The 286,280-nt window shown below is 43.7% G+C and overlaps 19 protein-coding genes and 7 non-coding genes across 27 annotated transcripts; 19 read left to right on the top strand and 7 right to left on the bottom strand.

The window, feature by feature from the left end:
• Window positions 1-60,199: 60,199 nt before the first annotated feature.
• LOC131288773 (chymotrypsin-2-like) lies at window positions 60,200-62,699 on the top strand. The gene is made up of 3 exons (XM_058317949.1): window positions 60,200-60,257; window positions 60,355-60,770; window positions 62,397-62,699. The coding sequence occupies exons 1-3, from the start codon at window positions 60,200-60,202 to the stop codon at window positions 62,697-62,699; spliced, it is 777 nt and encodes a 258-aa protein (XP_058173932.1).
• A 32,714-nt stretch (window positions 62,700-95,413) lies between these two features.
• LOC131286795 (uncharacterized) lies at window positions 95,414-110,459 on the top strand. The gene is made up of 10 exons (XM_058315795.1): window positions 95,414-96,358; window positions 96,989-97,131; window positions 98,323-98,498; window positions 98,727-98,892; window positions 99,751-99,850; window positions 102,620-102,872; window positions 102,939-103,249; window positions 106,208-106,420; window positions 107,590-108,041; window positions 110,426-110,459. The coding sequence occupies exons 1-10, from the start codon at window positions 95,414-95,416 to the stop codon at window positions 110,457-110,459; spliced, it is 2,793 nt and encodes a 930-aa protein (XP_058171778.1).
• Window positions 110,460-123,428: 12,969 nt separating this feature from the next.
• On the top strand, window positions 123,429-125,633 carry LOC131284847 (EF-hand domain-containing protein 1-like). The gene is made up of 3 exons (XM_058313706.1): window positions 123,429-124,174; window positions 124,240-124,424; window positions 124,525-125,633. Exons 1-3 carry the CDS (start codon window positions 123,429-123,431, stop codon window positions 125,631-125,633), a joined length of 2,040 nt encoding a protein of 679 aa, XP_058169689.1.
• Window positions 125,634-126,256: 623 nt separating this feature from the next.
• LOC131288570 (uncharacterized) lies at window positions 126,257-128,029 on the top strand. Its single transcript, XM_058317714.1, has 4 exons — window positions 126,257-126,433; window positions 126,504-127,616; window positions 127,691-127,893; window positions 127,963-128,029. Exons 1-4 carry the CDS (start codon window positions 126,257-126,259, stop codon window positions 128,027-128,029), a joined length of 1,560 nt encoding a protein of 519 aa, XP_058173697.1.
• A 586-nt stretch (window positions 128,030-128,615) lies between these two features.
• Window positions 128,616-134,655, bottom strand: LOC131284846 (uncharacterized). Its single transcript, XM_058313705.1, has 4 exons — window positions 134,503-134,655; window positions 133,059-134,350; window positions 132,839-132,962; window positions 128,616-132,658 (listed from the first exon to the last, which is right to left on the bottom strand). Exons 1-4 carry the CDS (start codon window positions 134,632-134,634, stop codon window positions 128,690-128,692), a joined length of 5,517 nt encoding a protein of 1,838 aa, XP_058169688.1. The 5' UTR covers window positions 134,635-134,655; the 3' UTR covers window positions 128,616-128,689.
• A 1,182-nt stretch (window positions 134,656-135,837) lies between these two features.
• On the bottom strand, window positions 135,838-153,369 carry LOC131284845 (uncharacterized). The gene is made up of 10 exons (XM_058313704.1): window positions 153,345-153,369; window positions 152,039-152,198; window positions 149,669-149,854; window positions 145,911-146,317; window positions 138,214-138,673; window positions 137,044-138,006; window positions 136,740-136,932; window positions 136,475-136,664; window positions 136,135-136,371; window positions 135,838-136,064 (listed from the first exon to the last, which is right to left on the bottom strand). Exons 1-10 carry the CDS (start codon window positions 153,367-153,369, stop codon window positions 136,015-136,017), a joined length of 2,871 nt encoding a protein of 956 aa, XP_058169687.1. The 3' UTR covers window positions 135,838-136,014.
• Window positions 153,370-153,408: 39 nt separating this feature from the next.
• Window positions 153,409-154,511, top strand: LOC131284844 (MRN complex-interacting protein). Its single transcript, XM_058313702.1, has 2 exons — window positions 153,409-153,462; window positions 153,531-154,511. Exons 1-2 carry the CDS (start codon window positions 153,412-153,414, stop codon window positions 154,509-154,511), a joined length of 1,032 nt encoding a protein of 343 aa, XP_058169685.1. The 5' UTR covers window positions 153,409-153,411.
• Window positions 154,512-154,576: 65 nt separating this feature from the next.
• On the bottom strand, window positions 154,577-155,371 carry LOC131287922 (probable Golgi SNAP receptor complex member 2). Its single transcript, XM_058317016.1, has 2 exons — window positions 155,139-155,371; window positions 154,577-155,078 (listed from the first exon to the last, which is right to left on the bottom strand). Exons 1-2 carry the CDS (start codon window positions 155,270-155,272, stop codon window positions 154,577-154,579), a joined length of 636 nt encoding a protein of 211 aa, XP_058172999.1. The 5' UTR covers window positions 155,273-155,371.
• A 145-nt stretch (window positions 155,372-155,516) lies between these two features.
• LOC131287820 (growth hormone-regulated TBC protein 1-A) lies at window positions 155,517-158,621 on the top strand. The gene is made up of 5 exons (XM_058316905.1): window positions 155,517-155,542; window positions 156,848-157,143; window positions 157,224-157,370; window positions 157,437-157,619; window positions 157,702-158,621. The coding sequence occupies exons 1-5, from the start codon at window positions 155,517-155,519 to the stop codon at window positions 158,055-158,057; spliced, it is 1,008 nt and encodes a 335-aa protein (XP_058172888.1). The 3' UTR covers window positions 158,058-158,621.
• On the top strand, window positions 156,646-156,718 carry Trnav-cac (transfer RNA valine (anticodon CAC)). Its single transcript has one exon. It is a non-coding gene; the product is annotated as a tRNA-Val (tRNA).
• Window positions 158,622-180,678: 22,057 nt separating the features above from the next.
• Window positions 180,679-190,179, bottom strand: LOC131288086 (protein tipE). The gene is made up of 2 exons (XM_058317185.1): window positions 189,404-190,179; window positions 180,679-180,748 (listed from the first exon to the last, which is right to left on the bottom strand). The coding sequence occupies exons 1-2, from the start codon at window positions 190,177-190,179 to the stop codon at window positions 180,679-180,681; spliced, it is 846 nt and encodes a 281-aa protein (XP_058173168.1).
• A 20,413-nt stretch (window positions 190,180-210,592) lies between these two features.
• On the top strand, window positions 210,593-211,315 carry LOC131289765 (cyclin-dependent kinases regulatory subunit-like). Its single transcript, XM_058319075.1, has 2 exons — window positions 210,593-210,808; window positions 210,879-211,315. The coding sequence occupies exons 1-2, from the start codon at window positions 210,635-210,637 to the stop codon at window positions 210,945-210,947; spliced, it is 243 nt and encodes an 80-aa protein (XP_058175058.1). The 5' UTR covers window positions 210,593-210,634; the 3' UTR covers window positions 210,948-211,315.
• Window positions 211,316-211,481: 166 nt separating this feature from the next.
• Window positions 211,482-213,604, bottom strand: LOC131289764 (transmembrane protein 216). 2 transcript variants are annotated; one of them, XM_058319073.1, is made up of 3 exons: window positions 213,540-213,604; window positions 213,038-213,450; window positions 211,482-212,789 (listed from the first exon to the last, which is right to left on the bottom strand). In XM_058319073.1, the coding sequence occupies exons 2-3, from the start codon at window positions 213,255-213,257 to the stop codon at window positions 212,596-212,598; spliced, it is 414 nt and encodes a 137-aa protein (XP_058175056.1). In that variant the 5' UTR covers window positions 213,258-213,450; window positions 213,540-213,604; the 3' UTR covers window positions 211,482-212,595. The 2 variants fall into 2 exon arrangements, with proteins under 2 accessions (XP_058175056.1, XP_058175055.1); XM_058319072.1 differs by having other exon boundaries at window positions 213,038-213,564.
• A 734-nt stretch (window positions 213,605-214,338) lies between these two features.
• Window positions 214,339-222,816, top strand: LOC131288883 (hrp65 protein-like). The gene is made up of 5 exons (XM_058318064.1): window positions 214,339-214,917; window positions 215,284-216,148; window positions 216,230-216,420; window positions 216,531-216,689; window positions 222,235-222,816. Exons 1-5 carry the CDS (start codon window positions 214,516-214,518, stop codon window positions 222,445-222,447), a joined length of 1,830 nt encoding a protein of 609 aa, XP_058174047.1. The 5' UTR covers window positions 214,339-214,515; the 3' UTR covers window positions 222,448-222,816.
• A 14,668-nt stretch (window positions 222,817-237,484) lies between these two features.
• On the top strand, window positions 237,485-237,555 carry LOC131290113 (small nucleolar RNA U18). The gene has a single exon (XR_009189292.1). It is a non-coding gene; the product is annotated as a small nucleolar RNA U18 (small nucleolar RNA).
• Window positions 237,556-237,731: 176 nt separating this feature from the next.
• Window positions 237,732-237,802, top strand: LOC131290107 (small nucleolar RNA U18). The gene has a single exon (XR_009189287.1). It is a non-coding gene; the product is annotated as a small nucleolar RNA U18 (small nucleolar RNA).
• Window positions 237,803-237,980: 178 nt separating this feature from the next.
• LOC131290111 (small nucleolar RNA U18) lies at window positions 237,981-238,051 on the top strand. Its single transcript, XR_009189290.1, has one exon. It is a non-coding gene; the product is annotated as a small nucleolar RNA U18 (small nucleolar RNA).
• A 176-nt stretch (window positions 238,052-238,227) lies between these two features.
• LOC131290109 (small nucleolar RNA U18) lies at window positions 238,228-238,298 on the top strand. The gene has a single exon (XR_009189289.1). It is a non-coding gene; the product is annotated as a small nucleolar RNA U18 (small nucleolar RNA).
• A 669-nt stretch (window positions 238,299-238,967) lies between these two features.
• LOC131290108 (small nucleolar RNA U18) lies at window positions 238,968-239,038 on the top strand. Its single transcript, XR_009189288.1, has one exon. It is a non-coding gene; the product is annotated as a small nucleolar RNA U18 (small nucleolar RNA).
• Window positions 239,039-239,463: 425 nt separating this feature from the next.
• LOC131290106 (small nucleolar RNA U18) lies at window positions 239,464-239,532 on the top strand. The gene has a single exon (XR_009189286.1). It is a non-coding gene; the product is annotated as a small nucleolar RNA U18 (small nucleolar RNA).
• Window positions 239,533-241,408: 1,876 nt separating this feature from the next.
• Window positions 241,409-243,747, bottom strand: LOC131284843 (uncharacterized). The gene is made up of 3 exons (XM_058313701.1): window positions 242,689-243,747; window positions 242,534-242,618; window positions 241,409-242,460 (listed from the first exon to the last, which is right to left on the bottom strand). Exons 1-3 carry the CDS (start codon window positions 243,706-243,708, stop codon window positions 241,409-241,411), a joined length of 2,157 nt encoding a protein of 718 aa, XP_058169684.1. The 5' UTR covers window positions 243,709-243,747.
• Window positions 243,748-248,055: 4,308 nt separating this feature from the next.
• Window positions 248,056-252,475, top strand: LOC131286689 (leucine-rich repeat-containing protein 58). The gene is made up of 5 exons (XM_058315677.1): window positions 248,056-248,896; window positions 250,641-250,857; window positions 251,891-252,080; window positions 252,154-252,247; window positions 252,334-252,475. Exons 1-5 carry the CDS (start codon window positions 248,406-248,408, stop codon window positions 252,410-252,412), a joined length of 1,071 nt encoding a protein of 356 aa, XP_058171660.1. The 5' UTR covers window positions 248,056-248,405; the 3' UTR covers window positions 252,413-252,475.
• Window positions 252,476-257,572: 5,097 nt separating this feature from the next.
• On the top strand, window positions 257,573-259,490 carry LOC131284841 (facilitated trehalose transporter Tret1-like). The gene is made up of 5 exons (XM_058313700.1): window positions 257,573-257,803; window positions 257,877-258,318; window positions 258,395-258,564; window positions 258,631-259,188; window positions 259,254-259,490. Exons 1-5 carry the CDS (start codon window positions 257,573-257,575, stop codon window positions 259,488-259,490), a joined length of 1,638 nt encoding a protein of 545 aa, XP_058169683.1.
• Window positions 259,491-262,016: 2,526 nt separating this feature from the next.
• On the top strand, window positions 262,017-263,428 carry LOC131284840 (beta-1,3-glucan-binding protein-like). Its single transcript, XM_058313699.1, has 4 exons — window positions 262,017-262,164; window positions 262,247-262,341; window positions 262,411-262,565; window positions 262,633-263,428. The coding sequence occupies exons 1-4, from the start codon at window positions 262,017-262,019 to the stop codon at window positions 263,426-263,428; spliced, it is 1,194 nt and encodes a 397-aa protein (XP_058169682.1).
• A 2,927-nt stretch (window positions 263,429-266,355) lies between these two features.
• On the top strand, window positions 266,356-267,749 carry LOC131284839 (beta-1,3-glucan-binding protein-like). The gene is made up of 4 exons (XM_058313698.1): window positions 266,356-266,437; window positions 266,504-266,592; window positions 266,659-266,813; window positions 266,953-267,749. The coding sequence occupies exons 1-4, from the start codon at window positions 266,356-266,358 to the stop codon at window positions 267,725-267,727; spliced, it is 1,101 nt and encodes a 366-aa protein (XP_058169681.1). The 3' UTR covers window positions 267,728-267,749.
• Window positions 267,750-272,355: 4,606 nt separating this feature from the next.
• On the bottom strand, window positions 272,356-272,859 carry LOC131284837 (keratin-associated protein 21-1-like). Its single transcript, XM_058313697.1, has one exon. The coding sequence runs from the start codon at window positions 272,857-272,859 to the stop codon at window positions 272,356-272,358; it is 504 nt and encodes a 167-aa protein (XP_058169680.1).
• Between the last annotated feature and the right edge of the window lie 13,421 nt (window positions 272,860-286,280).

Genomic DNA, 286,280 nt, shown 5'->3' with positions numbered 1-286,280 from the left:
GTTATCTCCTTTACTTTTCCCCTCATTGGGAGCCATATGGATTGCGGTGCATTGTTTCGGCTAGAACAGCAAAAACAACCGATTGCACCAAAAACATAGCTCAGCGATGGAGTTATGAGAATGCTACCCCCGCCCCAGCGCAAGTGGATGTGTCTGTTTGTTTACCTACGGTTCCATTGTGGAATGATTGGAAAATTAAATTTTTGCTCACATAATGCTGCTGCCGTGTGTTTATGTTTTGTGATTTTTGTTCACTCACCCACCCGTTTTCTTTCCATCGTTTCATTGCAGGTACGATCTCCGCAGAGCAAGCAGATGCTTCTAGATAATTCGCTGGAAAGCTCCCAATAACACCGAGTACAGCTAAGTAATGTTTGGAAAAAGCAATAAGAATTTTCCCCGAATCGGTAGAAAATGTAATTACATTTAGAACCATCGGGTTTTCTCCATTAATAATGAAATGATTACTACACAAGTTGAAACACATGGCTTTGCTTGCTATTTTGGAAGTATATAATCTAGATTTTTCCAAACCATTTTTTATCATTTGAAAAGCATACCAAGGAAGGGAAAATATTTTTACTCCCCCTTCAAAGGTATTTATTTGTTAATTAAAGAAATAAACCTTTTTTATACGACATCAACCAACTCTTTCTCTCCTCCAATGAGTGGGTGCTGAATTTTAATTAAATAAATCTTCCACCACAAGCATCCTCGACACAAATTGATCCTCCAAGAATGAACAACAACAAAAAAAATGGAGAAAGAAAACTAGCTTATTACAGCTATTACATGAGGGAAATAAGAATAGCTCAAAGCTGAAGGCACCCAACATAACTCACTCTCATAAATTTCGCTTCTCTGCAACTAGCAACTGAGGGGTGGGAAAAAAAAGCAACCAAGCAATAAGAGAACTCTTCCGATCCTCGCAAACCCCCCAGTCGTTCCGTTTCCTCCCCAAACCGGGATGGATATTTTATTACCGTTCCAATTACTGGGACACCTTTCGGTGATTGCCCTCGAGAAGGACCGGTCGCTTCGCTTTTCGCGTTCTATTTTGCGCTCCCATTTTTACCTCCGGTGTCTCCGGAGTCTGACCTTTGTTGGTCCGATCCGGTGCTACTAATGAGGTGCGCTTGTTGTTGTTGTGTATTTTTTCCGTTGTTGCCATGTTGTCGTGGTGGAGATAAGGAGGAAAGAAGTGGTTGCTTTTCTTGATGCCGGCATGGGTTATGCTGGTGCGGTACTTGGTGGCGCAGCGTTTCCTCGCCACAAACGGGAGCTCCAGTTTTTTTTTTCCAAGAGAGTTATTTATTTATCAGGAAGGAATGTCGTGCCCGAACGCAACGGAGGATGCTGCTTTTCCACTATTTTCCTATGCTGCGCCGTGAGGATTCAATCGCTCTGGGGTTCGGGCGTGACACGTAAAGATACCCGAGAAAAGCGCAGGAGACGGAAATGGCTGTCCGGTCCACCGGCTGTACCCTTTATTATGCGCGTATAGTTGTGTGAGGTTGCGTGGCTAATTTCGAATGAAACCTAGCCCCGGGGCAGCGCAGTTGTCGCAGTTCAGCCTTCCGGGAAAACCAGTAAATGAGAAAACGATGGGGTCCGTGCCTCGATGCGGACGATGCTATATTTTTTCGCCCTCCCCCCTTCTGGGGTCGAGTCAAGATGTCGCCGGAGCCGTACGTCATGATTAGTGTGAGCCCCAAATGAACGAGCTACCGGAAGGAGGGAGTAGCGGGAGGAGAAAACTAAAACGAACGCGGGCAAACGCGATCACCGCAACTGGTTTGATAGTTTCGCATGAATAATGCAGCAGAGGAAAATGAAGTCGCGTTCGAGGAAATGTTTGCAAAAAACGGCTGCCAATCGAACCGGATACGAAATCGGAACGGGCAAACCTCGTGGAACAACAGAACCGTCCAACGTTTCGAAATCACAGATGTGCAAACCTAATACCGGAGGCCTTCGGGACAAAAGGACCGTTCGGTTTGAATAAAAGATCCCCGATTCGGGGGTTCGTTTCTTTGTGCCACCAAAGGTTTGAATGTCCGCTCCGACGTTGGATCGACTGCAAAAGCGTAGGGGGAGATGGTAAAAAATGTCTTGTCGGCTGTTTTTGCTTCCTTTGTGTGCGCATCCGGCTCTTTGAAGGACCTTCATTAATGATGTCATTTCGCTCGGAGAGGCTGGGAAATGAAAAAAAAGCAACACGGAGGTGTTCCGATGATGAGAAGGAAGCCAGGAGAAGCTGATTTGAGATTGACAATCTTTGGCGCAATCGAATTCGTCCATTTTTGCCTTCCTTCGGCCGCCCTTGTACCCTGTCCCACGCATTGGTCCTTTCAACTGGAGTCACGAGCCGGATATGCTGTCGGGAGAACTGACGCCTCAATAGTACAGTAGATCAAAAGTACGGCCAATGCTGCCACGGGTAGATTAGGCAGGTTTGTGCTTCCAGTGGTTTTGTGCGGCCTTCGCTCAAGTGGCGGCCCCTTACGACTGACGACCGGCCGGAACACTGCACCATGAGCGCCGCACCAGGACCCTCCAGGGTGTCGATTGGTCGTTACGGCTCGGAAAAACGCCACCGGCGTAAAGTCATCATTGCCAGCCGGGTACTTCACCGGTCCCTCGGCCCCGGATCGATGATGGCTTCATTTCGAGGCGAAAGGTTTCGCTCTTTAACGAGGTTACGAGGGAACGTTGAGTTTCGGTTTTGCCAACGCCAAGATCAAGAAACTAACCGAGCTAAGTACGGTGGAAGCATGTCGGACGGCACAGTGCGCCTGATACGGCACGCCGGTTTTGCTAGGAATAGAAGACCACCGTCACCCCCAAACACCACCACCACCACCACGAAGCGAAAATGATAGCTAGCGAGACTCATCGCGCACAAAGATCTTCGTTGTTCCAGATGCCGTTATCCAAGCAGGTTCGTGCTTTACACTTCTAGCCAAGTGCTATGGTTGTGGAATGTAGGCCAGCTATTTACAGTTCCCCGGTACGGTGCAGACCTTTGTAACCTTTTGGTAAAGTAGCGGGCGGAAGTTGGAAATCGGAAGCTTTTCAGAATGGGCAGTTCTGACGAAAATTCGTGATGGTGATTATGACTTTAGGTAGTCGAGTTACAGTCAGTACCACGATTGGTTAGGTCGTTCCCGTAGCGAGTTGGCCTTGGGGATGTTAATCACTCGGTTTTTCTTTTTTGGAAATTAGATACTCCCAATGTTTTCTATTTTGTTGTTTAATGTTTCACATAAGAAACTCACCGCTCAAATGGCGTAAGCTGTTGGGCGTTGAGAATATTTGAAATATATTAGCTAGGTTCTACATTTGCTCAAGAAATTAAATAATATCATTTTTTATTATCGTTTAAGTATTACTTTAGAATTTAGTATGTTAAAGTTCGTACCAAATTTCTTCACTATTTCTTGAGATTTCATTTTGTTCGTTCGCAAGCCAAACCTTTGTTGTGAGAAGTAGGACGCATGTTTCCGTTTTACGGTTAGGAGCTTAGCTGTTTAGTGCGAGTTGTCTTTTTGTTATCAGTCCGTTCTCCTCGCTCTATCAGGTGCTCAGTTTTTTCAGCTCATCGTCTTTAGGATTATGTTAATAGTGTGTGTTAGACTATCTTCTTCATCAGCTATTTAGGAGCGTTTTTTCATTGTAAATTAAAATATAAGGAATTTAATGTAAAATAAAAAGACAAAAAATTATAAAAATACACCATGTAAGTATATTCTTCATCACCTTACTATTATTGAATAAACATGTTGAACTGAATGTGTCAAACCATTGCAAACAGAGACTCTGAGACTTAACAATTGCTATTGGTTTAAAATTAGTTTCTGATTCATGGGAGAAAAATAATGGTTGAAGTGTAATTTTTTCACAAATTACGTTAAGTTATGCTAGACATAGATAGTTTCACACTAAAGGTACATAAGTGGAAATAAACCATGCACACTATGTCCCCTTAAAACCTTAATCCAGATATAATGTTCTTCTATGTGTAAACAATAAACTGAATCTGAATAACACTATCGTCTTCTCTTGGGAGTGTGTTCGCTATGACTTTCCCTCTTCGCTATGACAATCACCAGGCAATGCTCCTAGCTCATCCACTCTCCCCATCCCTCTCCTCCTCTGGCATCATTTGTCGATGTTTGTGCTGTGCTGATATTTTTTCCGAAACTTATCCATCATTCCGCGAAACTGTATCCCCGACGCTCACATCAGGTCCCCGTGTGACATCATCATTATCACCAGCCTCATCAGTGTGCTCGTGAACAGTGGCCTCACCGGGAACCACGGCTAATCCTTCACCGTCCAAAAGTTCGCTCGTCACAGTCCAGGCGGTCGTCCAGCGGGACGGGAGACGGAAGGATTAAACAAAGACAGCGCTGACGCATTTGTATTTCACTCGATCATCATCATCATCGTCGTCACCAGTGTGTTCATAGTCGTTCCCCCGTCTGGCTTTTTTTCGGTTCTTCCTCACCACGCCTCTGCCTCCGTATGCTGTGGGTGTAGTGTTGATTTAATTTATGCTTTCCATGTTTGATGCTACGTTACCCCCACGGGGCACTTGGTAAACAATGGGGCTGTAGGGAACACCGTCCGGTTCGCGGGCGCATCTGGATTGAACGATGTGAGTGGTTGTCCCAGTTTTTGTTTTAGGTACGGGGAAGAATATATCAACCATTCCGACGAGCCCGGGTGTCAGTAGGAAAGAAGGCCAGCTGGTGTAGAATAATTGCTGCAATTGTATAAATTTTGCCCAAACAGACTGATACGGTGTCGTTAGCAAACAAAAGTCAAACCAAAACGAAAAGCATATCACAGTGTAGATTATTTTATCTCGCCATATAACGAGCATCCTGCCACCGTGCCTTCATCTGGCTGGTGTGCTTGATTTTTCAAAAGTGCAGAAACGAATGTGCAACAGAAAAAAGCGAAATTCCCGCCGGGAGAATGGACAGTTCGGAGTCGATATTGAGGTCAGCAAAAATAAGATCAGTAAAAAAAAAGAGAAGCCAAAAATCATAACAATTGCAACCAATTTTCATGCTGAACAAGTGTAAAGCATGGGAAGCAAACATCGCACTGCGGGGGGAGGTGTTCAATGTTTTTTTCTCGGCTCAAATATTTGTTTGTTGTTCAGACAACTACGAGGAGGAGTAGTTTAGAGGTTGGGGGAAAAAATTGGACTACAAAAAAGAGAATTTCAAAATCAAATTCCTCATCATCCTTTATCATACCCCTGTCCTTCACCCGGTCTCTGCTGTCACCGACGTTTGGGGAATGTTGTCAAGTGTGATGTCGAACTATGTCAACTTGATGTTACCCTGTGACGCAACGAAATACTCGGGGCAATGGGGGTACTCATGGTACTAGTGTCCTTTTTTGTGCCTTGCCTTGTGTCATTCTGCAGTTTTTTGTTCGTCACATTGATCACAGTGCCGGACATAGACCCCGATTCACTCAACGCATCCGGCAGGAGGTCAACCGTTAAATCATATTTTAGCCATTGATTGAAGCATCCCGAGCGAAAGGATGGAATGGTAAACACAGACGGCTCGAAATCTAATTTAAAAAATTTGGACTAACTACGACAAAGGAAAAAAACATACAAATACCTCAAACAAACAAGCAAAGAAACGAACGAAATCTCATTGTGCGAATACCGTTGGCGGAGGATGGCCGAACTAGTGGTCGAGTGAAATCTAGAAGGAAGGTGATTTGATGAGCTCGGAGAAACCAAAGTTTGTTTTTGTGTGTGATCCCCTTGCCTTTTTTAGGATGTTTACACAGCCTCCGTCCATCGACCGGTCTAGAAACGCGGTTCAACATAAACGCAAGTTGTTTGCTTGTCTGCAGCTTGATGAGCAGTCAATCAAGGGTCATTAAATTGCCAGTGCTGGCTTTGGTCTGGCACGAAAAAAATCATACCTAGAAAATGTTTGGAATTCTTCCATTGCACGACGTTATGAGTTGATATTGGATCCGAAAAAGAAGGAAAATTTGTGAAGTTGTTTTTTTAAAGATATTCATCAGTTTGAGTTCCAATGTTGCTCATAATGGTAGGCATGCATGTTTTGAATAAATTATATACACAATGCAAAGTTTGAATTATGTGAAGGTTGGCGTGCGAAAAAGCGTCTGAAATGTTGAAACAAAATATGATTATTTGTGTTTTCATTATTTTTATTTTGGAAAAAGTGAATCTGTTGCACCACATTTTTAAACACAAAATGCATATAGATTTGGGGCTCCGCGATAGCCAAGCGGTTACGAAAGTTAGAAAATGTTCGAATCTCACCTATACTGACTGACTACACACGTACACAAAGGAAAAAACAGTCTTAACGATCAACCAAGATGGTCGCTACGTTAAGAAAAAGAAGCCCATAGATTTACAATATTTGTAAATATTTCTCAAAGTTATTTTGCTGAATTTCCCTGAACCATAGTTTGACTAGAAATAAAAGTTTTATATATTTTATTTTGTACGCACCTCAGAGCTCATAACATATTTGAGTACGTCGTTTTATTGTGGTACTTTTTTAGTATCGTTATTGGTTTATCAGTTTTATTTTCCTCCGGGTGCCTCAGTTACTCCCGGTTCAATAAAGATCCATTTTATTTGCAACCTACTTAAATTTCCCCCCGCACGGAAAGCACTTAAACTTCCATTTGCTTATCGTCGCCGAATCGACGTGTTCGCAAGCCCCGACCCGCCAGAAGTCACATCACGATCACTGCGGATGCATCAGCGTTCGGTTTCGCGTGTACGGCAAGACTTGGAAGTATCTTGGAAGCGAAAGTTCATAACAATAATAATAATAAAAACAACACACTACGTATCCCCTCGGGTTCGGGACAAACTTTCACTACCGTTTCAACAAACGCGGCATGTTGTTCCTCGTCAGGTTGCAGGGGAAAAAAAACAAAAACAAAGATATGCTCCAAAACCTTATCACTTGGATCGCGCAGGATGCGTGAAGTGCTTCATGTCAAAGTTTCGCTTTATTTTCTGCAGTTTGTGTTTTAAGGTGGAAGTAGTCGCGGGCGCGCGATGGTTACGACTGTAAAGTCACTCAATTTGGCACGTAATTCTGGCCTGGCCGCCGACGGAAAGGCCGGATTTTATGTGTTGCCACTACAGGATGAGGCTGGATGCGAACAGCCATTCGTTTGCCCGCTTCGACGTTAGTGTGACGCACCTGGGCGCGAACGCTATACGCAAACCGACCATCGCTTTTGCGTTGCCGGCAAGAAACGCGTGATTCTCGGCACTCGTAAGTTGATTGAGCCGGAGTAGCATGTAGCCAACATGTTCTGCCCATATTCCACCCACCTGGTATGTTCCATCCCGCCCCCGGGAAGTGGAATGTGTCTTGTCAATTTTTAAATTTTGTGTTTTGCTGTGCCATTTTCGTTTCTCTTCCCCCAGCACCAGCACGCACTAACGATCGCCCTCACCCGGACCCGGGGTAGACTGAGTGAGACTGTCTGCTCTTATTTGCCAGCGGCACCGTTGTTGGTGCTTGCGGTTAGCGAGGAAAAGTTTCGCAATATTACGGGTCGATTCGAGAAATTATCTTATGTGTGATGTTTTCAGCGGATGAAAATCAATTTGGCACAAGGCGTACCTTCAAAAGGCAGCCAGCCTCTTGATGGGAGCTAGCGAGATTGCATCAGACGTGGGTTTTGATGTCCGTTTCGGTGCTCGCTCGCAACGCAGAAACTAGTTTATGGATGCTCGTTGCCTCCCCCCCCCCCTCCTTTTTGAAAACATTTCTTCTTTTATGAACTTCTCCCTCGGCTTCTGCTCGACGATGTGTTCGACGAGGTGTTGCGAAGGTGTTCAGCGGCGTTTCGTCGGTTCAACAACATTAGGATCGCAGCCATTTTCGGCCGTGGTACTAAATTATGAATAAAACTTTGCACAAATTGTTGTGCACATCCGGACGTGGTGGTGCTTCCCGTTTGGCTTTGCGGCCCGGCACGTTTTGGGGGCCGGAATTTATGCAGCTGCGTACGGCATATAGCGTTCGCAAACGGAAACGGGAGACGCATCCGCACGGAAGCGAAGCGTACGGTATGCCGGCGAAAGCTTAACCCCCCCGATGGAGGCGCCTGGTGTGCCATACCTTTTTTTTCACCGCGATGGAGGAACTACGAGATACAGAAATACCCATCCGTGCATTTTTCACCCCATTTCTCCGCCCTCCCACCTCCGGAAAGAACGTTTTTGACGATTTGAGGTAAAATTGCTCGGAGAAAATGAGAAAAAGGTTTCCACACCCTCCCACCCGGTGGCAGGCCGGTGAAAAGTTTCACACGACTTGCTGGGTAAGGTTAGGTGCTTCCCTAAGTGGTCACGTGCGCGCACTCGCTGTCGGGCGATGTTGGCTACAACTTGTTTTTTTCCACTTTTCTTCCCAACCCCCCCAAGATTTCGAGTGGATCAAGCGTGGGCGATGAAGTTTTGTGCTGCGGCAGGAAAAGTTAGTAAAAACGGCTCCATGCATTGTCCAAAAATACTCTTCACAGGCTCTATAAAAAGCTTCCGCCCGGGTAACAAAACAGCCAACTACAGAACCCGGCATACAAGCACACGGGCTCCATTCTTTCGGCGAGCACTTTTGGCACCGGAAAAACGGTCATGCATCGAGAAGTTCGGTTCGGCAGTGCTTCAGAACGCCGGACACGACAATGGCGTACCTTGGAGAAAGGGAAGAAAACCAACAAACACAATACAAACACGAACAAAGCAGTAATAATAATAAAGTGAATAAAGAAAACCAGTGCTCAAAACGGCTCCGAGAGGGAAGATTTTTCTCCGGGCTGCCGAAGTAATGTTTAGGATGTTCATACAGCGCACATAAAACGAAACATCGTAAGCACATACACACCGTTTGGGACGACGGTTCGGGCGGTGAGGGGAGGCTAGCAACATGGTGTTGTTTCCGTTTTGATGGCCGACAGGCCGAAAGTTATCACACGCACCGGGTCGGCGGAGGGAGGAAGGTTCCTATGCCGAGCGTTATGCGGCGAGATGAAAATGATGATTGTCGCTACAAAGGAGGAGGAAATCAACCCTCCCCGCCCCCCTCCATCCCACCCGCCGGAACCCAATGAGATGGAAATGGCAAGGGCATGTTGGGAGCAAAACTTGTGACCAGTTCGTATGCGATCGGGGGAGACAAACCCGAGAACGACGGCCCATCAATGTCTTCTTCCAGTCGGTTTCCGGCGATCGCATCGGATCGCGCGTCTTGTGGTCGATGGAACCGAAATTGACAGACTGTTGAGATGGGCTCGGGCCGTCGTGCGGTGCCGGAAATCGAGACGCCGGACGCCAGGCATCGCCGAGTCGTCAGGCGGTGGCAAAAGACAAAAGCGGAAGTAGTCAAACTTCACGCTCGCTCGGAACAAGTTTTGGCCCCGCCGGGCCTGAAGTGCCGGTTGTTTGGTTGCCTGGACTGGTATCTTCGTCTCATTCAATCCGAATCACATCATCAATGTCTTCAATTCGTGCCTTCCACCGAGTCAATGTGCCGCCCGTTCTGGTAGGTTCTGCTGATGGCGAATTTCTAAATGATGATTGAGATTAGATTCCATTCAGTTCGGTTGCGTGCACGTTTCGTGTGGTATTTTATTCAACACAAACACAGCCCGGACCGAAGCGGTGGCGTAATGGTGGAAGCGGGATAGATGTGTCATAACAGGTAGGGGCAGGCCGGTGGGAAAGAAAAGTCATTTCATTGCCATCAAAATTGACAATCGGAAAACATGGCCGGTAAAAGATAGGCCGTGAGGAACAAAAGATGCTCCTCCTCCAAGGCGTTGTTGAATACATAATACTGCCAGCAATCAGAAGTTCCTGTGGAGGACGTCGATGGAGTCGAACTCCTCGACGAAAGCATTTAGATGTGGAAATATTTCTTGAAAATAGATTAAATCTGATACAACCGAGCCCGACTCCAAGGAAAACTAAGTGTGCACCGTTTGTTGATGATGGAAGAAACGTATTAGAGAAGCATTTACAAAATATCGTTGACGTTGATTGACCTAACAAAGCTCTCCATGTTGACAGTGAAAATCATAAATAATTGTATACTGTTTCGACTGATAGAAAAGAAACAAACTTATAAATCTATACATCTTCATGCGCATTTTCCATACTTATTTCTTGCTTGTTTCTAGGAGAGTACTTACGTTTAGATCGCATAGTATGAATCATATGATTTGTTTTGTAAGTAGTTTGAACACATACGCATTAATTTATTTATAAATGCAGCAATAACAAGTAGGTTAATGTATGTTAACTGTTGATAAATAAGGTATTTATATCAAAAGACCATATTGTAACACCTGTTCTAGTTCACCATCTAAACATTCTTCATACATCGACAGAGGTGCAATGTATATTGATCTCGACATTTTAGTTTGTTATTTTTGTCCCTACCGGATGGAATTTAAATACGTAATTGTGGGCAATAAATAAGGCACAAACCAATAATATCACCCCACATGAAGCCATTGTCGCCCCCGCGCGTCATCACGACACGGCGTCACAAGAATCGCGCCCCCTCCCGCACACCGTAATCGAGCCGAGGATCGGCCACCCCGTTTTTCTCGATCGTTGCTGCCGCTAATAAACGTTGGCGCATAAAGGGAGAAATATGAGCACGTTTTATTGTTTTTCGTCGCCGAAAGCGCGCTTTCCCCTCCAACCCCGGTAGCTCATCGTTCGTTGCGGACACGAGAAAGTCGAAAGACAACAAATATTTAACGGCCAGCGTCGTGGTCGTTGGGAAAGCCCTTCTCTTTCCCGTAAAAAAAAGCCCCGTCTACGTCAATGACACCCTGCGGGTGGGAAAATTTGGAGATTGGAGACACCGTTTCGGTCAATCGAAGTAAATTGACGTTGCGGGTGGGGGATGGCGTCGGTGGCTAGAAGAGTAGTCAAATTTATGACACTAGGCGGAGAAGGTGGAGGTCAAGAAGTCTCTCGGAAAACATGTGTAGGGTGGTTCTATTTATTTGAACCCAGCACGGGAAACATGGTATAACGTTTTTGTGCTACAAACGAAGGACAAACATTGTAGTCCCGTCTCACTTTCTTTATGATTTTTGAAGGAGGTAGATTTGTTATTGCCTTCATGTGTTAATTTTATGCCTGTTGTTGAAAAAAGCGAATATTTGTTTACGTATGAAAAACAAACAACACCATTTCATTTGATGGAAGAAAAATCATGATGTTTGAATAAGTTAGAAAACCATGCTTTTGTATTAAGGGTAAAGAAATCAATCCGCTTGCGACTGTGGGGAAAAAGCACTTCGCTTTACATTTCACCAAAGGCTTATCAAGGAAGTAATGAGCCTTTATATAAGCTTTAAAATCAGTCAGCTTTCATCGCTGCTTCTCCCAATCAAATATGAAATTTAAAGATCACACTTTTCCAGCACCTTCACGTGCGGACTGATGTGTCGTCCCAGCGCGGGCGGGAAAAATATGGTAATATTTTTAGCTTCATTAAGTCGAACAACAAGAAGATGGTACACCATTTCCATCCTCTCCATTCCGAGAATCAAAACTAATGAAGACAAATACGGTACAGCAGCCCGAAAAGCTTCAAAGTTGCTTGGCAACGATATAGGGAGGGGTAGAGAGGGATAGCGAGCGTGAAAAGTGAGGACCGGTAAGTGCCGTGCCGAAGGATGATTATAAATTACTTCTTCAATCTCGGTTGACGATTAATTATTGCGCTAGGAAATGGTGCCGCATGTTACCTTGGCCGAGAGGAGTCAGCACCCCGAACGAAAGCGCGAGCTTTTCCATTGCTTTTCCGCGGGATGTACTAATTCTTGTGGCATTCGGAAGGGCAATGCGCGACCGCCCCTTCAGAGGGATTTTCCACCACCGATTCCACCAATCCACCGAGCATCAATCACTTTGCTTTGATGTTTTTCGACGCGGGTTTTACGGCGGGACGAAGTTTTCGCAAAGTGTACCGAGGAGTCTTTGATGTGAGCGAGCTTTAGAAGGGGTTTGCTCCGGTCGCGCTCTAAAGTAATGGATGGAGCTATTTGAAAATGAATGAACATTGAACTATTTGAAATCCAAGAGTATCTTAAATCTCTAGAAAAGTTTAAGAAAAGAAAAGGCAGTCCTTGCAATTAAAAGAGGAATCCTGTGGTCACATTTCTTTAAATCGGAACGTTTAGTTAAAATTTATCTGCGGTGCTTTAGAGACGTACGAAAAAAAAAACAACACAGGCTAACATGAAAAATAAAAATGTTTATATTAGCAGAGTGCTTTCAAGATCCTTCTACATTGATTCCATTGGAATAAAAACTTTGCCGATACCTCAAATGCTTTCAACACTCGGCTTATTCGATGATTGATTTACGTTTGCACCGAATATTCTATAAATAATATTCAACTTGTTCTGCGAACGAAAAAGGGTTGAATATTACTTTCTTGCGGCGCGTGGGATAAGTTTTTCGTAATTTTCATCGAAAACAAGCGCGCAACGGTAGCGTGAAGAACATAATCATCGATTCCAGGAACAAGTGGATTAATATTCGTGTTTTCCAGAAAGTTATTTTCATTTCGATCGTTAGCGTTTTCAGTTTGTCTTGCAAGGGAAAGGGATTTTGTGACGAAATTAGTTTTTCCGAAAATAGATTCACGTACCCCGTGAGTTCGACATTTTGCTTCTAATTGCTCATTGTTTATCGCTCAATGGTATTAAATTGATGTTTTTTAAAATTACCCATTCTTTGTTGGAAACAAACAGAGTCGGAGGATTGTTGTATTTAATTTTATTTTATGTAGAAAATCGTACAAAACTACAAACCGTTAGATGATTGACGAATAAAGTCTATGAGCCTTTAGATAGGAGTAGGGTAGAATTTGAATTCAACAACCAAAACAGAGTAAAATAAATATTTACTATAATACTTTGTTGATAAGACGCAGCACATAATTCTAGTCCAATTGCTTTTTGCGCTCTCTTTTTTTACATCTGTTTTGTTGTTTTTCGCTGTCGGATTGTTTAATACTATAAACTCTACAGTGAAAGGCTGAGGGATTGAAAAAACTACTCCCCTGGGTAACACGGTCACGTAATGTGGAATGATTTTGTGACTTTAATATTCTGTGTCGCATGCCGGCCGCATTTATCAATCTTTTTTTCCGTTCCCTTTGCGGCGGCCGATAAACAGTTACTTTGGTTGATTAAGCCCATGACATTGGTAATGCTGCACGAAAATGAAAATCGATCCACAGTAGAAGAAGAAAATTTTAACGGAACAATAAAATACTTGTTTTTTTGAGAAGGCTTTAAAAGAAAACAAAATGTTTTGATAAAAGCAATCTCAAACTCGAATCAAACCACTCGGGGAATCGTTAGGGTTTGAACGATAGGAAAAACAAGGCTCTCCTCCCTTGTTTGATTTTCGGTTACATCATTGTGGCGCAGCATGAGTTGCGACAGCAACCGGCTCCAGTCGCTTTGGCACTAGGGCCCTGCGGCAAATCCGACGGACCGCAGATGAGGTCCTGTGCGTGTGTGCGTTTTTGCTTTGGTTCATTATCTTTTCATTCCGAGATTCATACACTCTTCCCCGCGTCGAACTGGCCGATAGCCCTGCTTGGGTAGTGTACTACTGGCGGCATTACCCAGCGGGAGATGGCAGCTCGAAAAAAAGGTCCGGCTCTCCAGGATGTTTCGCACAAACCCGCCATCTGGGCGGCGCGTGGTGTCGCTACGTGAGCGCGTTTGCTTTTCGGGTGACACGTTCTCGTGTTGATTTATTATATCGACTCCGAGGAGTGACACGTTTCATTAGTAGCCGCACACCCCGTTGTGTGCTTCACACGCTGCAGCTCTGGCCCCGTGGGCACGCATTTTTTCTTTTCGTCAGGCGACTGGCGAAACTGGCTCCACATTGCTACACGTTCGGGTGACTCAACGGGGCAGAAGATTTATGCCATCATTGAAATGTGCCCTTTCGCATCGACTACGTGATCGGTTTTGATCGAAAACGTCGTAACCTCGTCGTGCGGTACAGCCTCAATAATCAGCTCCGATGGGCGCGGAAGACCTAGAGGACATGTCAGTTGCTGGCAATGGAGAGGAGTGGTCCTTTTTCGTACGCATCCCTCCGGGCGCATTTGCTAAAAGCAACTGCTGCATCGAAAAAGTACGTTGTGGCACTTGTGGGTGGGATAAATTTATGAAGGGCAAGCTAGGAGGCTATAGAATAATGAATCCCTCAAGTTCTCTAAAAGTTACGTGAAAAAAGACCCCATCATATTCACTCTATCGAGGTGAGATGTAAAGTTTGATAACAAAATGAGTGTAAGACGGACAATCGATAGATATAAACCACCAGGCGCCTCCATTTCTGGAGTAAACTACCAGGCGTCTTCATAACATCAAACACACTGAACAGGAACTTTCGAAACTGTACTGAAAATTGTAGGTGGTTGGTGGAGGTTAATACAATCGAACTTCCTGTTTGTCTGATTTTGAGTGACGTTGGCCATGTCGTTGCCTTAGGTCCCGCTGAGAGTGAATGGTTGACAGTTGAGTACATTCTGCTGTTCGGCACTGCAGGATATTTTCCCGGTCTTGAGAGTGGAATTAGCAAGGACAACCTTGAAGCATTGTATGCACGACGTGTTTGTTGGTAGTGAGTGCTGGTTAAGAGAAACACCAACAATATTTGAGCAAAATTACAATTTGAGTTGTGTTATGCGGCAAATCATAAGGACAACGAACGAAATTTAGTTTTAATTTTCTCATTTTACATTATTTGAATGTTTTAAATGTATTATGATAGAATAACAATCTTGCAAAAATATAGTTTCGAAGAATGATATTAATGACCTATTCAAACCATGTTAGATTTGAAGAAAACATTAGAAAATCAATTGGTTCATTTAGTTATGTTTTTTTTCGTGTGCTATCTACTGCTAGAGTATGACTTAGTTGGCAAAACAACGTTTCATGATTGTCTTCACTGTTGGTATATTGTCTACGTGAGATGTCCTTTTTACGTTAAAGCAAACAGTATTTCACTTTTAGAGAACATTGTGATGTGTTAAAGTGATTCATTTGATGCTCTTTTTTTATAATAATAATAATTATATTGTTATATTGTTTTTCGCAATAATATTGTTATATTGTGCTACGATATACCTTGGTAGGCTATCCAAATAATATAAGCTAAGCATTAAATATAAAGCTATGCAAAGAACATCATATTATCGTGGAAAAATTTCGTGATGATAACAAATACAATTAACCTTGAAAATTCTTGCTTGGATTTTTTACGCAACATTTCTTCGAGTATTTTACAAGGAGAAAGATTTGCAGTCGATCCAAGCCAACCGTTTACAGATCGAATATATAGTAACTTAAAGAAGGTATGCTACGGAACATCCTTCAAGGCCGGCTTTCTTTAAACTCGCCAGCAAAAGCACCACAATTATTCGTTCGATTGGCGCCAAAGGTACCGAGAGCATGTCAGTAGAACCAACCTGAGGCGGGCTGCATGAATATTTACACCCAGCGCCAGTCGGTCAGTGGAACCAGCCGTAGGTAGCCTGAAGCAGGCACGAAGCGAAACGAAACGAAAATCAATACCGTCCGCCAGTCCAAGGTGGCCTCGCTTTCCGTTTTGCGTCCTTACCACAACGAGCAAGGGCGATTACAGAGCCCGGTACACATTTAACGACGCTTGAGCCGCGGAATTAATTGAAATCGATTTTTCATTCCTAATCAGCATTAGCATTCGAGGATATCGCAAGAGAGGAGGGAGAGCCGGGAGCTGCTTCTGCTCCATTTATTTATTTTTATGCTGAATACTCCCCACAAAAGCCACCCACACACACTGTCGTTTGGTGTTTGTTTTACTCTTTCTGTTCTTCTGTCAAGATCAATTTCCCCAAACCTGCGCTCAGCACGCTCCAGATCGAAGATTTTCCAATGTTTTTCCTTCCTTTAAGTTCCGCATATCGTAACTCGCAAGCCGAAACGCGATGGGATGTGCGATAAAGCCTAAATAGCTACAGCGTAATGTGTTTGTGAGGAGACGCTTTGCAGTCTTTAAATGGAAATCTGGTTTTGTGTGTGTTTGCTGGTGTGTTTCTAAGACGATCGGTGTGTGCTTTCTGAGGATTTTGAAAATTTAAAGGGAACCACGGTTTTATCACACTGGATGTCGGTGTCCAGTTACGTTATATAACCACAAAGCTGTTTTTAATGAGATTTATAAATGTAAAAATATGGAACGTTTGTGAGGAACATTGTAAATTCCAATGGTTATCTTACCATCATGTTATGTAAATTACCATGAAGTTAAATTATTAAATTCTGCAACGGCGGGACTACTTCTGTCCAAACTACACGTGGCACGCTGTCCCGGTGTGCCCCTCTCGGTGACCCTCGTTAAGGGTTTATGCTCCACACATTTCCTTTCCCGAATTCGTTTTCCACATTCATTATTCACGAATCAAATTACCATCGACTGGAATGGCGTGCACGAATGACCTTGTTTCGTCGCCCGTCCCGTTAGCCACGTTCGTGACCTTTCTGCCTCCTCCGAGCGTGCTTTCTCCGGACTTCGCAAAAGCTAACACAACTTCACGCACACATCACCGAATGTGTACCTTGGCAGCGTGTTCCGAAACGAGGAAGAAAAACGATGGACCAAGAGTTGGATCAACGTGGGGAAGAAGGGCCACTCTGATGGAGATGATGGGAATGGACCATGTGCACATGCCGATTGATTTTTCCTCGGAATGCAGCAGCAGCAACCAGCCTGCGCCCAACCATCGCAAAATGGAGAAAAAGTTAGAAAGCCTTACAGAGCTTTCCATTTGCGCGGGGCAAAGCGGTGAAAAATGTTCTCGTATTTATTTTCAACCATAACTCAATGTCGTTCAACCCGAGCTGATGACGCAGGACGTCGAGCGCCGATGCCGTGGGTGTCGAAAATCAGCTGGAAAATATATTGGATCGAGCGGCAGGTGAAGCTTACCTACCTTCCATCAAACTGTCCAACGAGCTGTCGGGCTGGATTACAGGCTACAAAGTAATGGACTCGACTAATCAACTCCCGTGCCTGCCGTTGGACGATTTTCCAACCACGAACATTCCAGATGCTGTTAGGATTTTCCAGGTGTTACCTCGACAGAAGACCTCTGATTCCAAGAGGAACTGAGGTAAACTGTACCGTTGTTGCCTGGTTGATGTCAGATGAAGCTGATCGAAATTCCATCACCGAGTATCTGGTAATTTATCAGCATTGCTTACCAAATATGTTATAGTATCTATAATACTTGAGGGTAACAAAAATCTATATTGTTGCTTAAACTGTACATTTATTCTCTCTGAAGCTGATCATATTTACTCATCACTAAATTACTTTCCAAAATGAGACTGGCCAAAAACCTTCGAAATCGGCGGCAAGTTATAATCTGCGCATTATCCTTTTCGGGGATGGATTTGGTGAGGAATTAATATCACGATACCAGATTTTGCTGGCGCAATCGCTTCTCCTTTCCCTCTCCCTCTATGTGTTCTCTCCATCTGTATAGATTTTTCTCGCTTGCAGGGTTGCTTTTTTTTCGCCTAACAGAAGCTGAAGGTCGAAAGTCTTTCATTTACCCCGATGAATTGAGTCAGGGATTGGGAAGGGATAATAAAACGTCGGCAGACAAGGGATTAACGCGTTGGGTGCTATTTTTGTCGTTCAATTTCTATAAGCATGAAGCAAAAGTGTATGAAGTTATCCTAAATACAATTCAAGCATTTTGGTCAACGAAATATATTATGAAAGAATGGCTTAAGCCTAAAGATGGAGAAGAAAAGCCACAATGGATCTAATCGACAATATTGAGGAAAAAAAACTCAAATGTTCTCCGGTGATACGAGTTGTTCCTAATATATAAAGGCTTTAGTGGTAGAGGTAACTGATTTTGTGTAAACACAGTCCTTTAGTCGACGTAGTTTGTGACTTTATGATCAAAACATTAATTACCAAACGTTCAAACAGTGTTTGCCTTTTTTTGTTGAAGGCCTAATGGAAATTCGTTAATTATTCAAACGACCAAAAAGCAATCAAAATATGGAATGAAAAGTCATGTTAGGGAACCTGTTTAAAAGACCAATCAAACGCAGCTTCGCCTTATCGTGCCTTATGGTTGCTGCGTGATCGAGCTCGTGGAAATGCTTTTATTTGAAAATAAAACTAATTTAACTCGATTTCCCCCGACTCATCCGGGTATTGTTTCGCAACGGGGAACACCTTTGCCATGTTAGATGAATATAAAACATTAAACTGAATCGGGAGGGGGCAGCCATATATTTCCCTTCAATATTCGCGCTCCCTACCACAACAAAAGCTTCAGCTGCAGAAGAGGTTGATGAAAAATCAAAACACACACGCACTCGGTTCGTGATTCGCTTAGTGATTTTCTGGCGAATATATGACAAAAAAAACACACACTCTACACAAAAAGAGACCAAAAACGACACCTGTCAATGTCACGGTTGATGTGCATGTAAGCGGGAAATTGAATTTGAATACCATTCGGAAAATCCCCACGTTTCCACGGGGTCGGTGGCAGTGGTGCGCGCAGCAGCCGTTGGCTACAAGGTTTCTACGAATTTCGCCATGCGCGCGCGTGTGTGTTCGAAAAGGCAGCTTTAGCCAAGGAGAAAAGTCTCCCACGACCGAATAAGGGATGCAATCGGAAGCCGTTGCCGGAAAAGTGATCCAGGGCACTCGGGTGGGCGGTGGGTTTCGCGAACGTGAAAATTCACCATGTAAACAATCGTATAACGCATTGAAATTCTGCTCCACGCATCGGAAGTCCTTGTTTTCTCGACTTTCGTCAGCGGGCCCAGTTTGTGCTATTGTGGGGCAATTTTATGATCATACTTTTCATAGCGTGCGCTTTTCCTCTTTCACCAACCAATCATATATATTTTTTCAAGCTGATGACGGTGCAATTCCGAAAGTTTATATTTTTTAATGAGCTTAATGTAATCTTCTTCCGTTACAGGTACCGTTATCGGGTTTTGCCGGTTGACATCGACGAAAGGCGACGCCTGCAACAGTGAGGTTTTTCTCGAGAAAAAAATGGGAAAAAGGAGTCGCCTATTACCAAGGTGACGGTTGTTAACGATCTTTCTGGAAGCTTGGGAAGAGTTTTGTTCCATGCGAGTATTTTATGTTCATACATGCTGACGAGGAGGTTTGCTTCATTGGATGTAATCGTGTTCGGAGAATAATGGCAAGGAATCATTATTTCCATTCAATGCCTTTTTGTGAGAATTGAATCTGTTGACTGTTGATTGTATTTCAACCATCGTTAGTGAACTTTCGATGGATTGTTACAGTCACATAATAGGATGAAAATATTCGACATGCGTCGTAAGATTTGGTAAATGTTCGTCGGCTTATAAAACTTTTATTCTAAACGTATGTGGATACTGTGTTCCTTTTAAGTATTTTACAACAATGTAAGTTACTTGGATGTATTACTGGCAAGCAGTGGTAAATTGAACAACCAATGCATCTAATCAAACTTTTATATAAACTACTTCCACTGCATTGCGGCAAAGGTCGTTTTGTTCAGCGTTTAAATTCACTCGTACCAAGTTATTAAGAAATTAAACCCGCAAGCTAATTATACAATTAGCTGATCCCTTAACGACAAATGATGGAGAAACAATTCCATAAAGTTTAGCAGCATGACCCGTTTAGTCCCAGGAAACAAGAGGTGCTTCGACTGAACGCATCCACCAGTGTCGTGTGACTAATGGAAAACAATGGCAAACGGTGGAGCGAAAATTAAAAAAAACGCCACCAGGGACGAAGAGTCAGACCAACCACCCTCCCCAAAATGGCGCCATCGAAAGAGGAGAAAAAAAAACAGACGAATCGCCGCAGATAACAAATTGTTTTACTTTTTTCCTCGTTTGCTTTGTGTGAGTTTGAATTGAGAAAAAACGGGCCCGCCGACTCCGACATTTCCATTCCGTAGGACGAAAACAATCGTCCGCTTTTCCCATTCGCTAGCCCAATTTTGTGCAAAACGGCACGCTTTGCAGCACGGTTGGTTATGGCGCGACGCATAAAATGAAAACCACATGGTTCTGGGAAAGTAGGAGAAAATACGTTCAAAAGGAGTCAGCTGAATGCCATTCAAACGATGCCAGCGCACGGTTCCCTTTGGCAGAAGCGACTTTTGACTTAATTTTCTTCACCCAGCGCGCTTTTGTTTCGTTTGTTTTTTTCGTTGTTTTGTGCCGATCCGCTGAATGCGATCATTCACACAATGACGACATACAAAACTTGGAAGAGAAAGAAGAGGGCAAGAAAAAAACTCCCGGACAGAACCGGAAAAGCCGAAATCCGGACGGAGGCAGGATCTCCGAGCGGCAAATTGCTAAAGAAGCGGTTTTCTACACCACTGTCACCATTCGGCCATCCATTCATCGTCACCGCTGCTGGTCAGCCCCCAGGTTCGGGCGGTGTGTTTTTTGCGTCCGTCCAGGGAGTTAGCTTCCATTTTCTTCCGGTTCCATTCCATTCTAGCCGCCGTCAGCAAAAGCATTCGGTAGCCGAAAATGACCAGCGCCGCAGCAGTTGTCAACGCCTGTGCCTGAGTAGTGCTTCCTCCAGACTCTAGGCCAAGCTAATATGCAGAGGAGCGAGTTGGAAAACCAGAAACCCCACGCTTAGCCTCGGAAAAAGGGACGCCACATCGACACGTCGTCGAAGGGAAGTGGGGAAGCGAAGAGAAAACAAAAAACAAAACAAAAAACACATCCGAAACGCCCGCACCAGAAGCAAGGGAAAATGTGGCCCGGGCTGAAAATAAAACGCTAGCTTTTACGCGTGAATACTGATGAGAAAATTAGCCACCGGCGGCCGGCGGCGTTGGAAACCGGTGGAAACCCGCTGCTTCCCAGCTCCGGCACGGTTGGTTGTTTTATGACGTGCGGATGTTTTAACCATTGCCACTCGAGCGACGGGCGAAATGGAGGAGGAAGTGATTTTTTTTCCACCCTGTACGAGGGGTTATGTTTTTTCTTTTCCTCCCAAAAGAGGAAAACCCTCGAAGGGCTGGAGGATCAGGGCCAAGCTCCGAGCGGCGACCGCGTTGTCAGTGAGAGTAATAAATTAGTCGGAAATGATAATTGAAATTCGGCCATCGACAAATTTCCAACAATTTCACAGCGACAAAAAAAACCGGAGAAGAAATTGAAAATAATAATGCAAAAAAAAACGCAAATGAGAAAGCAGCAAAGACGGACAAATCCATCAAGAACTAGCAGTCTGTATTCTTTTCTTTGCTTGTTTTGTATGTTTTCGCCGGTTTGCTCATGTAAATATTAGCAACGTCATTTGTTTATTTCATGCCTTTCTGCCAAACCTTCCGACTGTCAGATGGCGCCATCTTAGCGACCCTGTCAAAGTGACACATTGTCATCCGGGGGTGCTGTTGTAATCATTTAACCACGGGGAACGTCGGTAGTGGTCGTCCCAGGATGTTGTCCTTGGGAAAAGAAATCGCCCGCACCTCGGTTACGTTTATTAAAGCGATAAAATTACGTTCGAGCACGTTCGGACAACAGTTGAGTGTAATATTTCTTGATTAAAACTTAATTGCAATATCCTTTTGCTGCTTTTGTGCCCGGCGTTCTGCGGCACGGCGGTGTCTTCGCGCCTTCCTTCCGGTGATACACATCCACCCGTGTCGGGGCTTTTTCGAAGGGCTCGAACCCAAGCGCTACTGGACCGGCCTGGAAGAGTGGACTAAGGCAACCGGGTAACGGTGTGTACCTAACGGAGCGGTATCGTCGAAAAGGTGGGAAATTTACTTAAGGGGTCGCACGGTATTACGGTCGTCGAGGGATGAATTCCCGCCGGGAGGATTTCCGATTAATGGAAAAAAGACACGCTTCACAGAAGGACTCTATTTGCACATGCTCCCGTTCATGCCGACGTGAAGGACAATCTCGTCGTTGGAGAGCATAAATTTACCATTCAAATTCGAATAAATGGTTTACAGTTCTATAACCATCCTTCTTTTGTCTGAAAATGGCCTCTATTAGTGGTTTATTAGATTTCTATTAAAGAAATAAAGTTTTCCACTCGTAAGACCTATCCCTCTTACATGTAGTCTATGAGTTAATGAAACTAAAAAAGATACCGTTCGTTGTATAATCGTTTTTTCCATTCATTTAAACCCAATATGGCCCACTTTCAGCAATTGCGGATCCCAGACACGTTTCAGGGAGGGGTTTCTAGTCAACCATTTGTTAAGGTGCAAACTTTGCGTTTAAAAAACAACCAGTCGGTCGGTTAGCGTGACTCATGATTCATCGTCGACGATTTTCTCTACTGCTTTTTCATAGTATTGCATTCGAAACGGAGTATGGTTTGGTAAAATGTGGAATGGAACACGCACCAGCCGAGAAGATTGAGCGGATTGACCGTCATTTGTGGTTGGATTTGTTTGTTGCCAAGTTTGCAGATTAATCTTATGGTTTTAGGGAGCTTATTTCATTTTTTACCTTGCCAAGATGAAAATAAGTTTCAGAAATATGGAAGGCAGACAGAGGAAATCGTTGTGAAGAAAATAAATAAATGAACACTTTGGAACACAATGGAAGTGGTGAGCTTAATGTCTTACATATAAATCATTTATGGCTAATTGGAAAAGACAATTTGAAACAACGAATGTTACTATCATCAAGTAAGTGGGGTTTTCGTATTAAAATATTAAAGTTAGTAAGTATGGTTGTAATAAATGATAGTAAATGGAATATTTACTGTGACGCAAATTTAATTTCTATTAGAACAATCGAAAACGTTACATTAATACTAAAATTTAGTGGTGTTTGTGGTAACATTCATGATTTATGAATTTAATACAAAACCGAAAAAAATTCTGTAACAGTTGCTTAATTTTCAGCTGATGATTTCATACAGTAGAATATGGGTTTGTGTAATAGTTGCATAACAGGTTTGGTGTTATTTTAATTGTGTTAAGAATGAGAGTAACAAAATTATGTTTGATTTTGTTACAAAACCAGCCGAAGTCAAATGAAAAATACATGTAAGAGGTTTTTTAATGTAATAAGCGTGCTTAAGTATATTAATATCAATGTAATACTGAATAATGACCGTCCTCAACCTATCACTAGCTTCTCATCCAGAACCACGAAAAAAGAATTTTGGGAAATAAAATTCTCCGCGCAAAGTGTGGGTTTGGCTAATTAATTAAAACCGGAACAGCAAAAAAAAACACAACACAGCAAACGCTCACCACACGTGCCTGAGAAAATCTAATCTGATCGCAAAGTGGCAGTCATCAAGTTAACCGGCGTGATATATGACCACCCGGTTCGACCTGACCTGCCTCACCCGGCAAACCCAATTCGGGAAGTAAATATTGATTAATGACTTTCGGCGACGACCTTCAAACCGCAGCGCCGTTCCTCCTCCGGTCGGGATGTCCGTCTGGATCAAATTTCTTCGCCTTCGGAAGCTTTCCAAATCCAGCGCGTTCGAAATTCACGATCGTGAACGCGCTGGGGGCGCGTTTTTCTTCCCGTCGCCCGAAGCTGTCAGCATGATTAATTGAGGTGGTGGAAAAAAACAGTTTGGCGTGTGAAATTGCATCGTTTGTGCCGGTTCGGCGTAATTAGGAGAAACAGCCGGAAGGGTGCGGCGATGGCTCGGTGGGAGTGGGATGCATTTTTCACAAACCACGGCCCCGTCACCTGGTGGATTATTTTTTATCCCCTCTCCAGTAGGGAAATAAGTGTCTTCTTTGTCCGAGAATACCATCTAAGAAGGGGAGTTAAAGGGGGAACGTTTGTGACACGAGCACCCGAAGAACGCCTGTTTCATCGCGTACCGCGGCCCAAGTGGAAACCCATGTTCACGGTTTTCGATGACGGCAACATATAGATTTATGCTAAGCTGACAAATTACTTCGTCATGGTTGTGGTAAAACTGCTAAGACATTTAACACCAGAGCGAAGGTGGTTGGTTCGGTAGTCCAGTCCCCGGTGGGGAGTGTCAGCACTTTCGGACGAAAGAGAGATAGAGAGAGAGAAGAAGGAAGACGGTATATACGGTACAACCCCTGCGACGTGGTGTTCCGGTTCTTTCGTTACAGTTTTCGGAGCGGCTTTCGAGCGTAAACGCGCAAGCATTCCGAGTTCCGGTGGGTTTCCGGGTGCGCTGCCGGAATCGGACACATCCGGGCCGGATATCGACGCTAGGCAACGTACGCCTGTCTGTGCGGGGTCCGGAGGCCGGAAATGCTGGCGTAAAATTAATTCTCTGTCTTGCTGATTTATGACCGTAAGCTATGGCTTCTCCTGGGGTCGACGACGCTACACAGTGCGGGCCTGCTGGACAACCTCAAACATCGCCCGGCGGGGTACTTCGGGGACACATTGGGACGTCGAGTTGGGGACACACTTTCTAGGGGCGCGTACGGCAGAGCGGGGTTGTGGTTGGAAATTTGTAAAAGTCAGCACGGTACGATTCGGGGGGCGTGTGAGATGTTCCATAGGCCTACGGCGAGGCGTTGGATATGGCGTTTAATAGAGACATTTTTAGCATAGCTCTTCTTTACCGATGGTACGGCGTCGATAGACAACTAAATATGCGTTTTTTCTCTCGTGGAGAGATTTAATTAAAGAACGGTTTTATGCAACTTTTCTCATATTTCAAAGTGTCACAAAGAATAATGTGTTGAAATCAAAAGGTTTCACTTACATGTAGCTCGAAACTCTGAGGAGATGTTAATTAATAATCTTACCTGAAAATAGAATAACAATGAAATAAATTAGTATCTGGCTTAAGACTCAATGCAAAAGTTTGAAGATGTTTGTTAAAAACTATGAAAATCACTGCAACAAACTGATAAAGTTCAAAATAATGTGTCTAAATAAAATGATGATCATTTATGTTACATTATAAAGCACCATCGTTATCAAGGACCGACGATAAAAAACGAACATTATGGCACCTAAACTTTCTCCAAAGTTCGATTTTCTGACACTAACGGGTCACGCACTCAAGAAAGCAAACAGCAAGAAAACTCCATAAAACCACTGAATGATCCGTTAATTTCGCTTCCAAGTTTGTCCAGCGTCTTCCAGTGTTCGATGTATCGCTTCGTGCCAGGCACAAGATGTTCAAAGATCGAAAGAGCAAAGCCATTTCGGTGTGACCTTTGGCGAACCATCGTCGTAAACGTATCGTTCTAGCGCTTTAGGTGCGCTAAGGTGAGCTTTAGCAGCTAGCCTTTTCCTCGGGGAACTTGTTGAGGTGAAGCAGCTCGTGCGCTTCATGGACTGACCGGATGGGAGGCTTCAAAAATTGAATGATATAAATTTACCAAATCTAATTAAAAGTTCCCTCTTCGTGGTGCCATCGAAAGGATCCCGCCGGTTTGGATCTTTCGCCGAGGGAGCAAAAAGGAGGATTTTTTGCGGCGATGGACGCCCGAGTCCTGCCGGAGTAGTTTTCTCAATGTGGCCACTGTCACCAGCGTTTAAGAAATCCCATAAAATAGAGAACCATTCCCAAGTGGAGTGTCCTTCTTTAGTCGTTCTCCTAGTACTGTGCTCCTCTTCACAGCCTCCTTTTTTCGAACGTACTTTATCGGCAAACTGTAAGAATTTGTTTCTTTTTCGTCCCACTCAATTACGTTCACTCACCGGACTTCAGCGGGATCGTAGTTTGCTTTGACCGATCAATTTCGCAACCGAACGTCGCGTTACCAGGGGCTTCTATCTACTAATTAAAATTCCAACAAAACTATCCACCGTTCGATCGGTGGCGAAAAAGAAGGTGCAAAAACAGTGACCAAAGTGTAATAGTTCTCTTCGGAGGGCAACACGGTGATGTCGAGTGTCACCCGAAGAAGCATCGAAGTGAAATTTGTGACCCACGAGAGACCCACGCCCGGGGTCCCACTAGCGGGAGTGGGCATAAATTCCAAACAGATTGGCTGTTGCATTATTAATGAACGGTCCGTTCCGGCCATCGCCCGGTAGGTTTCATCTGCTGGGAAAATGGCCACATAAAGCGGCGTCCCGAGTCGAAAACCCATCGAAAGTGCTGGTCGAGCAACGGCCGAATACGCCTCACATGGGAAACCAACCAAGAGACCGCCGGAAAGTTGCGGTCTTTCTCGGTTTTCCTTTTGCACCTACCATTCCCCATCCCGTCCGCCCCAATGGTTCCCTTTGGAATCGGTGGTAGACGAAGGAAAATTATCATCGATGCCGGTAACTCAATTACGGTTCGAAGCGTGAATGGGTTTCTGGTTTAATGTGTGTCTAGCCCAAAGAGATCGCGGGAGGTGTTTGGGTGCTAGCGAAAGAAGGATTGTTTTGCGATTGCATACCGAACCACAATAGAACGTTGAACGGATCGGGTGGAAGTTTACGACTGGCATTAAGAATATATTTTAGTGTGCGATTTTAATGAGAGAAAGTTTTCGCAGCCATCAAACGTTAATAATGTCCTTGAGGAAAACCGTAAACGGTCGGTGCGAAGATTTGTGCGGAGATTTGCTTCCATAAATCTTTGCAACAAAGCTCATCAAACGTTGTTAATGGAAGAACAATTTCATGTTTGTTACTATGGAAAATTATCCCCAGTGTTTGTCTTATGGAAACGTCTTCACCTTGTTCTTTTACTCTATTAATACTACGAAATAAGTACTACAGTTTTTACTGTCAAATTATACAAAACAAAGGTGCAGGATCATGAATTAATTAATTTCTGATTCTTTAATCTCCAACGAAAGAAGGTAAGTACGTTAGTTTGCTGTTGGTTATTTAGGCACAACAAACACTAAAGAGAAAAAACAGAAGCCTAACCGAACGTCCTATTCAGGCTCGCATTGACATAGGGGGTAAACCGGCTAGGAGTTCCGCTCCCGCGAGCCCTTCGACAGGCGTAATGACGGCCAACCGACCAGAACTAATGTGCGCCGCTCCAGAAACACACCGTGGCACGAATTCGTATGATAATTGGCCGTATTATAATGTTAATCGGTTGTGAAGCATCAGTTGAGCGCTTCCGGAATGGCTTCAAGGAATCGCGCTGCCCGCTGTATCTTGTCCAGCAGGGCGATGCCACTTCGGTCGCGCGGTAACATTTTACCCATTCGCCCCTCCACCTTCTGTCGAAACGCCAACGAATTGCGCGGTGGAAATTGGTCCCTGTGCGGCGTTCACGAAACGGTTTCGTCGAGCAGTCGAGCAGGTCGCGTCCGGCGATTTCTGGACCGTGAAAATCGCAGATGGCTCGACGGGCCATGGTTGCGAGCGGGTGGGCGCGTAATGGAAATATCCGGAGCCTTCCGACGCTAATTGACTCACCCGAGAAGGGACTCGGAAACCATTCCGACGAGTCATCTCTGTTTCGCCCTGGGAATCGGAGCATAACACCAACGAACGGGAAGGTAGATGCTTCCGGAATGGCGCGGGAACTCAGGTACCGGATAGGATCGGTTAGGGGAAAAGGAATGGAAAAATGTGGTGAGAAAATTGTGTGCCTTTATCTCACTTCACCAGGTTGATACTGTCTTGGAAAAAGCTCTCCAACTGTTGAAATTGTAATGTATCGTTTGTATGAAGTAGATTGTAATTTATTCATGTACGCTAAAGTGTGACGATAGCGCGTACTGATTGCATCCGAGTTGATGCACCAAACTGCATCTGCCAGTCGTTACACATACCAACCCAATGTACCCTTATTGATTTGTATTTCTTTTTTTCCTTTCTATAGAGACTTGTCATTCATGATGAAGGAAATAATATTCATGAAATATGTCATACTAAACTGGCTTTCCTTAAAAGGAGTAAAACCACATGATGGACTCTTCCCTTACATAAGTGTTTCCGTTCCTTTTTCGCGACGGGAATGCTTTACCCTGTGTATTTCCTTCCAAACTCATAGCTGTTACCCATAGTGCTTTAAGCCCTTCCTAAACTGGGACATTTAAATGTTGAATCGTAGACGGTTCTTCACCATATTCTTTCGTTTCTCGTCTGCACGCTGGTGTTGTCGGTTGAACTTGGAGGACGGGGTAAATGCATTATTTATGACCGCAGCCGTGTGTACCGAACGTGGCCGAGGTCCAAATAACATAATAATGATATTTATGCACCCGACACTAGCCGGAGTGTAGTCCAGTTGGTACACATGGACACATATATAAACACACGAAAGAGGCGTATGTCTCCTTCATACGTCCAGCCGCTTATAGGACGGCCTACGGAGCTGCACGAGCAACCGATCGTTTCCACTCGAGGAAACAATCGTGGCCGTCGTCGTCAGATGAGAAGTAGTTCGCTCAACCCGGAGGGAAGGCGAAGAGGCAAGGAAAGTAATTAAAGTACGGCTGATGTGAGCGTTTGCAACGATTGACAGCTTGCGCTTGCGAGAAGCGTACGGGCCCGGGTGGCATTTTAATGAACTGCTCCGTGTGTCCTGCTCCCGGTTTCCGTTTTCTTGCAACTCGGCAACTCGCTTGGAAGCGTGGTGGGAGCCCGAGTGACAGATTTTCAATTATTCGCCAGCGACCGAAGTGACGTCTAATTGTATGATTTACTGTTTATTAGTAGACGGATCCGGATAAGGATCCGGACACGCCTCCGGATCCCGGATGGCCAAGTAATTGAAGCATGCTTAACGTGTTTAATCGTTCGCCTCGGGCGACGTTTCTCGCCCGCGGAGGGCTGCACTTTACCGTAAAAATTTAATCTTTGATCAGGGACTGACAAATTGGTCCAGCGGGGGAAATTACCTGCTTGAGCGGAAGGTAGCAGGGAAGCAAATGGAGCACAATGTATTCGATTACTATCGGTGGGAAGTTATTTATAATAACTTATGGACGGAGTGCCTCGGTCTGGTTTATTGATTGACCATTGAACGCGTAGAGTAATTACCATGTTGGTAAAATAATTCATGTTTACATGCACAAATTTGCCCCTCCCAACTAGCACCGATTATTAGGATCGTTTGAAAGTTCAAGTTGAACTAATATTGTTATTCAATAACTTAAAAAGTTCACTTAAGAAATAGTTTCTTAAAGTAAAAATCATACCACAAGATTGATGTATTGAATGTAGCACTTAATAAAAGTAATAAACAAACTTACAATTTAAAGAAATAGGTAAGCTTAACATTTATGATCTTTCAAAGTATCACCACAATCATTAGCAAGGAAAAATTAAGTAGTCCAAGTCCAATAAATTGAAAGCCAGCCAACCGCATTACAAATCCGGCGCAGGCCAAACAAATTATTGAGAAAATGTTCGTGCAATAAAACTAACTAAGCACCCAATCCGCCAGCAAAACCACGTGCAAGGTGAATAAACCAGATTCCATAGGCCTCCCTCGGAAACCTCCTCCGCCGATCACCACACCACACTCCGGTGACAAATGTGCTGTACGTGATTGTACCGTCTGCACAAAGGATCCTTCCTGGCAAGCCGGCTGCTTCTTCGTTGGAGTTCCCGCTGGTGCCGTGTCTAGGACGCATTAATCAAGGTGCCCAAATAGCGCAGCCCGGACGCCAAAGTCGACGGAAATCAAGACGCGAAGCTCACAGACAAACGGAAGCAAACAACGTTGATGTCGGTGTGCGGCGGCAGCCGCAGAGCCCAGTCCTGGCTTGCCGGTGGATTGCTCGGCCGGATAATGGCTGAAATGTAATTTTAAGTTTGCCCTGTGTAACTTTAATCACGGCACATTTATCTCGCCCGGGGGTTTGTTTGGATTGTTAAGTCGTTTATTAGTCAAATGGGGTCAAACAAAAACGCGGCATGAAACAAATGAGGAGGCGCCACGCCCACGGGTGTTGATGAACTGCACGAGCGATAAGCATAATCGGGCCGGGTGGCACGGGGTGGTTCATTATGCGAAATTCTGTACGGAGCGAGATCTGTACGTACGATCATACAAACAATATTATCATCATCAAAACCAACATCAATCAGTTACATTCACAACGGTGGAAAAATGTGATGCCCTTTAGAAATTTGGGAAATGATTTTCCGAAGTTACGTTTTTTCTTAATAGGTTGCCAAAAGTTTTGTTTTTCCCAATCGAAAAAGCATTTTTGCAAAAAGTGGTACAATAGATGCATAAATTGAAGAGATCTGAATCGAAAAAATTAAAAGGGCAAAACTTAGGTGGGATTGTCAAATATACAAAACACATCTGTTAAAAGTTGGTTTAATTCATTGCACCTGTTTGTTTATTTTTATAAGCCATGTTAGTTGCTCTTTGGACCAGTTCTTAAGCAAGCCAAAAACAAATCACATGATAAAGAAATTGGAAATGTTCGAAATGTATGTTGACAGGAAAGAGGATGAAGTCAAGGAGTACGAACATCCCATTACTTGCTTTGTGAATGAAAAAGTGTTTGAATGGAGTGATTTTTATACAGTATTTTAATTCTTTTGGTTTAAATCAAACGTGATTTGATTTGGAACACCAGTAGTGGTGCTGTCAGGTCTAAATACAAGTTTGGAATTGACAGCAGGATGATCTTTTGTTACTTGTAAAATAAAGAGCCAAAGTCCTACAGTGCCATAAATTAGATCCTATTTACATGACCAAGTACATGTTCCATCGAAACATTGCGCAATTCAAGCTGCATCCTGCGTTGCTCTATTCAGACCCAGGCGGTAAATGCTTCCCATTACTTTGTTGATAGGTATAAGGCATTGCTGCACCTGCAATGTGATGATGAAATTCCTATGAGTATCGTTTTGGACAGCACCGACAACAAGTGTTCGCACTGCTGTCACAACGAGTGGTGCTTGCTTGGCGAGCGGTGTAATCTTATAAACCCCAGCTGGTTACGACGAGACCCGGATCCCTGGTGTGGATCCCCTAGGGAAAATTGTTCTTCAGTTGTAACAATTACAACGTGCCGACAACATCAACGGTGTTTTTTTTCTTTTTTCTGGCCAACAAACGTCAAGGGAAAGAGACACCGAGTCTTGTGTAGCTGCAAAAGATCGAAATGACTAAAATGAGGAAATAGTTTTCACACTTTCTGCACCGAGCTTCTTCCGGCAGACCGGTTCACAAGGAAAGAACTATCACACTTTGGGTGGCACAAATTGAACTTAGCAAAGGATAGTGCAGCAGCCGCTTTTCCATCGAGCCACTTTGGTCTATCTTGAGAGTCGCATTCGTACCCCCGTTCATAAGGTGCGAAATGGTGTTTCATGAAAGAATCTCAAGCTGGCAGGTCTCTGGCATGCCTGCCATCACCCGTTTGTTGCTCGAAATGGCAGTTTTCCAGTTATGCCTGTGTGGATGTGCACACTCTTTTCGCACCGGTGCTGCACATTGTGTAATAAATTACCGCACCAAATTTTCTCTCCCTTTCCATGTATTCGTTGCAATTCGTTTTACGTGCAGCTGTTTTGGTTGCATTTCGGTATCGTTGGAGCGCCGGAAGCCGGGTTCATCTTCCGCTCGACGACAGACCCAACGTTGCCCTTTAACGAGCAAATGAATTTCAAGTTCGTCTATGATGGATGCATCCGGTGCGGCCAGAATGTAGTGAATGCAATTTTGTAATCATATATTACCACCCGATGAAGGAATCTACCGATTGTTGGTCGCACCAGTGCAAAAATGCCATCATTCGTCCGACTTCTTAAAGTTATGGGTTTTGTTTGCGTTCTTTCATTTGTGTAAAAATGTTCGTCTAATGCAAAAAATATCATTTTGTGATATTTTCAGCTTGATTCGAAATTTGATTTAAATACCCTTCTGTTAAACGGTAAATAGTTCAAATAAGTGATTATTGCATGAGAAAAATTTACCATCTAGGGCATTTCTAAAAGAGCAAACAGTCATTACTGTGTCAAGAAGGTTGAATCTATTTTAATAGATAAAGACTTGGCACTTGTATCGAATCACGCGAAAAGATGCATGCGATGCAGAAAACAAAAGGGCTTGACGTTTTGAAAAAGGTTTAAGGAAACCAACGTGAATATAAGAAGAGTGTGGATTCGTGCAAAATGGTTTATTTTCTCACTGAACTCCGTACGTTATTCATTATACTTGTGATTGCCACCTGCTTTTTTATTTCTGATAATTTTTACGTGAACTTTGAAACTGTTCCAAATTGTTATGGCATTATGCTTTTTGAGCAATATTAAAGGTAGATAGTGAAAATGTCATCGGTTAAATTATCTTTAGTTTAGTAATTTGTTTCTACAAACATCGTTCAACAACAAACAAATATGAACGTACATATTGAAACATCTAATAAATTCTAAGTAGCTTGAACTCTCTGTGTGTCGCATATGTCGGAGAACTTTTGTCGACTACCAAAAACTTATTTCAGGACAGGACAGATTCCATTGAAGTGTGATTAAAATTGCATAACAAGACTACCGTACTTGTCGGTTGCAAACAGTGACGCAACATTTATTTCCCCATTCCAAATGCTAGTTTACACACATTGAAGCAACTTTAACGCACCACCCCAGGAGCGCTCCATTCCAAGAATCGTTCCCATTTTGTCTGCGACATTCGCGGCTGAACGACAAGCATTACTTTCGGGGCTTCGCGCCGAAACGGTGCGAAACTTTTCCACCGAGAGCTACGAAGCGGAAAAGCGGACTTGTGCAATATTTCTTCCGTTGCTTTACCGACTGCCATCGCGGATCGGTGTTCCGAGTCGATGCGATTCTTAAGGTGGAACACAACATGAGATGCTCGACAAAGATGTGGTTTCTTACAAATTTCCACCGCACACGCCCGTTGCGAGTGTTTCGTTGGTCGACACATTATGGTTTTTGTCGTTTTTTATCATGATTACAAATGGGAAAATTTAAACTTAGTGCTAAGCTTTTTGAAGTACAGTGTGTGTTACATTTGTATCGTGGGAAAACAGTGTCGTGGAAGATAGAAGCCAATAAATAAATGTCCATAGAAACGAGACTCAGTTTAAACCATACGCACAACTCAGGATAAAAGTGGAACACGGGTAAAAAATAATCACGTAATGAGAATATTCAATCGTTAGGAAAGTTTCACAAAAACAAATCTTTACTTATACATTTAGCAACCAGCAAATCAACCCAGCAGATGTTGGTCCAATTTACGTTCCGATCAGTTTTTCAATCTATGAAATATCCATTTCTTTCTTGACTTCATTTGCCCGCGTTCCAGATGGGAACCTCCGTCTTACGGATAGCTTCCCTGTTGGGTTTAACAATTTCCGGCAAACCCAATTTAAATCCATCTAATGGAAGTAAAGCACGCGATTGTTTCCGCACAGATAATCGATGAGGAAGAAATCGCATAACCACATTTCAGTAAAAAGAAAAAGCACATCGCTGCGGGGACGGATAACGCGGCATGCGGCAAATAGATCGATCTTGTGCTTGGAAGTTTGAAACAGCATTAGACCCATTAAAGTGTACGTCACATTCTGATTACGAGGTAGCAAAGTGCTTACACTGTTCGGAGGAAGAATTAATGGGCTAACTTCTCTTTTCAAATTTCAAAGAACTCACATAATTATATACACACACAGCCAACGGTTGCGCGGTTTCGTGAGCATTGTGTGTCGCGACAGTAAGTAAGCTCATTTTAAAAGCTAATGTTTGCCCTTCGGCTTGAAGTATGGAGCAACTCTTTGATGTCTCCAGCGAAAAATTGGAAATGTGTCTGATGGGAAGGGGGCTTTTAATGGACTTGTGAGTATTGTTAAGTCTGTTTGGTGTCCTCGGTAACGGTTTGCCGTAGGATAACGCGAGTTGGGGCATGTGACATGATCCATGTAAGATAACTCCAACCATCGGTAGCTTAGCGCCTTTTAACCACTTAAAAATTTCGGAAATAAATATATCTTAAAGTACTCTAGGTGGCAGCCGTACCAAACCAGATAACGATAAATGATTCAACAGTTATTTAGAATTTAAAATTTCCAAGAACTAGAAGAAATTGTTTTTATTAATCCGTTCTGATTTATTCCCAACTTACTTTATTTATGGTTCAGTTTTATTTGCAATCAATACCCTTTGCATTATTAATCGATTTTTGAAAAGATACTGGAGTTTGTATAGCGATTGTTATTTGATGATAGGTTTTATGGTGGCTTGGTGGCTTACTATAGTTGTTCGTTTCTTAACGAGGTTTAAAAAAAATATTAGGATCTTTTTAAGTCACAAAAACATTCATTTATAGCATCAGGGTCGTTCGCACAGTTTTCTGCAAAGTTGTTTTATACTGTACCATCCAGTATTTCTCAGTAAAATACGACCACCAATAAACTTCTCTCGGAAATCAAAGCTTCTGCCAATCATGAAACGAAAGTGGAGAAGAATAAACTCGTCCGAAGCATCTGTGCGCTGGCAAGTTTCAGGAGCAACACACAAAAAAACCCCCCGTTTGATGTGGGTTAATGAATTAAAATCAAATTACCTTCGCTCGTGCTTACGAATCTGTAAATACCATCAACCACCGACACACCGACCCAATTGGGCGCGAATCGACAGCGAAATGCTCCTCCCTCCCCGGGAAGCGAAGGGCGAGAAAAAGGCGTGTGGCCACCGAAGAAAGTCGACCGGCAACCATCGCTCGTTACACGGTCAAATGATTTTTTCGGCAAGCGGCTTCGAGCAGGGAAAATAAATAATCACGGATCCGCACAATTTACGATTGCGGTGTCGAGGCGCGCTCGTTCCGGCGAGATCGATGGTGGGGTGGCGATCCGGGGCCCCGGAGGGGGATTTAAAGTATTCACCGAGCGGGTGAAAGTGGCGAGCGGAAGGGTAGCGAAAAAAGTGAAAAAAAGGAAACCAAAACTAACACGGAAACGACCGGACGGATCTGTAGACGCGGGCATCCAATTTTCAAACAATTCTTGCCTCCCCTGTGGATGCTTTATTGGCGCTAACTTTTTCTCGCACGCCCATTCTATTCACGACCAGGCGTCGAAAGGCGCGCGCGCGTGTGAATTGAGGTAAAGATTTCAAACAAACGCAGCAATGGAGAAAAATAACAAACACATTTTCGGAACGATTATTCCTTGATTTACATCCACTCCGCGGCGTGCAAACGATGAATAGGGGGGAACGATGTGTTCTGCGGGGAAAACCGTTGGGTAGATTTGGTTAAATCTTCTCACAACATTAAAGATTTCTTTGCCAACCAGGTAACGTCTTACTTTTCGTTCTTTTACGGTTTCGGGGTACGGTTTCGGTCGGTCAAACATCGATCAGCACTCTATTTTGCGCCCCAAAACGATCGTCTTGGAATGAAGTGAGCACTCCAAGTGAAGATACTTACCCTGGCGAGATTGGCACGGTGAGTAGACCAGCTGGAAAGCAGCGCATGGCAAAGCCCACATCGTGCTCGTGACATAAGGATGTAAGGAAAAACATCTCCAAACCAATTAACGATTGGCAGCCTTTGGTTTCCTTTGGGATTTTCTTATGGGTGGGTGTGTGTGTAGGATCAATTAATTGCTCTTATTGATAAAACCGCTCGGAGAAAACCCCCTCCCCTCACCTCCACCTCACCCAGCAACCACTCCAGTCCGGTTCCGAAATTTCTTTGCGGTGCTGTGAATGAAGCTGCAAAGCCGCACACCGAAACGGTTGATGGAAATGGGAAAACTTTTCCATCAAAAGTTTCACCGAAAATCCACCCTGCATTTCTAGAGTGGCGAGGATTTCGCTGGAAGGTCGATGCGATTGTAGGGAGGGGAAACATCTCCAAACAAAAAAAAATATATAACCTATCCTAGAACAGACCATAAGAATAGTTTTCCCCATGGACGTGTCCTGATACGGTACAAGGGAGAGAAAAGCGGCCGAATTTCGGGCAGCCAAACCTTCGTTCTTCCGAACGGAACGAATGGAAACGGCGCGGAGGGTGACAGGGACGAAGCTGATAAGAGGCGCAAGGTCGTTTCTCAACAACTCGCCAGCGCCCCCGTATGGTAGTGGTTCGTAAAAATGGGGATTTCTCAAGATTAACGCCTTGCGTCGACCCACCGCAGTTCGGGATGTCTCGAGCAAAAGATGATAAGAAAGGAGAAAAAATACCCACAAAATTCTCGCAAAAAGAAAATACCTTTACTACGATGTAGAAAGAGGGTGAAAGAGAAAGAAAAGGAAAAACTTTCACATGATTTGTGATGAAAGCAACACATCCCACACTGTCGGAATTGAACGTTTTTTTTTGTCAATGTATGTGTGTGTTTGTATGCGTTTGGTACGATGGGAAATAGGATGACGAAGGGCAGTCGAGAAAAGTAGGATTAAATGTGTTTTCCCAGCGCGCCCTCCGAGCGCATGTTGAACTTGCTTTCATTTGGAGCAAATAGATTTTAGGCAGAAACTTTCGTCCGGAAGGGGAAAAGCTTCCGGCGGGGTCGAAGCAGTGATGACGGATCCCGGAAGGGATGTGCTTGTGACGACAACAAGGATATTTAATCATCGTTTCATTTCCTTCTCGCTGCAAGGCAGAAGTTCAACCGTATGAGTTTTGGGAATGTCATTTCTCATGGGACCTTATTTTAAAAAAGTTCAAATGGATTTCACTCCATTTTTTTTAATGCATTGAACCATTTTTAATCCGATATTTGGGATCGTATTAGAATTGTAACGCCAACGAAACGTGTTTGAACAAACAAACAATGAAAAACATGCGAGAAGAAACAAGAATTTTTTGGCCGAGATTTTTTAATAAAATCATCAATAACAAAAATTTACAAACACTCCACGAAGTTTATTAAAAAAAACATAAGCTCAACTCAATTGATAGCAAAGCAGTAATCATGTTTTACCACCCGCTTGCGCATCGTTTATCAATAAATCAGTAGGTCAGGTTTCAGCGCGTGCAAGGGATTTTACCAGAACGCTTATGGGAAGATGAAAGCAACACACCAAGCTCACATTTCGAGGTTGATCCAACGCTGCAAATACTCTACTTCGGTAAACAAAGCTATCATCAAACACACACACATATATCTCAGAACACATGCTTGTTTGTTGTGCCCTCGACTCGACTCTGCCTAGCCAATCTAGTTCAACGCCGGACGCCCCAAGACGGGCGCTCTACATCCGTTCGCCATCATTAACTTGTTAACTGGAATCATTCATCCCGACATTCGACGCGGAAAACCCGATTGCACCACCAGCTGCCGGCGTGGGCGTAGGTGGAAACGAGACTGCGAACACTCCACTCCAGCCTAACTGTGGCAGACAAGTACAGACGGAAAAGTTTTTGCTTCTTCTGAGGGTTTCCAAGATCTTCCCCCCCGGATCACAATTGAAGGCCAATCGACGAGATTGTTTGTTTACAAACGAAAACTTAATTTCTTCACGCACGGTGAAAAGGTTATAGAAAGGGGATTCGCTTTCCACCTACCATTAAGGCGGGGTGAGGAGGAGGAGAGGGGGGGGGGGGGGGGGGGTTGTTGTTGGCTCACCTCTTCGCAGATGTTTGTTTCACCGAACCCGGGAAGAACTAACGTTTGTTGCTGGAAAACGATTCCCAAACATCCTTTCCCCACCTAATTCACTTCGGAGTGTTAGAAGCTAGTGTTTGGGAACTCCCTAATCTTGCAAAACAAACCATTGCCGTTGTTTTGGTCGGTCCACTTGCGCGACAGAGCTCCCAACCTGGTCGGATGCGGCTAAGGAACGACGCAAGCAAGAACACTAAGAAACCTTCACGGCCATAAACCAAAGGCCTGCTCGTTTGCTAGCGCAAGGCCAAGATAAGGCGGGCGAGAGGGTAAAAAATTCATGGAGATTCATATTTCACTCGCAACTGTCACCCGTGACCACCCTTCGCGTAGTCTTCTGCGCTTTGCCAAACGAACGAACGTTGGAGTCGGGTGCGGTTCGGGCCGCCGGCTGGAAAATGCGGAAGTAGAGTGCACACGGAAAACCACAGAAAGTTGAAAGTGTTTTCGTCGTACGAAACTCAAAAAAAAAACAAAGCAAAAGAAGACATAGTAAGGTTGTGCAACCACATGAGATACGTTTTCGGTGGCTTCGAGAGTTACGTTGTGTTTCCGGTAGTTTTTGGAATTGCAAAGATATTTACGCCATCCGTATCTTTTACCCGGTGTCGAGGTACATTGTGAGAACGAAAACAGGATAACGTACGATTTGGTGTTTCAACTCGATGTAGAATTTGTTGAATTTAGGTTATTGCGACAAAACAACGAAACACGATGCCACGTAAGGTTAACACGTAAAACAATTGTGAAATAAGAGAATTTGCTGCCTTAATGTTTACGAAAAATACATCTTTTTGAATGTAGGACATGGAAGTTTCAAATACATTTTAACATAAGAATACATTGCTTTGGAATCTTGCCCGAAGGGATCAGTTTGATCGTTATTTGGAAAACTATATTTAAATCGGTAAGCGGCTCCTTTTATATGCGTTGACTATCTTTTTATGTTTTTGGTTTTTTGATGCACCTCTCCTTCATTCTGGTGTAAAGCTAACAAGGTTGAATAGGAATCCTTTTCAACTTTTATATTTTCTGAATGTAGATTCATTAAGTGTAAAATATTAGAAAATATAATAAAATGCAGTAATCCAAATAGGTTTTTCTTATGTCCCTGCTCCAAAAACTCTGCGTAAATTTTTTCCTAGTTGCAAAAGATGTTTGATTAAATAATCATTATAAGATTTAACAGCCAACATATACTACGAAACGGCATTTCTAAACGTGAAGCATGTAGGATATTCATCTGCTTCCGAGAGCGGGTCAAAGTCTAATCTACCATGTTCACCCAGATAAGACTTATTCTTAGTCGAACCCCAGCCCCGCAACTTACACCGGATGTTTCCCGGTGTTGAACCGGCACGGCTTTGCTCGGCTACGGTGATCCTTGTTTTATTTTTCATTTCATTCCTCTCGATCGGGTGCGAATCACTGGCGAGGAAGGTGTTCTTTGTTTTATGTTGGCCGTCTGAGATAAAGAGGGCGGAAGATAATAAAGGATTTATCTCTTCAGGTTGTGCGCGTCGTATGTGAAGTGGTTTCACCAGATGAGCCCGTTCTATAGAGGGTTGAATGTCTCAGCTCAAGTTTTGGCCGAGTGCCATTTTGAAACATGGTCGGATAAAACAGGTACCGCTTTTGCCTGAAAGTATTTTCCTTCCTGCACAATGAAGCAATGAGTAATGGCGGATGCACACGAAACCAGGGAAATGTTCTTTTTGTGCAACGAAGTGTAAAGTGTGTGAACATTCTTACGCTTGACATAGTTGTCTGCCGTCCAAAACATAGAACGCATAAATTGAATTTATATTTCTGTATAAAGCATCAAATTGCACCACACATCAAGTTAAGCTAGTATTAAACATTCCTGTTACAACGATGACACTTTCTAAGTCCTGCATATTCCTCGACTTCTACTAGAAGCAACAAAAAGAGCCTAACTTTTGAACCACACCAGTCATGTTCATTTGGTATCCTTCTGAAAATGCTTGCTGAAAGTTAATAATCCCCTTGCCGAACGCACCGCCGTTTAGCTCGACGATCGTTCTTGCCGGTGGAAACTTCGATGTGATTTTGATCGGGAAAAGGCTCAAAGTTTATTCCCTTCCGGAGGCGGTACTCTCTAGTATGCTCCTACTCGAACGATACGATCGAACGGTACGAGAAGAGAGAAAATTTGAATAAGAACCAACGTAGTAAACTTAGTTTGTATCGAGCTTTAAGTTAAAAAGCCGCACGAAGCCCGTTTTGGCCGGAGCGGAGGACGTGTTTCCAAGTTGAAAAGCACAATCACTGTTAGTCCTTCGGCAATTGGGCGATAGTTGCACGGTGTTATTTTACAGTGAAGTTTCGGGTTGGAAACATTCTGTTACAACGTCGAGAACGACACCAATCGATGTCCACATTTCTCACTTTCCTCTTCTTTCGTCTGATGTCTCCACTGGATTTGGTTGTAATTTAGTGACACGGCCTTAAAAGTGTGCAGTTGATTCTTTTACTCGTGTACCCACTTGTGTTATGTGGATAATTATGTAGTAACAACTGAATTCATTGCCTGGAAAATTGTGATTCGTTGTTAAGGTGCACTAAAAGACCCATTAAGGAAAATTTATATTATTCATGGATAAACATTCACCAAAACCGTAAAGTCTCGCAGAGTGTCTTGTGTGTTTTAGCATAGTATGCATCATTATTAGTTAAAATATGTGATGGATATCAACTTAGACATCTATCGAACTTCATACAATAATAATCAATATTCAAAATAATTTTCCCGATGCCAGAAACTCGTTTGACCATTTGTTTCTTGCAGGTCGATGTTGCATGTGCAAACAGTTTGAGCAAGGGAAAGTTCTACGTAAATAATTGAGTTGAAAGGCAAATATTTGTGAAAGAACCAGAAAATTCCTCTCTTGGGAAACTGATGGATTCGAGGGTTAGCTTATTCGAGGAAGGTAAAGTGTATTTTTAGCTAGAATATAATCTGCATAGCTCCGAATTTAGATCCAGTGAGAGTAGTGTAGGTAGTTTTTAAAGCGAATAGTTTGAACGTCAGCAATTAATACATTTTAATTTTCATTATTGAGTGTAATATTCTACAGATTCAACTTAATTTTACATTTCACAACACCATCCAAATATTTGCCGTGTAACATTCCACTGGTATTAAGTGTAACTTTTCAATCGCGTTAGGGGTGAAGTAAACCAATATTAGAGCCGTGCAAAGTTTCCTAATTGGAAGTGGAATTGAGCACCCTTCGCCAAAGGACGGCACGCGGCACAATTGCAGATAATACTCGGCACAAATTGCTATATTTTCAATTCAACAGGCTGTAAAGTAAGTGCTTAATCGCCGGTCCGATTATGATGCAAGCGGCAGAGGACCTCGACTGCCACCCGGCAGAAGTAATTGCATTACGGACGACGACGCGTTCCGGAGCGGAGGTCCACGCTGGGTAGCAATTTTCCATTTTATTGCATAAACTTTATAACTGATTCGAGAACGATTTCGTCGGGTCGGTGTCGGTCCGTTTCCCTCCCGCTGGGGTGGTAGGGGCAGGAAGAAAATAGATTTAAACCGAGGGAAACCAATCTTATCTTGTGTCGCGCATCGCACTGCGATACAACTTTTTCCATCAATTTGTTCCCGGACCTGGACCTTCGCAATCGTTAGTAGCGGAGTATTAAAAAAACAGCACTAAACAGGCTCCATCGTAATCATAACATAGGAAAAGTTCGGGCACAATCGTGCCCGGCCCGGGTAGGAATGTATTCGACAGGCAGCCGACAAAAAGGCCGACCACGCGGTCCGCTTCGCACGGAACGATTTCAATTAAAAATTATAATGTGCTGTTAATAGATTTCGGGTGCGTCCGCCCTTTTTTCTTAGGCCGTAGGTAAATTTATGCCAAACCAAGGGTTCGTCACAGCGAAACAAAACAAAAACTAAACAACGGCAACCAAGCAACGAACCACCTCAGATCAATCTGAGCAATGTAAAGGAGAGCAGCAGCGGTCCTTGCGAGCGTGGGTGGAAATAAAAACATACCTTACGTCGCATGGAAAACCATCCCGGGTGGGCGGCGACGGCGAAGGTTTGCGAATTAATTAATTTGCATTAGTACCTTTTTTGCACCTGACTGCACGTCGGGAAACAAGCTGACTATTCTACGAAAATTTATGCCAACGGCCATTTCGTTCTAGAGTTGAAATCTAGCATCGTTTGGAAATGTAAAAACTAACGAACGTCGAAGCGAGACGCGAGGGACAATGAACGGTTATTTGTTTTGCTTGCCCCCCCCTCCTCCCTTTCCTTTTGGGTGGAAAATGTTAATTAAAGAATCAGTCCCACCATCGGTGCCGTCATTATAAGTGTGCTGCCACTGGTGTGTGTGTGTGTGTCTGGAGCTGATAATATATTCGACGTTTGCTAATAAGAGTCGCTGGATGATTCGCGATGGAGACGCCCGGTGGTTGTAGCGCTGTTGCTCGTGCAGTACCAGGCGCCTCCATCGATACGGCGCAAGATAAAACCATTCCATCGCTGCCTATCGCAGGCAGGCGGGGTGTTGAAGGCGAACCCAACGTAATGCGACCGAACAAACGAGTCCCCGGGCTTATCAGGCGCTTACTGGTGATGAAGTAGATTTAACCGGCGGGGGTAGGGGAGAGAAACGAAGTGACACGGGTGACGAAAACTAGGATACGATGTTTTGTTCTGTTCAGCAGGATCGAGGAAAACAGAACAGAGATTGAAGCACACAATTCATGGTGCAGTGTGGATCGAAGAGATACCAATGGATGTGGTGTGGGAAGAGATTGTCGGGTTCGTTGTCGATTGGCGCCTACATTTCGACCTAGTCATCGCTTTTCCAACGCCAGTGGGCGCTATTCTATTCGATTCAAGTCGGAAAAGTGGCGTAAAAAACCAGAGATTTCCCAATAACTTTATGCTCAACTTGCTTTCCATTGACCCCTATCGTGTTGTTTGGATTTAAATGGTGGGAAATGTTCCTCCCCAGCGCTGTTCTTCTGCTTCCAATGGCGAGATGGTTCTACCAAATCGTGCAATATCCTTTATCCCCCCATCGTTAGCATCGTGTATCTTTTAATATTACCATGATTAACGATCAGTAGAACTGTGGAAAGGAAAACCGATGGATGGATTTACACACAACATACTTTTTTCCCACGGTTTTGTGGAATGTTGTTGGATAATTTATCGGTTTTCCACAAACTCGTGTTCTGTCAAGCGCAGTAAAAAACTTTAAAAAACAAAAACGGGTTAGCATTTGCTTGGAAATATATGTTGTATTTTCTTTTAATCTCACTCTTTTATGTAGCCTGCCTACTCGTATTGAAGTTGCCGTTCGTCCGACAGAAGGTCGAATATATTGGTCTCTTGGCTTGATGACCTTCGTAGAATATGGGATGTTTTTATTTTTATCGCAACCCTGGGGAGTTTTTAGCGAAAATTTGCACAACTTCACTCGCCTTTGAGCGCCTGTGTGTATATGTGTATGGGTATTCTCATTAACCAAACCCATTTTCGAGGGTGTTATGTGCCCCAGGGTAGTTGAATGAATGTAGTTAGCCGACAGGGTGGGGTTTTCACATTTTTAACTATTGTCTAACCATGCGTTCGGCTAGCGGAGAGTAGCCCCTTCTTTTCTGGGAAACGGACCGGGTGGGGTTAAATAACCCGACGATGTAATGACCCGATTGTACGAAGAGGGGCGCCTCTACGCTCGATAAAAGGATAATGATAATATCAAATTTGACGATATATCCGCACACAACCACAAAGCCAACACAGGAGCACGTGTGCTTATTCAACGAGTACGTAACAGAAGGGGGAAAGAGCCACAGAGAGGGGAGATTATTTGTACGAACGATGGTATTAATGCCTAACGATGTGTGAAAAGGTGGGAAAGGTGAAGCGCCTAGATGAGAACCCGGGGCTACGCGGGCATATATTCAACATACTTTTTGATCACTAAAAAACCCGCCATTAGCGAACCAAGCACCTGCCCAACTGTCGTCAACCCGGCAGACGCTCCAATTATAATCGAAATCCATCCATTTTCTGCGGCTTAAAATCATAACAGCGATACTGGAAGCGTGTATGAGCGTAGGAACACTGTGAATGCTTTTGTAAGGAGAGTATGTTGTTGCGTGTTCGATGGTGTAGGCTTTCAGCAAATATGATACGTACGCACATCGTGTTCATTTCGAGCTTAACAAAGGTGATAGGAAACTAGCTGATTAACTGTGATAATCAGAGTTATGAGGCTCGCTTCATTTCAGCGGTGCACAACTTAAAATTTAATATCAGTAACTGGTTGGTTTGAGCTAATCTTGAAATTCAAAGTGCATCGATATCTAACCGTTTTGAAACAAACAATAAATTCAATATGGGGGAAAATAAAAGAGAACAATTGATAATGCACTCTCACTTTGTAATTCAAAATTAAACCACATTAAAGGTCACTGTTAAAAATCATTCTAGAAAATCCCACGAAAGGCTTTCCAGCCCAAATGGAAGTTAGGTAGAATGGTATCAGCATTTTCTTTATAAACGCGTTTATTCCCGGAAAATTCTGTTTATCGTTTTTGTTATGCATAAAAGAATTTTTACCAACAACATGGTATATTTGCATTGTAACTGTACGCATGTAAAGTGAAGGCAACAAAGATTAGTTTCCCGGATGTAAAGCTACTCAGTTGGGAAGTGGGATGCTTTATAACGGTCTCCAAGAAACACTGACGCGGACACATTAACATCTTACATCTATTTGTATTTCTTATACGTAAATTATATATTCGAAACAGATTTTTAAGTACACAAAATAATTTTAAGACCGTTCGGTGTTGAAAAATCATGTCGATTTCCAGCCGTTCGGTGTTGAAAAACCAAGTCGATTTCCAGCCGATCACACCATGTTGGTGTGATGGCACCTCTATGGTGATGTTAACACAGTTTCACATATTGTATGATTTTTAGTGTTTTATCAATGTATTAGGTAAACATAATAGCAGAGTAAAACTTGTGTTGACAAACAACCTTCCTCAGCTGAAGTAAAATTCAGTGGAAACACCAAACACAGGTTGACCACCACTGCGAAAAGCCTCCGGAAACCAGCTGTTTGTGGTACGTGCGTGAGACTTAGCGCGACCCAACGGTGACTCCCGACGGTAGTTCTACATAATAATCCAAACACTGACATAATAATAATCTACCCGGCAAGCAGCGGCGCAGGTAATGTGAAACTAAAATCCAGTGCCCACGATAAGATCTCGTCCCGTAAGCCCAGGGGGTAAGGGATACACTTGGGACCACGGCCGGGAGGGTTTGTGCGAGTGGAGATATTTATGTTTAGCCACATGTGTGTTTGTGTGTACACTCGTGGTCACCCTGTTTGCCAGCTAGGTGGGTATGAATTAAGCAAGCAGCAACATTGTTTATTAACCCCCACTGCAAAAGGGTGTTGCAGGTAACACGCCGCTCTAAGGGATTGTACCCTGTCACATGACCCTTTTGCCACACATGTTGGTCGGAACCTTCCTGAGGTTACACAGTCGCTGGAATGAATCACGTTCGGTGCGGTCAACCGTTAAGTGTTGAATAAACAATATGGAATGTGGACCGGTGGTTACCGAAAACTTAAAGCAAGGGGCAAGCGAAAGGTGATCGCGATACATGTTTGTCAAAGGTGTGATAATCCGGCGAGTGCAGCGTGTGCCTGAACTAACACCACAGGGCAGCTGGGCACGGTGTTCGTGGAGGGGCAAATCTATTATTCAACGACGGAAAGTGTACATAAATTAGTGCCCAAAATTATATCTTCATCAGCGACAATCACGATCTGGCAGTGGAAGTAATAAAACTTCGCCACGTCAAACGGTTTGACATAACAACGTATCATTATCAGCAGTAAAACGTTTTCAAATTTATGATTGTTTTGGCGTGTCCTGGAGGGCACATTCTTCTTGGAGGCTTGGCTTCTTTCGCTCGGCGAACGTACGCGCCGGCAACGCGAGAGCAAGAGTTAACGATGGCACGTTTCATCTGTGTGGTGGATGGGTTCATCTACTCGAAGGTGAAAAGCCGGAGCGCCACTTTAAGCCCGCCCGGTACATACTCAAACGGCGAACGGGAAACTCACATCCTTCGCTGCCCGGAATGTGAGCGGCACGGTTACTTTATACGCCACCCCGGCTGGCGGTGGTGCCCGGAAAATGGCTAGCAATATAAACTGCCGTGCGTCCTAATCCACTTTACAGCCCTCCCGGGAGCGGTAACTTGTGCGCGTTTTTCCACGTACCAGCAGCGAACCCGCCGGAGCGCTCCCGGGTCGGATTTTTACCATCCGTGGCAGGGCTTTTTGGGGGGTTTTGTTTTTCACCATTCCTTTTCTGACCCCGGCCACCGGTGGCATGTAACATTTTTACGCGCTTCCGCTTCTACCGTCGACCACTTTCGCTCCCCCTCTCCCGCCCGTTTCTTCTTTCTTTGCCACACATGCCTATTTTACAGGAGGAAAGTCACCGCACCGGTAGCACCCTCATCCATCCACTGGAGGGTGGATTGCTTCCTGCTTTCCGGTTGCGCGATTGCCGGTTTCGGCTTCAGGTGGCGCACTTTGGTAGCGCTGTTTTGGCATCGTTTGTGAACGAAGAAGAAATCCCTCCGGCCATTTTTGGTCGAACAGTTGCGCTTGGCGGAAAGCTTCGGTGGGAAGCAAAACCCAACACGGCGGCAAACGAAGGAAAACGTCGATCGATTGACGGACGGATTCGCGCGCCCTTTCGCTACCTCGTTTGCCGAACGAGATAGCGCAGATAGGATCGATTTTGTCGGCAACATTTTAATATTCCGGACCAAAATCTCAAGACGATGCGTTTGGTCGTTGTTTTTTTTCCGCACGTCAGCAGATGGAGCCATATCTCACGGTTTAAACGAGCGGAAAAAAAGGTCTCGCCCTGTGTGCTGTTGGGTGACTTTTCGGGACGATGTTTGGCATGTTGATGTTTGTGTAGTCATGTTACTTTTGATTTTGATGATAGCACTTTTTTGTCGAACCACGTAAAGCCAACCACCATTATCAAGCAATTATTTGCAATGCAAGGAATATTTTCATACAAATAATTACCTTCGAGTTTACTGAACAGAATTGGATGGAGATCAATAATGATTACAACTTACAAGCGATTATAGAACAGTAGGAATTTGTATTTCTTTCGATTCGGAAAGGATTGGCTAGAATTTTCAAAACATCTAGACCTTAACATGTTTTGATTCCTTCATCACTAAATAAACCATTCCCGGAAGAAAAAAACAAATTGAAATTTTGATTTACATTCTCTGTTTCATACTTCACCAATTTCTTTTCAGCTTACGAAATTTTATGACCGTTGTAAAACCGTAACCCTTCAACAAGATTTCCTTTTCAAAGACTGCTTTCGTAAATTGATTACAAAAGCCCTCGAAGCTGACTCCGGCCGTATAATAGAATCGAATCAAACTATGGAAAACATACACCGCTTTCCGAGTCTATTGTGCACTCGAGGTTCCGCTCCATCGAAACCCGATGCTTGAGAGAGAAGAAGAGACAGAAAAAAAGAAAAAGCTAGAAGCAGAAATCCCTAATGCAGCCAAGCAACCGTGCGCCGTTTACTGGCCTCGCGGGATTCGCAAGGGGGCCATTTTCCAGCGCGATCGAAGTTACACTCTTAAAAAATCATTCCTTCGATGGCTGACATCGAAAGGGTCCTGATTCCCGGCGGGGTGTTTTGACGCTGTCGTGGTCGGAAAAAAAGTAACGGAGGGCACGATAACATACCAGCTTCGCCTCAGAAGCCGTTCTATCATAAAAGCAAAGGTTGGGATGGGTGTTTTCCTCTCTTCCAGGAATTTTCTTCGTTCTATTTCTTCTTGCTTTTTCTTTAAGAAACCCTCTCTCCTGCTCACGTCGAGTCCGTTAACTGACAAATTCGTTTAGTTCGAACGAAGAAATTCCATTACATTCGGTGTCAATATAATGCCATTTTCGTTACCAGGAAAACCGGAACAGTCGCGACCCAGCAAGGTTTCAGATTCATGCTGGAACCAGGCGACGAGAAAACACTTTTCTGCTAGCAAAAGCCCGCACAAACACCACCGCTTTGGTACTGGCGACATCGTATATCTTGTACACCACTCAAAACAATCCCAGTACGATGATAAGCATTGACGAAAGTCTAATTTGTTTCTAGGGAATGGAACATACCGAAACATACCGAAAAACATGCACGATTAGGCTGCGTTCGAAGCCGACCAGAATTGTAAAGCCTTCGATTCAAATATGTTGCTTCCTGTCGTCGTTTTTCTTTTCTTTTGCCCTCGTTACAAACAAGCCGGAAGGCAACATGCAAAAGCACCAAACAATGGCCCCGAAAAGATCCCTCCGTACAAAACCATCAAACAGAAGTGGCCTCGTAAGGACCCACCTAATGGTCGGGCATACGGTGGATTCCCCGCCGGAAAGAGATTATAAATGACAGGTCTATTTTTCTTTTGTGACTTTCTCCCAAACAGGAGAGCGAACCGTGACAAGGCGCGCCTAGTGAGTCAAAGGGAAGTGGACGGGCTTCAAGAAAGCGTAGGGCAAATAAAAGAGATGGAACGCGAGAAAGTACGTTACAACGTTTAGCAAGAAAAAGAGAGCAAACATGAGAGAAAGAGAAAATAAGAGCGAACAACGCAGAGGACGTGTTTAACATCCGTTTCCTTGAAATTCTTCAAGTGGTAGAACTTTACCTATCTGAATATGGATCATGTAAAAAAGACCCAAGTCCACAACTAGGTACCTTTAAAGAAGGCACACTTATTGCAAACGTTATGCGAAGACCATTGCCAATGATTTACAGCACTTTATGGATTCAATATTTCAACATTTTACAACGGTCCGCTCAGGTGCAAAAGAAAAGTCCACCAACGCGTTTATTCCATGCAACTGATTTATGGAATAAAATGGGTGGAGTTAGTAACAAAAACTAGACAGTGGAACGTTTGTTTTAACACTTTTTCATTGGTATTCCTAGTTGAGAAAACTTGCCTGATGCTTACACACCACTGTTGAAGGGGGAAAGTGTAATCGTAAAAAAATGAATTGTCAAATGAATCGGAAATTAAATCAAAAAGTCGAATAATGCAAAAAAAGTCGTTTCTAGTCACATTATTTTATGCAAATGAATAACCACACGGAAATGGAAGAAAAATGTATCATCGAGCGAAAATAAATAGTTGAAAAACAAATAAAATAAAATAAATTCATGCAGAAAACTCATTTCCTACAGAACAAATCGGATGCTGGTTGAATAGAATACATCCGGTTGATAACGATATTAAATATATACCTAACTACCCACGATGGCTTTTATGAGTTGAGGTTTGATGGAAAATTATCCATCGCTATATTCATATGCCCAACACTTATTGGATGCACACACAGATGCACTAAACACTGATAGGATTCTATGCAGCATAAGGTTCGCACACTCGAGGGACGGCAGGTGTGGTGAAGCGACCGATTGTGCGGGTGCATCCGTTCGAACGACCGCCTCTGGATGGTCGCCAATGATGGGATATTAATTGCTTCTCATTGACTCGCCCACAAACCGATGGAACGGCACTCATGTTTTCGATTATGGACGCACAATTATGCCGCATTCATTTGAAACGCTGCATAGCAGAATGCTAAACGAGGTGACGTTGCGGCCAACAGTCTATTACTCCACACACAAAAGCCGAGCGTTTCCAGAATGCGATTCATTATGGAGGGCAAATGCTAGCGAAGCGTTTATCACCGGTACGCGAAAGCTTTACATAAATAACAACAAAAAACGATGACACGCGGGAGGTGGTTTGGGGAGAGTGGCCGGACAGGAAATGAACATCCTAAACTTATCCCGATGCGAATGGAAAATTGACGCATTGTCGAATCGATGAGGTCGGGATTTGTTTGTGATAGCAGGTAAACATAACCTCACCAACCACAACGCACGAGTGAGACTGTGCAAATGCATAAAATTTGCCACAATGTATAAGCTCCGGTGGTGCCCATCGAGCATCGAGGAGCTGATTCTGTTTACTCGGCACTAAGCCGCAACGTTAATTGCCGCCCTCCACGAAAAGCACCAGACAAAGTCAAATAAATGTCAAAGCCCTCTTTCAGCCCCGCCCACGGCCAGCATTCGACAGAGCCCAAGTTGGGAAACAAATGATACGACGATGATGGTAAAAATCGTTTCCAATCAACAGGATCATCGCCTATTTCGATCACCGTTACACGCGTTAATCGACGTCCCACGCATTATCAACACTTACCGCGAGCGTTTACCATCGTGCCCTTCCGTTTGCCCGCCCAAAAGGGGACCCCATCGAGGCAACTAAATTGTCAATCAGGACCATACATTTGCTCCGATTTTTTCCCCTTTCTATTTTCCACCGGCGTTAGCTGGGGCTTCGGTTCGATGTTGCTGCTGCTATAGCGCACTCGGCTAGTAAATGGTGAACCATAAAAAACATACGATTGCCGGGCCATCGAATGCGTGCAGAGTAAAATGGGAGGGAGGGAGAGAGAAAGAGAGCGAACGAAACAAGCAAGATAAAAGAGCGAGCACGGTGTTCGAGTACGAAACCGAGCGGCAGGACTAGTGATGGACACGTGGCGGATTGTATCGTCTGGAAATAGAAATCCTCCAATCCAGTAGGTGAAGAACATGCCGGGAGAGGGTATGGCAGTATCGGGTGGGTAGACCAGACAAAAAAAAGAACATAATTTTTCCATAGCAACGTTGGCAGCCATTCATTGCTCAACTGCGCCAGTATGAACATGTAAAACGCATTGATTTGGATGTGTCCATGTGGCACATAACAACGTCCACAGCTGGACGCACGTTGCTATGCCCTATAGGGCATTGATGTCTTCACCGGGAACTTACGAACGGACGGAACTGGCACGAAGTGACGGACGTCCGACATAAAACCGATGCGAATTTGATGGGCGAATCAGCAAAATGGATAGAGCTGCGCGCCGCTCGGTGAACGTTTGATTAATGGCATCCTATAAATGCGCCTCAAACCGATCGGGGCTTCAATGGGCACCGGAGGAAAAGAATCAGGCAATCAAACTATGCGGCAGATTGTTTTCCTTCCGCCAGCGGAAAACGGAGCCTAGGCGAGTTCGATGTATGCCTCGATTGCTTGACCACTTTGCTGTGCCGAAAGGAGGAGTCGTCCAATAGACAATTAGTGAAAGTATCTCTTGAGACGGTATCGTCGAATCAACTGGTGGGACTGATTAGATAAAAGAAAAACCGGCATACTTCAGTTTTTCGTTGTGCGAGCACAGGACAGGAAACAGGAGCTAGTCACGCGGGTGCTAGTTAGTTGTTGAATTAAGCTGTATAAAACATCGTTTCCGTTCTATGAAAAATTTACTTTGGGAAGTTATAAATTTGTAGAGTAACGTAGTTCTTCAACTTCCAATTTAATCAAAAAATACTTCATCCAATTTTCGCAAACTATTTCGCAAACAAGTAAGGAGATGATAAACAAAATTCAATAACGTTGAACAAAATAACTGGTATAATGAACAAATCATGTAACAAACAGCATGCCAGAAATGTTATTGATTGGAATTTAACTAGTATTGACTTCATTACTAATTACGATCTCAGCACCAACTATAACAAAGTCGTTGATTATACCTTTTGAGGAGTCGTTTTATAGTTTGCAACGCGTTCAGCGCGTTCAACAAAACGGTCCACTATTGAGAACCAGTAAAGCTGATCCCCTTTATGACGATGAGTTACGGTAATGAGTTTCAATTAGCGCCCTCATGATGACGATCATTAAATAAACTGACCACGGGAATTAATATCCGATTGACGTCAGGATTAAAACCAAAACAAAGGACCCCGTCAATCGCGTCGACAGCGTCACATCCGTTGGCAAACGTTCGGAAGGCGATTGTCAGCTCATGGGGTCCAGCACTTTACGGGACCTACCGAAGGAGGGTTGGGCGCTGGTGTTTGAGCCGTACACCTGATGGTACATATCCACACACACACACACACGCTCAAGGATTTCCTGTACCGCAAGACCAAAGTAATGGAAATATTATTTTGAAGGCAACCGAGGTCGAGCCTAATAAGCGGTCGGCACGAACACGCTTACCACCGGGCCGGACTCAACCGTCGGCTGTTGGGTCTGGGATTGGAGTAGCAGCTCGCTCACTTCTGCCCTCCACACGCCTGGGAACGATTTTCATAAAGAAATATTAAAACTGAATGGTTATGTCGTGTTTATGAACCATAACCCAGTGCGGTGCGCCGCAGGAGAGGGAAACGTGTGTGCGGACGGACTCTTTGCCTCCCCTTGGGCCAATTATACCTACCCGAGCCTTTATCTCTATTCATCGTTTGCCGGGTGGAAGGTCGAAAAATCAATGCCATAATTAGTGGCATAAGAGTTCCTCAAATCTTCTGCACAACAATGTAAAATGTCAGCAAAAGAAAGACGAACAATGAAAATCAATAAACTCGTTTCTTCCTCATCTTGGCCAGGATGGCAATCTCCGATCAAAAAATAATCGACATTGAAAGAGTTGCTTAAAATGAAACGAATTAAGCTATATAAAATTGTATTTTACGTACAACCGAAAATTGGTATTGGACACGACATCTGGAACCCGTTTGGTATAGATTAAGATAGTGTGGTGGTATCAGAATTGCATGACAAATGATGCAAATGTCAATCGATAGGTAGAATCATCGTATCAAGAATTTTAATATTTAATATTTAATTTGTAATTTAATTTTCTTTTGATATTTGTCTTATCATTAATAACATCATATGAAACATTTATTACTAATTTAAATGTAAACTAAAACCCCATATTACGACAGCATCCCAACTATCAAGGTATGTGCATTCAAAAGTGAATTCCAGATAACAGAAGGACTGTTGATGTCTAGCGGAAACTCCAATTTAATTATGCATAGTAAATTGCATTAGGTTTGCTATCATCGGATTAACTAAATTCAATTCCGATGCCTAGGTAAGTGCCTCGGGTGCCTTCTTTTTTTTTGTTAATCAGTCCTAACATTCGCATGGCGATCGAGATAATATTCGTTAGACCTATGCTCGCGTTGTTGCTCAGTTGAAATATTAAAGTAAATTGAACTATTAAAAATATTATAGTCAGCCATTTTATGGCTAGGACAATTTCGGGATCACATATAGAGATGTCACAACTATGTTAATATATTTCCAAACTATTTCATTTGAAAAATAATTTCTCACTATCTCAAGTAAGCCATAAGCCCGTTACTGTTTTGGTGGAATGAATAAATTATTTACAGCTGACCGAACACTAATTTGATTAGCCATCCCTCATTCCAAAGCTGTAAATGTCCCGTGCTCGAGCACGATGCTGTTTGTGTCCATTAGGATTCGTATGTGAATGCTACTTTCAACCTGATCCGTTACACCCTTGCGCCTCCTACTCTCGCCTCCTGTAAAGCATTCGTTAGGGACTGCTCCGGAAGAACCACTCACTAACTGCTTCCGTGCAGAGTAAGAGTGTTACGGTGGAAGTGTGATGGTAACGGAAAGATAACAAAACCGAAACCCACCGGGCCCCGGAAGAGGGACTTTTCAGGCGAAAAGGGCCGTTTTCAGTACGAACACGCAAGCAGTGTGTCGAGCTCTGGTGCTTTACCGGCTGGGATGAGGCTTCGGTTTAAATAATTTAATTTTACTCCTATTTCACATGCTGCGAAACGTAGATTGTTGTAGGTTTCTTTCTAACGACCTCAGCAAACATAAAATTGACTTTAATTGATTTTAATTGATAAAAACCGAGGTTTGGGGCATTATAACTACCTTAGGTCATCAGATTTAGCTAAATTCACCATCTAAATGGTAATTTCTGTTCGACACAAAATGCAGGCAAATCTTTAAAATCAGGTTAAACCGGAGTAACCGATTTTTTGCTCTCTCAACTTTAACCCACTTGAGACACTTGACATCTTGAAGTGAATGCTGAAAATATGTTATTAAAAATGCAAACGACATCATACGCAAACCGTCAATACCCTCCCGGAATGGCTGCCAGTAGACGAGGTTTGATTATTTATTTACCATTTATTGCTTTCCGCACCGGGCCGAGACGCGGACCCCGGGCGCTCATCGGCGTTGAGCCCAAAGCCCATCTTGTTGATAAATCTTTTATAAGCCATGAAATGCCGCCCATTACACTTTTCATGTTGCGCCGTTTGCCCGAAGGGATACCGTAAAACGATACCTTCCGCTCGCATAAAACTCATCGAGTGTTAAAACACCCATTACACTCGGGCGCAACTTCTGAGGATCACCAGGCCAAGAGTAGTCGACGGTGCCCATTAATTGATTCCCGTGGCGTGGGCTCCTATTTAACCGCCTTCCGCGTAAGCTGCCCGATTTGTGGCCAATAATTCCCACTGAGTCCACACTTTTTTCTTCCGCACCGAAGAACTCGCCCGAACACTTTACTACCGGGTTTCGGTAGTGGAGCGTGGACAGTTGCGGCGAGCAGGGGGCCAGGAGTTGATGGCGTGGGCGGTACTGCTCGGAACATTCGAGAGCCCTCGAGAGCATTCGACTGGCCCCGGCCCGAGTCAAGCTCGGAGCAAACAGAAATGGCAAAATTAATGATACTTTCCGGAAACTTTGGCTCATCATAACGGTATCGATTGCCGAGTGTCCACCGTGCGTCCAGCTCGCCACATTAAGCCGCCCACCAAAAGGTCAAGGTGAAGGTGTGCTCTCGTCGAAACGTGGCCGCCGCTAAGCTTTTCCAAATATTTGGCTACCCGAGGGGCGGAAAATAGAAGAAAGGTTCGAAATCATGAAATCAAATAAATTTCCGGTCACTGGCGAAGTGCCAGCGCGAAGTGAAGTTCGTGAACTGAATTATTGCATGGTGATTATATTGATTTAGTTGTCCACTCGTACGCACCGTGGGTTGGCTAATGAAACAAAAGAAGAGAATTGTTTAGCTTTATATGGCCATCGATTCGAGGTTTGTTTTCCTTGCAGACTTTCCCCAAGGAGTTCCTACACCTTTCCTTACTTTATCTCATACTTTCTAAAGTGATTTCATTCACAGTACAGTATCAGGTATTGAGAAAATTAAAGGCTCACTTCGTATAGTATTGTACCGATGATAAGCTTATTGCGCTTAGCAACTCTTCCATCCGTACAAGTGTGCCTCACGTACAACAAAACTTCTAATTCCAACAATGGACATAAAATGGTTTATTTATCTCCCAAAATAAAACAAAAATACCCGGGCGAAAACTCCCAAGACATTATCTCACCACATAAAAATCATTTGCACCAACAATAAAATCGAGCACCAAAAAAAAAAAAACATCAAACACAACAAACCGAAAAGAAAAACAAAACAGCGGTGCAAGCCAGCAAGTCGTACAAAAAGTGAAAAACGGCGGAAACATTTTATCTGCCATTAGCCTGGCGCACCGGGGGTGATAAATATTTTCACTCACTACCGTACTATCCATCACCGACCGGAGGTATTTCGCGGTGTTGTTATTTTTTTTTTTTTGTATTTTTGCAGGGGGTTGGGCGCAGCGAAGAGCGAAAAGAAAAATCATCCGGCAGTCACGAATGAATCCCCGACTTCATTTCCCGCCGGGGATGCTCATGATGTGGGAGAAATTTTATGTTTACTACCACACTTCCTTGCAATCAATGCCAGAATCAACGGAAAATCGTAACGAGGGATTTTTTTCTTTATTTATTTATTTTTTTAAATAAATCTCCACCCTTCCACGCCCCGAATGTACCGCCGCCCGAAAACGAACGGAGAGAATCCTTTTCGGTAACAATTTTGATTCGGCGCAACGATCGTAAAATGGTGGCATTCAATTTTTCCTTTTACATTTACGATTAATCCAGGGCGCAACCGAAGCGACCGAGCGGAAGGGGGGAAGGATATCTTTCGGGCTTGCGACTGTTTATGCTCCGGGAATGATCGTAAAAGGTTCCCGTCTTTTTTAACAGCCCATCGCGGGCGAAGAAGCGCGAAGAATCAAACACCACAAAATCGCTACTCCCTGCATGTGAAGCTCATCTCCTGAAAATTGAATGGTAATCACGAAGCTCCAACACACACACACACACACACAAGGAACTTCATTCCCAGAAGTAGCAGCGATCGCATGCAGACACATAAATTCAACCGCAAAACCTTCGGCAAACGAGGAAAACAAAACACATTATTCTCGCGTATCCTTCGAAGCAAATTGAACAACAAACACTACTGATCCGTTACGATCCGGGAGAAGAGCACAACAAAGAGATCCCTGGCTCGGGACCGGCTAACCAAAAGCATGGGACGGTGTGGGAACCAGCGCTGGCCGGGGATTGGTAGAATGTTGTTTCTGGCAATCCACTCTCCTAGGATTTCCGCCAGAATCCATCGGGGAAATCAAAGCACAGTGCTTGCTGACCGCATTCGGGAAGCCACAATTTCTTTCGATGTTTCGTACAAGCAAGAAAAGAACACAAATGAGATGTACAGAGGTGGATAAATATAACGAAAACTTCACACTAACCTCCCGTTAGCATCTAGAACAATCGGTCGTTTGTCAAAGAAACTGACCGTAGAGCAAGAACACGTGAAAACGGCGAAGGGGTTTGTTTTTTCTTCGAAAAAGCAGGTTCAGTGGGGTGGCCTGTTGTGGCGTAAAATATACGGTGATAATTATGCGAAGCGCTCGTCGGAAAACGGAAAAACCCTTACGAAGAATGTGCCCAACCTTCACGCGCTCCAGGAAGTAGAGGAAACCATGTGCACTACCACTTGTATAAATACATATGCTCTTCTCAGGAAGGGAAACCAATCGGCCGAATCTCGCTCGTTCCCGGGCCGTTTCGTTGCCGCATCGTGAAACGGTAAGCTTTCCCGCAGCCAGCGAAGGGTGGCATAAAATTTTAACTTTTTCCCTATCGATGCGCCACAAAATTACGTTCATAAATATTTATCATTCACTTAACGGCAAGCAACCGCACATCTCGAGCAAGCGTTCGGGGGGTGAATTAATGTGTGCAAGAAGCGTTACCCAGTTGGGGACGTGGTGCGGGGGAAGAGGAGCGGTTTCGGTGGGATGGAGAAAAATGTAAAACCTCGCAACAAAACCACCGTCATGTGTTTTAATGTCCGCTGGGCACAATGCGGTTATGGCGCGGTTCACATACGGTGTGGGGGTGTGTTGGTGGTAACAGGAATCCAAAAGGATCGCTGGGTAAGTGCGGGCGGTGGTAATGCCCTTATCCAGGAGGGATGAATACATTGTGTACAGCCGCCTTTGTTGCTCAACGGTTGAGTGAGCAAGTTTACGAGCTGACATATTTATAAACCTTTTCCACGGCCGCCTTTATTATGCAGAATTAAGTAAAATAAGTTACAGAAAGTAACTGTTAGTAATAGACTATTCTAACGCACTTGATAAATTAATATGATGATGGTCATCTGTTATCGTTACATGTATTTGTTTTGCTTCGTTTCAGTCATTGCAGATTTCAAGACGGCAGCATAAACTCTGAGTGGGGCCCCCGAATGGCGCGAAACGAAACGGACCGCCAGCAAGGACGGAACGTTTGCATGAAAGTGAGTATGGAAAATGCCTGAATTTTCACTAAAGTACTTAACAAACTAATGACTGTATTTTTATTCCATCGGGTAAGGAGCATTTATTACAGTGTGTATTATTCATTTTTAATTTTACAAATGCTAATTAGTAGCATCTCCTCCTTTAATTAATAAAATGAATAACGAAGGCTGTGCTCTTTCCCCGAACTGAATTATATTTCACGCCCCCTTTTCGATCCTGTTCATCAGTTGTTTACAAAACCGTAGCACACACCCAGCCATCGGACAAATTTATGCGGACGTTCGTAGTTCTAGGAAATAGTAACATTGCGAAGGAATAAACATACTTACGTGGAGGAGCACCGAAGTCAATGTGTTTTGGCTGGACGGAAAATCATTCGCCAACATGGCAACATCAAACAAAACGCTGACGCTTGTCAGCACGTGCCAATCAAGATAAAAGCCGAAGGTTTCGCCCGTTTTTGAGAAGCTATGATAGCTACACATATACACACACTTTCAGCCACACCCCAAAGCCAGCACATGCCGGGCGGTAGTTGGCAGCCTTTAGCCAGAGCACGGGAAAAACACAGACCCGAGAAACCTAGGCCCGATACAACGAGATTGTTTACCTTCGGGCCCATCAGCATCATGTCATGTTGCTTTAAAGCGATTGAGTTGGTTTACAACAGTGGGCCGGAAAAGATTGCGCTATAGCCTATGCAAAGGGGCGGGGTGGGATAATATATTTCGCCCGAAGGGGGTGAATGTATGCGCAACAATTTCTCCCAACCCTAGCTGAAGGGAGATGCGAGATTGAAGGTTGTTATTGACCCTCGGCGTGGACGAGCAATGTGTAGAGTGAAACCTTAGCCAAACACACACGCAAGATTTCCAACAATTCCAATCTCTAGTTTATTGCGAACAACCTCGAGCGAAATATAAGGATGGGAATAAATTCTAGAATATATGCTGCAACATACAATATTGGGCCACGTATGGCGCAAGACATAACGTCGAGTAGAGCTGGCGAAAGGTTGATAGACAAATATTCCTGGTATGCAGTGAAGTTTTCATGACCCATGGTAAGAGTACAGCTTTGACATTTTGGATATCTATGGTTGCATATGAAACATGAGTCTTGTTAATCAATCAATAAATTGTTCTTACTTATCAAAAGGGAATGAATGATATGAAACATAAAGCCGAACATGCATCAACGCTTCTTTCATCGATTGGTAGCTTTCAACAATCTGAGTTACACTGGACAAAAAGTTTCATCACGCTGTTAGCTAAAAACGCAAGGTAACAGCTCAATTCCCCGATTTCGCTTCAATTAAACTCAAACAAACAAAAATATAATCAAATTTGATGTAACTATTTAATCTAGAAAACAACAACAAAACAATCAAGTTTTAGGAAAATTATAAATGAATACCAACGCATGAGTTGCCTTGAGGAGCTATCAAAACTAGAAGATGGAGAGTAATCAAATTATTAACCAACTCCAGATGTTAAACGTGAAGGAGAGTTGCGCTGATGGAACATGTTGACATTTATTTATTTATTTATTTGTATAGTCGTCGGATCTCATAGGTCTTCACGACACAACTTAAGTATATATTATAAAAACGGGTTAAAACGCGTGATTACAGAATCGTTATACGAGGCGAAGACGTAGGCGCTCACGAAACACTGACGTAGAAAGATTAAAGTCACATAAGTCTAAGACTGAGTTCAAATTGTTGCACATAACTTGTAGCGGGTCGCATTGCCCATAGTTTGTCCTGGTACGTTCAGTACGGAAATTACGGACATGGAAATTACGTTTGCAAATGCTGGTATTACGGTAGGATTACATGAAGCGAAAGCAAAATTTGAAAAACAAAATGCTACGAAACTCTCAAATTGAACGCAAATATATTTTTCGATCAGCGAGTGATAAATATGATATTGTAAAGATTTGCACACTTTGTGTGGACTGCTGTTGCTTGCGTTTGTGAATAACGATTGAGGATAAGATTTCGATGCGCACATTTCTTCTCTGCTGTTTGTGTACTGTTAACACGCAAACCTACACTGAATACGATTTTATTTTCATCGACCCACGGATACTAACGCGAAACGCAAAAATATAAAGGCAAACCTGATATTTTCGCGTGAATTAATAGTCTATTGCGCTTCATGTAAATCTAGCATTAGGTTCTGAAACCATTTGACAGCTATCGATAATTGGAGGTTTGCGAATCGTTTCATTCGGCTTTAAAACTTTTCGAATTATCAATAAGTTGTTGTATGTTTTAAAACGAATTTTATGGATACGAAAACCACCAAAAATGGAGGCACCAAATCATATCCCAAAGAATGCATTCCATTGCCACCATATGTCGAGAAACGAGAAAAGAGATGACCCCGGCAATAAAATGTGGAACGACATCACGCGAATCGTTGCTGACCTTGGCGTAATAACGGGGAAACCGAAGGAGCTGCTCCCAAAGACTGTCTGCTCTTATCGGCGAGTTATAAAACAAGGCGAATCATAAACTGCCCCGATATTCACCGGGAGTATCCGCAAGTGGCTTCCTTCCTTACTGTGGCCACGTATTAACCGGAAACATCCCCCTCCCCCCAGCCAAAAGGGTTCCAACAGCTGAGACCTACGATTGGGTGTAGCTCGAGTCAATCAACTGAAGCCAGCGAGTGCCATACACATTCTACTCTATCGGAATGGCGGGCTTATTGATCCCGATTAGCAGGGCTATAAACGAATCCAGATTATCGCACCAATAGCCGTGGGTTGGGAAGCGAGTGGTATAAGTACCAGATACCTGCGGCCGCACGGTCGTTTGTTGCGTGTGGACGGTATAACGTGTGTGGCATATCACGATGATCCGTGTAACGCTGGTGACGCTCGCGCTCTGTCTGGGACTGGTGTTCGCAAGTCGTAAGTGGTCACCCACCCGCATTCCGCGGGAATGTCAAGGGTAGTTTTGTGACGCAAACGATTGTGAAACGGTTTTCCTCCAAACTCACAGCTGCAGCGACGGTTCGCGACAGTCCGAAGGGAAACCGTATCGTCGGAGGCTACAATGCCGTCGAGGGTCAGTTTCCGTACCAGGTGTCGATGAGGAGACCGCCAAGCTTCCACTTCTGTGGCGGATCGATCCTTAACACCAGATGGGTTCTGTCGGCGGCGCACTGCACGATCGGCATGGAGCCGTCCGCGCTCAACGTGTACGTCGGAAGCGTACGATTGGAGAGCGGCGGAGTTTACCATCGGACGATGCGCATCGTCAACCATCCGCTGTACGATCCGGCCACCATCGAGAACGACATCAGCTTGGCACAGACCGTGGCCCCGATCGTGTTCAACGAGTACACGCAACCGATCCCGCTCGGTTCGTCGTACGTGCTGTCTGGAACCGGCGCAACCATTTCGGGTTGGGGCAGGTCGAACGTAAGTGTGCGATGAAGTGGACTGGTCAAGATCGGTTGGAAGAGAGGTCACAGTGCAGCTTGCAACCAGCCAGAAATCGTGGGAACATTTTTGACAGTTAGTTTGAATTCAGTTTGAAGTGGCCTGGAAAGTTTGTGTATAACAGAAAATTTACTATATTTCACTAACTGACCAAGTACTTGAAGCGTTTCGGCCATGTTCTGACAACCCAACGGATTCATATCCCGAAACTTTGCATCATGGAACACTTTCGGCTACTCGGGATTTTATTTTTCGACGTCATCCACGAGGCCATGGATCACACCTGCAACACTGTGATGCAGAATTTCATATGACCTTTTTCGTTTAAGAGGTTCTTGCAAAGACCTCCCACATAATGCAAGTATGTTTGCAAACACTTTTCGAACTTACTGCCAAAACAATGGCGAAGCAGAAAATAACTTTGTATCGACCTCTCTTTTCACCGATCTTGGGACTGCCGGTGTGCGTGAAATGGTGACAAGCATAATCTTATCTCGGCATTCCACACTGTGACCATTGGAACACCATCAGAAGATGCAATCAATCAAAGGTCGTTAATCGATTGTGGATTAACAAACTTCACTTTGGGCGCAAAGAACCCCTTAATGATGAGATTGCGCACTCAAAGCAAACTCTGTTTATGGCTCTTGAGAAACAAATAACTAGGTTAAATTCTAGGAATTGTTTATTTTGCATCTAGGCCAAACATGTTTGGCCTATGAAGAACCGCAGTAATAGGTCGTATTTTTCGCTTTTTAGAATCTCACACTCTATTTTGGAACTCGTTTTTGGTGGAAACGTGTTGATAACTTTGGAATATGATTTCTATCTCATTGAACAATTCTTCAAAATAAATTTATCAAAGACACACAAATCAACTATCACTATCGCAAAACTTTCAATAAAAACTAAAATTATCCTATTTTTTATCCTCTTGATACGTAAATGGATGATTTGATGGCAAAACTATGTGAATTATGTCAACCACTTTTGCCACGATGGTTTTTTCACCCGTTTTTGTACATGGCACCGTGATTGTCACGTAGGAAAGACATTTTTTCAAATAGTTGAAACAAATAATGAAGTTAAAAGGGGATCGTTTTTTTTAACAATCTATTTAAGAAATACAAATCTGTTCAATCATTTTTGCATTTGGTCATATGAACTCAATTTACATCGATCGGTCACAACTGTTTTACCTTTTCGGAAGTGGCTAAAAAATTGGTGGTGAAAAAAGTTGAAAATCTTTGTATGACGTAGTGATAGAAAACGCCAACGTAAACAGGCGTTGTCTCGGTTTGGTCACCAATTATCGTGTGACGTGTGCCCAAGATAACACTGGATTTCCCATTCCAAGAAAACGATTGGGACTGGGTAAAGCGATTATAAACAATAAACAACGATAAAGCCGAGTTATAATCGTGGGATTGCAGTGTCTATTGTTTAAAAATAAAGTACCAAAAATGGTGGTGGATGATGCCAGAAGGTGATTATTGCAAGATAACCGCACCGTGTGGTGGATGTCTCAAGCCATCTTGATGCCGTTTAATACAAGCGAAAAATGATTCTTATTTAACTCTCCCCCCCCAAAACACCTGTTCCCAGACGATGGACGACGGACCAGCCGACGTGCCGGACAACTTGCAGTTCCTCACGGTGGACATCCTCACGATGGAGGAGTGTCGCGAGGAGCGCAACGGTTCGAACAACATCTTCGACAGCGTAATGTGCGTCTCGAGCCCGGAAGGCCAGGGGGCCTGCTCGGGTGATTCGGGTGGACCGCTGGTGTACGACGGCATGGTGCATGGTATCGCCTCGTTCGTGCGTGTCCCATGCGCCACCGCAGTTTCCGACGTGTACGAGCGTGTGTACTCGCACCTATCGTGGATCGCTTCGGTGATGATTTAAAACAAGCGAAGCGAGAATATGTTATTGTGCGTTACATGTTGGTGTAAATATAAATGTGGTTTTGAGTAAATATTTTACTGCAAATAAAAGCATATTCAGAATCTGACTAATAATAAATGTATGGCGTATGTTTATCAAATGAGCTAGCATAATTGAGGCAAATATGTATTATGAAGGCAAAACCTCCACACAAAACATTTATCGATCGTATGCCGGACAATGAGATTAAAAATGCTATTGCATCAAATAAACTCATCCGAACGACCCTTTTGCCTTCTCACAGCAGACACGCGTATTGATTGATTTCCCTCTCCCTCCCCCTCTCTTTCTCTCTCGCCGCCGTCTCATTGCAGTGACGTTCGTCCTCAAAATGCCCCCAAGCCCTGGCCGAAGGACCAGCTCATGGTTCAGACGAGAATACCCAACGTATCAGAGCGGAAAGGGGCCAAGCCGAGGGACATTCCAGTGGACGGCGGAGGAGCAGGACAGATCCTTCAATCGGGCCCAAAACAAATCATCCCTTTTCGTAATTGACAAAGGAATCCGAGACCTGCCGGGGACGCTGGTACGCTGAACGCAGCGAACCGAGCGACGAAAACAAAAAGGTAAGGTGTGCTCGAAAAGAACGCTCCAAATGGAACCCCTTCGGTTCGGTTGGGATAACATAAATTTATAAATAAATTTGCTGCAAATAGATCGGTCCGGGTCGCCATCAGGTAGGCATGACTTACCTTTACGAGACATTATCGGCAATTTAATGAAAGCAAATGCGGACGATGAGACGAAAAAAAATGCGTAGTGTCCTTCACTTGCTGAACACTTTGCTTTTGGATTTAAATATTAAACAAAAGATTCAAGTACTCAGTATTTCGTTTTGTTATGGTTTTGTCGGTTGGTTCTAAAAATATAATTCTAAAACATTCCTAGTTGATGGGAAATAAAGAGAGGATATTCATTAACGGTGTAAGATTACAATAATTTTATTTTAAAACTTTTTGCCTGAAGTACTGAAAGGACTTCTAAGCGTGCTTTGAAAAGCTAAATCAAAACTTTATCGTTTTGACATTACCGCCAACTTAAAACAGATGGTTTCATTACGCTTAGTTGAAACAAAGTGATTATTACTTTTAAATGTTTCTTGCCTGAAGTAATGTCAATAATGCCGCCCAAAAATACCTTCCAGCGAGACACCTGTTGCCAAAAAGTGCTGCAATTATCTACTGCCATAGCAATCATTACTGGTGTCATTACGGAAACCGGAGTGTCAGTGTTAAAATGTGCTGCAATGACAGCCATTAACCCGGCAATAACCCGAAACCTTCCCTTTGGCCGGCAGCTGTATGAAAAGCCAGTTATCATGGATTATGATGGAATTACAGACATTCCAAACCGGCTTATGCTGGCTCAATAAAATTAATTTGCCTTGTAGCGGGCTCATCTAGTAATGGGCCATTGAACCAAGCTGGCGCTAGAATGCCGATAAATGTCCAAATCATGCGCTCAGAAGGATTAAAAGTTAAACCACGGCGTGTGTGGGAGCGCTTCGGGCCAAATCCATGCCAGTCCCTAGCAACGGAGCTCGTAAATCATCACCACGAAGGCAATAAGTGGAGATGAGAGGTATGGGGGTGGCGTAACTAAAAAAAAGGTCGTTCCACAAACTTGACCCTTCGTCGATCTCCGGCGGAATAACTGCACCCATCGGCTTTCGCGCTCCAAATCCCATTCCATCCGTTGGATGATTAATGTGGTTCCAGCGGATAGTAAACGGTATTCCCACTCAATGGGATGGAAGCAACCGTAAAGCTGGCCATCTCTTTTCTGCGGTTATCGATTGTTCCGATCATTACCTCCGATTTGCACCGCGACAGTGCATCCATTTGTTTTTCCTACAACTTCAGGAAGAAAAGAACATCGATGCATTGGAGAGATGGTGGGGATTGGTGGTGTACACTACTAAGTATTGACGATAAGGACGAATGACTTCCTTTAAAAGCTTCAACCCGGTGGAGAAGGAACCGAAACGGAGGACAACAAAACTGAGACGGAAAAAAACTTAAACGCTGCAGATTGCATGGAAACTATGGCAAAGAAATCAAAACGAAAGAAGAATAAGTATGCTCATAAATCCGTGCTTTTTTGTTGTTGGTTTTCCAACAATGTTCCCATTCTCTTATTTGCCCACTTCTGTGTATGAGATTGATTGATATCCGTTGCCGAAGCTGCTGACACAACGCAGACACCATCCCTGCACGACAATCGACTACTAAAGCTGACAAAAAAAAAAAACCACCGAGCTCCGAACGGTAAAAAGTTTAAGAAAACGATAGGGGATTAAGAAGGCCGAGAAAAAAAAGGGTGTGTGGTGAAATTTGTTGGTAAGACTGAGGGCCATGAACGGAAATCCCGCAACGAAAAAGTTGAAATGAATCACTAATGGCTTTACAGTGGGAAACTTTTTCAACCCATCACTTTGCGCCCGTCAACGAACGATCGGATCGTTGTGAAAGCTTCTGAGAGAACGGGACTCGATGAGGATCGGCAGCAAAGGGCAGCATCAAGCGGATGCGGACGAGCTGATGGTGAGGCAGTCACTTCAAAATCACTTTCTTTGCGAAGGCTGCTATCCGCACAGCTAGAAACGCATGGGAGGAAAAACTAAAATGAGCTGCACGGAAAAGGATGCTTTTCTTTGTACGAACCCCGGAGCGACATGCAATGCTTTCCGTGCCGTACAATCTTGCACGATTACCCAACCTTCCGCCCTCTTGAGGAACGCTTAAAAGGCGAATGGATGGAAAACTATCAAATGCACAATGTGCTGCGGCGGCGGAAATCCTTTCTATTTGTGTTGCCTCCACATCACAAACACACACACGCGCGCGAAACCATACTTATACTTTGTCATTCTGCCCCGACTTGAAGAAGTCAAAATGGTTTATCGACGAATCGATTTGTGAAAAGCGCCCGCTTTCGATGGCCACTCTTGAGCGGGCCGTGAAAATACGGCCCCGAATGGAACAAAGACAGCGGTCCATTTATGGGCGAAGAATTTCGGAAAGGATATTACCAGCAAACCAGAACCGTTCGAATAATACCCGACCCAGCGGATGTGGGAAAATGATGAACGGAAATTGTTTACAGCACGTACACAAACACACTGTCTGACGTTCGTGTGTGAAAAGGCTCTTGTAATAGATGTGGATGGGTAAGCCAAAACCCGACAATCTGTATGCCAGCGGGGTCACAAATCTGCGTCCGGGGTTAGGAAATCCACAGGTATCGAGGATGATACTGCACGGTTTCGGGGCCGGAAGTTGGAAATTCTCCACCTCCAGCGACCGGCTCCACCCTGGCTGGGGCGGGAAAATGATGAACTAAGGCACGCAATCTAATTCCCCATCCTGTTGGCGCAACGGTGAACCGGGTTCTTTTTTAATGCTTCCGTCGAAGCTTATCGTACCCGATCGCATATTGGATTAGCTTTCCATCATGTGCAGCATAATGATGACGTTAAATACGGGGAAGCAGATAACCGGCCGAAAGGGAAGGTAATCACACACGCACGCGAGGATCAAGGTAGCAAAAATGAAAAGTTATTGAAGATACGCCTATATACATGCGCTGACGTGGAAGCACAACACCAAACAATAAGAAAAGGCTTTGAAAAAATGCTGAAAAGGTGTATTAAGGCATACTCCTTTAATTTTTCATTTACTCAATTCATTATTCAAAGATTATATTGAGAAAGATGGTCATGTACAAATGGTACCGAGTTAAATATAATATGTTGATCGTGTATGTTGACTTTTTGATGATCAAGTTTTACCTTTTTTGTGTAAAATTGTTGAATACCAAACTTCAAAACTGTCTAGACTTTTAACTGGGTTAAGTTCATTTAATTTCACTCGAAACGTTAATGATATGACGAAAAAAACGTAGGCAAGACAGAGTAAACATTTAAACCGTGCCAAAATTACTTCCGGAAAAATCAGTACGTTCAAAGAATGGAACCCTTTTTAGCTTTTTGCTTTCCTTCCCCAAATCCGAACAATTGCTAGCAATTGCTAAGCCAAGCTTGGCTGAAAAGCTAACATCACGCTTAATTAACAAGTCCATTAAAATTAACCAAACTAACTAACGACATCCAGCTTGGGCTCGCGTGGGCAAACAAACTCGAGCGAAGAGAGTGGTGCCGGTCGAGGGAAAGCTGGACGGCATTCTGCGCCGATGCCTAACAAAATATCGCAACGGGAAGCACCGAAATCGGACCACGATCGGACTGTTTAACATTGTCAAACAAACAACGGCAACGAGATAATTTAAGTTAGGTTAATGAGACAGCTAGAAAGGGTTTTCATTGAAATCTCACGCTGCCTTCGCGCTTCTTCGTGCCACAGTTTTAGTGCGAAGAGTGTTTGTAAACTTTTTTACAGTAGAAAATAAAAATTCTAAAATACTAGTTACATCAAGATGCGTGAAAGGAATAGCTTAGGAATAACCAGCATGCATGACTAAATGTAATACTAAACTTAGATCGGGATTTTATCAGGAAGAGTTTCCAAACATAGAATTATCATATTAAAAAATTCTTCTTCCTTGGTAGTCTCAACTTGAGCCATTCAATTATCAGACAACTTCAAGATTAATTTTCCAAGCGTCTGTTTGACAATAATCCAGTTCCAAACTAGTCATAGGAATGACTTTAAACAACATGAAAAAGTCACACTTTGAAGATGTTTTGTGCCAAATAGCGTCTGGTTAGTTCTAGAGGTGAAAATAAAATGCGATTGAAATAGAAAAATGGTGCTCCCAATGGCAACATTAATGTAACAGAATGAAACCAAAAACGATCCACCGACAGACGAAGCCCAGCTTCGTGCCTGCAACTACATACAGTGGTCGTGAACGAGTTTAACGATGAAATCGATTGGGAAGCTGACTGCTGAAGCCATGGCAACCGTTTGGAGTAAAAAAAAAGGCTACAAAGTGCCCTTCCTTTCCTAACCTTTGGCATTTTAGACACGTTGCAAACGCTGGCAAACGATTGTTTCAGGACACACCGGGTACTAACGAGTCGGAGGAGATAATGGGTTACCAATGTGACGTCCGTTGGCGCGACACAGCATAAACGGCAGCCTCAAATGTCGCGCGCATATTGGTTTATAAATTGTGGCGTTTTGCTCGCGCGGTAACGCTCGCTTTATGTCGGTCGTTGCCGGGGTTGATGACGGGCGATTAAACGTTTAAATTACGTTCCCTAATGTGACATCAAAGGTGGCGTAATTGTATCGCTTGCGGTCGCTCCTTGATGTCCCGATTGGAGTAAGAGGTATTGCAGCGATTTTGCAACGATTATAAACTATGCAACACTCATATCATACGTGTAAAGGCTATTACTCTTTCGATAATCTAGTACAAATGGTTTCATGCAAACTCATGTCAAAATAACCCATCGTTCCCAATAAACACTTGAGAAAAACAAATCATTGACCTTTTAGTTTTATATTTAAACTCGACCGATCCAACATGCTTAAGCAACGTTACAGAAAAGTATTCGACTGTTTTAAAACAAAATTTATATGCAACACTATTAACCATAATAGTAGTGTAAACAATACACTTGAGAAATTATGCTAAAGTTGGAACACGAAGTTCATTCCGCTTCAACAACCCCATCCCTCCGTCGGTCCCGGAATCATCGACGCTGAAACACGAAACGGCTAATATTTTGAAAAGGTATTACTATGTTACCGAAACTTGGATGAGTTTCACAAACTTTGCTCCACCGCAGCCAACATGAGCGCCAAGTGGAAAAGACAACAACCCGGTAGGGAAAACTTTCGCCACGGCAACTGACACCGCGTGGCGCGTGAATGCTGGAAAAGCGCGAAGCGGATAAAATTTCCAACGTTGTGCAATGTGCACGTGCATTCCACGTGGATAATTGCCATCCGCACACACACACACAAACACACCAGTACAATCGCCAACTCAAGATCGGCGGAAAGGTGACGGGAAACACTTTAACTGGCCGCAAAGCCGGGCTGCTGGTACAGGGATAGTGCACTTTAAGTGGCTGTGGTTTCAGAACTTTGCAAGCTTTGTTCGCGTTCTGCATGCTGCAGCACTTAACTTAATTTGTAATGGTAAAATAAATTAACTCCTACCAATCGGTATGAGATTGGTGCGTCTTCTTTACTCGTTATTTATTATTTTCAACTGCCGCAAGACAACATTTTAACAGCAATCAACAAAATGTACGACACAGCTGATTTCGCTTCAAGCTGTCTTAATCGAATCAAGCCTATTTGAATACGCTCGCTAGGCTGATTAGATTTGACTGTTTGTGCTGGATTAAACAACTAACGGTGGCGTACGGAAAGCGTAGCTACGCATCCACCGGACGCCCTTCAATCTTCGGCGAATGGAAAATTGAAAGCGCGAAAGCTTATTTTAATAGGGTACAGGGCGCCAATGGAGCGTGCGTCCGTGGGAAACTAAACGTGGAAACTAAAACCTCACCCGGAGACAGGGCGGCGGGGCGGATTATTATACAAGCGCCTAAAACACAAAACCACCGTCACACGTAATTTACACAAATGAAGATAAATGATCACACCGGCGGTAAGGCAAAGGCGCGCTAGTGCTCTGCATTATTTGCTCAACAAATAGAATCCATCGGTGTGAGTTGGCAAGCTGACTCGGGATGGGGGAACAGGGGAGGGGCAGGAAAAGATTATGCAAATTGGGCGTCTCCGTCTGCGCCTCGAGCCACAAAGCATACGGAAGCAAACGAAACCGAACCGCGGATGGATAAGCGTTTCCATTTTCTACCCCTCGTTAGTAAACTCCTCAACCCGAAACGCTCGCTATAAAATCGTCGACAAATTGAGCGACGCTTATACACCCGGAGCGCACTGGTTGGCTTGTAATCAATGAGCTAAAAATCGAAAGAAAACAAACAAGCACCACCGGGAACGCGCTGGGTCGTAATCCGCAAATGCGTTCCAGCGGCTTAAGTCGTTTTCCAATCGCTGAGAGAACGTCCGTACATCGACGGGCTGGCCATTGCTTTTGACTTCCGGTTCCAACCCCGGTTCGGGCTATGGTTGCAAGGAAGAAAACCAGTGCCGGCGTGGAGTGGGCAAGCGAACGCTGTCATCAATAAATCGAACAGCGAACACCAATCAAATATTAATGGGATTACGCGCCCGACCAAGATCGTCCTGACTACGCGCTTGTGGGCGTGGTAAGAGATGAAATAATTTCATCATTTATTATTAATCGCCACGGCGCTGAAAAGGGCGAAGTGGGGGGCGATGAGTCTACGGCAGGGCTCAAGGCGAAGGAGGAAATAATGCGAAGAGTAGGAAAGACCACTAGAGCTTCCGTTGTACCTTTCAGTAAATAACTCGACACAAGAAATACGCGAACATGGGAACGTCGCGCTAGAGTTATGGTTATGAGTTGTTCTGCGATCAACATCACTGAAGCGTGCCTTCCGGAAGGACTTCGGTAGAAAATTAAACTAGCCGGAAATATTGTAATTGGACTATAGGTAACGAAAAAATCTAACTTCCGATTTCTTGTCCTTCCGATTGGTATTTTACTCTAACTCCACAAAACATCACATTCAATATTTGGAACTTTGTTTGTATTTTTGGGACTACTACTTCTCGGAATTTCAACAAAGAGCTTCCGGGTTTTCAGATAGTACAAATTGTTTTTAGCAGATTTCATTGCCCACTCTGTTACAGTTGTGTAAAGCAAAAAAAAATGATACATGAAATGATACAAAAATAAAATTCGAAGAAGAGCAAAACACTCTTGGCCATGCTGTAAACGTGGCTAATTCGAAGCAGTACTTATCTTCCCTCCTAAAAAATAGCCAACAAACTAAGAGCTTTTTTGTAAATTTTTAAGGAGATTATCATGGAGAAATGAAATAAGATTATGTTGCGTTTGTAGAAATCTCTTTGAATTGTGACAGCAATCATTTCATTAAAATTGCCAATCCATACCAATACTTGTTAAAAACACAAATTAATCTCAACCAACTCAAGGGGAAGTAATCTTCAAAACATAATACAAAACTTCATTCATGAATTTAAACAATTTAAAGAAATGATGATGCGATTATAGTAATGTCACTCACTCTATAACAGAAGTAGTACTATAATAAAAACTCCAACCTTTGGGTTTTCTATCCTATATGAAACGTTTCGATTCCAAAGCTAGCTGAATGATAACATCACCTAAACAATGCTGGCGATGGTTTATTGAATACAAAATGATCGAAAATGCGCTTTCGGCCTATTTTCCCAAGTTGTAAGAGACAGAAATTGTTTTTTTTTTTGTATCGCCATAGAGCGTAGTGTAAGTTAGAGAACGAAAATGCTCTCTGTCCTTTTTCTTCGTTATAGAACTGTAATCTGCGAATATTTATCAATCTAGAAGTACGGTTATTTATTCAAATTTATATCCCGACATGAATCAATCGAATGGTGTTTGAAGCCAAAAATTTTGATTATAATAGATCTACTCTAATTCGATGAATGACTGTGCATTCGGTCGACCAAACTCGCGAATATCGGAATAATTTATGCTTTCCAAGCCCACGGAAATCTGAATTTTAACACTCCCGATACCGTCAGCAAACCTCAATCTTAATGAAACATCAATCACGTGCCAGTTGAATCTAGTTAAACTGTCACAAGTTTGATGGTTTGAATAATAATCCGCTCGGCAATATTCTCGACGCGCGCGTCAATCAACAATTATAGCCTCGTTGAGTCAAGTGGCAAAGAAATATTTTCTGGTATAAAAAACGTGACAGAAGGCTGATGATTTCAAAAGCGTTCAAATTGAAGTTTAAATGCCCAGAAGATAGTCGTACGAAAAGCATCCAACGAAAGAAGAAGGCTGCAAGCCATCCCTTTAGCAACGATTCACTTTTTGTCCTCGACCTTCCGACTCGGTGACGAATTTCGCACAATCGGTTGCATCGGAAAAGCGCTTCCCATCCAGCTGGCAAGCAACGAACTCGACGAAAGCACGCGACGCACGGTGAAAAAGTGAGAACCCATTATTCAACTGACAATGGGAGAGTGACTTTTTTCAGCTTTGTCTCCAGCAGATTGAAGTAAGATTTATAGAGAAAAGTTCATCCTTGTGCAACCGGTCACGGCCCGTTGGCGTTTCGTAAAAACGGGATGAAGGACGAACCCGCTTGCTGTGCAGGGGTTGGAAAATCCTCACCGGGAATCCACCTCCGTTTGGCCGGCCAGGTTTGAAATATTGACTGCGAGGTGGATTTGAAAAACCCAATCAATCAACCGAACCGGACCGGTTCGGCCGGTGACCGTAAAGCGTTAACAGGAAGCTGAGCCCTCTGACAGGGCGTGGGTTTATCTAACCTCCCGGAAGCAAAGCACCCCGGAGTTCGGAAAAGCACAAACACGTGGGGAGGGGGCGACCGACCGCACCCATTCGATCGGATGTTCCAATTTGCAAAGCACCTGTGCCATGTTTGATGGGAACCCGGACACCCGACCCAACAGCTGCGAAAAGGGCAAACAAACAAACAAACTAAGGTTCGTTGCTCTGGTGCCGTGCTTTTGCCTCCCATTATATCACTCTAATCCTCGATGGCAAAACTTTCAGGGAATAATTTATAACGACCTGCCTCACTAAGTCTTAAAAGGATAAGAACACCTCGCACTGGTGGTGCAGGATTTCCATCAAGGTTAATTATACCTAGGAGACTTCTCGGATGCGCCAGGGGCCCAGTTGACAGCAAAAATAAAACATGACAACGACAACCAACTTGCCAAACCCCCTAAATCAGCGTCCGAACGCATCGTAGGATGCAACGTTTGCGGATGGGTTGGTGGGGGATGGGCGCTCAAGAAACCGAACCCGGTGCATCACAAATCCGAACGAAAAACCCCAGCACCAACCGTGCTTTCTCCACCTTTACCAGGCACTCCCTGAAGGGACGCTCGGAAGGGAACTCTGGCGAAGAGTTAATGACGGTACGATGTTGTATACTTTACGATCTCCGATCGGAGAAAACTTTGCCGTCCTTCCTCTGGCTTGTCGTGGCACCAGCGACGGACTGGTTGGCCAGCTAGAAAAACCTGTAGATGAACACACAGGCCCTCTGACCTACCCGAACTCCTGAGAAATCGAACGTCGCACGACGATGTACCAGGGTCAGAGATGGCATCTTCGAACCCGCTTTCTGGAACAGTTGGAAGAGGATTGTTACTTTTATCTTCCGGTGTCGAAGGGCAGGCAAGCGTGTGTCCGCATATACCCGCAGCCTGTCGAAACGGACGTTAGTCCCTAATGGTGATATGCTTGGTGGAAAACGGTTTCGAAATCTGGTCGAATGTGCTGAACTGATTCGGCGCCAGAGTGGCTATAAAATTGTGAAGAAACGATGCACCGACTCCGACATGCAAGCAGCTGCCCAGTAGCACGATGACGCTTGCAAGGCGCACCCGATGTGTTCTCAGCTGGAGCGGAATCTGCATAGACGCACAACGAGTGCGACTGTCAATTAAGTCGCTTCCTTCCCCTGCCGGAGAGCAATTCGTTTGGTAAGTGCTCCAGTTTGTCTCCATCAATCGGTCGGAGCTGACGATGGTCCCGCTAGAGACGTCTAAACGAGACGGTCCATAGTTCCACACATACACACACACACACGCTGTTGACAAAAGTGATCAGACCATACGCTGCTACGATATGCAACATATTTCACTCACTAGAAACCGGAAAGCTTTAAGTTTATAGTTCAATAACAGCAGCGACGGTCAGATTGGGTGATAAAGAACAGCTCGATCTATAAACATTGCGCCCCATTTTCATAAGTGATTCGTAAAAGTTGATTGGAAAATGTTCAACAGCTTTTAACATATCTTTTAACGGTTTCATTTCTCAAGTGCGTCAGATGCGGGAGAGATTTACAATTGTAATGCTTTATTGTATACCCTCGATATCCTTTGGCAGCTTTATACCATGAAGGCAACGGTTATAGACTCATTTACTCTTTGTCATTTCTTTATAACAATTCGTCTACCATCTACATGTTTGTTACATAATAACTATAAAAAAGGATAATAAATTTTAAGATAGGTTCATGTTTGTCACAGTTTCCACCGAGCAGAATTTACTATCCTGTAATGCATAGTGCACCAAGAATACATTTGTGTTCAATTTTCAAAGTGTTTTGATTACATCTAACCTTTTAGAATTTGAATATTCGAATGAACAAAGTATTTTTCAAATCAATTCATCCACTAACATAAAATTGAAATTGTAAACACGTTCCTGCGTTCAATCACTTTCCACCGGACCAGACTTAATCCCAATGCTAACGAAGAACCTCGTCAGTACGGCGGACCCTAAAGGAAGTTCTGCTCGCAAATCCCCTCCAGTCAGGTGTTTAAAGCCTCGCAACATTGTTCGCTTTGCTCGGGCCGGGGGTGCCCAGGAATTGCTCCACCGGGACACCACTAACTGCTGCTGCACATTAATTTCCCATATTGGCCCACCAGCCGGGGGCTCGCTGTGAGCGAAACTATGCGACACACTTATCTGACAGCTAAATCTGTCACTGCACGACGCAAGTCTTGCCCGGTGCGGCACTGGTTTGCACCCGGAGGACTCGTTCCCAGCGCTAACGGGCGCCGCTGTAACGGGTCCGGTTGAAGGTGCTCCCGGTGATGACCCAGAAAGATGGCATGGCGGTAAATGTTAAATACATCACCCGGTCGCCTAGCCGTACACCGACGACTACTGCTGCTCCAGACCACTGTCAATACGTATACCTGTGCACTTCGGGTGCCGCCGTACTCTTTCGGAGCAGTTGGCATCACGGTACAGCTGGGAAGTGGCTATCCACTTGGCACCGCAGCGTGTTGTTACGACGTCATGGAAAAGGGTTTTCCTGTTCTAAATGCTTCCCATATAACCCGGGCGGGTTCGTACCGGAGAAAGGTTTGCGTGAGGTTTACACCTTAAACTGCTTAATTAATATTCGACTCAGTTGAGTTTTTCCAACCGGGGGTTCATCGAGATTCGTGGAAAATGGCCTAGCAGGTGGGACGCGCTAAGGGTATTGTTCAGAATACCCGTATGAGTTCGGATGGATTAGTATCCTAGAAACACACGGGCATTGAGTGAACTGGTGGAGTTTCATCGAAATTGTAATGGAAACTTTCTCAGTTCTGAGCATGGAAGGAAAACTTTATATATTTTACAAGAATCATAAAAAAAGCATGAGATAGGTATATGATTCTCAGAAGGATCAAACTGAAACCATACAACCTAGAACATGTTGTAGCCATACAGCTGTCCAAGGGTAATCTCTATAAATGAATCAATGCTTTTGAAAATCTTTTTTGGAAAGTATTTGAAACTATAGTATCTGTTTATTCCTTGGTCTTGTCCCAAGATTGGTTCTCGACGAAACTAAACATATTTTGGGCAAACAACTTGTAAGCAGATTGGGTAGATATTTCTCATTTTTTGGACAGGCGGATTGAGAATCCAAGGAGTATTTCAATCAATCAACTACCGGGAAGAAATGGTACCTTAAACAAATTATGAAAAATTATCAATCAATAAAATAAGCATCCTTCAAGCGCCTAAAATATTATAATCGCAAAACTTTGACTCACGTCTCCACGCGCCTGGTTCAAAGATTCCATGAAAAAAAAAACTCCTGCTGATTTTATCATTTTAATTTTCCACCACGTTACCGTTGCTTTCCCTTGCAAAGCGGCGCTTTGCTGGCTCCTTTTCGATGCCCACCCTTTCTTCCAAATTATGCATGCAATAACGGAATTCATCCGTTACCCGAACCAGCGCCGTACGCCAGGAGTGGCAGCAACGCTGCTCCACACGTTTACATATTCATGATCGCGGCTTACACACGACCTGTTGAGATGGTGGGCTGATAAGACACGCGCGCACCAAACACGGCGAAAGGAGGAGAGAGCATAGCAAAACCCGCCAAGTTCGCGAAGCCCCGAAACGAAGATGAAATCTCGATGATAATCTCACATGATCAGATATAATGAGCGTTTCTCGTGAATTCTGCAAATCACAAGGGGAACACGTGCAAGATAAAATGTAATTACGAGCCGATTGCTCATCTGTTTACCGTAGATGCAAGTCGTTGTTGAGGGGAGCCCAGTTTTGAGAAAAGCGTAGAAATCTACATGGAAGCTACTTAAAACCATTGATAAGGACCGTCAGATTGAGCATATCAATGTGAATTGGAAATATCGAACATAGCGAAGAAATTTGACTAACGTCGTACCCCTGCAGTGAAGCTACTTTCGCAATCCAATTTATAGCGAAACAATAAAACACTAAACACTGACAAAAATGTGCGACTAACTTCAAACAAATTCAACTAAATTCCAACCTCGTGCCGACAAATTTCCATCGCTGGCAACAATACTTGCCTGCTTTTGTTAATTACATTTTGCTGGCAATCGGTTTCCAGCGGCGTGTGCTGCCTGTGATTGCTGTCAGACAACTTAAAACCGAGCAGAAGAATGTTGAGGGCCCTCCCACAGAGCCTCCAAATTGGTAATGGCGTCGGAAATGGAATAGCATGCAAATTCCACCAACCCCGCGATCCCCTTTCGTTATTCCATTACCTACCCGTACCCCGCTCCACCTTGCGCAACATCATAACCAACTACTTGTAACATGACAACATGGACAGGGCGAAGGTTATGAAGCAATATATGAAAAATTCATATTCCAAATTCCACTTGCAAGACTTCCATGCCATCTTGTTTTTTTTTTTCATTTTTCTTGGACCCAAGAACAGATCATGCAAGGAAAGAAGGATTGAGAAAAACATGAAGTAAGAAGGTGGAGTTTACATTCTGCGAAGGCTCGTGCAAATTTTCCGCCGAGTAACTGGGACATAGTTGTCCCGTTGCCGCACACCAACCCGTCATGTTTGCCCCGTTTTCGGTGACGTCCATCACGTGGGCCTGTCCGAGGTTGAAAAGTTTGCACCTTTCCAAAGCTTTCGAGGCAACGGCACTTTGCTTCTGCGTGACCGAACAACATTTGCATAAACTGTTCGCATAAAGCGGACCGTGCGATGCACAGCCCGTGAGTATTCGTGAAATTACTTTCCGTAACGTTCGGCGTTCGTTCCAGTTACGCTACCGCATCCGTCTACCGACGTACCCCGCATCAAATGGTCCTGGAAGGTGCACAAAATAACTTTTACTACGAGCTGAACAAGTTTAGAACGGTGCAGTGGCGTGCAGGCGATGCAACTAATGCCACCACGTCTGTTGTTCTATTTTCGGTGATACGGTTACTTTTGCCTACAGAATACATTATTGACACACTGTTAAGGCGCACCAAGAAATGTTTGATCAAACATTCTAGAATCAATCAAAATCCATCTAGATTATCAAGGCATGTAGGCAATCGTGTTTTCTTTCGGTTCAAGTATACCAAAATATGTGAAAAACAAAACTAGAGCGTGTTTGAATGGCATGAAAAGTTTTCAACTGCATTGTAGTCAACTTCAGTCAAATCAAATGAATTTTCGAGTAATTTAATGGCAAACTGAGCTAGCAATACAACAAAAAACAAACCATTTTACAGCGTAACTAGCTTGACGCTCCGTAGATGCTCGGTAAAGAAGGGATTGAGAATATACATCTTGACATATGTGCACATGCTTGTTTTGTTTGTGTTAGTAAAAACGATTTTAACAACTGTAAAATTGAGATGATGTAATCAAAAAATAGTATTTAAACAAATCTTCAACAACATCTGCAGTGGTTAAACGTAATGTGTGGAAAGTTTCAAAATCGACGGTTCAGTATTGGTCGAGGTTTTCCACTAACCAAACTCCGTACATAAAAACAGCTAAAATATGGAATAGATACAATTAAAAATGAAGTACGTCAAAGAAACGGAATGATTTTTTTTTTATGTGGCACGACATCCCCTAGTGGGACAAGGCCTCTCTCCGAAGAGAGTTTGTGTGACCGAAAGACGGTATATTATAGATCGGTGGTCAGCCGTTCGTAATACCGGAGAGTGCCAGACTCGAGATTCGATCCCACACCTGTGGTGTGGTGTTTCCTCGCGCTACCGCTGCGCCATGGGCACCCCCGGAATGATTAAATGTTTAAAAACTTGGTTAATCAAGCAACTAATTTAATCTACTACTTTATGTTTCCTTCCGTTCTTGCGTTAAACTATAGCATGAAACAGAGAAACTTTTCAAAACCACTGCTAAACGGCAAAGCCAAACCATTCCACGGTTGTAAATATAAAACAATTTGCTGATGGGTCAGAGAACAAATTTATTTTAAAAATGTGAACCGTAGAAGCAGGAGGTGGAGGAGGAGGAGGATGATAGAGTAAACCATTAAAAGATTGCGGATGTTCAGCGAGTGGGCGTGCTGCACTGGATGGCTTAATCCTGGCGTGCCAGCTCGAAGGCCTCGCCTACCGGAGTACCAAAAGAATTTTAATTATTTTAGTTACTTTTATCGCCGTTCCGATGGTGGACAGTATGCTCGTGCCTAACCAGCAACAAAGGCACAGAAAACCCTCTATAGCCGTACGGTGACCGAACGCTGAGACCATGGGACCCAAACCATAGTCTGCACCAAGAACGGGAAAACTTTCCACGGTAGTTTAGCAGCATCGTTGGAATCTCCTTTCCATGACTAAACAGGAAGGAAACAAGCGAGGGCTGTAAAAAAATGAACTTGAATTTAAAAATATCCAAGTCAACGTTATTACGTAAGCGAACGCGAACAGAACAGAACCTGAACTCAAGAGATTCATCTTGTAGGATGAACTAAAAGATTTTGTAAACAGTAGTTCCGTTAGACTATTTGATTAATTTCAAGATGAAAGCCAAATAAAAACTTATATTCTGATTCGCTGGATGGATATTCTGTGCACTATGGAGGAGGATACCACAACCTCATTTTAGATTAATTTATTCATAATTATTTCATGGAAAATCTGTTTGAAACACATCACACATTCACATTCATAATGAACGTAATTTTTTTTACATTTTTTTCAAATCTACGATTTCATTTAACTTCAAATAAATATCTCTCTAGTTTTAAACACTTTGAAATGTTCATAAAACATGTTCCTTTTCATCCCTATTGCCTTTCATTCCCGATACTCTGATTTTACAATATTACTTATCAAAAATATTATCCTTTTCTTCTACACATCGGCGGGTAATAAAATTAAATCGTACATTATCGACGTTATGCTGGGAGAATGTAATTTTCTGGATTTGGAAGGATCCATTTATCTACCAGGACAGCAACGAAAGTACACCGGTTAAACCAAACCGAAAATGTAGCAATATTTCATTCCAATGCACTGACGCCAGAACCATCTCGACGAAGTAGTAACGTTACGAGCGTACAATTCCTTCGAGCTCACGTTTCATGTATAAAAGAAAACTGGTCGGAATCTTGATGCTTTTATGTTGCAAAAGCTCAACAAAAACCGCTAGATTGAAAAACTCATATATTCAAAATGATGGTCTTTTATAAGCGCAGAGTGATCTCAATCTGCTTCTAGTTGCTATTTATAGTTCATCGAAAAAGGGTCTACTTGTAAACTTGTTTCGTTTACTTGTTTGACTGCAATTCTAAACATAAATAATCCTTCTTACGCTTTCCAAATAAAAGTTAGGATTAGTTACGGAGATCGACTATTTAAAAATCATTAAAAAGTTTTAATTAAAGACTAGCAATGATTGAAATTGCATCTCTATGTGGATTCCTGACAAGCCGCATTGCAACTCTAACCATAAACTTCATACACCCATTGCCGCATCCTCGAAACCGTTGGAAAAGATACTTTGCCGGTCTGGCTTTGTCAGAAGCAAACAAAACAGATAATTTATCCAATTCTTCCCCACGGCCACCGCACTCTAACAGAGTTGAAACGCTTAATTGCATTTCATTGTGCACCGAAATCTGCTTGTCTCATCAAGTGCAAGCTTTGGACCTTTAGTTTCAAGGCTGAATGTAGCCAGCTCGAGCGGCTACCCTTGAACAGGAACACACGTCTCGCAAAGAAACCTTCTGTTTCACTTTTTGCGGCACAAGAAACTGCACAAGAAACCACCGAAGAACACCACTCTGGTAGGACGCTGTTTTATGATCTATCATCATCGCCGCAGCTAAAGAGCACCATCATAATAGGAATCATCGGCCATCATCATTATCACCACTAAAGTGATGCTGAAATTAAAAACTCATTACGATACAGTACGGTACTTGCGATGCGATGCAGGCAGAGTATGGCCAACGGTTGGCGAAATCTTTTGCGAGATGCACCGAGCAAAAGTGCAAGCCATCGCCAGACTGGCCGGCTGTCTTATGCAGGAGGACGCGCGATTACTGGACAGCAATATAAAAAACGGAAGCGTAAAGAAGGAAAGAATGGTCTTCAACAAAGAAATCAACCGCTACGGATTGTTACTTACTAGAGCTTCCAATAATAATTATAACTAAACCATTTTATAGGATATCTTAATTTTGTCACAAAGAAAAATGTAATGTTTATCTTAAGAAATTTGTAAATTCTCCAAAATGAAACTCTTATTGCTGTCGCCAGTGTGTTCAACTTTTGAAAAATGATTAAAATATATAATTTGAAGTTAGTTGATAAACCTAATACGATCTGAACATCGATCAATCAGTTGACTCCAAAGTGCACCAATGACAACCGAAAAAGTGGTACGAACATTGTGCGCTTGTGTCGAAATCTGAACACTTGCGGCAAGTGAGTGTTTAGCTCCAATAAAAGCGATAAGAGATAGTGCGAACAGTTGTTTAAAGAAAAAAACAGGAAAGCACCGGATAAGCTCAATTTCACCCAACTCAGCGACGATAGCATCGCGCAAAATTTGCATCGTTCGATTGCACCTGCTGCATCATCGTGCTTCCTGCTGAAGCATATGACCTTCACGGTGCTCCTTTCAGCCGGCTCGTCGATAAATTCGGTTAACTAGAACGCTGACATGGGGGACTATTAAAAGTCACCTCGCCTTTTGCGCGGTACAAGTTTTCCGTCGCTGTGGAAACAATCTTTCAAAAGTGTCAAGTTCGCTGAAATGAACGGGCGGTGGTGCGGGGTAGTACGTGAAGCTGCTGCAAAAGCGCGCAAGGCCAATTTTCCAGCGTGTCGGTTTTTGATTTGACACATGGCTTCATTTCCCGTCGGCCCAAACCGCTCGAGCCCGCTCACTGTCGTCGGAATAAATGGCAGTGTTATTTTTTTTATCCATCCCGAGCCTGGCTTTTCCCGGTGAAAAGCTCGCCCGACTCGCTACGCGATGCAAAGTGAATGTTTGGCGTGGGCAAACTTTTCGGCGTGCGCGAAATTTGACGACGGACGCGGACACTTCACGGGAAGGACGCCGAGCGAGTCGAGTGTCACGTTGGGCGAATTTAAATTGGGCGTATCAAGCGCACGTGGCTCGTTGCACAGCGACATATCGCCGAAAACTGATACGCAGGAAAACGGGGAACCTTCCTCCGTGCGTCTGTTAGCCACGGGACACCATCATCGATTACTCGCTCAAGGTCAACCGCTCCTCCTCACCGACGGCGCTTCGAGTGCCACAAGCAGATAAAGCGCTCTCGGTGCAGCAGAATACGCTGGTTTGCTGGATCCGGACCGCGGTTCTCGGTATCGATTTGCGAGTCCCGAAGCGATTCCCTGCAGTGGTATGCACTCCGCTCGAAATCCCTCCTCTTAAGGGTCGCGGGCGCATCGATCCGAGCCGGATCTAAGCTCTCAGGCGAATTAATCGCATTTCGATTGCCAATCCGGATCCTGCGACCGAGGGGCTGAGGGACCGAGGCGCGTGCGTTGCGAGCTGCAATTTATGACACCGTACACCACGGATGAAGATGATCTTTGGACGTACGCGGTTGAATTATTGCTTGGCGGATGCAGGAAAAACGTGACATTTCTGTAGCCTTGAGCTTCAACTCCACGACAAGTACACTCTATAATAGAGCAATTTATAAAAATGCTGACTGATTAATTTATTTGTTTTGTTTATGGCATGTTTGAGCAAGAAAAATGTATCAAAAAACTTTTATTACATCTTCTATTAAATATTTTATTGGGTAAAAATCGCGAGCAGTAGATAGACTCATTCAAGTTTTGACAAAGTTTACGCATGATTGAAATAAGTCCATTTTTTTCTGTTCAAGGCATAACAAGTTAGAAAAGCTTTTAAATAAATTTAATAGTGAACAGAAAAGTAAAAACAAACCACGTTTTGTTTCCCTCAAAACAGGATTAGAAAGCAAATTTTTTAATTCCTTCAACAAAGAAGACCAACAAAAATGATGCTTATATTGTCCGCGCTGAAACTAAATCGTCATTCTCTCGTGACAAAAGTTGCTCAGACTGTTTCTACTAGCCAAGGAAAACATCGGCATTAAAAAAAAGGGAGACATGTAAAATTAGATGGTGATTATTTTGAGAGCCTATTCATTTCCTCTGCTCACCATAAGCCCATGGGCAGGCTTCTCCTTTTGTGCAGCAAACAAATCACAAATTCGATATCCATCAATCACAAAAGCTGCACGAAGCTGAATGAACATGAACCGATCAATAATTGGATGCCTTACCGCGACGTCGGTCGACTCGAATAGGAAAGTATACACGCACGCACGCACGCTGCCCAGATTGATGCCGACTCATCGTGTAATGGAGGAAGAATGAATCTTTCGCAATAAGTCTCACGTTTCACGAAAATGAGGTAGCATACCAAAAACCAAGCTGGATGCTAAGAAGCAATTCCACGGTGTCAACGCAGGAGGGTTTGTGGCTTGAATCTTTTCGGCAAACATCACCGAACGTACCTGCTCTGATCGACATAAAAATAAGATGGAACCGAGATGTCCGATGGTTTCACAATCTCCTTTTCCCTACCTCATCCTGTGTTTGTTTTTATTTTCATCATTTCGGTTTACATAACGTATGAAAAATAAATCTAAGAAGCGAAAACGTTAACCACCGCGATGACGAGGATGACGCCGGCGTATAGCAAGCAATTCTGAGAAAATGTGATTTTCTGTCACTCCCCGTGCACGGACGGTCCATTCCAATCAGTTGTTTTAATCCCTTACCGTGGCGGGTGATTACTTGCTCAAATATTGTGGGAAAAACCACTTCAATTGAACGTGAGCAACGTTCGGGAAAGGTGGTTGCGTCTGGAGGCGACGCGTAATACGTTGTGCGGATGTGTGCGCAAAGCCGTACCGTTCAACACCGGAAGGGAAGCGTTTACAGAGAGCAGTTATTATTTTTTTCCGACCAACCAGAGCGTTTTTTTCCCTCCCCAGACTGGTGGAATACACCAAATCATCTTTACCGAGGCAATAATAAATGGAAACGGTGATGAGGGATAAGCTTGAAAAAGAGAAGAAAAAAGAAAGCGTACAAAATACGGGATATACTTAATTAAGATTTTAGCTCCGGTCCATTCAGCTTCCTTCCGCTACGGTTTACTTATTCTCATTGCTTCACTGGGAATTTTATAATCATTCCATGTAGAGGAGCGTCCCTTCGTCGACCGTCGACAGTTTTTATCGTTTATTTTGCTTTATCGTTCATTATCGCCTTTTCATTACCCTCGACATAGCGTTTTAAATTATGATGCCCTTCCGGTTCTGTTGGGGGAGTGTGCCGCGGGGCGCAGGTTTACACTATGGGTCTTTTCACATATTAGAATTGAGAAATTTGATATTTAAATCCTTCTTCAGTTTGCTTTAACTATTTCCGGGAACAAAACAGAAGCGATTATTTCATAAAACCTGAATTGGTAATTTTTAGAAAATCATTTAGATTGAAAAGAATACAAATGAAGCTTCATGTTTCCGCAAGATGTCTTCATCAAACAATTTCCGTTCAAAATTCAAAACGGAGCCAATTTCTTTGCAGTTTACTCACTCTGATTCTTTCAGACTTTACTCTGATTCTTTCAGACAGGAATAAAAAGAAGAAATCACACACACCGGACTGTACATTGCGAGTGCAAAACGATGAATTCATGATACAGGGCAGGAGCAAAAATCTGAGGTTCGCTGCAAGCCAACCTTCCCTTCATCCGTAACATCTTAAGCAATCCGAAGGAATGCTTTTCTCCTCGACCTTTCTTCGTGTGGCTCTTACAATTCCCGGCAGGAGGCGGCAAGGATAATAAAAAAGCACTGAACTGAGCTTCGCTTTACGACACTTTTATTGCAACAGCTCGTTGGTGCACGAAACCGACAAGATACGATTTCAAGTTTCATTTTTGCTTCCATGTGTTGTTTTTCGTTTTCTTCACTTCACTGTAAGAAACCCGGGGGGTCGTAAAAGTAAGTGAAGTACGAAGCACCGAGCGGGCACACGGTTTTCCATTCTTTCCCCTCCTGCTTGTGCTGCTCAATTTTATCCTCCCCGAGGGGGAAAATTCAAACTTTGCTGCACCAATGAAATACAAGTTGCCTTTGATGAGGTTGTGTTTCACCCGAGTGGGGGAGAAATTTTGACATGCCGGGACAATCTTCCGGTCGTCGGGTTGTAACCTCGGCATTTGAACCCTGTAACACCGCTTTTCGTGGAGGCCACAGTCAGTTAGACTTTAACTCGCAGGAGAGGAATTTCGCTTCTACAGCACAATGCTTGTCACGTTCTTAAACACAATGCGAGTAGATTTCTGAAACAACTACTACTTTCCAATCATAAAAATACTAGCCAATTGGCCGAAACCACAAAAATTTAATGCGACTTCAAATAAGCTTTTATCGTACCAAATCACACAGGTGTGAACAAAGTGTGCCCGATTAATATTTTGTATCGCCTCAAAACCCATTAAAATTGAAATTCTCTCAACAAAAACTCCAACCCGGCTCTTTCAACAGGACACGGGAATGCCGATATAAAGCAGTGGTAGAGGTCATTAAAGAACCTGGGTAGAATTTACGGTTATTACTGCGGCACCGTTGTTCAAACGAAATTAGAACGAGGTGAAACTTTTTCCCACACCAAATATTTCATCTGCAGTTTTTTGCACCTTTCATTTTATTTAGTTTATGTTCGTTGCTACCCAATCCATCTAGAACCAAAGCAGTAAAACATGCTGTTCAGGGTATCCCAAATGAAAACCATAAATAAGATAAATATTATCTAAAATTTAGTGGATCCACCTTTGGTTCGCCATTAAAAAAAAAAAAATAAAAACAAAAAATTGCGTTGGCTGTACAAGCTCGTCGCATTCTTCAAACAATGATTTTATCCCATGAACATCATGAATAACAAAGAGCTAAATAATCTAGAGCAACATTGTTTGTCGCCTAGGACGTACCCCGACAGTCCATATTACCTTTCAGCTGTCGGATGGCTCAAAGTCTAGCAACATGTCGACAATTTGAAAGAACAAAGACATGACGGACGAAATTTGGACACATTGAAGCACAAAACAATGTTTTTCATCATCTACATTATCTTCAGTTCAAGGTTTTTCTTGTTTTTGTTTTGTTTGTCAACGCGCTGACAAACAATCTGTCGACGTAATTTATTTTAACGTGAGCAATTTTTCTGTATTTAACATTATTCATGGCAAAACACGCCTTAAGAATAAAAAACATTTCGTTGTAAAACCACCCCACTTCAACATTTACTATAACCATCAAACAGATTCGCAAAGCTGTGAAGAACAGTCATAACTCTTTCCATTCACAATTCCATTGCATGCAAATGAATATTTTTACACTACAAAGCCTGATTTGTTGGCTGGATTTAAACGGAAACGAGCGTCATTTTGATTTTCACATCTACCGTAACCTCAAGCACACAGGCCATTTGTGAAAACCAATGTCGTACGCTACCCTACACTTGCAACCAAGATACAGCTGCTAATGGCTAACGAGAGGATCATCATTCCATTAGGGCTAATCCGAAATTATTCACACCATTAAAAGTAAAGTTTCATCAGCTGCGTAGGAGCGGGATGGGAGCTGGCAGAAGAAGCTGGTCAATTTTCATATTTTACCTGACCATGGTTTAAATGAAACTATGTTTTAAAGAAGATTACTCAGAGCTTTGCCTCCCATTTTGGGTTCTGTTCGGGATTTGTTTGACTGCAGAAAGTCTCAATGATGTAAGATCACAAAAAGCTTATTACTTTCTTCGAATACATTGATATTCCGTACATCATGTAGCATCATTCTATTTTTAACGAAATGCACTTTATATTTGCATAAACAATTATGGAAACCTTAGATTCGAAACCAATGGAATCTGATAGTACGACTGCGAGACAGGAATATTAAACTAATTGAATGCCAATTCATACATTTTATAGCAGCAACCGACAACTGACACATGAGCTCTGGAAACGGAAGCTCGGATGGCTGAGAACTAATTGAGCCATTCGTGCCGTAGCGAAGACACCGGGCAAACAAGAATGTGTTACCACAACAATCGGACCCTAATGAAGCCGTCGAGCTTGTCCGCAGGCAGAAACCCGAAACTACTGCTCGGTTGCCTTCTCCCGGGGAAAAACAACACCCACCCACACACACACAAACACACCCTCGTACACCAAACACAAGCCTGGTACTGAACTGTGCGTCTCGATTTCAGAGCAAATCCAAACATATGCTAAGAAATTAAACATTCCCAAGCCCACACTCTTCCGCTCGGTATGGTACGTGGCGCTGGCGGATCCGGATGCTGCGCTGCGGCAAACTTTCCAGCGTCGGAGACTCTGTTGCGGCCTCTGCTGTTATTGTTGTTGGTGCTGCAGAGGGTTTCTGTTTTCTTGAAAAGCGACAACACTGTTTTACAAACCAAACGAAACGACATGCATGGAATAATGAAAAGTGCCAGCCTGCCGGGCATAGATGGAGGAAAAGCAATTCGTTGGAAGGGGGGCGGGAAAAACTTCGTGACCTTCGAGAAATGAAAACCTCTTCCCCTCCGGCAAAGACAAACCACCATCAACCGATGCAACCGATTCGAATACACCATCAGGTGTCATTCAGACTCACTTTCGGCTTACGTCTTCTAAGGCCGTACGTCTGCCGCTCGGTGGAAGCTGACTGTATCGAGTGCCAGATCCTTGGTGACGACAACACCTTTGTCCACAGCTCGCACCACCTCCCTTGCTCCCTCTCTCCTCCGCACGATCAGGGCAAGCGACAGGATGAAAGGTGACCTGGTGAACATTTTAATGCCGGCACAAACCATTTGTCTCAACAACTCAAAGCGTTACGGTATTTTGCTGCGCCACTTCAATCTGCTTCCGTTGTCGGAAGGAGTAGGTGTCAGTCAGGTACGACGCTCGACCCGGTTCTTGTTTTTGCACTCTCCCATCCTCCCGGGGCGAAGGGTGGTGAAAACTATCCGGAAAATTCATGACTGAAATGAACGGTTGTACGTAAACATTGATGCAAGTGCAAAAGGCGAGGAAAGGCAACACACACACTTGAACGTACTTGAAACGGGACACTGAGTTGGCATGAGTTGTGCTTCAATCCGTTGTGCAAGTTGCTTTACTTTTTTCAACTCTTCTTCTGCAACTTGGCTACCAAGAGTTTAAGTACTTTTTAAAGGACAGTTTTTGTAGGCAAGACGACACAATATTTTAACATTCTTATTTAGTGTTGACCATTCTTCATCTCCATAAAAAATATAGGTACTATATCAATCTCACGCAATTTTATAATTAGTTACTCATTGTAAAGATTATCTTTTGATAGTATGTTTCATCTGATAATTGTTTCACTAAATTTCTTAAGCACTTTTTAAACAAATCAAACCATCAAAACTAAACTCAACATTTTAAAAATGCAATCAATTTGACTAACTTCGATTCTGTTATGTTTAGTGTAAACCCAATAAATCGATTGCACAGCTTTCATTCAAGTAATGTATATTTAACAGACATTTTACACTAATTTAACAGACATTTTAAATTTTGCAAAAACAGATTTGAAAACTTCTGTTTCATCGAGCCCAAAACTACTTGTACGCAGTCAACAATCACAAACATAATATACTAATTTCCACTTGTTTTAGCTAACCTGTCAACAGATCAGACCTATTACATCACTTCGGATGTTCTACGGAGCTGTTTGAACTGACGTTACTATACGCTCATTTTACTGTCGTAAAAACGTAATTAACTCACAAAGCACAGGACCATTACGACCGGTCACTACGGAAGATTAGAAACCCCAACGAAACCACACACACATTCAAAAGGACGATTGTGCAAACACATTCTTCTACGAGGGAGCAGAATTAACACACAAAAATAGCCACGGTACCTTGGAATGTTGCATAAAGGATGAAGCATCTCTTGCCACCGGATGCGAACCCTTAGTGTTGGCTCGCTTTTTTTCCCCTGGCAGAGAAGGTAACATCCTTGTGTCATGCTTTTCATAAGGATGCTCTCATCAACGTCTGCGTTGCGTACAAAGGCCCGGTTTGGTTGTCCTTCAGCCGGTGTTTCTCGGCACTCGCTTGACAGTAAGCGACCACAAACGGCAACCATCCGGGACAGTGGCCTTTTTAGACGACACACACGACTATTTAAAGCTGTCATAAACTACACATATCCCAGCAAGATGCACTATCGCACGCTGAGTGTTTCATTTTCATCGCTTCCAACGAGTCGCTCCGTTCTTGTGTGAACAGAAAGGCGGTAGTTAGATTTTTTGTGTTGTGTCTGATGTGTTATTTAAAAGATTATACCGGCCTACTCCGGCCGACTTTACACTCTACAGGAGCAAACGTTGCACGTTGAGAAATGAAAGTTTCAATAGCATTATTTCGCATTTAGGTACATCAAAGCGTAAACAATAAATATTACATTACTTATACGCAGACTTAGGCAACTGAAAACAAATCCACACACACAAACATTTGATTCCTGAAAGGTCACACGATAATTTTCTGCAGTGAAAGGGTTAAAGGTTCAAGAGATCTGATTGAGCAAGCGGCACCAAGCAACATTAACTCTTTGCAAGATGGCGACAATTTTCCGTGAAAAGAAAAAGATGATTCGAAAAATAGCTTCACCATTGCCGGCTGACATTGGCCATGGGAAATGGCGTAGAGCATATCTCACAGGCGGCATTTTTCCATTCCCCTGGAGGATGGCGACGTTTTCAATCGAGAGCAACCTTTCCCACCCCCATAAACTCATAACGTTGCCCGTTGTGAAGATGGAAGACTCGTTGGAACGATTCCCACCAGGAAGTTGCCTTGGTGTGTGAATGTTCCGGGTGCACGGTTTTGGTTCAAGTTTTCCCCACAGAACACGAGTCGCTACATTCTCGCAGCGGGACTGCATACGTGGAGTTCGAAATGGATGACACCGGCCGTCGACGATCGGTTCACAAACAATCACACCCCACGTTGCAACGAACGAACCAGAAGGTGGAAAAGAACTTTCCCGTTGCTCGCAATCGAACAAAACCCGGATAGCATGGAGAGTTTTCAAGCGTTCTAGTACGTTTGTGACACGATGCCGGAAATTGAGGGTACATTTCCCGCCACAAATCTGTACCATATTGAATGAGATCTATCTTCGAGGATTGGTTGGTGCGAATGACAGACGGGAGCGCAAAGCATGAAGATGATGATGTGGTGCTTTCCAGAACTATCAAAAGCGAACGGACATCGTGGCAATCAACGAAACGTCGAAGTCGCATCAAGCACATCCAAAAAAAAACACACCTTTACCACATTAGATACCTTCCAACCTGTGCGTAATATTCAGGTCTTGGGGACGAAGATTGTAAGAAAATTTTATACATGTTTTTCAATCGAAAACAACAACATCGAATTTGTCGAAAAACTAACAATAAACATTTCTAACTTTTAAATCAAACACTTCAAATGTTTGTTTCACACTTCTATTCATTTCAATTAATAAAACAAAATGATTTAAGATATTATTTCAAATAATAAGGTGCAATTAAGAATTGATGTTCTTTAAAACATTATGTTTGAATTTGTGATTTCCGCTTATGTTACCTTTCAAAAGTTGAATATCCTATTTTATTCCTTCACTTTTGACTCCTGCAATAATAATTCCCGGTCAGTAATGCTTCCCAAAACCAATTGATCCTTTCAACCCTTTTCCAATGACCGGAAGTTGTGTACAATCTTCCACAACAATAAATCAGCGCAACCGGAAAAACCCATAAAGCGATCAGGAGTGCATGAATTATCATACAGAAACGCACCACCGTGATATATTCTCATCTCGTACCTTTTCCAAAATTGAAAAAAATATTCACCCTTTCACACAGATATTTCAACGGTTATGGAGAATTTGCATGATCGTGACAAACGTCGGCAGAAACACGGTCGATGCGAACAACTATCCGATTCAAACCCATCGCTCACCGACGCTAAGGGAAATTCCAAATCTGGCCACGCTTGCTCACGGTCGATTTATTCGACATTTAAAATCATTCGAGCAAATTTACTGCGGCGCCCTTACGCGTTCCGGCCGGGCTGGGACGGGACGACGGGTGGAAAAATTCAAATCGAACTGGCGCAAGGTACACCACACACGTGAGCAACATAAATCTGGCTTATTTATGAGATGCGAATCTTTGCCGTGCGTATATCACGGCACCATCGAATAGATTGACGTTTAAATACACCGTGGCAATTGTGGCATAATTAATATCGGCTGCTAGCACGACCGAGAGACGGTCTGCGATAGAGTTCAACACACACACGAAATGATCGAGACCGAAGCTTTCCAAAGAATTTACTCCTGAACATCAATCAGTAGCATGGGAATGGGGCGCACCGATGTTTGATGCGGAAACTTAGATTAGAGCAGAAGAGCAAAAAAAAACATAGAACGGAAGGATATCGTAGCACTAGCAGAGGAAATGGGATTTGGCAAAAGGGCAAGGAAAACCCCCTACCATTTCCCACGCTCCGCAAGTATTGAACGAGTCTTGAATCATTGCCAAATTTTACGCATCACCTATCGCCGCCTCGTAAAAGGGCAAACCGACGCAGTCGAAGGGATGAGAAACCGGTCCCACCCTCAACCCCCTAGTCACCCTTTGTTCGTCACCTCCGATCGGCCATTATTGCCATTGATGGGTGGCAAGGAAATGAGCGTTGCCGTTCCGGAAGTTCCTCTTCTGTAATAATAGTACGCAGACGTTGATCCATTTCCTTTCGCCAGGCAAGCGTAATGCAAATAAAAGCGAGCCTTTTCAGGAGTGCGCCTTGAATGACTTGAACGAAGTGGGCGAAACTGTTCATTCAAGGATTCAAGGAAAAGGGATCTACGTTTCTGCTTACCGATAAGATGGTCGATAAGCTCCATATTGCGTAACGAGTAACGAGTGTCATCGAACGTCGGACGGAATGGGTTTTCTTTCTTAAGTACCACACCACATAGCACTATCGGTGTCGACAGCATTAACATACGTTTTTGCTCTTTTTTCTACCAGTTAGTAAATTGTGTTCTGTTTTGTAAACTTTGAAAACAAACATATGTATAAAAAGTAATACTACTTGTTACCAGTTATTACGTTATTGATTTTGTATAGGTTTAAAATCAAACATAAACAGTAGTTTAAATCGACATTACATCCACTTTCACACCTCGCAAAACAAATCAACCAGGAGCGCAAAAAGACCCTCACCCATGACCTTCTGCTCAGAGGGAGGGCCAACTTTCACAGCCGTAAACCTCGATGGGCTTCAGGGCAGCAGCTTTAAGATGAAAGCAGCAGTGCGTCAACTGCGTTGCCTACTGATACCGACAACATCTTTTCCACAACTGGCAAAAGTTCAGTGGAAACCTGGCAAACCGAATCTCAGACCCTTGGCTCGGGCACCGTTCGCAGCGAGAACATCAAACGAAAGCTTGGCCAGAGAGTTAAAGGGAGGCAACACTTTTCAGGCTGGGTGTATTAGCCGCAAATGAAACTTTACGACTTTCTGCAGCCGGTTCTTTGTTCGTTTCAGGCTGTTATTTGCGATTCGTTTAGTTGCTCTCTGTAGATTGAGCTGCGAGGAACATGCATTCCATTGTGTATGGGGAACATAAATTCTTACCCATCTAATCGATATTGGTCTACGTAGGTAAGCTCTTGCAGTCGTTTAAAAATATTGAATATTTTGAAAAACATATATAAAAGAAATGAAAACTAATTTTTGTCGAACCTTGTAAGGTAACAAAGGCACGTTCATTATGTTGTGCCTCAAAGCCAATTAAAATACAAAATATAATAAAAGACTTTCTATTATTTTAAAAACAACAACGATACCTAAGAACATTTCCAAGCCATAAACAACTTTCCAGATTGTAACCTAAGCGAAATGCAACGTCCATTAGCACAAATAACCATTACAGAATAGCTAAATAATGCTTGACGGTTTCAAAATTATGAAACGAGTATGCTCGTCCCGCCCGAAAGTGGTGGCAAAGGAAATAAAATAATCACATTAAAAGACGGTTAAAGCCGGGGCAAGAACGGCTGCAGCGCCCTTGCTCTGGCTTTACATTTTTCTCTAGACAGATATTTTATGGCAAGCAGAAGTGTCTCCGCTGCCTTCGCAGTGGCCGTGCGCGTACGAAGAACTTGCTCGGTGCAGTCATTATTTTTAAGGAAAGGATGCGAGCGTACTAAAGCTTTACGAGCGAACGCAATCCCGGAATGACACTTGCAAAGTGGGTCGAGCAGCGTGCCAAGAAAAAGTTTTGTGGCAAACTATGGCACTGGCGGGGGGGCGGGGCGAAATAAAGACTGAAGTGTATACCATCCCGCGCACACTAACGCGTCCCGATGTGAGACTAACAAGCAATGTTTTGAAGAAAACTGAAGAAAATGGTGTCTTAAAAAAACATATTTTGAAATTTGAAAAATGACAGATAAAAGCTGAAATGGTTAAATAAACCATGTTCCCTTAAAACCGCAGAAGGAAAACTTTCTTAAGAATTATCTTGGTTTTAGTGAACGGGCCAATTTTCGGTGCCATTAGTACTTTCATAATCTCCCTATATTTAAGAGTTACTTCCCCTCCCGGAGTTACTTTCAATTGCAATGACCACCAAAATAAAGAGATAATTACCACACTGACAGAGAGAATGCTTGCTTGCCAAAAAAGCAGAAAGGAAGGTGACATAAAAAAAACGTGCTAAATGAACCGTTATATTTAACGTTCGACAAAGCGGAAGTTGTTGGTTTTAAAAGATGGCTTAATTTTACGATCACAAGCAAAGGTGCAATTCCCCGACGGAATAACCTTCTACCAAATAACAACGGACTCAAAAAGCCAACAACCAGCGAACTCTGCTGCATGGTTATCGCTTGCAGGTGTTTTTATGAACTTTCGATTCCTTTCGCTTCAAGCATAAAACCCCAAGAACATACACAAGGTGTTTCCTGTTTCGTTCGAAAATTATGCTTGCTGATTGTTTTAATTAAAAGGCCGTTGTTTTTCACGAAACGGGTCAAATAAAACTGAGCAAACAGGGCTCACAATTTACATCCTTCGGTGGCGCAAGCGGAAAACCATGCACAAAAGCGTCATCTGCAATACGGCACGAATAAAACCCACCAGGAAACCGCATTCGGTGTGCAACGGCAATGGTAAATACAAAAAAAGTGAATGAAGGACAAAACATTTGCTTTTAACACAAACTTTTTACCCGTTCTGAGTTCGTTAATAAGCTCGAATCTGGACGAGTGGGGTTTCCCTGGAACATAGTCGATGGCGGCGATAAAAACAGTGTTGCCAATAATTTAAAACATTGTTTTTTATGAATGTGGGAACAAATAAAAACAAAACAGAGCGATGCTTTTTCCAGAGTTGTGGCTTCATTAATATAGGTTTTATATTGACATGGAAAAATGTAAACCCACATTCACTGCGTGAATGATTATGTAAGAAACGTTTAGTTTGAAATCTATCAAAAGGATTTTTTTTTTTCATTCCTGTTAGCTTTATTTCCCCGTTTTCCAATCACTTGACTTGTTTATCTAACACGATGTCATCTTCCTTAACTTTCCTTTTTTCCAGCACATTTGGATTGGTCAACGGAGGCTAATTCGTTCTTCAAACATCGTTTCACATCGTACGCGTCGTAGGCACGCGGACATACAGCGGAGAAGTGGGCAACGCCAACTCGTACAGCTATGTGGCGAGCGCTATGAATTCATAAAAGTTTGCCTTTGCGAGCTTTTCCTCCTGTTAGTGTCACTCTAGAGTGTACCGGTAAACAACGTCGCCGTCGTCGTCGTCGTCGTCGTCCCGCAACAAGGTGCAAATAATTAAATAACGGACCAGCGCCATTCCTATTCGCGAGCCATCGGGTGCCAACGAGATTCCAGACGCAACTGGCGCGCTCGACGTCGGGTGATAAAAATCCTCACGCTTCGCTACGCTCGGCCAAAGTGACGTTCCCATTTTCCGGCTGCGGCAGAGCGCTGCCTCGTGCAAAGCAGTGAGCGCCAAAGGCGGCGGCAAAACACGGCGAGGTCAACAACACAAAAATAAAAGCACGGGGAAAATCATCCTCACGGAATTCCGACACCATCGCGCACTCACCACCACAACCCGTGAAGCGTATGAACGGAATCGATCTGCACGGCGGATTGTGATCCCTTCCCGAGTTTGGTTTTCCACCTTTTATCTCTCTCTCTCTCTCTCTCCCTTCCTGTCTCCTTCCCACACCTTGCTATCTGCCCGTGTATCTCTTTCGCTCTCGCTGGCACTTTCGCACGTCACTCGGAACGGGGTTTCCCTTTCCGCCACCGGGACGGATGCTGCAACGCTCGCTTGGGCTGTGGAAAATTTTGCAAAAACACACCATGCGAGGCTAAAACGTCAGTTTGCCACCATCGGTCACACACCAGCTGCGAGCGGATAGGAGGCTGCCTCGTTACGACACTAACAACACACTTCTCTTCTGCCCTCTACGGCCGCTTCCATCGTAGGATATCTAAGCTCTCGGTGTGCGCATAACTACACACAAACACACAAACACACACATACACATTCGAACTACTGCATTACCACCATTCTTGGGAAGGGAAAGCTATCCTAACGAGTATTTCACAAGGAGCGACGCGAGAGTCAACGACGCTAACGACGTGTGGAGAGGGGGAAGCGACAAGCGCCTGCGAAACGGGGGGAAAATAAAAAGCAGAATCTGGTCGTATGTGACGCACTCAGCAATGTTCCCGTCACCTGTTGCGTTGCCGTATAACAGTGTAAACAGTGGTGATGCGTGTAGGGTTAGACGATCAAGATCCTCGATTAGTGTGTGTTATAAATAGGTGAACGAGATCCGTTCCTAGCAACGATAATTTAACAGTTATTATAGTAACCAACACCGAGACATTGTGTAAGTTAAAGAAACAAAAGCGGACGCGAGAGGTGAAATTACGAGTTTGACAAAAACAAAACATTGTGGTACGCACCTGGAAGCATAAAACATTTATAGAATAGAGAAGTGTTAATCTGCGTAACGTGAGATGTGAGTGGTGAACACTACAAGGTGTAAAAATACAAACGTTTGTACAACAACACACACTATTATCAACAACCTATATCAGAGAAGCATATTATGCCAACGTGCTGGAAAAGTAAACCGACGGGCTATGTTTGTGATGCTGTCAGTTCGCACAACAACCTCCGTTCGTGAACGGCACGCCGAAACGGTCCAGAAGGCAATCAACATCAACCAACTCATTCGCAACATCAGCAACCGAAAGCACCCTCGGACCGTTGAACCATCGAAGCGCCCGCCGCAGCAACCGGAGCAGCCAGCGCAGCAACCGGACCAACCCGAGACAACTATCAGCAGCATCATCAAACGGACCAAGTACCACAACCGTCGCAGCAGCAACGCCAGCAGTGGAGCACGGGAGAGTCCAGCCAGACCGGAGCTCAACAACGCCAAGCAAAACAGCGGGAGTAGCGGTAGCAGCAGTACCAGCAGCAGCATCAGCTGTGGTGATACGCCGGAGATTGGATACCAGCAGCAACAGCAGAAGCCGAAGACGATCAACATCGAGCGGAACTGCAACAGCATCCGGCGGGTGACGGAGAAGATCGACAAAACCGTGCACCTCATCGGAACCGTTGTGCCTATCGTGACCGGGGGAAAACCGACCGGCGATAAGCAACACCAGCACCAGCACCAACACGAGCAGCAACCGGTGACACTGTGTACCATCTCGCAGCCGAGCAAGTACCAGCTGCCGAGCGAAATCCGCGAACTGTCCGTCGAGCTCGCCAAGCCCAGCCAGTTCGAGCAGAGCTGTGCCGCCGTCAAAGTTCAGACCGAGCTCGTCCTAGCGGCAACCGTCGGGCCCACGATCAGGACGCTGACGGCCAAGGTCGCCACGGTGAAGTCTGCCCCGCCGACCGCCACCGGCTATTCGATTGCCCCGCCCGATCAGCCACAACAGCAGCAGCAGCAGCATCATAGCAACGCTGCCAGCAATCTCAACGTCAACCAGCAGTCCGACGCCACCGACAAGGGCAAGTCAAAGTTTCTGCTGCCGGAACTGAACAACTTTCGGAAACCACCAACTGTACAGGTAATGATGATTTAATTCGATTTCCAAGAGAAATTATTTCAATGGAGGTGCCTGGTGCTTCACGTAAAGTAAAAAGCATTCGATTTATTTCAGTTTTCTAATGGAGCGACGAACTGTCGGACTTATCACGAAACTGAACAAGAATTTAAAGTCATGAATACGGTACAAATATAAATTGCGCCATCAAAGTGCCGTTTCGCTGCAGAGAGGCTAGCAAATGGAGGCGCCTGGTGGCTTGTAGAAAGCAGAATTAAACATACTTTTGCATCGTGCTAACATATGGTCCACGTTGAATGATGATATTTTTAATCATAAAATTTTTCTTATTATTATATTTAAATGCAACAAACTTTTTTCTCAATATAAACATCATCAAACACAGTACAAATCTTGAACTGACAGAGTGATGCTTTAAACATATAAACATTGGATATATTAACGTTGAATTACGCAAGGAATGTTTAAAGAAAATATTGTACCACCCTTCACAATTTTATTTTAAGTGGTTTAATAGTTTTTATCTGCAGCAAAGCAAATCAAAAAAACGTTTAAAATGCATAATGTACACAAATTTCGACAAGCACCAAACCACCATTTTTGCATAATTTTACAAACATTTCCCATACGCAGGTACCTGTGGCAACTATACTGAACGACCTTAGCCCAGTGCCTGCGCCAGTCAAAGTTACCAATAAAATTACCAACTCAAACCCTATGAGTCCTATGACCCCCGCCGGGCTACAGAGTAACTCGCCGGACGTTAAGGCCATGCGGTAAGTAGCACCGAATGGAACGAGGAAACCCCAAATAATATTATCAATAATGGGAAGCTAATAATGTAAACTTGATGATGCCGAAATTCATCAAACCTTGATACACATTCAAAACGCATCCATCAGAAGTAAATGAGATTTATTCGGCCGACAATTTATCAATTACAAACACTTCCACAATCCAATCAACGATTTCGGTCGGTTTCCGAATAACGCACCGCGAATAATTACATTTGCAAGGCTTTAATTAAAATCGACTCCCCTCCGCGGGCTTGGACCAAAATCAAGAACCCAATGTTTCGTGCGAATACCACACGGTCGTATAATTCCTATTTTATCAAAACCCCAGACCTGACACACAGTAGGAAGACGAGGAGGAAAAACGATCCGTACGTATTTTGTTCACCGCTCACCGAAATTCATATTACTTCAAACGGTTTTATTCTCGCAAATGTGCGTGACTTGTGCGAATCTTGTTTTTTTTTAAGTTCTATTCCCTTCGTTTGCCGTATGTGTGTTCGCCCAATCCATGTGTACGCACACGTTTCGTGCTCGACAATATATACGACTGTTGGCAAGTTGCCTTTCTACGAATTCGATTTGCGTGCAGGTTATAATTTCGCTGAATATCCACCAATCGATCGAATCGGGGCTCCGTTACCAGACCAGGGCTGGAAACGCGAATCATATTAGAATGCAATACATTCCAGATGATACCGGTCATGAATTTCCGGGGTAAAATTATGGACGACTTTAATGTGATTGAAAAATATTATGACGCTTTACTTCACAGACGTCGGTTCGAATTTCGACACCGTGCGGTAAATTAATGCGTGTTTACACACTCGGTTTTCATGAGCGTCGAACGGGTGATTATGAAATCATCGCCCCGCCGCAATTCACGGAAATTTCAAGTAATCTAGATGTTTACATTGTCGGCGGGCACGAGAAAAACAACAGAACCTGCTCGAAACATAATTTGCACGCAGATGTGGCGCATAATAGAGAAAACGATCATTATCACCTGCTGTTATGGTTATGCTTTTCTAGAAGAAATAAATATACACAACCCACAAAAACAGTTAACAAATTAATTGCACAACACCGGGACGGACAAAATAGAGTCAATGTTTAAAAATATACAATAAAATTGCGCTTTCCTCAAATGTCACGACCACTTCCCACAAACAGGTACTACAGATTGTGGATATACACATGCAACGCTGTGCTCCTGATGGCAGTCATTGTATTCTGTGGCGTTGCTGGTAAGATTCTACTCTCCGACTACAAGCGCCTGCTAGTGAACGGATTAAGTCTGACGCAGCCCAGTTTCATTTATGCTTACTTGGCTTTGCTGGTGCAATCAGGTAAGCTTTGGCGAAACTTCCCTCCCGTGGGGACAGTGGGTGCGGTAAAGTTTCCCACTCATCCCATCGGGCGATCCCTCGGGATGAGTGCTGCGAAATCACCAGGCCGAACCCATAATCCCCTCCAGGGAGGGAAAATATCGCGAGGTGGCTTAACGTCAGATTTCAGCACCGATTTTTCCCCCTCCTTATTGGCTCGCTCGTCTTTTCCTCTTCTCGTTTCTCCAGGTTTCCTACAACTGATAGGGTGTCTCGGTGCCTTAAGACTGTCGGAGAAATTGTTAAACGCTTACTGGTTACTTTTACTCGTATTGTTGATAGGGGACGCCATGTTAGGCATTTTTTGGATGTTCAAATTCGACAAGGTCATACATGACCTCCAGCCAATGCTGAGGTAAGTGAGCGATCTACAAACATTTCGTGTTCTATAAACAATATTGCTAAACTGTCCCTAAGGCTACTATGTATTATTTACGAATATCAATCAATATCAACTAAAAAAAAACAATGTACCACGAAACGAGTGAAAAGCAAACAGGACAAGAGGAAAATATATTTTAAGCGATCCAGTTTCCACTACGAACAGGTTGCACGTAGCTGAAAATATCATTCCTAGCCATCCAGCATAGGCTTCCCTCGCAGCGATCGCGTGTACACCGCATGTACAAAAGATTAAATTTTCCGAACCCCGAAATGTGAGTTCCCTTCAAAAGGAAATTTCCTGCGATGGCAGTTTTGGGGCGATGTAAGCAGATACTTTAGGCGCCATTTGCGCGAACCCATGCCGCCCGCAGCCAAACGGCTGAGCAGCAGCTTGCTCGGCTAAAAATACGCCAAAACGGATTACGGATCGTAAAAAGTTGCTTCGAAAAGCACGTCTGCTCTCTCATCGCGCCCCAAAGCAAAAACGGCGTCATCGACGCCATAAGAAGCTTGTTTGCTTTGTCCTCCTGTACTTGCGTTCGCGATATCATATTTTAGCACCGCGCTCTGATTACCGCCTTCGTCATACAACATTTCCCGACCGACCCGACCGAGGGTGGACATGCCGGGGCGCCATTTTGTTTGTCTCGTCAGTGCGATCAGAATAAATGTGAAGGGAAAGCGTTCTGTTTTCTCCTGTTCATCGTTCATGGTTCAGGTTTTTCTTTTCCATTTTCTTCGGCCCACTCCGGTAGCAGCAAGCCCCTCAAGAGGGGGATGACGAAACTCCCGCTTTAGTACTTGATGCACATTTGCATTATCATTTCAGATACCGCTTAGCGCATGAATATGGAAATTCGCCCGAACTGACCGAACTCTGGGATCGGCTGCAGAACGAGGGACGATGCTGCGGAGTCACCGGACCGCAAGTAAGTACACCGGCCCAGGCCTAATGGCAACGTGCGGCGCGCCAAGATAGCGATCGGGCGGCTTTTCCTCTCTCTCGTTCCCGTTTTCCCCCGACCCATTTCTCGAAGCTTCAAAGCAGCGCGATTATGCAAGCGCTCGCAATGTGACCCGAAAATAGAACGTTACGCCCACGGCGGGAAGGATAGTTTTGGGGCTCGGCTCGGATTATGAATACTGATTAGACCCGTTGGAGGTAACGGCCAAACTAGCCCCTGCCCAGCTCCCGGCGACCGAAAGGAAATGGACCTGAACTGAATTTCAACTATTGGGCGGCAGGCGAAAAACGTACTACCGGTTTGCTTGTTTTACATCGCTCCGTTACAAGCACCTCCACGTAAGGGTATTGCGAAAAACAACATTCCATTACCATGATGGGCCTCGCAATCGTCGCAAGTACCTCCGAATTTCTATTCACAAAAGACAGCACGGTTACTTTTTCCTTCTTTGCGTACTTATTCATCGGAACCAGAACGATGTCAAGTGGTTGCAGTATTTGTGGAGTATGCCTCCTATAAGGCCAAATCCAGGAGTTAACGAGAGGAAACAGCTGCCCTTGAGCGGTTAAAATCTCGTCTGTAGTTCCAACATAGGCTAAGTTAGGGAATTTCATGTACATGTAAAAGCTACTGTGCCATGCACATTATGCGACAAATGCGGAGAAAATGTGCATATTTGTTGACATGAACATGGAAATATGCACTGCCGGGAAACCCTGGCATAAAGACCACATCCGCTAGCAAGGAATGAATTGGAGTGGGTGTTTTTTTTTTCTCCACCACCATGACGGGAAAAATGGTAGCGATGTGGAAAATCCAAATGAACTTCCGTCGTTGTCACCGTCTGCAGCTTTCGTTGCATAATAGGATTCCGATTTGCAGTTGCAAGCATGTGCTAATAGTACCCTAAAATGGTCACAAGCGGAACAAACGTGCTTCAACCGAAAGCCCCACCCCAACCCCAAGTGCACACATACACACTCCACTTTTAGTAACGATTCGGAAGTTCTAATATTACACACGCCATCCATTTGATAGCGTTGTTATTTTGCCACCGCTCCTCGGCAAACAGTTTTCCTTCCGCTTCCCGGGGATTATGTGGTCGATTGAAAATGCGAAGCTAGGCAAAGGTTCCAAGCTGCGATGAAATGTGATCCTACGGACGCCTGCGTAACCGGATTTCGGTCTAACCGTTTTAATCCGCCCGCATGTAACGTGATCCCAATGCACGGGGATCGTATAAACAACGCACATTTTAATTGAACCAAATTGAATCCGGGAATAGGGAACGGTTTTTATTTTCCAATTACGTGCATTCAATCGCCTATTTTTATTTTAATCCAGCAATTTACACGCTCTATCGCCTTCAAATTGAGTTCTCACCAATGAACGGTAAACTGTCAATCGAGACGGAAGAGAGTGTTTTATTGTAGAAAATATCGTACTAAAATAGTAATTTACCCAGTCGCATTAAATTACTATCAAAGTCATGGTTGGTAACATTTTTCCAAAGCATCGGAAAAAAATTGCAGTCAAAATCAAACAATTTAGATTGAATGTTATCTGAAATCAATATCAATTCCAAGAGAAAACACGAAAGCTACACATGTTTAACATGTTCCATCCCATCCTTTTCTTATTACCAACGAACTGGAGCAATTATTTGCATGTGTCATGTTGGGGGAGGCTACAACACTACTTTGCAAATCCACTCTTTTCCAGCAAATTTCGTTCAAAAGGTTACAATTTCCTACTCGTATGGTCCAGGCTGGGTTCTATGCATACTAATCGGAATGGGGCAGAACGCAAAAAGAATTTGCGACGCAAACCCATTTCCGGACTAAAACAATCATTAGTTTAACCGGCTCGGTACGGCCTCGCTCCCTTCCCAGTTGGAAGCGGTCCAATTTTAAATGGAAGATATTTTCTTCGCTTACATTTTAAATAGCACTCCACATACCCGAGGAGGGTCGGGCCCGTTCGGTAATCCTGACCCCTAAAAGGTCCTGTAATTACTTCATTCCCACGATTATCAAGGCCCATTGCTTTCGGATCCTTGTCAGCCCCGCCCCCTTTCCCAGGCACGAGCTGTTATAAAATCCTCCGCCGTTCCTGCATGGGATATTAGGGACGGAGCGAAGGCTCTTTCTCAGCCACGGTAACAGCTGACGATTAGTGTCGCTGTAAGGCTTAGCCGGGAAAAGTTTCCAATTTTTCGCTTTTCATACCGGCAATTTAGAACCTCTTTCGCCCGACGTAAGATGCGAAAGTAATCTCCCACAATTACTGGAAAGACATTTTTAAAAGGATCTCTTCTTCATGAAGAAGGCTTCGGAAAGATGGTATGCACCCGATGGTGGAAAGAGAAGAAAAAGTATGCTAGCGAATTAGGAAGGTTGGGAGGAAATTTATGATACAATGGTGCGGTTGGTTCTACCTTTCAGCTTTACTGTATTTTTTGTTTTTGAGGGCTTAGAGGACAAAACAGATTCGGTAACTGAATAGTTCTTCCAAGGAAATACTCCCAAAAGCGAGCGATCGTCGTTTAACTGTTGAGATTGTTCTCTTACTTGTCCAAAAAGGTTCTGTGTAGGTGGCTTGTTCTGGTTAAATGACAGAAACAACAAAAGCAGTCAAACCAAAACATTATCGACATCGCAGAGAAAATAAAACCATCCCACGTGCAGAGACCGATTTACATTGTTCCACTTGTTTTGCTTTGTTTTCGTTAAGGACTTCGCTCTGAACGCCAACCGAACGTACCCGACGTCCTGCTGCACGTCGGACATTACCGAGCAGATCAGCATAGGGCGTCGTCCGCTGGCGTCGGCCATCGTGTTCCGGGGTGCGGACGACCCGACGGCGGCGGTCGCGGCGGCCACCGAACTCGCGGCCAGCACCCTCAAGGACACGCTGCTGATGAGCCGCAACTTCAGCGACCTCAGTGATTCCTGGAGCCTCATAACGGCACCCAGCAGCAGTAGTAGCAGCAGCATCAGCAGTAGTAGTAGTAGTAGTAGCATTGGCGTCAGTAAAAACGGTAGTAGTATAGGTACCAGTGGTACGAGCGGAAGCAGTACGAGTGAGGCCAGCGGTAGCATCTTCGACAGCACGTTACCCGACGTGGCGGACAGTATAGCAGCGGCCGGCCAAAGCGATAGCGGTAGCAGCAGTAGTGATAGTAGTTCCTTCAGCATCGCCAGTTCCACCCACGGCAGCAGTGGGAACAGCTTCAGTTCCACGACCGGCAGCACGTCCGGCGGCAGTGGGAGCCCGGTGGGGGTCAGCGGTAGCAACTTCGTTTCCGGTGGCGAAACGGAGGAAATCAAAACGATAGTAACGTGTCGGGCGGTCTATCCACAGGTAAGTGCCACTCATAGCATAGGATTTTCTACGAAACCATGGTAATTCCCATGCATTATTTAAATAAAGTGTAGGTAAAGAAACTGTGGTTTCAAAGCTACTACAGTACTTTACAGCCGGTGAAAATAAATGTTGTATAGAAAAAATGTATTATCTTCTTTGAAACACCATTTTTTCAAATTTGCCTATGAAGCTCCAAGTTGTTTCTAGCCTTCTATATTTATCTCTAGCAGAAACAAGCAAAAAATAAGTTGATAGGTCATGAATAATAATGAAGCTTTAAAATTATTTAAGAATAATAACTTTCATGTTTAAACCCTTTCTAAATAACAAATATTTTAGATAAGTTAAATCTGAAACTAAATACATTACTGTTCAGACCAGTTGTACTGGAAACTTGGAGAAAAACATCGATGCGATTTGGTAATAAAAGATTCCTATCCATAACTGGCTTTGACAGTCAACTTCTTTTTCTTCTTCTTGGCGTAACGACCTCTTGGTCATGCCGGCCTGTTAAAGGCTTACGAGACTTGTTTCCCTGTTGTACGAGGATAGTCAGTCCTCTCGTACAGGGGAGGGTCCGGTCTCGGTTGGGATTCGAACCCACATTTTTGACAGTCAATATTTGGATTGATAGTCAACTGAACGCCTGAATTTCGATGAGTGAAAAACTGAAAATGCCAATAATTTGACGAACCAACCATCCCTGACCCTTCTACGAAGTAGGGAATGTTCACATCAGTTATATTTACACCGGAATTTGAGAAAAGCTTTGACTAAAAATGCCTTCCAACGAATGTATACACATTTTGAGCTGATAAACTTTACCACTTGGCACGATATACATTTAACTTTGCAGCCAAACAAAACAACACAAATTTCAGATTGATGGCAAATAACATGAAACTTTAATTGAAACCATTCCGAGAAGCAGAAACATTTCAATCAATCGGAATGGATGCCATTTTTGTTTCTGGATGAAATAAAATCTAGAAAAAAAACAAACTCATAACAAACATCGAACGAAAGTATAAGAAAAATAATTGATCAATCGACCCGAGCCCCGATCGCATCGGAACCGGTTTCCATTCAAGTGCACCGATGCAGTCCTTTTCTAGCCGCTCGGGAGTACCAATGACAGAATCAATACAACCCAGCACAAGAAACATCAATAAGCTGCAGTCGGTTGGAAAAACAAAATAATACGCGAGGTTTAAAGTGCGGCAAGAAAAACTAACATTTACCACCTCTCGAGGGCGAGAAATGGGACTCTACACAGCACAGCATCAAATAAACAAAGCGACGCTGTGGCGGACCGACGAAGCTGTGTAGGAATCGAGACCGGAGAGAGATTTTTGCCCCCAAACCGACCCCCGCTTTAACCCAACCCCGCCCGGATGGCCCGAGAAAGCGTGCGCCAACAAAACGTCAGTTGCAATTTATTGCATTTTCCGGTGATGTTATTTTTGCTCTCGCAACCCCATTCGATCGAGTCGACAGCCCATGACGGATGGTTGTTTCGCCCGGGACGTTCGTCGGCAGAAACACAGGACCGCTTAATGCACAGCTACAAAGCAGCAGCAATCTTTTCTATCCTACTTTTACTATTTTTTTCTGTTCTTCCTCCCCGGGTTGAGCTTTTGTCCATGTTCACTTGGGCACAGTGTTTGCTTTTAATTAAACGTTCCATTCCTCTCTAGTTTGCCGACGTTTATCTCCACCGTCGTCGTCGAATGTCTGCACCAGAACTGGGACCAGAAACAATGGTGTCTCTGCGACCCTTTTCCCTTTCCAACACCCAATTTCCAATCGATGATAAAAAAAAATCACCACCATCCGTAGCCATGGTCTCAGTCATCATCATCATCATAACCAACAATTCGCACTGGGCACAACCTTGCCTTGCCCAATATAGTTCTGGTCACAGCTGCAGGTGCCGGCCTATTTCTACGTTCGATACATTCCGCCTACACTCGCACGGTGAATTTCAATTTTACTCAAAAGTTCGTTTTCGAAAGGAAAACAACTGGCTGCTGCCAGCTCGCATGGTGACCGAGGGTGGATTTTATATTTTTACAGTTCTCAAAACAAAGGGCTTGACAGTGGCATAAAGAATCGTAAAATTCACCGGAAATGCACTCAAGTGCATGTACACCGCGCAAAAGCGTTTCGTTTTCCCGCACTAAAACGGCCCACGATTAACTGGCCGCTTTGTCAAGCGGTGAGTTCTTTTGGTTGATGGAAGATAAAAATATTATTAATTCTCCTATTTTTACTGCCCCTGTCAACTGGAGCCTGTTGTTTATTGTTTATTACATTATTATAACGTGCGGACATCTTTCAGTCGTGTGGAAGGCAGAGTCGAGGCCCGTTTTTAATCCTCGATTCGGTTCCTATTTCGGTTCTCCAGCGGTATTTTTTCACATTAAACTGTACCATTGTACCGCATTCTCAAATTGGCACTCGATTGACTTTTTGTGGTAGAATTTCATTTGGCATTTTCGGTATTGAATTCTTCACGCGTAGTTGTGCGGAATTTGGCTGCCGACTTCCACCGTGGACTGCGTCGAAAAATGTATGCATTCGAAATGTCATAAATCATTCCGTGGAAGCAGATTTACGCATAACCGCTTAACGAACACTTAACAAATTAACGAATAATTCAAACATATCTTTCGCGTTGCGTACGCCTCCCGGTGCAGTCATTTTGCCTTCCAGTCAACCACCTACGGAACGGCTCACAAATGGTGGACATGAAAAATTAATATACACATTTTAATTCTTGAATAATTAATGCTCAAACAAAACCCACCGTCGAACCCGAAAAAGCGGTGGAGATATAATTCAATTGCTCATGCATACGATTTTTGCCGTTTTGCCCTCACTCTCTCACTCTCTCTTTCATGGTATATTTATTAATCGGTCTTTTTCGACCGCCTTTTTGCTTCTTCGCGGTAGGGCTGTGCGGATCGGATCGTGTCCTGGCTTCGACACACGGCCGACATACTGTTCGTACTCGGCTACTGTGTGATAGCGTTCCTGAAGCTGTGCTTCCTCGGTATCCTCCGGTACGAGATCAAGGAAATGATTCAGAAGATTAAGCTGCTGCAGACGGAAATGTCCGGCGCAATACTGAACGGGGTCGACTGCGACCAGCAGCAGATCCAGCAGGTAAGAGAACCCAGCAACAATTCGTCCGTAGTAGCCCTCAAGTGATTCGTTAGTGAATGCATAGGGAGGAAACCATTTTAAACCATCGCACACAGTAACATACGAGCGGACGTTGAGAGAGATGTGCACGCTTTGAAATGCCCAGCTCAGAGTATCTGATAATAGTAATGGCTCTTGATTCGCAAACACTTTAAAAACAAGTTCAAAGAATTTCTACAGCAGCTATTCTCAACTTATTTAAAGCGGCAAGTCTTAACCAACCAACCATTGTCATCGAACACCAGCACCAGTTAGCAACTCGTTCATTCCAAATGTCGCGTTTGCAATTCACTTCCCCTGAAATTCATTCTTATCTTACTTTAAAAATCGAATAACCGCATTTGCTTTTTTCCACTGTTAAAAAGTTAGGGTGGATTTAGACACGGGAATTCATTTTAACGCAACATATTTAAAAAAATATTTTTCTTAGTTACCGTAGCTTTAAACTTATCTTATCGTATCATTTTTTTTTTTTTGTTAAAAATGATAGTCAACAGACGGTAAAAATAGTGACAAGCGCTATAGAATGAAAGTATACACTGTGAAAATAGCAAAGATAAACGCTTTTCTTTTAAATCAAGCTAATCAAGTCAATTCAAAAAATTAAAAAAACGTTTGAAAAACAGATAAGTTGATAATTGCTGTTCTAGAGTATGAAATTAGTAAGTCCCACCCGTCACGTGATGCTGCTCACCGATTGATTCATTTCTCTTTTTCTGCTTTCTATATTTATTTTTTCCAACATAAACAAATCCCGACTGCTTCGATGCAAAACCATGCACGACTGCACGCACGCAATAAAACCCCGAAACCACACATTATAAAAAATATTTAAAAAAAAACTACGCACTGATACTAACGCCCCGAAACTGCACTGATAACAAAACCAACTACCTTCGCTGGCGCTGATGCTGATGCGCGGCACAACAACACGTGCAACTAAAATCGCAACTGGCGGCACCGATCAACCACGTAACGCACCTGCTGGATGGCTGGATGGGTAAACCGGGGTCGGACGGATGTTCGATAATCACCCGAATGTCCGGCATTAATATTTATACCAACCACGGGGGACTATAAAAAAAAACGGGTTACCATTACCCATCGGGTTCGGATTGTATCAAAATCAGTTCACCTTATTGCAGCAAGTGACGAGCACCTCGGTGAACGGGGGCATCCACGCCGAGCCGAAGGTGGGCAATCGGGACCGGGAGCGAACGCGCGTCGGCTCGGCGGAAAGCGAACGGGAGTCGCTGCTGACGCAGGACAACACTCCCAAGCAGATGCTGAAGCACAAGCAGCTCTACACGTGCATCAACGAACAGCAGCAGCAGCCCCAGCAGCAACAGCCACATTCATGCAGTGGCGGTGCCGTACCCAGTGGAAGTGGGGCTGCTGCGGGTGGAGGTGTTGGTGAGGCCGCATGTGGCTGCGAGTCGGACACCAACTCCAACTGTGCGCTGCTGGTGGAGGACCCGAACACCGCCTCGCTGCTGTCATCCGCGACCGGCACGACCAAGACAATAAACGGTAACAACAACTACGAGCTGTGCGAGTTCGACGCCAAGGTGCCCACCTACAGGTAAGCCCTCCCCAGTGCCATTACTACAGCACCCTTCGATCATCCCATGTTGTATTTGAACCCACAAAATCTCTCGTATCACCAATCAACCCCGTACTAGCGAGCGGTCATATCCCTGCACACGAAACAACCAAGCTCTTAGAGCAACCAAACCCACCTCCCCAAACACAAACTACGTGCTCCAGTAGTCGCTCCAGTCCATGCCCGTGTTCCCTTCGTTTGAAAAACCAGCTTCAGCTGCTATACCCACTGTGCTAGCTCGATTCCCAACCGATTAATGTAGTGTCAAACCCGTTCCTCACCCCTTGCGGTGCATACGTCTCAGGGTTCCGGTTGTTAGACTCGAACAACCACTAATTTATATGGAAATCCCGTATGCATGCACCATTCGTCTGACACAGCTGGTATCAATGCTCAATAAAGCACACAACCCGCCACCCTCCGCCGCATGCACGTACCTCTCCGGCCTGTCGGTTTATTGCGTTGCAAACGAGTCCTAGCTTTGTGACTTGGTGTCAGATGGGTTGCTGCAAGGTTCTTAATTGAGTCTTCAGCCGTGTGCATAATGTCCCAGACGGGTTTTTTTTTTTATGTGGCACGACATCCCCTAGTGGGACAAGGCCTCTCTCCGAAGAGAGTTTGTGTGACCGAAAGACGGTATATTATAGATCGGTGGTCAGCGGTTCGTAATACCGGAGGGTGCCAGACTCGAGATTCTATCCCATACCTGTGGTGTGGTGTTTCCTCGCGCTACCGCTGCGCCATGGGCACCCCCGGGAAAAAATATAGGTACTCTTAATTGTCAAGTAACCGAAAAAGGCTTCTGGTTTGATTTAAGAATAAAAATAAAATTATTGAACCAAATTAAGATTATTTGAATCATAGAAACAACATTTCTGAACATCAGCGAAACAACTAAAAAACAGGTTTCGCTGAAGGCTATCTTATTAAACCATGCGTTTTTACCATCTCATTTGAGTGAAACGGCTAAGAACTAACCATCTAAGTTTAAAGTTCTCTGGATTGCAATAAGTTATAACAGACCACGGTCAGCTTAGCAGTAAATTGACTGTGTAAATTTGTTCACCCAAAAAGTTTTACGTATAGTACCAGCATAGAGACATCAATTCTGAGGTTCCTTTCAAAAGCAGCGTCAGCATATTGTACTACATTGTCACCAAAGGACTCGCAAACGAATCACTGTCGATGGTTCCTTCATTGATGGCAAACTGTTTTCATTTTGTTCCGTTCCTCATGCAACGCAACCCGGTTCCATTCGTACCATCGCCGTCGCAAGCACTGCCGCTACCGATGCCAATATTTTCACCTCTTCCTCGTTTTCCGCTCTCCCTCGGCACCGTCGTACCCACCGGAGGTACAAATGTACGCGCTCGAACAAATTCGTCCAGCACCAACCGGCCAAGCAGGTCCAACAGCGTCTCCTGCAGGAGGCGTGATCCCTAGCGTAGCGCCTACGACGACACTCGGGCTGGGTGCGCGCATGCCGCGAAGTGCTCAGCGCCGCCAGGGGTATGCGGCGTGACCCAGCGTATCGATCCGTCGCCTGCACCATCCCCCCGCCAAACACCACTGATGGGCCCGTCGCCACCATCGACGGTGGCATGAGGTAGTAGTACCATCAAAGAATCGCTTCCGGCGCGGCTGGGGCAGCGATGACCGTGGCACTCGCCAGTTCGATGTAGCATCGAGAGCATCAAGAAGATGGGCCCGCGTCCGCTGTTGTTTGCTGCCGTTTGTTTGCTAATTTTCCGCTGCTACCGTTGTTTTAGGCTTTAGTCAATTCTTTAACAGTATAATACTATTGGAGTTTTCAAACCATCAAATAAAAAGTGTCAACATACTTCATGCTGTCGCTTAACACTGGCTGGCTGGTTACGCTTCGTATTTAACATTCAACCATTATTCGGAGGAGATGTTTCTGGGTTCCTTGTTGACTCGCAGCCAACATGAGACAGCGGTTTATCATATTATATTTTCTTTAGTCGTTGCCACCCAGTTCCAGCGTTTCGGAGCCTAATGCTGTTGGGTGCATTGTGTTCATTTATCCTGCATCTCGAGTAGTCGCTTCGAAGCAGATAGTTTCACCAAGCTGGTGTTCGATGTAGTAGTCCGCGTGTACTAGATGTGTTTCTAGAAGGTTTCATGCTCCAACCGTACGCCATCTGCAATGCAACGAATAGTGTAACGTAATTAATTTGATAGCTTTCGCTTGTTTCGCTTCGTCAATCTTCATGTTATCGCTTACTACCGTTTAATGCGTTGCTCTTTTGCTGCAATCGGTTGCCACGTATCGTCACTGATAGATGGGATTTCTTTTCTCTTGTCTTTCCCTCGACGTACGATGGTCGACTCGACCCTGCTAGACTGCTGAACGCCCCGACGGTAACTAAGATCTGACTACGGTATTACCTGGAGCAGCTGTTCGGCGATCGATGGCGCAAGTCGCGCCCGAACGCCAACCGACCACCGGGATCGGGACAGCAGCCGCTCTCCGGCAGTGAATCGCTAGACGGTGCCGGCACTGCCAACATCCAGCCGACGTCCCGGGCCAGCGGCAGTGGCACGAGCAGCCGGGCAACGGGGTCGACTGCCACCAACACCACCACCACCACCAACACCTCCGGCACGATCGCCACCACGGTCCTCGGTGGTCCGGTGCCCGGTTCGTCCAGCGTTAGCGGTCCAGGCCCACCGCCTGGCGGATCGGTCGCTCCGGAGAAAGGGCCCTCGTCGGCGGTCAAGTGTACGCTCGTGCACCGACTGCATGGCGTTGCCAGTGCCGACGCCGAGTGTGGCCCGGCGGTGGGTAGTACGAAACGACGCCAACAACGCTCCCGCATCACGTACGATCGGGAGCAGGGAGTGCGGTTCTACCGGGGCACCGAAACGACCGACAGCAACGATTGTGATTGTGAAGATATTTAGAGGGAAAAAGGAACGAGCAATCCGAGCACCGAGCGAGAGGATCCTCGAGAGTGGGGCAAACAAACCAAATTAGTGTAGGGTTAACAGAAAACTGTGTTCCGCCGCTCGCTGTCCGGCACGAAACGATTATGTATGGTGTGACGGGACAGCAGGTCCTCCGACCTCGGCGGTGCCCTGGTGCTCTTTTCCTCAAGTGTTTGCAACGAAAACCTGTACTGAGAAGCCTTCCTTTCGTCGGTTCCTTTTGAGCGTGGTGTGATTACGGTGGCCTGCGTCGTGCACTCGCGCACAGATCGGTGCGAGAACGTGTACGAAGAAAATATTAAGTGCGTCTGTGCAATGCGATCGGGAAACAAAAGCGGTAGAATAGACTGTACGACTGTGTGAATGTACGATCGGGCGATATAAACGGGCAGATCGGATTCGGGCGCGAGTTACCTTATATATCTAATCTTAGCTAAAAGAGATAAAAATGTAGCCACTTGTCGAGCGGGAGTCGACCAGAACCGATGGAGCATTCCTTTGTAGTTTCGCGCCATGACGTTGGTAGAGCTTGAGAGTGTTTGCACGGAATTAGTGGAGCGTGGGCAGGTGAGTGACCCGTTGCCCCGCGCTACACTCCCCTTTAGCGATAGTGAACAGTTTGAACACGGGCGAAGGAAAATTAAGAATCGAAATATGATAGAGCTTCTCCGGAGAAGAACCCTGTAGATGTACTGTAAATGTTTAGCTATAGCTAGCCCGATGAAGCAACACAATCCCGAAGTTACACTAGATGTCCCCAATTTCAGTAGGATCATGATCACGAGCGATCAAATCCAGGAAAGGGTAAAGCCGAATGCCTTGACGGAACTCCCACCACACGTAGATTGGCCGAATGAAAACCAAAGCAGATAAATGCAGGAACTGGGGAGTGGTGAGTTTAAAATTATGTTACAACAAAACATTGATCAAAAAATATGGACTACTATAAAAAAAACAACTCTACCGCATTCTTATCGATCGAAAATTTCACTTTAGTTCGAACGAACGAATATCTATAGCATAACATTGGAGAAGGTAAAGGAAATTTTGGCACAAGAATAAAATACAACATCGCTAACGGCTGGGAAAGGAATTAACAAAATTTGAAAATAATAGAGCCACCCAGCAAGACACCAATGGAGGTATGAAAATACCGCACAGAACTGGCTATCTCACCTCTCCTCTTCTCCTGATGGAAGAAAGAAAAAGAATGACAGAACAGTTCCGTCTAACACTGCAAGTGGCAAAAGCATAAGCGAACAAATAGTATAATAACGCTCCAGAACGTTCCAAGGGCTAGGAAAAACGAAGCATTCAACCCACGAGCTGGGATTGAAGTGATAAAAGAAGGGAAAAAAGAAAATTAGGAGCATTCCGTTTGCTCGACCCCGGCCGGGCATCTCTGTAAAATGGAGCGTGCAGAGATAGAAAGCCCCGACCGTCGTCCTGGAGGAAACACTCGGTAGTGGGAAAATAATTAAAATCCGGCCACAATGAAACCGAAGGCAAAAAATACCATTTCGAACCACATCCCGGCCCGGGACAAGGCAAATGTGCTTCATGCAGGAAAGAATAATTGTTCATTGAGCCCTTTATCATACAATTAGGAGCGTGCCCGTGCCACAGACGGGAAAAATTGTGAGGCGGTGTGCAGCTGGGGCTGAAGAAATCCTTTAGTTGTTTTTAAGAACTCAACTGGAACCCCATTTTGCTCCCCCTTTGGCACGGGTCTACGAACTGGAGCCGCATGCGAAAGCGTAAACCTAATTATATGACATACGATGAAATAATTGTATTTTCTTCTGCATCTGGCCTGTATGCGCTTTTCCGTGGCTTCGGAGGAACTTCTGGAGCATTAAATTACACGGCAGAAGATGCACCACTAGCGGGCAGTGAACAGTTACAGATAAGGACAGTGTTATCTAAAGAAAAGCTCTCCCAGCGAGGCTCTGCAATGGCGAACGAATCGAGCCGAGGGAAGTACAGTGTTCTCCCAGGATCCCCGTAAGATTAAGTCGTAGTGAAATAAGAACCATGTGGACGCGGTGATGATATACGCTTTAATTATAATGATAAGAAAACTGCCGTACACTTCACTCACACAAACACACACTCACACACAAATTCACTTGAACAAACGTGTGGAAAAACCACACAAAATTCAAATACTTAGCTTCTAAGACTAGCCTAGGTACCGAGAGAGCATTGAGCTTTGTAGGCTAAGGGAAGATGCGGTTGGAATTGATTCCGACGCAACTCTTCTTCCTTGTTTAGCATGAAAGCAAGCGGGAGATGGCGAGGACATGGGATTGAGATTGGACGATATCGTTAAATAGTTACTAGTGAGATAAATTCTACTTTTCTAGACGTTCCATTCCAGGCAAACACCCCCTTGGACAGTAAATAGCAACCTTAGCAGTGTAACCTGTAAAGAACTGCAAATCGAAGAGCATGTAGAGTGTATAAAATCGATCACTTCCTTGTCGTTAGGTCTTTACAAACAAAACTTCCAACGTTCGCTCAACGAAAGTTAAACTAGCAGAGAAGACAATAATGGAAGTACAAGTTGTACTACGCCATCAAAGCTACAATTATGCATATACTAGTACATTTGGTTTGAATCCATTTCAGTGCCATTGGTAATATTTTGACTGCTGATTTTTATTTTAAAAGCTTTTACTGCTTGATAGCTTTTTCAGTAAACCATAAACGACATTTTATGGGTTTCTTGAGAAAATGTTCTGCTGCAGAAATGCATATCATTTCACTGATGCTTTCTAAAAGAACTGATTTTCTTTTCTGAGAAAACTAAAGCTAAAACTCAGAAAATAAGTGCTTTGTTTCACTTTACTAAAGAAAAAAATTTACAGCTTCAAACAAAACGCAAGTTAGTCATATGGGACAGTAAAGGTTGTACTACATACATTTTATGACAAATCTTAATTTTTTTTGAGTGAATTTTCTCTATACAGCATTTTCAAATTCTACCACCCTTTTCAAAAATTTAATATTGGCCAAAATGCCATTTGAAAAGCAACTTAATAATTTTGCAAAAGCCATCCATATAACATTTAAAAGGAAAACACTGCAGATTGCCGATTACATAACGAGTTAAATAATTCATAAAACTCATTTTGATGATCATTACTTAGAGTTCAAACTCATTGGCGTTTATATAATTCTTCATTATAGATCAGAAGCGGTTATGCTATAGTTGAAAGCATCACGCCTTCGAGATAAAAAAACGAAAGCTTAATCTGTGCATACGTGAAAAGATAAAAATTATCACATCATCAAAGATATATTCGTGGGCAGGAGAGACTGTAAAAACATTAGATAGTACTGTCAAACAAATAGATAAACCCGGACCTAATGAAAAGATTTCTTACCCAGAGGGAACAGTGCATCAAACCCGCTCGCAAACAGTTGCGGTTTGTGCGTCAGTTCGTTGAAAAGCAAATAAAAAGAAAACAAAAAAAAAAACAAACAAATCTGTTCCACATCCTAACCAGCTTTCGTCAGTTCGTGGTATCGAAAGTGTGATGATTTAGCTACATAAACGAGAATCAAAATACGTTTCAACCAATTCGTGGCGACGTTACCATTTTCCCATAGCATCATCTATCCCCATTACACCCATGCATACATGAATGGTAAAATATTCATACTACCTGAATAAGAATTTATCCCAATTGAGAAAAGCGGAGAGAGTGCGACGGTGCAGGAAGAGAATACGTCACAGCGACCGTGTGAGGTTACCATCCGGCGAAAGAACCAACAAAGAAGCGCGTTTCAAATTTAGTTTGCAGGTAATTCCTTAGTATTTTTGCAAAATATTTTTTTATACTGAAACAAACTCACATAATCACAGAGGAAAAGCGGAGGAAAAGTTTATGAATTATGTAAAAATGTAAATTTGAATATCCACAAACATTGAATGCTTATAACATCATTTAAACAGCAAAACCCGCATCGGATGGTACTAGGCTGGATGGTGGACTCTCACCGGTTTGCAGTGGCACGGTTTGCTTCGAGTGAAAGACGAAGTAAACTTGAAAAAAGACAAAAACAAAATTGCTTTGGAAGATTGCTTTAAACAAATGTACATAATTTTGAGAGAATTAAATCGAACAAAACAAAAACAAATCGAAACCGTGTTGTAAGTGGACACACAAAACTCAATACAATAAACACACCAGTAATTAGAAAAAGTCGTGGTATGGTAGCGAACGATATAAGAAGTAGAATTAGGAGAACGCAAGTCGGAAAATCCACGGTATATGCTCCTTTGCAAGCACATAAATTGTTGAGTGAGGTTAGAGAGATTTTCCTACCATTCTGGTTGTTTAAAATTTTAAAGCATTCTACGTAACACTGGTCGCGTTGGACTTCGCCGCATTACCAGTTTTTCATAGACACTCCACTAAGGATGTGGGGAAAAATACAGATTCACACACACAAACACACGAATACTGACAAACAAAATGGTACCAATCTTGGCCTTACTTATGCCACCGCTTTTAAACGCAGCGAAAGATAACAGAAGAAGAAACCCTTCTTGGCCATTTCTCTAACACAACTTACGAAGCCGGCCGGAAATGCTAACGCATGAAGACCGCGTACTGTGCGGAAAATGCTGTGCCTACCGGGTTTGCCGCATTTCCACCACAACACAACTGAGGGCTGTAAAGTGTGTCAACATATGGCAAAACCCCGTACGCTATGTAGTACCAACCAGAGATTTTACGGACCTGTCTCGTCTGGTTCAAACCGGTTGCCAAACTCCCCCGGGGACACACTCCGATGCGACACCGGCAATGCATGTAAGCAACCGTGTCGCATCGGGAAGCCGTGTCCGGAAGAGTGAAGCTGATGAAAAACAAGTCATATGGGAACGCAGCCGAACAGCCGTAGCAGAGAAAAAAGGTCACGTAAAACACAAAAAACAAATATATCCAAATGCGCCAACAAAAGATAGGTGTTCCCAACCCGCTTGATATATCCCGCTAAGATGATCCCTCCCCTCGAACAGGAGGAGCGAATTCCAAAACTTTAGGAATATTGAAAATGTGCCTTAAGATGTATTTTCTGCTCTTTAATTTTTGAGAAGGAATAAAATGCGAAACGCAAGAATGTGGGTGAATGGCTAGGGAATAGGTAGCACGGGGTAATTTGTAATACAAAGAACACCACACAGACACACTTGCATACAAACAAGCAAACAAAGGGAAATGTTCTTGAGAGTGTGGAGGCGATACTCGGGGCGCTTAAAAAGCTTCACAGAACTCGAAGGTCTTGGGAAAACGACTAAAATACGGCTTCGCCATACTGGATGAAAGAATAAATTTAAAACCATGCCCAAACGATTCAAAGTGCTCCGAAATGAGCATGGAGTGAAGACGTCAAACATCCTGTTAAAGCGACCCAATCCAAGAGTCAGGAAAGTGGACGGATATTTCCAGCGAAACATAATATAAAAGATGTACAATGGTTCGAAAAAAAACATTTAAATGTAATATAGAAAGATAAATCTATTTTTGACGAAACTAAAACATCTTAAATGCTGGCAGCAAGAAAAGTGAAAGCATAGATATATTCACAAACGTTTAACCATCTTTTGATCCTATCAAGATACTCCTTTTTCTCTTTATCTGTCTATTTTCCATGCACTTTGTTTCCTTTCACATTTCTAGCACGCACTTGCAAATCTCCGCCTCATTGGCCCGTCCTTCCTCATGCCTAATATCCTCTACATCTATCTTCTGGATGTTTCCGTAAATGTTTCAACCTTCAATACGGAAGGAGGAAAGTCGTAACCTCACTGAACAATTACTGCAAGGAGTGTAGAAGATGTGTTATGTAGCATAAGTAATAAGTAGCACGTGGTTTACTATTTAAAGGCTTCCAAAAACGAGCCACCTGGGAGAGCTTTTCGTATCAGTTTCAACTTAACACTGTCAAACCAGTTAGTAAGAAACTTAAAAAAATGACCATCTACGAAGCAACAAACCAATCCTCCGGTGGGAGTAAAGCCATGGCAAATCGAGCAAAATAATAGACAACAATTTTTGCAAACATCACTAAACACGTTGGACAAAGGGATTCGCAGATCGGGCAGAGCTGCCACAAAGACGTGTCTTTATCCCCTAATGAGCGCCATAAACTAGACAGGGCTGACATTCACAGAGCAGTACAAGCTCGGAACGAAACGTAGGGGAATCTAGCGAGGCTTTTGAAAGTAAGCAGAAACACTCACATGTTTGTTCGAATATTTAGATAGCAGCTTTAATAATTTGTTGACTTGATTATAAGAATCCTCCGGTTGACAATGTATGGTCAAAATTAGACTCTGAAGTCAAACAAAAAAGTGTAAGAAAGATCCGAGGGACGATTGCGCAGCAACGCAAAGAAAACGGAAAAAATAATGACGGAGGGTCAGCAAAGCGAAAGAAAAAGCGTTAAATTTAGTCTATACGGAAAAGAGTCTTAAAGATTTTTAGAAGAATAAAACCCTAGTTTAGCTATGGATTCGACGGGAAAAAGGAATCAACAAAATATTCGAAGTGATTTCAACAAATTCCTTGAATGATAGATAACACACTACTCAAGAGTCTATAAAAAAAATTGTTATATTATTTTTTTCCTGTGTATTACACAAATGCCTATGAGAATATATGTATGTAAAAGGGACGATAATTAATGATTATGAATGTAACGAAGAAAAAACTGTAAGATGCTAATCACAGTGTTGCACCGGAGTAGCATACGAAGGAGATGACACCAACAAACCAAACATAAACATCACAGATAAATTTGATATTACCGTGCAACGCTCAACCAACCCGCTGTAAATGGACATTGATTGGCTCGTGAAATAATGAAAAAATACTCTCGACGAACGAACGGCGAAAATTATCACAAAATAATGATAGTACATCAGTTTTCAGTTTCCCGTTACCATAGACCGATGCTAGGCAAGTATCATAGTCCTTTAATTGCGTATAGCTACGAAAGATTAATCAGGATGATCTTATTCTGGTATCGAATTAAACTATACATTTAAAAAGAAAAAAAATGTAACGAACACTATTAAACTAACATGATATAAACCCGTCGTTTAACACGGACAACAGTGAAAAGTTGTAATCGCACACGTACGGCTCATTACCACACAATTCATCCGTAGCCAAGACCCCGCGAAGATAGCCAGACCCTGGCAGGTGTAGCAGCAGGGCGTGAATTAAAATCAAAATGAAACAGCGAATTAACTGCATTATTCATCGCCTCATTAGCGCGCTTTTGACACTGTGTCAATTCGACCTAACTTTATCTCTCCGATTTTGTTCCGTGAGTCCGGTCCAACGCTCAACACACTGGAGCGAAGTATGATAAGCAAATGGTGGCAGTGCACGATAAACATTTTGTAAATTGAAAATTTAATTTAACGCTTCACTTGAGAATGGAACGAATAAAAACAAAAATCGAGCCCTGCAATGCGCTGAAGCCAGTTGAACGCATTTACTTTACACCATTAATGATATTTAGCTTGCAGACGGAAAAGAGCAGAGCAGCGCGAATGCGCGAAAAATAAATACAGGAAGTGCGCTGTATAATTGAGCACACTGATTATTTTCTTTTTATACAACTAATCGAATTATACCACCCACAGAGACGAAAAAGTTGATAAACAAAATAATGGCAAAACCATCGACTGATCGAATTGAGCATTACTTTCCCTGATTAATCGAGGGATAGTATTCAAACAAAACAAAACAGAACAAAATGAAGCATAAGAGATCTGATAACCACTCCCAGATAGAGCGGGATTGACGCGTTAAAACAAACGTTCAATTGTCTGGTTCAAATCGCTTTTTTTAATTTAGGCCTAGTAACAACAAAGCGCATAGTATCGTAGGGTAACATGTAAACGAAACAAAATAAAAACCCGCTAAATTTATTATATAAGTAAGGAATATTATAAACAAAAACCAACCAAACAGAACAAAACCACAAAATTCTAATAAAATTTACATGTTTCAAATAAACGTTAAATGTTTGCGACCAAATCAAACCAAAAGAGTAAGAAACACGAAAAGTTGAAACAAAAGAATAAACATTAATTAAACGAAGAGGTGTAACGATCCGAACAATTGTGTAGTAGAGTATATGATAGTATATCGGCAGCACACCGACGTAGTGACAGATCCTTTAAAAAATAACATTTAAAGTGGAAAAAAACACAACGCTAACTACTGCTCGTTCATTCAAACTTATAAAAATATAACAAAATATTATAAATTTAAACATAAAACAAAACAGGGGAACAGAGTATTCCCTGGGCTAAACCTGTTGTAATTATTGTAAACCTTGCATAAATCGGTAGCGGTAGGAAAGATTAAAAGAAAGTATTTAGTGGAGTGAAACGTCGAACGTGATGAAGTAAAACTCTTGCATCGTAACGAAGAAAGATAGGTACGGGGGCGAACAAGGGTGCGAAGATGGATTGGGTGAAAAGTATAGCAAAGAACTAATTAAAACTGTTATCTTTAAACCGATGTGTTGTACATAACCTAAGTAATGCAGAGAGGACAAACGTAACAAAAGGGAAGAAAAAACAATACAACCAAAACAAACCAATGAAACGAACAATTTGAAATAAAGACGATTGAAATATTTAACTTGGCGTATTTTTTTGTGGGCAAATATAAAGATTCAGGAAGATGCCACAGTAGCGAAAATCGTTCGCAGGAGCATTCTCTTTAATATTCGTATCAAAATGAAAAGACTTAAACATTAGTTTAAATATATGCTGAAAAAAATCGCTTACCTTCCAATCGTCTTCCAGAACAGTGATACACACGTCGATAACGGAACCACCGATGATAAGCTAAAGTGAAAGAATAAATAAATCAATCAATTGCAATTAAAGGTAAGTTCTTTCTGTACATTTTTTAGCTCATGTTTTGGTCATATTTTTCTGCATATGTAGGCGTAAAATATAAAAATTTATTCATTATGAAAAAATAATAAACAAAAATCTTAACTAACCGGAGCACCAACAGGTGATATTTTTGCAGCACTCTGGGTATCCTGAGTTTCTACTGTTGAACCATTTTCTATACGATTCAGTTCTACCGCAATCTCAGCAGCAACATGGGCATTATTTTTTATCAACGCCATATCTAGCAAATGAGAAGACAACATAAAACATATACATACTAACATGAAAACGCATATAATAGAAATGCTTACTTGCGTCAAGGCTTTTCCCCAGCGTCAACTGCGACACCGCCGACAAAATGAAGGGCGTTACCTCCTTGCCGTGAATTTGTTTCCGTTCCGCATCACGTAGCGCTTCGGCGATCACTTTGTCCATTTCATCGCTATCAAGCGCATACCGCTCTGGTATCGGGACACCGATGAGAATTCCGGAGCGCAAACCAAGCTTCCGATTGATGTGCAGCACTTTGGCAGCCGCTGTCGCATCGGGAAGATTGTACGGTGCCCTGGAACCGCTGGAGCGTGTATAGAAGGCGGGAAATTCGCGGTTTTCGCTGCCGTACGTTGCAACGCACACGCCCTGCGTTTCCTGTGGAGTATGTGAGACATTGAGGTTACCATGAGATGGCACATTAATAAATTACAAAAGGAACTTTTGCTGAAAATGACTGAAAATGTTTAGTAAGTTCGATTTCCTATCTTAAAGTATTAAAATCTAATCATGCAAACGATTATTGAAACCCCGAAAGGAACGAACCTATGAGAGTGCGGGAAAAGCAGGATGAATAATGGCGGATAATGAATTTCTCGAAAATCATCCAGAGCAAAGCAATAAATCAAAGGTAATGAAACGACTTTCCTCAATAGACTCGGTTAAAGTTATAATCGGTTCAATGGAACACAATGCGCGATTTGCAAGCTAGTGCTAAAAACAGAGCAATGGCGGTACACACCTACAGATGGCAGCGCTCCCAAAGGTCTCATAAATCATGAGCCACCTGCCAAATGTGCTCCTGGAAAGGAATCGCACAGCAAACCACCCACCCCCGGAAAACTCACCAGGTACTCCAGCGTTCGTGGGATGTCCAGAATCGATTTTACACCGCTCGAAACGACCGCCACCGGACAGCGTCCCAGTTCGATAAGGTCTGCTGAAACATCCATCGTCCGTTCACCCTCACGGTGCACACCTCCAATACCGCCGGTCGCGAAGATTCGAATGCCGACGGTCTGGGCAACCAGTAGCGTTCCGGCTACGGTCGTTCCGCCGTTAAGTCCCGCCGCCAGCACGTACGCCATGTCGCGGCGCGACGTTTTCACCGTCGCATTGCTATCGGGCTGAGCCAGTAAGCGTAGTTGATCCGCCCCAACACCTACCTTTATCCGTCCGCCTACAATCGCTATCGTGGCTGGAACTGCACCCTGAACCGAGACGAACGAACAAACGAATGATATTAGGTTTAATAAGCGAACATAGTATGGGCCAACCCTTGTTTTCCCAAGCTGCCGAAGAAGCGTTCCCATTTAAATACATCAGATTAAAATGAAACGAATGGAAACTGAACGCAGCACAAATCCAGGCTTGTGCAATACTCAACGCTGTCCCCCTCAGGTAGCCGAAAGCCTAGAGTGTAATTTTATTTCTTTTTTACAGGACAAATGAAGTGAACAAATCCATGCTTTAGAAAACATTTCCAATGCAATATACAGGAGGACACATCGCTTCCGCTGATGATGCAATTTAGCCTTAATTGAATACTGTGGTTTGGTTAGAGGCACGAGGACGTGCCCTTAATCTTGTGGCCTTCCACCAACACAATTCTCCTTTTCGCTATTTCTCTTCATTTGCTTCCACTTGTTCCATGCATCGAAATTCGTTTTAAGCTACCCCATTTGAAGGAAATGCTTAGCGTGTGTGGCCTCGAACATGGGACCATGCTCTGCACTGAGCCACCATTACGCCAGGCCAGCGATGTGGCGAGCGGGTTTGCGGTTTGCGGTTTTGGTAGTAGTTAAAACTCAGTTAGTAAGCAAACTGTCCCCGAACATGACATCCAATCGCATGTGCATGTTACACACTGCTGCTGCTGTGGGACATGCGGTTTAAAGGAACGAGTTGACCCATTCCCGCACCGGAAGGGTGTGCTAATTACATCGCAGGTCATCGAGGCTATGAAAACGAGGTATTTCGGTACGCTTGATTTTCCCACACGATTTTACTGGTTCTTTGTGCTCACCTGCTGGCGCACGATTTGCTCCACCTCCAGCGCCGTATCCAGGTTGTGCGGATACGGCATTCCGTGCGTAATGATGGTTGATTCTAAGGCCACTACCAGCTGGGGTGCTTGACGAAGGACATCGCGCACTTCCGGCATGATGTCAATCAGAGACGGACTGATGAAAGACAGACAGATAGCATCGTTTAGTTGACAGAAAAGCTACCGATAATATAAATTTAATATTCTCTCTTACCTTATTTGTCCGATACTATTCGCGAAGGGTTCGCTGCTATACCGGCGACAAAACCGCGTCATCAAAGTGGGTACACGGAACATTGTTTTGTTTAATATACTGAAACAAAAATCAAAGGAAGAAAATTAACATTACAATCCGCTCTCCATGATTTCGCTATTACATTTTTTAACATGAATATTAGTTATCGTTTAGCACAATAGTCACACACTTTCTTCTAGCTTGGCTTAGGTTTTAACTTCATTTGTTTTCTGGGGCACACATTTTACGGAAGTCTTTTCGGACACTCTACAAGTGAAAATAATATAAGTTTAAATATCCATGAGCTACTTGATTGGTTTTAGGAAAGAATCAGAACCTTTAATAGACATTCTATTTACAAGTCAAACGCTATAAAAAAAAGTTTTAGTGAGGAAATTTTATTTGCATTTTTAAGTACGATTTATTATAAGTAGATTAAAATGCTTTTAACTAAATTGGCCTTTATGTAAAAATCATCGGCCCAGACAATAACATCAAGCCTTTCAGAAAATCAACCTAATTAGAACTAGCAATCTATGATCAAACCAATACCTTCATAAGAGCAAACAAAACATTACAAATTTTAAAGTTCTTCACAGTTGAATTTTGAGAAAATCTACAGTGCCCATCAAAATGTTCAAAATCCTGCAGTTAGTATCTTTTGTATCATATTCCATTTCCTAATTCCTAAACAACACGCAACAGGTGCGCCTGAGATGGACATGCGCACTAACGCAACGGTACAAACACAGTTGGCTTCGGTCGTAACGCAGGCAGCGACCTCCATAGAAACGAAGATTGTTGATGCTCAATTGGAAAAAATGAAATTTGACGCAGTAGCACCGTTGCATAATTGCTACCAACGTTTTATTTTTGTCATACAGTTTTGAGCACGTACGATCTTTTATTGCGAACTTCAACGGGATGGAAGGATTACCGAAGCTACCTGGTAATGATTTTGCCAACCGGCTGCGCCAAAAGCATCACGTTCCGCAGAGCTTCAAGTACATCAACGGATACCCGATTCCGGTTCGTCCCGAATGTGGGCTCGGTGGCGAACGTTTGCATGAAGACTCGATCCAGTTCAGTGAGGTCTCGGGTGGAGGAAATGACACCGTCCTGTACGATCCTATCCTCACGTACGGCCGGGTGCGCCATCTGCCCGTGAAACCCTACCGGCCACACTTTGTGCTATACGATCAGAAAACGCTCAAGTTCAGTGCGTTTTTCCGGCAGGCGGTGCCCGAATCACCGCACGAAACGTTTCGCATCCGGTACGTAAACATCCTGTACTTTCTCGAGGATGACACGCTCACCGTGCTGGAGCCGGCGATCGAAAATTGTGGCTATCCGCAGGGTCGGTTGGTGCGTCGGGGACGCAAGCTGAAGAACGCCGAACTGGGTGAGTTTTACTGCTGGAAGGATCTGAACATTGGCATCGACGTTGAGATGCACGGATACGTCTTTCACATCACGGACTGCGACGCGTACACGAAGGAGTTCCTGCTGAGCAACGGTATCGAGCTAAACGAAATCGAACTGTTGCCACCCGATCCGGCCATGAACGAGCGCTCGATCAGCCAGCGGCAGTCGTTCCGCCATCACAAGATGTACCCGGTACCGGACGACAAGCTGAGGAAGTATCTCGAGTATCAGGGAAAGGTGTTGCAGTAAGTATTCTAACACACGAATTTTAGAAAACAACATAGATCTCAACGGGAATGCCTTTTATCAGCTTCGACTGTGTGCTGGATGAACGGGATCGTGAAGGTGGGGAACTGATGACCTATAAACTATTCTACTACCTAGAAGACGACACCGTTTCCATAAAAGAGTTGAAAGAGAACCAGGAAGGTCGGGACTACTTTCCGATGCTGCTTCGTAAACAGAAACTTCCGAAAAATTGGAAAGAGAATCCCGGTAAGAGATATTGTACCTAATTTTAGTATACAACATACATATAGAACTGTAAATCACGTTAGACAGAAAAAGGCAAGTCAAATTAACCTTCCTTTTTCAGTGTCACATCCATCGATTTTCTTGGAGAAAACAGACCACGAAGTTTCGGAGTACTACTCCCCGAAAGACCTGATCGTAGGCTCGACCATTTTTGTGTACGGTCGTAAGTTTCTACTGCTCGATTGTGACGGTTTTACACGCTGCTACTTCGAGAAAGCGCTCAAGATCATCCAACCGGACCGGGTTCAGCTAAGCGCTTCGCCGAAGCGTTCTCCGCGGCTCAAAATCCCCACGTACCTTGGCATCGGTACGCCGGAGGATTCGCTAGCCTCACACCACAGTCTAGTGCCCAAGAGCCCGAAGAAGGACGTCGTCACATATCTGGTGAACGTTAACAAATTCCTTCGCTATGGTTGCGTGCTCGATACGGCCCACCCGGAGGATCAGGTACGTCGGTTCGTGCTGAGCCTATCGCTGGCCGATGGGACTATTGGCATAATGGAATCGTCGATCGACAATTCGGGCATCCGCGGTGGAAGGTTCTTGTCGCCGCGCAAAATCTGGTTGCCCGGGTGCGATCCGAACGAACCCGACTACTACACGGCCAAGGATCTGTACATCGGTGCAACGATTGTGGTATTTTCACATCGGTTCAAAATCGTCAGTGCTGACCTGTACGTGTACCGGTACATGCAGGCACATCCGGAAATGTTTTCCTCTCAGACCATCGAAAGCGTGCGTAACTATATGCTCGCCGAGGGGCACCTCAGAGAGGATCTGCAGCAGGCCACGGATGAAGCGTACCGCAATATGGCGCCAGAAGGACCCGAGGGTGAACCGATGGATGAGGTGCAAAAACGATTGTCCGGATTTAAAGTAGACGGTGGCAGGGCTGGAACACCAGAGCTTGTCTGTGCTGCAGGATCACCGGGGCCACAGTATGAAAAGACTCACGTTTGTGGCGGCCAGGCAGAACATCCGTGCCCCCATCCGACCATCCCGGACGAGGAGATTCGTAAGGCGTATCATACCAATGAGCCAGAAGACCTAGCCATCCAGTCGTATCGTGTGCCCGAAAATTATCCATCTTCCCCTTCGCCTCCTAGATCGCCAATGTTGGAAGTTCAAGGAGGTGGCAAAAAAACGGTTCGATTCCAGGATGATTGTTAACGTACCTTTCGCCAAGCTGTTTGAAAAGTGCTTCCGCTATGGAACCGCCAAACGACGTGTTGCTCAAATGTCTTTAAGGATAACAACTTCACTCATACACTAGGACATGACACACACGCGCAGACACACACGTACACAATTTTCACACGCACACGCACAAATACACTTGCAAAAACACACAGCACACAGGATCAGCTGATTTGCACAGACTAGGCAAGTTTGTTTATCTACCGCATGCCGGTTTGCTAAAAAAATCAACTGTCAAATGAGTTGTTTTGAGATGAATGTCATTTTAGCACAGGGTGGCTCTTTAGACGAGTTTAGTTTGAATTTCGATTCGTTGCCCACTTTCCACAGTTTTCGCATACGTGTTAAATAAATTTGCTGGTGGTTTTACAAATTTATGGATATTGATTTGTGAGAAAATAATTATCATTCATAAATACTAGTAACCACGGTAGATGACGCCAATAATGGATAAAAAAAATTGCGCCGTCGAGATCTTTTGTACCGTTGCCAAGGACAACCGATATGGCCACAACAGATCCGGCAATATGGTAAAAGTAAAAAATGATCCATTTACCAAAACATACCTCATCCCATTGAAGTTCTAGTGCAGTGAAATGGATTTGGATAACAATAAATTTACTTTTGCCTCTAACGGCCCGATCGGATTTAAATCTTTAAGGGCCGGGGATACAAGTGAAAGGCAACCATTGCAGGATTTCGGTACTGATCCCATGCCATCACCAGGATGTACAGATGTTTCAACTCAACCAAAGGAAAGGAAAGAAATGGCCGTAAGTTTAAAATGACAAACCGTGGTAAAGGTTTGATGAAATAACTTCTTCTCGCCTCATATTCTGGCAGACTCAAACGATTAGTGCACCTCACAGCAAAAAGTATGCCACCTACGATGACTCCAAGCTTGTCTCGTTCATACGCAAGGTACAGCCCATTATGGAAGAGGAACTTTCTTACGGCATTACCCCGGTGTTTGATTTTAACGACAATCTTTACGAATCCTCCGACCGGTACCGGGTGTGTCGCCATCAAGAGCTAAGCCTCCGCCAACTAGATCCCGCACCAGGACCAAACAAGGATGTACAGAAACCATTTACTGCCGGGGCGGCCACATGGCTATCCGTGCTTACACGCGATGCACCCCTGCTGGCACTTGCATGCAGCGTAAACCACGAGGCCTGGTGCGAGCATTTCACCTCGGTAGTGACCATTTTCAGTCCACAGCGGAACCGCTACGGTGGTTCCGTGCAGTGGGCGGAATTGTGCAGCAATCCGGTAAAGGCGTGCATCGAGTCACTCGAGACGAATCCCTTCAACCGAGACATGTTCGCCGGTGGTACCGTTTCGGGCGACGTGTACATCTGGCAGTACGATCACGGGGTACGCAACGAACGAAACTCCTGCGCCGAGCTGCACTCCGAAACGACCGACTGTGGAAAGGTTGTCGACATGGCGTGGGCACGCTACAACGTGATGTCAAAGTCGGACAGCGCACTGCTTACGGCGCACAGCGAGGGAACCGTGATCCTGTGGCGTGTAGGGAAAACGGTTGTGAAGGACAAAATTTTTAAACTCTCCATCCCATCCGCATCCGGGGAAAGGGCAACGATTTTAACGCAAATATTAGCCACCTCTAATACGGAGTTTGTGGCCGGTTGTGCGGACGGTTCGTTACTGCTGTGCTCTACCACGCAGTTGATTCCCCTCGGAATGGCCGTCGGCAACACGGCGAGCGGGTCCGATCGATTCGTGACACCACCAACGGGTGGAAGTGGATCGACCTCGGGAAGCACATCTGCCGGAAAGGCGAACCACTTTTCACCGGGGACCATTGAGCTCAAGAGCCACTCGTTCGCCGTGACCAGCCTACAGAAGGTTGACCGAAATCGTCGCCAGGAATTGCTCATCAGCTGTGACCTCACAGGCGAGGTCTTTTTCCACGACATTACCGACACTATTGTAAGAAAAACACGTCCTGTCTTGTAGGAGTGGAAACCCAACATACTATTGATTTGTTTTTTCTTGTTTCCCAGAACTCTTCCCCGACGTTGATCATTAAAATGCCTCTTCCGTTTAAAACTCGCATCGTTTGCTCGAACGATACGGAGTTTATATTTTCTCCCACCGGCAGTGGCCTGCTGGAACTGTATCGCATCGGCACCGGTAAGGTAGATACCGTGGAACCTTCGTTGCCCTTGAAAGGAACACCAAACCTCATCAAAATGACCGCCAACGGGTAAGCCGTGGACGATACGGTTCTTTCAGCGCAAATTCACTCAAGACAGTTAATCTCTATTTATCGCAGAAAATGGTTAATCACTGGAACATACAACGGAACATTCATCATTTATTCGGTGACAACGGATTATTGAAGCGAAGCACCGTATCCTTTTGCTGGGATTGCTACACTTCCTATGACCCACCTAACTATGGAGACGACTTATTTTATCTATTTTATTTTTCTTATCCCCATTTTAAAACTTGTCCTCTATTTTAACCAATGTTTTTTGCTATAGAGATATATCTAAGAGATATTTGAAATTATTACATATTATCTGGAACCGATTAAAGTGGATCAAATTTCATATAAAATTTCGTATTCGAAACGATTTATAATTTCTATCCTATGAATCATTTTATTTTTAATTTTTTCCAAACCCTGTTTAATCGACGATAAAGTACCTCAGATACAAAATACTTAACAAGAAACATAAGATACTGGTGAATATAAATAAATCAACAGAAGATCATGTTTGTGTTGAACATTTATTTCCTTTTGTGTCTACAATTTATTAACATATTAAAATACACATTAAAATGAAATCGGCTTACAGAGTTTAAATCACTGATACTGTTGCCAACGAAAACAGAGTAAAAAAAAGTAGTGGACCGTGGTTCTTTTACTAAAAAATAGATAAAATATTGAGCTACTTTAAAAATAACAGGTCCATCCCAAAGTCTGTAAATCGTTAAATCAAATAATTTGGACATCGGTTTAACATTACTTAATACACTTAAATGCTCGGCGAAAGTTAGTTTTCCTCCCGATTAGCAACGGACGATGATCGCCGCGCAAGACGCACATCCGGTGCGGATAGTCCATGGCTGTGTCTTTCCAAGCTGCCAGACGACGACGAACTCAAGTGAACGGACGAGATGCGAGATTCACCGGAGAACAGATGGCCGAGCACGTCGGTCCGATTGTTGACGCCACTGTCGGCATCCTGCGGTCCACCGCCGCCACCGCCAGTGGCAAGTCTCGAGGAACTACTAGCGGTTGTCGATTTGCTCGCGACCGGTGTCGATGTGCGCTGTACGTTATTGTTCGACGTTGTTCCGAGTAGTTCTCTTTCTGCCGCACTCGATCCGCCGGCATCATGGCTCGACGTGTGCTCCAGATTGCTGATGCTCAGTAGCGATCGCAAAAGTGCACTGTGCGACCCCGGACTCGACGACAGCTCGGACGAGGACGTAAGCGACTGGAGGTCCGATTGTGTCCGAATCATCAGCTCGCGGGCGATAAATTTGGCTAGATTCGGCGGCTTCCCTGAGTCACCGTTGCGGGAGTCGTCATTATCGTCGTTGTTGGTGCCATTGAGGTTATTGTGGCCCTTCAATTCCGTTAGAGAATATGATGAACTGGTTGAATTGTCCTCTTGTTGCTGTTGCTGGGACAGCCTTTTATGTTCGTGATTCTTTTTCAACATGGTCGAAGCCCACGAAAGTTTGAGAACATTTTCAAGATCGTGCCCAAGCGCAACGAGATCGAGTGGCGGTTGGCTTCGTTGGATGCCGGCTGGATGGTTTCGCTTATCACTATCGTCTCCTTCGGCCCCCCTTACTGCAACCTCGGACAGCGGTGTCGATCGGTTCGAGTCGTCCAGTGACTGATCGAACGGTTTTATTATAACATTGAACTTTTTCAACTCCGCCACCACATCCGGCAGGGAACCATCGGAAACGTTCGACTGACTCTTCTCCACCCGCGAATCCTCCGTTATGTCGAACGATGGGGCGGCACCGGGAAAGTTTCGATACTCCAACCTCTCCGGTTCACGCTCCTCCGTCAAATCCAAGCGAAGTCCCGTTTCATTGACGATCGGTTCTTCGGTTTGCTCCAGGTCCATCCGGGCTCCCGGTGAACCGGTGTTGGTCCCTTGCTCTGCTCGCACGTACTCCTCGTAGTTAGGAAACCGATCGTATCCGATGTTAGGAGAGGACGGTTCAACAAGGAGCAGTTTATTGCGCGCCTCAATCAAAAGCTGCTCCTTTGCCGTGTCCGATCGTTCACCGGCCACGGACAATGATGACACATCGTACACCTTGGAGGTGGAGGGCACGTGAACAGCAGCCGGGGTATCGACTTCAAGAATGGTTGACAGCTCGTGCACCGGTACCTCCAGGTCTAGCTGCGGACTGTAGCGAGTGATGGCCACGGGTGGTGGCTTTCGGGAGACCAACACCGGCGGTACGCTAGAGGGAGTTGCTGCTGACAGATGCAATCTTCCTGCCAAGGGTGGGACCGGTTTGTGAATATCCTTCAGGAACGGTTCGAAGGGAGGCGGTTCCTTCGCCTGGCTACACTCTTCCGAGGGGCTTTCCCTTATATCCGACGCAGTTAGGGGACGAGACATAGCAATACCGCTGTCCTTGCTGAGCCCGATCTGTTTCGAGGAGAAAATATTATCGATCTCCTCACTCACCGGATCATCGAGCGCGGGAACCGGTGGACCGGGCGATGGTGACGCAACAGCTATACTCTGAGCCTCTTTCGAGGTCTGCTCCATCAGTGTCGGCCTGCTTGCAACTCCTGCTGCTGTTATCGTCGCCGGGAGGTCCATGTATTTCGTCGATTCTTGCTGATCGAGCGACGAAAGACTGTCCTCGATCAGGCGGCGCTTTTCCTCCCTCACCTGGTTGATCATCTGCGAGAGTTCCGTGATGCGCTGGCTGCAGCGCTCGGTAAGCTGTGAGTAGCGGTCTAGGATTTCCTGCTCCTCTCGATCGCTTAGGTTGATAATCTCCACGTGGCCCTGAGGTGTGATTATTTTGGCCACCTTCGGTGAAGCGTCGCGTTTGGGAGATTTCAAAATCGATTTCAGGGATGCTTCCTTGGTCACGATTCGGTTACTACCATGGCTAACGGATGGTCCGGCATCCGCGGGAGAATTCAATACCGCAACCACGGGTGGATCTGCAACCGGAGGGTGGGGTTGTGCAACTGGTGGTGCCAATGGGAGAACACCTTCCGACACATCTCTTTCGTGACGTTTCTTTTTCGTCTTCACTTTCACCAACGCTGGACGCACGTTTTGATCGTTCACCTGTTTTGCTTTCATCCCCTTCTCCCTTTTGCGAAGCGTTCGCATCCACACATCCTCTACGCGGCTCACGTCGTTTGGATCACCGTCTATTGAAGCCATCCGACGACTGTCTTCACTCGAACCGACGGACTGATCTGTTGAACGCTTAAGTGTTTCGTCGATCTCCTGCAGGAAGTTGTAGTTCTCGTCGATGAACTTCCGCAACCGATCCATTCGATCAGACTCGTCACTCACCGGGCGACCAACGCCGTTACCGACATTACTGGTTACATTTACCACCGACGCGTTCGGGGTCGATACGGTGGTCGAACTTACCCCTAGCTGATCGATCGACTGCCGGGACATTCCAAGTAGGCGTTGTATGTACTTCACAAGCTGTGGGTTTAAGTTAGCCTGCTGATTTTCTGTTGGATGTGGTTTCGCGGAGGTCTTCGGTATCGGGCTTCTTTGCAATTGATGCTTTGGAGCAACGGGTGGTTGCTCCTTGTCCTTGACTCCCGCTGGCCCTTGCGCCAAGATAGTGTTGATTTTTAAACCACCAATCTTCGGCGGAAGCTCCCGATAGACGGTGGACGTTGTGGATGTACTGCCAGGGGAGAAATCCATCTCCACCACGCGTTTGATAGGACCTTTTTTCGTACGTGCCGTAGCTTCCTTGGTTATCGCCATAGGTTGCTCTTTTTCTACTATTTTTTCTTCCCTTGCCGGGGTTTCCATTGTCTTCACCGGTTCGACGGGAACCACCACCTTAGGTGCTTTCTTGCTAGGCAACTTTTTCTTGTGTTTCTTTTTCGATGGCGTTGATTTATCGTTAACCGTGATGATGATTTTGACCGGCACCGAATCACCCCCGGCCCGCTCTGACTTGTCCTCTCCACCTTCCATGCTGCAGCTCGACGTTGTTGCCGATGGTTGCTCCTTCACTTCGACCAACTTCTTCTGTCCACGCGTTTCCGCTTGTACCGTCGCTGCCGTCGCCTTTTTATCCCGCTTCGACGCACTCTCATCATCCCGCTTCTGTTTATTCTTCTGCAGCTGGGCCATTTTGTCTCGCAACTGTCGCTCCAATTCTTCCACCTCACGCTCTCGCTTCTGTAACAACCGCTGCTGCTCGAGCAATTCCTCCTGCCTCCGTTTCATGCGCTCCAACTTCTCGACCTCGGTGTTTTTCTGCATCGAGGCACATAATTCTTCTACACCACCACCAACATTCACAATATCAATCGGGTCCGGCCTCCGTTCCTTTGCCAGCTCTTCCGCCAGCAAACGGCGCTGTTCGTCCAGTTGCTCCAACAGTTCCTTCAATCGATCGATTTTATCCCCCGTTCCTTCACACTCCCCCCGTCTACCATCACCTGTCGGTAACGGGATTCCCGGTCGTTCGAAAGTACCCAGCACGATCGAAGCGCAGCTGTCGGACGAAACGTTCTGACCGGCAGGGCCACCCGTGCTCGCCGGCGCGAATGTGTCCGGCCGCATTTCGGCCACATTTACCATGGGTGGGCGCGTACCAGATCGAGCGCGCTTTCGGGCGTCGTTGGATGGTTCCGTGTGCACTACGGGGCATGTTACTAGGGCACGCTGCTGCAGCAGGCTCTCGATCGCTTCGTTGGCCTTCTTCTGGCGTGCCTCGGCCTTTTGCTTGATAACGGCCTCCGTTGGGATGGTTTTTGTTGGCTAAAATTTTAATAAACATTTAGTGTTCAACATATAAAATGAAGCAAACGTCATGATAATGGCTATTCTAAGAGCGACAAAACATGTTATGGCCTAAATTAACAATTGTGAAATAGGAATCTTTGGTGGCCTGAAATGTTCTGTCTCAATTTGAAAATGATTAAAAATAATGTTTCTTACCACAGCCAAACTTTTCAATTTATTCTCCGATCGGGTTAGGTTATCCAGTTCTTTCGATAGTTTTTCATAGTCTTTTCTTGTTTGTTGTTTTTCCAGCGCCGGTTTAGTGCGATCCACAGTCATTCTAAGGAATAAAAAAAACAATATTCGATAATTCGATCGATAAAGGAAAGTATTAAAAAACGGTAACAACACAAAGCTTCAGCTAGTTATCCTATACCTTCTGGCAGCGACAAGCTCCTGTTGCAGCTTCTCGTACCGATTCGCTTCCTCCATGGCCGTCGGATCGTTACCCCTGCGTTCTTCTCGGTGCACGAACGCAGTCGGTTGATCGTACTCCTTGGTGAACCGAGTGTTGTAATCATAGTATTGCACCTTCGTACTGGCACCGTACGATGCAGAGGATGTGCTCGACTCGGGAACGACACCGGTTGGTAGAACGGCTTGTCCGCGCTTCAGTGTTGTTTTGCTGTCCATCTGATTCTGCTGTACTGGCGATACTTTCGGTTGCTCCACGAGCTTACGAGGACGAACTTTTCGCGGTGACCCATCACTAGCCAGCGGAGGTGGAGCTAGCCCACCAAGTGGCCGATGATCGTCCCTCGTGAGAACTGTACTTGTGGGAAAAGAAAGTGTGTTTTCACTAGTGTCATCAAACTGTACCGCTTTCTGTGTCCCATAGTTTGCGCCGTAGAGTGCAGCAGTGGTGGGTCTGTGATGTGTCGCCTTTTGGTGCCCGACAGTCGATTCATCGTGGTGTTCACGAGATTGTTGTTGCTGCTGGCGACGCTGTTGTATCAGTTCCGTTATCTGCGTGAAGGGTTGCAGTCGCTGTCTTGGGGGCGGTCTCTCCGAAGGTCGAATGTCGCTCGGTGAGGTAAATGCAGACGCACTGTAGTCCTGTCCTGTACTAGGAATGTTTTCCTTATTCCCCATACCTGGACAGTAGAGCTCATCTTCCGAATCGGATACCTTGGTTTCGATTCCTACCGTCGGTAAGCATCGTCCAGCAGATTGTTCTCTTCTACTTCGGAACTGTTCGTAAGGACTCATCGTTGGTTCCGTCGAGGAAACTTCGTGCCTCACCACCGGAATCGCGTCACGCACTGGCTCCAGTTTCGGCTCGGGTATGCTAGCCTGAACGGCGATCGATTTCGCCGGCACGTACGGTTTCTTGTGCGCTTTGGCCTCCTTTAACGCTTCCTTCCGTTCCCGTTCGCGTGCCGCTGTTTTTTCCGCTTTTCTCCCTCGCTGCAGCGCAACCGCCTGTTGAGTGGCACGTTTCTCCTCGAACCACACGGCACACTCTTCAGCCGCTTCGGCCGCTTTGTGCGCCTCGCCCACCTCCCCAATGCAGCGCGCGTACTCATCCTGCAGCTGGCGTACTTGTTTGCGCTTCCACGCTTTCACCTCTTCCCGCTTGGTTCGCTCTATTTTGGCCAGTTCCGTTACCTTTGCCTGCTGATAATTTTGGCGCACCTTCGCGGCCAACTCCTTCGATTGCTGACGAACCTGTAAAACGAAGGGAACCGATTAAAAGACCCGAAACGCACTTGACATGACCCTTCGCATTACGTCACTATCGACAAGTGACCAAACACTTAAAACGAGGTCACTGGCCATCACCACGCGAGACGCAGTGTTTTGGTCAAAGCAAAAACTACCTGCACAAGGCGTCGGATGCGAAGCTTCTCGTTGGCATCCTTTCGGACGGCATCGAAGTCCGACAAAGGATTTGTGGTCACTTCTGGCGACGGTCCTGGACCGATCTCGTGCACGGTAACGCTAACGGACATTATGATGCGTACGTGCAGGTGTACCGAGCAGGACGCCGCAATTTATTACGCGCTACTCCACCGTCCGCGGATCGGAAGCATCAACCTTTTCACACTCGCAGAAGCAGTAGCACACACTGTTAATAACACATGCACGGGTTTTTGCTGCCGTATAGGCACATTTCGGTGTTCACACTTTAGAGTTCCTTTTTTGTGGCGCTATGTTTAATGTTTACACTTTTCTGCTGCCATTGTTTCTCGTTCCGTTTTACACCACATTCGCTGCTTTCAATAGATTATCACAAAGCAGCCGTTGATAATTCAAGCATAGTTTGACAGTTTGGTAGTGGTTCCCTTGTTTACTGCGAGAGGCGCTGTTGTAGCAGCACAGAATTTCAAATTACGCATAGTTGAACTCTGCTGGACTGACAGGGCCAACAGATTAAACTTTAGCGGCTTTTTGATTAAAAAAGTTATTATTCTAGAAATTATAAACATAACACATTTAATATTGTATAAGAAAAAAACATGCAGATAAAAAAAGTTAGTAAGGTAGGATCATGCGAATTATAATAAAATATTGTTGAATAGCCATAGTGGCTCAAAATAAAAAAAACACAACAAACACCAGAATTCAATTTCTTACTTTTATTTAGATCTGCTCCAGCTATCGTAATAGCATCGTTTTTGTAAATAAAAATATAAACGTAACGACCACTGAGTTGCAAAATCTGCAATCCTTGCCATTATACATCGTGTATATATAAAGGATTAAATATAAATATATGATCCATTCTGGATGGCTAATATGCTACCGGTTCTATGGTTTATTGTAGATTTTACAAGATTTGTGTTTCCTAAACGGATGACGTATGCTGTATACATGTTGGAGAGGACACTTTCCATCCATATACTTTATTTTTTGTCGGGAACTTTAACTAGCTAACTGCTCTGCTATCAAAAGTCTGCAACTGATGACGAGTGGAGTAGGTTGAAAGGAAACAACCAACCAATGTGCCATGGTGTTTTCACTGTGTATGCGTCGTGTCCCCCTGGCGCAGGTGGTTGAAGTTGCTTTCGTGTTCTTTACAATCATCACACTTACAAATACTTTGATAATGAATTAAAACATAAACTAAAAATGCACACAGCTACCCTTTCGCTTATTTCTCTATCATACAGCACGCACTTTGCATCCTGCAGCTGCTTTAAAGGGGGTGCAAGGGTGTGGCGTTTTCTTAAACCGAGATCTTTAACTTTCCTTTTCCTTCCAGCACAATGCAACGTGGTTAGTTAATCGTTATGGCAGCAACACAACGCGTACGTGAAATAATGGATGAACCATCATACGGGTGGTGATGGTTTGGCAAGCATTCACACATTCGAACATGTCGTCCGACACTAACTGTCCCACACTTCATCACGTTGTTTGGCCGCAAGGAGCTTCCGTTCTGTGTGGTAAAAGAAATAAAGTTGTAAAACGACGCAAGACGAGGTCCAAAAGTAGAACATATACGCTACCTTTGGCTTCACGTAAGACACGACGTTCATTTTCCCTTTCCTCTGGTGCCGTTTTCAGCCGAACACCGAGCGCCGTGGTGACCAGCCGGCGGGCCAGGGCGGCACACGTTTCCGGTCGGGCGCGGTAAGGCTGGAGAGAGCTGGCGCATTTGCGCGCCTTCGATCGCGATTCAGAAGTTGCCTCGGCAAGCGGTTTGACCCGCGCGAACGAGTGTCCCGTTGCAAGAACTTCAGCAGCTGTTGTACAAATATTTTCCCAAACACAATGGGTAAAAATTAATTTAATTATTACAAGCTATCTATTTATAAAAGAACACCGATAAAAAGGAAATGTAATTACCTATTTTTGAGCTGCTAAACACAGCCAGTGCATGGGTATCGTCGACCCATTTGATATCGAATCCGGATTCCTTGTACTGCGAGAACAGCATCATTAGATCCTGCGTCTTGAACTCGGCCGGAAAATTCGATACCTCCAGTACGTGGGGAAATTCTTCGTCATTCAATACAGCCTGCTTCGTTTGGTACGACTAAATACACAGAAAAAGAAAACCCCATACTTAGTAAACCGAACGCACAATAAAACAGTTCCCAGTTTCCCTCACCTTATAATCCGTTTGGGGAACTTCGATCGACACCTTCCCGACGGCCGTGGTCAGTTCTTCAAGCATCTTCGGATTCAGGCAATCCCCGTTGTCGTCGTACATCGACTCCCAGTCCTCCTCCTCCTCATCCTCATCATCACCCGCCTCTTCACCTTCACTAGCCTTCCCGGTGGGCGAACCGCCACTACCGTTGCTTGTAGCAATTATTCCAGGAGGTTTTCCAACACCCACCCCAAAGTTAGTATCCCCTCCTCCGTTCTGGGACATCACCACCATCTTTTTGTCGATCACTTTTTTACCCAACCCTACCTGGGCCGATGGTGGCGGGGCCGACGGTTCGTCAATTTCCAGCACGTCCGAGTTGAACGTTTGCTTCATAATGCGCCGATTGCTGCGGTTCATCTCCTGCGAGGCCCGCCGCAGTTCCTTCTCATCATGATCGATCTTGTCCCCTTCGGTGGGGCGGTTGTTGATGATCATACCGGCGCCGTTCAGGACGTTTTTGGCGTTACGATTACGATTGTTGTTACGATGCATCGTGGTTTCGTTGTTTGTTTCGTTCGATCTCGAGTGCACGTTTGCCGGATCTTCGGGTTGTTCAATTTCACTGCCCGCTTTCGTACACTCCTCACCAGGTGATTGTTGTTGACGCGTTTTCAGTTCGTTCCCGCGCGATACTTCGGTTACGATTTGCAATCGTTCGTCCAGCGATGACGCGGTAATGGTTTGTACCGATGAGTTATGTTCTTCCAGACTATAACTCCGTTTCTTGAATGCTTCCACCGGTGCGCGATGATCCCCGAGATGGGCAGCCCTTCGCTTGGATGATTCTTCTGCCGCGATATCACAGTTTAGCAGTATGGGTGTGTTATTGTGCAATTGCCCCTTGGCCAACGAGTTTTCTAAAGCTGGCCCTGCCGTAGAATTGTGTGGCTTTTGCTTGACTTTCAATCTTCCTGTTCCTTCGGGAGGGACCACAACTGAACAAGAGGGTACTCCTGATGGGCCTATCGCATCCGCAGTTAGTTGTTGCGTCCGGTTTGCGGCAACTACTCGTGATGTACCTTTCGGTAGCGGTGTATCCGAATTCGAGATGGTAGTGAGTCCGTCAGCAGCTTTGCTCACAGTTTCATTCGGGCCCGTCGTTGCTGTTGTTGTTGCCGGAAGCAGTGATGATGTTGTTACCGGGGGTGTCGTTAGACTGCGGCGAGCCCTCGGAATGTAGACAGCCCGATCGGGACGTCGCTCACGGTGGGGACGATTGGTCCTAAGAGAAAAAAAGATGACATTGATTTAATTAGTGACATTATTTTTTCCAAACCTTCAGTAACAGGTAATTCCGCACATGCCAGGTGTAGCGAAATCCTTTTTAAACCCATTTCCCCGTTTTCCTACGAAGGTATTCGAACCGGTAGACCGGTTTCTGCCTCTTCGACCTTCCGTTATTTGTTTTTATTTACCAAGAGTTGCTTACCTTGCGCTTGTGGGAGATACCACGGAACTGTTGACGCTGCTGCATTCAACGCTTGCGGAGACACTTCCTAGTGCACCGTCGGTAACGGGCGACGATGCCTGCGTTGGACACTTGCTGCCGTCGTCTTCCGACGTTGGACTGGTTTTTAGACCGCCGCTTTCGGTGTTATCTGGCGTACTCGAAGCCTTATCGATAGTGGTCACTTCGGTGTGGCGGCGCACATGTTCCGTGCTCCCCAACGAATCACGATGGTTATAATCGCTCGGATTTTCACAAGCGGCCGGTGGAGCGAGCTGATGAAGAGCCTTTTCCGCTAGCTTCAGTGCACGGCGGGCCGCCGGTGGACGATAGATGCCGACGACGGCTGGAAGCTTAGTTCCGGCACCCGCTGGCGGATGGATGTGCGGATGATTGAGACCGAAAACGTTCAGGTGAGGATGTGTAGCGGCTTCACCAGGGACTGCGGAAGACAATGAATACAAAAAAGCGCCTTTGAGAAGAGCTACTTGCTACATACCTACATAATTACAAATATTTATGATTTATTTTGATTGAACACATTTTTCTAAAAAACATGATTTAATTGACAATTTGCTTAGCCCTGTGATCGATTAATCAATCAATAAATAATTTAACGTTAACAATACACGCTGCTGGAGTGTCGTCGATACTCATGGCCCAAAATTGACCATGAAAAATCCTTTTCAGGAGAGACCTTTATGAACCAACTTTCAAATCCATACCATGAAGGCCAAGCTGCTGTCGCCCGTTTTGCCCGACGGTAACATCTTTCTTTCGTCATTTGCATAAGCCATGTGCAGCCACATAGCAGGGCGTCGTTTGGTGATCACACGTTTCTGACCACGGGCACGGCTTTTATTTTCATTGTTGCCGAGACAAGCGAATGTTTATGCTTCGCCATAGGACAGACGCTAGTGGACAAGCCTTTGACTTTTTTGTCACTTCGTAGCAATGCCAGGCCCATAGGCACTTTATACACGAGAGTCGAACTTTATAGCACCATATTTTGCAGCCACGTTGGCCTTGACTGCTATTGTTTGCAGTTCATCGTTGGCATGGAAATGAAGTCGTACGCGAATACTTCGCGAATTGCGCGAAGCGTGACGATGCGTTTCAACGAGTGTTGTTTGCAGTGAACATCCGTCTGTGTGGTAGGCGAATTTGTTATTCGGTTGATTTTTGCATCATTTTTGGATCCAACAGAAAATGATCCCCAAAATGAACACTTATCAAAGTGTTGCTTATGCAATTTCCTATCCACGGCGAAGATCCACATCTAATCACCCAATGCTACCTCAATCACGCCGAGTTCGCGCTACTCGAACCAGTGTGTCTATGTGTGTTTTCTCCGGAAAAAAGCCAAGAAGAAAGAAAAGGTGGCAATCACGCCGAAATGCGGTCAGTAGGTTTATTTCGTATCTCGTTTCCTGCGGCAGTCATAACCACAAAAAGGTGAGCCGTCGCCATATTACGTCGCGTTCGAGGTGGTTTCTTATGCGAGCACCGGCGGCAGGAAATTCCTTACGTTTTCTCCCACGGCGCTGTAATGCGATGCCGTGTGTTGGACGCGAAAAGCGAGACCGATGCAAAACACCGCCTCACTGCAGTCGACACCCTCCCATCCGCCATCTCACAGATCGCGAAGAAAAAGAAACCAGAAATATGCGAACGGGAAAGAGGTACGCGGCGAAGCAGCGGAGAAGTCTGAGACCCGCTGGAAGGAAATGGTAACCCCAAAAAGTATTATTTAACCGGGCTGACCTTAAAATACTTTCGTTTTCCTCTTTCAGACGTTCGTCGGCGGCGGAGGCGTAGGAAGATTAGCGATCAACGAACGTGATCACAATCGAATCTCGATCGTGGCAACCGGCGGTTGCTACCGTAGTGCACTATTTTTTTTTTAACGAATTGCTTCTGTTACTTTGATCCAATTTGTATGGGGCAACCGTGGATGCGTAGCATTCGTTTAATTTTATGGCGTTGAGGAAACTTTCTACGGATGGTAGACAAAATGCCATATACCCAGCCCTGAATATGCGTCTGAACGTATGGACTGATGGAGGAATCTTTTGATACCTTTTGTGCGTCCTTATTTTCTATGGAGTTATCCATAGTTTTCATGCGTAACAGGGTTCGAAACGCTTTTATGGAAAGTATAAGATTGTCAAAATTAAAATAGACTAAAATATTGAAGAAATGGTCAAACGACATATTTAGCATGTTTGTTTTAGCTCTTTCCATTATTAGCATGTTTGTTTCAGCTCACCAGAAAATGATGTATTCACTTTTAAAGATACACAGACCCCCTTATCCTTTTTAACTTTTGGCAACACACAGTTTGTTTTATCTATTTGTAAGAAGTGGTCACCGCACAAGCCTTTCATTTTTCACAATTACATTCAAATAGCCACATTCGTCATTTCCCTTGTGATTAACCCCGATGGAATCTGAAAGGTGTCTTCGATGCATTCCATGGTTATTTCAAAACCTTGTGAGTTGCTATTGCGACATCGCCACTAAAAGCGGGTCCCATAGCGGCACCTATTATTGCCCTACCGCTATGCACTTTCGACAGCCAGCTAATACATCATCTTTCGTGGTTCAGGGCACCAGGGAAGTTGGTTTCGTGTGTGGCTAACCAACGGCGATGCTGTAATCTTACTCATTCATGCTGCGCAAATCGTTCCGTGACGGTTTCTCACTTACAGAGATCGACGCGTGTGGTGGCCACACACCGTTCGTGAGGAGGTTGTTTTGTAATAGCACAACACTTCGTGCCGGCTCTAGCTGCCATGCACCGTGTCTCACGTAGTCGTGGGACTTGGGACAATCTGTATGTATCTGGAGCGCCGGTCGGAAGACTCAAACTCAAACTACCAACCGGGGTTGGGTGACCATGGCGATTTAAGTCATATAAGATATCGTTTCACCGCATAATTGACCGGTATCTTTTATTTTAATGCTTATACATTTCAGGCAAATTCGTAATTCAGTGCAGTTGAGAGGGTTTTAACCACCAGCAACTGACGCACGCCGGTTTCACCCTTCACGAGACTTCTCGAACTGCATATTATTACCGGCTCGCAACCCAGGCCGGCTTTTAATTTTCCCGGAACGTACTTATTAGTGGTTGCATCGCGCAACGGACTGACTGTCTGCGCCCACTCTTGGCTTGCAAATTCTTCCGGAGTTTTGTGTGCACCCGAAACCCGTTTCACTCGCACCACCGCATAATAATGACACACGCGCAACGGAGCATTGCTTCTAGATAACTTCACACACTACCCGAGCCGGCCGTGGCCAGGCAACAATGATGCGCGCACGGTGTGCGAACCGGCCTGCAAAACCGTTGTTTTCCACCCACAAGTCGGTAAGCCGTGATTACTTCCGTTTGCGCCACCCATTGCTAGGCCACTTTTACTCTCTTCGTTCGCGATTGCCTTTCGATTATTTTAACTGGAGCATTCACTAGCTAGTTCGCTGGCGCCACCACGGTGGTGGATGTGTTTGTGTTGATTTCTATTGTTTCGTCGCGTTCCTTCTTGGCGAGTCGGTTGGGTGTAAGCATGTGATAAACGGTAATGCCGATTGCAGCATTAAGCCGGTAAATTAATGCCGATTTTGCGTGACTCGTACTCGAGGCGCAGTGGAAGGGTACGAAAACACAGATTCACGTATATTAGCCAATGGTGATGAGATCTTACAACAGTTTTATACCACACTAAGGTACTGTGAAACAGTTTCCGATGTTCAACAATACGAATCGATAAAAGGACATGTCTTGTCATGAACACGTTATACTAAAATTCCATTACCTATTGAAACAAGCACTCAAAACAAAGGACTAAACATACATTTCACATTGAATTTAAAGGGTTCTGTTTGTAAACAAGCCGTTTACGCTACGTTACTACACAACTGACAATTGCCATTCTATTCCAACAACTGCGCCTTTGTTCTGTCATCATTCAAGCGGATGAGTACAGTCGTTGCCCCGACAATTCGATCTTGATAAACCATCGTTTTCCGTAGTGTATACCCATTTAAACTATGTAACATTTCTATTTGATCACCATTCACTCATTTTCCAAAGAACACTATTTTTGTTTAAATTATCGTTTCCTTATCGTTCAACTTATTATGAATGAAAATATTGTACGCCAAAGAAATGAATACGAAAATTAAAAACACCCTGCAAAAACATCATGTTGGCACGTACACCAATGTAAATCATTCACGGACACACTTCGCTCACACACACGAGCCGTCACATTCTGCTTCGCATACCAGAACTTCACTTTTAACTTCTTTTTCTCACGTTCCCCTCGACAGCAGAGGTCATCGCCATTTTCTTTACCGAATTACGATAAGACGGGCTCGTTATTACTACACTACAAACTCGATTCATTCGTTCTTTCGGAAAGAATTCTTACCGTATCGTCGTCGAATGGAGACGTCAGCGACCCACACAAAGTACTGCTCCGAGAAGCCACTTTTTCTCGACACTCGCTATTGCACACTGCCCTTTGCTACGGTCGCCTTTAAACTGAAACCCCTTTCCGAGGGAGGAAATTGCGAACGCTCACACTGTGTCTCGTAAGAAGCGCGGTACGCGAAGAAACAAAGCTAACACTCTCGATCCGTGGAGGTTCTTTCGCCAGGCGACTATGGTTTCCCCCGCGCTGTATTTTTTCCCTTTCGCTTTCAGGCGCCAGTTGATTAATATGGCGAACACTGGTGCACACACCCGCTCCGCCGAAAGCAAAACTGCGTTTGCTATGCTAGCACGCGCGACTCCGGTGGAGAGCTGATGTTCGACGACTGATCACGAATCTCCTTCCCAAGTGTTTTTGCCAACGACGGTCACCCCTCCACCGCCGCGCGCTCCCTACCATTCGTAGGTTCTGCTCATTCCCTCCCTTCCTACCACCCTGCACCATCTCACCCACCAATAATGCTTACGTTATGCTGGTGTGTTCGTGACAGTATGCTACGCGTTTATATTCTGTGCTTGACTGCGTACCGGGAGTATTCGGTATTCGAATTTGATCTTCGCAGCTTCGCAATTGCACTACTTGTTGCACGTATGATAATTTAAGTTATGTATGATTCATCAAACGTCGTTTATCGTAAATTTGGACGAAAGGAATTAAATTGGATTTCTTGATAAAATTACTACAGTGAGTTAGAAAGCGGTAAGGGTAGGCAGTTTTTGTTAATCTGATGTAAATCACATATATTTTTTGTAGCGTTTTATCTGAAGCATAGTGTTGTGTATACACTCAATTAAAGAATGTTTTTATGACCAACAATATTACATCTTATTGATTACTAGGAAACTTTGATTTTACTTTGGAAAAAAATAACCCAGCGGTACCGATAAAACATGATGGAATTGTTTAAAAATATTCAGGACAATAATGAAATGTACTAACTATTATTCCAACAACAAAAGCTACGAACTTGGGCTGATGCGTAAAAAACGGATGGTTAGATAAACGTCTTAAATTGAATTAAAATCAAATGAACAGGAAGAAAGAAATCTTTCGTAGCGATAAAGTAAACATTCTACATGTTTTTCGATAACAAATGGCGGTGCCGGTTTTGCTACCAAACGAACTATCTATTTGGATTTGAAAGCTTACAAAAAGCTCCCTTATTAAACCACCTTAATTGCTATTCTAACCAGCAATAATTGGGCTTTCGTTAGGGATTTTCACCTTGCAACGTATAACGACGGGGCAATGTAGCTGCACAAACCGTTGCCAACTGCACGTAACCACCCAGGATCTAGGTCCCAGTGCCCTCTCCGAAGCGTGTATGTATCCAACAACGATACCGAATCACAAAACTGCTGCAGCAGCGTCCCGGTCCAGGCATACAGGCGGCAGAAAGGCGCGCAGTTGGTGGCGTAAGGAGGATGGCAAGTGTATTTCGTAATAACCGGGAGGCTCCGTAATCCGACACTGTATGGTGTTGAAGTGTGGCCCACTTAAACAGCGCCATGGAGCGTTTGGAGGTTCGGTTGCAGCTGCCACCGTGAAAAGTGATTGGCCCGGGAAAGGAAATGTGACCACTTTGTAGGCACTGTTTGGCACCACATAAGATGCTTTGGCTGAATGGTACTTATGTGTTTTTTTATGCCCAAATAATAAAATAAAATTTAGCTTTAACAGCGTGTTCTACCACACACTTCTCAAAAAAAAAAAAAAAAAAATTCAAGCAAATCCGATAAAGTTATACCATTCCATTTTGTTTCGGCACTACGGCCAAAGATTAATTTCGTCATCGGTTTCGTCCCCGGTTTGATTCCAATCGAATTCATTCAAACTATCTGGGAAAAAATGTGAAAACCCTTTAACATATTCTGCATACACCAGCCGACAATGGCACTTTGGAAAATAAACAAACAAACGCTCAAAATCATCTGCAACAACGGAACGAAAACGAATTTTGTTAGACAATCGAACAGAGTTGTTGGTCTCCTCTTGAAAACGTTACCCATTTGTTTATGCTTCTGGTGGTGGGTGGTAGTCCGGTTTTTTGTCTTCGTTTCCCCCACACCTTTCGGTAACTGGAGCATGCCGTCAAAAGAAAAACCGCCAGTCTCGTAACAATGCTGGTTGTAAATCACAATCGGACGGGGCGTTTCTTCCCATGGTGGAGAGGCTGCGAAACAATTGGCAACAGCACCACCAAATTTCGTTAATTTCGAAACGTGATAAGAAGATTCATAATGAGTTTTTTCATGAGTGGAAAACTGGATTTTTTTTTGTTCAAACCATTATACTAAATATTTACACACGCAGCTAAACGGAGATGACGAAAAGCTATATGCAATCGAACGCATAATCGCTGCACTTCTGTTGCATAAACTGTGCCTCGAATCAATCAGCAAAAAAAAACAACAACAACACGAACAACAAATTGCACAAAAAAGGGAACCATGTTCCTGGCGTTACATTGGTGGAATTTGTTTTCCACCGCTGCGTTTGGACACGGCATATAACACAGCTCTTCTACTTTTAGCCTGCACGGGGTGTCTAGCTGTAGCTGGGCTTCCACTAAATCGGTAATAGGCACAAGCTGGAGGAATCGGAGGGGACGTGGACACTAGGTGCCAAACCGCGCAATTTGGTTGCATATAAGAGCCAAGGTTGCATAAGAGAGGTCATAATAGAGGTACATCAAATAAAAAACACATAAAATGGAGCGCCAAATACAAGTGCACTTATTCGCGAAGTTGAATTGGCAGCATTGGGACACGATTGGACTTTGGTTTGAGTTGTAAAAATATACATGCATTTGAAGATAAAAAATTACGGGCGATTTCATCTTCTTATGCTAGATTTCCTATTCTAAAGCACGCACATTAAAACGTGTGGAATTGGGTTCTATTTAAACGGTGGAAAGTTTTTAGTCACCAGAATTAAAAAAGTGCCCATGCAATCTCGCATACCAAACAAACAAATATTGCCAAATATTCTAAAAATATCCTCAATTCACCAAATATCCGATTCCGGATAAAAGCATAAATTGCACAACACAGTCGATAAGACTAGGATAGAATAATATCTTCAAACCAGCATCATCAAGTGTTGGATGCATTTATATAACTTACGCTAAAACTGTCTGCCTAAAAGCAAACAGAAAGTGGTCAGTTACGTTCTACTCACCTTTCACCGAATCCCCGGCAAATGCAGCCCCACCATCGGCCAGGAACGGTTGTGGCTGCGCGTTAACTTGATTGTGCTGTCGCTGTTGATGCAGATGTTGCTGCTGATGGCCGACACCGCCGGCACCGGCGAGCTGCTGGATTGTTTCGGTGCCCATTTTGTCCTGGTTCAGGAGATCACGTTTTTCGACCCGCTTCCGCGCGAAGCTGCAGGTGGTTGTGGCCAACGTTGACCCGTCGTTGTTGCCGACACTGCTGCTGCTGTTAGTTGTGCTGGTGGTACTGCTGTTGCTACAAACGCTATCGGTAGCAGTGTTGGTGGTCGTCGCTGCTGGTGCCGTTGAACTACGCCAGCTGGTATACTGGATAGGATGGCCGGCAACGGAATCGGAGGTCGGTTCTTCAAAGCTGCACGAAAAGGGCGAGGCGGTAAAAAACAGTTAGTGAAAAGGACCAAGATTCTCGGAACCGCGGTGCGCCAACATGCGCCCAAAGGTCAGTGAAATCGTCCCGGTTTCCCCCAGCCCTGGCACCTTCGCAATCCCGTCTGATTGCACGCGGCAGGGTGCGTTTTGTTGAAGGTCGAGTTCAACGCCAAATTGGCAACACGTTCACATAGCGTCCAAACGGAACGTGCGCATGGCCGCTGCGTGTGCTGTCCTGTCACGAGGCATTACCAGCCAGTGCTAGGAAAGCATCGCACACCGAAAGGCAACGCCCGCCCGGTGATGGTGTCGTACGAACTGACCCCCAACTACAGTGACAGCACGTGAGTCGACGGACGGCCTGGTCGGCGCACACCGAAACCAAATCCTACCCCAAACGAGCGCTTGCGTAACAAACTGGGCCACTTCGGAGGTGCAACCTGAATGAGTGATTTTGTGAATCTTGGAAGTGTGTCAAGCGTTTTATTTACCTTTAAGCCACATGTTTTGTAGCTTCGAAATTTCACTTCAATGCAATTTAAATTAAACTACTTAAAATTTTTAAATAATTTTTTTTTACGAAGTTAAATTTAGATTAAACTTCAATTTTCCCTAATGTTTTTCCACTGAAAAGTCTTAACAAACAAACATTTAAGCATTACTACTACAGTGACCGGCACGGAAAAGTGCCCACCTCGAAATTTTTTGATTTTCGATCAATTTTTTTTTCTTTATCCAACTAAATACACTGCAAATATTTGTTGTAACTCGTTTTATATGTTCTTTATGAGATTCACCTATGAGCTAGCGACAATAAACATATGTTAATTTTGAGAAAAAAATTATTAAAAACTTGTACCCAAAAAAGCAGTGACAAGAAAAAGTGCCCACTTTGAAATTTCGAGTTTGGCATAAACTTTTCCATTGAGGGCCAACCAATTTATTGCGTTTTAGGTTTGTTAGCACCATTTCTGATGTTTATACATGTATGATCACGTGTTTAATTCATGTTTGGTTGTAGATATACAATGTGTTAATATCAGGTTTTGGTGTCTCATTAATTTGAGTGTTACAATAAATTACATTGCATAAAATATGTTTTATGGCATTCATTAACATTAAAGTAATTCATTCAAAGCACGAAATCCACAAGGCAGCGGTAGGAAAAATCACAATGAAATTTTAAACGTAGGCGGATCGCCCTCGTAGGGGAGACATGTGCAAAACAGATGCACGCATGGACACTAAGATCATTCGTGAAATCAAAAAAATACAAAAGTTACTGTCAGAGAGGTCATGGAAACACTTTACTCATCAGTTTTCGAAAGAACTATCCGTCGTCGGCTTGTTGCATACGGGTTACAGAGCAGACTTGCTAGGAGGCTTCTTTATATGGACATGACCAATAAGGCCAAGCGTCTTAAGCTCGCTGAGGAACATGCTGCTATGCCTCTAGAGTACTGGAAAACGGTTCTGTGGTCTAACGAATCAAAATTTTGAACTTTTTAATCGAAAATGGCATGAACGTATATAGCGCAGATCGAAGGAGGCAATGCTGCAGGTTCGCCTCATACAGGGCACAGTATGCCATGAAGGGAGCAATATGGTGGTCTGGTGTTGTTTTCCGTCCAGTGGAGTGGGGAACCTTGGGAACATTAACGGTGTTAAAACTGCAGATTACAACATAAACATAAACATCCTGCAACAAAATTTGGAGATTTCACTGATCTTGACGGGCCTTGAAGAGAAGTTCGTTCTCCCGGCGGGGGCAAGTTTCACGCAGCCCGGCGGGGCCAAGTTCGACATACTGCCAAGAAAACGAAATCTTTCTTCCCGTCTTGTCGGACAAAACTGTTGAAATGACCTCCTCAGAGCCTGGAGGTTAAGAATTTGTGGGCAATTCTCGATGCCAGGGTGGACAAAACTGATGTATCGAATAAAAACGACAATTTTGAAGCTCTAATGCGCGCTGGAGAAGAATAAAATCCTAAAACTAAAAATCCTGGTAGAAAGCATGCCAAAGCGCCTTCAGCTGGTTCTAAAAGCTAAAAGAGAACACTAAAAAAAATCAAAATACTTTTATTATTACTTATTTTTATGTATACTAATGAATCACTGAAGTGGGCACTTTTTCTTGTCACTGCTTTTTTGGGTACAAGTTTTTAATAATTTTTTTCTCAAAATTAACATATGTTTATTGTCGCTAGCTCATAGGTGAATCTCATAAAGAACATATAAAACGAGATACAAAAAATATTTGCAGTGTATTTAGTTGGATTACGAAAAAGATATTGAGCGAAAATGAAAAAAAATCGAGGTGGGCACTTTTCCGTGCCGGTCACTGTATATTTAGACATGTACAGGGTATTCCTTTTGCTAATCCATGTCCTTTATTCTCCATCTATTCTGGGAATTTTTCTCTCAATTCCTTAATAAAATCTGCAGACTGTTCTCTTTAATACACTTTAATGTATCAATTTTTTAATTGTAAAACACACAAAAAAACACAGGAAAGATGACGTTTGGTGTGTTTTTCATCTGATTCATCAAAATAAAATTCGACAATTCAATGGTTTAATCCGGCAAACGGATCGGGTTTTAAAATCAACTGATGCAGTTCGAATATCATGTGCTGCAGTTAGAAATAATGCTGCTTCTGTTATGATATCATCTGAAAATCCCTGTAAGGCAAGTAACTTTTTTGCAAAATGGCAAGAATAGTTCCAATATTAAAATTTTGAAAGCACGGCGCCCCAAACTGCTGTTTAATTTGCTTACCGTATGATCCAGCTCTACCTACAGCTTATTTGAATTTAATGTAGTGATAGCAGTAGAGGTTGAACTAAAAATCAGATACTGATCTGAGAGGAGCAGTAGATGGCATAGTGAATCCAACTATCCTCTTAACAGCTGTTCCTTATTACCAAATTGGTAGTGGGTTGAAAATTTTGCTCGCCTAACCTCGCCAATGATTCATTGCGAACCACTCGCATACCGCAACAACCGGGCGAGACATTATGAATGAAGGACGAGCGTCGTCTCAGTGTCCATGCTACTAGAAGAACTTCCCCCCTAAAATAGACGCCACGCTGTATAAATAAAGCACGAAAATAGAGTTACATTGCGCCAGGAGTGGACTGCGCGGGGTTAAACGACGAAAAACTACCCTTACTTATTTTCTGTTGAGAGGTACCCAGGAATGCGTGGGTCATTGACCTTGACGTCGGGATTGTTCTTGACCGGTATGAGGGGGATTTTATGAAACTAGGTTCAGTTCGCCCTTTAACATGCTGACGTAATAATGATTTTCCGTACTGATTCCGATAAAACCTACCTCTTGCCGGCGGTGGCCGACTTAACGTCCTGCAGGAGCTGGTGCCGGAAGCAAACGACCGTGCGCCGTTCGTTACCGACGCCGATGGAAAAAGTCACGATGTCATGCTGGCTGAAGGCTTTACTTGCGCACACTTTGTGGATCAAGAACCGGCGATAGTTGTTGAACGGTGGGAAAATCAAGACACTGCAAGCGAAAAACAAGCGAATTGTAGAATATAAAAATATGTTTACGATTTGCTATTATGATTATATATTTTAATTGTGTGATGAATCAATTTATTTTACTGATACAACGTTAGTTTCTTGCTTTAATTTACAAAAAAAATATATATATTTACCTTTGACGCTACGGCATATGCATAGTCCCTTTCTAAAACCTTCCTAAATTACAGCCTTTCTCAAAAGTTTGGTTACAAACAAACCCCCGTAAGACATCGATTTGAAATTCGAATGCTTTGGCCAATGCAAAAATCGCACTACCGAAGCCAAGCCAGAGACATAATTAGCCCCGAACCGCGCGGATGGGTTTACTTCTCCAACACCTAATTAAGAATGCGAATGGAAGTGATTTTCGGTTCCGCTGGTTTCCCACCACCGTCCAGTAAGATGACCTCATCATCATCAATTGGAAAACCGATGTGCAGGTGGTGGTCGTGGTGGTTGGCGTAATGGAGCGAACCGCTTTAGTCCAATGGCCGGTGCATATTTAGCTCGTTTGCGCTGCCTCCGGACGTGACATAAAACAGAACATTCCACACAGCGAAAACGCACCATGTGGTTTGGTATAAATATTTATCCGTGCAGTTTTTTTTTTTGCTTCGTATTTACGTGGCACGATCCGAGTAAGATTAAGCCTGTGAAAGATGAATGAAGGAAACAGATTGCAAGACAAAATCCGAGTTATGACCCCAGAATGGCATCTACATGATGCGCAACTAGTTTGCACAGATGCTAAATTAATTTGCAACTTAAAATGCTGGATTCAGGTTTGGTTCAGCGCATTAAGGTTACAGGTTGAGTTTTCGAAGAAGCTACAATAAAAGCAATTTTTTACATTATAAACATAACCTTCCTTTTCGCGTGTATGTTGTCTACATTGAGGAATTATATTCGAATAGTATTACTAACTTGATAAAATCATTTTTATGTACATCTCATGGTACGATTTGTTCCATAGTCTTGAAAAAAAAACACATTTAAAAACAAAATGTGAATGAAGACAAATGGACTGTATATAAGCCTGTGAAAGATGAATGAAGGAAACAGATTGCAAGACAAAATCCGAGTTATGACCCCAGAATGGTATCTACATGATGCGCAACTAGTTTGCACAGATGCTAAATTAATTTGCAACCAAAAACGCTGGATTCGGTTTTGAATGACTGGGATAAGTATGGCGCATTAAGGTTACATGTTGAGTTTTCGAAGAAGCTACAATAAAAGCAATTTTTTACATTATAAACATAACCTTCCTTTTCGCGTGTATGTTGTCTACATTGAGGGATCATATTCAAATAGTATTTCTTATTTCATAAAATCAATTTCTATAAACATCTTACTGTACGATTTGACCCATAAAGTCTTAAAAAAAAACCTTTTGAAAACACAATGTTAATGAATACAAATGGACTGTACATTGCCACTCTACAAGACAACTCAAAACTGTAGCAAATAGTACCAAACATGTTGAGACAAGGCGTCATTTGTTTCAATTGAACGCAAGAGCATCATGGCCAGGGTAGATCTGCACATCACTATTGTGATTATGCAAATTTGTCAAGCGGCCAACACTAAATATGAACAGTTGTTTGCAACTGTAAAAAGGTGAAATTCAAAGAAATTGATAATCCGACTCGGTCTAATAAAATTATAAAAATTTCAATAATGTAATTTTAAAGTAGTGGAGGTTTAAATCTAATAATAATCAGAAATTGAGCTCATCGCTTTAAATATTAATAATGTAATTTGAAAGTAGTGTAGTGTGTACATCTAATAGTATTTGTAATTTTTCAGAAATTGAGCTCATCACTTATCCTTATCCCGTGGAAGAAACGTGCACGGAGGAAAATCATGTACAGATGGAAAAACAGGTAACCGCGTCCGCGCAAATAAGAGAAAGAAAGTACCGTTAGCTTCATCGAAGCGCTCGACAGTTGCTTCGGCGTTATTATTCGCGGGTTCTGGGTCACCAGTGCGTGATAAAGACGGGATGATGATGAAGATGATGCTCCACAGCCGAGCAAAAAGGATGGCGTAAATGTGTGAAACTTTGGCCAACGCTATCCGGTGGGCCGGATGATGATGACCAGCGAAGTGGCAAACTTATTTCGTTGTTTTATTTTATAATTATTTTTTTAGTTTTACTTACGCCTTTGGATTGGCCCTCTCGATGAACCGCCGGATGTCCAGATCCACACAGTATACGAAGTCCTCATCCGCGACGCTCAGGTACCGATTTACTATTAAATTATCCAGCTTGGCTGCCGAATTACACACGCGGACGGGGAGGTACGGGGTATCCGAAAGTCCTACCCCAAACCAAAGACTCCGTTACCCAAGGCCCGGGAATGCTAACCGACGCGAGGGCCGGTTGTCACGGTGGAAAATGTGTTGAACGATTTGCCTCCGCGAGAGAACTTTTAACGCTTGCCTAGCCGTTCTGACGATTCGATCGGAACAGACGAAATGTTGTGGTGGAGCAAAGGAACGGCCAATATCAACCGCCACGCAAACACTTCGTTTCACTGATGGGGGCCACTTGGTAGTGGTGGTGGCTTTTTTTCTTCACTAGTTTTCTTTGCCCAATGGCTATCTAGTTTAATTTATCGGCTCAGCTCCCAATTTCCAGACCATTTCCGGAGCTAGAAGTGCGGAATCGTTGCCCCGTGCTCCACGAACCGTTTATTGTATCCTCACTGATCTATAGCTGAATTTGATTTCTTTCACATATTCCATGTACATCACTCGATTAGAATCGGAGTGCAACGCACGAGACTAGAAAATTGATCACTTTTAGTGCAAGAAATACAATTCAACGATACTTTGTTACCACCAAAAACACTAGGTGAACGCAGGCCACTGACGGAACGTACGTGTTTTCACCGCTCCGATGATAGCCAAGACAGAAGCTACTGGGGGGATAAATACATCTGCCAAGAAACGAGATGCCTTTGCAGGAACGACGAGATCTCGATACACGTTCGCGGGGGGCGCCATCCGCCGCATCGGCACACACTGAACAGAAACACACAGCTGAATATTGTGTGTGCTTACAGCAGAACGCATTCGGGTCGAACAACGGGCACAGACACCACACTCTGCTGCACGAAGACGGCGCGCGAGGGTTTCTGCTGAAACTCTTGGCGAAGAAACCCCGTCGATGGACTTTTCACGCGCGTCTGCTTCTTGGAATCAGCTTTCGTACTTCGCTGTATGAGCGAGTATTCATCAAAACAAACTGCTTCATCTCTTTTTCTCCCTTTCACCTGTTGTGAGCACTGACAGCGAATGTCAAAAGAAATTCAAAATCGGGAAAATAAATAATTTTTTTAGACTTCTACTAACATTAACGCATTATAAAACTATACTCAATGCCACATTCCTTCTAAACGCTAATTATTTGCTAATTAAAAGAGTCGATTTCTAATTCTGCGGCAATACATTTCGAGGCAAACCATGTTGACGTTGCTGTCTAATCATAGTTCCGAATGTTAGTAAACAAAGCAACAGTGTGCCGGGAAAATGCCTCAGGAATTGCGCGTAGTGCGTTGTTTTCAGTGTTCCAAATTCCAGGTTTGTCCGAAATTTGGTCGAAATTGGCCAGCTTATTAATTGTGGCTTTGGTTTTCCTAACTTTGAAGGTTGACATCGTCAAAAAAGCTAACAAATGGATGTGCAAGGTATGCGGTGTAAAGCAATCGCTGATGAAAGAATACTTCAGAGGTTCTGGAAAAGAATGCAGATCTGTGGTGCATGAGCTAACGGAACGGAATATTGCTACGGATGACCAGGAGGCTAAACTTGCCGAGTTTGTGTTACAGAACGATATTCAGCTTCCGAAACCCTCTACTCACACGCCAATGGTGGAGGGATCCATCCAAGAATCATCTTCGTCAAACGATTACATGCTTACCAACAATGTAGCTAGCAAATGGGATTCGTTTGTACCTAAAAAGGACGAGGAAGATGTGTCGGACGGTTTAGAATTGGAGAAAGCACTAGCACAAGTTTCTGACACACATTTCGACCGTGAAAAGGTGCATGTACCAGGTACAAGGAAGTATAGTGGAAATCGTTCAAGTAAATGGGGCCATTTTCGGCAAGTAACAGAAGCTGAATCGATTGAAGATGATTCGGGAGACCTTTTTAACGACCGACAGAAGTCAACAATCGACTATGTGAGTAACAATGAGGCAGGACCAAAAATTTCTAAACAAGCTCTTAATGTTAATCGACAGAGAACACCTCACATAAGTACAATTAATCAGCCTAAAGCGCTCGTCAATTTTCATCAGAAGAAACCTATCCACAGAGTACAGCCATGCGTTCCAATTGGTCATTCCGATTCCTTTTCTCCCATGGATGAAGAAACAAATACTGTGTGTAAGAAACGAAAACATCTAGATGCAACTGCTACACCGTTGATGAATTTCGGAAAACGCCCTACCAAGGAAAACTCATCATCTAAACCTTCGGCGGAAAGCGGTTCCTTATTCGAAACAGTATCGAAGAGACAAAACCTGGACAATGCTGGATCTAGCTGCGCCTCAAAGTGGGCTAAATTTGTGGCGGAGGATGAAGAAACGAACGGAAATCTTGACGATTTTTTGTGTCTTTCTTAGTATTGCAAATGATCATTTTCTAACACTCAGTTATGATAACATTCTTGCAAGCGTTTATTATGTAGCTAAAGAATCCAAAAATAAATAATTAAAAATATAATAACTGATGTAACAAACATTCCACCGTACATTACGTACTTGTCTTCCACAAGTCTTCGTTCAATCATTTTCATCGTTTGATTCGACAAACCCAGAGTACTTCCCACATCCATGATTCGCCTTCGAGCCCCTTTCAGTGTTTCGCGTTGAGATTTTAATCCATCCAAGACACTAGAACCAGTCCAGAGCATTTCGTCGACACCACGGTGCGCGTTTTGCATGGAATTATGATGCTGTAAGGAATAATCGATATCGATCGATGTCTCGGCATTGGCAGTGAACCGTTTGTTTAGTAAGCTTTCCCGTTCGGCCAGTTCCGCTGCCCGACGCTGTTTTTTATCTTGATACAACTTCAGAGCTGCTTGCAGGTGTCGGATATCGTATTTCAGCTGATCGACACGCATCTTGGCATTTTGCCGCTGGGCAACGGGCACTTTAAAGAGCAGTACATCCAACCTATCGCAGTTGCTGCAATGAAACGTGGCGAGTAAGATTTTACATTCTTGAGTGTTCTACCATTTACCTTACCCATTGACTATCGTGATTTTCTTTTCGATGTCCTGTTCGATTTCTCCAGAATCGTAACGCACGTCGTTTAAACGTTGAAAGCACTGTTGTGTTTCCTGGATCACACTATTCGTTTGCATATATAACGCCTCCATTTTCGTTGGTGGCCTGCCCAGCGATGCGAGTAAACTGATGGGTTATTGGATTAGCAAATGTTTAGCACAACACAGCACAATTATCACGTCTGCCGCAAAATCACTAAATACTGGTGTTGGCACAATCGTTTTGTTGTGACACGTACAAAATGACGGACTCCTCTTTACGAACCGTGCGACATCTATCGGTAAAATAATAAAGCTCAATGTTAACAAATGATAAATTTAAATTTCATTCCGGTTCATGAGTTCAACGTCCTCCAAGTTTCAGTACATTTAATTATATTTTATTGTGCTTTATTATAGGCAACAACAAAATTTTCTATGAATCATATTCCAACGGGCAATGGATCGTTTATTTTGAATAGAATTATGACTAAAGTTGAACTCGCTGCTCTAAACATCCTTCTGTCAAACTCCTTACGTCGAAATCGTATGTTTACGTTTTTTGTGCAACTTCACGGAAATCCCATATTCACAGAAACAACAATCTTATTTCCATCGGTTTTTCAGTGTGGCGTGAAAAGTTTATCGTTTGATGTCGAAAATGTGCCTGAATCATTTTAAAGTTGTATGTCTTCTAAAGCATTGTGTTGCGATGGTCGTATAGTGTGTTGATACTTCGATTCAGATTTAATTTTTGATATGGGATTGAACTTGTTTTGAATCCTATGGGAATCGGTCACATCAGCTGACGATCTGTGATTGCTAAGTATAGAGCGATAACGAATCGTTCGAGCCCAATTGATGTTAATATTTTCAGTCAATTAAAGACTCAAATCCCAAATATTAAACATCTTCTGCTCCAAAAGTCCGTTCTGGGTGCAGCACTGCGCAGAAAATCTAATTGTGGTGCCGTGCGTTGTATGAATAACAAGTAACCGATGGCTGTTTCAAAGTTCAGGTGAGTAATTCCAAGTTTTATTTGCTAAAATCGCCCAAAATTATCGAGCTTAACTTTTCCTATGCAAGTTGGCTTGTCGGTACAGTCATCTCTGCCGTGACCGGTTTGAGCATGTTGCATACTCTATTAGCATTGCGTGTATTGCATTGGTGGAGGTGCCAATAAAAGAAACAAGTTGGTTCACACATTTCTTGCCGGTAACATAATCGTATGTCAAACAATAGGAACGCACAACAATGAAACAATTATAGTTTTTCGGTCATTGCACCTGGTACAATAGGCCAGAAAAGACATTTGAAAAAAAGTTCCTGTTTGTTTACTTTGCTTTCGGTTTTCGCAAACGGTAAATTAGTTGCGTATGATCAAATTGCATTTAATGCACATGACATCAATGTGCATGTCGGGTTGAACAGTGAAACGTATACTTCGCGAGCAACTTGTACCGTGTTTAGCAGCTCTCTCTCATCGCGTTTCCGTAGTGTAGCGGTTATCACGTCTGCTTCACACGCAGAAGGTCCCCGGTTCGAACCCGGGCGGAAACAGGTTTCTCTTTTTTTTTCGTTTCACATAATTTATTTTTTGGCCACAGTGTTTTATTGTAATTTGTTTTTTTATTGATTAGTTAAAGTAATATGAAACATCATCATTTCTTATTTTGATATGTTTTACAGCGATGTCGACGAGTATGGCTTCAAACGGGAACCGGATTTTGACTACCAGTCATACGAAAACATTATGTCCAGCTACCTCACGGTGCTCACGACGCGAAGCATGCGTTGGCAAAAGTACCTTAAAGGCACAGACATGTTGAAGGACCAGAGTAAGCTGAAACGCTTTGTCCGCAAAGGCGTACCAGGTCCGCTGCGGGAGGAAGTCTGGATGAAATCATCCGGTGCGTTCCAGCTGCAGCAGAAAGAGCCAACGCTCTACCAGAAGTTGCTCACGTATGAGTACGATCAGGATATAGGTAAGACGAAATGAACGAACGAGAAGAGATGAAACTTTCACAGCAGGACTATTTTCATTTAACCTACTGTCAATCCTTAGCTGACCAAATTAAGCTCGACTTACCGAGAACATTTCCCGACAACATACATTTTGAACAGTACCAGGTAAGCCTGTACAATGTTTTGATTGCCTTTGCCCATCATAATCGGACGGTCGGATATTGCCAGGGCTTAAACTATATAGCAGGTACGTAGTTTGGTTCATCCGTCTTACGTTTCAAATACATTCTACCTCCTTTTTTCGCGCCGATAGGTTTGCTGTTGATCGTTACCAAAAACGAAGAGTCTACATTTTGGCTCTTGAAGGTGCTCATAGAAAACATTGTACCCCTGTACCATACGAAGACGATGGACAACCTAATCACCGACATTGACGTACTTAGCGAGCTGATTAGACTGCGAGTTCCAGACGTACACCGACACATCTTCGACTTGGGTAAGTGGGCAGTTTCTCGCGAATGAGTGACGCTAATTACTCCATTTTAGACACATACCTTACGTTATCCCCTCCTTCACAGGGCTACCGTGGCCGGTAATAGCGACCAAATGGTTCATCTGCCTGTACGCCGAAGTGGTACCGACGGAAACTGTGCTTCGCATATGGGATTGCCTGTTTCTGGAGGGTAACAAAATTTTGCTTCGAGTAGGGCTAACGATTGTGGTACGGTTGCGTCAAGAGCTACTCGCAACCGATGACATTTCGACGTTGATCGGCCAGTTTCGGTCGTTGGAAAAGTCCGGCGTGCTCATGGATTGCCACGAGTTCATGAAGAGCGTGTTCAAGGTACCGGGCAATCTGCGCCGGTCGCAGATAAATGCACTACGGCAAAAGTTTTACAGCGAACGGATGGCAAACAAAAGCAAAGGCTCCTAGGGGTTGGAGAGCTATATTCAGAAGAGATATAGACTGAATATAGTATAATTGAAAGCATGTTCGAACATGCCGGCTGTTGCCAGCACCCGCACATCTGAGCTCGAGTCGATGAACAGTGTATTATCCAGAGCAGCATCTGCTTTAGTTAATGCACTGTTTATCGGGAAGGGTCTCAGATATGCTATGTTTTTACTCTGCGCGAGAAAATGTTTTGATTTTACTACACCGACCCATCGGCATCTAGTACCAGCTGTTATAGCCTGTTTGAGTCTATTAGGCAAATTTATTATTTCTTCTAAATAATTATTACGCTTTCGTACGTTATGTTTATTTGTTACAATGGTATATGAAAAGTTATAGTTCAATTCAAGCTCCTCTTTTAAGTTGCGCTCATAAGGGAGACAATAAAATTGGGCTGTATTTTGAGTAGTTTAGTAAGATCAAAAGCTTTATGCAACCGTTTGAGTGTAGTTACTAGGTAAGGCATGAATTATAAGCTGGTTTCTCTATTATCATCCACCTTAAATGTGAAGAACAGAAGTGTTTCAAACCTTTTAAAATCTAAAGATCCGATCAGATACCATCAATTTTGCATAATCTCCGACCATGGCAACCTGAGAATGTGTTAGTATCGGTAAAAAAAACTCTTGAACCTGCTCGTTTCTCCTAGAGCTATGATCATGTCCTAACTTAATCTTCAACTTTACGAACAAAATACCATTTCGTGGTGCTTTGAATTTGAATTATGCCTAAAACAAGTAATCCTAATCGTATTTCCTTGCATTAGTTCCATTTCCAAAATAACACTGCCTAGTAGAATAGCATATCTTGGCTCAAGCGTATCAACGTTGTTAACAAAACTCCGGTAACGTAAACTATAAGGACGTTTTTAATGTAATCAATGAGACTAAAATAAAGTATCAAAACTACATTTATAGAAGCTTTAAAAAATGGTGACAGATTTTCTCAATAGTAGCGTTGTAGTGAAAATTTAAAGTTAAAGCATACTATCAATATAACATATCTTATAAATTTTACGCTGAATAATGGTAATCAATAAAAAAATTTATCCATTCATAGCTTTTGTCGAGTTTGTTGATTGTTTTTTTTTAATATGATGTAAATTTAGCGCAATTGCGTAATATTTTTATGTCTATATAGATTTCGAATGGCACTTAAACTGGTGAGAAATACTTTAAGCATATTCCAGAGTTAAAAAAAGATAAATAGGTGCGAAAACATGTAATTCCAGGAACAAATTGTAAGGAACATCTCAATAAGTCTCGACATATTTCAGCAAGGTGAAATTTTGCATAAGGCGAAATTGAATCCCAAAGGAATTCACTAATAGCAAGTCACACACACGGTCAGTTGAGAAATGCCACGAAAAAAAAGAAGAAAAGCTGTCTCTTGGTAATGGCTCGGAATCCCCACGTGTGGCCCCATCGAGGCCACGTGTGGTACACGTTTCTGCCACCCGTTAAGTAAAGGTTGTAGAATCGGTTGACTCAATTACTTTTCGTGAGGACACTGAAAGCGCGATGATGTGTCTGTTTTCGATGAATGAATGAATTATTTTGTCAACGGTCGTGACAGGTCTGCAAAAAAGTAGATTTAATGTCTTCTATCAAGTTATTAGTCATACGACACCCATGGGAAATTAGCAAAATAGTAAAACTTTTAAACTGATAACGCTTCATGACACGATATGAACGGTGAGATTGGTAGTTGCTCGCCTTATTCATTATCTTTATTAGTGCTGTAAATTCACTGATGAGCTTATGATGACTGACAAAATGTAATTTTTTTCAAAAACTATTAAGAGGCATGCGGTTTAACCCATGCTCAATGCAGGGATAAATATGTTATATGAAGTCACGAAAGACTGTCCCGAAAAGTCTTAAAGAATTCGTTTCAACCCAAAGGGCTTTTTGTCAACAAGGTTATGGGAGGGCACAATGTTGGCACGCTCGTGGGTCCGGTTTTTCCCAGCTGTCAAAAATTGCAAACGCTAATGACCACCGTGCACGTCATCATGGCAAACAATTATCTAGCCCCACACCCGCCATTGGCCACACAAGCCCTCCCGGGCGAAATGCAGGTCTAATGAGAACCCGTAGCATTTGTTGTCCCGTAACGGTTTGCATGAGATTGCTAGAGCTTCAATGCAAATGTTGGGCATTGTATTTTATTAACGTGCCACAAAGTGCAAACTTTTCCGTCCCCTGGGACCAGTGTCCCCGGTCCCAAGATGGCCGTAAACGGTTATCAAACAACCGCCAGATCCGAGTTACCACCTCTTTCGCCTTTCGCTGCTGGTTGGTCAAATGTGCCAATTCCAAGGACCACCGTGGCCATACTGCAGGCGGTTGGATTATTGGTTTAACCATCCGCTCTCCCTTGTGAGCAAAGAAAATACGGAACAAAGAAATGTGGCGCTTTCGGGTGCAACTAAATTGAACCCACGGGATTTCAGTGACATTCCCCAAATGAGGTCAAGTTTGATTTAGAAACCGGTGGCCGACTTATCGGGAAGCCAACGTTTCCCCGTGTTATTTTTTTATATTCCACGAAAGGAATAGAGAAATAAAGACAACAAATAGATTTCTTGATGAACAGACCAATTTGCGCATGGGTGCCATTTCTTGCAATTGTTAGTCACATATGTTTGAAAAGGAATACGCTCTGACAGGATGTTAACATATTTTGCCTAAAGGAACAGTTAAAGGATACACGTTCAGATCTTCCGCAAGTTCGACACTGGTCCCTTACCTCGCAGCAAAGAGGGCCCCAAGCAGCTATAATTTGCAGGCCCCAAAAACATACACTACATTGACCAATCAATATTGTAGATCAAAATTAGCAAAATTTCAATTTAGATCAAGCTGTACAATTTCCTTCATATTTTGCCATTGAAATGTTTTCAATACCAAAAGCCTTATATTCAAACCCTTATTTCATGCGAAACCATAAATAAATTTCTAAGAGAATTGTCTTTCGCGGCTATAATCAAAATTGACAAGTATTTTATTTTTTAAATTTTTTATTTGATAACTTTTTAGCCGTTTGTAACTGAAAAAGTACTTTTTTAATGATTACTATTACATTTGATTATGTGCAGGACATTACTTTGCTAATCCATGTCCATTATTCTTAAATTATTCTGCGAGTTTTCATTTTCTTTACATCTCTACCCTTATCTCTTTAATGAATGGTCAATCTTTTATATTTTAACCCAGAAAAAACACGAACCCGTAACGTTTGATAACTATTTCTTAATCAAAACACAATTCCAGTAATCCATTTGTATCATTCTCACATTTTAATATTCTTCATTTACATTACATTCGAATGTAAATTTTCAAACGCATACGACAAGATGATTGATAAGACAAGCAACTTTATAAAAATAATAAAAAGAATTTGATCATTAAAATTTGAAAAAAAAATGAGTAAAAAGCACGTGGTCCCCGGAAGCTCGGAGTTCCAAGCAGCTGCTTAGTTTGCTTACCCGATGATCCTCCCTATTTTCCTCGCAGTGCACGCTTATCATGCAGTTTCTGGCAAGTGGTGTTTTTTTTACGCACCACATCATCCTACATGCTTACTAGTTGGCAGATTCCTAGTCGTAATTTGTCTCTGACGATAATATAATAGAACCACTGTTTGCTGACCTAGAAACGTGTGCCTCTACGGGGCGGGAATGTTATTTTGTCGCATAACTATTTGATTAAATTTTATCCGGTTTATGACATTCTTATCGTACCGGATACAGCTCGGTTTGGTCTGCATTTAATTCTCAGGGTCAGACTTTCTGCGGTTGCTTTATTTATGTCTCTCTCCGACCAAAAACTACAGTTCTGGTTTATCCTTGCTGCATGTATGAGTTGATTGATGCATTGTGAGATATTGCTTTCAACCCGGGATTGGTACCATTTCTGCTCAGTAGCGAAAAAAAACTAGCCAAACCATTCTCATTTATTATTTAGCATTATGCACATGGCAGCACGGCTATTTTCTAATACTTTTCAGTTTCTTCAGCAAACATTATGTGGTGTATGCATTTGAATGATCTTTAGGATAGGAACACGTGATAGCATTTAAAAGACAATTCTTTCCGATGTTGTCTACCGATATTGTCATTTATCAATAAATAAAATAACATATTAACAGTTTATTCACGGTGCATTAAACAAAACGACGTAGGACGTTATCGTGAAAATTATCAAATAAGCCTTTTTAAGCCATTATGGGTTTTTTTTTCTTGGATAACGTATAGACTATTATTTAGTCTTGAAATATGCTATACGGCTTTACCTTCTTTTAGTATTTTAAATTGATAAAAAAACACCTGGCTCCCGTGCTCGTTGAGAGCAACTTGCTTAAAATGAAAAACTTCCCTTTTACGACGTAAGGACGAGACAAGATATTCTTAATTTTAATTGCTTCCAAACTAATGACTTTCCCAGGTGCAATTTGTCATGTGGCTACGCAGTCACGCGGTTGCCGGGCTGTGGATGCTCGAATGCGCCATCCCGGGGCCGAACGATGGGGGCGTTAATAATTCTCCCTTTTATTTTCTTAACGGCCGTGGTCTCATTTCTCACCGTAGCCATCCGACGCTTTGGCGAAAAATGCAAAAACACAGCAAAATAGCGAAACAACAAACCCATGGATCCTCGCAGCATAAGATTGATGGTAGCAATTGCTCGCTGTAACGAAGTGAAAATAATTCGATGCCGCAACGAAGATGGGCGCGCATTAATCGGACCGGTGGCGGGCGAAATTATTAATCCTTCTGGCAGTATATAAAAATTCTCTATACGTCCGAGGCCATCAATCAGCATTACATCACTCGATTACACCGTTGGAGTATGTCACAATTTTCGTCCATGACCGAGTACGTCGAGGAACGGCACCAGCGGAACGGGTAGCCAGATTAGCTGGCCTTACGACGGCCAATCTTCACTTTAACCATCTTTGCATTCCGTTTCCGGCTGCGGGAGTTCATTTGGTTTGGGAATTTGGAGCTTACGTTATGAATGGAATGGAGCTTACGTTATGAATGGAATGGAGACGCTTGCAAACAATAGTCCATTTTTAAATTCGCCATAAAACTGTCCGTAACTGTAAAACTTATAATTACGAACTAAATATGGTAGATTTAAAAAAATGAAGACTTACTACAATATTTTTAATTAATAAAGTGAGCGTCTCTTTATTGTTTGTATTGTAAGTTATATTGAAATTTCAGTCGAAATAACAATCAACCCATATGATAAAGGCCGTTCTTATGTACTTACCAGATTGTTTACGAACGTTTATTTCGGACGAGTTAATCTTGCTCTCTACCGTTCTGAATTTAATTTTTTTTATCAGTATTTTGATTTTATTATTTAATTCATTCGTTCTCTGCCTTTGTTGTCTTCACATTGTTTAACAAACGACTCAGCAACGAAAGTTATAGTTTTATAAACAACTGTTATTTTTCTTCCTCTCTTCTGGTGTATTGTTACAATTCTTCCGTTAGTAAACGCACGTGTCGCGTTTCATTTCTTACAAAATAAAAAAAAAACACAACTACTCTACGCTGTCTACTACTACAGATGGCGATACGGTTAGTTTAATTCTTCTAGTTTTCACCGACACGTGAAGAGGTCGTAAAGGAAGGGGGAAGAACAGTGACCTATGTTCTGTGCTTGAAGGTGGTGATTTTACAAATCCAAGTTCTAAACACCCCCCAGTCGCTCACATCCGATCGTTCGCCTATGGTTGTCCCACGTTTATTTTTATTGCACAGTGCATTTAAGTGCATACAGCACTTTACATCGAGCGAATTTCGGTTCGGTTGTCATGTTGCAGTTGTTCATGCTTCCGAAGTAGAAATCTTTTGCATTATATTGGAACCGTGTTTAGTTTGCATGGTAGCTACAATTCTTTTCGCATTGAAGTATTCTAGTGGCTAAGAGGGCTCATCGTACTATCTTTAGCTCCGCAAATGCACATTCAGATAGTTTGATTTCTTGCTTTGTTTTATAACTTTTCCCATAGTGAAATCTCACCGAATGGGTGTATTAAGTCACATTTTATATTCTATACAAATAGTTTTGGTAGATGCAGTTACTCAAATCAGTTTTCACGTTGTTTGAAAATGACGATTTCTAGAGCTAACATGATAGGTTGCACACTGTATATCAGTGGTGTTTTCATCAAGTTCTACAGACCTTCTACCAGATTCGTTTTCTATACATAGCGATAATTTATACATTTATAACCGTTCTTTCAACCTAAACGCTCAATATTGCGCGGTGCCATATCTGTTGTTTTCATTTGGTTAACAACTGCAAACTGTTTCCTCAAAACAGCTTTCAAACAGTTTCCTGTTAGCCTCAATTTATTTTATTTCCTTTAAAGAACATGTATCACGTTTGTTATCGATTTTGTGGCTTATGTGGCCATGTAAATTTTCCATCAACTTGAGCTCGAGCTCATAACTTATGAGATTGTTTATTTTCGCAGTTGAAACGTTTCGCCCAGTGTTGTGAATAGTTTATTCAGTTTACTTCGTCTCGTCTGATGTACAATGTTTTTACGATTGGGCATATAAAAAAAAATGAAATAATTTTCGTCCATTCCTCGGCAGTTGTGTACTGAACTGGTATTGATACTGTTTCTTCTATGCTTCAATATATTACCTACAAACACATCGAAGCTACAAGAGGGATACTCCTATTTGTTTCAATTGCGTTTTCGTAAACAATTTCTCGAGATATCTTTAATGCAATGCCATGATTGCTTCGGTAATACTCAACATTTTTAAATCTCCGCTTGAGCCGGCTATGTTTAGAGGAAATTCCCCGTGAAACTTTACTTTGTGTTCCACCATTGTATATTATGATTCTCAAAGAGCGATAACTCTTTTTCGTTAATATTGGTTGTTTTTTTTTTAGAAATATTAGTAGTAGTTAGTTCACCCTGTAATGTTTTCTACGTTCATCTTGCTTAGTTACACTAATTTATTTCAATTTTTTGTGCGTAATTGCTTTCAATTGTTCATTATACCCATCCGTGAGCCCCCGGTACAAAGTTACAATCAATGTTGGTACGCCGCCATCGGGGTTTCATGGCATTTTGAACTGTGTCAAACATGCTTTAACACCCTACAATTCACTGTGCATAATTTGTAAATGTTAGCCTCTTGCGAAATGCTTTGTTCCCCATGCTACATGTACATGGAAGATTTACTTTTTTATTCGTATCCTTTTTCTTCCCGTGTCCTCTTAGGTAAGGTTAGGACACATGTAAAGCCACCGCTGCTTGTTATGAAAATATTGGATTATTCCCACTACACTGGCTCGTCTTGCGTTTGGGATTGTTGTTTTGTTCGATTTTTCTTTGTTTCGATTCATTTTAAGGCCAATATCGCTCGAGAACTTACGTTCAGAAAATCTACACCGATACCAGCGTAGCAAATTGTCGTAACCTTTTGGGTGGACGTTAGGAATTTTCTTGTGCTTTCTTCTTGGTAACTTTGTCTTAGATGTTCACTTGCGTTGCAAAATAAACCACCAACGTGTGAAAGGATGATGTAAAACTATGTTGACAGAATGCTAACGTACATGGGTGTATTTACGTTCTTCCTTTTGAGCGTTGGAGTTGCATAATGGACCAATGTTTGACTGTGCTGTTGCCCAATCTTTTGGGTGACATTACTAGTGGTCGACTTTAAAGAGGATTACAATTTGGTTTTGAAATGTTTCAAACCTTTTTGCGGCTTTCATATGATTATTTTGCTTGCTCACATAACCATTAGCTAACACAATAGCTATAACGCCAACAAGGGATCACATTGTATTTTAATAAGTAAAAGAAAATACTTAAAGAAAGTAAATCATATATTATCAAAACGTTTCTATTAAAATCCTGTTTCCACTCTGTTGAAACAATATAAAACATAAATAACAGTTTATGTTAAGTATTTTGAAAGATTTTAATAAAATTTTATCAAACTCTATGTATTTGAATAGTTCATGGAAAAAAGCTTTAACATAATTTTAATCAAGAAATTTAAAAGTAAATCCGACAAAATAATAAGCGTACTTTTCATGAAGTGGTTTTTAAGTTTATGCCACTAGAGTGAAATGTGAATGAAATTCGATTATTTTTTCCACCACCCCCTACTGCCCTTCAACACAACGCTACACTTTATACTACCAAACCCAACCCAAACCGCGGGTCGGTTCACCGATCAATCCATCAATCAATGGAAACCGATTTTTTATTAATCCAAAACGATTAGCGAGTACCGTAACCGACGGTTTGCCCATTGTTGGCAGGAAATCGGAAACGAAAGGAAATGTTGAAGTGGAAGGCATCGGCAGGGTGACCTCTGCCACTGTCTCGAGAGTAGCTCGAGTTCGGTCGGCAGCGTGGTTCCGGTCAACGACAGTGTCATTCAATTTAACCACTGCCTGTTTCTTGCCAACGTGTTTGGTTCGGCCGTGCCTACCCTTTCGGTGTCAATGGGGCGCGCACGCAACGCACGGGGTCGACGAGGGAAAGGAAGCGAAAAAAGTTTGCTTCAATTTTTCATCCAGCGAACTTTCACTTTCCCTCCAAATCAAGGGAGAATAAGGAGGATCGGTTGGCCAAAGCAGTGCGGCAAGTTTTGATTCCTCATCGTTCCTCGTGTCATGGGTGTCATATGAGAATATGGTCTGCATGTGTTAGGCCACACGGTGTGTTGGAGTCCGGTCGTTGACATTTGTTGATTTGAAGCTACGAAATCGTTTTTGTTGATTACTATACGAAGTAGACAGAATAAACGCAAACCGAAACAGCACTCTCATTCGTCACTGAACCATACGGTATTATATATTCCAAAGAATCCAAAGAACAGTTATTGAGTAATGTAGCACAAATCAAATGTTTAATTCCATATAATCCGTCTCAACCCAAGGTAGCGTCGGCGCGCTCTTCCCGAATTGAATTTTAATTTAATTAAACACCGAAAGCTTCGTCAGCTTTCCGTGACGTCGTGCAGTGTTATCAACCCGCGAAAGGAAGATCCTGTTGACAAGTTATTTTACGACCCACCCGTTAAGTCCGTAAAGCTGGCATTGGGTTTTTATTTTGGTTAGGAAAGAATTTACTCAATTCAACATTTCAACACCGAGTTTCTGGATAAAAACCAACGGCCAAGCAAAGGATTTGATTGCGGAAGTTTCATCGGTTCATTGTTTAGCCAACGGCAGCTAACAGGTGGGGGGATGCACGTCCTCTTCGGCGGCCATGTTAGGGTGTACAATCAACTCGTGCGAGAAAGACAAAAGAAGCCACAAATCATAATGGGCATCGTAAAATTTGGGCCACAGGGAGGATGGAGAAACAAACGACAGGCACCCGGCTTGGGGACGAAAGAAAAGCTGGCTTGTTTAGGTCACTGCTTTAGGGATTTCGAATGGGGAAAACCTTCGCATCACTTAAAGCAACCGGAGGTTTCTTTTATTTTCTTTTAAATCCGGATATGTCATCGTGAAAACAATCGGAAAACGGTTAAGAAGTTGGTGGTTCCCTTACGTAATCTTAAAGTGGATTCGATTGGACCGATGCCGGGTGAGTGGTTGTTAAAAAAGTTACGCTGACAAAGAAAAAACACAAAAACATACTCAAAACCATACACACATATACCAATGACACTCTTAGCTGCGAACCACAACATTCGTAACCGAAGCCAGGGAAGAAGTAAACTCTACCCTCCCGGGCCAAAAGCGGCGAGCATGTGAATATTTACATTTTCTTGATTTGCCTTTGGCAGCGTGGTTCGATGGCGCAGGAATTGGTTGAGTTTTTGGATTTGTTGTGTGTTTTGTTTTTTTGTCCAGTCGCTGAGAGCTGACGTCAGACGGCGATGGTTCTGGTGGGTATGGCCGGCCGGTTTGGTTGGCTGATCAATAATGAAAACATGTCGAAGTTTGCCGTGGTCCGGGCGCCGAGCATTAGGGAATCGCTTGCCCCTTGGAAAAGGTCGCCCACACCTCCCAATCGCCCTTTCCCACCCAGAGCGATGGGTGGCACTGCTTGCGACCTGACGTTTGTCACCTTCTCCCTTTTCCACCGGGATGCCGAGTTTTTTTTACTCCACGCGGTGGACACGCAATGTGAATATTAAATTAGTGCCAGAGATTAAATATAAATAAATATCTTTCTATCGCTCCGTGCGTTCGCTTGGTTCGCTGGTTAAAAGGGGGCACAACTAACATGCACCCTCCTTCCATACCTACGGCACAAATGCACAAGAATGCACACAGGTCCTCCAAGGTCTCGGTAATCATCGTCCGCAAAGGGTTGGTTTATTTTGGTCGCGGTCGCACGATCTCTTCCCGTTTGCTTCCAGAGGAATGGTTTGGGCATCGCGAATTGTGTTTTTGTCGACATTAAACATACATGTCCACGCGATGCTGGCGGTTTATAACATATTCCCTTCATTGTTCGCGGGTCATGGTTTAAATGTTTCAGTCGCTTACGCTGAAAACGACAGTGGATGGTGTCTTTCTTTAGAGAGTTTTGATTTCCATTTTTTACCTTCCCTTGCGTCCCATTGGATCTTGTGTTGTTATCAATTTTGAATGGTTTGTCAGATCCACTAGCTATTTTCTCCCCGCTTTCTTTTACTTATTTCACCGGTTGAGGATCAAAATAGCATCATCCGCCAATAATAGATGGGTCAACTTGAACGCAATCTTCACATTGGTAACACATTTTTGCTGAGAGCTATTTTTAACTCTCTTTGCCGCAAACACAGAAATCAGTGCTCGGCAAAAGCTTTTCGATGGCATTAAACTAAGTATTATGCTCACTGGGCACACCATTCTATAAGTTTAATAAGAAATTAAATTTTGAATTTTCTTTGCTTACCTTTTGGGTTTTTAAACTGCACTTCCATTTATTTTAGTTTACCTAGTGTCCTAAATGTGTTTTGTGTTTTCAACGGATTGCAGTACTATTTGAATTATAAAATATAAAGTAATTGAAAAGACACATCTGTTCCTTGTGTTGTCCGAAAGATTCGTTCAAAGAGGTGTTTGCCACCCTTTGACGAACCCTGCATAAAATGATCGAAAACGGTAAAAACGTCTTCTTTTCATCAATGGTTGCCCTCCTAGTGTTCTGTAGCCGTTCCTTTCCTGACCATTATCAAAAGTCCAGTTGCTAGCCATAGTCCACGTGAACCGAAGTTGCTTCGTAACAGCTCGAAACGCAAGTAAATGTCTTAAAAAAGCGAAACAAAAACGCAAACTGCACTATCGGAAAGTTCGCCACCAGCTTCTTACACTTACAACAAGCAACCTTACGGGAAGGCGAGGAAAGAAAGTGCAAAGTGGAAGCCTGACCTAGTACGGTCGAAACAACTGCAGTGAGTCGAGTGCGTTCCTTCGGAAGGAACGAATCGAGGTACGCTCGGTACGGTCGGATTGCTGCAATCCGGCAATCCGGACGGCCCAAGGAAGCAATCGATTACCAGCAATCGACGCTGCGCTGACGGTCAAGGGGCAGCTTGAGAACATTTCCGAAAAACTCTCAATGCCGTACCCTCGACGAGGGGCGCAAACACACTTTCAACATGCGAATGCTACAAACGGTTCCCCCAAGTGCCGGGGCAGATGGAGCGTGGCTCGACCATTCAAACAACCCCAATCGAAGCGCACCGGTATTGATTGCATCAAACGATTCCACCCCATTGCCCATCGTGAAGCAGAAAGTGAGCTAAAAATGGAAAGTACACACATTTTTAGCGTCCACCACTACCTTCCTAAGAAATCTCGCTGATATGTTTGAACAGAGTGATTTTCTAATCACCCTCACCCTTAGCCAACCCACTCAAGCGCTCCCACACACACATTGTCCCTATTTTTCTTCGCTCCTTTCAACCGTTGGGGAGTGCTTTTACCCCGGCGTTTGTCGTGGTCTCCCGTCTCTTGACCTCAGCCCGGAGTGAGGTTAACCAGTCGAAAGGGGTGGAAAAGCTATCGCCTTGTGGCTTCGGTGCGGCCCACCACGGCGGGTGGATTCAATAACTCTAATGGGTGGACGCAGCTTAAATAATTGAGAGTGCCCTCCCGGGTGCGCGCTGCTTCGTCCGGAACTGTCCCGCGACCCGCCCAGCAACAAACGGCGACGGGTTGTTTCAACCAAAACAGTAACGAAACGTCGAACCGAGCGCGATGAATATTTCATTGAACGATTTCACCGGCAGTGGAAAGCGTGGGTGCCGCGGGGGAAAAATTGGTATGACAAATTTCGACGCCAGTTCGGTTGGCCGAACGGCTCATCCCGGTTGGCTTTGGGGGCTTCAATTAATCTGAATTACGGGGCGTAGTTAATAGACAAACCGGCGTAAATATTGTAACGAAAGCGAACGAATGAAAACACCGCCGGAGGCACTCCGGATAATTGCGCATAATTGTAGTCGGAAAATTCGACAACCCAAAGGAGCGCACTGCAGCGACGAAAGAAGGTAGTTAGAGCGATAATCAATACTTGTCGAGGTAGCAATTTAATATTTTCTAACGTTGCTTAGGATCTGGGAAGGGATGATGATGAAAGTGATGTTTACTTTATTGTGAGTGGGGATGATTTGATTATTTCATCAACTTCCAGCCCATAGTGTATGCCGAAGAATGTCGGAAATCGGCTGCTATTATGTAGATTACGACTTCCTACTGCATTTTAATCATTGCGAGTGAACAAATGGTGCGAACAGTGGAAGCATTGAAGTCCCCACTCATCAACAGATAGCTTGATGAATAATTTCTCCGTGTGAAGCAGCTGCACTTTGCACTTTACACCTGTGCCCGTCGATGGCCACTATTTATCCCCGCAACCGATGAGTGGTTAATGGATTTATGAGGCGCAAAGACTATAAACAGGCCGGGTGTATCGTTCTCCTACGCACATTCCCATAAACCATTTTCACTCGAGGCGGGGAGCACAGACGAGCCAAACGAGTGTTTGAAGAGATCAATTATATATCCTTCGTCCACCGGCGTGTGTAGCTTTGTGTGTGTGTGTGTCTGTGTTTGTGTGACGAATGAAATTATCTCATTAACTTTCCCCACCCTTAAGGACATCCAAGAATTGACGGGTAATTGGCTGCACAACGAAACCGACCCGGGGCGGAGAAATCATTCTCGCCGCGGGCAATATTATTAATTGGCAGCAAGCAAGCAACAGCACCGACGGCACGCGTGCCACGAGAAGAACTCAGCACACACGGTGGGCGCATTATTTTTCGTTGCCATGTTGAGCATGAGAACAACATTTAATAGGGACCAGTTTGATGGTTGTTTTTCACGCGTGCGAGCTCGTTCGGAAATGAAATGGAACGATGCATGACATCAATCAGGAGAGAAGTCACCAAATACTGAGTCATACACACACACACACACACCCACGCGCACACTCAGCCATGTTGACGGAAATGAAAGCATCCTTCCTTTCAACCCGACGTGCCCGGTTCGCATTTTCGTTGGCCGGGAGATGGCCGGGGAAAAGCAAAGCACCAAACCGTGGCATGTAATGTCGCCGTTGCCGGTGCTGTCGAGCCCGGTGACCATTAAACTGGCATCATAAATAAGTTAGCCCGCTCCGCTCCATTTGAAGCCGCTTCGCACAACGAAACGCTCGCACGGGAGTTGGGCACGCATCGCTTTCAAGCGGTGGATCAATAGATGTTGTTCGGTAGTTTTTAGTAGGGGCTGTCGTGTGGAGGAATGGAACGGTACAGAATTCGTTGTAGATCGGTTTTTCTTTTTTGAATAATTTCATTTTCCACAAATTATGTATAGCAAATTGGGCAACAAAAGTTCACAGATTGGATATCGTTGGAATTTTTAGCTGTAAATTTAAACAGTACTTCATGGGCTTAGTAAACCCATCCAAACATATCTGGCCGCACTAAAAGGTTTATAATATGAGTTATAGAATTAGAAGCAAACAAGTATAAATATATACAAAGAAAACAACAACATGTGATAACTAGAGGAATTCATTTTACTGTTGTATCTAAAGGACTTAAAATCATAACTAGCCTACTGCAAAAACTTATCACTCATAAAGCTGCATAATTTTAGCACAAAAGAGTATGCTATTACTATGTATTAAAGTTTTAAATATCCAACTGAACATACGATGAAACACAATCTAAGGTAAAACAAAAAAAAAACAGTTCAAAAAATAATTCAACAAAGTGACCGCATTTCTAGTTCGTTAAGTTGACGAAAAAGTAAATAAAGAAAATGCTTGTGAACCGTTTTAAGAAACTATATTTTCAACACGGCCAGTTTTTATAAAATACAACCTAGCGTCATTCAATACGCATTGGATTTGTATTCATTACCATTAAATTGATGAATGAATCTGGTTCCATTTGCAGTTCACCGCTAACCGCTGATGTTCATCTTTTTCTCTCCGAAACACGATATCCCAATTCCGATTGCAACCAGATTGAAGCTTAATTGTGGACAGCCGATACCCGGTAAAAGGGTAAATACAAATTAAACCAGCTTCACACCAGCTCGACTTCGCAATCAACCGGTCGAATGTCGATACAAAATGCGTACAGCCAATCAACCGTTTGTTGTCATTTTCGGGCCATCGGGGTTTCTCCCAACTTTCCCATCCCAGTCCAGAACCAACCCGACCAGGGTAAATCACAATAATCAGCGTGGTTGAGTTTAATTTGTTGGTTTAACACCCAAGCCGATACGTTGGCTGGTGGCCGTTTCGTTTGTTCGGCTTTCGTACTTCTCCTGCCTTTCATACCGAAGAAGTTGTAGCCCTCCACCCGAGTTCCGATGACGCGAACAATGATGGGCAAAAAGAACACGCTGCCACCTAGCAAGCACGGATACATGGTGGGACGTTCATCGGCCATCGGCCCACACGGGCGTACGTAGCAGCAACGTATCGACGCTCGGAAATGACGCCAGCGTGCCATGCCGTGCAGCGGTCGCATTCGGTTCCATCCGGTGCGGTACCGTTGGGGTGCCAGGTACATGGCCGCAAGCGTCAGGTCAGGGCGGACTCTTCTCCGACAGTTGACATTCAGACACGCAAACAAACAACTTTCGGGACCACCACATGGCGTGTTGTCCCTCGGTCGACAACGCCACGGTGCACGGGTTCGCATCAAAGTTGTTCTCCAACCCGGGAACGGTAAGCACGAAAATGGGTGCTATGGCAAATGGGCATATTAAACCACACAACAAGCTAAAATGGCTGCCAATAAAAAGAAAAGTGTTAAAATTTGAAAGTTTAATGTGAAGTTGTTAGAAACAAAATCAAAATAAACCAGGTCTGGTTACGTTTCGAAAAAATTATCGACCCACCGCTTCCGGTTAAGAATATATTATAACACTTAGTGAATCAGCATAGCATGTATGTTTTTGCAGTTTCTTTATCATAGCACATGCAGGAGAATATTTTAAATATACTGCTCAATCCATCCCGCCGGTGACGGTTGACTAGCGTGCGAAAACGTTGTCTAGCGTTATTAAACTTTACGTCCACCTGCCCACGTTGGCCGGCGAAATGGTCAAATAATTTATTCCATTTTCAACCCTCCCCCCCCACATGAGGAACAGTCCAACCGGGGAACAGATAAAACTAAAACAAAAACTCTTTGCCTTTGGGGTAAAAAATTCCATCCCAGCGTTTGCGTTTGCGGTGCACCGACTCGGCTTGTTTGCGGTTTGGAAATGTTTAAAAGGTTAAAATTACTTAAAAGGGTTTGCTGTTTGGCCTCGCCGGCAGTCGAAACTAAGTGTAAACACGCAAACTTTCCACCCATTCGGTCCGGACCGTGCGGAATGAAGGTGAAGAAGGAGTGGAGAATGAAAGACTTGGAAAATCTTCAATGAAAAGCACGCAATTGAAGTCGTGCCGGTTTACCGTCTTGACCTCTTCGAGCACGATGTATACCTGCAGGGCGAGTGTATTCGCCGCATTTCGGTTGGCCAATGTTATCGCATGTTTTGTGTTATTATCACCAACATTTGTGCCCTTTTATGAATGAAAACCATAATCATCAAGACTTTGGCAGGGGAGTGTCCTGACGATTTAAAATAAACAATTTAATTGCGGTTTAATGTCTCCATTAAAGCATTAAAATTTTAACAAAAAAATACCAATCCTGAAAAGCTATCCTGAATATTCGCCACAAGATAAACCAAAGCAGATGCCCTGTGCAAGGCGTGTACTTTTACGCTGGTTTCCGCTTAGCTGTTTCCTATAATCCTACCCGATTGTTGCATTCGAATTCAAAACGTCGGATCTACGGTACTCGCTTAATTTACTCGTGACTCTTTCAGGGCTACGTTGTATGTGAGACTTGTTTTTACTGAAGCCCAACGAAACGAAAAACATCCACAAAACACCGGAAGTTGTCTTCACACAACTTGAGTGACAGTGCATGGGGAGAAACTACATATTTGTTTTTCCTGCTTCTGGTTTTATTCCCCTCAGAAGCCTATGAAGGCAGTTGGAACAAAGAGGTTTGGCAAAAAAGTTTTCCTACTCTACCGTCAAAAACGGTGTATGTGTGTATTGTTTTTTGTTGACAGATGGTAGGAAAGACAATCCGGTACCACAAGTTGCATGATGAACAATATCCAATACCGTTGGAAAAGTACGTGCGGGCACCTATTGGACGCAAAACAGTTGCGTGCTGAGAACAGTAGATTTGCGTGTATTTATCTTAGTAGTTGTCTCACAGTATTTTTCTAGTTCTTGTTTTGTGTTGGCTTTAACGCCGTTTGGGGATCTAATTTAATGAAAGTTCTTTTACTATATGAATGTCAAAAGGTAGGTAAAAGATTGGAGAAAAGTGAAAAATTATTGAAAATTTATGGTAGGGTTTTTATGATATGAAAGATAAAGGGAAACTTAATTTTTGTTAAAAGTGCGAAAAAATAACATGTCAAGATAAAATAAATTTAGAACCAGCCACTGGTCTATGAACTACTAGGCGTCTCCATTCATACGAATTGGTACGTTTCTACCTCCGCCTAGGTTAAAATGAAACAAATTCAACAGAACCCACAACGGAATGTGATACGAAGTATAAATTCAAATTCAAATCCGACACGAAACAATTGTACTCACGATGATCACCGACTATGATAAGCAAATCAATCGATGCGGCACACAAACTACCAGGCGTCTCCATTATTTATGACCTAAAACCACACAGTGCGTTTACGCGTAGATATTTGAATATTTCTGCTCAACTTTGTACACCACCTACTCACTTACTGTTTACACTTGTTATGCACATCTTTCTAGGTTACATTTAGCTGGCGAAATATTCTTATTTGATTCTTTTTCTCATTTATAGTATCCATTAAACCGTAGTTCTAATGTTTATATTCGATTTCGCTTCTTATTTAACTATACATCTAGCTTTGCTTCTGGTATATTGTCATGCACAAATTATGTTATATTAATTACCTGCGTATGAACGGTTAGTAGTTTAAAAAAGAGTGAATATAAGAGAAACTAAATGTGTTGAACTTTCTATCATGTAAACAAAATAATCCAATAACCATACATGATTGAAAAAGCATTGAAAATATTTCAATAAGTTCAAACATAACAAAAGCAAAACTTTACAGCCCCATGTTCCCATTCAACTCACTAGAGGATAATGAAAAGTTTGCCACAACGCGTCCTTGTCCCACTCCACTAACAGTGTCGAACGTTTCAAGCAGATTGTATGGATAAACCTTAAAGCGTACGTCCCATCGCTGCAGTTGGAAATAATTTTAAACTGATTTCAAATGACAACGCTTGCCGTTGACGAGCTGCTCTCGGGGGGGAAATAAACCTCGGTTCGCTCATAAGCTCATCGACCGCGCCAGCCGGGTGGCTGGTCGTGTCTCCGTGTCCCGGCACGCACCGCATAAAATACCGTACCGTACACGTTCGCAGGAAGGGGCCATTAAAAAGGTGATTTTAGTTGTGGTGGGCCAACTTTTCGGTGCGGCACATGCAACCTGTCTCCGTTCGTTTCGTGGCCTGTTATTTAATAATTTAGCGCGTTCTGCTCGGGGTCTGAGGGGTGGTCGTAAGTGGGCCGGATTACGCACGAGGGGTTGGTAATAACCATCAAGATTATGTACGGAACGTCCTTGCCATTAGAATCACGATTTTACAGTTCGACAAAAGCTAAATTCTGCAAGATCACCTTTATGTCAGCTGATAAAGGAAGACAAAACCTTGAAACAAACAACGTCGTACGTCTCGCCAGGGCACCATTGTTTAGCAACGGAACTTACCACAATCTCACAAACGCAAACGATGACGACGATAAACATATTACAGCATGAAAGCTTCCCAAAGCAAGCCAGGAGGCCGGCTTGTTTGCGGCTGCTTCGCCCGATAAGCCAAGCTGTTCATTACAACCGAGATGCACTCACTGGAGCAGGGGATGAAAAATGAATCTGCTAAATTAATTCCTTCCACTACACCGTCCACCCTGGCCAAGACTTCCGTCCGTAGTTTTGGTAAAAAATGTTCATTATTTATGCGTTCGCCCGCTCCGGGACCACGATCCGTGATTATTATCTGATTAGAACATCATCGCAGAAACGGCCCACCGCGCAAAGGCGACGCGTTTGCTGTGCGATGTTTATTAACAAAACGAAATAAATTACGCGCCCATTCGTTGGTGGAAGACCGATTGGCGGGAAATAGCAACCGAAAGTGCGCCAACCGACCGACCTAAATGTGGCGATTGAGTAGAAATGGGATTATGTAATAGCAGACAAATTAGTTTTAATTACTTCCTGGAAGGATTCGTCCTACGTCTGGGAGTATGAAGCATGATTGCAACATTCTTGAGCTTCTTGTTGTAAATGAAGTTAGTTCTTGTTCTTATCGTGCTTGATTAATTGGGAAAAGATTAACCAAATACAGTTACAAGAAAAAACTCATTTCTATCAGTTTTGACAAAACTCACATTCAACATCATTTATTCTTCTCGTAACTTTTTAATTTCCCGATTTAAGTGTTAAATAAAGTGGGTTCAGGGTGCATTATCTCATTGATGTTTCATTAATCATGTGTTGGTTTAGGTTACGTCGGACGGTAAATAAGCCACCAATTTTCAAGATGTTAGCGATGTGAATCTAAAGCTAATGCATTCTTATCTTTTTAACGAAGATAAGCCAATGTACCCGTTATCCGAATTGTACAAACATGTGACACTTTGAATGTATTTTCTTAACAATGCTCTACTAAAAAACCTAACGGGAGTAAAAGTAACAGGCCAATTTTGGCCGATAAATTATTACTGTCGTACGTGAAGAAAACAATGTAGCGAAATATGCCTCGCAGCGACAAGTACGGGACTAAATAAAAAATGCTTACAGTAAAAACAGAAGACTCGTTTGACAAGCTTTTAATTCTTCTTAAATTTAGGAAAATTAGTTTGACGAAACAAACAAAAAAAAAAGATTGAATTTTTCAATAGCTGATGATGATAGTAAGCGATTTTTCTCGATGTTAAAAGTCGAGAAAACACGCATTAGCCCTGATACAAGATCAAGGCTATTTAAATTGATCCAGATAAAATGTTCTAGGACTATGCAACATTTGAAAGCAACTTGTAAGTTTGTGTTGGAAATGTTTAATTAACTTCATTAATGCATGTTGGAGCTGGTGGATACTAATTTGAATGCTGATGATTAACCTTTATAAAACAAGCACCAAAGCACTTCACTGAAAACCTTCATCAAAAGCCTAATAAATTACCAAAGTAAACAAACGTATAGCATGAAAAATACTAACCGATAACATTTTGTTTGGGGTCAACTCAAAACATAACTGCAGGGCATCGAATATCACGGAGCGTCAAGACTGACCGTATCGTCCAGAAGTTCGTTCTAAATTCAAATGAAACAAATGTTTCCAAACCAGTTGTTTTATGTTGTTTCTTTATTAACGTTTAACTTTCTCATATCGATGCTTAATGTTGCTTTCATACCTACTTACTTTAATTTTGTTGCTTGCTTTGTTTTTCACTATTACTTAGCTAGTTTTATTCGCTTACCACTACCACTTTTGCCTAAACGTAACCTCGTTCTTACGTGTACCTATAACTTAGTTGTTGATGTTTTGTTTTGTTACTTGCTTTGAATTTATTTCATCTCATGGATTTTTACAACTGCCACACACCTTCACCCCGTTTGTTTAATAATAGTTTACGTTTTTTTTTTGTTTCTACTTGGGCTGTGTGTTGTTATATTACTTTCTTTGCAATAATTTGACACCCTAAAGAGTTCGTTTTGCCTATCCTTATCGCGCTGTTTTCGATTTCCCCAGACGCCTTATTCCACGATTATTACTTTTCTAATGCTTATCATTCACCGCTTGAGTTTCGTGTTTGGTTGGTTGGTTGGTTGGTTTGTTTGCTTGTTTGAGTCCGCTTCACGCCGCGTCGGTACGCATGGATTGGTAATATGTTTTGGTCTGTTTACTGTTCGGATCCGTTAAAAAAATCTGTTTGCTTTCAGTCCGAACAGGGCGAAAATGGGCTCACCGTTACGGGTAAGTGGTCACTTTTACACTCTATTGCCGCGGCCGGTGGCACGATTTAAACTACAGCAAGCCCGGAACGGTTTGTCTAGATGCAATTTCAGCTGTCGCTTGTGCAATGGAAATGGTGGAAAGGACCCATGGCTTTTTTTTCCTCCCTCGAAAGTGCTGCCCTCTGTAACAGTAGTCCACCAGGCAATGGGAGCGTTCCGAGATTGGATTCATTTTTTTCCTTTCGGTATCACCCCGCACACATATCTCCCGGCCATGCCTTTCTAATGTGCCCATTGAAGTTTGCCATACTGTCCTTTAGAGCGCCATTTGCGGATACTTATCAGCCTATCTAAAGTGGCAGCGCCTCAATATGGTTCACGTTTGACCGTAACGAAGGGATGGCTGCAAATTATCCGGCTCGGGACGTGAGCCAGAAGGTAACGAAGTGGGCAAACAAAAAGAAAAGAGCAGAAAAAATTCACACACACGCACACACACACACACACTTACAGGAAATGGGCAAAGCAAAATGGGCGGTTTTGCTACCACTAACTGGGTCAAGCAAACACACCGCCATCGAGCTGGAAGCCCGTGGCAGGAAAACTCCTCCCGATGGCTTTACTCTGCCTCCTTAAGACACATATGTGTGTGTGTGTAAGTGAAAAGATTTTTATTACAACAACCAACATGGGAAAAAGGGGTCAGTGATGCAGAAGGAACGGAAACGATCCACCGGACCGACAACAACAACAAAACTCACAAACGATAGCAAAAATGGTCACGTTTCTTTTACATCATTTCGCCAACCCGTCCTTTTTTGCAATACTCTCGTGGGTCTTTCGATAGTCTTGATAGTTAAGAAGCTGCTCGCCGCTACACCAAAGGGGAGCAGAAAAACGGAATAAGAAAACAAACACACACACACGCGGACACATTTATACCCTCGGAGACGAATCGAGGAACAATGGAAGTGGCTGGACGTGGTATCCTTCGATGCTGTTGGTTTGGCTTCGCTCACGTTTATTATCGTGATTATGCTTTCGACGTTCGAGCGGGTCGAGCGGCGAGCGTGATACATTTACATAGTCGTTGGCGCATAGGTAAACTAACAATCCTACTGTTACAAAAGGCAGGGACCCGGCATCCGGGGAGGGGACAAACAATAGGCGCCACGAACCGAGCCACGATTCTACCGTTTCCGTCGAGGTTGAGGGTTATTGAAAACTGCATGTGGATGTGGAGTGGGTTTTGCGCATTGTTCTAAACCATGATCCTGAACGAACGCTGCACTCGCATCGCTTTAGGACTTTTTATTGGGCCTGCTACATCGTCCAGCGATGGCTCTCGTGATGTTGGTTAAGGGGGAAGCGATGGAGCATCTCAGGCCGTCAGTGTAATGTTTCGAACGTTTGACGCTCGTTGGCGGACGTTTTTGGACAGTGGAGAGTCTGGAGCGGGGAGTTCTTCGCCCGCAACAGGTTACCTACCTCCTTGCAGGCCTTTCGCAAACCGTAACCGAACCGCAGCTCACCGGAGCTCATCCGCCCAGCAAAGGGACGGAAAGCCAACGCTATGAGCATGGTTTGGCTGTACAGCGGAACCACGCGGGTGGTGGTGGTAGCCCAGCCGGGCGGCCGAGCACTCCGGTGGTCCCGGTTATGCTGTTCCGGCAGCCCGAAACGATCGTGCGCCCCAGGACCGCGATGGCAGCGATGACGGTGAGCTCGTATACGAATGAACGGCGAAGGTGCGGGGGCACTTCCGGGTGCTGGATGCAGGATGGGAGAAAACCGCCACGGGCAACGGTGACGGTTAGGATGAGCAGCGCACCGGCAACGAACGGAGTGTAGCTTCTGGGCGCTGAAGGCCGTTGGTGGTGGTGGTGATGCTGGTTTCGGAGGGAACGGTGTGAAACGACGTCGGCGGCGGCGTCATCGTGGAACAACGGCGAACATCACGACAGGATGCCTCGTCATAGGTCGCTACTGGTCGACGGGTTGCCGAGGTTGCTCTCGAGGGTGTCGTCCTTGTGTCAGAGTGGCGGCTTGTACACTTCGATCGCCGGTGTGAGCATGTCCACTCGTGTCGATATTGATGAATCGCTGCGTGCAGAGGAAGAGAAAGCAGAATAATAAGATTAGCAGAAAAAAACACTGCTATAGATCGAATGAAAAGAAATGCATTTCATATTCATTTATATTACAACCCGTCGGGAGTTTGTTTTTGGATGCCGGAACCAGAGCAAACGCTACTAAGAATTTGCGTGTCAAGAAAAGTATTCAAATATATCACGAAATAAACCATGGGGTAACATATTTCAAAAAGTATATAACTCTTACTTATTTATTTATTACGTTATCAAAATATAAAATATAGTGACTCAAAAAAATTATGTTTTGAACGTCAGTATTTAACTCTGTAGCGATCAGTGGAGGTTTCCAGAGGAGAGAACCTGATTAAGTGGTTAAATAAGTTATTAATAGCTTGCAACGAATAAACCGCATATTGCTCAAAACGTCTATTAAACAATTTGAGTAAACAATTAAAAAGGAAGCTTTATTTTCAGTTATTATTATTTTGCCTATTTGGATTTGAATTTTTGTAAGTATATTTGTATGTTTTAAAACATATTCATACTTATTTTTGATGAATATTGAGCCTTTTCAAGAAATAAATTTTGGTTTGTTGTGCTGATACATTTATTTTATTGTACTTGAAATTAATCATGTACTCTATTCACCCATTATTTACAATATCTTATGTTTATCAGGAATTGCATACAGTATTTAAAATAACTTAGCTTCGAGAAGTTTTCAAGGTTGCGAGCAATATTACATTTCGTATTACGGTTGAAAGTTGTATTCCTTGAATGTTGGTATTTGGAATGCAAAGTAAACGAGGTATTGCAGTGGATATTGGACGAGATGTACGTTACAAGTATTATTTTAAATGATAAATTATGCAATTGCGATAGAAAAAGCCTACCAGTAAGTATACGAGGAAGCCACCTCGTTCAAGAATTTCATTCCTCGTATTTTAGGAAAAATCAAGCGAGGCATCGTGAACAAATCCGTTGAGAATTAAGATTGTTTTTTGCATGAAGCAGTAAAGTTTTCTTACGTGCCGAACTTGGCCCAGGGGCCTAAATTTACCGACCCCTGCTCTAGACTGTGTGGGTTCGAATCCTAACCGAGACTGGATCCTCCCCAAAGGGAAAAGGTTTAGTAAGCCCTTAAGGACCAGGTATGACCAAGATCGTTATATTAAGAAGAAGAAAAAGAAAAATAAGAAGAAGAAGAAGAAGAAAAAGAACAAGAACAAGAAGAAGAAAAAGAATCCAGAATCTACAGTACTCTTCATAAATCGGATTAAAAATAAAGAAAGGAATCGTGAACCGTCAGAATATTGTTTTCATAAATTAAATACTACAAAAATTTGCTGATAGATAATGTTGTTTTCGAAATCATTGAAACTGAAATAATTCAAGAGTTTGGTTTTCATTTGCTTAACTTGACTTTTGTTCATCCCTTCAGCTTTTTTGCTGAAGCAATTTTTGAATGATATGAATATGTTGAGGTAATTTTACAAAATCTCCAGTGATTTTATCAACAAAAGTGTTTCCAAAGAGTTTTCAATACTCGAAGCTCAAAGCTAAGTTCTGATGTATTTCGCGGAACGGATGAGAGAATGAAACACATTCCCCAACATACACGCTCTGAAACAGGAAGTAAGTGAAGCTAGCTCAAAAACAAAACACAGCTCACCAGGAAACCAGTCAATTTGGCTAAATGGTACGCGCGCCGGAATGGCGTACAATGCAGAACCGAACACCCGAAATGTCTGAGAAACTGTAGCACCGGATCCTATCGTCCCTTCGGGTGGCGAATTATGGACCCCCAGGTTTCCTAACGAACTGCTCGGCACACATCCTCACGGCCAGAACGGACATCCTTCGCCATCTTCCACCTTCCCCCGTCATGCTGCCTTTCACTCTGCACCCGCCGACAGATGTTCCGAGGACGAAAGGTGGGGAAGGATTCAACCGAATGGTTCTTTCGCATGCAATGTCCCATTAAATCGTCCCGGCACGTGTTTTATGATTTTCACCTTCCCCGAGCCACCACTCCGCCGGTGTGCAGCGTTTCCCGGTTTTGTTTTTCGTTTCGTTTGTTTTTGTTTCACCCGGTGTATGACTCGACGTCGCGCACCGCCGTTTTGCGTTTTTCGTCTTTGGCTGGCCCGGGTTTGGTTGTTTTGTGTCACTTTTTTCGAGACGGCTCAGTGCGGTGGTCCTCGATCGAGCCCATAATCCGGAGGCTTCCGTGCAGTGTTCCATAAAAGGAGCCACGGCCACTACCTTCACCACCGCGCAACCACCAGAAGAGAGCAGCAATGAAGTTGTTCTTGATTGGGGCGTGCCAATGAAAATATGTTTTTAATAAAGAAATTCGTCGCCGCATTTTGTTCACCTATCCCCCACCCTCTTTACTGCTTTTCGGGTGGCCCTTCTATCATCGTTGGATGGAATGGTATGGTTTTTTCCGGCTCTACGTTTTCCTGATTTGTGTCTGCTTGTGTGCTTTTGTAAAAGCATCGTGCCCCGGGGCTGTTTCGGTGTGCTCGTTTGGCCGAGTGCCTCGGTCCTTAAATCTAGTGCTGTCCGCTTTCATTTCGAATGCAAATTTTTCTGTCCCGCACCCTCGGAGGTGAATGGAGGGTTTCATAATTTGCACTAATTGAGCGTCGATTGAGGGGCGCGGCGGGAAAGGGGAAATCTTCCATTCTTTAGTTTTCAAGTCACACCACCTTACGGTTCGGACGATTGTAATGGCTCGGTGTCTGCGTAAGGTAGTAAGGTACTGTTCCATATTTTACATCAAACCCACCTTCAAGGGTTTGGATATTATCTTCGTGTTCAATGCATCCCTGTCTTTATCGGAGGTTCTGTTTTTTACATTCCGTTTTTGTTGATCTCGCAACCCTGTTTGTTTATTGTTCATTTCAATAGTAAAAGAACTTCCAGTCTTTAACGCACTTTGTAAGATGTTTTCCTTCGAAGATGTCCTTTTGAGAATCCTTCGCAAAACGGAAGGATATTCAACTTTTTTTTACGAACCGCAAACAAGGTTGATAGATGATTATATTTTGCTTTACACCCACAGTTGTGGTTTTGGTTTTGAAGCTGAAACATGGTTCCTTAATTTTGGGAATCATGTTCAATTATTTTAATCATGTTTATCATTTTAATCAGTTTAGAAAACCTCATTTTAAATCATTCCCTACCTACTTTTGATTTGAATGTGGTTTTAAATAGAATATGGAGGGCGATGAGTTTATTTCGAAACATTCAAATTATGATTGTTAAACATTCGATGTGAATTATAAATTAAAATCGTAAACGCAATCTACCAAATAGGTTGAGTTTGTCGTGTATTTGTTTATTGTCGCCCCTTATCGTTCATCCGTTTTCGTGCCCTTAATAAGCAACATATCTTTAGCCGAGTGTAATATGCAACAAGGAAGGGGAAAAATGATCGAATTTATCAACCTACCATCAAACATCGTTAGCGCTAACATTCCGGTGTGCGCTGGAGAGATTAATTTTAAAGCGACCCAGCGTCTCTCCGCTCGTCATTTTTCTTTGCAGCTCCCTTTTAAAAGGATGTCACAATGGGCTTAGTCAAGAGTGTGTGTGTGTGTGTGTGTGTGCGTGTTTGGGTTTTTTCCCTTTTCTCCCCAATTCTTGTCGCCTACTTTTACCTCTCCACATAATATGCTCGAGCATCTATCGTGGATGCCCACGGAATCATTTTGCTTCCATCCTTCCATCCCCGAAAGTTCACCCAGGATGGGATGGATTTTTTCGCGATATTTCTTCATCTTCCACCACCACCAGCACACACTTGCCTTTCATCTTTCCTTTGCCATCCCGCCGAAAGTACCACGATATTGAACCATTCTCATCATCATCAGCGTTTTCACCGACATCGTCCGACAGCCAGCAGCACGTGAACATGAACATCAGCATAAGCATCGTGATCGTTTTTCCCTTCGGTCGTCTTGGCAGGGTGGAAGACGTGGGGTAGGGTGGGTTTCTTTCGCCATGACACTCCTTCCGATCAGCCCAAGACGAAACGATGGCAAACAACGTACTGTCGAGAATTTGTAATGAAGTCTTGGTGAAAGGTTCTGTAGAACATGGACAGGGTAGATAAGGGAGGAAGTGGGGAGGGGTGTGTACATCTTGCCTCAAGTAGGCACTCATGATAGACCAGAACAAACATACCCCATTCTGTGGGCTGTGGAAGGATCCGAAGGCAACATTTACGATGCTACTGGCGAACTGATGATGGCCAATATTTTATAATTTTACTTATCGCTGGTTTCTTTCGCCGTCGCCTGCGCGTAACGTGTCCGTCTTTCACTCACTCCGTCCGTCAATCGATCGCTTCCATTTTCTTCATCCTTTCGCTGCCATAAACGGTCACAATGTTGCGAAAAGGGCCGCTCTCCCCTCACTCGCCCTCTCCCAGCTTCCAACATGAAAATAAAATGCCATTCGCTTCTCCCATCAGAACGTTTGTTGCTCGGTTCCTAGAAGTGGTTCATGATCTCAACGGTTTCGTGCCCCAGTGGAGTTGGTCCTCGGGAAACAACAAGAGAAAGATTACCGATGTCTTTGGTCAGGCACCCATCCCCCTCCCCTCCGAACGAACCGTTCTGGCCGTAGCAAGCAACAAACGGCTCGCTCGGGAAGTGCGACGTGCCATTAGCACGTCCGGTCGACAATAGCCCATGGGTTTGGAATTCAAATTGCTGAGGCGAAACGAAAAAACAACAAACTTTCGGGAAATTAACTGCCAAAAAGTGTAGCAGAATGATACTGGGGCTCGAGACCATCAACAGATTGGTAAACATTGGCGCGAGGCGAAAGGGGTCGCATCAATGATTTTGTTTTCTAGAATGAAAAGGGATTTATGTATTTGACGCCATATAATATGGAAGCCTTTAAACTGCTCGTTGCACGTTCCGGAAATAAAGAAGTTGTATGACAAAAAAAAGAACAGGATTAAAGCCGTTCGGACTGATTTGGGAGTAGGGAATGTAAGTGGAAATAGATGCGGTCCGAAAGAGTTCCACAGCCTCAGAAATGATTGAAAGAAAATAATTTCATAAAACTGTAACTCCAATAAAGCATGGAGTTTAAATTAGAATATTTTTTAAACATATAGAAGATAGCCAAAAACACATAACAGCATAAAATGTGAAAGTTTTGGGGACAATAGCCTAAAATTGAAGTGTCTACTTTGAATGATGTTTAGAGGTAAATGATTCCAAATAAATGTAAACTCCGTAGGATGGAATTGAAACTTATGACAAGATCATTGTCATTCAATACCGAACACAAAAAACAACTAAAAAAGTTATTAATTTTAGTAAGATCTTTCGCACTGCATTAAGTAACATGCTCGGACAAAACAACCAGTTGGAAGTTTACGTAAACTAGAGCAACAAAACCCTCTGGGAGACAGTTATAACAACGCATACCGAAAAATTTGATGATGAAGAATGATTAGCTATTAGAAGAACTTCTCAACCAACGGTAATCATCAACATCAATTATTCTGGATAATATTTGATGTAAAAGCTCTATGAAACCGTCAAAATAGTCTATTTTCAATTCATTGAAATACTTTTGGTAACATTCAGACTTGAAAAATTAGAGTATTTAGTTTCTAATTTTGAAGAAAACATATGAAGTTTGTGGAAGAGCGATGCTTTTTTCAAAACAATCTTATCGTAGGTAGTTTTTAAGTACTCTTTGATTTGCTTGTAAGATAATGCTACAGATTTGTAAATACTGCTTACAAGGAACAGTAAAATGGCTCCAAATTAAAATTCTATAAACAAATGAGATTATCCATTCAATTTTTGCAACTGCTTTTAATTATTTTCCACTCGACCTTTCGCACGTTTTGAGGCCGCCACATGCGTGCCTCGGGCACGAACGCTTGGAAAACACTCGTTTGATGTGTGGAGCGGTATAATGTAGCCGCGTAATCATATGCCATCGCCACTCGAGGCTCACGGCGCGTCCCGCCCACCACATCGCCCACTTTGAAGTGCAGCCATTCATTTACACTCACCTAGGGCCTATGCTAATATTATGTTTCGACACGAGGTTTACCGCAAACAGTCGTTGGCCCAGCCGGCGCACCCCGAACGGGTTCCCCTTTCTTCGCCCGAGCGCGCGTATCCGCGTGTATTTTCCCCCCTCCACGGATGAGCCAAAACTGAGCAGCTCAAGTGTGCCTCTACATTATTCAATCGCACGAATCCTTTCCAACCACCCGTGCACTAGTGACAGGCGACCGAGCGAACGTTTCCGTTGTTTCGATGATGGGAACGGGAAAAACGGAACCCCTCCTCCTCTGGATGTCACGCGTTAGCCGACGTTGGTTATGATGATGAGGAAGGTTATGATTTCGGTTTGGTTTACGGAAGCACCACCCCCACGCGATGGCAGAGTAGGGAGGGATGTAGAGGAGAATAAAGTGGGCACCCACCGAGCGGAAAGCGGGAGGAATGGTTGTGGCCACTGCTAAACGACATAAAATTAGGTTGATGGGGACAGAGGAATAAAAAAGGGAAAAAGCAAAACCGTTTTGAAAAACAAGAGAAAGAACAGACACGGAATGGCAGCGTGTGTCAGTCACCGATTTGGGGGAAAACCCCCAAGGCCGCACACTCACACTCCCCGTCTCGGTGAGCAGGTCCGGGGGCACTCGACAACCTGCGATCGATCCCTTCCCTTGCCGATAGGGCGAAACAGGACGAAAGTAGTGGATTGGGCGGAGTAGGAGAAAAAAATACGGTATAACCTAACCTAACCAAACCGCGCTGACCGAGTGTGGCCAGATCGCACCACCCGCTGTATTAACCGTAATGAAATAACAAATAATCCACCGAAACTTGCCACCCAATGGGGAAACTGGAAAGCGACGGGAAACGGGTACCGACCGGCTGTTCATTTTGTGCGGTTATAGAAAACTGTCACGCGATTGTCATCCACTTTCGACAAGTCGCATTTCGGGGGCGGCGAGCAAAGCAATCGAACACGGAAGCACCGGCACACGGTGGCTTCGCATGGTGTTAGCCTCGACCCTCGACCGGCTGGGGTGACTAAGGTGACCGTCGCCGTTCGCCGTACGTATGGCGCCCTTGGGTTCCGCTTTCGGGAACTGTCAGCTTCGATCACGTGCCGGTGCAAAATCGAACCCGGAAGGAAAGTGACGCGGGTTGAGATGAGTGCTTGCTCGTTTTGCACTTCAAACAAGGCCGGGCGGGTTGAAAAAAGGGCGGATGTTGATTTATATAGAATGATTACAAGGTCATTTAATGTGACATTAGAATTGTCACCTGAGTATATTGTGTGGCTCTTCGAAACCATGCTAGGTTTTGTTTTTGGGTGGAGAGATGTTTCCCTAAATAGGTCACAAAATCTCCTTTATATTTGCATCTACGAATAATACTTGATGTAACAGCTGCCTTATTTACATAACATTCGATCGTAAATTGTAAATTTGCAATATTCGGTCCTACTTCTTTCTACCCAAGGTTATTACGGGTTCTCTACGAACACAGTGACAGCGTCAGTTTACCGCTAGGATGATAAATAATGAATACCAAAAATCAACTTAAATATATAACACTTCACTTAACCAAATAGGTTTGTGAGTATTTCTTTCAGATAAACTTGGAATTATTATTTTCTCAGTTTAACTACTACACAATTTGATACGATGTCCTTCGTTATCAAAAGATATTGCAACACTGATGTAGTAATTACCGGAAATACGTTCCATACAAGACGTTTTCCCAGTTTTGTCTCATGAAGTGTGCATACGCAGTTGTTTATATCGAAAAAGAGAAAGTAACACATTGTTGATTTTTGACCGCATGTTAAGAATTGGACTGAAATGTATGTTTGTTAAACTTTCACTAACTTGAGCTTGTTTCTGTTTTGAAAATGCTATGTTTTAATTTTGAATAATATCAATTAAAGGTTCTTTTTTGAAATAAATATGATCGGAACGTCTATCGTTCATTACGTACATCACTAAACGTCATTGAACGTGGGTTTTTACGAAAGAATCGGTTCGAGATGTGAATTGTAAAATTCTTTCTAGTAAAATAAAAAAATGGTCGGCTCACTCGAATCTGTTGAGCGAGTTCAACACCTCCTTTGTATTACTTTTACTATGGTAAATGTACTTTTTACTGTTATCAAAAATACTTTCCTACAAACAGCTCACAGAATATCTTATCTTAAACCACACAAAATAATACTTTAGGAAATTCCTTGGACGTAATTTGTAAATTGTTTTACAACGCATCAAATCCAGATCAAATTTCTTTGACTCAATCGAGTTAAATGCAGACACTTTCAAATCTGATTTATTAGTAAGTTTAAGTCTTAAAAAGAAATATAAACGAATAGATTGAAACAAGAACATTACCATAAAATGGGAGGTTTTAGCAAGGGCGGATTTAAACAAGGTAAGAATTGTGATCGTCACTTTTCTCGGATATGCAGACCCAACTCTTGAGACTTGATTATGATTTCCAAGCATTTCCGTGCAGAAGAATACAGATTCCGGTTCTCAAAAACAAACCCCTCCGAACAGGTATTACACAACGCTACGCCGTTGCGCAGCTGGCTGTGCTAATTAAATTTGAACCGCACGTTCGCTCACCTGAGATTCTCTATCCTAGGCCGCCGGTGCCGGTGCCGGTGCCGCCGGCGCTCCTTTTTACACCTACAATCACAGTGCATAATGCAGAGGAGGACCGACGAGACGACGGTGACGATGAACGGGACCACGAAGAAGTGGATGATCGTGTTGACCTGGTCCTCGCGGTTGTACGCGGTCATCACGACCGTCTTGTTCTGCTTCGAGTAGTAGCAGGGGAAGACGGCCCCCTCGAAGCCGTACATGTCGGTGAAGTTCTTGCAGCTGACGGCGGGCGGGTAGCCGCAGCCCTTGATGTTGACCAGCAGGATCGCCTCGTCCGAGCGCTCGACGTCGGTCAGGTTGAACAGCTCGCCGGGCGTCGCGTTGAACGGGAAGGTGAAGTTCAGGTCGTCGATGAACGTCACGTAGATGTGCGTGCAGCGGAACACGTCCGAGGTGCAGCCCTCCCGGCACGAGCTCCACGAGCAGTTGAACAGGCCGGTCATGTCCTCGCGCCGCGTCGTCACGCACATCGTCGGCCGCTCGACGAAGTCGCCGACCAGCGTCGAGATGGCCGGATCGACGTACAGCGGCACGAGGAAGAGCAGCGAGGCGCCGGCCGTCACCGACAGGAACGCCAGGCTGGACGTGGTGTAGAAGGAGGCGTTCTCGCGCAGCGACCGCTTCGGCGGTGGCCCATTCTTCGCCTTCTTCGCCGCCGCTAGCTCGAGCAGCTTCTTCTTCCGTAGCTCTTCGGCCTGTTGCTCGAGCAGCAGTTCCGAACTATCGCTCCTCATGGTCGCACCGGCATGCACGGGTCGGGGGCGTCTCGGTGTCGGCGGGGGCGGCGCTCGCTCGCTGCGATCCGATCGGGTAAGGCAGGTAGGCCACCGGCAGTGGGACGGGTGCGGTCGGTGGCAACAGACGCACGGGCTGCCGGGTGATTACTGTGGGCCGGACGCGGGACGACCTGTCCTTCGACGACGACGCTAACGGTGACGGTGACGGTGGTGGTGAGGATGGGGAGGATGGCGTTGCCGCATCCGCTATAACGCCCGCTGCTGCTGCTGCTGCCAGTGGAAGTAGTATGCCTACGATCCACAACATCCCCCGTCAAGGACAAGCCGCTGGTGCTCCGTAGGTGGGCTGGTTCTGACGGCCCCCTTTACCTGGGGATGGGGACGGCTTGGGGTGAGATGGGGGAGAGGCGGAAGGGGAGGCTATGGCCAGGAAACGTCCACTCAGATGCTGCCCTCAGATCGGCCCCCGGAAGGATGAACGATGAAGCACGGTGCTAACAACCTGCTCGTTGCGCCAAGTCCTGCTAGAATTTCGATAGGCCGTTGTTAAGGCGGAAGCACCACCAACCACTACCAGCAGCAAACTATTCGCTCAACAATGGCTCAACACTTTCGGCAGAAGAAGGCCATGGAAGCAACACAGAAAGCTCGCCTCCCAAGACGCCACAACACGCATCGACTCGCATCTCGCACTGCACTCCGTTCTGCCAATTCGTTGTATACTCCGACGACTTGCTCTTGCTCCGATCCGACCACACTCAGCACACTTGCGAAGGCCGTCCCTCGATCTCGTCCAGAAGTATGTTTTCACAACAATTGCTTGCTCCCCGGACGGACCGAGTAACCGAGCCCGAAAAAGGAGACACTCGCTGCTGCTACACCTGAGCGTAACCTAACCTCAACACACTTCCGTCGCGTACTACTCGGTAAGCGATCGTTGCGCCCTTAAGCGGGACAGACGGGATGAACAATGTGGTTTTGGTGGAGGCACAACTCGTCTCTATCTCACACTCGCTTGCGCTCCTCACTCGGCAGGATATTTTCTTTATACACCCGCACTCTTGGAACTCGGCAGCACAAACACAGCCGCACGCTCGCGACAGACTAACACTCATTCAATCCCCCAACAGCCCCAACCGCCTGTCGCGGGTAAGCTTCGGGATTAACTGCTCCGTTTCACTTTTGCACACCGGTTTGCTTCTCTTTTTCACTCACTCTCACATACACACTCACCAACCGCTTCAAGCGTTAGCGTTTTTTGCTTTCTTCCTTCACTTAAACCGCGCGTTTTCTCTCGCGCTTTTCCTGCACTGTGTAGGGGTAAAGCTTTTCGTTAAATCACTTCACTGTATTTTCTACCGATTGAGAGGATCTCCCGACGTGTGTGTGTGTGTGTGTGTGCACGAACGTGTATGCGTTTGTGCAGTGGAGCTTTTCTAAACTTTCATTCATTTAACACTCGCTCCTTCTCCGAGGGCTGGGTTGTATGTTTGCTAACAAATCCGTGGTGTGAGGGGTGGGGAGGAGAAAAGGAAAAAAAAATAAACGCACCACCACTAGGAAAGCTTTCGGCTGTTCGTGTCGCTCGTGCTAAGCACACAGGTTAACGTGCTATAGCACATTCTATAAGCCTACACGCACGTACAAACATCACATGCACATGCTGATAAACGATGATGGATGCTGTGGTGAGTGTATTGGTGGCGGTGCGTTAGAAACCGACCGTTCGAATCAATGTAGCCCGCGTTTCAAAGCGCAAAGTTCGTTCCCCGTCCGCCGGAAAGCGGACGCCTGGTCGTTCACGACGATGGGGGATTGCTTTTATTGAACGGTTCCGTGTGTGTGTGTATCGTATGTCGAGCGCGTATGTTTGGGTTTGATTTGCCTTCGCCCACCCTCACGGGAGCTTGGGGTCAAAATCAGGACCCGTTCCGTTCTAGTTTCCGGCGCAGGAAGTCACCGCATCCCGAGTCGGTGACAAACAACAACGACGTCGCTCCCTCGCACAGCTAATTAACGTGCAATTTAGGTTTGATTTCATTAATGATGCTTCCGTTGTGTCTGGTGCCATTTGTTTTTTTCCCTCTGCCAACCAAACCAAAGCGCCTATGGCCTTTCGAAATCCGTCTGAGTGCGTTTTGGGGTTGTTTTTTTTTATTATCTCCAATTTTTATTATCTCCACCGAATGAAATTCAACTCCGACAGGGCCGGAAGGGAACCGAGCCGGTTTGCCCGCTGCACGTCTGCATTCGAATGGCACCGTCGGGGATTGGGTGGAAACGGATTTCACTACGCCACGCAACGCGCGCGCCCATTTTTTAATCCGATTCCATCCATTCACCCTTCCTTCGCCGCTGGATCGGGGCGTGTTTCTGTTTTTCTGTCCCTGCAGGCTAATTGCTCGCTAATGGGACTTTTTGAGTACAGGACCGGACCCGGTGTCCACCGTGATTTATCGCCCACCGGAGTCCACTTGCGCCGTGCGGTATCAGTTCGTGTACAATTTTTTTAGCGTCCTCCGTCGCCGTTTGTTTGCGATACAAATAAACTACCAAAAAATGCACAAGGAGGCCCTAAGAGTGAGGTTTTTAAATGTGTTTGCTGCAGCTCATTCGAATACTTCTACGTTAGGATAGTAAGGGTTATGGTACTGTATCTTATCTGTTTCATTCTTACGCGATTCACTACGATTGTTTTCAACCGTTTAATCGTCTTGGGCTTACTTTTATTTATATTTAAAAGAGTTCTAGTAAGGTCAATTATACGAATATTTTGTACTTCTTCAATCGGTATGATAAGGTTTGAATCATAAGTGAACTTGGAAATTAAATTAATCCAAGTACTCCCGAAAACTTATGGGAACCACTAGACATGAGAAAGCGAACGAAAACAAAACAAAACACAACCAGAATCCTTCGAACCAACTATCGAACCATGGCGGCGATGGTCAACCCGGACCCGTGCTAGTGATGTATAACCTCGTTTCTTTTATGATTATTATATTGATTTTATGATTCTTGCCTCCGCTGGTTTTGGCACCAACGCCAAGCGCGGAAAAAGGCACACCAAAGGCACGTACACGTTTGGGCAGCAAAGTGTTTTTCTTTTTTGCGCCGTTGCTCCCTTTCGGTGGCTAGCACACCCCCGCTCACATCGTGACCCCTGCACACGCATCAACACACACATACATCGAGAGATGGCTACAGCAACCCGCGCACATGGGTGAGAAGCTCACACATACGTTCCCACACACACACACACACGCGGAAACAACCGAATAGTGTTTCTTCCGGGGCCACAATTGGCCGGGACTTCCGTTTGGCCCTTATTTTTATTATAGTGTTTTATTTATTTTTATTGACTATTTTCTCCGCCCTGCACCACCCTACACTCCGGCGCTCACCTCGTCGCACAAACACTCACTAGCTCTCGTCAATTCGCTCGTGCCCGCGCACCCGACCACCGCAGGGCTGCTGCCTCCATGGCGCACACTTTAGGCCGGATGTCGTCCGGCACTGCCACCGCTAGAAGGTCGAACGGCCTGGTCGGGGGTGGTGGTGGTGGTGGTGTTGGTGGCCTGATGGTGGGTGCATCTAGGACACCGACGCAGGACCTGCAGGGCCGGATGAATAATCCATACCGTGTGCCACCCGTGCCCGGCGGAGTGACGGCGCCGAAGGTTCCCGTCCGACGATTCCACTTGCACCGCTCGCCTAATGCACCCGGGTTACGGTCTGGCTGCGGAAGAAAAAGGGGGGTGTCAAATGAAACGGCATATTATGAGTTGTTTATATTTTTAGTTCTGGTTATGCGAACCAAGAAAACCCAGTGTAATTTATTCTATTTATTCTCTATTTTCCAATCACCTCCAGTCACTTCCGTTGAAGGTGGTTTGCGAAAGCGTTGCTTTGGGTGATCGTTCCCTTTTCGAAAGATTTCCACTGACACCGTAAACATTATGCCGTTGCTTAATGGACGTTTACATAAGCAGTGTACTTTGTCTGCTTCAACTCCGTCGATCAATTTCACTGTCCCCATTAACAATATTTCAGCTTCAAAAATGGACACTTGTCAATGAATAACAATAATTCTGACGGCTCTCATAAATATGGTTCCCTTTTCTTTCACGGCTCAAGGGCACCTCTGGAAATTGCCTCCTTTCTACCGACTACAATGTCCCCTTTCTTCGGAATGGAATTATAAACAAAACTTCATTTGGTTTCTTTTTGGCACTTAGTGCAACGATGTTTCTTATTTTGAACGAGGAAACAAACACCTAACGCTCCTAACACGTTACAGAAATGTTAAAAAAAAACTTATCAATTAATGTGATTTTACTGTACGATGTATTCAAAAGTTAGGAGTCGCTCTTAAACTAAGAATCGAACTGTTAATAAGATGATTGTTTACGATTTGTTCTGATGAACATGTTCCTCTGTTCGATAGAAATGTAACAAATTATTATTTCAAATATTTCCTCCTTTAATCATATTTCAAATCACAGTATTTATTTAATTAATTTAAATAACTAACCAAAAATGCACGTAGAAACACGCTGTGACATTATTCTATCTAGAATCTGTTTGCGGTGGATGGTATTCCTAGAAGCTGATTTTTTTTCAAAAAAAATTGCACATTACATATAATGTTTTATTAAGCATTATAGTAACGAAAACTGTAAAACTCACTTACTTTTGCACTTTGTACCGAAACATGAAGTTTGATTGAATAAGGGAATACGGTACATATTAATTACATTGGGGTATATTAATATTGATTATGTTTCGTCTCTTACAAAGACTAACATATAAAAATGTTCACCATATTACAATGAAAAACTATTAACTTGCGACATTTGCAAAAAAACAACATTAAGTAAATTTTAAATCCTGAAATAATGAAAAACAACCCGTTGAATAAAGCGACCCCACAAAACGTGTCGGTAGCATTTCATTTTATCGTCGCACCACACTTGGATATACAATTTTAATTCGCTCATTCCTTTCCTGCCATAGAAATAACAACCATCTGAGTATATGCTGAAAGATGCTTTTGTGGAAAACCATTGCAACACAAACATACCATATTTTTTTGTCTGCTCGTTTCATGGAATGAACCAACGATGTTTTGAATGCGAAACGTACTGCATTGAGAAAACTGAAAATTGAAGGTAACGAAAATTCCATCCTTATGTACACAAGAAGGATGAACATTTTTGAGCAGCTTTCAATGATCGAGGAATGTCACGTAGAAATTACAAGTAGGCAAGTATCTACGTTTGACCTATATTAAACATTAAATTTAAGTTAGTTTGCATAATTTGAAAAGACTTTGTGTAGGAAATAGTATTTAATTACATTTCTTAACCATTATTAACGCAGATATGACAGTTCGATTTATTTTGAACCACTAGTTCCAATAAAATAAGCTGAAAGAAAACCCTTCATTTGTACCGGCAATCAATTAGCTATGGCACTTTATTCGATTGGCGACCGCAAATGTCCATTGTACGGGATATGCATGAGAGTTTCCACACACGATTGGACACCCTCCAAAGAAATTATCACTACATATGGCACACTGCAAAAATCGAACGAGCATTTCATGGTGTCAACGCAACTTGACAGAATGGGATCACTTATTTTGAAACTCAACCGTTACCGCTGACCGCACTGGCCCCGATTTGGCATTGTTGCAATTAAAAGGGCATTAGAAATGCACCCGGTTTTCAGACCGCATATGAGCCGATTGGGGACATGGTTCAGCGACCACTGGTTGGGAGGATGATTAGATGATTCCGATTTGATTTCCCAATCCAAAAGTTGCGGGACAGATTTGGGGCACAGCCAGCCGGCCGGGCTGATAGTTATTTATTCCCGGAATGGTTCCACCGCGCCGAGATTGAGTGTTCTCGTGCTAATTGTTTGATATTTAAAAGCTAATAGCAGATGGCAGCGGCCCATGGTTAGGAAGCGTTTTATTTATGCGCGCCGTTAGAGGATTAGAGTTTCAATTCACCCGTCACCCGTTGGAAGATAATTTGCATCGGAGGTCAGGGGAAATTATACCGGGCACGGTTTGTGGCAGGGAAAGCCACATTGGAAAAAGGCGACTGACCTAGAATGCTGGCACTGTGAATTGTAAAAGCATTTCAATTGCAATTTAATTTTGTATTCGGAAGGGGGTGTTCCGTTGGTGTTTCCGTTAAATGTCCCCCTGTATGTCATAAAATGTCCGATGCAATATGGAAGCTTCCACCAGCTTTGCTCTGGTTCGCTTCCAGCCCGTTTTTTTTCCGTTCCGCAGCGAAGATCCAACATTGAGCTGGGTTGGTGTATCGTCGTAGCTCCAGAAGTCCCTGCGAGGCGCCCGGGAGCAATTTTCGCCAACGCCAACCGATGATGATATTGTTGCGCAGCCCGAAGTAAAAGTGCATCGTCACGTCCCAGCTGCTGCATTCTACTGCCAACAACGGCACACAGCCTTCAAGCTGAACTGCCCACACCCACACCCACCCAGCAGCTTGCACTAATAAATGCATCCAAAACCGACGGGCGCTTTCGCTCGCTCCAGCACCACCAACCATAGCACCAGTTTTTGCTCTCGTCCCTTTTCGCCTGATTTATCTTCGCTCTCTCCCCATATTCCACCAAAATGCTAAAGATTGCCGTTTCAGCAGTGTGGTGCTTCCCGTTCGGCGTTTATCGGCGAACCCCTGTCAAAGCCAGCGCAATGGAAATGCGTTGATGTGTTGCGTGGCACCACGAGGAAATGGGCGCCCGAGCGAGGCCAAACGATCGACGAGGCTCTAGCCGCCGGACCAGCGGCATCGGGCGGCATTGTTGTTTGCACGATGCATTTCTGGGCCACTGCTTCCCCGTTACACCCGGTTACACCACGCGGGCTCCGCATTGTCCATGCACTCGCCTTCCTACTCGCACACCGTCCTATTTGTGTGCTGTTTTTATGGCCTTTTTTCCTATTTTAATCTCCTTTTTTCCAACGCTCTCTCTCTTTTTCTCTTTACCCTGTTCGTGGTGGCTTTCGAACGTTGTTCTTACGGTTTGAAGGTATTGATTTTTCATTTTATTTTTCGTCCCCCATCAAACGGCCAGCGCTTCATTTCGAGCACTTTAAATTGTTGAGCAGATGCGAAAATGCTAAAATACAGAACACCTACTCGAGGAAATCACGAAAACACGTCCCAAATTCGATAGGCATAAAAGTGAAAAAATAGTATTCCATCGGAAACAAATATTGATCGAAAATAACTCTGTGAAATATCTACCAGATAACCAAATGTAGCAGTGAGTTTACTGATTAAATATTTTTGCTGAAGGTTTAGAAATTACATATAAACATTTTGCAATACAAATTTGTAGGTATAATTTCAAACTTGCTTCCAATGAGGTTGTTCCTTTTGGAAAAGCGTTTAAATAAAGCGGATCTATGTTTGACGTTCAGTATTCTTAAAATGCTATTTTCGATTGGTAAAAGTTGTTCAGTTGATTGTCTAGATATTTTGCAATTTTTCGAAACGTTCAACACCGAGCAAAAACCATTTCTGAATGTATATAACAACAAAACATTGTCTCGCTTTTGTGTGAACCAGCGGTTTTCTTGAAGGTAGTGTGTGTAAGGAACCTTTAAGATTTTTAGCATTGCAAAACCGAACCAAAAGTTAAAATATTTGTGTAACAACGTACAAAGGAGTGTCACCTAAGGTTCGGCTAGGTTATCGGACGCTATTTACCTACACACATAACACACATATAACACAAAACTCGATCTATTATAAATGAACTGTGGTAGGATTCTTTCTCTGCTCTCCACATTTCTCCGATAGCCTCATTAAATTATCAAAGAATGGGTCCAGATTGTACCACATTTATTGTTTAGTATCTTTCCTTCAAACCCTTTCCGGGTGAAGAGGACCCGAACGGTGTATTTTGATGTCCTTGAACCTTCGGCTTCTCTTCTATCGGGCTGGAGTTCATTTGAAGAATTTTTCAACCTTTGGTACCTTTTTCTGTTCCTGTTCTACCGCTTTTGTCCGCTTAGCACGACCACGACCTGCACCAGCACTTTAATTGCTTCTACCGTGCGGCCATTCACCATTAATGCGGTAGAAGTGCTCCCGAACTCCTTTTACCACTGGTTCGCGTGGTAATTAATCAAATTTTGTCAGTCCAAAAGCACTTCCCGCAAGCTTCATTGGGACTTTGGGCTGCTACTCGCGTCGGACGGGACGGTGTGGTAGGGAAGGGCTGCAAGAAGGGCCGCTCGATTAATGACACTGCACCAACGTGCTCGATACGTTCGATGGCACATAAATAAATAAGAAATGTCGGGGGGAAGGATGAAAATACATTCATCCTTCAAATCTTTCCTCGCAACGCCCGAGAAAAAGGGAAGTGATGTAAAATTTAGCTCCAAAACATTGAGCACTGCTTTGGAGAAGGGAGTGGGCGGGTGGGGGGGGGGGCGTTTTGGTCCTGAAGCAAAAAGGACCCTTCGCCAATCGACCCAAAGCGAACGATAGGAGAGGGAGCAAAGAAGGAACGAAACGAGCACCATCTGGTGCGTCGGCATCGCCATCGCGACCGATGGGACACCCAAGTACCGAAGTGGTGGTGTTGGTGGGCGTGTGGGCGGACTCTATGGTGTGGCTGTGCAAACTGATTGTGTAACCGAACCGATTTTCCATCTATGCTGCGAGTCGGAGGATGGTATCCCGTTTTTCTCTCTTTCTCTCTCTCTCTCTCTCTCTCTCGCACTATCTCTTTTTCTATTGTTCTTTCATGTGAATTCTGGTTTGGTTCCTTCCTTAACCTTTCTTTTGTTTATTTCTTAATATAATACTTCGCCAAAAGAAAATTCATTTTTCTTTTCTCTGCTTTTTTCCCTTCATATCCATTCCTCTCTCTCTCTAATTTACTGTCCTGTTTTTATTTTCGTGGCACTATGTGTTTGTCAGACGAACTAAATCTTCTCGTGCTTCTAATCGTGCCGACTCGTCGTGGGTGAGCCGTACAAAGAAAACTTCGTCCTCGTCAGCAATACGTGTATTACAAGCAATCAAGAACACTAAACATCCATACACCCACACGCGTGCACCATCACTACCTCACTACGTCAATTTGGGTCCTTTTTTCCATCGAACCAACGATCATTCGACGTGCGGGAGCTCTGATTTTCATCCTGTGGCTCCTGTCCAAAGTTCATTCTGTTTTATGTCCTTTTTGTTATTTTTCCCCTCACACCGGTCGTCCCATCAGGTGAGAGAACATTCGCTCGAACGTTACACACCCACTCTACTTTACACGCACATAGGCGTCGAGCTTTCACGCACGCACTCAATCAACCACCTGCACACACACATACACACACACACATTTGGAGGAGCGCATAGTTGCATTGGTCCCTAATGTTCCCTTTTGGGCTGAGATTCGTTGGGTGACGATCCGGGTGACACACATGACTCCGGAATTCAATTACACGGCACTGCAATCTAACGTCCTGGGGGAGAGTTGTTAGGAGTGATGGGTGGTGTAACGGGTAAAATTAGATAACTTCTCTTCACATAGGTTCACTTTACACCGAAAAAAAAATTAGCAACGAAATCTTACACCCACTTCCAGGCGCACACACGGAACACACGAACACTCGATATGCAATATACCCGTCAGGTGCGCCATGGCAAACCATGTTCGAATGGAACTGATTCGTACGTTGCATCCATTCATCCCCGCTGCCACCCGTCGTGGGTGGTTTTAACCGACGCTACATGCTGAGGGCACAGACATTCACACTGTCCCGCCCCGGTAGCCTTCAAACGGAGGGTGAAGTCCTTGAGTTCGCCCTACGGTTTGCATGAAAGTTCGCCAAAAGCACAAAAGACTTTACATTCATGTGGCTAACCGCAGAACATCCGAATTGAACGTTTTGGCTCGCTTTGGCTTAGGACAATGAGTGGAGGGTTAGCTAACAAGGTTGTTTTACTGTGAAAACTTTGTGACGAATAGTATAATTTAGTAGACGAGAACAAAACTGTGCGAGAAACTTTTCTTTACTGCTTCAGCATTTCAACATAGCTGGGCAGTATTTGAATAAAATCTCGCAGTGATAAGCACTTCGTGATTGAATTTGCTTTCAGTCTGCAAAGGTTTCGGGGGAGTAATTTATGTGTTTGTTCGCTGGAACGATTACGAAAAGGAAGGCGCAAAAGCAATAAAAAGGGACATGCTTATCGACGGCCAAAGTTAAACACCTTGGCTAACCCGATGACAGACAACCACGAACGGGCGAACGGAGCCCGACGCGGGCGGTATTTGGATATTGGCTGGGGTTGAATAGAACAGGACCTTTCTGCTTCTTTTCGTTTTTAATTGCTACTAAAATGACGCACCTTACGAACGGTTTTTGGGGTTTCTTCCCCACTCTTTAGATGATGCACTAAAGTCACTCGATGGCTTGCCGTCCGTTTGTTCGTCTTCCCCGATGGCGATGGAACTGATAGGCAGGATGGCTGTGGGCGACAGTGACGATAACGACAAACGAAAAACGGGATTTGGCGCGACCACGGTACTAACCGACGAGCATCGGCTTCGAATCGCAACGCAAGACTGAGGCTCGTGGCTTTTCGTTCGAGGCCACAGACCGCTCCCCAAGCATTAGGGATACAGCTCACTCGAGTGTCCTGTCTGACCCACAGATACACCCTCGCAGCAGCAGCAGAGTTGGATATGACCAGCACCAACACCAACGTCCCAGGCGAACACTCCCACAAACGGTAGGCGAGAGCATGATATTCGCCACCATTTATTTTTCCGGATGGAAACTACTATATACGTAACCTAATACATGATTTTAAATATTTCCTTTTTCACATTACCGAATACGTCCGCAAAGAAGGCAGAATTTCATGTAAAAATATTCTTCCCAATGTGCTTACATCGTGAACAACCAGGCTGCTCCATCGAACGTAAGCTTTCGAGAAGCTTTTGACGCGATGGTGTGAAACAACCCATTTGGAAGTGTGCTTCTTTCCTCCCCTGCTGCACTTTCTCTTTTGTGTTTATTCTCTCACTCTCTCGTTTTTCACAAACACACATTCACACATCCGTGGTCTCGCTCGGAAAATGATCAGGAACGGTTGTTTTTGTGGTGTCGATTACTTCGTACATGCGAAAGCCCATTTGCTGGAGAAGCTTTCCGTACATTCGCTTCACCCAAAATCAGTGTACAAACGATTGCGTGGTAAGTGTGCGTGACAGCAAGAAGTTTATGGTTGTAGTAGTTGTTGTCCAGTAGAGTTGTTGTGGTTCAAAAGGACGATAAGTTCGTACACAGAAACACATTTTTTCTCAAATTTGCTTTCTCCCTCTCTTGCGCTTTCCTTTTCTTTCTTTCTTTCGTCTTTCGTATGATGATGAATGCAAACAAATGATTTCGGGCGCACCTAAGAAAAACACAACAAACGCCCTTACGAACCAACACAGCCAAATCTTGGACAAGTCTGGCCGCTCACTACACCTGCACGCTATGTTGCAACCGATGAAAAGTGGAAAAGGTTGCGGAAAGGTTGGAGTCAAAGGTTGGGTGGTCGTGTGGCTTTTCATTCAGAGATTTTTCCTCCCATCCACCACGGTGGAGGTGATGGAGCGAGGAGCCACTCCGATTCATAGCCGCTCGACAGCTGCTACCACCGATTTGGACCCGAAAGATGGTTTTGTTTGCCTTTGTGTGGGGAGCATTTAAACATCCCTTTCTACGCCTTCAAAGCACATTTTCCGGCCCGCTGGTTTGGTTGACTGCAAAGATAAGAAACTTCACCCGACCAGGTGGGGCCGCTGCTACCTTACTTTCGCATAGACAAAGACGACGATTACGACGTTGGCGTTTGTTGGCATTTGTCGTTGAATCACCAGCACCACCCCCGAAGGATGGCCTCTCTGGTGAACGCGAGCAGATTTGTTGTTTAGCCCAGCTCCGTGGCATTTCCATTGTCACTTGGCCGTGTATAATTTTACGCTCACTTTTCCACGGCTGGCCGAAGGAAGGCTCTCGAAACCAGCCATGTGCAGCCGGCATTGCTTAAGTGAAGGGATGACTCGAAGACGCATTAACCCGGTGATGAGATTGTCTGCGGCGGATCGTTTAGCAAACAATAAACGGTTACCGTTGTTTGTGTGGCACACCAACAATATCGTTATGGTATGCTTTGTTATGCGTAACTGGTTGCCACTGAACAATCAATTGAAACTGATGAAAGTCGGATTCTTGTATGTATATGTCTTCAATTGAAACACATTTTATCATGCGTCTTTTATCACGAGTATGGATAACTCCCGTATGTCGCGTTCTTGATGAGGTTTTAGGGATTTATTCACAAGGAGGTACAATTTTGTCCCTAATTTCACTCGTGGCGACTAAGCTACGCGGCGTGGTGCACGGTACGATCACGCGGTCGACGAGCCTGACTCGGTGCGCAAAAGGACACGCAGGTACGAGAAGAGACTTTGATCTTCGCCTTTAGGCCGAGAAGCGATAAGATAAGAGAAGAGAAGTTGGTTGCGCACGTCCCTGGCTTTTATCCGCGCTAGTGCAACGTGCACTCCCTAGCTGTCCTGTTCTACATGCGTCCGCTGTCCCTGTCTCCTGGTTCGCCAACCGGCCTTTTTAAGTTACGACTGATATGCGCCAGGTGGCGTCCTGGTCGCCACAGTACTCCCCCCTTAGAGCGGTGTTATCGGTATCTCAGCGGGATCTTCACTCTTCGTCCGACCCTGGTAACACCGGTCGATATGTCTTGTCCTGGTCGTCGTAGGATAGATGGTGGTGGAGTTGGTATGGCATGCGGGGCCGGTGGTTGGGGCGAAGGTTGCACGGCGGGAACCTGCTGCGTCGGCGGGACGCTGGGCGTTTCGGTCTGATCGTGCGACGTCGGTTCGGGTGCCGTGGTGGTTTCCTCAACTGTGTAGGCCGGTTTCAGACGGTCGATGGATACTAGCGTTGGTCGTCCATTGAGTAGTAGCTGAAAAGACTTAAGATTTCGTGTAAGTACTTGGTATGGACCGTGATATGGAGTTGTTAGGGCGGGACGGACGGTGTCGTTGCGTACAAACACGTGAGTGCATTTGTTTAGGTCGTGATGGACGAACGCGGTTCGGTTGGTGTGCCAAGCGGTGTCAGGTGGACGGATTTTACGCATCGCTTCCCGTAGCGTCTTAGCGAAATCGGATTGATCGGTCGCTACTGGTTGTGGTTCCTTTGAGAAAAATTCGGCGGGGATGGTAAGCGTCGTGCCGTACACGAGTTCGGCCGGTGATGCGTTGATGTCGCTCTTAAAAGTTGTGCGCAGGCCGAGCAGTATTAAAGGAAGATGTTCACTCCATTTAGTTGTGTCCTTGCACGTAATCGCTGATTTGAGAGTGCGGTGCCATCTCTCGATTAGCCCATTAGCTTGCGGGTGGTAGGCGGTCGTCCGAATGTGTTTCGTTCCGAGGGTTCGATTCAACTCGCTGAACAAACACGACTCGAACTGCCTTCCTTGGTCCGTTGTCACTATGGATGGCACTCCAAATCGGGCGATCCAATGATACAACAACGCTGCGGTCACGGTGGATGCGGTGATGTCCGGTATCGGCACTGCTTCCGGCCAGCGGGTGAATCGATCGATGATCGTCAGGCAGTATCGGTTTCCATTGCTTACTGGGAAAGGTCCGATTATGTCGACATTGATGTGGCTGAACCTGTCCTGCGTAGCCGGGTACGGTGTGAGCGGACTTTTGGTATGGCGGCTGACCTTAGCACGTTGGCAAGCCAAACAGTTCCTCACGAACTCGCGCGTCTCCTTCTTTATGTCCACCCAGACAAATCGCTCTGTCATCAGTCTGACTGTGGCTCGTGCTCCGGGATGGCTTAAGTCGTGAACAGCGTGGAGGAGCTGTTGGCGGAATGATTTAGTAATATACGGTCTAATTATTCCGCCGGGGCAGTCGGCGTACAGCGCTTTGGTACTTCCGGGTATCGGCGTCTTCTGCAGGGACAGATCGGAGGGGCTCTTCTGGTTCAGAATAGCTATAAGCTCGGGATCGCGGGTCTGTTCGTCGGCCAGGCGTTCGAAATCGATGCTCGGTGTCACGCGTACTATTTCAATACGTGAGAGCAAGTCGGCTGTCACATTTTTTTCCCCTGAGACGTGGTGTATGTCGGTCGAGAACTGTGCTATGAAGTCCAGCTGTCTAGCTCTTCGCGGCGAGGCGTTATCATGGGTTTGTCGAAAGGCGTACGCTAGAGGCTTATGGTCCGTATAAATCCGGAACTCCCTACCCTCTAGTTGATAGCGAAAATGTCGTACGGCGAGATAAATAGCGGTCAACTCACGGTCGTAGGTTGAGTAGTTCCTCTGTGGTTTATCGAATTTTTTCGAGAAGTAACCTAGTGGTTGGAGTTGGTCGCCTACCCGTTGGTGCAGGACGGCTCCTGCGGCGAAATCAGACGCGTCTGTCCACAGCGAGAGTTCTGCGTTTGGGATCGGGTGTGCCAGCAATGCTGCTTGTCGAAGCTGCTCCTTGCAGCGAGAGAATGCTTCGGTTGCTTCGGGTGTCCAGCTGAGCGGCGTTTTATCCTTTTTTTTATTTCCCGGGGTCATTTTGAATAAGATGCCTTGCGTATCTATAGCGTTTGGTAAGAAGCGTCGGTAATAATTTACCATTGCGAGAAACTTCTTCAGCTCCATTATCGTTGTGGGCTTCTTTAACTCGGTGATAGCTGATACGCGTTCCGGGAGGGGGCGAATACCTTCTGAATTAACCAGGTGCCCTAAAAAGGCGATCTCGGTCCGGTTAAATTCGCATTTGGCTGGGTTGATGGCCAAATGGTGTTGCTCAAGACGCTGGAATAACTGACGCAGTTGTTCGTGATGTTCTTCTGGTGTCGTCGAAGCGATGATCATGTCGTCGATGTACGGGAACACGAAGTCAAGTCCTCGTAGAACATCGTGGATGAGCCGTTGGAACGTTTGTGCCGCGTTCCTTAGACCGAAGGGCATCGTGGTGAATTCGAACAGCCCGAAGGGGGTCGTGATGGCTGTCTTCGGGATGTCCTCCGGGTGTATCGGTATCTGGTGGTATGCCTTGTGCAGGTCGACCTTTGAAAAAATGGTCTTGCCATGCAAATGCATCGTGAAATCTTGGAGGAAAGGCAAAGGATAACGGTCCGGTATAGTCTTCGCGTTGAGAGTCCTGTAGTCGCCGCAGGGTCGCCACGTTCCATCTGCCTTCTTCGTCATGTGTAGGGGGCTGGCCCAGCTGCTGTTGGAAGGACGACAAACTCCAAGTTGTACCAAGGACTCAAACTCGGCACGGGCGGCTGCGTATTTCTCGGAGGACAATCTACGAGGACGAGCGAAAGTCGGGTGTCCGGTTGTCTCAATGCGATGAGTGATTTCGGATTGCAGCTGCGTGCCGGGGGTGGTGGGCGAGGTTAACCCGGGAAATTCCCTTAATAAGGAAGCTATCGGTGACGATGATTCACAAACCTTGACGGTTGGCTCCTCTGGGTTATAGTCTGTGGCGCCGGGCGTGCGGAGGTTAGTGAGGGCGTCTACAAGGCATCTGCGTCGTAGGTCGACTAGTAGGTGAAAATATTCGAGGAAATCGGCGCCAATAATAGCTGTACCCACGTCGGCGATCACAAAATTCCACAGGAAATTTCGTCGCAAACCCAGATCCAACGTACGAAGCGACTCACCGTATACCGTGATTGGCGTGTTGTTCGCGGCGAAAAGTTTCATGGATGACGGTTTATGGAGAGCACAGCTGATACTTCGTGGGATTACGGAGACGTCGGCACCAGTATCTATTAAAAATGGTTGGTTCGTTTTTCGGTCCACTATGACGAGGCGATGAGTTGTCGATGATATAGAGTGGACTGGTTGCTGCTGAACGTCTCCCGCAGATTGTCACGCCGACGACGACGATGCATTATTCCGTTGTTGACGGTTAACAAACGAGCACGAGGCTCGGCAGTTGCGAGCTTGTTGACCGTAACGCTGGTGGTAGTAACACAAGTCGTTTTCGACGCTACTAGTAGATTGGGCGGGCTGCATTCGGGTACGTGATCGAGACCGGTTGCGACCTCGATTCAATTGATTCAGCACGGTGTCTAAACGCTGCGTCAATTCTGCTACTTGTCTCGTGAGTCGGTCCACTTCCCCATTTCGAACCTCCGACACCTGTTGGTATGCACCCGTTTGGTGGTACAAAGCGAACGAATCTAGGACGGAATCGGCCACCTTTGCCTTATCTTCAACGTCTGGCGAGGCGGCGATCACCGCGGATTGTATGTATGGCGGTAAACGTCCTATCCAGAGGTCAACCAACATGGAGTCCGAGATTGCTCCGTTTGCCGTGCGTCGCATTTCGGCTAGCAGTTGGGACGGTTTCCGATCGCCGAGGTTCATATCGGATAACAATCGGTGTAAGCGGCTGCGTTGCGACTCCTCGAAATGTTGGACGATTGTCCTTTTCGCAGCTTCGTAGCGGTCAGCGTTGGGCACGTTATCGAGAAGATGGCGCAGCTGAGGGAGGATTCGCGTCGGTATTTGTGTCTTCAGTATATTGAACCGTTTGACGTGGTGGCTCGGAGCGATATTCCATGCGTCAAACCAATTTTCCAAAGCGTAGAAAAAGGTGTGGATATCGGTTGTATCCAATTCGGGTGGCTTGAGGCGCATTGTATTCACAATCTCCACTTGAAATTCCGGCGGGTCGGTAGAGGAATCGCGCGAGAAGGGTGACTCGATTGTTGGTGGGCCAGGGGCTATAACTCCGATTGCAGGGGCTATCGACGCGGCGGGGGTTTCTGCTGTACCCGGTGGACGCGGCGGGCTACGCATCATCCTCGTTGGTTAGTCGAATTAAACGGATGGATCCTACCTTAGTTGTGTGCAGGCGGCGACTTCGGTGCGATGGCGGGTGCACGCGAGGAAGATGGCGGCGACTTCGGTGCGATGGCGGGTGCACGCGAGGAAGATGGCGGCGGCTTCGGTGCGATGGCGGGTGCACTTCTCACTATCGTCAGCACTCGTCCGGCTGCGATGTCGATGGCGGCTACTCGCGATAGTCAGCACTCGTCCGGCTGCGATGTCGATGGCGGCTACTCGCGATAGTCAGCACCGTCCGGCTGCGATGTCGATGGCGGGAGCACGTGCAGACAAAAATGGCGGTCTCTGTGCACGCCTGCGGCTGCAATGGCGATCCGTGGACGACGGTAGCACGGGCTGTGTACTCCGGTGCGTTGTGCTCGTCGACGTAGTGTCGTGCAAATCGCGGCACGAAAAATCGTCGTCTTGCTTTGGGTTCGACGGCCCTGCGGGCTTGCCAGGCCTGCAATTGCACTATGCGAGCACGCTGCTCGACGTCGATGTGTGTGTGTGTGTGTGCGTTTCGTTCGTAACGGCGCGGCGTGGGTTTGGCTACTCCATCGCTGAGCCCTCGCTAGTGTTTGTTCGAGTACACTCGTTTCCCACGGCACTATATCACTGCACTTTTTTTGGTCTTTGAAGGCGCTGCGGTTAGCTCCTTAACACTCCCGTTTTGAAATGGCACTACATTCACACGCGGGATAGTATGCGACCACGGAAAGTTTTCGCCTCGCACGCACATGCACTAACGCGTACTTATATCGCGCACGATCACGTCGGGGTCACCAGTTTTAGGGATTTATTCACAAGGAGGTACAATTTTGTCCCTAATTTCACTCGTGGCGACTAAGCTACGCGGCGTGGTGCACGGTACGATCACGCGGTCGACGAGCCTGACTCGGTGCGCAAAAGGACACGCAGGTACGAGAAGAGACTTTGATCTTCGCCTTTAGGCCGAGAAGCGATAAGATAAGAGAAGAGAAGTTGGTTGCGCACGTCCCTGGCTTTTATCCGCGCTAGTGCAACGTGCACTCCCTAGCTGTCCTGTTCTACATGCGTCCGCTGTCCCTGTCTCCTGGTTCGCCAACCGGCCTTTTTAAGTTACGACTGATATGCGCCAGGTGGCGTCCTGGTCGCCACAAGGTTTTACATGAGCAAACAAATCGGGAACCCATTGATTTTTATCTTACTATAGTAAGCGGGCAATTGCCCGCTCATGACAATAAATTTATTAACAATTTTGCTAGAAGCTTTCAATGCTAACTAAGTTTACTGCACCTCTTTCAAATACAACTTTCTTTAAGTAATCAAGCAATACATAATTTGCTGTACAAAGATATTGGAGTTCAATTCATCATTGGGTTATAATTTATGGTATTTCAACCATTATTTCAAATTCTGACCAAAGTGTTTGAAGCTTGTTTAACTAAGCTTGGGCATCAGCTTCATGTTTTCATGTATCCGGCAGCACTGCTGTCAGTTTCATCCTTCAATTGTTTGTATTAGTGATGGGAAAACTGAATCCCTACAGGGATTCGAATCTTTCGATTCAAATCCATTCAGAGATCCGGAACTACGAACCCGAATCCCAATCCGTCATATCATACGTGCTCATCTAATGCCGATTTTTCATATGATGTGTTTAATTCAATGAATGATTTACATAAGAATATCAGTATAGTTGACATATTTTTATCTAATTGTATTCAAACAACACGAACAATCTAGTCCTTTTTGGGAATATGCAGACTAACTGATTCACCCGAGTTTATTCCAAGAAGAGTAGCATTTATTATGTTTCACCGAGGTGCCACACGTGAAGCTTTTTACACCGAACGAACGTTTTTTCGAGCGGCTGGAGCTTTCCGTGTGTCAGCTCTGCCTCTCGCTCTAATGACAGTTGTCTCTTTCCTTCCTTCGGTTCACGTTCGGTGTTGAAGCTACGATCAGAATTCGAGCGAACGTTCGCTGGCGCACAAAAAAAGTCGAGCGAATTTTTTGGGCATTCTTCCCCTTCCATGTACGGATAAAAAAACAGACCAACTGTGATAAAAATGGTATACACCGAATGCCGCAAAAAGCTCGGGCCAAAAACTTCGGTCTACGCGTTCGTTCGCTTACGTGTGGCTCCTCGGTCAAAAACAATTATGACAGCGTTATCATTCAAATTGAATAAATCGTGAATCACTGAAACAGTGAAGCAAGTCCTTTTGATGTTTTTCCGCACTTTCCCGGCGGGGACTTTATTGCGGAACGAACATGTTTGAGGTTCTGATAACATTCTTTACAAATAGCGCGTCAGATATGGCTGATCAGACCGGGTCCGATACAGCCCAGCGGTAGCGCCGGTTAGAAAAATCGACCCATGAGCGCCGGGGCTCACCACCTCGACGGCGTGGGTTCGAATCCCAACCGAGACCGGACCCTACCCTGTACGAAAAGACTGACTATCCACGTACACATAGGGTAACAGTTTCGTAAGCCCTTAACGGGGTAGGCATGACCAACAAGGTCGTTACGCCAAGAAAAAAAAATTGTGTTGCAGATCGATGAACAAAAATCCATAATATGTAATATGCTCCAAATTTTGAATTTTAGTTAGTTACACATTTTTACTTTTGAGCGGATTCAAGGTGGAAAGAACGGTATTAGAACCATGCTACACGAATAAAAAACTTTTGTTTTTTCCGAACTAACATTTTGTGGAAGACCGCAAGATCGTTCAGCTACTATTTGTGTGTAAGAACCTTAAATCATCTTTTCAATGGGTCCCATATGAGCCATCGGCATTAGAAGGTTACGAGATGAGCAAACTATTTTTCAAGTAAAAATATGTCGGTAAAAAAAACCCCTATTTTGTGGAAAAATGTACGATCCTCAATTCATAGTGGCCAAAACACATTCAAGAACGTTCTTTGTAATGCGTTCACGAAGCGAACGGCACATTACATACCATTATAATATTTGGTATATAACGTGTCCCTTTTCAAAATAAGGAATAGCCCAGATATTATCGACTATTTACTTTCAGATCCCAGATCGAAACACGAGTCGAATCGTTGTATCCAACAGCGTACCACACCCACACCCAGCACACCCACCAACATTGCTCTTTTTTTTAAGGGACACGCCGAAAACCTTGAAAATTGTAAACCTTTTCGAGTGCTTCTCGGCCGCCGAGATTTTGATGGAACCTGGCCGAAAAGCTTATCGAGAAAGTACGTGTTCGGGAGACTGGGAATTTGACTCAAATCATTGTGAGTCGATTCAAACTATTTAGAATCAAGTCAGAATCGAATCAAATCAAGTTCCAAACCAATCAAATTTGATTTGAATCCTATTCGAATCAAATCTTTAGAATACGACAAATGGGATCCAAATCTTTTGAATCTGTCAGATGGGATTGGAATCTTTGGAATCCGTCTAGGGATCGAATCTTCGAATCTTACGAATCCCGATTTTGCCAACACTAGTTTGTATTTCAAAATTCTATTTGAGTTGTTTTTAAAGATAATACAAGCATGCCGTCGGATCAAATCCAATATTCAGAAAAGTATTACGACGAGGTGTTTGAGTACCGGCACGTAATACTTCCACCTGATTTGGCCAAGTATGTGCCGAAAACACACCTGATGTCAGAAACGGAGTGGCGTAACCTAGGCGTTCAGCAATCTCCCGGTTGGGTGCTATACATGGTAACTTTACGGTGTTTCGCCTGTTATGTAGAACAAATTAGGCTCAACCGCTTTCTTCGATTCATTTCAGATACATGCGCCTGAACCACACGTACTACTGTTTCGACGTCCACGAGCGGATCAACCAGCACAATTGTAGAACGATGCAGCGTTCCTTAGGCAATAATTACGACGCCACTCGTAAAGCCGGCATGCGGTGCTCAATCTGCTGTTGATAGTTTTAATTAATGCTACTGAATTCGATAAATGTTGCATTTTCGTCCCATTAGCACAAGCCACAATTCCTGCAGGCCCTGTGTTACCAATAGTTACTGCCCTAGTCAGTAATGAAATACGAGGAACTATTAAGATCTCTTCTAAAGCAACCGTGTATGAGTACAATGCCATGTTAAACCAAATGATAGCTGTGTCTACCAAATGGTTTGGTTAGTCTGCTAAGCAAGAAGGGATTATCTTTTGATATGAAATAAATTGACAAGTTGTTAAATATTATCTGTTGGAGGTGATGTATTTTAACCATTTCTTGATTATACATGTTTCTTGCTTCCTAGCATTACACAACGTTGCATTCAGTGCTACTTCTGTTAGCCTTGCTAATCGGGCGATCTTTATCCGAAGAACACGATGTTACACTTTTGATTACATGGTAAAAACAGAAAGGAAACTTTGTAGTCATTACACAACGCTCAATGCGATACACTCTTGATCTGCTACATACATGAGTTGATATATGAACTGTTTCACGTCTCTTCTTTTCTACGCTTATATTGGTAAATATGATTCAAAATTTTACGATGCATTTTAAGTAGAGTATATATTGCAGTATTTACTTTTTAATTCTTCCGCTGGCCAGTGCCAGTACCTGATATATGCCACTCAGTAGAGCTTATAATTTCACGTTCAAAAATGACCTAAGAGCCGCAAAACTGCGTAATAACATTGCCTAATGTCTAGGTTTTCGAAACCCGTTAGTATGTTGCCCATGACGTCTACATGCTACTTAGATTTTGATATTAAGAAAGGAGAGACGACTGGAAAATTGTTCATTTACGGTAAGATTAAAAGAGATTGTTGAATTATTACAAGACAAAGGACTTATGCTCCGCTGAGCAGCGGGAAGTATTACCATCAACCTATGTGTATGACTAGACTCAAGCTCTTTGGTTTCACATTTTAAAGGACTGCACGAGGAATAAATATTGAAAATGTTAATTTTAAAGTGTGTATCGTCACTCGAATATGCGGTGCATGAAAAAAAACTGAGAAAAGAAGCTACCTTTCGCCGCAGGCATATTTGTTTGAAGTTAAATGTTAAATCTATCCTACAGCAGTAACCACTCGAAACAGTCATCTCGCCACCGGACGCACTCCTTTCGTATGCTGTGCCTTGGTAAACGCTTATTTTAGACAACACGACATGGTGTAGATGGCATAAAAAGTCTGCTCTGTCATGGTTGCAACCATTATTCTGTAAACTACATGGCACCTAGTCACTACCAGCCTTACGATGGCACATGGCGTTTTGGCCAAATTGAGCAACATGATGATGGGCACAATGGTGTGCAGATCTTTATAGGCTCGATTTTTATGTTCGCTTTTTAGCAGTACCTGTTTCTAACTGGGCATTCAACTAGGTATTGCTTCTAAATGTTTGTTCAGGCAGGTGCAACTGGTAAAAGCCGTAGGGAATTACCAGAGGAGGGTATTTGTCGGACACGAGAACCCACAATGAATCTGTGAACATTTCGTTCGGGTTTGCTTTGGCAGTTTTTGCGATGGTTACAAAACTAATCGTAGGAAGGCGGCCGACAGAGCGTGAATACGAAGAGTATCGCAAAGAACAGTTCTGCTGCCTGTAGTGATAACATTAAGGCACATAGGATGTACTCCAGGCGTAGTCGGTGCAGCTGGTAGAAGAGCAGGTAACCTACGCCCATGCCACAGGGGATGGTCAGAAAGACGGACAGGATCACATGCCAACCTGCAAAATAAAACACTGTCGTTAAACACATTTGGAAGGCAAATTTCCGTTTCGCATTGATACAAAAACTAATATGCCATATTAGTTCTGCCTGCATATTTTTCATTTCTACATTGCTTACTTTAAAATCGCGCATACATGTGTGGACTATTTATAAACACATAAAGTAGCCTCGTTACCCTAATGCCCTGTCCATACCTGCGCATGGTTGCCGTACATTGTGCGTATACGAGACGAAAAACACTTACCATGGTCGCTAAGGCTGCCCCGTCTACCCAGGATGATTCGGATTGTTTCTACCAAGCAGAGGGCCACCAGAATGCAGGCCTCGCGTAACAGAATGTGATCAGGATATTTCAAATTGACTGCCTTCAAAGTGAGCATTCCGAGTTCACAGGTAGCGAACATTCCGAAGTAAAACGAGTTGAGGTACAGTAGAATTTCGTAGGTTAAGCTTGGATTTCCCATCGTTATTAGTTCGTTTTCACTCCGTTGCTAGGGCCGCCAGGTTGTTTGAGTGTTTGCTCCGTTTCGCTGCACCCGGATCACTGCGGGCACATAATCATCCAGCGGGAACAAGCGGACATTGATGGCTTTTGAAGCGGAACGGGGTTGCTGTCCGCATCACCGTGTCACGCAATGGACTGTGCACCGTCCGAGCCTACAATAGAAGCCGGACGGATTGGGTCGATTAACGAAATAGTTCTGCTCCTGCGGAACGTTAATTTTTTCCTATCTATCTAAGCTCACTCGTGGAAAAAGCCTCCACCGCACAAAACACTGGGCCAGAGTTTTGAAAGAAAAATGTTTATTTTTAGAACACTGCGTTCTAAACCTTCAGGTACCCAAGGTGAATAGCAAGAAAGGTGTACCCATTGGGTACACTAGTGGTGGGTACATCGAATCCTCAAATCCTAATCCCAATCCATCGTTTATCCTAATCTGAATCCCCATCAAATCTCAACTGATAACTAGCTTTTTTCGTAATAAATGCATGCCGAAGTGAGCTTAATTGCTGTAAGTAGTATTGTTGATCTTGAAAATCAACGGAAATGTACATCAGGTCCGGGTCTGAATCATTGTCACTCCGTGGGCTAAATGTAATGGTAGAAATCACCAGATAATCGGCGTTCTACTGTATTTCTTTGTTAAAAATGAATGTTTTTCGAACTTAAGTTAAATCGTTCAAAAACCTTTATCTATGTCCATTCTATTCTAATCAGCGCCCGAGTCGAGTAAACTGAAATCAATCACATTATCTCTAGATCGAGTCGAGTGTCTAGATCGAGTCACATCAAATTCAAATAGATTGTTATCAAGTCACCGCGTGACTACATTAGGCGTACCATACCACGCGGTCAGAAACGTCCGAGTCCCAAACAAATCAAATCTGATTCGAATCCCAATCAAAATTTTTGAATCCGTCAGATGGGATTCGCATCTTTGGAATCCGTATAGGGATCGAATCTTCAAGTCTTCCAAATCTCGATTGTGCCAACACTACCCAGGGGTATTACCCACGATTCTGCCATTTTCATTTTGCTATCCACTCGAGGTGGTCGCACAGTTCTTGGGTGAGCGCGGTTGGTGGTGTGCAGTAAGTGGAAATTTGCAGATTTCTGCGAATTAATTTTACCTCCGAAAAACATTACATAACGTGTAGAGTTAACGTTTGAAAGTGCGCATAATCGTGAGTTTGTGAAACGTGATAAAATACCAGATCGAAATGGACATCGCCGTGAAGCAAGAAGTAAATGGTTCTCCACTACCACAGCGTCAGCAGCCGCAACATGGCGGCGGTGGCGGAGTTGGACCCCAGGGCCCCATGCAAGGCCACCAAGGCCCCGTAGGTGATGGGCCCGGTGGTAATAAGAATAATATGAACCGGAACAACCGTAATAATAGTAAAAATCGTCAAAACATGGGCCCCAATCGTGGCAATCGTGGTGGGCCTGGCGGTGGCATGGGTAATAATGGCGGAGGTGGTCCCGGGGGTAATGGTGGGCCGGGCCTCAATCGTCAGGGCAATCATCCCGGAAACCAGCAGAATCAAGGCGGAGAAGATGGTGGTCCGCAACAAAACCAGCATCAGAATCGTGGCATGAACCGTGGAAACCGCGGACATGATGTGAGTATTATCTTCCCGTTTGAGCACGCTCGACTTTCAAGATGGCGTCTTTGTTCTGACACGCGTTTTCTTCGAGCAAAATGGCGGCTTTAAAGGATAGGTTAAAAATAAATTTAGTAGTTTCAAGAGTTTAATTTGCTCGGTTAGTGTATGCCAAAAGCAGGGTCATGATCAAAAATGGTGATTTTTTTTAAATTTTTTCATATGATTTTATAGATCAGGTATTGTTCGCGCATGTGCAGGTGCTCAATACATAACCTAGACATTCTCAATGCTGTTTCATTTTTTTTTGTCTCGAACTTTTTGACTATTTATCGCTTGGTTTTGTTAACGAGTTGTATGGCATGTTTCCGATCGTTTCAGCAGATGGATAATAGCTTTGGTGAACGGCGCCGTGGAGGAGGTGGCGAAGCTTTTTTCATCAACGACAAACTTCGCATGCTTGCTGGTCCGCTGCTGGATATTCCACCGATCGAGGTGCAGGAGGCTAAATTCTCCGGCCGCAACCGACTGTACGTGGGAAACCTTACGAACGATGTGACTGAAGAGGAATTGGTGGAAATGTTCAAGCCGTTCGGTGAAATTCATGAGGTGTTCATGAACAAGGAGAAAAATTACGCCTTTGTGCGCGTAGACTTTTTCTCGAACGCTGAAAATGCCAAACGAGAGCTTGATGGTACCATGCGCAAGAATCGGGTGCTGCGGGTGCGTTTCGCTCCCAACGCTACTGCCATCCGGGTGAAGAACCTAACGCCGTACGTCACGAATGAGTTGCTGTACAAAGCGTTCGAAGTGTTCGGCCCGCTGGAGCGTGCTGTGGTGCAGGTGGATGAGCGCGGAAAACCGACCGGCGAGGGAATCGTAGAGTTCAAGAATAAACCGGGAGCCATGGCGGCGATTCGGTATTGCACGGACAAGTGCTACTTCCTCACATCGTCGCTGCGTCCGGTCATCGTCGAGCCGTACACATACCAGGACGACAACGATGGTCTGCCAGAGAAGTCGCTGAACAAGAAGCAGAACGAATTTGTTAAGGCACGCCAGCAGGGTCCCCGGTTTGCCGAACATGGCTCGTTCGAGTTTGAGTACGGTCAGCGCTGGAAGCAAATGCATGAGCTGTTCAAGCAGAAGGCCGAGGCTCTGAAGCGCGAGATGATCATGGAAGAGGAGAAGCTGGAAGCTCAGATGGAATACGCCAAGTATGAGCAGGAAACCGAACTGCTTCGTGAACGTACGTATTTTGATTGATTGTTCGAGGAGCAGGATGTCTGATGGTTAATTTTTCGTGTGTTCATTGTTTTCCATTCTCTAGAGCTGCGCCAGCGTGAAATGGATCGTGATCGAAAGAAGGCGGAGTGGGAGATGCAAGAGCGACAGGTGGCGGAGGCGCGCCAACGCAATGATCTACAATTGAAGACAGACATCGAGGAAATGAATAGCCGTATCAAGCGCACCGACGAGGAGCTGCACCGCAGACAGAAGGAAAATACCATGTTCATGCAGGTAAAGTATCTTTTTGTATTGTATGAATGATTTTTAGTGTTCATAATTCTGTTAAGCGATAATTTACAAATGCGATTAATTTATCAATTCTTTCACCCTCTTCTCAGCAGAACCAACAGATGACTATTATGGAACAACAACAAATGAACGATATGGGTGGAATGGGTGGCGGTAGCGGTGGGGGCGGCGGTGGTGGAAATGGTAATGATAATCGGCGTAACTTCGACATGATGAATCAAAGTGGCGGTAACGGCAACTTCGGCAATATGGTAAGTACAATCCTGTGTTTGATGGTATATATTTATTTGAAACTTTTAGCAAACTAAAAAGAAGAAACTGAACCATAATATTACGCTCTCTTACATTGCACGTGGCTTTCGCCAACGAGACGTGTAAGCCGTGCCGTTCACAAGATCTACTTAATAATAATCCGTATGTTTCATCAATCGCATTCCGATCGATCGGTGTTGAAAAGATCAACGCTCTAGCATTTTCACGCGAATTTGACGATCTTTTAATTTTTGTTTTGATTGAGCAAAAAACATCTTTGTGCTTGAATATGACTGCAAGTATGTGCGGCTCCGCTCTGGAAGTGGATTATATTTTCTTATGTTTGCAACGATTATGGACTGGCGTGGTGGCGAAGTTATATATAAATTGATCCGTGTCAACGAGACAAGATCAACACGTTCATATCAATTAAAAAAACTCCTCTGACTGGGTTATAAGGGTAAGGAAAGTGGTGGTGTTGTGGTAGGGTTGTGTTTGCAACTTTCTGGAACTGCAAGATTCGCTACAAAAACTATGGATTTATTGCCAAATACCATGATGTTCAAATAAAAAATTAATGCTGTAAACGTTTATAACAAACATTAATATCAGAAAATGATATTGTTGAGTTAGTAGTGGAGCATTCAACTTCAATGATATTCTGTGAAGGTACTGAATTATAATATGTCATTTTCAATAATTCTTTAATAAAATTAAGGAATAGTCTGGGCATATCTCATTACAAATGACGGTATCAATATTCTATTAATATCAGAAAAATGAATAGCTCAGAGTGGGAAACATTTTGTTCCCTACAGTTTCTAAACATCTTGTAGGTGTGTGACTGTTCATCTCCACATAGCGAACTCTCCTCCGTCGAACTCAGTTCCCGCAACAGCTGGGAAACTCGTAGGAAACTGGCAGGAAACTCTTGACAGCACTAGCAAAGCCCTTCGTTCTGACGTTTAATAACTGACGGATTAAGAAGAAGCGAAGAAGACAGAAACAAATGTGTGTCCACTTAGCGAACTCGGGAAACTCGAAAATCCATACAAATTTGACAGGAGTTTCACCAGAGTTTCCTATGAGTTCGCTATGTGGAGATGAACAGTGATGGCCGATCGCACCAGATGCTGTGATGTACAACAAATTTCTCGTCCGTGGCATTACATACATATACGCGCATTCAATTTCTTTGTATTTATACATCAGAGTGTGTCGTAAGGGGGGTTCGCGACAGCCGAGCGTTAACGCCGGTTAGAAAATCGGCCCATGAGTGCCGAGGCTCACCACCATGACGGCGTGGGTTCGAATCCCAACCGAGACCGGATCCTCCCCCCCCCCCCTGTACGAGAGGATTGACTTGATTATCCACGTACACACAGGGTAAAACGTATCGTAAGCCTTTAACAGGTAGGCATGACCAACAAGCCAAGAAGAAGTATGTCATAAGATGTTTACATACGTTGAAAGAGAATGAATATAATACAAAAGCAGGCGATGAACTCCGTGATCTTAGAAACAGCTTCCTGTGCCGGACGAAAGCTTCTCAACGTCAATCCGTGCGACCGTCAAGGTGTTCTAATGTTAGTCTCGAAACATTCAGACTCTAAAATACTTCTCCTACAATTCGATTCAGTGCGTTGGTTTTGCCTTTTCAAATTTAATTAATTTATTATTATAAAACCGTTGCCGGGTCTCCCTCTGCTGTGTGAGAGGACCGACTATCCACGTACACCAAGGAACCAATCTAGTCAGCCGTTGTTATGGGGCTGGTATGACCGAAGACGGTCGTTACGCCAAAGAAGATAATATGATCTCGCAAACAAAATGTAGCATAAATAAAAGGTGTACATTTATCTGAGAGTCAATTTACTTGCTCTACAGATACAAATGTTACATTTTGGTTGAATTGAAGAATGTAGCATCTAAAAAATTACATCCAGCGAGCGTGTCATGATTTAATTACCTGTGGAGAACAGGTCATTTTACGGAAAATAAAAATAGAGAAGCCTTACCACTGGGTCTTTGGTGCAATGCTTCCTGGATAAGTGACAAGGTGTTGGTTTGTACTTAAAAACTACTGTTTTAACATTTCTTCCATTTAATCTTACAAAATGTTAATGTAACTTGACCAGGATCTACCACTCATATCATAATGATGGTTGTCGGTGGAATTATTAAATACGAGCATTATTACTTCTAGTCAAGTTAGCACACGATGCTGACATACGTATCGGAAAATTAAAGCGGATGGGGTGCGTTTATCTATGGGTACAAACATGTTCAAGACATCGACCTAGACTTTTAAGCTTTATTTGATTGAATGTTTGGCTACGAATGAATTTTAATTATTACTCACGTATACAGCCTCCGTCCGCGGGGGGTCCGCGATAGTACAACACGTGGGACGTTCAACAGGGGGAAACAAATCTCGTAAGCCCTTAACGGGCCGGCATGACCAAGAGGTCGTTACGCCAAGAAGAAGAAGAAGTATACAGCCTGGAATCGAATAAAAAACATTCGAAAAATGTATCGTTTACTCCAATATAATTTCGAATGGTGCCATATTCTTTCTTATAAAACCCTATGCAGCTAACTCAAACGGTCGTTCCCGGAAACGTACGGCTTCAACAAACAGCGCCGCCATTGCAAGGTTGCCAAACAACCGCAAGTTTGCTACCGGTTGGCAGCCGCCACAATTAGCTTCGATGATTCCCCTCAGCGATTGGATCTTACCACTATATGCTTGTAAGCCGCAATTGAGCAGGTGTATGAATCACCGAAGCGTTTGGATGGTTCAATTAACCGGTTGGAACTAGCAATTGTATGACTGAAAATACTGTAAGGTTCACTGCCGTGGGTATGTATTGGTTCTCGCAGGGATTAACGCATTGACGAACCGAGACACGAGCAAAGACACATTCTATGTCGACAGAAAAGAAGAAATTTGATATTTGCCGCAAATTCTAAATGATGCTGTTCTGTTACATACCATTTCTTCTTTTACAATGTTTATCTACGAGCAACAATGGCCCGTTGTTATGGTAATGAAGGGTTCATCTAAAAAGCAAGGACATCCTTTCTGTAAAGCTCAAAAAAGGACCAACGTAAGTTACTTCAAACAGTGACATTATCGTGGTATCTAAACTGATTTTCACATAACATACGATGTTCTCAGTGTGTTGTGTTTCAAACAAAGTTGTACATTATATTTAGTCTAGTCAATGCCTTTTTGAATAATTTTTTTAGTAGTTTGTACACGACATGCAACCAGTAATGAATTCCTAACGATATACGTTCTCATGTCGTGGTGAATTGTGAACACATATTTAGGAACAAAAAATTGCTTACATTAAACAAAATGCACGCAGATTGAAAGTGTCCGCTGATTGGTAAAAACTTGAATGAAATTTATTGGTTTATATTTTTCAATTTTCTTTAAGTATTCAAACGGGGTGAAGCGCGCGCTCACGAGCCCTGGCTCGTGGCCTATACATCCTCGTTACACCGACTCTACCTTCCACTTCCGGAAGAATGACCCTTTCCAACGGCTGCTCCGGAATAGAGGAAAAACTAGCCTAGCTAAGGTGTTATGCATGAATAATGTATAACGTATGTATATAATGCAAGTAATGTATGGCTTAAGGCCGTTAGAAGGGAAAGAAGGGAAATATAACGTGAAAAATTAAAACCAAACATTCTTCTATGCGCATTCTTCCATCACATGTTGCTGGCAAAATTGATTCACGGTTGAAGCTACTGCCACCACGAACATGATTGATTGAATCATCGCCACTGCCGCCATATTCGTTGCAAACATAATGTATTACTTTCGTTTTATCTTCTGCACTCGTGTTCTTCCATCGCCAGGGATGGATAACTGTTTTCTGAGATACAAATATTGGCCCAATTGTAGGGAATGTGTTTTACGCGAATCATGCGACTGGTTATTTTTAATTAGTCAGATGGCATTACCACCGTATTATATTAATTTTTTTTAGCACCGTTTACCCTGCATTTTAAGTGATACAAATCATCATTCTTATTAGCGGTTCGAATCGGATTGAACAAGTATCTTGATGATTTGTAACTCTTGTGATTTGATTGAAATAAACAAAATCAAACAAAAATGTGAATCCTTACCAGGGATTCGATCCCCAATAGATTGAATTCAAGTTAGTACGAGAAGGTATCAATTGCCTCCGAGATTTGAATCCCAATGAGAGGTGGGACAAATCACTAAAACTTTCCTTTTGCTTATTGAAATGTTTGAATTCAGTAGTAAGATTTTGTTCAATCACACGCATTCCTTCTCAGTATCCTAACAAATAAAATCTATGAAATTCTGAATGAATTATTAAGCGAACATGTTACATGTGTAGTTTGTTAACATGTCTGTTATTCCGTTTTAAACTACTTTCAAACTGATCGATTCTACTTCGAATTTCATTTGTTCGTTTATGCTTACGTAAAGAGTTTATTATTCAGCTCATTTACTGTGACTACGCAAGTTATATTGTGATGGTCGTTTAAGTTCGAATCAGCTATTACCATTGACATGGTTTTTATGCTTTTACATATTTTATATAATTGCAAATAAAGTTTTGTATTGTAAGGAATTACGATAATAACTCTTAGAGTCGACTCAGTAGCATCGACCATAAACGTCTGTGCTTCAAATCCTGATCTAAATTAACATTTAATGTAAAATTATTAAGAATATTCTTCGATAACGAAGGCTTTCCACGTCCGTTTGAATAAATTCAACTCTTCCACCATACAATAAATTTGTTGCCATATTTCATAAGCGTATCAATCATGGACTTTGTTTGACAATAATTTCTATGACGCAATTTCTTAAGAAATACTACATTCAATAATTTTCCCCATGTGCGTGCGTGATGGGGATGCCTTTTAAAAACACCTATTAATTTTTGTATGCGTTTTTCTCACATGTCATCTATTTTCTATACATAATTATGCGAAAAAAAAAATTTCCCTTATCTGTATGCTTCTTGTATGATTTTTCCAGAAACTGGATATAAGAACCTACGTTAATGATCCAAACATTAACTTATTCTTGTATTCTCTACATATCTTATGATGAACTTTTTCGTGATAACGCATTTCCGTAAAACACATTTTTAGATTGGCCAATATTTGTATCTCTCTCTCTCTCTCTCTCTCTCCTTGCTATGTGTCAATGATCTCCGAGTCCGTCTGTTCCAAGTTCCACTGCTATGAATTGAGCAGCACGAAGACGAAGCTCTAATTCACAATTTAAAATTGTTAATGTTTCCTTTCCTTAGTTTTCCCATCCCATATGATCCACAAAATCCGCCTTCCATCCTGCTGTATTTTGTGAAATTTTGAAATCTTTCGTTTTTTTTCGAGATTTTTTTTACTACATGCTCCACTCTCCACTCTAATCCTCCCCCTCTCTCCAATGAAACCTTCTGTAAATGCTAAAAATTAAATGAAAAAATAACCATGCTCCTAATTTTGTTCAACACAATAAATTATTATGATCCTGCTATATAGGAACCAACGGTCAGAGATTACGATCACGGTCAGAACCGACCGTCTCGTTTCGACGATGGACCGCCACAGCAGCAGCAGCAACAGCAACAAATGCACCAGCAGCAGCAACAGCGCGGCAACAATTTCGGAGGCAATCGTAACAATTGGATGAACAATACGCCCGAACGTCGTAATAACAACGATGATTTCCAGAACAAGCGAAGACGCTTCTAAGGCGCAAGTGAAGCGCGCTTATTGCAATCTTCTACCCGACATATGCCGTGCTGCGGTTACTGTAACACTCCTTATTCTGCAGCTTCATCGGACCCCAATTTCGCCATGGTTTTTTTTTTCAAATCCATTGTCAAATTCTATCCTGACTTGACTAGCTGCTGTTGGATGTGGCATTGAATAGTTTACTCCATCCTATACGCAGCAAGTGTATTGTTGAATAACTTCTTGACCTTCAGCGGAAAGAGGTAACAAAGTCAGCTGTTACTATGCTCTACTTTGCCCGATTTGAATTAACCGAGAAGCACACGTGCCACTGGCCCCTGTACGGTAGCCTAGCTTACCTACTGCTTTAGGTCGATCATGACTTTCGATGTTCAGGATAGATGCAAGCACATTCTTTGTAAAAACGTTGCTAAACATGTGGGACATCTCACTCAATGTCCAACGCACCACCATCAAACCATAACAGCTTCGAAAATTGATTTTTCCCTTTAACAACGCTTTGTCTCAAATTTATGTAAGTTTTTCACCCACCACTTACTTTATTGTTCGTGACAACGTTGAACATTAACGAAGAAATGAAATGAAATGAGGATATGCTTTATTCTTTTGCCTACATGACTTCAATGAACTGTTGTTGTACGTTCTGCATCGGTGATGCAAGAAAAACCTCTTGTGCAAACTCTAGAATTACGTTTATATCTACACATTTACTCCTACCTACCGTGGTGTTACACAAATTTAGTGCAAGTAGGATTAAGCTGAAGGAACCTGTTCTTCAGGACTATTTTGAAAATTAATAACATTAAGCATCTCATCATACCACACACAAAGAAACAAATTATTTGGTAGGGAATTAACCATGCAGTAAGAAGCATGCTTATCAGACGAAATATGTAACACATAAATACTTCAAATTAGGAAGTATTGAATAGATTTTATCGCGTATCAACAACACGCCCTATTACACACCCACACACAAACAACATTTCGCGCGCGGTGGGTTATAAGAATCCCATCCGTGCCGTTGCAGTTTAACAAATTTACATTCTCCCCCCTATGTTCTTTTCAAATTGTGTGTCCCTGTTTTTCGGTCGTAAAACTATTGATTATTATATTACATCTCATCAGAGCTCTCAGAAATGGCGTGCTGGATTTGCTCAGTTAAGCTCAATTTCTCAATTCAGTGACACTAAATGTAATGTACTTTCTATGTTTCCTCTTTTCAAAATATAATCAATGAACCATTACTAACTTCTCTTAGTGTATACGCTCACTTTGTTTCATTAAAACACTACCACGGCTTGTTTCTTTACGAACCCTTCCCGGCGAATTCCGGCCTATTTTCAGATGTACTATTTAAGGAGCACACACGATAATGGAACATCGGGCACACAGTGAGCTTTATTTCGATTCTGGATGCTTTCTTATCTTCAACATACATTTTTTGTAATACGCAAATCCACTCGAATCATCCAAAACGTGCACTTCACAATTGGATTTCTGTTATTGGAATTATCGTATTTTTCGCCTGTCTTTTTTCCACGATTTTCCAGAGAAAACTAGGAGTGGAATAACACAAAGGAAAATTAGTTTAACTTGTATCTTTTCGTAATTAGGTACGTAATATTTTTTAGTTCCATTACAAAATATGAAAACAAACGGAACTCATTGGAACTGGAAAAGATTTTGCAAACTATGAAATCAGTTTTTTGCTTGATGAATGCGATGAAGGAGAGCTGTTGACAAATGTACTAAAATTCAAAAAATTAAAAAGAATTGTGTAAAAATTTGGTTTTTAGTTATCAGAGTTAGACATATTGGGGATGTGTTATACATGCGAAAATACAGTGGTATATGTCTGCCCAATAGCTGAGCCACTGGATAGAAAATGTTTGCACTATAAAATGTCACTGGAGTTTCGTAAGCTCGAGCAATTTATTTAAGTTGCAAATTAATTTATTCCTTGTACCGTCAGCACTTTTGATTAGATATTTGGCAACCGTTACCCCGTGTCAGATCATTTCGATCTCTCAGACATTGGTTGTTCATGGCCGTTTTGATATTGATCTGAAACAACAAGCCGTGCGTCCTAATGTTCTTACCAACGCTTTGGGTTCAAACAACAGCGCAAGGCAGTACCAGTACGTAACGTGCCACAATCAGAACTTTCACGAGTTGTATCAGTTGTTACTTTTATTGAACTGTCATATATTAAAATGATACTTACTATCTTGTATTTAACACCACACCAGTTGCGCACGCGAAGCGATGAATGGAGAAATTTTATGTATTAACGATGATTATTTGATGTATTTTAAATTCCGTGTGATGATGATAAATAGTGTATGAATATCGAACAGCAAATAATATAAAGATACTCTTTTTTGAGATGGAAAACCTGGTGATCGCGTCAGTCTTTCATGTACGTAGTAGCATTTGTTGATTCTCACGCAGAGATGTGGCGTTAGTCTATCTTCCCCTTCGAAAATCATTTTTGTGAAACATCATCCGCTTTTGGCTTGTTCTATCTGTTACCGTTTACTAATTGTTAAAGTTTGCTGATTTGATTTATATATTTAACAGCAGAAGGGTGACGTTTAGGATAGAATTGTTTAATTTTAGTTCTTACTTGCTTAGTAGTTTCACTGATCGTGTGTTCATTTTTATTTCATCGTTTGAAATGTTTTTCAAGTATTACAGTTTCCGTAATACTACTATTCGTTCTAACCGCACGCACCAGTTACACGCTCCGCGATCAGTCAAGATTTATTAGTGAAAATCACTCCGTTCACTTGCTGCTTGTCGGCACAAAGTTGCCTTGGTACTCTGTGCTTACCCTAGTAAACCCGTTTGGTGCTGATTTACCCTTGGTGTTGACATTTTTGGCCTTTTGTTCGTTTGGCGTCGTTATGGCCGAGTTGTGTCGTGCTTGCTCCTTGCCTGCTTCAGGCACTAACACATACAGATGTGCCGGCTCCTGCAAAGCTGTTTACCATCACAAGGCGGGATGCCTGGGCATGCCAGGACCGGTGATTAAGGAGCTCAAGCGGCCTGCTACGGGCTTGTCCTGGAGATGCCCGGATTGCCTCGTTTGTCCTCACAGCGAATTGGCGGATCTCCGGGACCTATTCGCCTCGTCAATTGTTGATGTCCGGAACGACATCATGGCGCTCGAACGGCGTCTTGCCTCCCTGGCCGCCAGCACCAACACTGCCTCATCATCGGTCGTCACACCTACGCTACTGAGCGGCACCCATCTGACTGCTATCAGTGCCCCCATTCGTACGTCCGTAGATACACACACCTTTCGCGGCACCGACGATCTCCCTGATCACATCACCAACCGGCCTGACGACACGCACACGAATGATGTTATCTTGGACCGGCCCACTGTCCATGAGGAACGCGTTGTCCCAACTGATTCCACGAATACGTCAGCTTCACTTCCCACGCACACCGTCAACGAAATCAACACTAAGGACCCCAATTATGACACCACGCTGAATGTAACCCCAGCAATCGAGCACACGGATCTTTCGTCACCACCTGCCCAGCTTGCCCCGCGGCTCCTTCATGGTACGATGCCCAGCTCATTTCAAACCGTGCCTAAAAAACCCCCGCGGTTTTGGCTATTCATAACCAGGATCGCCCCGTCGGTTTCCGACGCTGAGGTTGATCGCATGGTCAAGCAACGCATTGGCACCGAAGACATCGTGACTATTAAACAATTGCCGAGGGATCGCGATCCGTGCACTACGTCCTTTAACTCCTTCAAGGTCGGCGTGCCGCTCTCTTATCGCTCGAAGGCGCTGGCTCCGTCCACGTGGCCCCTTGGCTTGGGATTTAGGGAATTTGTGTTCCACCGTGCTCCGCGTGAGAGATTTCGAGTCGCTGCGAACCTGCATGACTCAGCACAGTCCTGACTCACGGGCCCTTCCGTCACCGCCACACACCCCGTCGAGCCATTTAATCCCCGTTCCGTCGGCTGGGTATGTTGGGACTCCTCAGCCCGCTGCATCGACCGCCGTTACTCACCTGATCGATCGCCACACGTCTGTTCGCGATTCGCCGCAACCACACACTGATCCTGCCGTCACCTGCCCGGTCAGCACAGATGCCCTGCACTTGACGTACCAAAACGTCCGAGGCTTAAAAACAAAGGTCCATGACTTTTATCTCACCTCCACTTCTCCGGCATTCGACGTCTGCGTACTAACCGAGACCTGGCTCGATGATTCGGTCCCATCATCGCTTTTGTTCGATGACACTTTTGTGGTCTACCGTGTGGACCGCAACTCAAGTAACAGCCTTCGATCTCGTGGTGGTGGTGTCCTCATCGCCTGTTCGTCCAATTACGTATCCTCATTGGTGCTGCATTCGTTCAACTCACTCGAACTCCTGTGGGTGCGTTTAAAGCTTGGGCGATCCTCGCTTTACGTTGGGGTTGTTTATATCCCCCCCACCATCAGTTCCTCAGAAGCCGTCTGGGATGATTTGAATAGCTGCATCGAGGATATCCAAGCAATGATGGTAGATCGCGATATGCTGCTGCTGTTCGGCGATTTTAACTGCCCATCACTAGGCTGGCGCATTGCCCCATCCTCACCGACCTCCTACGCACCGCACCGCATCACTTCCGGCAACTTCCGGCTTGCCGACGACATGGCTCACAACGATCTACTGCAGTTATCGGGCGTCTCAAACCTTCAAGGCCGGCAGTTGGACTTGATCTTTGCTAACGCAAACGCAGCCGCTGTCTGTTCACCCGTTACCACCGCACCGCTCCCGCTTGTCCCTGAGGACCGCTACCACCCGGCCCTCGATGTTTCATTGCTGATTCCGCCCGCTACCTTAGCGAGGCGTGCGCCCACCCGTCGTCGTGAGCCTCGACCGCTCTGCTTCCAAAAGCTCGACAATGCGAAGCTTAACCGTTTACTCCTCAACACCGACTGGTCTTTCCTGGATGATACTGCAACGTTCGATGATGCTGTCTCCACCTTTAACTCCGTATTAACATCGCTGTTTCCTCTATGTTGCCCGCCTCTGAAATCCCCTCCTAGTCCTTTGTGGTCAGATAGACATCTTCGTGTGTTGAAGGCCGACATGAAGCGCGCTCAACGCGTTTATCACGCTTATCATACCCCTTTCCGTCGTGAAGTGTTTAAGTACGCCGCCTCTGCTTACCGGTCATACAACCGCATCCGTTACGGGTTGCACCTTTGTCGGTTGCAGGCTCGCTTCACGGCTAACCCCCGGTCGTTCTGGCGCCACGTAAACTCCCGTCGTGGTAACTCCCAAATCCCCCCTTCCTTATCCTCTGGCTCATCTACTGCCTCCACCCCTTCCAGCATTTGTGAGCTGTTCGCAACACACTTCTCGCAGGTGTTTGTCGATCCCGCTTGCTCTACGGCGTCCCTCTCATTGGGACTTGCTCGGATACCTTACTCCGACATGTCCCTAAATCACATTACAATTTCTGAGGAGTCCGTGCTGACTGCCCTAACTAAGTTGAAGACATCTTTTGCTCCTGGTCCTGATGGCATCCCTTCGTATGTGTTAAAGAGCTGCAAGACTGCTTTCGCCCCGATTTTGGTTCGCCTTTTCTCGCGATCTTTGCGAGAGGGGGTGTTTCCGGTGATGTGGAAGGCAGCTTGGTTAGTTCCGACCCATAAGAAAGGATGTCGATCAACTCCTTCCAACTATCGAGGAATCTCCCTCCTATCTTCCGTCTCCAAAGTCCTCGAGTCTGTTGTTCATTCCTTCCTGCTCCCTTGCATCCATTCCTTTTTATCCTCCCACCAGCATGGTTTTATGCCCCGCCGTTCTACCACCGCAAATCTTATGTCGCTCATGGTTCGGTTGTTCCCGGCCATCACATCTGGACGCCAGGTAGATGTGGTCTATACAGATTTCAAGTCTGCATTTGACTGCCTACCGCATAACCTTCTGTTGGCAAAACTCGAGCGACACGGTGTGGGCGATCCATTGCTTTCGTGGTTCAAATCCTTCCTCACATGCCGCTCCTATAGGGTTAGAGTGGCGAATCACCTCTCTCTTCCCTTTGCGGGTCCTTCTGGGGTCCCTCAGGGGAGCGTCCTAAGTCCTCTCCTGTTTTCCATCTTCATCAATGACTGCGTGGGTGTCCTTCCTGGTGAGGGGCACTTACTATATGCCGATGATGTTAAGATTTTCCTCCCGATTTCCTCCCTCCCGGATTGCCATTCCCTCCAAAGATCCCTTGACGATTTCTCAGCTTGGTGCCTCGTGAACGGCCTGGTGCTCTGCCCGTCCAAGTGTAACGTTGTGTCGTTTGGCCGCATCCGGGATCCGATCTGCTTTGATTACGCTCTTTGTGGCACTCCACTTCCGAGGGTATCTGTGGTGAAGGATCTCGGGGTGTGGCTGGATGACCGACTCACTTTCTCTGACCACATTAACTCCGTTGTGGACAGAGCGAGCAGGGCACTTGGCCTAATAACGCGCATGTCGGTAGAAATACGGGACCCCTCTTGTCTGAGGGCGCTGTACTGCTGCTGGGTCCGCCCAATATTGGAATACTCCTGTGTTGTGTGGACCCCTGCGGGAGTTACAGCAATGAACAGGCTGGAAGGTGTGCAGCGTAAGTTTACACGCCTTGCTGTGCGACGTTTCTTAAACGACCCCACAGCTCCTATTCCCCCCTACCCTTCGCGCTGTCATTTGCTTGGTCTCCAAACCATTCAGCAACGACACGCGACCTCCCAATCCTTGTTTATTGCAAACCTCCTTCTCCATAACATTGATGCCCCTCTCCTCCTATCGTCCTTACCCTTCTACATCCCTTCGCGTCACCTTCGCGATAGACCTCCTTTTCTACTTCCCACTCGCCGGACTACGTATGGCCAGAACGACCCATTGCTTCGCTCGCTGTCGGCCTTCAATGCAGTGAGTGGCCTGTTTGATTTCAACATCTCCATCTCCCAATTCCGTTCCCGTATCCTCTCCCATGTCCCTCAATCCTCCTAAGTTAGTGTTTAAGCCATGTTTTTTGTAAAGCCCAAGCGGCAAACAAATGTCTAAATAAAATTGTAAATTGTAAAATTGTAAATTGTAAAATTACTTAACGATCTGTGATCCATGATTGTTTTTTAAAGTAGAATTAGTGTCCTCGTGAAAATGTTCTCGTGTTCTTCTGCCGCTCTTATCTAATTATTTGATTATGAGTATGTTAATTCTCCTATTCTTTCTTAATCTATCTGTTTCTCACTCAGTTATCGTCGATTTTCATAGTTATTTCAACTCTAAACTACATGCCCATAGTGTTTCGATGAATTGGCATATCCTCGAGTAATAAGTTCGAGCAGAAGAGTATTCCATGTAAGAAATATTGGACTTCGAAGGACTTTAATTTGAATTGATCATTGAATTTCGTTGGTTGGAATTCCTTTCTTTAAGTGTCTGCAGTGTGTTTTTATGGTTGTTCTGGTATTTGGTAACTATTTTTCTTCTCATAAATGCCTAAGAATCTTTCCACCCGCTGCAATTGCAGTTTCCGAACCATAAATGTTATCACTTGGGGCCTGCCGGCGCAAATAAGGTTGTCTAAGGCAGATGATAAAATCGAACGAATAGGTGATATCGCTGATAATTTTAAGCGAGAACGGGAAGTAAGTCCACTTGTGTTGTGTGTTGATTTCACCAATGTCTTCCTAAGTCGAATGTTATCAATCTAACTAGCTGGAAAGTAGTGATGGACATGATTGGGATATCATGTCCGACAAACTTTCACAATGTACACCACTGTGAACAACCAGCACCACAAATTGAAAGTCGGTCCATTACGGTATGCACAATACCACCTACTCCGCAAAAGGATCTGCGTTCTCTCGCTTCTCTTTGGACGAATAGTGTACCGTGCAATGCTGCTGTGTGAACAAACCATCATCGGGCGGCAATGCTGCATGAAAGTTAAAACCGGTGACGTGCGTTCTCTCTACATGCCAGGTGTGGGCATAACTATGTCTTCTTGCATCTTCTTGCCGCTGATCGGGAGCGAAGTACGTACAATTTCTATAGGTAATATACAATGTTTATGCACAATTTTCAGATATTTTCTCTTAATTACGTTTAAGATAGTAATAAGAATTATTCCGCGCCTTTAACTCATTCGTTCATGATCTTTAGTGGTCTCTTTGACTGTATGTTGGACTGGTGTTGGGTTTATTGGTGGTAATCGATGGGGGGGGAAACATTTTGACTGGCAACGAGTCCAACTTCTTCAATGACAGATCGCGAATGGATATATACATAGAATCTTCTATAACAATTATGTGCTTATTTTTTTGACAAAATATTCTCAATGAAAAGTCGGTATCTTTGCAAAGAAAGGTATGAGTTTTGCTGGGCAACATGAAATGTTAAGGAAATGAAACATGTTTTTGGTGGATTCGAAGGACTCGGTACAGACCATGCCGAGGTTTTTGGGACTTAATTATGATACTGTCCGTCTGGGAGCGAACTGAGATTCACCGTTTGTTAGCCGTTTGTTAGCCTTCCGACACACGAAAAATGTATGTGAATACCCGATTACCAAAATTGCTATACTTCGAATTTGGATGGTAGCTCTGAGGGAACCTATAAACTCTGAATGAAACCATGTGTCGCACATTCCCCCGCTTCATCACGAGTTTCTTTGTCGGGAACGTCCTAGTCGTGGTCCACGCAAGACTGGAGATACCATGATCAGAGTTCTGATGATAACAATTTTATTGCCATCAGGTACGCTCTTTTGCGAATGTGTATTATATATTCAATAGCTAAAAGCAAGCATGTTAAAACAGTCCTCGAAAGATCGCCTGTGGGTGAATTTAAGGAAAATCTCAAATCTCGGATATCTAATAAAATGATGGATCGAATCCCAACCGAGACCGGATCCATCATCCCCTATATAAATATAAAAGGACTGACTATTCACGTACAGAAAGAAGAAAAAAGTCTAGTAAACCGTTAACGAACAATCATACCAGAAGACGGTCGTTATGCCTATTATTAAATAACTTCTCACTTGCATTATACTGCTACTACACATATACCCTTTTTTCATAACTGAAGTTCACATGACCAGTGGCTGCGCCACAATGATACAGCAGTTGTATAAAAACAATAATCACACGCACACGCAGTGATGCGTTGACCTAATATTTAACACGTTAAGCGCTACGTCGGGCCCATGGGGCCGACAGTGTTCTTTCCCCTAAGCCGGCGTCGGTCTGCTCGGACCGACAGAACCCGTTAGGTAGGCCGGCGTTTCTACGAATCGCTGGCAGAACGGAAAGTAGTGCAATTTGCGCAGAGCGCTTAACGTGTTAAATCAATATAGATCCATTGGGAATGCACATATCGCAATGAATGGGTTCGAATACCTATTTCTCTTCGCCCCTCGGTATACAAAAGCCATTTCTGATCTCCGATATTCGATGTAATATTGGATAGAAGATGATAGAAGAAACCCTTCTCGAAAAAGAGGTGAAGTCCTGCTTGGCGATGTCGACATAGTATAACAAAAGTAGATCGTTTGTTAATTTGTCAAGGTGATAAAATAGAGATATGGTCCATTGTCTGATCATTCGTCCAGAAGATTTGAGTTTTCTGCCTAGAAATATTATAGCCACGTTTTATTTTGTTACCAGGAAACACCACGTTAGAGGTGTGGGATCGAATCTCCAGTTTTGGCATTCTCCTTGGTGTTGCGACCGGCTGTCCACCTATCTGTGTAATATACATTACGGTCTTTCGGTCACATTAACTCCCTTCGGAGAGAGGCCTAGTTCTACTAGTGGATATTGGGTCACTAACAAAAAAAAACAAGTTTATGAATCTTGTATGTGACAAAATATGTCCGATGCTTAGGTTCATTAAATGTCGAAACATGTATTTGCAACTCTTTTGCAATAAAAAATTGAAATCGTGGAGTAAAACAAAAAAACAAATTTCTTTAAAGAGAAAACTCTGTTTTGTCATGTAGAATATTATTTGATTTGTAAAAGCTAATGATATGTTTTCTAAACTCAATAGTATTGTGATTAAACTTATCAAAATTTATTAAAAAGTTAGACACCGAAATCTACGATAAATTCAGTTGAATTTGTCCATCGTAAGTGCTGTCACTGTGCTGATGATGATTGATGAAACAATAAAATTCTTGTTGAAGGATCATCAATAAAGGAAGTTTGCTGGCTTTTGCTGTTTGTAAAGGAATATTTCTGCGAACCACCGTGTACAAGTTCAAACGCATTTGGATTTTACTTTTAAAACAGAATATTCTGATCTCTTACCGTAGATTGGTTGCACCGTTGCAGTTGCGTTCGAAAGTCGTTTGTGTTTGGGGGGAAGGTTCCATTCTGAATATGTTGATGTGAAGACATAGTATATTGCGTTTGATAACGCTATAAACACTCGTTTTAAACCTTACAATTTAGTTAGTGTTCCTTCTGGTTCGATACATGCGATCCCATCCGATCGATAATAAATTGATCATAATGTGTCTTAGCATGTGCTAAGCGGGGGTTCTTTACACGTTAGAGATGAATCAAATGTGAGATAATATGGAATCATGAACAAATTCTCCATGATCCAGGGGATAGAACCCTATACGAGGTTTAACAACACGCACATTTCTCTTGCGGATGTATGGCCTATAACATAAGCAGATTTAAAAAGAATACGAGCAAATTAGCAAATTTATTTTATTTGCTCAAAAACATGGTTGCTTTGTTTCCCTCTTGCATTAGCTCAACAAGTGACTAATATATTTTATTTTTCATTCTATTCCATCCTTTACACACACCTTTCCTTTCCACCTGTTGCTTGGATACAGTTTCAAGAGGAATACTTGTCCGAAATCCTCCGGTTTCTCGGCACTAATTTGGACAATCAATCGAACACCGCCAACAACAAGAAGGTATGTAGGAGACAGTTAAAATATAGTAGAAAGTTAAGTGATTGCAATGAGAATTGATTGCATATATTTTTATCTCTTGCTTATTCATTTATAGCAATACAACAAAAACAATAAAAAACCGCAATCTCAGGGTAAAAATCGTCAGGTAAATAATGTTGCAGAAGTGTGTTTGCGTATGTGGGTAAATTTGTAATTCCGGGAATTTTCTCTGCCTTTGTCTCATTTTAGCACTTTTGAGAATGTTTTAACATAAATTCTAACGGCCTGGGAGTAATGAGTAACAAATATCGGCTGTATCAGCTGTTGTGGAATTATTTGCTTCGAGTCGGAAACAACCTCAAATAAGTGAACTCATTACGAAATAGATGCGCGTTTTTGGCTTCCATCTTTATCGGAATTGATTATTACGATGCACAAGTAAATGACGGCGCATCGGCCGTGCAGCTACGTCGGATAGAAAACGGCCCTATGAGAAGTGCTGGGCCCCTCGATGGTGTGGGTTTGAATTGAACCTCCCCTCCATCCCTATGCGAAAGGATTGATTCAACACATACGCAAATGTGGAAAAAGACTGGTATGTCCTGAATGGACAGCCATGACCGAAGGAGGTCCTCACGCCAAAAGAAGAAAAATGTACGAAGCTTTCGAATGGCAAACGTGAGCTTTGTAGAATGCCGCTCTCGCGATTGCTGAAGGAACTTACCTCTATTAGGGACTGATGCAGCGGCCAGTCGGGTCACAAAGGACTGCAGAAAACATGGCTCAGGTGGGTTGTGGGAAAGTTATAAATATTTAATGGATATTTTACCATGATGAACGAATTACCGTTTGAAAGCATGGATAACTAAAATCATATGGCTGCTGAATTCATTCAAATGAACTCATGTGTGATTGATGCCAATATGTTTTGGTTAGGAATGTTTTTCATAATATATATTAAATTGATATAATTTTGATTAATATAATTTTGTTTGATTTTCTTACAGGGAAAGTTGCTGCAACTAATGAATGTTGCAACGGGTGCTATCCAGTTTCTTTACATCGTTCTGAAAACACTTCGGTTAGTTCTGAAACTTCTTGACACAATCATGGTAGGTTTAATATGATGATAATCGAATTACCGTTTGATCGCAATGATAACAACAGCTAATGGCTGCTGAACTCATTCAAATTGTTATGTCTGATTGATGTCAAAATGTCGTGATTTTAATTTTTTTTCATAATACATTTTGATTAAATGAGTTTTGTTATATTTTCTTGCAGAGAGCTGCTACAACTGCCAACAGGTGCAATCCAGATCCTCTCAACTTTGTTCGAAAGGGACGCCGCGGGATAACATTGCCTGCCGCCTGATTTAGGTGAGTTCTGAAACTACTTCTGGACCCAATCATGGTAGATTTAATATGATGATAATCGAATTACCGTTTGATAGCAATGATAACAACAACTAATGGCTGCTGAACTCATTCAAATTGTTATGTCTGATTGATGCCAAAATGTCGTGATTTTTAATGTTTACATAATACATTTTGATTAAATGAATTTTGTTATATTTTCTTACAGAGAATGGTGGTGAAACTGATGGAAAGGCAACAGCTTCAATCCAGATCCTCTCAACTTTGTTCGAAAGGAGGAATGCCACAGGATAACATTGCCTGGCTTTGGCTGGCTTAGGTGAGTTCTGAAACTACTTCTTGACCCAATCATGGTAGATTTAATATGATGATAATCGAATTACCGTTTGATACCAATGATAACAACAACTAATGGCTGCTGAACTCATTCAAATTGTTATGTCTGATTGATGCCAAAATGTCGTGATTTTAAATGTTTACATAATACATTTTGATTAAATGAATTTTGTTATATTTTCTTACAGAGAGCTGCTACAACTGCCAACAGGTGCAATCCAGATCTCAACATTGTTCGGAAGGGACGCCGCGGGATAACATTGCCTGCCGCCTGATTTAGGTGAGTTCTGAAACTACTTCTGGACCCAATCATGGTAGATTTAATATGATGATAATCGAATTACCGTTTGATAGCAATGATAACAACAACTAATGGCTGCTGAACTCATTCAAATTGTTATGTCTGATTGATGCCAAAATGTCGTGATTTTAAATGTTTACATAATACATTTTGATTAAATGAATTTTGTTATATTTTCTTACAGAGAATGGTGGTGAAACTGATGGAAAGGCAACAGCTTCAATCCAGATCCTCTCAACTCCATTGCCTGGCTTGGCAGGCTGGCTTAGGTGAGTTCTGAAACTACTTCTTGACCCAATCATGGTAGATTTAATATGATGAAAATCGAATTACCGTTTGATCGAAATGATAACAACAACTAATGGCTGCTGAACTCATTCAAATTGTTATGTCTGATTGATGCCAACAAGTTTTGATTATGAAGGATTTTCGTAATATATTTTGACTAAAAAATTTTCGTTTATTTTTCTTACAGGTGCTGAAACTGATGAAAATGCCAAACAGCAGAAGCGGCTTACAAGGAAGTGTACTTGCAGTTGATTTAAAAGCAAATTTAACAGCTAGCAGGTTCGGCGTGGGTTCGAATCTCAACCGAGACCGGACGAGAGGACTGACCCTGTACGAGAGGACTGACTATCCACGTACAACAGGGAAACAAGTCTCGTAAGCCCTTAACGGGCAGGCATGACCAAGAGGTCGTTACGCAAAGAAGAAGAAGAACAGCTAGCAACATGTTTGGTAAGTTTATAATCCTCTATTTTCGTAACGTAGTGCAGGCCTACTGTGATGATAATTATGGTCCGTGTTGATGATTTATTTGATTTAGTCCTTTAAACCACTTCTGATTTACCGTAGATGTACCATATTTGGCGCAGTTAAGGAAATTCTGCATAAAAAGTTGAATAACCAAATCAATGTACGGTCAAATCATACCATTTTTTGCACAGTGCTAGCCTGACTACCATAGAATATAAGAAAAATAAGTAAGAAACTCTTAAATTAATATTTCTTCATGTTTCAGAAACTCTTTGTGTGGCACATTATGTTCCAAACTTGGCGCATGGTTTTTGCAATGTTCCTTATTTGGCGCGATGTGTTCCTAACTTGGCGCACTCAAAACAAATTGGATGTAGTTCATGAAATTCAACAGGTTTATTCAAAATTCAACTTAAAACAATAGAAACACTTTTCAACAGCAATTTAAAAAACAATTTTGCTTTTTTTGCCGCGGACTTTGGCTTCTCTCGTGGAAATAAAACTATCTCATCGCTAACTTTTATAATCTTCATTCATCAAAGCCTTCTATGATTCAAAAATATCTAGCAGCGCAAACATTCATATTCTCCACGGGGAATAATTAGGAACACTGTGAGCCAAACTTGGCGCAAAATATTTTTGCTTCAAAATTGGTATAAAACCTCAAAAAGTACCGAATCTAACCACGTTTCATTGGAAATACTTACGTTTTAACAGTTTCTGATAAAAAAAATCCCTAATAATTTTTCTTTTGCGGATAAATGATTGGAAACAGTTTCACCATCTCCTTAGCAGCGTTGCTAACGCGGGTAAAAAATGGCGCACTTGAGGGATGGAATTTTTCATTTAATTAAATATACATTCAATAACCAAAAACCAATAACATGTTTTGATGCGGATGTATTGTACAAACATAAACAAATATTTGACTACATATTTTTGGCTGAAATGTTTTGGAAATAGTCTAATATCGAAGAAAATATTAGAAAGTGCGCCAAGTTTGGACCCGCGCCAAGTATGGTGCTTCTACGGTAATCCTTTCACAAAAATGTGGCCGAGTGTATCGAAGAAATTTCGTTGACATATTTTTTTTTGGTTTACGTTACAGTAAATGAAGCGGTCTATAAATGGTGTATCTGGAGCGGAAAATCAGCAAAAAGGAAAGTCGATGATCTTAATTATCATAATCAAATTAAAGCGGGCAGATTCCTTTTGCGATAACGAAAAGATGCGCATACCTCAGCACCACCGACCTCAAATGCCATTTCGTCACGTACTGCCATTTAGTTATCCGCTTTGAAATGGTAAGTTGAAACATTCGGTTTTAAATCCGTACTGTGTGTATATTTTATGATGAAAAATTTGGTCCGTGTTTATGAAATTTCATGATTCTATCTTTAACCTATATTCTGATTAATTATCCTTTACACACATGCATTGCCTATCTATAGAACGTTGAAAGGTTATTGAATTAGCATTTACTTTTTTTTACAGTTAATTGTGGCAATCAAGACTCAAGATGCATTTAGTTATCCGGTTTGAAATGGTAAGTTGAAACATTTGGTTTTAAATCCGTACTCTACTGTGTGTATATTTTATGATGAAAAATTTGGTCCGTGTTTATGAAATTTCATGATTCTATCTTTAACCTATGTTCTGATTAATTATCCTTTACACACATGCATTGCCTATCTATAGAACGTTAAAAGGTTATTGAATTAGCATTTACTTTTTTTTACAGTTAATTGTGGCAATCAAGACTCAAGATGCATTTAGTTATCCGGTTTGAAAAATGGTAAGTTGAAACATTTGGTTTTAAATCCGTACTCTACTGTGTGTATATTTTATGATGAAAAATTTGGTCCGTGTTTATGAAATTTCATGATTCTATCTTTAACCTATATTCTGATTAATTATCCTTTACACACATGCATTGCCTATCTATAGAACGTTAAAAGGTTATTGAATTAGCATTTACTTTTTTTTACAGTTAATTGTGGCAATCAAGACTCAAGATGCATTTAGTTATCCGGTTTGAAATGGTAAGTTGAAACATTTGGTTTTAAATCCGTACTCTACTGTGTGTATATTTTATGATGAAAAATTTGGTCCGTGTTTATGAAATTTCATGATTCTATCTTTAACCTATATTCTGATTAATTATCCTTTACACGCATGCATTGCCTATCTATAGAACGTTAAAAGGTTATTGAATTAGCATTTACTTCTTTTACAGTTAATTGTGGCGATCAGGACTCAAGATGCATTTAGTTATCCGGTTTGAAATGGTAAGTTGAAACGTTAGGTTTTAAACCCGTACTCTACTGTGTGTATATTTAATGATGAAAAATTTGGTCCGTGTTTATGAAATTTCATGATTCTATCTTTAACCTATATTCTGATTAATTATCCTTTACACACATGCATGTCTATCTATAGAACGTTAAAAGGTTATTGAATTAGCATTTACTTCTTTTACAGTTAATTGTGGCAATCAAGACTCAAGATGCATTTAGTTATCCGGTTTGAAATGGTAAGTTGAAACATTTGGGTTTAAACCCGTACTCTACTGTGTGTATATTTTATGATGAAAAATTTGGTCCGTGTTTATGAAATTTCATGATTCTATCTTTAACCTATCTTCTGATTAGTTATCTTTTACACACATGCATCATTACCTATCTATAGAACGTTAAAAGGTTATTGAATTAGCATTTACTTTTTTTACAGTTAATTGTGGCGATCAAGACTCAAGATGCATTTAGTTATCCGGTTTGAAATGGTAAGTTGAAACATTCGGTTTTAAACCCGTTCTCTACTGTGTGTATATTTTGTGATGAAAAATTTGGTCCGTGTTTATGAAATTTCATGATTCTATCTTTAACCTATATTCTGATTAATTATCCTTTACACACATGCATTGTCTATCTATAGAACGTTAAAAGGTTATTGAATTAGCATTTACTTCTTTTACAGTTAATTGTGGCGATCAGGACTCAAGATGCATTTAGTTATCCGGTTTGAAATGGTAAGTTGAAACATTTGGTTTTAAACCCGTACTCTACTGTGTATATTTAATGATGAAAAATTTGGTCCGTGTTTATGAAATTTCATGATTCTATCTTAAACCTTTTCTGATTAGTTATCTTTTACACACATGCATTACCTGTCTATAGAACGTTAAAAGGTTATTGAATTAGCATTTACTTTTTTTTACAGTTAATTGTGGTGATCAAGACTCGTTAGCTGGATTTACGCAACCGTCACAGGTATGTATTGTTTTACTGTTTGATTGCATTAAACCGAAGAGAAACATAATTCACTCCTTTATGATGAAAATAATTGGTCCGTGTTGATGATTTATTTGATTTAATCTTCTCCAATTACTGAATCTGGTTCTCTTAGAGGTTGAAAACATGCAGATACGACGAGTAGCCAGCTGTTAACAAAGCACTATTTCCTTCTTGTTTTTCCAGTCATCAGTTTCCTGAACTAGATATAGGAGCTTACAAAGACATGCGATTTTCGTACAGTTTGGATGCTTCGATAGGCAAATTACAGAGGTAAGTTATTGTTTGCGTAAAAGTTGTTGAACGCATGTATAATTTTATGAGGATACAAATCAAATCAATGTCTTCTTTTCCCGACTGACGATTTGTGATCGATACCAATATATTCTGATACTGCTATTCTACAATATTCTTATACTCTTTGAATTCAATGTAAAATTAAATATTGTTTATTTTCTTCTACTTACAGATTCTTTTTGTGATCCATCTGCCTTGGAACTATTATATGAAAAACTACAGGCGTACCCGATGATAGGTTTTCTCCAGTAGAAACGTTTGAAATCACGTGCGTTGGTAGTTTACAAAGCAAAACTTACTTGTGCAGCTAGAAAAGGCTCGTATTTCGGATTTTTATGTTAATGGAACAACTTATGCACTCTGTTGATAATGGTCGGTATCGCTAACAATATCGTGCTGTTTAAACAATCGCTCATTTTTTTTTTAAGAATTTCAGTGCATTTATGAACGAACTTTTTAACGATGTTTGTTTAGATTAAGCGATGTTGTTTGCGATACCTCCGGGCATTGTTTACACAAAATCGATAAGGAGGTTCCAGTAAACATTGCAGCTAACTTTAGCAAAACATGGTACCACGATAATGGCAAGCTATTATACATTTTTTAAACCATCTCGACAGTTTAAAATGAAACTGAGTTTCGTAATCCATGAGACAACTTCTGTCTGTTTTTTTATCGGCATCGTAAGCGATATCGTTACAAATAATCAATTGTCAACACCAGTGCATTTATGAACGAACAATTAATAAGAATTTATGATTGTATTTAGTTTGTGCGAGTTCTTCGTATACTATGCCGACAGTTAGTTAAAACAAGTAAATCTAATGACGATTCTCAATGTGTCAAGCCTTTCATCATTCCCGTCATTCATGAGAGAAATTTAGTAACACTATATATTGTAAAAAAGTAGAATTGAAACGCCTTATTCACGTGTATAATATTTCAAATTTATGCTGAGGGATCCGTTAGCGCGTACGCCTGTCGATTCACTTCTTGGTGAAGGAAAGGTAAGTCGATTTTGTACTTAATTTTCTTGCACTGTGAAAACCATGAACAAAAAGATGGCATTTATTATTATGATGAAACTAAACTTATATAAATTGTCTTCTTTTCCCGACTGACGAATTGTGATCGATAAGCAAATATTCTGATAACCTTTATCCCTGCTATACGCTGCTAAATCTGTGTGAATATGATCTTAATGGAAGCTTAATTTTGATGTCATTTTTCCCTTTTACTTTCAGAAATTTCGGTTATGCTAGTCATCGATCTGGTTCAACTGCTGTGATGTGATAATCCCATTTGCAGTCGATTTGGGTGCTTGGATTGTGTGTTTTATGAATGTCGGAATATACATCTACTGTTGTAATCTAAATAAAACACATGATTATGTTAAATTCAATTTAGTTCATTTTTTATTGATTTTTTTTTTACATTTCCGAAGCGCATTTAAAATGCAGTTTTCTTCAAAATAATTGCAAAGAATAAATGATCAAATGATTCGATTCGTGCGTGACGCACGGAATCATATTGTAACTTGAGAAAATAGAAAAAAAGAAGGAAATAAAAGTTAAGCTAAAAGGCCAATATGGTAAAGAAGCAAAAATTGTCCCACGAGAGAGTTTCGTTTCCGCGAGCATTCAGTGACAGTTTCATGGTCGGAAGTGACGTCGGCAGACACCGTCTATCTGTTTTTGTTGTTCAATCTTTTCTTAGCCTTTTTCGACAATGGCTGCTCCGGATAGCATGCCGGTTGAAACGGCAAGGAATTGTTGTACGGTTGGAAGTAACGACCACCATGGGTGGTAGGTGGGACCGGAGGTGGAATCTGAGGCTGCTGCATGTTGTTGTTCACGGTCGGCCGACTCGTTTGTACATGCTGTTGGAAACTAACGATATATCTGCCAGCCGAACACGCATACGACGGCGTCGAAGATGATGATGGCGGCGGTTGCGGTGGCATCGCATGGCGTGGATTTTCCGTCATCATTGACATCACACTTTGGGCGCTTTGAAATAGTGTCGGTCCCATGACGGTCCGTGCCGTGCTGTCCTTGCTGAGCGCGTGCTGCACAGCATCGACGGGTCCGGTCACGTGGCGGGTGCGAATGAACTGCACGATCGCTTCGATCGTTTCGATTTGGCTAGTGGTGAGATTCTCCAGGGTGATTTTGGGCACGAACGGATTTTGCCCGAGCTGGGACGGGGTTTGGCTGGCTGCATCCGTTTTGCATTTGACGACGATCATGGTCTGCGAGCCCGTTGCAACGAAGGTTTTTCTGGTCCGCTCGACACAATCGCTACAGGCGTATCCTTCCGTTTGGACACCCCGTTCAATCACGTGTCGCACTCTGGTACTGCCGGGTTTAGGTGGTAGCGTCGAAATGGCCTCTATACGGGAGGATCCACTAGCGTCCCCAAGATTGTTGTTGGTGTTTTTGGCATGAGCACACTTTTCCAGCTGCTGCGATACAACTCCCTCGTCGAGGCCGAGTTTTGCGATCAATGATTTGAGTTTCCCATTCACGTTGCTGAATGGTTCGCAAAGTTTTGCCTCGCGCAAGTTGGACGTGAGCCCGAAAAGGACATTATGATCGTTGCAAATCAACGGGGATCGGGTTTCCATCCTGCGCTTTGTGCTGTAATAAGATGGAGGCACAAAGAAAAATTTGCCCGTTTGTTCCTTCGTCTCTTGACGCTCCAGAATGGATATGGCCTCTTTTACACGTTCGCACACTGAAAAGTAGGTAGCAGGTTAAAAAGAGAATTAATAAATGATAATTTTCTATTCAACCTTTTCAATCTGTACCTTTAGGATTTATATTACGGAGACCGCTATTCGATGGTTTCTCACGTAGGTATTGTCCAAAGCGCATTCTACCTTCCAGAAAAAGCTGCAACAAAAAAGGTAGAAGGTGATTATTTTATGTGATTCGCAAAATTTTGGGAAAAATACTTTCTTACCTCCGTGGTACCATCGTAGTGTTCTTTTCCCCCGTCATTCGATGGCGTTGGGATTTGGTTTGAGTTAATAACATTTGACAATAAACGGGGATCACTGGATGATGATGTCGAAGGTGGCGGTTGATTCACCGTTGCTGGTGGTATCTGGCTTGCCGATGAAGCTTGCCAAAAAGGGTTAGCCATTTGGCCAGGTAAAACTGGTTGCATCGGAAGGTTGCATCCGCCAGCCACCATTTGCATTATCGCCATCATGTATGGTGCGACGGCTTCATGTACCGCCGGTTGGTCGATGTAACGGCCACGACGATTAGAACCTCTGGATCGTCCCTCGCGTTCGCTGGAGCGAGAAGAGCGAGATTCCCGAGACCAGGAACGGCTGCGTGCACGGCGTGGGGAGCGGCTACGATGGCGGCTTCGTGTACGCGACCGCCGTCTGCGAGGTCTACGAGATTCCGGCGGGCTACGACTGCGGCCAATGTAGCACGGCCGGGTTCGCCGGGAATGACCAGTTCGTCTCTGCTGGTTTTCATTTTCGTAGTCATCGTTTTCGTCCTCATCTGAAACGGACCGACGTCTGCCGCCGGCATTTGTGCCCCGATTGTTCGAGTTCAATCTCCTACCGCTCGACGTAGAAGGGTGTGGTGTGTCTTCAATAATTTCCAAAGATGACGGTGATCCAAGCAAACTTTGAGCAGAGGTTAAGGCCGTGGGATCAGTTGTTTGTGCCGGTAACACCAAAGGTTGTTTTGGTTCCTTTTTCTCCGATGCCGTCGTTGAAGAAGCCTCCGGCGTTTGACGAATGGTGTTGGTGCTGGTGGAAGGTATTTCCGAGCTAGTCGATGGAGGAATGTTCCATGCTTCGTTGAATTTTTTTAGCCTTTCCTGTGCAATTTGTGCGGTCCTAATTTGTGCATTCTCCAATTGTAATTCTGAATCCATTTTATCAGAGAACGTGCTGAGGAAATTCGATGGAAACCCATCGTCCATACTTTCGTCAATAACATTTTTGTCCGAACTCATCTTTCTGCAAGAGTATCGAATTGCAAGCGCAGTACTATATTATTCCGTAGCTTTTTGTAAACTGTTTGCTTTTTGATACAAACTGCGCTGTCATCATGACAGTTACAGGGTGGGCATAAATTCATGACCGTTCTCTATATACCTTGGCTTCGTTGGCTCGCGTGATGCAGGTCTCAATTCTAGCCTAATTTTAATTTTCTTTGAATTTGCATGTGCGTAAAAAATAAAAATGTTTTTATAAAACACCAAACCATCCACCATTGAATTGTAATGGGTTGAACTGTGATGTTTAAAATAATACAAATTTTTAAAGGCACCTGACAGCTGATCTCTTTTTGTTTTGATCATTTGTGTCAGATGACGAACGATAGCGAGGCGCTTTCCTATTGATATTTTGCACGAAAGCGGCATTTCCCCCAAAACGCAGAAATGAGCTGGTAGTTCATTTATTTTTTTTTCGCCGTTTGCTGACCAACCGCGCAGATTAGTTCGAGAGTGGTACCGTTGCAAGAACGATTTGCGAACGTGGAAAAGGTAATATTACGTTTGGTGTTGTTTTGATTTTCTATGGTGTGCCATTGTGGGGATCCTGCCCACTCACACGGACAACGCAAGACAATTGTTAATGCGCAGTAGACCGCTGTGAAGTGCTGTTTTAAATTTTCCCGCCGTGATTGTATAAAATTGAAAGTCTCTAGTGTTTTGAAAACAATAAGCGCACTACAATGTACTCACGGTACGAGCTCTGGGCTAGGCTGTACCGCAGCATATTGAGTCAGCTAGGCGAATGTTCTTCCTCCACGAGCCTACAAAACCATCGCTCCGTGATGCGATACAGCAGGCAGTCAGACGAAAGCGGTTGGACAATGTGCCGGAACCCGTTGGCCGAGTATCGGAAGTATCGAGAGCGACTAGCAAAACGGGAACAGCTGGAGCTGGCAAGGGAAATCATCGCGGCACGTGAAATAGCCCAGCACTGCCGGAACAACAATCGCGCATACAGTGAGCTACGAAAACTGCTCGCCGGTCTGAACGGCGATGATGGTCCCGGGAGCCAGCGGGAGCTTTCCTTCGTGGAGCGCATATTTCTAGAGCATCGGTACATATTCGAAGCAATCGCAAAGCACATTCGTACGGTCGATTTGCTAACCGACGTGAAGGTCAAGCCAACGCTCGATCAGCTTCCCCTAGGCAAGGGCAGCCTAAGGCCAGAAACGCTGCGGCAGCTGACCGAGTACGTGCTGGAGAGTGAGTACTGCGGGTACGTGCACATCTACACCGATGCCTCCAAGTCTCCGGATGGTCGGTGCGGCATTGGGGTGTTCGACGAGACGAACGATGTCCGGATTGCGGTGCAGCTGAAGCTCGACACCAGCATCATGACGGCGGAAACGCTTGCGATCAAGGTTGCCATGCAGCATATCGCCGAAAGGAGTATACACCATGGAGCGGTCCTTCTGACTGATAGTCAGGCGGCCTGTGCCTTTCTGAAGAAGAACCGTAACTCTCGAACACGCAACGCTGTGGCACATGAAATTCTCGAAATGGCCCGTACGTTCGGAGTGACGATCCAGTGGATACCCGGGCATGTCGAAGTAAGCGGAAACCGGATAGCGGACGAGCTATCCCGAGCCGCACTAGCCAGCGGTACGGAGCGCGTGGAGAACGATATTTTCCTGCACGATGCCATCAGCTACATCGAAGAGCTTCGAGCTTCTAAAATCAACAAGTGGTACCAGGAGTACGTTCGCCTCAAAGGCAAATCCCTGAAGCAGCTGCGGGGGGAAGAAGAAACGGCACACGAACATAATTGGCTGTAGAGGAATTGAGTGATACATCTTTGTGATCCTTTTGTTAAGCGTTATACTTAGAGTCAACTAAACAGTTAAGACCTATAATTAGTATTACTATATTCTACGCTAACTAGTGCTTGTGTAAAGATTGATAATTAAGCTTTCGTGAACAACGGGTAGCCGCAATGGAGAAGAGATGCGCGGTACGGTTCAGGTTTGAATTATGCTTTAAGCTACATTTTCTCACCGGTCATCTTTTAAATGGTTTTTTTTACAATAGTTTAATCTAATAGATCAATGCACTTATTGGTTCACTTTTTTCTTAAGTTTTATTGTACAACTTATTGCTTTCTTTTCTAAAATGAGCATCATATTTAAAATAGTTGTTTTGTTTAAATTAATTTGAATTAAAGTAGAATTGTCAGCCTACTTCCGTATGCCTGTTACTATTCAAATTGTTTACTACATTCAGGTATAATCAACAAGCTTGAAGAATACTGATAGGTTAATTCATTGCTGGCAATCATGCGTCTATCCAAAAATTATGTTATTTTTTGTAAAGCAAAGCTCTGGTTGGTGAATATCACCTCAGTTTTCTAATTCATCGACATTAGAACTGAGAGAAAAAATAAAACTTAAATCTTCTAATGTTTGATAGGATAGCAACATTTTTGAAGTGGGTCAAAATAATGCTGCTGATAAAATAAGGGAAGATGTTCAAAACTAAGAAATTATGGTTTCATGGTGCGAAAAACTGTGAAAAAGCATATTAACAATTGATGATTTTAGTTATGATCATAACTAGAATACTTAGTACTAGTACAAGTTCTGATTAACAGATTGCAAAACATATTTTCCGATTAATCTGATACATTTGACCGAAGCTTAAGTGAATTTGCTTTGTAGCTATGTCCTTGGTTGAGGAATACACTCACACATAAGGCCAGCATCAACGGTCGATGATGATTGCTAATTTATTCCCATTAAGACAATTGTCTGACGTCGTACGGATCGCGACTATCGGAGGTATTTCGAGTAAAAAATCATTTAAAAGTTGCGCGAAGATGTGCCTCACGAGAAATGCGCGGCGTAAGAAGCGTGGCGTTCTGCGCCCGACGACGGTCCGTGTATAGATAGTTTTGCCGGTTGGTTTAGAGTAGGTTTAGAGTGGTCGTCTTTTTTTTTTTTTACAATCACCCCACACGGATCGGGTGTTGATATGGCGGAGGTGGACCTGGCAGGGGAAAGATGCGCGACCGGCAGGAGATAATGGGACGCAGCATAGCATGGAGGGTAACAGAACAGGGCGACGCGTGGTGGCCCCCAAGGCAGCGCGGAGAGGAGTTACCCCCCGTCCTCTGGACAGCAATGTGTGCGTGCGTCGTATCTCGTTTGATTTAATAGAATGAATTAGCGAACGGTGGCTTTCAGTTCGAAGCTGTCCGACAAGACAGACGGTCGTCCAAAGTTGGGACATCGGAATCGTAGGTTGTCCCTACTGAGAGACGCTTGACATTGCCTTTTGGCTCGATTTTCGGTTGGTGGCCTTGCCAGTTCCCGAAGGTACGCTTACCGGCTTGATTGAGGGAGAATGGTGCAAAGTTGTACGACGTCCATGATAGGCAACCGAGCAGGGCAGTGGCGACGGGCAACCAATTGCTGATAACGTGAATGGCATTGCAACCGTGCCGACGACTACCAGCGAACGATCGTCTAGTGTAGGACTCGCAGCAGATCGGTGTGGGAACCTAAGTGGCCAGTTGTAAGTGTCGGGCGGAGGAATAAGGAGATAGCAGCGCGAACACAACAACTTTCGTGCAGGGGTATAGCTCTGCCTGACTGAGAGATTGCCAATTGTTTTACCCCTCGCGGTCAGCAGACCTGGAGAGAATCTCGAGGATTTCGGTTCCAGATTTCATGAAATGGTGTTGAATATGAAATGTGCTACGACTTGGTCTTGAACACGAAGCTATTTACCTAGCGATTTGGTGCGAACCAGCATGGGGTGTTGTTATCGTTTTTAAGCCGAGCGCGCAGTTTTGAACGGTCCGCGGCGCAAGAGCGCAAAACAACGCCAATATGTGCGACATAACGACGTGCACCGTGCGTGATGATTTGTGTGTAGTACGCTTGCCGAACATTGTTTGCCATTTTATCGAACAGATGCCGCCGGCTCTGGGCACATACAGGAATTTACTCTTTACTTTCCGTTCTTTCTTTTTTTAAACATCACTTTGATGATTTATCGTTCCGCCATACGCTCTGGTAACGGTTGAGTTTGTTTTTACTTTTCGTTTTCTCGTAGCTTGCTATGTGTTTTTTTTTTTCCTGACTTCATCTATTTTAATATCCGCATACTATGTGTTTGTGTGCCGCATTTAGCACTCCCGATCCTTCCCAGGATAGAGACGTTACGATGGTCATCATATTGTTTGCTAAAAAAAATTACGTTCCGTTTGAGTTTGTTCGTTTGCACCCGTATAGCCCCGACCGAAGATCGACGGTGTGGTCACTTATTTATATCTCGTTTCACCTTTGCACCTTTTGCAGAAGAGCCACAACATCATCCATCTGTTACGAGAACACACCGGAACAACACCTACCCCGCATTCCGCCGGCGAGAAACACAACACCTGACGTTGCGGTCGGACGTGGAAAGGAAGGCAAACTTGTCGAACCATTGTCGTATCGGTCGTGGGTGGTGGAATAGATAAACAAAACGACACCCCTCCCCCGACCAGGCTAGGCGACCCGATAACGGACGAAACGTTTGACAGCGACATCGAGATAGGGCAAAGACCGAAGGAAGAAACGACCCAGTCGTGTTGTATCGAGGGTAACGGCAACTGTCCGTCCGACGGCATCGAAGTGGAGCGAATCGGGCAACAAACGGTCGGCGCGAAGATGGAAGTCGTCTACACTTCGGACAGCTGCGATAGTGATTCGCGCGAGCAGAAAACGGTCGATCTGGGCCACTCGAACAAGCGCCACCTCGACGATGATCTGCTGCGTGTCTCGAAGTCGAAGAAGCTGGCCGAGGATATCGAGACGGTGCTGCTCAATCACAACAAGTTGATAAGGGTGCCACTGTCGCTGGCCGACTTCACCAACTTGCGCGTGCTGGATCTGAGCAACAACCGGCTGGAGGAGCTGCCGGAGGTGATCACGACCTGCCAGCTGACGACGCTGATCGTAAAGAACAACCTGCTGACGGACAAATCGCTGCCGAAGTCGCTGCTCGGTGCGGCCGGAAGCGCACTCAAGGAGCTCAACCTGAGCGGCAACTTGTTCAAGCACTTCCCGGAGCAGGTGCTCGAGCTGCGTTCGCTCAAGTATTTGTATCTCGGCGGTAATCAGATCAGCAATGTTTCCAAAGACATCTGGAAGCTACAAAAGTGAGTAGAGAAAGCTGACAGCTGAATACGTCATCATCATGATCGAACACTTGATTTTTTTGTGATGTGTTTCATATGGCTTTCGGGAGGTGGAATGAGATTTTGCGCTGTTTACGTTTTCCAATGGCCGTGCACTTTTTTGTTATTCAAACGTAAGCAATGATAATGCATTTTTCAACAGTGCGCGATCAATTGCATGCCCTCCAAGCCCAGAGGTTGTTGTGTTCCTTTTTTTGAATTCTAAGGTTGGGCGATGCCAATAATGGCAGCATTCGATAAGTGTGATGTCGTATTGTCTTATGATTAATTACGCAAAATTTAAGGGCATATTTTCAAAATGTTGTTTTAGTTTCTAGAAAACTCGACTGTGCTAAGTGTAACCTTTTTTTATCCTGCATTTTCCCTAATATAACAAGGACAACCATGGACAATTGTTGCATCCCACAAACCTGTATGAAAGATTGCAATTGGTTGCGTGACACAAGATAGTAGCCGTCTTATCTAATGCTGACCTTTCGCTCAATATCAGATAGTTGATGATTACGGTGCCGCTCGATGACTCGTCCATGCGTGTACTTGGCCGGTATCGAAGGTTGATCAAACCATAATGTCAATTGTTCGCCCAAGATGGCAACACAAAAGTTTGGTTGCTAACGCGCCTACTGGTCGTGTGTGCGTGTGATACGCAGGTCGATTATTGTTGTGTTTTGCATCCATGAGGTCCTATCTCAGCTGATAAGGCGCACGGCGAAGAGTCGAATTTATTTTTAAGCCACTTGAGAAGAAGAGCAGAGCACCGATGGATTTAACCGATGTTATTGGCACGGTGATTATTGGTGAGCGAAATTCTACTTCACAGCTCGTCACAGACTCGATTGGATGCGATGGTTTCGATCGTAGTAAAATAGCATTTTATATTAGAGTTTGGTAGCCATTAAGGTTACTTGGGCTGCGTGTAATTGATAACGAGGTCTTAGGTGACATCACATGTATATTCGGTGATGTTGGGGATTTCGAATACTTTCGATGGACGACAAAAAGATGATCGTTTCATCTATCAAAAAATCCTTGCTTTGCGTTTCCCAGAAATACTATAAGGATTAATTAACTTTGTGATTATCGACAAGTCGTGTAGGTATTTACTGTATCGTTTACTGGATGAGAATCTTTCCGATAAGAAATGTGTATTTTGCCACAGGGTAAGCTACAGAAAACAACGTTTATTTTTTTACAAGAGTTTTTCTTCTTTTTTTTATATATTTTTAGACGGCCAGGCCGTATTGCTCTACAAGCTTTTTGGAAAAATTCAAATGCACAATATAGTTTTTTCTTTTCGGGGGGTCCGCGACACCCGAGCGGTAGCGCCGGTTAGAAAATCGGCCCATGTGCACCGAGGCTCACCACCTCGACGGCGTGGGTTCGAATCCCAACCGAGACCGGACCCTCCTCTGTACGAGAGGACTGACTATCCACATACAACAGGGAAACAAGTCTCGTAAGCCCTTAACGGGCAGGCATGACCAAGAGGTCGTTTACGCCAAGAAGAAGAGAAAGGAAAATTCAAACTAAGAAATGGAGTATTCTGCTTCACATACATCTCTTGGAACTAGGTGGTTAAAGTTGTATTTGAAATCGATCACGAGCTGAATGCAGTCGGATAATACTTCATCCTTAATCATATAATCCCCGTATACGATACACCTTAAAGTAGAATTTCATGCCTTACCCTTATTTCTCTTTACAGCTTGCAGCTGCTTTCGCTGGGTGGGAACCTCATCACCGAAATGCCGGAAACCGTCGGTCTGCTCAACCATCTGTATGCACTCGTCCTCTGTGATAATCTGCTCGAGATGCTTCCCGCCTCCATAGCGCGCTTGGTTAATCTGAAGTCGCTTCTGCTGCACAAAAATCGACTCCGGCATTTGCCGCGAGAAATCATCACCCTGCGCAATCTGACCGAGGTAAGCTCGCGGAGCTGTAGGCTGTCGTGTGTAGGCGTAGACGCTATTGCGCTGTGTACTGTGGTGTGTCGTCTTGACCTCATTTTTGCTGCACACTCGATGGTGGCTTTTGTGCGGAGGACCTTTCATCCAGCTGCCACTACTCGGCAAAAGTGTGCAGCTGGATGTGTCTAAAGTGTCGTTTGCTAGGTGGCAGTAGTAAACAACTGCAAGTTTGTTGTCACACAAAGGAGTGGAGAGTACTAGGTGATAAGCGATTGATGGTAAAGAGTTGGGTTTGTCAATGGATGGTCGGTAGATATCTGCACGAGCTGTAGATTCCTACACTTCCGTTGGATTAGTTTGATATCATGCAGCTCATGCACTTGAGTTAATAACATTGGAGAATAATGTTGCGCATATACAGTTTTGTTTACTCTCATGTAGTGTTCGGCTTCCTTATCCAAAAAATCATAATAGTATAAAATAATTTAATATTATGGATCATTTTGAATCTTTGATCAAGTAGTATTAAGTATTCAAAGAAGGCAGTACGAGCAGTTAAATATTAAACTGGGACAGATCATCACTCCTTTGATAATTTAGTTAAAACGAGTTTGATCGGGAAAATCGCGTTGAAACCTTTTGCGAAGCCGTGTGCCACTTATTGTTCCCGGAAGATGCAGGATCGCGATCGTTTGATTAACCTGAACCCAATCAACAGCTAGCCACACGTCATCTTTTACGCAATTGACTCTCTAGATCAAGATCAACTGCAATGACTGTCACTTTTACTACGACGCTCATCCTTTGACAAAGGCGCCAAGCTCACCGATAAGGTGTGATCAGCGACGATAGAGAGCGCATTTCACGGGATTACGGGAAAGTAGTTGCTTCCCCACCGATGGTGTGTACAAGGACAAGGTGTCCTCGCTATGTCTGTAAACAATAAATAAACGATTCACGATTAGTTCACGTGCCCACCAGTGGCATTGGTGGTTTTTATCACTATTGACCTACATTTTCCTTTTCTCCGTTCACGTTTTACCTTCAGCTGAGCTTGCGTGACAATCCGTTGGTGGTGCGCTTCGTTAAGGACATGACGCTGAACCCTCCGAGTTTGCTGGAGCTTGCCGGTCGCGCCGTCAAAACCAGTGCCATACGCTACAGTGCCGAGGATCTGCCACGCACGTTGATCGAGTACCTGCAGACGGCAAACTGCTGCGTCAATCCGAACTGTAAAGGTACGATCCGAATCTATGGTAATCGAGAATGAGAGTATAAACATAATTTGTGCTTCTTTCATCTTTTACATAGGTGTATTTTTCGACAATCGTGTGGAGCATATTAAGTTTGTGGATTTCTGCGGCAAATATCGTATTCCATTGTTGCAGTATTTATGCTCTTCAAAGTAAGCGGCCGTTCAGCTAACATTATCATCCTTTTGAAAGCGCATATTAATTAATGTTATTTTACTTTTTGTTTCCCTCGATTCAGATGTGTTGCCGATACGAGCTCCTCCGAAACGGACGGTGAACCGAGCAGTAGCATGATGCGCAAAGTTTTGCTGGGTTAGATGGGTTGATGGTCCGGGGGGAAATATCGGCATCCATTTTTTTAATGCGATTTGCCAAATGTCTCCGACGTTGGAGTCTTTCTTTCGTTTCCAGCATGGGATAGCATTGGCTGACCATGCTTCCATTTGTTTCCGCTTTTTGCCGTGTTCCTGCATCGGTTAAACATCCCGGTTGAAATGTCTTAGGATAGTGTGAAAGGAGCTACCAGAATGCATCTGTCGATCGCGTATGCAAGCCTTATATGTAAATCAATGAAAAAAAAAATATTTTATGTACTCTAGCAATACGGAATCAAGCCATAGAGTTTAACGAGAGGTAATATGACGAAGAGAGCAATTTTAAGATACAAAAGAGATTATGAAACGGGTGTTTGAACCGAATGGAACACAAATTCGCCGGTTTGCCGGTTTTCGTTATAAATAATGCTTACGGTACGGAGAAAATCCGCAAGCCAAATACGCGTGCGCTCAGCCACTCAGCGCAACGGAAATCCTGTACCTTTTCTGCAGCATCCTCTTATCTATCGTGTAGTGAGCAGAGCGCGAAACCTCTTGGGGGGGATTTATGTGATGTGTGCTCCAAGAGCAGTGAGTTGGGAAGCAATACAAGAATTTACACCAGCCGAACGAATTAATTATTAATTATGAAAGAAAGCAAAAAGCAAACGTTATCACAAATTTCACAGCCCTTACAATTGATTGCACTTTAATCCTTTTGGGCAGGATCGAATCCAGCCTTTGTTATGTTTTTTGCACTTGAAATGGGACGATTTTGTGCCAGAGGTAGGCGTAATGATAAACGATAAGAAACCGGTTTCCGGTGGAATCGAACAGTAGAATAGGATAATGAATTGATGTCGTGCTGCCCTGTAATCGCGGTTGCAAATTGTTCGAGGAGTGGGTTACGTGATTTTTTACCTGATCATTTCGCGACTGCCTGATCGCGAACCAAGTGGGTGGGTGGGTGTCCGTGAAGATAAGATAACAAAGTGGTGAAACTCATGTGTTATTTGCCAAACTAGATCCAAAAAGCGTCTCTTGAAGAACGTTTGGGTCTATTGTATTTAAGAATAGAATCGTTGCCATTTCTAAACTCATTGGAAGGATACTAACCCGTATTCGAAAGATACCGATGGATGATATTTATATAGAATGATTCATATGTTTTTTTGGTTAGGGTCAATATCAATTTGAATTTATTTCCATTTTGTTTATGTTGTGCACTGGTTTTTGTAGAAACGCACCGATTTTTCACGCAAACTTCAGTGATTTTGTTATGATTTTCTGTCAATAGAAATAGAAAACAATTGAAATTGAAATGGAAGATTGCAACAATATGCACAAAGACCAGCACAAAGAGGTTATACAAGAAAATCATTAATTATTCTATTTATTTATTGTGCTACTATATTGCTGGGACTTAGTTCTGAGTGAGTTTATTTTTTTGGCTCATTTAAAATAAATTTACAGGCTTATTGGATTTAAGATTGATTTTGCACTTTGTAATGAATAGATCATTGCTAGAAGAGGAAAGATGCTTACTTATTTTGATAAACTTAGTATTGCAACACTAACCAATCAACCAACAATCCTTGGCATGCATTTTGGAGTGGAATTTGAACCATTTGTGAAACGTTCAACATTCCTGAGCTTTCATTTTAAAACAATAAAATAATAACATCTAGTCAAACAGCCAAAAAAGCAGTTATGTCGAGTAAGGAGGCTTATGGAAGTAATATTTCGACCCAAACAGCACCCCCAGCAGGGTTAGTTGCCAACCCCATTCGTTGAATCATTCGACGATGTACTACAAGACGCCCACTGCAAAGCGCTGATCGCCATTGGTGCTGTGAGAAGTGATCAATGATGATCGTGCGCACATCGTTGGCAGCACAACGTTTAACGAACACGGCGTCGTGCAGCATTCAAAACCTTGTGGAACAACCTGTTTGACAGACCGCGCGCAGTCGCAGTTAAACCGTCCCGCCTGAACCAATTCATACAACCCTCCATTATCGCGAACTCTTATCGCACGTTTTGTATAGTGGTAACAGTGTCACAACGATGCCAATGGGTAGCGCGCGAGTAGTCGTGAAGGTATCCGTCATCTGGTGCACTGGTTGGGAAGAAAAACAGTGCGTTCGTACGCAGTAGTGAATCGTACAGTCCGTCGTTTACGGGGGTTTCCGGGTGGTGTAGAGTGTTGTTTACATTGGAACAAAGTTTTCAAAACAGCACGCTCGGCGACTACTTTGTTGGCGGGTTTTACTTTCTGCTGATACCTCAAGAAAAGCGGAGGTTGGTGCTGCTGTGCAGAACAATTGGAACGAGCAGTGAATTGGTTCCGACCGTGACGAGTTCTGTAACCGAAGATATAGGTGCAGTGTGACAGTTTTAAATCGAATTAATTTGCAGTCTGGCTACCGGAAGAGCATTTCGTTTAAGTTAGGCGATGGAGACGCACGATGGATGGAGGCGCATGATGTGCAGTGTAAAGTGTCCACAATTGCATAGCTAATGAACGAAGAAATTCACTCGTCACAACAACAAAGGTACATGAATTAAAATGATAAACAATTCCTTTGTCACAAACGGTCGCATTTTAATGCCGATAACCGCCTGTGACCACCGGGGTTTTGTGGCAGTGGTTGCTAGCAGAGCATTAATACCCGTTTGGCTGTATGCGTAATGTACCCTTTGTTTCTTAGCTTCACAGTCAGCTGCGAGGGCAAGATAAGGCGGCATCTTGAAATGTGTGTGGTCTATTTTCTTCCCCTTCTAATAGTTTGAAAGTTTGTTGACCTCGCGCGCGCACGCTGTCGTGCCGTTTGGGTGGTTTGGCATCCCTCCCTTCTTAGGCACTGGCACGCTTTAATGTGCCGTCGGTCGGTCGGACGGTGGCGATGTCAATTAGATTCAATCGAACGACACAAATGGCTGAGACAGCATTTTTGGAACGGGTTTGCCACCACAGCCAAATTACATCGGGTGATCTTGATAAATGCAATCTACGCGAAACCTTCATACGATCCGTCCTTGGTTATTGTTTCGATCGAACGTTTTTGTTTAGTGTCAGCTTATGGCATCACGAATGCCACACCATTTGCAGTGCTACCCGGTGAATGCTTTTGATTTCTTGCTGTGCACGGTGGATCTAAACCCGTACAAAAAGGTGGACAGATTTTTAGCTTTTTTTTCCAAAATTCTTATTTCAGATTTTTATTGCATAATTTGATTGAAAGGGTACCTGTGGATCGGTTAAAGATATGTTTAAACATTGTAAAATTGTTTTGATGGTTTAACAATTATTTCATGGCAGAGAATTTCTTTGGAAGAAAAGCATACTACATCACCCCTTTTCCGATTCCAGATTAAAATTCTTCTTAATTCTTGGAGGATTACGATCTCATGTTTTAAATTGAATTTAATGGAATCGGATTAAATGCAAATGCATTTCTTTTTCTGTTTTCCTAGATGTTGGCATAATTATAGTAAGGTAAGTGCTCCTATAGTGGTGCCAGTACAAATTGTAGCTAGTACCGGTTGTAGTGGAATAAAACTCTAGACGAAATAAATACAATAGCGATACTTGTTGGAGTACGAAATGTTCTTGGATTTTCTACGTAGTGTTTAAAAGATAAACTTTCCCACTCCGTCATAAATTGAGGCTCCAAAATTATTATTTTCCAACCAGGTTGACTAATATGCTGGATTCCTTAAGAGTTTATCAGGTATGCCATGATTTCCTTAAGGCTATACTACGTAGTGTTTAAAAGATAAACTTTCCCACTCCATCATAAATTGAGGCTCCAAAATTATTATTTTCCAACCAGGTTGACTAATATGCTGGATTCCTTAAAAATTTATCAGGTATGCCATGATTTCCTTAAGGCTATACATCACTGCAAAATGTCATGACCAAGACAGACCACCATAATAGGGACAACCGGCTAGGAAGAAATAAACGCTTTTTTCGTGTATTTTTCATGGTGCACGATGAAAATAGATGCTTTTCAGAAGAATAATGATGTTGCGACCATAATTGGTATAAATATGTAAAATATTGTGTTCTTGACACTTATAAATTGCATCACATTGTAAGTTAAATGGCTTACTGCGCCACTATTGGTACCATTACCCTAATCGATATTTTTTTCCTTATTAAAATTGATCTCGACGAAAGTATGTATCGTTTTTAATTAATGGAATGGAGGCAATTACAGTAGATTTTTAGGTTTTTGGTTTAAAAAAAAATTGTATTGTCTGCAAGTACACACACTATTTAAAAAAAATTTAGTACAGATCTTATCAACATGAATTTGTTATGTTTAGAGGCAATATCAATTTCTAGCTAAAAGAATCCTTGAAACATAACAAATTAATCGATCCTGTATTCATTCATTTTTTATATCCTTAAAATGTTTTAAATCTAACCTTTCCATTATCATGTTCGAGCTGTTTGTTTCGGTACTAACTAACTAATTAACAAAATGGTTTATGTTGTACAAGTCTTGCCGCTTCCACCCATAATCACGCCCATCATTTACAAACTACGACGTGCAATAGCTAGCGATAGTGAGTATAAATCTTTACGCATGATTCATGGCTTTTCTCAGCTTCGGTACGCTTCATCGGCGGTAGAACAGAGCTCGAAACCGGTATCAAACTCACGGTCAATATTGGCTCAAGTGCTGGCTGTCCGCGGCCGCCAGATGCGGCTTGGATCCATTTATCTCGCCTTATCTGTGCACCACCGTCACCACTTCGTTGTTAAAGTGGGTGGGTGGGGGTGGGGAAGGAACTGACGACTTGTTTCGCGAAGGGACAAAAAAGAAAAATCCCTCCAAGCCACTCTAAACAGTATTGCCTGTCCGTTCTGCCTATCTGTTCTTCCAGAAACCATCCGATGCCCGAGAGCGCAAGAGCAGAGTTGGTGGACGCGAGCAAACACTCCGACAGCGGTGTCGAGCCTTATCGCGACCATTGTGCGGGTGTACCCTTTCCTGGACCGCACACTAGACAGTTGCCAGCAAGTGATCGGCTAGATTTAGAGTGTACCAGAGTGTGGTTGATCCTGATGATACGGCGGTAGCGGAATTAGAGCTAGAGGACGCGCAAAAGGTAGCAGTGGTAAGAAAATCCGGTTACATGCGCCCGAGTATGGCCCCGGCGGAGAGTGGAGCGGGTGATAATGGGAACCCAATAAGTGCACCGTTGGCCGAAGATATTCCGGAGCTTCCCAACGGCGATGACGATGATGGACGCAAAGAGCAGACGGATCGGTATGACCCGGAAGCGCAACCACTGTCCGTGAGTGGTAGGGAACCGGTGGCCTGCGAAACTGATGTCAAACAGCCCGTCACTATCGGTTGGAAAGAAGGCTATCAGCAGGTAGGGAACTTCCAAAATACTTCCCTGAACCATAGAACCATTTAGCCAATTGTTTTTCGGCTTCCTCCCATAGGTGCTCGCTACCTGTCTGGTGAATCTGATCGTCATCCAGGCCGGTATCAATATGACCTACTCGGCCATCCTACTGCCGCAGCTGTCGGAACCGGGCAGCCCGATCCTGATCGACCGCAATGAAGCTTCCTGGATAGCGTCGGTGGTAACGATCGCCCTACCGCTCGGATCGCTCGTCGTTGGCCAGCTGATGGATACGTTCGGGCGCAAAAAGATTGCGCTCGCGACATGCGTTCCGTTTGCGCTCGGTTGGCTGCTGATTGCCGGCGCTTCCAATGTCGGCATGATTTACGTCGCCCGCATCGTGCTGGGCTCCTCCGGAGGGCTTACGACCGTCGCCCTGGTTTACGTGAGCGAAATATCGCACGTCTCCCTGCGCCCGATGCTGCTCTGTGCCAACAGTGTGTTTGTGTCGTTTGGCATCTTGCTGACGTGCGTTTTAGGTAAATGGTTTATTGTTTGAAGATTAAATTTGATGACTTAGTAACTCTTCGTTTGCTCCTTTGTTGTTTATTGCAGCGGTTTTCTTCGACTGGCGTGCCATAGCGTACATATACGCAGGGCTGTCGATCGTCTCGTTCCTGCTGATTCTGCTCATCCCGGAGTCACCCCATTGGTTGGTGACATTCACGAAAAAAGACTCCACTAAAGCCCGCAGCGTGCTGAACTGGTTGTATCGAGATAAGAAGGTAACGCTGGGACGGTAGAATGGTCCCATGCACGACGAGACTAACGTCCGACTTGGTTAATTACAGCTCGCCGAAGATCAGTACTGTCAGATTGTGGCGCACGCCAGCCCAAACCGATCATCGCTCGGCAAGGCCGGTACCTTGCACTCCTTCTCTCCGAAAGTGTTTCTACAGCCACGCGTCTACCGGCCGATGGTCATCTTGCTGCTGGTGTTCCTCTACCAGCAGCTGTCCGGTGCGTACGTGCTCATCTTCTACGCCCTGGACGTTTTCCAGCGCATCAACGGTGGTGCGACGGCGGGGGAGCAGGCGGCCAACTTTAACGAGTACACCGCGTTGGTGGTACTGGGTCTGATACGCTTCGTCATGTCGATCGTGACGTCCGGGTGCTCGCGAAAATACGGCCGTCGACCGCTCCTGTGCATCTCCGGGTTGGCGATGGGCGCATTCATGACCATTGGAGCTGCGTACATAGACTTTTTCCAGCGCAATGTTAATGGTGGTGGTGGTGATCGGTTTGGAAGCTTCCTGCTGCTCGTTTGCGTCCTTGGTTACGTGTGCGCCAGTGCGGTCGGATATCTGGTGCTACCGTGGACGATGATAGGCGAACTGCTGCCAACGGATGTAAGTACCCGTAACGGCTTATCACTTGCACCGGCGCTTCACTTCAAAGACACTTTTTTTCGCAGGTTAAAGGAAAACTGGGTGGACTGACCGTTTCCATCGCGTACGTGCTGATGTTTGGTGTGGTGAAGATTTTTCCCTACCTTCTCGAGCTGGTTGCCATCCGGGGGATCTTTTACATCTATGCCGCCACGAGCTTTGCCGGTGTGGCGTACATCTACTGCTACGTGCCGGAAACGTTCGGTAGAAGTTTCGCCGAAATCGAACGACACTTTGCGCTGGGTGCAGGGAAGAGCTCGTAGGACTTGATACTTAAGCGATAGGATAGGTGCAGTATATTGGGAGTTTGACTATATCTGTTGTGTGCGTGTGAATGCGTGTCTGTTAGTGTTTTCGTTGTTACCGTATTTTTACGCTGGGCTAGAGTATTGTGAATTGACCCTCTCTGAGCGGTCGAAGAATGTGATTGGCCTTTTGCCATAAGCAATATGTCTTCCAATTCGTAAAACAAAAAACAATAAAGCAAATCAGTACCTTGAAATGAAGCCAAACAAATGGAGGATATAAGCGATAACACGACGATACAAATTGTGGAAATGAGGCTATCTCGAGTAGATTTAAGGGATTACAATAAGGAAAACACCATAACCAGGGACCTTAGTGCGATCCTTACTTTATTACTATTATAAGACATTGTTTGAACACTTGTACACTGGAACGACTCATTAAAGCGGGTTTTTAACCTACTTAAACAAGCTTGTCTGGCGTTGTATACTCATTACAGAGATTGCCCGCTTTTTTATATTCCTCTATACACGTGATATCTTATCTTGGGATGCTTTTTAGCGGCAAACATTTTCTGCAGTACATGAATGACCGGGGATAAGGAATTTCTAGAACAAAGTTGGAAAGAAAGAATTCATATGATATTGGATGGAGCCAGAATCTTTTCACAGTAATTGAAAGTATTGGTAAAAATAATGTGTTATTCAATGTGGGGTGATGATATATTTTTCATTAACATAACTTTATTTTACTCTTTGTTTAATGTAATGGTATCGATCGCGCCGTCTAATTCCCTGGATAATAAACTACTTTACGTATATTAAAACGTAAAGTATGATTGGCTAATAATAAATATTTATTTAATAAATAAAAGATAATTTTTTAAATTATTTTTAAGGTTTTGCCAAAAAGGGTGCATGTTTTATGCAATCCATGCTCGGATCTTATGAGTTGAGGCATTTAAAGTTTTGTTTACGCATATGTTTCTCATTCGACACGAAGTAGTTCTCATTTTTTCTTGTTACAAATGTTTTTCAATTGCCATTAGGTAGACTACAGTTTTTTATGACTTTTCAATTGGAAAATAATTTACTTTCCTGCTTTATGTGTTTTTGTTGTTTAGGGTTTTCAAATTTTAATTGATTTTTTTTTATTTTAATTGCATTCATTGATGGCATAAAGGCAAACAAAATGCTCGTGGTTAAAAGACGTTCTCCTTTCGAAAGATGATTAACTAAACCTATCAGCTCTACTTAACGTGCAATGGATAATAAAGTGTTTTCATGGTTTGATTTATATTTTTGGTTTTGATACACATTGAACAAAATCATTTCACAAATGATACAAAATCATTCTTGAAAAAAAGTGTTTTGCAGTGAAATAGCAATCGAAACAAATACAGAATTAATATAAAATTAAATTTAAATAAATAAATAATAATAATAATATCAAACTAATCACAACGAAAATATAACATACTCCTTTTTAGTAGATGGAAGAAATGGAATAATCTAGCATGAGTGAAGTTGAATTGCAATCACAAATGCTATTTTTATTGTAACAAAATCAAAGTATAAAAGGTAATACAAAGTTGTATCAAAATAATTGGGTAACAATGTTTGTACCTACACTTACACCGAGCACGATTTTCCAAGGTTTGAATGAAAAATAACTATTGCAATAATATTCGTGGACACCGCATTAAGATTAATAAGAGAAAAAGAAAAACATTGAATGCTCTGGAAATGGGATTTAGATTTAATAAAAAACAATTACTGTCTTTTAAGTCCAACACATAAACTACCATTACCGTGCGTGTTAGATCAAACGTTCTAGTCGTTTGTTGATGGCACAATAACACCATGCCATTCATGGTGTCGCTGATGTGGCTGACGCCACACCTGATGGAAACATAGTTTTTCATTTCCCAACGCTTATCATTCGTCATCTATCACAGTTTCCTCGCATTACTCCCACCGCCCTCCGGTGGTAGTCAATCCAAATGCACACCAAGTGCATCGCATGGCATCCGACACGGTCGAGAGAGCGGTCTATCATCGAACCGTGGATTCGCATTGGCGTAACTACCGGCAGCGTGACGGTTTCGATTGCCATTGAGACGAGACGCGGCTTGTGTTTCCCAATGACCGATGGTAATCTTGTTGTCGGGCCACCCCTCTGTCAACACAGTCAAACTTACGGCAGTTCGACGACAGCCCAAAGCCATTAGGTTTACGGTTGCCCTAACTTTCACACTCCAGCTTGGAGCTACTTCCGACTGCCGTTGGGGAGGCATCGTTGACACGCCGCGCTGATGGACGAGATGGTCGGTGCTGGTCGGTAAATCAATGCCCAGCAAGCATAATTATGTTGTAAATCTAGCCAATATTCACGATCCGTCACCGTTCGGTTTCCCACGTTGAAGATGGGAAAAGAAAATGGAAATCCAATGTACCACAATGTACGGCTTGGGAGGTATAAAAGTTCCTCGACGCGATGTCAGTAATGACAGTTTAGTCACACACTACTTGCCGCTACCCAGAATGTTCTCCCGGTCATCACCAGCGGTGTGCCTGTTGGCGTTGGGTCTCTGGATCGCAGTCGTCTCGGTGTCGGGTGGGAAAACTAGTTCCAGCTCAAAGTGCCAGGAAAAGTCGCTTACGACTGCGAGTGGTACGAAGGCACCATCAGGTAGGCACGGATTGTTGCTAGGACAAGGAACATAGGCGTCCTATTAACGAGGGCTAATCTTGACGGCATTTCCATTTCGCAGGTCCCTTCTGTGCGGGCGATTTGATATTTGAGGACACGTTCGATGGGTTTGATCTGGATACCTGGCAGCATGAGAACACACTGGCCGGAAACACGGTGAGTAGGGTCGGTTGGATCGGTTTCATTTGCCATTTATCGCTTCGTATCGTGTGCCCATCTTCACAGGACTCGGAATTTCAGTGGTTTACCAACAACCGGACGAACTCGTTCGTTAAGGAGGGCAACCTGTTCATCCGACCGACGCTGACGGTGGAAGAGTTCGGTGAACCGTTTCTACGCTCCGGTGTCCTCAACATCCACGGTGGATCGCCGGCCGAACAGTAAGGACGGTGGTTTGGTTCCAATTGGTTCTTTAATTTGTACGTGTCCTACATTGCTCCACTTCAGATGCACGAAACACTCGCCAGACGGGTGCGTCCGGGCCGGGTCCCTCGAGCAGGTGCTGAATCCGGTCAAGAGTGCCAGCATCCGGACGGTGGATTCGTTCGCGTTCAAGTACGGTAAGGTGGAGGTGAGTGCGAAACTGCCGGCCGGTGATTGGCTTTGGCCCGCCGTCTGGTTCCTGCCGAAGGTGAACGCGTACGGCCGGTGGCCGGCGTCCGGCGAGATCGACCTGCTCGAATCGAAGGGCAACCGGGAGCTCATCAAGAACGGCATCAATGTCGGCGTCGAGCAGGTCACGTCGACACTCAAGTTCGGGCCGAACGTCGCGTACAACTCGGCCTACGCCGCCCCCGGAACGTCCTTCACGCGCAACTCCGAGTCCGGCAAGGGCTACCATACCGGGTTCAATCGGTACCAGATGGAATGGACGCCGGACCACATCACGTTCAGCATTAACGACATCGAGACGGGCACGGTGAAGGTCGGTACCGGGTTCTGGCAGAAGGGCAACTTCAATCTGACCGCGCCCGGACTGGACAATCCTTGGCGGTATGGTAGCATCATGGCACCGTTCGACCAGGAGTTCTACTGCAAACTATCGGTGGCCGTCGGCGGATCCGATTACTTCTCCGACGACGACATCAACCCGACGCGGAAACCCTGGCAGAACGGGGCCCGCCAAGCGATGACGGACTTCTGGAACGGCAAGAACGAGTGGCTGCCGACGTGGAACCTGGACGAGACGGAATCGAAGGATGCCTCCATGCAGGTGGACTACGTGCGCGTGTGGGCGCTCTAGGGACGCGAAGGCAGGCGAATGGAACTTGTCGCAATTTCCATTCCCATCCCGATTGCGATTCCATCCGACGACGGGATATGCTGCCTTCGCAAGGAGGAACAACAACGGGCCTACTCCACTGTTGGTGGTATCGAAATTTCCCCGAAGGTGCTGCTAAGAACCTGTGAACCGATAACGGACTCCGTAGATATGGAATTTAGATTACATTACCGTTAGGATTTGTAGTACGCCGGCGGATTACGGCAGTCACCGGTAATAAACCAAGCGCATGGAGCATGAAAACCTTTCGGTGATTTTGAATTATTGAACAGCGTCATGAAGGGGAAGTGGCTTTGCGAGATGAGATTTTCTGGGAGTACCAATTTCAACCAGACAATGGCCAATCTTGTTTTTCATCAGCCGTCGCCAGGTCATCAGACACGGCGTAGTGTGGGAGTGATTTTTAAGCAACACATCGGTGCACTTGTGGGAAATGTGGACAAATTGATTGAAGTATCAGACGCACCAGACGATTCTACGACAAATATACTTTCAAGGTTACGGTTTAGTTATGCAAATTAAAAGTCTGGCTGAACATTAGTTTGCGGGAAATATCCATTCATAGGCTAGACTTGAAAACTGCACATTACGCATTACCTTTCTAGTTTATATAGTTAATAATATAGTTTTCTTTTACGATTATTCACTATTGATAAGGAATTTATAAGAAATAAGTTTGTTATAAGCAAAATCTCACATGTTTACTGAAGGTATCTATAATGAAGTTTTTGATGTAGTTAAAAATAAAACATTTTTTTCAATGAGAGCGTGGAGCATAATAATTGTTGAATGAAAATTTTGCAATCAAAAAAAGAGCATTCAATAAAATAGGTAATATTCTACAACGGGTTCCAACCGGTACACAATTTATTAAATTTTTCACACAATTTAAATAATTTTTCAACTGGTGCTATTTTGCAAAAGTTAATTAGGTACCAAGGGCATTGGATACCAAAATGAATCTGAGGGAAAAGGTGTAGGGAAAATAGTTTGAGGGAAAGAAAAATGCTGTTTTGTCATACTCATCAATTTTATTATATTTTTATTACTGGCAGTATAAACCAGCGTCATGTGTTCTATATAACACCATATAACGAAGGTTCGAATAACGAAGCGTGTTGTAGCACGTGTTGAACAATCCTGCGTGTGTTGGAAAAATGTAACATATTTGCACGTCATATAAAATCTAAATTAAATTCTCTGTGATTATGTGTTTGTATATTCAATTCCTTAATTATGGTACAATATTAATCAGGTGTTCAATAGTCACGCTATTGCGCTGCAGCACACGCACACTCCAGCGATACGGTGCAATGATCCCCAGGTTAGAAAATGGTTTTTACCCGCACTAAAAACATCCTTCGCACCAACACGGCACAAATAAAAAAGAACCTGTGACGAAAAAACCTGTTTCCCTGTTTCGTTTGCCGTGTCGCATAAGCATATACGGCGCCCTGCATAAACTGTTGCAATATGATAGGGGGTTTCATAAAATGGGGGATTTCCATGGGTTGGAAAAAACCCCCCAATGCTTTTTACTAGTACTCCATTCATCAGTACCGATTGCCGTTGAGTCAGCGTTCTATTGGGATAATTTGGTTGCGCAAACATGTATTCGGATCTTTACAAATACAAAAAAAAGAACCTACAATGCCGGCAATTTAACTCAATATACGTAACTACGGTTTGAAGGTTAACTGCAGCGAGAACGAAAGGGAAGGTAAGAGAAAATAAAATACAGTAAAGTTTGCGCCATTGGCAATCAAAGTGGACTGATAATCTAATGGTCTGAAATATTTTTTAGTATAGTTTTCATAAGGTCCAGTTCTATGGTAGGTATTTGAAAATTCAAAAAAGAAGTTTTACGCTTAGTGATAAATATTGAAAAAATTCTAATTTATCTAAATAAATTAAGCAGCCCTAAACAAAAATAAATTTTTGTTAAAAATTCCTTCTATTACTAAGAGCTTCCCGGGTACAAGCAAGCGTCCACTGTAATATAGAATTTTCAAAAGAGAAAAATGAAGACATAAAAAAAGAAAGCTTTATGTGAGGCGGCAGCACACGCGGAGGCTGTGGGAATTATGGTTGAAGCTTGGGGATGGCGTGATGCGGCACGACTTTGATACTAATCAGTGAATGAACACCATCGGAGGTAAAACGGTAGGTTTACGAAAAAGTCCTGCCCAGTTGGCCAACATTCTCTAGCGGGTGACGAATTGAAACAAAAATGTGTTAACAAGTAGAGCAGGGAACTGTTCTTTACGTCGTTTATAAAATAACAATTATGCGTACAAATTTAGCCGTTTTCTCATCCATGATCGATCACGAATGATCGTTTATGTTTAACGGTTTTGTTTGAAATAGGGGAGATCCACCCTTTTCGCTGTCATTTCAAATCTATCACGAAACAGCTAGTTTACGACTTCTACCGAACAAGTTATGAGATCGTTCCGCCAAGAATTTCTCCCGAGGCCATGTGCTATCGCTATACCAGACAAACAGAACTTTACCAACAACCCAATCGACGCGCTGTTCTGATGTGTCCGGCTATCGCAGGCGACGACCCGCGCTAGAACTTTGCCCGTGAAAGGTTTGCACAACGAGGTGGTGGTGGTGGTGGTTATCGCAGAGGAATAACAACCAGTTTGTTGACGAGAGCGCATCTGGATCCGCCGCACCGGTTTTGGTCAGTTCCGTGGAGAGTTATAAAACTTCGATCGGCGCACGTCGTTGAACTCAGTTGCGCTGCATTCGTCTCGGTGTCTGGTCGATCGTGGACAACATATTTCTGATATTTTTACCCCCATCGACGTGTTACGGTGGAGCGATAGTGTTAGATACGTGATAGAATAGACGATAACTATAGAGACGATTGTTGGTAAACTATGAAACGTCTAAGTTCGTTGATAGTCGCATCGTTACTTGTGGTAACAAACTTAAGTGGCACTAAGGCCGATCCGACGACTACAGAATCTACATGTGTTCCTTCGGTAACGACGGCCAGCGGAAGTCTGATCGATCGTGGTCGCACTTTCTGTAGTGGAGAACTAATCTTTGAGGATAATTTCGACTTTTTCGATTTCGAAAAATGGGAGCACGAAAACACGCTTGCTGGCGGTGGTGTAAGTTGCCTTTATTGCAAATCCATCCGCGGTTCTAAGGTTCTCCATTATTCTCCTTTGTTGTAGAATTGGGAATTCCAATGGTACACCAACAATCGGTCTAACTCATTCGTCGAAGATGGCTCCCTCAACATTCGACCTACGCTGACGGCGGACCAGTTCGGGCTCGGTTTCATGACATCCGGCACACTGAGCCTGCAGGGCAACTATCCCACCGACCAGTGAGTGTCCTACCAGCGTGAAGTGATTAGCCTCTGCAAAGGGTCCCGAATTCTCGCGTGTTTTGATTTATCAGCTCGTGGGACATGCTGTTCCTGGTCTTATCGCTGACCGTCTACTTTTGTGTTTTTGTTTCTTTAGCTGCACCAACGATGCGTTCTATGGCTGTGTCCGGGTTGGCAATCAGCAGCACATCGTAAATCCGGTCAAGAGCGCACGCATTCGTACGATCAGTTCGTTCAACTTCAAGTACGGCCGGGCGGAGGTGCGCGCCAAACTGCCTACCGGCGACTGGCTCTGGCCCGCCATCTGGTTGCTGCCTAAGCGTAACGTTTACGGAAGCTGGCCAGCGTCCGGTGAGATGGATCTGATGGAGTCACGCGGCAATGAGGCTCTGATGCTGGACGGAGTGCAGATCGGTACGCGTCAGGTCGGACAAACGTTGCACTTTGGACCGGGACCTTCCTACAACGGCTACCCGACCAGCACGCTGACCAAGAATGCCGTGCCCGGGCAAGAGTTCAACCGGGACTACAACACGTTCGGGTTCGTGTGGACACCGGATAACATTACGGTCAGCATTAACGGTGAAAACTTGACCACGATCGACGGTGACTTCTGGAAGCGTGGTGACTTTGCTCGGCACAATCTCGAAAATCCGTGGCGCCACGGAACGCCCATGGCACCGTTCGATCAGGAGTTCCACTTCATCATCAACCTAGCGGTCGGTGGGGTGGCTTTCTTCCCCGACGCGGCCACCAACCCGGGTGGTAAGCCGTGGAAAAACAATTCACCACAGGCGGCCACAGACTTCTGGAACGGGCGCACACAGTGGCTACCGACCTGGAACCTGGACAAAGATGGCGGCAAATCGGCATCGCTCCTGGTGGACTACGTTAAAGTATGGGCCCTGTAGGGGTGATGTACTGTGGTTTTGTGATGTGAAAAAAGTTTTGATGTGCAAAACTGTGAATAAATAACTCAACAAATAATCCAACTCATAGCAATGTTGCTTAGTCCGCCACTATACTAAACATGTTACGCGTTACTGCTGTTTAGTTGCGTTGCATTTCTTGTGCTCTCGCCGAATGCGAATGTTTCATCATTTCGGACTGAACATTTTATTTTAATTTACATTAAAACAAACAAATGATGCTAGATGAAACGGCCACCAGAAGGGGGTTTATGATGGAATGCAGATTTCTTTTATAAATCTAAGGTAGCGTAAAGTAACGTGAAAATAGAAATTTTCAACCTGGGCAGCTCTAGAGATCTTTCACATTTCTTTATTCATGTCCAATTTCCAACTGCATGCTGTTGTATTCCTTCTTTTCTCTGTAGAAGGATATCGTAAGATTTTTCTTGGGAAAAGATTCTTACATGTTAAGGCAAATAATTGCGATAATGTTTTTCAATTTCAAAAAATAATTTCTCAGGATTCGAAAACTAGCAAAACAAAATTTAATTTTAGAATCTCTAACGCTTTATTAGATAACGTGTGAATTGATCCGTTGTTTGCAAGTTTAGTTTGTATGCAGATATTACCACTCTTTTTATACTATTATTAATGACTGTTAAGGTTAAACTCTGAATCCGTTTATTTTATTTTAAATTTTTTTGACAATTTATTCACTCACTTTAATTTCGATATCGAACTGCGTGCGGTCGGAAACAGTTTAAAATGTGTTTCCGCCGGCATTTGGTGTATCACCTTCACCCTGGGTTTCGAGAGCGGCGTGTGGGCTCTTGAAATTAATTATTCGTTTCGCCGGGTGCTAATGTGAGTACGTTTTAATTAGCGGATAAACTGTTCCATAATTAAATGTTTGCTATGAACCGCAGCAGGTCAGCTCGACACGTGACCACGGGCTCGAGTGTCGGTTGGGTATGGAGGGCATCTAATTAATTCCACCGGAACTAATCGATCTTCAAAGCGTTTCTCAATCGAGTTGCGTCGGCTGTCAGGTCTGGCAATGATGGAAGGGGTTGAAAATAACTGACAAAACTTTCAAGATGACAACTTAATACAGTGTGCATTTGTTCGGGTGGTGAATCCCACAGCGAGCGCCGGAAAGGATTACCGTTAAACGATTGTTTTATCCACCGCGCACACCATCAATAACCGATAAGCTTCTAAACCGACCAAAAAACTTCGAAACATCGACGTCTGCTGGTTTCCTTTCTCCCACTACCGGGGAGAAAAGGCGAGTCATCCGGGGACTCTATATGTTCTATGTATGCTGTGTTTATGTGTGACATTGCACCATCAGTCACTACGTGCGAATGCTGATGGATGGCCACCCGCGAATGTGAGTTTCTCCTGCCTTCCCTCACCGTCCGAGCCTGGGTATATTGAAAAAGTTTTCCAATAAACTTTCCAGCGCCCCGGTTTCGGTGGGTGGAAGTCGCCGGGGGATTTTGGCCTTGATTGGAGCCTTCCGGGTCCCGTTTCGGACCAACAACACCAGCGGGTGGAAACAGGTATAGAGTTTGTTGGATCATCGTGGGTTTTTTCAAGATAAACTATACAACACTTCCGGGTAATATCATTCAGACCAATTCGATATCTCGCTGAACCACTGCGTTCTTGGGGTCGGTTTGAAATCGTCATGGGGGCCGATGCAGGGTTCGTTTGATTTATGAAATTCGCATTCGGAGAAAGAAATTTACGCCGCTTTCGTCGCTATCGGAATGGAAGGTTTGTGGAAATCGCAGAAACCCCCCTTCACACCCCACAAGCTCTAACGCGCATTCCGTCGGAGCAAAAGGACGGCGAAAATCATAATTGTGAGGCCACACAAATGCCACACAGAAAAACCGGGTGCAAGACGGAGTCAGGACGCATGGCATCGACGAAACAGTTGGATGGTTGCAAAAAAAAAGTATCGCAATAACTTCAGAGAAAACTTTGTCGCCGGTGCGCCGGGCGAAGGAGAACTTCGAGGGAAATTCTATTGCTACCAAATTGTTGCCGAATCTTTCACCCCGGGCGGAGCCACTTCGCTAAATTCTTTACCCGGAAAAAACATTTTCTTTCGCCGTTTCGGTGGCAAATTTTGAAAAATAACTCCTTCGGGAAGTTTTCTGGGCAGAGCACCGGACGCGGGGCCAAGGGGGAAATAAGAAAACCAATAGCAACAAATAAGCGAGGGACTATCAATCTAGGTTTCGGTTAACACGACCGAGAAAGGGCGCACAATTTACTGCACACAACCGATACCGATCCGGGAAACCGCGGCCCGTTTCGGGGTGTTTTATGTATTGCGAATTTATTTAATATCATACCTTTCATTTGCCCCACTAAAAGGGGAGGGGGGTTGAGAGTGGCCAGAAGCGAGCCGAGTGACGATCGGGGATCTGATTTTGTTTGGTAAAAAGAAAAGAAAAAAAAATACAGGCAGTTCCAACCCGCAATCGTTTGCTTGAATTTATTTGCAATCTTCGGCACCGCCACACTTGGGAAAATTGTTGCGCATTTTCATCCCGTTCGCTGGCCACTTTCCGCGCTCCGTCCTAAATTCCATCGTTGAAGCTCGGAATGGCACGGGAAACATTGCTTTCCAAACGTGCTACCATTTCTCGGCCACGTGGTGCTTGGGTTTCAATTAGGCAGAAGGAAAACGGTTACCAAAAGTTAACGGTTTTCTGCATCACTGAGGAATTGGGGAAGTTTTACCGCAGGCGAGCTCGGGTCGTTGTTGTTGAATTACTTTCCAATGGGACTGAGCGAAGACGGGGCGAAGATAGCGCTAGAGTTCCGTTGGAAGGGAGCGAGAATGATAAAATTTTAGAACATCCTTAAAAGAATCTGCGCTATTTTATGCGATGCGCCATTGCGCGGGCGTTGTTTTGCTTGATTAGTGTAGGGCAAAAATAAAGTGCGATCAAATAAAATTTTATTTCACTCTATTGATGGTTCCCGGAATCCAGGGAGTAGCTTTTGTCTTTCGGACGCTCGAGCCGTTTGATCTTTTCATCCCATGCTCTAATTTGTTGTTTTTAACGAGAAAGTATAAATAAGTTTATGTTCGAATTTGAAACTTTTATTGTACGTATCTTGGCGTACTTAATTGGTTTGTAATTCATTTGCCACAACGAATGGATGTTTAATTGAAAGGGCAAAGCGAAGAAGAATCATGTTTTATCTGTGACTGTACAGTTATGAAGTTAAAGCTATAAAATAAACTTTACAGTTTTATAAAGTAAAGGATAATTTCATCCTCTGCAATTTCAGTATTATTTTATGGCTGAGTCTTTTACGTTGACTTTTAATACTTTTTAGCTGTTTATTTTTAAAATTGTTGCACTGTTCTTTCTGTTTCTTTGGTTTAGTCAGCTGATTTTTAATCAGTCTTGTTTGTTCCTATTCTGCTAATCTACTTACGATAACTAGGCACCTTCGAATCAGATGTGAAGTTTGTTTCATTAAAACAAGTCCCGTATTGTTTTTCCTTTCTTCCTTCCGTTGCACGCGGAAGTAGCCACGAGGTTGGCTATAAATCTTACCTGTAATTAACGATGCCACGTCGTGACGGCCTTCCCGTCTTTGTGGTTCCCAGAGAACCCAACGTTCGCTCGTGACTGGGGCATCTTGACAACAGGTTTTGTTGAAAACAAACGCCGGAATAGGCTGGAATAATGTTCAGTCCAAGATAACATCTGCCTTGGCCAAAGTGAACCCATTGCATGTAATCCAGAGTCCTGGGGAACACTGAGGTGGTTTGCTTGATGTACAAAGTTGATGCTTTTTATAGCCGGTTTTTGTTCTTTTAAGTATCGGAACTAAAAGGTACCAGCGATCCACCCTGAGGGATGTGGAACGTGACCGGTTTCTTGTCGAGTGGCTCAAAGCGAGACGATCGTGAAGTAAAATGAGTGGCAATTTCAATACTAATTTAATTAAATATCGAGAAAATAACGGTACGTGGAAATATACATTTGGATCCCAAAACTTGTGGAAGATGTCGTACAAAATATCATGCTGAATATTCAAAATATTAATGGCCGGAGAAAATCTTTTCCAAACTGTGTACACTCAAGTGTTATTATGTTGAAATCATTGAATGCCATAATAATAATAAGAGATTGATTCATATACAAGAAAACAGTCTTTTCGTTGAATGTCGATTCTAAGTGTCAAAATGGTGGAAAAGAAAATGGTGGTCCTTACTCCAATCTACCGCAGATTATTCTTCCTTGTAGCTTTGCTTTATCCCAGGTTCACACCGTTGTACTTTGCTTGAGAAAAAATAGCAAATCACGGATTAGAATGTAACAGTTTAATGAATTACACCCTTGTTAGTTATGCAAAGTAGTCTTTTTTGTTACTCTTTTTAGGTTTGAAATCAAACGATTCTTGGCGATCAATTTCGTGTGTTGTAAATTAAAGTAAAAATTCAGGTTGAATTTGTTGTCAAATAATTTATTTGATGTGATAAATTAATCCGTACTATTAATACTGCTTTTCAGTTCGAACGCAACGTACACCGTGTAACATGAAAACAAGAAAGAGAGACACAAATAACTTGATGGTAACTAGGACCTCTAGCCGAAGAATCCACTACTGTATCCCGATCCGTAGCCGTACTGGTATCCGTTGGCATAACCTCCACCGTACGGCCCTCCGAAACCTCCACCGTACGGCCCTCCGAAGCCTCCTCCGTACGGTCCTCCGAATCCGCCACCGTACGGAGCACCGAAGCCACCGCCATAATGTCCACCGTATCCACCGCCGTAGTGTCCACCGTAGCCACCACCATAGTGTCCCCCGTATCCGCCTCCGTAGCCGAACTGATCGTACGGATCGATGCCGACACCACCACCGATCAGTCCCACGCCGATACCGATTCCACCGAACCCAAGGTGACGTTTGTTACGGTCCGCTTCCGGGTCGTTCGCGGCACTCGCCGGCACTGCACTTTTGCTGTCTACCGACTCCAACCGCGTTGCACCCTCGGAGGGCCTCTCAACGGCTGCGGGCGAATTCTGGATTGGCACGGCGAGCGCCATTCCGGTGGCCAAAATCACTATCACGATTGTTCGCAGCATCACGTCTATCTGTTTTGGTTCTTTCCGTACTCGTACGCGTTCACTTCCGACCGTCTTGGTCTGCCGTTTCTAGCTGGTCTACTCGAGAATTCCTTCCGATGGCTCTTATTTATACGACACGTCAAAAGCAGTTTCGCAAAGTTGGGCGAAATTTAAAAAAAAAAAACTTAAAGCACACGGCACGACCCAAAAACCTTGACAGGTGCCATGTTGACATTGGCTGTTTCTCGTAGCAAAGCACCCACCGCTGAGAACTGTGATTCCGTTCGTTTCTTGACGGTCAATTTCGCAAAAGCTTCATTTTTTTTTGTCTGGTAGGAACTTCACGACGTCTTTCGGAGTCGAACCGTTGGCTTTTGGTGACCTTGCAGCGATGATCTGTCGCGCTTCGGCGAGGAGTGTCCAGCATCCGACCGCAACTCGAAGTAACCGTCGTGGGGTAGGGGAAGACTTTAGCATACCGAGTTCACTGACTGCTCAAGTTGTCGTCGGCCATCCCCCCAGCGCATGTTGGTGGGATGGATTAGGAAGAATGAATAAAATAAACGCCTCCCGCGACTTAGCGACCGGAACCAAATGCTGTGTCGGTTCGCTCGATGCCAGCCGAAAGCGGTTCACGGCTAGATCGAATTTTAGGCGGAAACAAATCTCTTCCGGGTTTCGATTCACAACATCTATCGATTCGTCGAATGACTCACACGTATCCGCCCCCCCCATAAGCAAAGAAATAAACCGGTCACAAACCGGTTCCTCTTCAGACGCGTCTTCGGAACACGATGAATATCAAACAGCCGTAAAGAAAACCGTTCTATTCGGTCGGTTTTAGCGACGCGTTTTGTTTGCCAACTTTGCCGTTTGGAATTCCCCGCTGTTGGTGATGAACTGTATACCGTCAACAAAACATATGCTAATTTCTGACGTACGGTATCGACGAACGATAAGCGGATGGTGTTATTTATGTCCAAATTGACCATGTGTGCGAGCGTCGTAAGGAATGGGTGCGCCATAAGCAGAAGATCTACAGAGATTGGTGCTTGGAGAAAAACAAACTCACGTTAACAAGCATTTATCATCTGTTTTCATATTAAGAGTATATTTTTATTGTATTTTAGTTTTTCTTAAATCAGTTCAATGCTAAATTAGTTCTTATTTCGCATTTCGTTATATACATTTTTAGCCTGAAATATCGACCTCAGACTAATTATTGTTTTTTGACCATTTGCAGATCATATCATAATAAGGCAGTATTTTTTAAATGGGAAAATTTCGATACTGAAAGTATGATGCTTTTCTTGCAGTATACACTATGTAGGGATTGAGCCGAGCTAAATGAATTTATAGAATAATAATAGTAAAGAACGAATTAATCGAAATTATAAACGAATGGATTTTGAATGCGACGTGGCGAAAAATTAAAAAGGATATCATTCGCTAGATAGTTGGCATTGAAAATTGGAAGAGCGATGGCCTACTACTGAACCGAGTTGGATCCGCATATTGAAAAAGATGGAACAAAGTAGACATTGGCAACCAAATGGATTGAACCATCAGACTTGTGATTGATTTTGACAAAAGTGGTTGGAGAGTGTATAAAGAAAAGAAGCTGAGAGAGGAAAAATAGTCGAATTTTTAATTTAGGGTTATAAAACTTTCATGTGTAAAACAATTAAGTTAGAGGCACACCTCGCTTTTGTCACATTTCCTCGTTAATTTTGTTAATTCTAATTTGTACGATCAAGTGCAGTGAATAATTCGGTACGAAAAGTTGATGCGGTGAGTTTAAAACCATTTTATCGCCTTAAAAGACTAAAAGTTAAAAACATTTTTAAACGACTTTGTTCTGTGATTCTCAGCCAAAACATAAAACAAGTTTAAAACGACCAAATGTTTCGCAATTTAGAACCAAGCGACAAGCTATTCCTTTGTTTCCTGTCGCTAGCAATAAATTATTCTTGAACCTGTTTGCATATTGCATGTCAAAAGGTTCCAATCGAAAGGGGCAAAACTTCTCGCATCAGAACGCAAATGGTGGGTGAGAAACAGCATTGATCCGTGTCGTCGCTTTCCTTCAATGGTCCGTGCCGTCAACACTCACACGGAACAGCGGGTTCCGACCATTACTTGCAATGCAAACACTTCAAAACTAAATTAATCACAGTTTTCGATTAGTTTTACCATCCCGACCGTCCATTTCGCCCATTCGCAGTTCGATCGGGCTATTTCGTGTTCTGTTATTGTACGAAACTTTTTTATGTTCTCCTCGTGAATGCACGCACAACAGGTCAGTTAGAAGCTTTTGGGATTGTTTCCTTTTGAAAAAAAAAACAACCTCCACAAATTAAACAAATACTCATCCCTCAAAACACGGCCATCCATCCATACAGAACACAATGGCCGGTTTTGGAGATCACTCATCGGCACTTTCGTTCCGTTCAGCCATGAAATCGAAATCCTTCCTTTCCTATCCGGTTTTTTTTCGTTCGTTTCATGGGAATTTCATGGGGCTCCATGATGCTCCAATCCAGCCCCCTTCCAGCCATCGGTGCCGCGGAAAGTTAAACGAGAAATCCTACTACCACCGTTTGTGAAGAGACTGCCTTCGGTTGATTAGGATTTCGAGTAACGCCCTATCGCAAGTGGCCACCCTTCGGAACATCAATAACATGAGTAAATAAAAATGGCATCAGACAAAAAACATCATCAAAAAATTCTCGTAAACATCACCCGGAGTGGACACACACACACACCCTCTTTCTCTCCATTACCTTCCGGAAGTGTACATACTTTGGGCCGGTTTGCTCTCGGCCACTCTCGCCTTAGCGGAACGGAAGCGAACGCTTGTTTACGGTTGTTTACTTCGAACGTGTGTGGACCGGACCCAGAAGGGACGCGCTGAAGTGCTACCGATACTCGGGCACACAAGGTGCCGCACGAGGGCGATTCCATCGTTCAACTTTAACGCCTTGTTGGCATAAATTACGGCTCACGCTTCGCTTCTGTGGGCAAAGGCAAAGAGGAAACTGCATGCAGTTGCGGATCATAGCAACCTGCTTGGAGGTTGGATCCATCAGGCCTGAGCGTCCCGAGGTTGAAGGTGAGATTGCACTGGAAAGGTCCTCTCAAGCCGCCTACTTTGTTCCACCGTTTGGAGTGCGTTATATTTTAAAGGATGTCGATGGTAGCCCAAGCAAACGGAGAAGCACCATGTTGCAGGGAATCCCAAACCTTTCCCCCAAAGAGCCCTTCACTGGGCGACGGAACTGGGAGCTGGGACGCTTTTTCTTATGTCCATGACAGTAAAATTGTTTCATCTTCGACGAAAGAGAGCGCTCGGGTGCAAATGGGGTAAATGTCACGGCATGTCCTTCGGTTCGAGATTGCCTTCACTTCTCCCGACACGAATGAAAGGGCACATTGTCAACGGTGAAGCGATAGACCTAGCGGCTGGACCAGTACTTGCACTGTGGTAAACAGCAGGGAACGATCGCAAGGAGCCGAGACGAAAAGGACACTGATCGTAAATTCAAATTTTAAAGCTCACAATATTAATACTACTCACTCAGACTTGGTTTGTTGGCATGGGGTTGTGCGTTGACCACCCGGTGGGACCACCCGGGAATGGACTCCATCGTTTGGCCGAAGCTTCTGCTTGTCACGTTTGTTGTGCTGTGTGTTATTTCAGGACGGAGGCGAGATCTCTAATATCGTCTCTCAAGCTTTCATCGTCTCCGGTCTCCGCCCGCTGGAGTTTTCCGGAACATCCTTCGATAATTTCCGGTAAGTGTTCTCTACCCTACCACCAGCGTTCCATCAGCAATTACCCTTTCGTTCTACTCCTCACCTATCTCTCTCTTTTTTATGTTCTTTATCACTCTTTGAAGGAATAGTAGCAAACGCCTCGGAAAAGCTTTGATGATGCCACCGAAGCAACACCACTGTTCGACAGCGTTTCGGCAACGGTAGAAGCTGAACTTGGAGCCGTTTGGGGAAAGTGGTTGGCTTCCGTTTGACTTTCGGGGCCCCGGGGGGTGGGGCAAATCTGAATCAGGCCCCCGTTCGCCCGGCCGGGACTGGTGGGTCGTAAATCAAAGAATAGTTTTAAGCATTACCTGAACAACCGGAACAACACCCGGATGACGAACGGGACGCCGACGGACGGCGAGAAGCCGGTGAGTTGTGGCCGGTATTTACCTTCCAAAATGGAGAAGTGTGTTCATAAATCTTGGCCAGTGTCGTATAAATAACCGAACCGGTCCGGGTTTGGAGGGCTCGATTGAGGAGGAGAGACCGGTCACCCATGTGGATGCCGGAGGATGCAGGAAAAGCGAATGGTGGGTGTATTTCCATATTCCCGATTTTTTCTCCCCGGGATGCCTCCGGTTTGTTTGTATGTTGATGTGCTCCACGAGAGCAACATTGTGCGTCTTTACCGTTCGTGGATGATGGTTTTGCCGGCGGGGCAATCCCTTGGGATGGGGGAAGAGCATCGAGTATCCGTACAAGGGAATGGATTCAAATGTACCTCAGTAAGCGACCTTTGGAAGGTGTTGAATATAGTTTGTGTGCTTGCGTGTGTGTGCTTATGTTTTGTGGAGGCCTAGGGAGGCACATTAAAGTCGTCAGATGGGAGACCGGAGGACCGGACCCGGCAGGATTGGGTTACTTTTGCATAAATCATACGGTTTTGAAGTTAATTGAAAGAACCTTGGGCACATGCAGGGAATGAAAAGCGCTACCGGTTGTGGTGTGGAGGGAAACGTTTCAGTAAGCGATAGAGGTTTTAATGGGAGCTTAAATTTTCCTGTCTTCATCTAAAGCCTAATCCTTTGGAGCAATGGGAGACTACGGTGCGGTATGGGAAAATACATCCAAACGTATGCCGTAGTCTTCCCTCTCTCGTCTGCAGTTTTTGTTTTTTTTCTGAGCTTTTATGTACCGTATCACATTATTTATAGGACGGACCCAAGGATTCAAGTAATTGTTAATGGAATAAATGAATAAATTCGCATAAAAAACATGTTTCAGATATTTCAAAATATATTCTTCAGCTTAAATTTTCGCTAACAGATGTTTCGTTTCAAAAATTTGTTGAAGGCGAGCGAAATCTTAAAAAATAATCTTAAGATTTTTTCATAAAGACTAGTTCAGAAAAAAATTGATTTAACATGATGACTTTTTTATTTCCAAACGGAATGCTGACCGAATTCCACTTCATACGGATATCTTTTAATGACCCGATGATTTGCACTTCATGTATTCCATTTATTCACAATGGTATTTAGGTTTCTTTGTGATAATGCTTACTGTTCATTGATGGATTGCCCTGTGAAGGCCCATTGTGCAACGAATTAAAAACTAACGTGATCGAATGGAGTTTTGAGTTCATGACGATTCTGAGCTGAATTGTTTTCATTTAATTCATATTATAATTACTATGAATACTTTTACTACAACTCTTCTATATTACGGTTTAGAAATGAATTGCTGCTACTTTATGTTAGAGTTAATCCTTAGAATTAAGCTCCGTGTCCGGGCCGTGATGTTGATGTTGATGTTGAAATAAATAAATAAATTTAATAATCCCTTTTCAGAAATCTTTCCCGATTTGAAACATAGGTTGATGAGTAGTGTAGAACAAAAAATAAAAGAAGGATCATATGTTATGAGCAATAGCTAACGTGGTTTCCGGTTTCCCTTGTGTTTAATGTTGTGTAACGTAAGATTGCTAAATGGGGATCAACATATTGTTGTACATCTTGTTGAAACAAGAATCGTTTAGATAGAGATGGATATGTTTTGAGAACTCGTGTAAATAATCTTAACCTTGAGTTCAGGCATATGAGAAATTTATGAATTCATTTTCGGCGGTTACAAGAGAGTTATATAATAAGTTCCCACCTATCAAGCTGCCTATTACTACTAGTAAAAAGACGCACCCCATGTTAGCAGGTGGAAAAGAATTACCAACGACAAATAATGAAATACAACTTTTAAGCCAACCCGTTGGGTCGTTGTTCACACCCTACCCATACGGGGTCGGGACGGTCCTAAATAAGAAAAATTAGCATGTTACACCTGGTCGGAACAGGCTCGGTTGGGGTGTCAAACTTTCGGTACATTTTAATCGTAACCGCGTACGGCTGTACACACCCCGCCGGGGTTCTACTTTTCCGGCTCAAAAGGTGAGACATTAGTTAAACGCATAATTTTATCACACGGTCCAGTGCGCTCCCAAGGCCGTCCTCTAGACTACCCACATAGGTTTTGGGTGAAAGTTTCCTGCTCTCAAAATCTGAAAAGGTACGAAGGGACCACACCGTCCGCCTTGGAACGTCGAGCCCGAATGACAACGGGGTGCAGTTGACAGGGGTTTTGCTAAAAAGGCTTCATTGCAGAAAATGAAATCCTTTCACCGATGACGTTCCCCTTGCGTGTCGCTTTCGGAAAAATGTGGGTCCTGCTCATAAATTGGTTTCTGATAAGGGTTCAATTACTCCGGGGAGCATGAAGCGGTACAGGGGTCGATTCTTTGGAGTTCGATTCCGCAAAACCCGGGGTATGCTTCGACACGATGATGGCCTCGATTCCATTTGTTCACCTACGCAAGGTAAGAGCTGCTGGGTCCCGGATGTGCCATTGTGACTATTAGCGTCCAGGGAAACATGGAAAAAAGGAAAGGTTCTGCTACCTAACTGCTAAGGGATTCATTTAGCAAAAACATGGGGCACGATACGATGCAATGTTTATGTGGCAGGTATGCTTTACGTCTAATAATTTGTTTGCGATGCCGAAACCAGAAAATCTCTGCTGGTTTTGAGCAATGCAAAGAAACATGTTCAGGGCACTTAATAATTTGTGAAAGTTATGCATATATATGGTTAAAAAAGTCTAAAAGTTAAAAAAGACCTTATTTAAACTAAACATTAGTTTTTTATCGTTATCGTTTGATTTCCGAAATTTTTTAACAAACTTCCCTTAGGTTTTTACATTATCGTTTGTTGTTGTTTTGACATTATTTTATTCGTTGATTTGCTAGTTTCGTTGTTGTTTTATCAAAACTTGTTTTCATATCCTTTTTGTGGCATCTTAATGTTACTTATTTTGTTGTACAATATTTCCTACTTATGTTTTACAAATCCTTTCCATTATAAGAACCTTATTTTTACTGCAACATAAATTCACCTGAACGATAGCTGGATCCAGCAGTTTTCCGAGGTTTGGTTATTTTCTTTCCAGTTTTTTTTTTTGCACTTTTTTCCCTTCTTTTGTCCGTACAGCTTTGATTAAAGAATATACTCCCAAGGGAGCATGCTGCTACATTGTTCCGGAAGCACTTTGCGCGCGATGCATATGACGGATGCATTTGCTTCCGTGTTGCCATGGGCGGAACACGCGGTAAATACCCATTTTAATCTAAAGTTTTCTAAACGGTTGCCCTAATTGGCCTCGTCCCTCGAGGCCACCAGATGGAGGGTTGCTTGGTGGTGTGCCTGGTACATCAATGTTTTGTTTCGATTATATTTCCCAGTACGTAATACGTACTTTCAAATGGGCTCTTACTGGTAATGTATGCGAGGGAGTATGTCTTTGCATTCACAGAACTGACTGACGACTAAGCCTTTCTCTAACCTTTTCAAATCAAACCAAATAGGCAACAACGATATCATACGAAATTGGTGTCTTTTAGATAATATTAAATATTGCTGTGGAAATATTAAGATTCAATAATTGTTTTTAAAACACTTTTTTGACTCAACTAAATAAAGCAGTTTATTAAACATTAAATTTTTTGGAGCAATGACAAATACATCAATATTTACCTACGTCGAGCAAGGAGAAAAAACCATGCCCTTAACGTCAGGGTATTTCACCTTTCATCTTTTTCATCTTTTCCACAAAATGGACAACTTGGGGACATTTCAACACGCCTAAAACTTTTAACGTAAATTTGCCCTTCTTGCAATCTCGTTCCGTAATCGACATGTCACCGATTAGACGAGGTAATTTACCAGCAAGTCTAAGAAGTGAGCAATTTTGATGTTTTACCGATCAGCGGTCCCCCGAAGGATCAAGGAAGGACGTGAAGTCTGGAGAAGAAAGGCCGATTCGAGGACTAAAATAAACTCCGGGTGGCAGGACGGACTAACGCCACCCCTTAAAGTGTCCGCCTTTGGTGATCACTACCACCACCACCACCCAGTCTGCCATTTCGGGCACCCATCAATCAAGCGCTATCATCGTAAATGGCTCGTTCGATACAATCTTGACATTTTGCGGGATAAAAGAGTCCCACTTCATCGGGTGGCTCCCGAAACCCGCGACATCAATTATTGCGTGCGGTGGGAGGAAAAGTGCGTTGCCGGGAAGGCAATCTTATTTAAGGATACATTGGCAGGAGGCAATGGGAGAAGGGTGGGGGAAGGTGGGCAGTTAGAAAACGTTGGCTTTTGAAACAATGATTAGACACGGCGCAGCTGTCAGATGGAACGTTGGCAAAGCCAGTCTGCTGAAGACGTTTGCTCATCCCTTCGACCGATATCGATGCGTTTCTGTGTTCCCTTAAACTTAAGCGCGGACTTTTCCCGATTTTTCTTTTGCCAAACATTGGCGGATTCGTTGGGTGTGTGGATCGGGAACGCTCCGTCATTTGTTGATCCTGGTTGCTGACTGAAAACAAGTAAAATGATGAAAAACGAGCAGTCAAGCAAGAGATTGATTGATTCCTTTTTGAAGGCAAACTCTGAGTGGCTATTGGGCTTAGGCAAGTATCATTCGCCATTTTAAACATGGTTCGGGCTCGTTTATGTCAAAACGTCACAGGCAATGTTTGTCCATGGTAGGCACGTGTATACACAATATCAAAGTAGTATATGTCGTTAGCGTTACTTACTTTCTTATGGCTTTTGATTAATTTGAATACATTTTAAAGGAGAAAATGACTAGTTCAATCTTCTGCAGGATACCAAATGTTACTTAGATTTATTTGTATTTAAGGTCTTTTTTGTGAAATGCCAATTCGCTATCTTATTTTTCAAAACTCTAGTACTACTTAAACTTAAATTTAACACCCTTCTCATTGAAATATATTTAATTGTTACGACCAAACTCACCTTACTTTGATCTAAAACTTTTACGGCTTCAAAACTTTCTTTTCTCTCACGTAGTTTCTTGCTCGCTGTACAAATATCCAATCTGGGCTTTCGGGTAAGAAAAACAACACCAACGGTTACGAGTCACCGAGCTCGTTGCAACAACATTGGGCCTCGTCTTTCCAATGGGGTAACGCTACCGGTTCGACGACGAGCCCCAAATCTGGCAACAAATACATGCTAATTATTGGTAAAGGGTACCGCTGAAGGGAACGATTTTCCCACGAGCAAATGTTTGCGGTATGGTAACGCCGGTTATGCGGCTCGAAGGCTCCAACTTCCCCCGATGGCCAACGTATGTACGTTGGTGTTTAAGTGCTTCAGGGGAATATTTACACTCACAACATCAGTGGAAAGGATGCTGAGCAAGTTTCTCCCCGACAAGGAGCCTAGGAGAAGCCGCAAAGCCATGAATGCGAAATGAGCCTAAGCGTTCGAACGCCACCTAAGAAGGTGAACCATACGTTAAGAAGGGCATTCGTTTGTGAGCCTAAATTATCGACCAACTCGGTCGAGGGACCATGGGAAAAAACAACACTTGCACGGCTACCGTACACAAGTGTTTATTTCAGAAAATATGAATGGACTTTGGTGTGGGTGCCGTCTTATGGCATTAGGAATATTAAAATTGATTAAAATTATTTCATAAATCAAACCATTACACTTTTGCGACGTTTCACTTACTAGTATAAGTAAAACTACTTTACAAATGTATAATATCAATTTCCAGAAAGGAAGCAGCTCAATCTCGGTCAACGAGGTTTCTTTTTTTTTCGGCACCTTTTCATGATGGATGATCTTAGTTCCATAGTTACAATACACTTTCCACGTTGGTAGATAGTGTTCTATTGTTAAGGTTCTATGTGGTGAGATTTGTATTTATACAGTTTGTTTTTAGAAATGCATAGGTTTCATCTGCTCTTACTATTCTTATTACTTTCAAACATTTCACTTTTAACTATCTAACGCCGTTCATTGTCAAAGGAATGAAAGTTCAGCCTAATTTTACTTTTCTGGTATAGTCGATGATGCCTGATGTTAGTAAAACATATAGTCTACAGCATTTATACTACCCACTCAACATAAAAAACAAACTTACGAAAAGTGCTGAACGTGGTAGAGATAAAAACAAACAAAATCGGTGAGTGAAAATAGATTTAATCCATCATCAAATCGGAATAAAATGAAGGTCAACTGAGTATGTGCGCTATAAAGTATTACAACGTTTCCTGGGTGTGCAATCAAAATGGATGATTTATACTATAGTTTTCAGGGTTTTTCCTTGCATTTATTTCAGTCCAGAGCCTTTTTTAGTTTGAGTGAAGAAAAGCTAAAAATCTAATGGAAAAAGGGTACAGAATCTACAGATTTCTTAAACCAACATTCAATTTGTAATCGATAGCTGAAGGACCGATAAGCATCCATTACTCATCTTGATTGTAACCAGCTTGATCGATGGCCCATTTACTTCCGATTGAAACCAGGACAGATGGTATGCTGGATCGACGTAAGTAACGCATAAAACCAGGCTGCCGGAGAGGAATTCTGCTTTCCAGCATTTAGTTCCGTTAGACACCAACTTATCCACTAAGTTATGGCCATGCCAGGTCGATTTCCATTTATATACTTTTGATTTTTGTGGAAACATTATGCAAACACTTATTTTTGACTTGAGCTTGGTCTGGTAAATTGAGGTATGTCGATTTCCTTACTGAGATTTTTCGGAAAAAGTCTTATGAAATAGAAAGAAGAATAGAATACAGATAATTGCTTTAATTTTCGGTTTAAGAATCTCTCGGATATTGCTCAGCTATAATTCATAGCCACAAAATGATGCCTTCTTGGAAAAATTATACGTCAGCGGTTGTTGCAGAAAAAAGTCGTTAAAAGCGTGAAACCGAGTCCGGTCGGAAATGGGAGTGATATTCCTGCTTGCACATGTCTGGTCCATCTTCCACCGTTCACTATCCAACTCCGGTTCACTTTCCGGTGTTCTCTTTGCATTCCCTTGCCTCGGTTCGCAAATAGTCGCACGCGCTGTCGTCCGCAGACTTCTTGACGAGTCGGAAAGCGGAAATTCAATAAGTTCCCAAGAAGAATGCAAATGCACTCTCTTAGTGTTCCGGCAGCCTGCGTAGTGGTGCACCATTACCTGATGGCTAACGTTAACAGTTGGGCCATGTCTTTCGAAGTTCCCGCCAGCAGTTGAACACTTTCGCATTGACCATTCGCAAGCACTTTAAACGGTGGCACATACGGTGGTAGTGTAGAGGATGGACAGGCTATTTCCTTCAATTCGTCAGAAAGCTTTTGAGGATGACAAATGAGCAAATTTAGAATGTCCATTTATGTCGTAATGATATAATTTGAAATTAAATTTGTTGAAAAATATATAACTGTTGTATCTTTCCCGTTTCATTTTTGCTTTATCCTTTGTTTATTTAAATATCCTTTTTTTTGTTTTATTTAGTTGCTAAATTTCAATTCTATTCAGGCTTGTATTGAACAGTAAAATTTATCTTGAGACTACCAAACGGACTTTTCGATAGACATTTTCTCAGCCTCACAAAAAATGTCCATTCCTTGTCAACCGCGGAGGTAGCAGAGCGTTGACGAACGTTTTGTTGGACTTCATTAAAAGTATCGCTTTTCCCGGTGGATGATTTTTTCGAAGCCGTTCGGTCAACGTCATCTGCACGCAAACCGAACAGCTGAGGAACCATCACTGGACTGCACCAAGTCACTGAGGAATCGTTGTCTCCCTCCTACTGGATGTTTCGTCCCGGGGTAACTTTGACGAGGAATCTAACTACCAAGCCAACGACTGAAGGACGGTGGAAAAACTAAACACGGAAAAGAAAAGAAACTATAATTAATAAACTTCAACGGACGCTGGAAAGTTCCCGGTCGAAAAGTGGAACACTTGATGCGGTGGGAATAAAAAGTAAAAGCTGAAAAACACATTGGAAGCAGCAAAGAATCCCGCGGCGGAAAAACGGAACGGATACAAAAACCTCCGCCCTTTTTTTTCCTACTGAAACTTGCCGCTGTTCGGTTCCGTTTGGGGGAATGTTGCCCATTTCCTCCGCCCCACCTCCCCCCGTCCGATTCCGTCCCGGTTCCGGTGCGCCACTGTCTGCTTTTGGTAACTTTTCTTTCATCCCGTGCCACTGCACAGTTGTTGCATCGCACTCCGGGCAACGCTTCGGAGGGGCGCGTAATTGCAGTTGCATCCCGTGGATATAATGTTATCCGCGAAGCGTACGTTTGGTGCGGTGGTTTCAAGCTTTCGCGAACGGGTTCCGGCCACAGGGGCCGGAAAAGGGCCGACAAGCGTAATTTAGTTCATTTACTGACGGGAGGAAATAATTAAACATCGTTGCGAAACAAAAGCATCCCTCCGGCCGGTCCCAGCCGATTGTGAGTGAAGGACGATTTCTTTGCCTTGGCGGGATGCTGGAATGTCCCCAGGGGGGGAGCGGCAAAAATGCGGAATGAGAAAAGGCGGTGAACATTTTGGGTGGCGAAAATGTGATTGAACAATGGATCGTGATTGTTAAGCCGTCGGACAATGGACGATTCCTTCGCGGTTTTACTCGGGGCAATCTGCTGATGTTCGTCAAACTTATAAAATCATTTCCATTTTTTCGGCCTTTGGCAAGAATAATGCTTCACCATCAGCTGGTGTTTGATGATGATTGATTATATGGAACCTATATTTGTAAACCACTTTAATTGAAAAATAAAACAAGTATTTACTCTCCGCTTATGTTTCCACGATAAAAACAGACCCATTATGACCTTTTAAAAATCCCCACTGCTGCGCAGTTTTATCGTCTGTGGAAAGGTACCTGATCATGTGTGTTTTTTTTGTTTCTTAATCACCCTTCAAACGTCTACAAAGGATTAATTTGAATTCGTGACCATGGCGACCACCAGGCAAACGGTTGGGCTTAGTGTTGGCATTATTTATGCCACGACAATCAATTGCGCTTCGTCCCGCCAGAAACATCCGGTGTTGATTGGTTAACAAACTTTACCAACCAATGGGAATCAGTGGAATAAGAAAAGAAAAAAATAGCTCGAGGCAGCGATAAGAATCCAAAATCACTGTGTGGAAAGCGGCTTGTGGAAAGCGGCTTTTGCGACCTGGGAAACAATCCGGTGTTGTTCTGCTTTGGGTTGCCATTTTGATAGTGGTTCCGTGGACAACCTGTGGCGTTGCCATTCGTTTTTACCGCACTCGGTCCTGCGAATGCGGAACACATTAAA

This window comes from Anopheles ziemanni, chromosome 3, assembly GCF_943734765.1.
Source record: "Anopheles ziemanni chromosome 3, idAnoZiCoDA_A2_x.2, whole genome shotgun sequence".
Lineage (NCBI taxonomy): Eukaryota > Metazoa > Arthropoda > Insecta > Diptera > Culicidae > Anopheles > Anopheles ziemanni.
This window is presented reverse-complemented; position numbering and strand designations above follow the sequence as displayed.

What these genes read in the sequence shown, in the direction of transcription:
- LOC131284840 (XM_058313699.1), top strand. Translation starts at nt 262,017, where the DNA reads ATGTTCTCCCGGTCATCACCAGCGGTGTGCCTGTTGGCGTTGGGTCTC. An exon ending in TGGTACGAAGGCACCATCAG is followed by an intron (nt 262,165 to 262,246) that starts GTAGGCACGGAT and finishes TCCATTTCGCAG; the next exon opens with GTCCCTTCTGTGCGGGCGAT. An exon ending in GGTGGATCGCCGGCCGAACA is followed by an intron (nt 262,566 to 262,632) that starts GTAAGGACGGTG and finishes GCTCCACTTCAG; the next exon opens with ATGCACGAAACACTCGCCAG.
- LOC131287820 (XM_058316905.1), top strand. Translation starts at nt 155,517, where the DNA reads ATGAGTTCAACGTCCTCCAAGTTTCA. An exon ending in TGAGTACGATCAGGATATAG is followed by an intron (nt 157,144 to 157,223) that starts GTAAGACGAAAT and finishes GTCAATCCTTAG; the next exon opens with CTGACCAAATTAAGCTCGAC. An exon ending in CCGACACATCTTCGACTTGG is followed by an intron (nt 157,620 to 157,701) that starts GTAAGTGGGCAG and finishes CCTCCTTCACAG; the next exon opens with GGCTACCGTGGCCGGTAATA.
- LOC131284845 (XM_058313704.1), bottom strand. Translation starts at nt 153,369, where the DNA reads ATGATTAGACAGCAACGTCAACATG. An exon ending in TCGGCCACCGCCGGCAAGAG is followed by an intron (nt 146,318 to 149,668) that starts GTAGGTTTTATC and finishes CTTTTCGTGCAG; the next exon opens with CTTTGAAGAACCGACCTCCG. An exon ending in GTTTAGCAGCTCAAAAATAG is followed by an intron (nt 136,372 to 136,474) that starts GTAATTACATTT and finishes TTTGTACAACAG; the next exon opens with CTGCTGAAGTTCTTGCAACG.
- LOC131289765 (XM_058319075.1), top strand. Translation starts at nt 210,635, where the DNA reads ATGCCGTCGGATCAAATCCAATATTCAGAAAAGTATTACGACGAGGTG. An exon ending in CCGGTTGGGTGCTATACATG is followed by an intron (nt 210,809 to 210,878) that starts GTAACTTTACGG and finishes GATTCATTTCAG; the next exon opens with ATACATGCGCCTGAACCACA.
- LOC131284839 (XM_058313698.1), top strand. Translation starts at nt 266,356, where the DNA reads ATGAAACGTCTAAGTTCGTTGATAGTCGCATCGTTACTTGTGGTAACA. An exon ending in TAAGGCCGATCCGACGACTA is followed by an intron (nt 266,438 to 266,503) that starts CAGAATCTACAT and finishes GTGGTCGCACTT; the next exon opens with TCTGTAGTGGAGAACTAATC. An exon ending in ACACGCTTGCTGGCGGTGGT is followed by an intron (nt 266,593 to 266,658) that starts GTAAGTTGCCTT and finishes CCTTTGTTGTAG; the next exon opens with AATTGGGAATTCCAATGGTA.
- LOC131284847 (XM_058313706.1), top strand. Translation starts at nt 123,429, where the DNA reads ATGGAAGGATTACCGAAGCTACCTGGTAATGATTTTGCCAACCGGCTG. An exon ending in TATCAGGGAAAGGTGTTGCA is followed by an intron (nt 124,175 to 124,239) that starts GTAAGTATTCTA and finishes GCCTTTTATCAG; the next exon opens with CTTCGACTGTGTGCTGGATG. An exon ending in AAATTGGAAAGAGAATCCCG is followed by an intron (nt 124,425 to 124,524) that starts GTAAGAGATATT and finishes TTCCTTTTTCAG; the next exon opens with TGTCACATCCATCGATTTTC.
- LOC131289764 (XM_058319073.1), bottom strand. Translation starts at nt 213,257, where the DNA reads ATGGGAAATCCAAGCTTAACCTACGAAATTCTACTGTACCTCAACTCG. An exon ending in GGGCAGCCTTAGCGACCATG is followed by an intron (nt 212,790 to 213,037) that starts GTAAGTGTTTTT and finishes TTTATTTTGCAG; the next exon opens with GTTGGCATGTGATCCTGTCC.
- LOC131286795 (XM_058315795.1), top strand. Translation starts at nt 95,414, where the DNA reads ATGTTTGTGATGCTGTCAGTTCGCACAACAACCTCCGTTCGTGAACGG. An exon ending in GGAAACCACCAACTGTACAG is followed by an intron (nt 96,359 to 96,988) that starts GTAATGATGATT and finishes TCCCATACGCAG; the next exon opens with GTACCTGTGGCAACTATACT. An exon ending in GGCACCCAGCAGCAGTAGTA is followed by an intron (nt 102,873 to 102,938) that starts GCAGCAGCATCA and finishes GTAGTAGTATAG; the next exon opens with GTACCAGTGGTACGAGCGGA.
- LOC131288570 (XM_058317714.1), top strand. Translation starts at nt 126,257, where the DNA reads ATGGATTTGGATAACAATAAATTTACTTTTGCCTCTAACGGCCCGATC. An exon ending in ACGACATTACCGACACTATT is followed by an intron (nt 127,617 to 127,690) that starts GTAAGAAAAACA and finishes CTTGTTTCCCAG; the next exon opens with AACTCTTCCCCGACGTTGAT. An exon ending in ATCAAAATGACCGCCAACGG is followed by an intron (nt 127,894 to 127,962) that starts GTAAGCCGTGGA and finishes TATTTATCGCAG; the next exon opens with AAAATGGTTAATCACTGGAA.
- LOC131288773 (XM_058317949.1), top strand. Translation starts at nt 60,200, where the DNA reads ATGATCCGTGTAACGCTGGTGACGCTCGCGCTCTGTCTGGGACTGGTG. An exon ending in GGGACTGGTGTTCGCAAGTC is followed by an intron (nt 60,258 to 60,354) that starts GTAAGTGGTCAC and finishes TCACAGCTGCAG; the next exon opens with CGACGGTTCGCGACAGTCCG. An exon ending in CGGGTTGGGGCAGGTCGAAC is followed by an intron (nt 60,771 to 62,396) that starts GTAAGTGTGCGA and finishes ACCTGTTCCCAG; the next exon opens with ACGATGGACGACGGACCAGC.
- LOC131284846 (XM_058313705.1), bottom strand. Translation starts at nt 134,634, where the DNA reads ATGTCCGTTAGCGTTACCGTGCACGAGATCGGTCCAGGACCGTCGCCA. An exon ending in GCATCCGACGCCTTGTGCAG is followed by an intron (nt 134,351 to 134,502) that starts GTAGTTTTTGCT and finishes TTCGTTTTACAG; the next exon opens with GTTCGTCAGCAATCGAAGGA. An exon ending in GAGCTTGTCGCTGCCAGAAG is followed by an intron (nt 132,963 to 133,058) that starts GTATAGGATAAC and finishes TTTATTCCTTAG; the next exon opens with AATGACTGTGGATCGCACTA.
- LOC131284843 (XM_058313701.1), bottom strand. Translation starts at nt 243,708, where the DNA reads ATGAGTTCGGACAAAAATGTTATTGACGAAAGTATGGACGATGGGTTT. An exon ending in ACTACGATGGTACCACGGAG is followed by an intron (nt 242,619 to 242,688) that starts GTAAGAAAGTAT and finishes TTTTTGTTGCAG; the next exon opens with CTTTTTCTGGAAGGTAGAAT. An exon ending in CCGTAATATAAATCCTAAAG is followed by an intron (nt 242,461 to 242,533) that starts GTACAGATTGAA and finishes CCTACTTTTCAG; the next exon opens with TGTGCGAACGTGTAAAAGAG.
- LOC131288883 (XM_058318064.1), top strand. Translation starts at nt 214,516, where the DNA reads ATGGACATCGCCGTGAAGCAAGAAGTAAATGGTTCTCCACTACCACAG. An exon ending in GTGGAAACCGCGGACATGAT is followed by an intron (nt 214,918 to 215,283) that starts GTGAGTATTATC and finishes TCGTTTCAGCAG; the next exon opens with ATGGATAATAGCTTTGGTGA. An exon ending in AAAATACCATGTTCATGCAG is followed by an intron (nt 216,421 to 216,530) that starts GTAAAGTATCTT and finishes TCTTCTCAGCAG; the next exon opens with AACCAACAGATGACTATTAT.
- LOC131288086 (XM_058317185.1), bottom strand. Translation starts at nt 190,179, where the DNA reads ATGAGGAGCGATAGTTCGGAACTGCTGCTCGAGCAACAGGCCGAAGAG. An exon ending in CCTAGGATAGAGAATCTCAG is followed by an intron (nt 180,749 to 189,403) that starts GTGAGCGAACGT and finishes CTCTGCACGCAG; the next exon opens with CGATTCATCAATATCGACAC.
- LOC131284844 (XM_058313702.1), top strand. Translation starts at nt 153,412, where the DNA reads ATGCCTCAGGAATTGCGCGTAGTGCGTTGTTTTCAGTGTTCCAAATTC. An exon ending in TTCAGTGTTCCAAATTCCAG is followed by an intron (nt 153,463 to 153,530) that starts GTTTGTCCGAAA and finishes CTAACTTTGAAG; the next exon opens with GTTGACATCGTCAAAAAAGC.
- LOC131284841 (XM_058313700.1), top strand. Translation starts at nt 257,573, where the DNA reads ATGGCCCCGGCGGAGAGTGGAGCGGGTGATAATGGGAACCCAATAAGT. An exon ending in GGTTGTATCGAGATAAGAAG is followed by an intron (nt 258,565 to 258,630) that starts GTAACGCTGGGA and finishes GGTTAATTACAG; the next exon opens with CTCGCCGAAGATCAGTACTG. An exon ending in GCGAACTGCTGCCAACGGAT is followed by an intron (nt 259,189 to 259,253) that starts GTAAGTACCCGT and finishes TTTTTTTCGCAG; the next exon opens with GTTAAAGGAAAACTGGGTGG.
- LOC131287922 (XM_058317016.1), bottom strand. Translation starts at nt 155,272, where the DNA reads ATGGAGGCGTTATATATGCAAACGAATAGTGTGATCCAGGAAACACAA. An exon ending in AAAATCACGATAGTCAATGG is followed by an intron (nt 155,079 to 155,138) that starts GTAAGGTAAATG and finishes GTTTCATTGCAG; the next exon opens with CAACTGCGATAGGTTGGATG.
- LOC131284837 (XM_058313697.1), bottom strand. Translation starts at nt 272,859, where the DNA reads ATGCTGCGAACAATCGTGATAGTGATTTTGGCCACCGGAATGGCGCTC.
- LOC131286689 (XM_058315677.1), top strand. Translation starts at nt 248,406, where the DNA reads ATGGAAGTCGTCTACACTTCGGACAGCTGCGATAGTGATTCGCGCGAG. An exon ending in GACATCTGGAAGCTACAAAA is followed by an intron (nt 248,897 to 250,640) that starts GTGAGTAGAGAA and finishes TTCTCTTTACAG; the next exon opens with CTTGCAGCTGCTTTCGCTGG. An exon ending in CAGTATTTATGCTCTTCAAA is followed by an intron (nt 252,248 to 252,333) that starts GTAAGCGGCCGT and finishes CCCTCGATTCAG; the next exon opens with ATGTGTTGCCGATACGAGCT.